The 236,223-nt window shown below is 42.9% G+C and overlaps 2 protein-coding genes and 1 long non-coding RNA gene across 18 annotated transcripts; 2 read left to right on the top strand and 1 right to left on the bottom strand.

Annotated features, from left to right (window-relative positions):
- The first annotated feature begins 1,746 nt into the window (after positions 1-1,746).
- RPLP1 (ribosomal protein lateral stalk subunit P1) lies at positions 1,747-6,025 on the top strand. The gene is made up of 4 exons (XM_081919088.1): positions 1,747-1,942; positions 4,782-4,856; positions 5,405-5,519; positions 5,899-6,025. Exons 1-4 carry the CDS (start codon positions 1,871-1,873, stop codon positions 5,976-5,978), a joined length of 342 nt encoding a protein of 113 aa, XP_081775214.1. The 5' UTR covers positions 1,747-1,870; the 3' UTR covers positions 5,979-6,025.
- A 1,081-nt stretch (positions 6,026-7,106) lies between these two features.
- PTK2 (protein tyrosine kinase 2) lies at positions 7,107-202,477 on the bottom strand. 14 transcript variants are annotated; one of them, XM_081918697.1, is made up of 36 exons: positions 202,404-202,477; positions 187,857-187,919; positions 158,492-158,518; positions 116,349-116,575; positions 112,362-112,528; positions 105,928-106,015; positions 92,379-92,458; positions 87,745-87,807; positions 82,820-82,874; positions 80,390-80,530; positions 79,552-79,629; positions 78,658-78,765; positions 76,338-76,455; positions 74,791-74,821; positions 71,174-71,226; positions 66,438-66,521; positions 65,113-65,130; positions 59,853-59,909; positions 58,598-58,618; positions 57,435-57,532; positions 55,275-55,359; positions 52,762-52,862; positions 50,710-50,825; positions 48,674-48,774; positions 47,726-47,815; positions 44,961-45,165; positions 39,237-39,348; positions 34,509-34,595; positions 29,993-30,130; positions 28,674-28,805; positions 22,342-22,404; positions 19,449-19,488; positions 18,901-19,007; positions 9,902-10,057; positions 9,090-9,170; positions 7,107-8,166 (listed from the first exon to the last, which is right to left on the bottom strand). In XM_081918697.1, the coding sequence occupies exons 4-36, from the start codon at positions 116,541-116,543 to the stop codon at positions 7,954-7,956; spliced, it is 3,282 nt and encodes a 1,093-aa protein (XP_081774823.1). In that variant the 5' UTR covers positions 116,544-116,575; positions 158,492-158,518; positions 187,857-187,919; positions 202,404-202,477; the 3' UTR covers positions 7,107-7,953. The 14 variants fall into 14 exon arrangements, with proteins under 14 accessions (XP_081774823.1, XP_081774822.1, XP_081774812.1 ...); XM_081918696.1 differs by lacking the exon at positions 202,404-202,477 and adding an exon at positions 202,138-202,314; XM_081918686.1 differs by lacking the exon at positions 158,492-158,518.
- LOC309374242 lies at positions 155,472-166,842 on the top strand. Of its 3 annotated transcripts, none has more exons than XR_014170443.1 (3): positions 155,472-155,879; positions 156,845-157,054; positions 157,158-157,996. It is a non-coding gene; the product is annotated as an uncharacterized lncRNA (long non-coding RNA). The 3 variants fall into 3 exon arrangements; XR_014170441.1 differs by lacking the exon at positions 157,158-157,996 and adding an exon at positions 166,706-166,842 and having other exon boundaries at positions 155,473-155,879; XR_014170442.1 differs by lacking the exon at positions 157,158-157,996 and adding an exon at positions 164,278-164,386 and having other exon boundaries at positions 155,473-155,879.
- Positions 202,478-236,223: the final 33,746 nt, after the last annotated feature.

Below are 236,223 nucleotides of genomic sequence, written 5' to 3'. Positions count from 1 at the left end.
ACCACTGTATCCTGCTAAAGAGGCATGGCTTGTGTGTTTTGTCTTAGGCCCTGTCATTACTACACATTTAAAGCACTATGATACCACTTTAAACTGTCCTGGCTTCCCTCCAGTGAATCCTGGGAATTATAGTTTGTTATGAGTGATGAGTGTTATTGGGGGACGGGACCCCGTTATCCTCAGAGTGGTATACTCGACCCTAGGAACTGGGGAAACTTAGGAAACCTAAAGTCCTAGCAGGACAAAGCAGGAAATTCCCACCAAGAAGATACTGGGGTGTGATGTGGGGTGATCACATACCCAAATTATTCCCCTCCTTCCAATTAGCACTTTTTCCTCGAAAAATCAGGTTTTTGTCCTCCCTCCCTCCTTGTCCTATTTCCCCTCCCCATAGCCCAATGCTGAGCAGAGAACGGTCTCTGAGCATTGGCGCGTGTTGCTCAGCAGTGGCGCCAAAGGGGCAGTCAACTTTGCCTGCATTTCTGCCAGGCAGGAGAAACAGAAAGAGACAAAGGCTTGAGCGACGCAGCGTTGATCGGGAGGCAGCGGTGTGTCTGTGGCGGGAGGGGGTGGAGTTTGGCCGCCCCTGCTTACTTCAATGAGCCCAGGACTGTGAATGGGGCCCCTCTAAGAGTTTAAAAAACAGCTGCCCGCCCCCTTCCTCCTCCGCTATTGGCTGACTCCCACGCCGCCTAGCAACGGAGCAACAACCGAGGCTTAAAAGCGTTCCCATCCTCATGCGACATGCGCACAAGGCGTCTGAGAGGTAGCGGCGGGGTTCGGAGCGGCTAGCGGAACAGCCTCTCTCCTTCGACTTCCGGTGGCCATCTTTGTTGGTGGAAGCGGCTCCGCTTGCGTGGGTGGCTCAAAGGAGGCACTGCGCAGGCGCCGGACAGGAACATACATTGGTTGGCTTTGATGTTTCGATACTGTACTTCCAAGCAAGAAGGGAGGCGGCGGGGAACGTAGTTCGGGGACTCCCCCCACCCCATCGCCTCCGTGACGTCATCAGCGAAGCGTCAGAGTAATTCAGGGACTCTCCTAAATGAAGTGATAACAAGGCTTTCAAGGATGGGGGCATCTTATTATTATTATTATTATTATTATTAAAATTTGCCTTCCGCCCTTCATCTGAATATCTCAGGGTGGTTCACAGCATAAAAATACAGAATAAAATAGTACATAATTAAAAGCATACTACACATTTATCCCCCAAGAATCCTGGTTCACACAGAGTTACAATTCTCAGTAACTTTTTAGAAATGACGGTTCTCATGATTCTTCCTGGCAAGGGCCACAGACTCGCCTTCCCTCGTATAATTGTTCTCTGGCGCCTACATTTGCCTTTGCCCCAGGATTTAAATATGGCTTCCAGTGTGTAACCAGAATCTCTCTCCTCAGAACGTGGGATGGGTTACTCTAGCATTTTCTGAAGTCTAGACACATTAGCCATGGAGCCTCTTGGCCCCAGACGGCGTCGACGCAAGAAAGTAACAACCGCCTCTCTGATTGGCTTTGGCCTCTTCGACTCCTCGCGGCCGCCGCCAACCGAGGAGTATCCGTCGCTACGATTGGTCTTCGTGCTCTCGCGCGAATCTGACCTTCCTCTCCAACTGCCGACTAAAGCCCGCCCCGCCGCAACGCGACTGGTTCTTCGTCCTCCACGTTCTCCGCTATTGGCCAGAGCGCCCCGCCGCGAGCGAGCCGGGATTGGCTGGGGCAGCCTATATAAGCTCGGTCGGCGGCGAGAGGCCTTCCCTTTCTCAAGCTCCCTCAGCGAGGCGCGCAAGGTGCTGTGTCCTTCAGTAGAAGCTAAGGCCGATTTCCCAGCCGGCGACTAGCACCGCGCACCGACCCCCGACTGCCCGCCATGGCCTCCGTCTCCGAGCTCGCCTGCATCTACTCCGCCCTCATCCTGCACGACGACGAAGTCACCGTCACGGTGAGGGAAAGGGGGAGGCCGCGCGCGGAGGGGCTCAGGGCGCATGCGCCGGAACATGGCACGTGGAGGGAAAACGGCCGCTCGGGGAGAGGAGCTAAAGGGGCAGAAGGAAGAGCAGGCCTGGCCCAGCCACGCTGGTTCAAGTGTCCCTTCTGGCCACGTGCTTGACTTAAGCTCACTCCCTGGTCCTGAATGGGGTAGCTGTGTCCCTGAAGGACCAGGTGTGCAGCCTGGGAGTCATTTTGGACTCACTGCTGTCCATGGAGGCGCAGGTTAATTCTGTGTCCAGGGCAGCTGTCTACCAGCTCCATCTGGTACGTAGGCTGAGACCCTATCTGCCTGCAGACTGTCTCACCAGAGTAGTGCATGCTCCTAGTTATCTCTCGCTTGGACTACTGCAATGCGCTCTACATGGGGCTACCTTTGAAGGTGACTCGGAAACTACAACTAATCCAGAATGCGGCAGCTAAACTGCTGACTGGGAGCAGCCGCCGAGACCATATAACACCAGTCCTGTTTCTGAGCACAATTCAAAGTGTTGGTGCTGATCCTTAAAGCCCTAAACAGCCTCGGTCCAGTATACCTGAAGGAGCGTCTCCACCTCCATCGTTCAGCCCGGACACTGAGGTCCAGAACCGAGGGCCTTCTGGCAGTTCCCTCATTGCGAGAAGCCAAATTACAGGGTACCAGGCAGAGGGCCTTCTCGGTAGTGGCACCCACCCTGTGGAACTCCCTCCCTTCAGATGTGAAGGAAATTAGCAGCTGTTCCTGTCTTTAAAAGACATCTGAAGGCAGCCCTGTTCAGGGAAGTTTTTAATATTTAATGCTGTATTGTTTTTAACACTTGATTGGGAGCTGCCCAGAGTGGGTGGAGAAACTCAGCCAGATGGGCGGCGTATAAATAATAAATTGTTATCATTTATCCAGCAAAGCCCTCTGCTAACTTTACTTATTTGATCCGTATGCTGCCTTCCGATTAACAGCATAAAAAGCAGGATAAAAATCACAATGTGCGCAGTCAAAACAATGCCCCTCCAAAAATAAAATTTAAAATTAGATAGGGTGTTAGGCAAAGGCTTGGTCGAAAACGAACGTTTTCTCAAGACAACAAAAAGAACTGGACTCCTTGACAAGTTTTGAATAAGCATACACAAATTTATCAGTTAATAACATGATGGACAGATATGTAAGGATATCTACAACTTCATAATATGTAGAGAAAGTATGTGAAGAGAAATCGGGGAAAGGAGTTGAGGGAAGTGCTTGGTGGCGGGGAAAGGGGGAAAAATAATGTATGTGATTATATGGTTTATATTTACAAAAAGGAAGAAAACGAACGTTTTCTCCTGGTGCCTGAAATTGCAGGTGTCCCTGGGGAGAGCATTTCATTTAACTCCGTGAGAAAAGGTCACCAACAATGTGCCCCGTGGGGGGAGCCACATTGAGGATATTTGCTGCCCTTGCCAGAAATCAGTGTGGGCATTTGGCTCTGTAGGGAAAGAGAAGCAAAGGGGTAGGAAGCATCTGCAGCTGGTGGTCTCTCCTTCCTTGGAGATTTTTAAGCAGAGGTTGGAGGCCATCTGTTGGGGGTTCTTTAGCCACTATTTCTGCAACGCAGGAGGTTGGACTCGATGACCCTTGGGATCCCTTTCAATGCTAGTTATGTGATTCCTCTTCAGCCCTCACCCCATGTAGTGACAGCCACAAACTGCTCTGACTTCAGAAGGGGGATTAGGCAAATTGGTGGGAAGCTGGACTAGCAATAGCTACTAGGCACAATGGCTGTGTTACTCCTATGGGGATGTAGTATGCTTCTGAATACCAACTGATAGGAGTTGCATTTGGAGAGAGCACCGTTGCCCTGTGGGTTCCTGCAGGCACCTGGCTGGCTGTCATGAGGACAGGGTGATGGACTAGGTGGTCTTTGGCCTCATCCAGAAGGGCTCTTTTGACCTTAGGATGCTGGCTGCTTTTAGCTTTCATCCTGTGTTTTGCTTCGTCAAACAACACTGCAGAATAGGGGCAGTTCTTAGTGGACACCCAAATCCCATCAACCCCAGCCAACATTGCAAATGGTCAAGGATGATGCAGCTTGGATCTTCACATCATGTGAAGGGTGGTAAATTGGCTACCCATCTTAAAGCTAGGAGACTATCAGAAGGCAGGTGGGGAGGAATGTCATTTTAGGATCTATAAAAGTAATGCGTAGGGCCTTCAGCCTATGCTGTCTTTTAAGGCAGCCTGCACCAACCTGGTGCCCTCCAGATATTTCAGACTACATCTTCCTGTCAGCTACATGCAGCAAATGCTGGCTATGGATGATGCGGTATAAGCTGTATGCAGAGGTTCTCCAAGCTCTGCATGTAGAAATGGGAAAATAATTTTAAAAAAACCACTTTCTCTTCAACAGGGTGGTACGGGTCAATTAGGAAAGTAATTTTACAACCCTACCAGTGTCAGGGTGATTCCTAAAGCAGCCTTGCATGTCTTGCCACAACAGTTACTAGCGTGTGTGCGCGCACACACACACACATTTATATATATGTATATAATTTACCAACCTAAGTTCAGCCTAGCTACTGGGGCTGCCATTCTCTTCTGGGAACTTACGGGCTTCCACTTGCCTGCTTGGAATTTATACACATATGAAGTGAACTCAAACAAGACTATTTTGAGATACTAATTTCAAATTATTTAGATGGGGGATGTCACTAATGCTGTGCACCTAGTAATGCCTTGTGATTTAATGATGGAGGCATATAAATGCATTTTGAGGGTAGGGGGTGGAGTATGATCTGTGACCTCATTTCTTTAATAATTTTCTTAACACTTTGTTTAGGAGGACAAAATCAATGCCCTAATCAAAGCAGCCGGAGTGAATGTTGAACCTTTCTGGCCTGGACTATTCGCAAAGGTAAGACTAATGAGGAACAAGTTACCCAGTAAAAATACATTTATGGAAAGAATATATTCTAGTCTGCTGAGCCTGCTGCCTTTAGGGTGTTGTTGGATCTCAACTCCCATCATGCCTTACCAAGGGCCTTGCAGGTCGGGGCTGATGGAAATCCAACACTATCTAGAGGGCCATGTAGGATAAGGTGCTTGGCTGGCAGATTTATGTACAGTGGTGCCCCGCAAGACAAATGCCTCACAAGATGAAAAACCCGCTAGACGAAAGGGTTTTGCGTTTTTCAATGCGCTTCGCAAGACGAATTTCCCTATGGGCTTGCTTCGCAAGACAAAAATGTCTAGACAAAACCACTAGACGAAGAGACTCGCGGAACGGATTATTTTCGTCTTGCGAGGCACCACTGTATTCTGGGGACAGCAGTGCTGATTTTACTATTACAACTCTTAGCAGTTCTAGAGCAGTAACTGGTTCTAAGTTTGTGCTGTATGATGGGTGGTTGTCACTCAAATTGATATGCTCCCGTTTTTAGTAACTTTGTTTATTCTGACTAGGCCTTGGCCAACATTGACATTGGAAGTCTCATCTGTAATGTAGGAGTTGGTGGTGGTGCTCCAGCGGCTTCAGCCCCAGCCGGTGGAGGGGCACCTGCTGGTGCTGCTGCTCCTGGTAAGTGCAATTATTTCCTTATTTAGGAGGCCCTTAGATCCATTTAAGTGGGATGCAATTTTCCCCAGAAAGGGACTAACAAGCCATGCTATAAATGTCTTCTTTTTTCCTCTTTGTGGATAATTGGGTTGTCCACAATTTGTGTGGTGGTAATCTGCACCTAACAAGTTTGGTCTTCAAGGGTCAAAAGAGCGTGCAAAACAGTTCAGCATTATCTAAAGCCTGTTCAGTGGAGGTGTCACACACTTCTGGGGTTGGCGTTCCACAGCTTAGGGGCTGCGACAGAGTCATCCAATGTGCATGCTAAAACAGCTTAATGGGTGTTACTTAGTTAAGGTGGACTGAGATTGCTGTATTCTAATCAATATTAATTTTGCAGCTGAGGAGAAGAAAGAGGAAGAAAAGAAAGAAGAGTCAGAAGAATCCGATGATGACATGGGCTTTGGTCTCTTTGACTAAGCAAACATTTTGTACTCTTTGCTAATAAAGATACAAAAGCATGTAAATGGAATCTCATTTGCTCATTTGTTCTGGTAATACATGAGGTGAGTCTGCTGGATTTGGCCAACAGGTGCCTGTGGGAAGCCTGAAAGCTGCACATGAATGCAACAGACCCTCAGTTACCAACAGGCGGCATTCAGAGGTGAAGTGGCTCTTGGGAAACATTCATGGATGTATTAGACAGAAAGTTTTCCTGTTTACATCCTGATGGATTTAGAAATTGTTTCTCTACAGCAGAGGTAGTAAAGCTATCTCCCTCACCTCTGCAAACAATGGAGGAGTGCACCTTCAGGGGTGAAATCAAACTTTTGGAAAGTTACAGCGCCTGCTGTGGCTGTAGACCAATACAGGAGAGACATGTTTTGTTGCATCTGGGGCTGAGTTCTGCTGCAGAAGGATTTAAATTTAACCCCCCCCCCAATTCTTCATTAAACTTAACAAGAATTGGCATGCATGTTGAAGTTGTGATCAGATCTCCCCATCAGCTGGATCTAAGGTGAGAGCTCCACATGCACCACTCCTGAAGTACGATGGTGGGGCTTCCTTAATTTGCCGACAAGCCTGATGGTGCCATGTTTTGTTTCATGGAGTGGAGGTTCCCCACCCCAACCTGTAAAGAAAAGAACCGCTGGTAGGTGAAGGCAATAAGGTGATGTAGAATGGCAAGGATTATAGGCCTTTTAGACCCTAGTCCTCAACCTCCTAATGGTTCAAAACCCCTTAACAATGAAGTTCGTACTAAGAGTGTCTACCCCAATCCAAGACAATCCTTATTTCACTATTTTTTAAAAATACACTGAAGCTATTCATATTCCTATATACTTTGTATAGGGAGGAACTTGGAAAGGATTTCCCCCTAAATGTGTTCCAGAGAGGATTCTGTTTGATACCACACAAGGTAACCTACCATTACAGGAGTAGAGCAGCAGAAACAAATTAGGAAGAGAATTCTGTACTAAGTTGCCAAGAAACAATTACATCACAATTTGCCCAGGTTCTATTTTTAAATGGTTGTGTGTCTAAAGGGAACACATGAAACATGGATTATTTCATTATAATCCCTTAATCAGGCACACCAATGGCAGGTTTAAAATATTCATCATGGCTTTAATCTTTCTTTATAAATTATATAAAAATGGGGAACATGTATGGTTACATAACATTTTCTTCTAAATTCAGCTTTGAGTTGCTCTGGTACAAAGCAGCTTGTTTTTGCTTCCGAGGAAAACAACTGCTACAAAAAACTGGCATGTTATTCTGGTGAAAAAGACAAGTTCTCTGTTGGTGTTCTACAACTACTTTCCAATCCAATGCTTCACACGTCCACATGGAAGGGGAGGGAAACAAATGGATGAAGAGGACTTTCTGTTTTGAAATGACAGGCGCTTTGAAAATATAGCTTTTTAATCTTTCTCTGTAAATTGTGATTAGCATTTTGCGGCTTTAAGTGTTCTAATAAAAAAAAGTATTCCAGTCTGGACAGTTCGCATATTGTGGGCAAGAATTCTCAGCCCTGAGGTTTCCCAGAATTCTTCACAATACCTTTGCTCAGTTCTGCACCTTGGAAAGTTCAAGGTCTTTGACTTGTTTCTTTTTCTTTAAAAAAAACAAACAACAAAAACCCTTGGCAAATGAAGAGATTCACATTCCACATAATGTGAAAATTTCAAATTGATGCCCACTGATTCTGTGCAGATACAGTTCTGTGAAAATTGACACGTTTTCAATCTCAGACTTTTCCCTGGCATTGTCAATTAGGGGGGGAAAGATGCTTGAAGATAGAAGAACCAACAGGCGTCATTTTGTTAAGCAGCATGGGAATTACTGGAAATCCAGGACCAGGAAGGGTCAATTCTCATTTCTGCTGGAAGGCTAATTGCCCATTAAGGGAGCAAGGCTCTCCCAACTGCACAATGCAAACTTCCCTCAGCATTTAGTGGGGCCTGGACTGGCCAATCGATTTTAGCCTGGCTTGGTCAATAACATCCAGCAAGTTTTTGGCATCCACAGCCAGAGCGTGAGCTGCCGTGAGCATCTGCTTTTTGTATTCCTGCTGCAGGCTAGTCATGACATATTGCTGAGCCAGCTTCATCTTGTTAATCAGTTCAGCGAGGTCAGAGTTCAGGAGTTTCTGGGCCATCTCAATCTGGAAGAGAGAAGAATCGGGATGACACCTGGTGTAGAAAAAGGCAGAAGGTGCTACAATACTCATCTATTCCCAAAGAAAGTTTCACCTTTACCTAAAACCACTGGACCTTTGGTTGGAAATGTTCCATGTCCCTGTAGAGCCAGTGTAATGGTTAAAGAGTGTTGGACTAGGACGGGAGAGCAGGGTTCAAATCCCCACTGTGGGGACCTTGGGCCAGTCACCTCTTAGACCAACCTACCTCACAGGGTTTTGAGGATGAGAACCATGCACACCACCTTGAGATCTTTGGAAGGCGGTATGTAAAGGTAATTAAAAAAAAAGTCACTTAGGTGTGAAACTCACTAAATAATAGTCATGGCCGCTACAGAGGAACCTTGGTTTTCGAACTTAATCCATTCCAGAAGATGTTTGAAAACAGAAGCATTCACTTCCGGGTTGTTGGCGTTCGGGTTCTGAATTGTTCGGCAACCAAGGTTCCGCTGTACTGGTTTGTTCCCCAGGGGCTATAATGGAATTTATTAGGTCCCTGGATTTCAGAGCTTAGCTTTGCAAGTGTGCTAGCAGTTTTATTGCTGTGCCACTAGGTGGAGACCATTCGCTTAGCATTGTAAAGCTTCCCCTGGTGATTACTTTTTGCCGTTTGTAAACAATGCGTGTTCCACCCCTGCTACTCTTGCCTCCCAATGGACATGCTCCATTACGCTGTTCTCCTAAGTCCCAGTAGCCACATGAGGCTGCTATACCACTAATGGGTCCAAACTGGTTGCTGATTACACATCTGTATGAAGGGCTGTATTCATTGGGAAGGCTAGCATATGAGGGGATCCAGAGGTTCTGTGCTGGCTCAACCCAGACCAATGACTGCAGAGTGCATTGATGTGCAGGCTTGCCGTCCAGAAATTAAAGCTTGAATCATCTACCTCTCTGTGGGTGCTTGTCGGGAGCACTGGGATGGTCTCGTCTACTGTAGCCAGTAAAGTTCGAAGTGCCAAGCCAACCTCCTAGCCAAAGACAAGAAAGCACGATTAATTATATACCAATTTCCCCAATCCTATCCTGTGGAATTCCTGCTCAGTCATTCCCAATATGGACCTGACATTTCCGTAGGCATCGTCTCTCAAGCTTCTCTTCCGAGCACAAAGGACTAGAAATACAACAAATTCAGATATATTCAGTATCCTGAGTTTCATGCCCTGGTCAAATCCCACTGACGTGTCTTTTACAAACAGCCCCATTTGTGTTCCCTTTGCATACTAATAAACTACATACATCAAGGAGAGCGAACCACATACAATCTTTCATTACTAGATTTAGGACTGGTTCAGATACTTAAGTTCAGGGGTAGGCAACCTAAGGCCCGGGGGCCGGATACGGCCCAATCGCCTTCTCAATCTGGCCTGTGGACGGTCCGGGAATCAGCGTGTTTTTACATGAGCAGATTGTGTGCTTTTGTTTAAAATGTTATTTGTGGGGCATAGGAATTAGTTCATTTTTCATTTATTTTTTCAAAATATAGTTCGGCCCACCACATGGTCTGAGGGACGGTGGACCGGCCCACAGCTGAAAAAGGTTGCTGAACCCTGCTTAAGTTTCTCTCCATGCAGGAGAGCGTGAGAATGCACGCACACACAACCCCACATATCCCAATCCTGGCTTTCGTTTTTCTTCTGCCTGCCACACATCTTGAAAGACTATAAGGCCACTCTGGTGGGTGGGTGGGGGACTATCTTACCTTCACCATGGGGACATATTCCTCCGGTGGGGCTGGCTGAATTCTGCTGGACATCTCTATGACCGCTTTCACGAGGCCTGTGACATTCTCGTAGACCTTGTCATTGGAACGATCCAAGTTGGCTGTTGGGGGAGGGCTAATCTCTTGCGGCTGAATCTGGAGGGGAAAGGAGATAGATTTACTTCCACATGCTTGCCCACCAGATGGCGCTCATCTACTTTCATCTAGTTTCAGCTTCAGGAAAACTCCTTTCTGTAACTACAAACACAGGGCATACACATTCAAACAGCGGCCAAGCTGATGGAAACTCTGAAGAGTTTCTAAGATTCAGTGGCCAAGACTGGGAATATGAACTAAGCTGAACCACAATATCAAATCACGTTGCAGTTGGTGCCTCTGCTCCAACAGAATCTCTGCATAACCTTCAATATTTAGATTATCTTCAGATCACCTAAATTCAATTGAAATATTCCAGAGTAAGGAGCCTGATGACTGCAGACTCTGTTTTGCTGTGCTTTAATCCATTTTATAGCATTGAAATTAGCTTATGAGCCCTTGTAGTCATTGGGCTGGTTCCAGTCTTGTAGTGCAATCCAACATATGCTTACTTAAAAGTAAATTCTATAGTGTTCATTGGTATATCCTTTCAGGTAAGAGGGTGCAGGACTGCTGTGGAAATTATTTAATCTTGACATCCATTGACAGGTTGGGCATGACTTAAATCCCACTGATTTCAATGGAAACAAAGTTCAGCTAACAAACTTAAGTTAACTAAGGAATGGAAGGGGTGTGTTAGGATCCAGCTGATCTCCAGATGAGCTGGAAGATTCCCAGAGCCCAGCCAAGCTATGCCAGCTTAACTCTCCCACTCAGCCCAGCGAGAAACCAGTTTATCTCCCCCAGATGGTTGAGCCAAGACCAGTACCCCTTAAGCTGGCATAAGACCCAAAAAGGAGATTTCTGGGAGCTGGGGCCAGAGGAGGGGGACTCAGGCAGAATACTAAGCCAGTCAGCTTGGTCTTGTGCCCTGTCAAACCACTGTTAGTTAAACTGGCCCAAAGGGTGATGTAACAAACACTATTTTAAAGGTTTGTTTTCCTTGTGCCAGAAACTTACGTCGGCTCCACCAGCAATAGCCCTGCTGCTGCTGTTGAACAGTTTGTATCCGGTGTAACCTTATGGAAGGTTAATTTACACCAAGCTGCTTTACGCTTCTGATGGCATGTACGATGCCAATGCTCAGCTTAAATATTTCCACCTCTTAACATCCTTTAGGACTAGTCCTTGGCTGCATCTTTGTGTGCAGGAGATTCCCTACTACTAACTCCTCAGGGGAACAAGGTATTCTGACAATCTGGATTTTTGGTGTTCGTTATTTTGCTTCATGTACATCCAGTGAGAGCTGCCATGTAAATGATATTCAGGGAGATGTGTGAGGAGATGTGAAATCAAATACTGGGGGTGGAATTGTTACAGATGCACCAAATCAACTAGATTTCCTAGAAATGTATAGAGGTTTGTATTCCATGGAGATGGTGCGTGAGGGGAGCAGACTTTCGCTCATGCAAGATATCTCCACCTTCCTCTTCTCCGCCCTGCAGCTCCCCACACTCGCCCCAAAATCTTCTAGAGTGTTGGGGAATCCTCTGGAGCAGATTTGGGAGGAGAATGGGGGCTGCAGGAGAAAGAAGAACCCACTCCAAGTTCCACAGTGGCAGAGCAACTCCTTTGCAGGCACAAGACCCCCAAGTTCGATCCCTGGCATTGCCCTCTCTTGCGCAGCTTTGAGAGCCACAGCCAGGGAGGTAAGCCAGTGGTGGGTGAGGCCGATGAAGCGCATGGCAGTTTAAGTGGGTGAGGCAGCTTCCTGTGTTGTTCACGGGTCTTAAGTCAGGGTTTGGTCAGAATATCCCCTTGCCTACCTTGTGCACCACCCCCTTGATACTTTTTTTTATTAAGGGATGGTTTCCATAAATAAATATGAAGAACAGTCGGAAGTGAAAAGCTGTGCACTCCAGGAGCCTAAGAAGTTTCAGACGTTCCAGTGGGAAAAGGCTACACACGCCTCCTTTTAAGGCTAAGGCAAACAGTCATCCGAGAGGACACATCGTGCTGCGGGCACAGTTGGAACGCCAAACACTGCTTCACGCCCAAGTCTGTAGCACAGCAGCAAAATCAGCCACCCTGTTGCTTCCCCCTTCCTGTGCCTGGTTCTGAAATGGGAGGATGTGGAATACTCCACCAAGGTGTAGCAGCTAGAGGCAGAGGGGGGAGGAGCCAGGGGCAGGTAAGAGAATTACCTGCATGTGACTGGATGAAGGCTCTTCCCATTCTCAAAGAATTAGGGGTGAGGAAATGTCTGCGAAAGAGCAGCCTGCCAGATGTTTGCAACGTATCAGCACTGATGTGCTGCTATGCTACTTCTGCTGTGGCACTGACTGCACGAGTGGACTGGATGAGGGCCAAAAAACTGAGCTTTAACCCTGGGAAGATGGAAGCACTGTGAGTTGGTAGTTGTCATGTCTGGGGAAAATCGGCCAGTTGCCTGTTCTAGATGTGGTTGCATTCCCTCTGATAGAAACAGAGGTTCAGAGGTTGGGGTGCTCCTGGAGCCATCTTGGTCATTGGAAGCTCAGGTAGCCTCAGTGGCTACGAGTGCCTTTGGCCAGCTATTGCTGGTATGGCAACCACAGGCGTTTGTGGACAGGAATAGTATTCTCTATTGGTATCCTCAAGACTCTGTTATTGCAGTGCACTCGATGTGGGGATATTTGTGGATCCAGTCCAGAGGCTTCAGCTGGTGAAAAATGCTGCTGTTACGACTGCTGTTGGGGGCAGACTATTGCCAGCACGTAACTCCAGAGCTCAAATGTTTGCATCGACTGCCTGTGTGTTACCAAGTGAGGTTCACGGTCCTTAACAATTTGGGTTCAGGGTACCTCAAGGACTTGTACCTAATCCCTTGTATCACTTAAGTCTTCAAGGGAGTCATTGCGAGTGCTCCCTCATGGCTTGCATGCAAGGCTCATATCCGCCAGGAACTGTGTGTTTAGTGATGTGGGTCCAATTTTATGGAATTCCCTTCCAGTTAGGGTCAGATAGGTCCCTCCCTACTGAGCTTACGGCGACTACTGAAGACGTTTATATTCCATATATTTTAACTGAACTTTGATCCCCTTGTTTTAACTGATTTTTACTTTCTACGTTGTATCTTTGTAAACTGCTTGGAGACTAGTGTGGTTAAGTGACACATCAATTATTTAAATAAAGCAAATAAATAAACAAATGGTTCTGCAGACGTGGCAGCCCTTCATTTCTCCCTCCCCGGCTGGCTGAGAAACATATCATTCATTTCTAAGGGGTGAAGGTGTTCCCCATGGATTAGGGGTCTGAACAAATTTCTGCAGCCACCAGAGCACATGCAGAGGCATTTGTGAATAGCAAAAGGCGCTGCCACACAGGGCTTGCGTAGTCTTGTCATTCGCACAACCACACGCACACTCCAAGTGCTTACCCTCCATGGCTAGTGTCGAGCAGAGTTTGAGGGGTGGTTAAAGAAATTTACCAGAAGAGAAAGGGAAAAGAGAAAAAAACACAAGGTTAATAAAATGTAGCAAGGGGGGGGGGCAAGGATTCCAAAATATAAGAAATAGCAAGAAAGACCTGTTAAAACGCCCCAGCCCCAAAGTTCATCTGGACCCATTTCTGCTCAGTTGTGTTAGCCATTGCCCCCCCCCCCGAAACGGAGTGTCCATGCCCAGCCCTGGAAGGAGAGTTTTATCTGCCATGCACCCCTAGCAAGAGAGCATGCAAACAGCAACAGGGGCAAAACAGCCCAGCAAGAAGCAAAGGAATTAAAGATTATGAGGAGCCCCTCAGTGTGGAAGCAGCAGGCAGCCTCAGACACCTGGTTCTCTGCACAAGAGATCAAGCAGAGGAAAATTTCGGTCTCTTTTTATGAGATCAGGGGAAAGTGCTCAGTAGAAGGAATCATTTAGTCATCTAATTGCTCCGCTCCTGTTTGCAAAAAATCTTTGGTCAAACCCTTGGCCAAGTTCTATGCTGGAGGATAGTTTGGGGACCAATTACAAACAACCCACTTGATTCCTATGCTGAAATTCCAGAATCCTGGCAGAAGACTCTATCTGCCTAGCTGGGTGCTCATTTGTTATGCTTCTCTGCCATTTCTGAAGCCAATACCAACAGTAATCCACCACAAACTAAACAGCCAGGGTTATCTGTGCAATGTTTGGCTGATTTCCCCTTGGCAAATAACTGTTCTTTCAAAAATAAAATCAGAAATGCCTCCAAGCTCCATTTTCCTCCAGATATTAAGAAGCTCAGAACTGTTGTTTGCAATAAGGGGAATTTCTTAATTCTGTCCAATACTGGTTCCTTTTGTGTGACCTAAAAATCTCAGGAAAAGCTTCTGTTTGGCTTGGCAGGTTCCAGCACAGCCACGTTATACGAAAGGTCCTGCAGCTTCCTGAGGGCGGGCCAGGAAAATCCACTCTGGGATGAAAGAGGGAAATGGGATGACGATGCAATATTCTGCCGCCTCCAAAATGTGAATGTAGAGTCCTGGTGACCTGCCCTTTTCCAGATTTCGTTTTAAGGAGGGTCTCTGTGTTTATACAGGAATTTTAGACTGAGACACTGAGATTAGCAAATAATGCTTTTAAGAGAAACTCTTTTTTCCCCCTTTCTTTTTTGGAGGCTTGGCAGCTCAAAAGACTCTGGCACTGTTCGTTAAAAAAACAATTTTTAAAGCAGCCTGTTGAGTCCTCTTATGCTGGTCTCAAAACGCCAAACAAATCTCAAAACGTTAAGAGGGAGAAAAGGGCACTGTGTCCATTTTTGCCAGACCTCTTGCCATTGATGGCTTGATTGTGAATTCCACAGATGGGAATATACTGGGCCTTCCCATCAGTTCTGCCCCCACCCCGAAAGCCCTAAAATAGATTTCACTTAATGAGAATCTCCATTTTCATTGCTAAATGGGAACAGAGCTCTTGGGAAAGGCTCGCCTCTTCAGAAACTTAACTTTCCTGAGAAAGTAAACCGTTCTAACTGTCCTTGAATTACAACAGCACATATCCCTGGAGCTGGCCAGAGGTCACTCTATTGGCTGCTCGGATCCCATGGGAAGTTGAGTCGAGAGTGCTACTGGTGCCCAGCTCCTGCTTGTGAGCTACCCTCAGGCGTCTGGTTGGCCAGTGTGAGAAGAGGAGGGTGAACCAGATGAGCCTGGGGCCCCATCCACCAGCCAGGGTTTTCTCAGGTGCTCAAACACACAAACAGCACATGATGGCAACAAGAATCCCCTTGAAGTTTGATTCCAGCAGCTGGCGAGCAAAAAGGGCCTCTGAATATGGGAGTCGTCTCCACCCCCATCGTTCTGCCCGGATGCTGAGGTCCAGAACAGAGAGCCTTCTGGCGGTTCCCTCACTGCGAGAAGCAAAGCTACATGGAACCAGGCAGAGGGCCTTCTTGGTAGTTGCACCCGCCTAGTGTAATGCCCTCCCATCAGATGTCAAAGAGATAAACAACTACCAGACATTTAGAAGACATTTGAAGGCAGCCCTGTTCAGGGAAGTTTTTAATGTGTGACATTTTAGTATATTTTAAATCTTTGTTGGAAGCCACCCAGAGTGGCTGGGGGAACCCAGCCAGATGGGCAGGGTACACTAAATAATTATTATACATTATATTATATTATATTATATTATATTATATTATATTATATTATATTATATTATATTATATTATATTATATTATATTATATTATATTATATTAATTATATTATATTATATTATATTATATTATATTATATTATATTATATTATATTATATTATATTATATTATCATATCATCCTGGATAATATCCAGTAGTAGACTAATCTCTAAGACTCTGTCTATTCCATTTTAAAAAGAGTTTTTAAAAAGGTTAATTATGTTTTACCTAGGTTTTTGAGGCTTCTATGTGTTTAACTATGCTTTCACTCCCCCGGCCTCCCTATTTTATTCTTCGATTGTTGCTAGCACATGAATGAACTCTCTTTAGAGCAGAATATAGGAATAGATTTACTATTTGGGGGGGGTGTAATAAAAAGCACGACTTATTTTCATGTATTAATTATGCACATCTAAACACAACCTAATTTGGACAGTCAAGCAAGCCAAAGGAATATGAGTTTTATAGAGACCTGAGTTTCTGTAACAGGTCCAGCCAACATGGTGATCTCCCAGAAGCTTTTGGACTACAACGTCCATTAACCCTGGCCACTAATCCAACAACAGCATCACATGGGTGACCTCTGCTGCTGAACAAGAACATGTTTTCTGTGGCTGCACCCTAAATGCAGTCTTCTGTGTTGGAAAGTCAAAAGGCCAAAGCATAAGCATATGTCTGTACTACATTTAAGTCTTTTTATTTGAGCTGGATGTAGAACCCAGGTTTAAAAACCAGATTCAGGGGCAAGAAGAATTGGATTTCAAGCAGGGTTTTTAAAAAGCCATATACATCAGCCTTTGTTGATGAGACAGACTTAAAACCTTACCTCTACTGAGGGAAACTGCAATCCACAATTATTGCAGCGGTGAAATAAAGCCAGCATGTCACAAAAACTGTACTGCTGTGCCCATGAAGGAGGAGAAATGTTACTCCGTTTGACCACCTGCCTCTGAAAATCATTCCTGCCTGGGGAAAAGCTCCGCTTCTTCAGCCTATTAGCAAGAACACATTCAATTTGTGCCTCAGCTTCCCAGCAATTTGAAAGAAAAGCAGGCAAGTTCCCAAAGCTACTGGGTAGAGCCCTGAGTGTTTAAAAGTGAATTCTACCCAGAGGAACAAAGAGACTTTCAGCTGTTGCTACAGAGGCTGAGATTCAGAGCCACACAGCTACTCCAGCAGTCTACAAGGGGACTCTGGGCTTGTGTTCCTCAAACAGCAGCTCTGCATACATGACATGGCAAACCACCTTTGAAGTGAAGCACAGAAGACTTTCACCGTACAGCACAGGGGGCTGCCCTTACATGAAATGAAGGCCCAAAGTCTACTGAGCATGCTTAAAGCCCTCTGGCATCCTGCCAGAGTGGCTCCCGGGATCTTGGCCAGAATCTAAGATGCTGTATTTACCCAAGAATCCTGCTCAAGGTTAGAGCTCGGGTGATACTTTGAACAACACAGGTTTTCAAGACTTATCGCCCTGGCATTTCCAAGACTCAGAAATAAATACTCTTGACTGAGCTTTTCTGTGCGCAGCTAAGATAAAAAGTCAGCAGAAATGGCGGTGTTCATTTTTGGCCCCAGCACATTATGGAAAATGTAAAATTCAGGACAGCATGAACTTGCATTCAACGAGAAAAGGAATATTAGAGGTGCATGCCAGAAATACCATATAGCAAAGAGGGGCCTGTTGTCATATGGTGGTGGCAAGTTCTCTACTGGAACAAAAGGAGACTACCCAAGACTGCAGGGAAAGGGAGGCTGCACACTTCTGATGTGGAAGGCTCATGACCCCACTTGTAGCTGGCAACTTTGTTCACTGAAGAAAAGTGCCATTCAGCACAATTATGTCGCATGAAAGGGACAAGCAGCTGCGGCTTCCTTGGGGTACCTGGGGCAGTACACTGCAAGTATGGGCCTCATTGGCTTCTCTAACAAGGGCACAAATGGAGTCAGAAGACTGACTGCAGCACACGGAGCACAGGATTTCAACCTCTGCTTAGTAGCATCAAATCTAGATCATCTAGACCAGCTTTCTCAACCTGGGGGTCCCCAGATGTTGTTGAACTACAACTCCCATCACCTCTAGCTAGCAAGGCCAGAGCTCAGGGTTGATGGGAGTTGTAGTCCAACAACATCTGGGGACCCACAGGTTGAGAACCGCTGATCTAGACTGATGATCTAGAACGCTGTTGGCTCAGGACTCCCTCTAGTGTGTGACAATCCTATGCAGGGCACACTTTGGACACTATATATAATCTACCAAACCACTGTTGATAGAACAGTTGACTGCCTTATTCACATTTCAGTAAAGGGTACATCTCTGGAAAAAATGGTGGAGAATAAGGCAAACAAACAACAACCCACTGTGTGATGCATGGTGGGTTAGTCATTATTTAGAACTCATGTTAATAGTGGGAGTATATGATCCATCACTACAAGGATGCCATGTAAAAATGCCCCCCCCCCAAAGCACCCCGGCAGCTCTATGCTTACAAAATCTGCCCAGATTCTGGCCATGAAGTGAGCTTTCTGCTACCTGCTTCCAATCATTTCTGAGCAGCTACTGAATAGTAATGGCTCATTACACCGTGTGAATAGTTTATAGACAAGTGTACTTCACATGGCAAGAGTTGCCAGGAGAGATGTCTTAAGCTAGGGGACAATCATCTGATTCTATTTCAAACCACTATTAATACCCCCCACCAAAAGAAAAGTGCGTAGCAAGGTTAAAGTACAGAGATACCCAGTGCTGCTCTTGCATAAACTGCACCACGCACACAAAGATCAACAGGCATGGTATTATTATATGCTGCAACTTGCAGCAGTGAGAAGCAACAATGTTCCAGCCCAGTCCGTACACAATCTCTTATTCCCTATCATTTGTGAAGGGAGTAAGCTGATGACAGGCCTTGGGCACCAGATCTCATTTTGCAAGCTGCAGTTTTGACTCTCCACTCGCAGATTGATTCCACAACCAGCTTGAGTATATTCAGTTGGGAAACAGAATCTGACAACCTGGAGGAGCAGAAATCTAAAATGGCTGAATATGGCAAAGACTGGATATTTATTTTCTTCGGGTACCATGAACTCAGGGTGGGGAGCACCAGGGGAATGACCTGCCATAGCACACATCTACCTTGACTGGTCAAGAAAGGTTATGGTAGGTTTTGACCTGCTTCTCCATTAGTAACAGTAATTGTTCAACTTAACCCAGGACTTTGAAGAGTAATGACCAATGCGACCCAACGTTGCACTAAGAATATACCTTAACCCCTTCATTGTAGCTGTCCACGGGGCTGTTCAGGCTGGCAAGGCTACCCAAATGGCTGGGAGCTCCTGGGCGAGGTGGTTTCTTTGGTGGAGCAGAATGATCTGGTAAGAAAATATTATACATGCATTGATATGAAAACTACAATCATTAGGCTCATTTAATTGGAATGTTGCAGAAACTCATCAAGTCCATTTTCACTAGCACCCAAACCAACCCCTTCTATGAGAGAGCAAAACACCAAATCCCCAAAATTAGAACTAAAGAGCAATTTATACTTTATACGTTGACTTTGAAGTCAAGCACAGAAGCCTTCTAGATTAGGTAATAGACACAGCTTGTTTAAATGGACCTTTACAGATCCTGTTGGTATAGGAGAACCAGACACATGGTATTACTCATGAGTAACCACTGAAGACTGCCACTAGCTTTACCAAATGTTGCTTACCCCAGAATCTAATGGATTTTCTAATAATGGAGGAGACCTAGAGAGGAGAGATTGAGAGTTCACATTGTGGCTGTAAAGCTGCCTATTTATGACTTACCTGGTTTACCCACAGGCTGATAAATGTGCTGGTTAGAAGCCTGAAAAAGGAAAATAAGTTTTATTTGTCTGCTCACAGTGTTTATGTACAAAGAAACCCTCTCCAGCTAGCTCCCCTCCCCCAACATCCTTATGCATCAGGCTATCCAGCCGCAAGAATTTCCAACATTTCTCCTCTCCCACTGCTCTCAAATTTCAGGAGAAAACAACATAAAACAAATCCTCCCATCTCCTGCTATTTTGCTCGGCATCTGTGTGATATATCCATGCAAGGTCACAGCTACCATCACTCAGACAAAATGACATGTTTATAACATTCTACCTCTTCAGTCCAAACACAAAAATCCAGGCTACTGAGCTGCAGTATGAAAATCTTGTGCCTCAGTTCTCTCCATATTGTTCAACAGATCTTTCAGAATAATTACTCTTGTGTTTCACAATAAAAGGAAAACGAACAAAAGACCTTGGTTATTAATTTGGAAAGGGGTTTATAACAGGATTCAAATCTAATCATATTTCTACAACCCTTTGCCAAGCGAGATAAAAGTCTATTCTCTCACTGCACAACAAAAGTGGCATTTGTGCATGCTGTTTGGCTGCTGCATTCTTAGAAAAACATTGGTTTAGAAAAGCCTGGTGTGCTTTTATCAAAAAGTGAGCATTCACAGAGAAAATTTTCCTTTGCAAGATAATAGTGCCAACACAAGCAAGGCTAAATGGGAATCTGAACAGGGCATTTCTGCTGCAGAAAATGTAACATGTGAGTGAAAAGATGTATTTTCCTCATCAGAACCCAGGCAAGAGTGTTAGGTAGCTCAAATTTTTAAAAGCTGGTTATCTACTAACATAGCATTTCGAGGTCACCTTGCAAAATGAGGCCAAGCCACAGAGTGTCTGCATGAACTCAGCTGCCCCCAAGGATAAATCCAGAATAATTCACTGCACTGATTCATTCAACATGTTCTAGCTAGCTGCTCTAGTGTCACTCTCAGAGCAAATATGTGTCTTTGTGGGTGGCTAAGCTTGCATGCTAGCAAGAGAAAATGTGTAACTGAAAAACTAACAGGAAAGGAGTAAGAAACATCTCAGCTGGTATCTGTACTGGATTTGAATTGGTGTGATGTTGTTCTATATGTGTGTGTGTGTGTGTGTGTGTGTGTCTGTCTGTCTGTCTGTCTGTCTCTGTCTCTCTGCATGCGCACAGTTAAAAAAAATAGGGTTGGCATTCGTTAGGTCTTACTCATAGGAAACCTATTGAAAACAACCAACCTAACTTAGTCATGTTCCTTAATTTCAAGGGATCTGCTCTGAGCAAAATGTCAATGAAGACCACTCTGTGTTTCTTACCCACCCTTTTGCCATGAGGTCTCAGGGTAGGTCCCAACCATAAAACATGCGATTATACAACCAGTAAAAATAGTTACAACCATAAAACAAGAACAGTGTGGAAACAATTCCCTACATTTACAGGCTGGGATAAATATCTCCATGTCAAAGGGTTCAGTATGCACCAACAGAACGACAGAGTAGATGCCACCACAATGAAGGCCCATCTCATTGCAGAACCAAATTACCTTGCAGAACCGTACATGAGAAAGCACTTCTGAGAAGTGGAAAGGGCCTTCTGTTTAAATTAGGTTTGCTAGACTGCAAGGGATGGTTACAGAGGTTACCAAGAATGGGAGATCCTTCAGCTCTGCTGTATGAACATAGAACAGTGCAATATGTTCCAGCTGTCTACACAACTTGTTTCTCCAGAGGACCTGGAGATTGTCCTACAGAAGCAGCCATCCCAGGACATAGCTGTGTCTGTTTACAGCCCCAGACCTCAAGGAATGCCTTGATCTTCCCCTTCAGATGAAGGAGCAGTCAGAGATCAACCAAGTCCCACTGATCAGATCCTCAAAAATCTGAAGGTAGGCCTGATATTTGCTTTCTAGGTAGCATGCTCACAGTACATTAGCAGCAGAAGTCCTTATGAACAAGCAAGCCTGAAGCTGTCAGCAAGTTTATACTGCAGAGGGGCTAAAGCAGCACTAAAACAAGTCTGTGTTCGCACCCAAAACTCCCAGTGTTGATCCAAAGGCCCTGAAGCTAATAATCCAATTTAAATACTCTGATCTCTGTTGTGAAAGCAGTGCAGCCCTTATTTCTATAAAGCCAAGGTGGATGAATGAGTTCTTAAGACTTTCTTTCGAAATTGCGGCTGCACCTCCAGGTACTGAGAAATGCACATTTAAATGCCCCAAACACAGTAATTAATTGGAAGAGGGTAGGTCACCACCAAGTACAGGTTTCTGACTAGCAATCAGATTACATGTTTATTGTCTGAGGCAGCTATACCCCTGTTGCAGATGTGTTTTACAAGCACATCTAACACATCTTTTCATCCAGCCCTTGTTTTGATGATAGCTTGCTTACAAACATCACCCTCAAGACACTACTTAAGTTCCACATTACTTAGGAGAATGCTCTCTAGTTACTCAAACATCTGCAGGCATTCCTTTACAGTTTTGTTTTCTGTTAGCAGATACGTCAATGCAAAGCTAACACAGGCACACACACACACACACCGACCTGGCTGTGTACTGCAAAGCAGCTTTAAAAATAATTAGAGCTCTGTTTGCAAAGGGAAGAGCGCATCTGCTTCAGCGGCGACATGAAAAGAAGCAGCTCCCCAAAGTGCTGCATGCACAAGACTTCCCCCGTCAGCGCCGTTCCCAGAGAAGCGGGAGCCTTTTGAAACCTCTCACGTAAACATAACAATCGTGGAAACACTGAGAAAATCAAAACTCATCTCCCGCGAGCACGAGCGGAATGCTAACAACGTTTTCCATCGAGGAAATTAAACAAACATTTCTCCTGGTAGTCGAAGAGATGGCATCTGTGCTTACCGGACCCTGGAGACTCCCATCTTCTCGATCGATGCTCCCCCTGGAGAGCCTCACATCAGGTTTCTAAGGAAATGAAAAGAGATGTGGTTTTGTACTGCGGGTTTTGAAGAGCCATGCAAGCCAAATCGCCTAAGAAATAGAATTCTTACTAAAAGAAAGGTAAAACATAAAAATCCTCTGCTGGGAGGAAAGGAAGGGGTGGGAGAGAGCGCACTTTGACTAATACGGATGCTATTGCATTCCTTCTCCTCATGCCTCAACTTCACACACACACCCCAACACACACTTCCAAAATGCAGCAACTGAACCTCCCAGCAGCCCTTCTAAAGATTTTCCTTTTCTTTTGCTCTTTCTAACTACTCGCTTTCTTGCTTGTACATAAAAAAGGCTTTGAGATAAATATTGATAGTACCATTTCCCCAAGACAACATTGGAAAACCTGCATTTTAATTCTCCCAGGAATAGCAGCAGCAGCAGCGCCACAGCCGTCGTTTATTGCGCTTTTCTTCCTAACAGCGAAAATTTCAACCACAGGATGAGAAACGCTTCACATTAATTCCTGTTTCCTGCTTGAGGAAGGCTTAAATGTACTTGGCTCCATCTCCAAACTTCCCAAATGGGGCCAATTACCAGCGCTCTTTTAAAGCACAGAGATGCAGAAAGTTCACAAGGCAGCCTGGACCCAATACGCTGCTTCTAGCAGGAAGAAAATAGAAGCCACTTTTTATTATCCCTTTGAAAAGTCAGATTGGTAAAGGAATCTGTTGACTTTTAAAAATAATACAATCCCTAAAGATCATCCTCCTAATCTGATACTACACGGCATAATATAAAAAACAAAAGCCTGGAAATGATCTTTTGCAAAATGGATCAGATAACGTTTTTAATCCCCCCTCCCCCAAAAAAGGGGCAGAGCAGAGATAGGCTAAAAAAGAAAATATGTTCACACCCCACACTAAGCCAAATCATAGCTTAGCACAAACATGCTGGCTCCTGAAGAGGGGGTCGTAGTCATTTTGCTCCTCCCTGGGACTTTTAGGTTAGGGCAGCATGGCTGCTAATCCATGGTTTGGCTTAGAGCATGGGTAGGCAAACTCAGGCCCGGAGGCCGGATCCGGCCCAATCGCCTTCTAAATCCAGCCCACGGACAGTCCGGGAATCAGCGTGTTTTTACATGAGTAGAATGTGTGCTTTTATTTAAAATGCATCTCCGGGTTATTTGTTGGGCATAGGAATTAGTTCATTTATCTTTTTTCAAAATATAGTCCGGCCCCCACAAGGTCTGAAGTACAGTGGACCAGCCCCCTGCTGAAAAGGTTTGCTGACCCCTGGCTTAGTGTGTCATCCGTATGTAGGGTCAGGGTTTAAGTTTCTTCTCAACAACCAACTTCATTTATTTATTTAACAACATTTAGGGACGCAGGTGGCGCTGTGGGTTAAAGCCTCAGCGCCTAGGACTTGCCGATCGAAAGGTCAGCGGTTCGAATCCCTGCGGCGGGGTGCGCTCCCGCTGCTCGGTCCCAGCGCCTGCCAACCTAGCAGTTCGAAAGCACCTCCGGGTGCAAGTAGATAAATAGGGACCGCTTACCAGCGGGAAGGTAAACGGCGTTTCCGTGTGCGGCTCTGGCTCGCCAGAGCAGCGATGTCACGCTGGCCACGTGACCCGGAAGTGTCTCCGGACAGCGCTGGCCCCTGGCCTCTTAAGTGAGATGGGCGCACAACCCCAGAGTCTGTCAAGACTGGCCCGTACGGGCAGGGGTACCTTTACCTTTTATACAATGTTTGACTGCAAGAGAACCTCTGTTATATATATATAAAATAATTAACATCACTGGTAAGCAGGTAAAAGCAGATATTTAAGAATATTCAAAATGAATAAAAGCAACAATACCAAAAATGAAATAAAATACATGCAACTTCTACAAGTCTAGATAGGATTGCCTAAATAAAAATATTTTAAGTGCGTGCCAAAAAGAATACAATGAAGGCACCTTCCTGATGTCAACAGGCAGAGTTCCAATAGGCAGAGGTGTACCACAGTAAAAGACTGGTTTCTTCAAGTGTGGGACAAGCATTAAGTGTATTAGGGGTAAAGTGGACCCCTGACCATTAGGTCCAGTCGTGGCCGACTCTGGGGTTGCAGCACCCATCTCGCTTTATTGCCCAAGGGAGCCGGCGTACAGCTTCCGGGTCATGTGGCCAGCATGACTAAGCCGCTTCTGGTGAACCAGAGCAGCACACGGAAACGCCGTTTACCTTCCTGCTGGAGTGGTACCTATTTATCTACTTGTACTTTGATGTGCTTTCGAACTGCTAGGTTGGCAGGAGCAGGGACCGAGCAATGGGAGCTCACCCCGTCACGGGGATTCGAACCGCCGACCTTCTGATCGGCAAGTCCTAGGCTCTGTGGTTTAACCCACAGCACCACCCGCGTCCCATATTAAGTGTATTATATCACAAGTATTGCATAAGTTCCTTGGAGAGTGTTTAATCTATCTCGCACTTGTCCACTGGTAAATGATGGAGCTCCCACACAACTGAACAATACATGAGTGAGGTAGATAGTACTGAATTACTATCACAGGGATAGTTAACCTAGTTTGCCCAACTAGGAGAATGTAGAGAGAAAGAGGGAGGAACAGACCCCTCTGCCTTTGATTTCTCCTAATGATAGTGCCATCTCACTATTCCAAGGGGATGTTCCAACCTCTTTCGAGCATGGTTGAGTAACCTATGGCCCTCCAGATGTCACTGGACAGCAACTCCCATCACCCCTGATCATTGGCCATGCTTCCTGGAACAGATGGGAGTTAGCCCTCTGCTCTTTCCAGCCTGAAACAGCATCATGGCATCAAGGTCTGAACTCTCGCCACATCTCCTCATTTCCTGAATGCCTAACTATCACAGAACATGGATGGACAGATCAATTTGTTTCTGGTTCACGGCACTCCGTTCATATGTCCATTCCGTATCCACATCATTATGCAATATTTTAAAAAACCAACCCCCAAAATAGTTCACATTTTAATGTGTATTTCACAGAATATGCATTTTGTATGCATTTCACCTCAAGGTGGGTGGTTTTGTATCTGTTTTGTCCTGAAATATATTTTACTGCATTTTTGAGCAGATGACAATATTGAAAAATTCAGAAAACTGTGCAAACTGTATTTACTCCAGAAGCATAAATCAAGGTGGATTGCCTAAAAATGTGAACTAAGCAAAATCCTCAAGCATCCCTATCGGGGGAGGTTGCACCTACAAGTATTTTTACAATGGATTGTCCCCCTTGTGTATTAGAAAATGGTGCTGTTAAAAGTCACACCCATTATTATTATTTTAAAAAAGAGGATGCAACAGGACAGGACAGGTGTTGCAGTTGTGACTGAAAAGGGTAGATTGGTAGTGTGTGCCCACAGCATCCTGAAGGCAGTTTTTTCTCAATTCAACATCCTCTAGGTATGTGCAAGCTTTCTTTTAGACACTCTACCTAGCAGGAAGTGAAGGCAGCTTACTATTAATGCAGCACCAACGACAGCAAAACACTTTAGGGTAAATGCCACAAAAGCGAAATGTGCCCACAAAAGCCCTTGCTTAGCTGAATTCTTTTGGGAACGGCAAGGATATAATTACCCACCACCCCGCCCCTCTTCACAAAGAGGAGCTGGAGAGCTCTGCTGCATTCCATGTCTTTTTTTTTTTTTCATTAATTCAGTGGGAAAAAATGCACAAGTCATTCTCAACAAAGGAAAAATGATGGCTGTGTTCTCTCTCTCTCTCTTTTTTAATCCTAAAATAAAAACCCAACTTTAGCACACAGTTCCACCAATTTACCCGCTGCTATTCGTGTTTTCCTAGTTCGTCTAGACATGTGCTGAGCTGCACATATGTGGGAATATTTGTGAATTCACCAACCCCTGAAAACAAAAATAAAAAGCCAGAGATAAGAGCACTATGTCAGTTATTCCAGCCCAAGTCCAGAGAGGCCAGTGAGGGGTTGCAGAATTCCAAGCTTTGCTGAACAGTGCGTGCCTGCTCATGCGCACAACTATCAATGTGCTATTGACAGAAAGCCACAACAGATCCAAGGATGCAAATTGCTAAAAGCGTAGGAAAAACAGGTCCAATGATTAACAGAGAAAATAATATGGCCTCTTGGAGATATGCAGAATCTCCACCCCTAAGAAATCTGATTAAAACGTTCTGTGGAAGCCTGCTTAAAGTTCATCGAAGACATTTGGACCACTTTCCCTTCATACCTGGGCTTGCAGGGTGTGTCTCCTTGCCTCTAAGGCCTGCGTTTTCACTGCCCGTCAACCAGGCTGCACACTGGGCATTAATGCTCCCTGTTCCAGCCCTGCAGAATCCAGTTAGCCAACCCTCTCCTCTCTGTGACACATCAGTAAGGGGTGAAGGCTGAGGATAGTTCAACCTGGACCACACACCCCCTCCCAACCTGACAGCCACAAATTCCCTGCCACAACCACTTATGGGAGGCTCAGTCCAGGCTCAAGTGCAGGACTTTTCCAAGGCCTTTCGGTTCTAAGCAGGGCACCAAGCAGCTGAGAAGTACAAGAGGCACTTCAGTTGTGATCTGTTGCAGGTTGCCTTGTTAACTCTAAGAGCTTTTGAAGAGGAAGTGAGTAGCTCCTTTAGGCGTGGCTTGGAGTAGCCTGGCACTGTGTCCATGCAGACAGCTGTAGCTATGGAATGCAGGGCTGAATTAAAACTGGACTAATTGGAAGCCTACATGTTTTATGAAATCACTTGAATATACAGTGGTACCTCGGGTTACAGACACTTCAGGTTACAGACTTTGTTAACCCAGAAATAGTACCTCAGGTTAAGAACTTTGCTTCAGGATGAGAACAGAAATGGGGCAGTGGGAGGCCCCATTAGCTAAAGTGGTGCTTCAGGTTAAGAGCAGTTTCAAGTTAAGAACGGACCTCCAGAACAAATTAAGTTCTTAACCAGAGGTACCACTGTACTGTCAAAACTCTTCTCATTCAGTTTTGGAATTTTGTTTTGATTTTTTTTGGGGGGGGGGGTGTCAGTTAGTCCTGAGATTTTTTTTCTTTCTTGCAGACTCAACATTGGGTGTGCCTCCTTAGAGGGAATTCCAAAATTAAAGTGCCACCACAGAAAAGGCCCTCTCCTTTGTGAAAGCATAGTACACGACTAACTTAAAGAGGGTCCTTGGAACAGATCCTCTCCAGAAGATCTTAAGACATGGGCCTGACTGGCAAAGGATGGCTAGTGAGGCACCCATCAGGAAGACCAAGGAGTAGAAAACCTTGGAGTGCTTCTCTGGCATCTCTGTCCGAGCTACATTTGGTCAAGTAAAAGAGAGATCATTGAGGATTTAGCAAAGGCCCTCAGAGCCAAAGAAGATGACTCAAACCTGTGTGTAGTAGCTTCACTTCTCCACTGCTGATCAACCAGTAGCTCACCCAAGTCTGAAGTTAGGAGAAGAGCCTTTGACATGAATACTACCCCCTTAGCATCCAACTTGGGTGTGGCCGGGTCTTGCAATTCATCATGTGGGAGAGGGGAGAATGTGTCACAGATGGGAAAGTGCGACTCAGGTTTGGAAGGCCTGGCCCATTCCTTGCAGATGATGTCAGTGAGGTTGGTCAAGTGGAAGGGGAAGACTGAGGTTTAGCTGGTTCAGACAGAGTCCTGGGACTATCCTCACCTGAGTCAGATAGGTGTATGGTTTCTTTGCTGGTTGCCAGGGGAAACTATCATGGAAATGTCTGCACTAGGAGAGCCTTTTCTTAGCCCTTTCAGCCTCTCCATCTTCCCTATCAGAGAGCAGAACCCATCTGAGTGAGAGGGAGGGAGGGAAGGGGGAAGACCTGTGTACTTGGTTTCTTCCACCTGAAGTGGCAGTGTTGATGAAGGCAGCTCTGATCCTCTTGTATCTCTCCTGTTACTTGCGCAGATAAAATTAGGTCAGTTTGAGAAAAGGGGGTCATTCCCCACCTCCCTCTTGTGTGAAGATCTGTGATAAGAACTGGAAGGAGGTCAGGTTCCTAACTAGGATCTAAAGTGGGAGTGAACAGCAGCAACCCCCAGATCTACAACATCACCTATGTATCTGTAAGGAGGGACACTGGAACATTTGCAAATGTCAGGTGTTACTTGGATCTCACCCACAAGTGTGATCTGTGGGTCCCTACTTTGCAATTATTATCAGAACCATGAGACTTGTGGTTTCTTTATTGGTGCATCTGACCAGTGTCTGCACAGACCTGAGCCCAGCACCAAGTGTGTCTTAGAGAACACTGCATTAATTAGCGAGAGTTAAGCAGCGCAGTGGAATGCATTACCAGGAATCTCTCTTCTTTTTCCAACCATCGCTGGTCTTCCTCCATTTCCTGTTGCTGTCGTATCAATCTCTCCTCCATTAGATGTGCAGGTAGAACTTGCCCCATTCCTCGTAGATCTAAACTGCCAGAATCCTACCAGACAAAGACAGAGAAAAACCAAGAATATTAATTGCGGTAGTATTTTTATTCTGTTAATATAATCCTGTTCTTGAAGGCAGCAGCTTTTCAGGCAAGATAAAAATCAGTTTGCAATAAACTCATTAAACAAACGTGGTGCTAGATTACATTTAGACACGAGAATTCTAGGCTGAAACCCCAATGCAGCTATGCAGATAGCTTGCAGCCGAACCTAATTCACTGGTCGTTGCAAGGATAAATGAGAAACTGCTAGGAAATTTGCGCAACTGAAAAGTATTTTTCTATCCATTACAGACCATCTATTTGGCTGAAAGGGCACTTGAAAAAAGTTATCAGAAAGAGAATTGAAGCCATGTATATTTAGATCTAAAAACCCTCTTATATCACTAGAAGCACTCAGCTAACTGTAGCAGCAATTGCCTTCAGCAACTGAAACAGGTGCTTAATGGTCCAGAGAGAGCCTCCTCCCAATGCTTCGTGTCACTAGCACTACCACCCACCCACTCAAAATGACATGCCAGTGATGCTTTGTCATAAGTAGATCCACTTGTAGGAAGTTGTTGTACTAAGAGGTTGGACGGGGAGGTTTAAACAGCACACCAGAGGAACAAGAATGTTGTTGTTTTTTAGCACAAAGTTTCAGCCTCCTCCAGTACAGTGCATTCAATGATGAGTATATTAGAACTGCTGCAAGGTCAGGGACTTGGGTAAGGGAAAGGGCAAGCCGAAATCTTGCCTGCGGAAGGAATGAAGACCAACTGTGAAATGTTTTGCCATTCACTGAAGGAGGAGAATGGTGTGAAACCAACACTAGGTTCCCTTTTCTCCCAGCAGATGGCAGCTGTATAATCTACCTAGTATCACTCCCCTCTGGCTCTGACTGCTCTGGTGCAGCAATGGAACAACTCTGCACTGCCCTATATGGATTGCCTGGGATGATTAACTAGCGCTCTCAGAAAAGCAAGGCTGCACAGAAGCATCCTGGGAGCTGCTTTCGTCATATAGATTATGTCAAACTGGGTGGGGATGAAACACCAGAAGGAGGACAAATGAGGCTATTGAAGCCTTACTGAAGGAGGAGGAGAAGGAGGGAGAGGGGAGAGGGAATACACATATTAGCTAGAAAGCAAGAGAATGCGCTCAACTGCCCACAAGTTGCTAATTATCTGGGAAGAAGTTACCTCCATGTTGGGTTGCCACATGGATATTTCTTGAGGCCGATGATTCCAGGAATCTGTTTGATCCAAGAGGGAAGCCTGGCCTGGATAAATGCTACCCGCCATAGCTGGAATCCCATGGGAACTGGTGTACCCTGAGACCTACCAAAGAAAGCAATGAGAAATGCCTGAACTCACTAAGAAGTCTCCAGTTAAACTTTTACATGTTTTACAAGTTTGTACTCATAAATCAAAAGCGCGGGGGGGGGGGTTGGGTTTAACACACACACAAAAAATCCAAGTGAGAGAAAAGGAGAGTTGAAATTGATGCTTTCAGTCACAATATGACATGCCCTTAGATGCTGCCTTATATGTACCTAATTTTTAGAGATTATTTCTGAAAAATGAAACTTATAATGCCCTTAATGAACACGCCCATATCAGAACACTTCTGCATGATATACAAGCACACAGTGCTCACTGACACCATGATTATGTTTGCATTTCCCTATATATACTGCTAAATACAGACCCCCGGCATTTTCTACAAGCTTTTACATCTGTGGTGGCAGAAGATAATTAGCACAAGAAGCTGGAAGATGTTCCAACAGTTTCTCCACTGTGATCCAAAGCTGGTTTCAAATGAGAGACCGGTTTAAAAATGCACAGCATTGTAGACATACTGCAAGCTTTGCATCCATCTGTGAGTTACTGCAATAATTATTGTCAAAGGATCCAGGGTGGTACAAGATCAAAGATAAAACAAAGCAAAATAAATACATAAACTTTGGCTTCTCTTAGCAAATGTAAAAGCCTTCAAGGAGACCGCTGAGAAGTGTCTTATCGGAACATTTAATTGCATTTCCACATCTGTGCAACATTTGCAACTTACAGCTTTCCATAAACCCTAAATAAATGAGGAAGGATTATACTACAGCTTTAAGACAACAGTGCAGCAATAGTGCCCACATTTTTTCTTTCAGCTCTGACCTCTCAGCTTCTGCCTAATCCTCTACCTCAGTCTCATCCACATTTCTTCCCAGTAGTCTTGCAAATGTGTCAGCATTTAAAATGGCAAAGACAGAGCTCATACTCTTTCCATTCAAAACTATGTAATTCCCTCACTCGTGCAAAATGAGAGATGCTGTTACTTGCTTCATCTCCAGATTCTCACTTTTTGGAGCACTTTGGGTAAGATCTGCCAACATCCAAACCATCTTCAAATCCTGCCTGCCTTGTCTGTCTTTACATCACTTTACACCCTTCCCTTTTCTCACTTGGGAAAATCCTCACTACTAATTATTATTATTATTATTATTACTACTACTACTACTACCCCGGCCATCTGGCTGCGTTTCCCCAGCCACTCTGGGCGGCTTCCAACCAAACACTAAAATACAATAACCTATTAAACATTAAAAGCTTCCCTAAACAGGGCTGCCTTCAGATGTCTTCTAAAAGTCTGGTGGTTGTTTTTCTCCTTGACATCTGGTGGGAGGGTGTTCCACAGGGTGGGTGCCACTACCAAGAAGGCCCTCTGCTTGTTTCCCTGTAACTTGGCTTCTCGCAGCGAGGGAACCGCCAGAAGGCCCTCAGCGCTGGACCTCAGTGTCCGGGCAGAATGATGGGGGTGGAGACACTCCTTCAGGTATACTGGACCCTTGCTCCAGTTGCCCCTCCTCTAAACCACCATAGCACCCTCCTCACTGGCATTACTGCTACCTTTCCCCCTCTCAACTCAGGTTGCATACCGCTGCCGAAATCAACTTTCCCTCTTGAGTATTTACAATTCTATGGCCATCCCCCTCAAGAAAGTCTTCTGCACTCTCTTTCCCTATTCACTTCTAATTCCCAGTCAAGCTCAAATGTCTTCGCTCTCAGCCTGCTGCAGACATAGGAGCTCCATCATCTGAATTCCTCCTCACCCACTGCAACTTCAAATAAGTCAAGCCTTGTGTGCGTTCCTTCCACTGAGATTCTGGCATGCACAAAGTGACAGACTTAAAGCACATTGCCCCCCCCCCCATATATATATATTTTTCCCACCTCTCTCTTTCACTTTCTGGTGCCTTTGTTCTGCTTCCATTGCCTTTGCACAAACTCACCGGCTATCAGCATCATTTGCTAAATTCTCATATTGCTCAATGTTGTTTTTTTCTTCCTACACTTGAACAAACTTTTCAAATCAGCTGCACAGCCTCTTTCTAGTTACTCATCAAAACCATTTTCAGCAAAGTCCTACCTCCCAGTACATTCTTAATCTGGATGTACCTCAATTCAGTGCTATTTTTCTAGACAAAGAGGTGCCGGAACTCACCACGAACACATCCCTCGTTCTCTTAGAATGGCAATGGTGCCCACCTGATGGATGCTAGAACTGAGTTCCACTAAGTTCTGGCTGAAAAAAAGCTCTGCCTCTGATGCTTCTCATCTTTCCACTATGCCAACCTCACTCACTCATTTGCTTTTTAAAAGACAGCGAGTATTATAAATCGGGAATGAGTAATTATACATTCACCAATATAGGTATTACGTTTTTTCTGCACAATGAAAGGAATGCACAAATACAGTGGTGCCTAGCAAGACAAAATTAATTCGTTCCACAAGTTTTTTCTTCTTGCGAGTTTTTCGTCTTGCAAAGCACGGTTTCCCATAGGAATGCATTGAAAATCAATCAATGCGTTCCTATGGAAACCGCCTTCAGACCAGGTCTGGGGACAGTCTGTCCCCCGACCTCTTCTGAAGGCTGGGGGGGGGGGGAACAAGGGCTTTTCTTCCCACCCCCAGCATTTTAAAAAACCCCGGGACAGCGGAGGACTTCTCCGCTGTCCGGGGCGATCTTAAAATGCTGGCGGGCGGCAGCGAAGCCTTCGCTCCCGCCCGCCAGCATTTTAAAAACCCCCGAGACCTCTTCTGAAGGCCGGCGGCGGGCGAAAGTCTTTGCTCCCCCCTGCCTGCCTTCCCGGGAGAGTGGAGAAACGCAGCGTGTTTCTCCACTATCCCGGACGGCTTTTGAAGGCAGGCGGGGGGGAGCAAAGACTTTCGCCCCCCGCCGGCCTTCAGAAGAGGTCCAGGACCTCTTCTGAAGGCTGGCGGGGGGCAAAAGTCTTTGCCCCCCCCACCTGCCTTCCCGGGGGCTTTTAAATCGCCCTGGGACAGCGGAGTCCTCCCCACTTCCCTGCTATCCCGGACTGCTTTTAAAATGCTGGTGGTGGGGAGCAAAGCCTTTCGGCCCCCGCCGGCCTTCCTGGACCTCTTCTGAAGGCCGGAGGGGGGGAAAGGCTTTGCTCCCCACCGCCAGCATTTAAAAGAGGTCCCCGGAGATTTCCCTATGGGCTTTCTTCTTGCGAAGCAAGCCCATAGGGAAATTCGTCTTGCGAAGCAACTCGCAAACGGAAAACCCTTTCGTCTTGCGGGTTTTCCGTCTTGCGAGGCATTCGTCTTGCGGGGCACCACTGTAAACAGTTAAGCAAAGGGCAAACAAATAATAACAACAATATGGAAATCTAAAAAGCACATTTGTTTAAAAAAAAATGCAGGAGGGAGAGAATTGGGTTCTTGGCATTAGAAATGGTTTTTTCCATCTTGCATATTTGTCTAGATTTACCCCCTCACCAGAGCTTTTGTATTCACAGGTCAATTCCAGCCCAGCCTAGCAATAGCCCTTTGGAGCTATTTCTTTAGGTCTTCTGGTGTAATTACTCCTTTAATGGGGGAGAGCCCATAGCTCAGTGGCAGAAAACATGTTTTGCATGTAGAAGGTCCCAGTTGACAAGAATGGGGTGGGGGTGAGAGACTTGGCTGAAACCTTGCAGAGCTAGTGTCTGCCAGAGTACCAATTCTGGACAAGGCAGACCAAGAGAAGGTAGGAACATAGGTTGATATTAATAACAACTAAATGCACCTTCTATTGCTGTCAGTTTCTTCTCTCTTTTTCAAGTTACTGTGCCAGATAATGTGTTTTTGACAACCCAACATAAATTCATTATTCCTTCAGCAACCCAATTTCAGGGTTGTTAACATTCTGCAATTCCATTATAGCAAAGTTCAACCAAATAAGTTTGTAGTGGGAACAGAATTCATTATCAGGAACAACTTCTTTCTTTCTTTTTTTTAAAAAAATAACTAGCTTCAAAATTGTGATAAATGTGCTTGAAAGTGTATTGGTTGTGCCTGGCAAAATTACAGAAGCTACGCCTGAGCATAATTAGCAGGAGGAGGAAAAAGTATGAAAAATAAGTCAATAGTACAAAAAAATTAAAAATCATATGACTAATTTTTGTTCCCCTGACCAGGGACTTCACCACTTCTGTCCCATGTCTGGCATGCAGTTAGCAGTAACTGTTTAATGGGAGTAACAGTAATACTGGAAATTGAGTTGTGCAAAAAGCTCTTACAAAAGTGTCCAGGGCTCCCTATAGGCCATGTGTGGACCATTCCCCAACTATATGAACCATGCTTTCCTTCCTTACGCGAACATTTAATATGATGATTTCTTAAAACAGTGAAACAATAGTGATTAAGAAGTAGTAGTTCTCACCTGGTAATGATTGGGCTGTACCATATGCTGTGGGCTGGGATAAAACCCTTCGCTGGATCTTGGACTGGGATAACCAGGTCTGCTGGGCTAGAAATACAAAGAAACACACTTTCATTTCAAAACAAAATAACGCAACTCACTATGTTTTTCATAAAATAATAAAATAAAAATGCAACGAAACAGATGCAAGAAGTTTCTTGCATTTATGCACTTAGACTTGGGTTCCATCCTAACCTGCCCAGGACTATCGCCAGGTTTATGACTGGCAGCAAATGAAAACGTGCAGTAGGGATGCACACAATTTGTATGACAAAGGAACAAACAAGGAATAAGGACAATTACTAGATGAACAAACTGAATCAACAAAAATGGCTTTGGCATTACTGTGATCCCTACAGATGGCGACTAAGTAATGTGCTTTACAAATTCCTATTGCAGTGTTTCCCAACCTTTTTTGGGCAAAGGCACACTTGTTTCATGAAAAAAATCTCGAGGCACACCACCATTAGAAAATGTTTAAAAAATTAACTTTGTGCCTATATTGATTATATATAAAGTAACTCTCTTTAATAGGCCTCAAATAAACACAAAGAAAGTATTTTATAATTACTTTATTATGAAATAGTAAGTACCGTATTTTTCGTCCCATAGGACGCTCCGTCCCATAGGACGCACCTACTATTTTGGGGGGGGGAATAAAGGGAAAAAATTTTTCCTTTATTTCCCCCCCCCCCAAAACCAGGTCGGGGAACAGTGGGATGGCGGTGCTCACCTCCCCGCTGTCCCCCGAGCTTGTGGGGCTGGCCCATGTCTGCCTGGCGCGAGGGGCGCTCTGCTTCAGGGCGCCCCGGCGTCGGGCGGCAGGCTACAGTCCGCAGCATGGGGAACCCTCTGTTTCAGGGCGCCCCACGCGCCCCCCGGGTGCGCAAGGCTTGCCAACACGAGCGCGGAGCACGGGGCGTCCTCCGAAGGGCGCCCATGCTCCGCGCTGCCAGCTGCCGCCCGCAAGCCTTGCGCTCCTGGGGGGAGATCCCCCGGGTGCGCAAGGCTGGCCAACACGAGCGCGGAGCACGGGGTGTCCTCCGAAGGGCGCCCCGTGCTCCGCGCTGCCGGCTTCCACCCCGCAAGCCTTGCGCTCTCGGGGGGAGATCCCCCGGGTGCGCAAGGCTTGCCGACACCAGCGCGGAGCACGAGGCGTCCTCCGAAGGGCGCCCCGTGCTCCGCGCTGCCAGCTCCCGCCCGCAAGCCTTGCGTCCCGGGGGGAGATCCCCCGGGTGCGCAAGGTTTGCCGACACCAGCGCGGAGCACGGGGCGTCCTCCGAAGGGCGCCCCGTGCTCCGCGCTGCCAGCTGCCGCCCGCAAGCCTTGCGTCCCTGGGGGAGATCCCCCGGGTGCGCAAGGCTTGCCGACACCAGCGCGGAGCACGGGGCGTCCTCCGAAGGGCGCCCCGTGCTCCGCGCTGCCAGCTGCCGCCCGCAAGCCTTGCGCTCCTGGGGGGAGATCCCCCGGGTGCGCAAGGCTGGCCAACACCAGCGCGGAGCACGGGGCGGCCTCCGAAGGGCGCCCCGTGCTCCACGCTGCCGGCTTCCGCCCGCAAGCCTTGCGCTCTCGGGGGGAGATCCCCCGGGTGCGCAAGGCTTGCCGACACCAGCGCGAAGCACGGGGCGTCCTCCGAAGGGCGCCCCATGCTCCGCGCTGCCAGCTGGCGCCCGCAAGCCTTGCGTCCCGGGGGGAGATCCCCCGGGTGCGCAAGGTTTGCCGACACCAGCGCGGAGCACGGGGCGTCCTCCGAAGGGCGCCCCGTGCTCCGCGCTGCCAGCTGCCGCCCGCAAGCCTTGCGCTCCTGGGGGGAGATCCCCCGGGTGCGCAATGCTGGCCAACACCAGCGCGGAGCACGGGGCGTCCTCCGAAGGGCGCCCCGTGCTCCGTGCTGCCGGCTTCCGCCCGCAAGCCTTGCGCTCTCGGGGGGAGATCCCCCGGGTGCGCAAGGCTTGCCGACACCAGCGCGGAGCACTGGGCGTCCTCCGAAGGGCGCCCCATGCTCCGCGCTGCCAGCTCCCGCCCGTAAGCCTTGCGCTCTCGGGGGGAGATCCCCCGGGTGCGCAAGGCTTGCCGACACCAGCGCGAAGCACGGGGCGTCCTCCGAAGGGCGCCCCGTGCTCCGCGCTGCCGGCTTCCGCCCACAAGCCTTGCGCTCTCGGGGGGAGATCCCCCGGGTGCGCAAGGCTTGCCGACACCAGCGCGGAGCACGGGGCGTCCTCCGAAGGGCGCCCCGTGCTCCGAGCTGCCAGCTGCCGCCCGCAAGCCTTGCGCTCTCGGGGGGAGATCCGACTTGCCCGCCTCCCTCCCACGGCACACCAGGCAACGTCTCGCGGCACACTAGTGTGCCGCGGAACACCGGTTGGGAAACACTGTCCTATTGCACTCAACCGATGCTTTTTCATGGGCTCAAGTTTTATTGAAAAGTTCATTACATTCAGGTTCGAAACAGAAGGCAGAAAAAGTAACTAGAACACTTTTCTCTCAGTCACGTCAGAGCCCATCTGTATTCCCCACCCCCCAAAAAAGCACAGATCCAAAATCTCCTCAATTATGTGCTAATCAGGTCCCATTGCTCATTAGCCACAGCTTTCAAAGGATTTAGTGTTGTGCTTCTCTTAATCAAGCTGTAATTCTTCATTCATTAATTTAAAGAAACCTATTATCCACTCAGATTAGTTCTAAGAATTTAACAGTTTAATGCCATCAAACAATGTTGTAAAATACTAGTGGCAGCTTGCTGCTACAACTCATGCCATTTATTTACTTCTGCAAATGTATGTATTAGTTATTCAAAGCACTTCACCATGAGAGTACAGTAATTCAAAATGGCTCAGCTATAGGGTCAGTGCGAACTTCTGTTCATTTGATTTTATTGCCTTCTGTGTTCTGAAGGGCAAAGCCATGGTAACTAAGAAAGGAACACGCAATATGCTTTTAAAATTTAGTTAGAGCTGGAAAGAAGCACTCCAAGCCAGACTGAATCCAGGAACACCCTCAAGTTATCGTGCAACCAAGTTATTGTGCAACCAACCAGGACAGGCAGTCTCCTCACTTCCCATACTCAAGAACCTGGGACATATTGCACCTCTTTTCTTTTCAGGATTCAGTTCTAATTTACTGGCCCACATCCAGCCCACTGTTGTCTCTAGACAGTGGTCTAACACTGCGACCACCTCTCCTGTTTCAGATGGAACAGAGAGGAGACCTTGGTGTCATTTGCATATTGGTGACACCTCACTCTAAATCTGATGACAGCTCCAAGTGGTTTCATATAATTATTAAATAGCATGGAGGACAAGACAGGACACCGCAGGACAACTTGCACAATGCCAAACAATAGCCTCCCATAACTTCCTTCTGGAAATGGCCTTAGGAGTAGGATCAGAACCACTGAAGTAGAGTACCCCCAACCCCCATCTTCCTGAGGTACTTCAGAAGGATATCATGGTCAACAGTATTGAAACCCACCAAGAGATCAAGGAGGACGAGCAGGGATGCACTCCTTCCATCTCTCTCCCAACAAATGGCATCAACTAGGATAACCAAAGCAGTGCTGTGATCAGGCCTGAAGCCAGACTGAAATGGATCCAATCAACCAGCTTCTTCCAAACATATCCAAGCATCTAGTCTTAATAGTCTCTAATCCAACAGACAGCAATGCACCCCAAGGTCTCAGGCAAGGGTCTTTTGGAGCCTTGTGGCATGCAAAGCATGTGCTCTACTACTGAACAAATACCCCTTCCCAGCCTGCCAACAACCAATCCCCAGTCAGAGACACATTGGCAGCCCACTCACATTTTATGCAGCATAGGTATCTGTCGCATGTACATCAGCATTGAGGGAAAGGCTGATGAAGTGAAAACAGATGTAAGCAAAACATCTGAAAATGGTCTCACCATCCACTGAGCAAGGGGTAAGCCCAAGTATAAATTAGAATGGAATGAACTCATTTCTGAATGGCGTGCTATTATGTCGTAAATAAAACTTTATGGATGTCTCACAAGCCAGCTATTTACAAGCAGTCAGGCAAGACAAAAATGAAAAGGTTTAATCCCCAGGTAAAATAATACAATGATAATCTGGGTGCCCCTGGGAGGTGATTCTAAACAGGACAATGAGAACATAGAGAAGAGTGAGCAAACACCTGACGTATTACCACTGAAAGTTCACCTACTATCAGACCCAGTTAATGTCTTCATAGAGGTTTATAGGGAACATGTCATGAACTATACCAAGTTTCAGCAAAGCAGATAACGAAATGTGAACCAAATGAGTAGGAATTACTGAAATCACACTTATTCTAAATTTCAGTCAGTAGATAATCAACATCAGATGTTGCATGTCAGTTTCACATTTTTTTTTAACATTATTTAAGTAATACTTTTCAACTTTCAAGTACAGAAAAATAACAAGTTATTTCTTAAAGAAGACATATCTAAGAACTAATTTGTATTTCTTTCTGTTTCTGCTACCTTTAAGCTTTCTTTCTTTCAGGACTTTTTCAAAAGGACCTCTTCGGCAAAGGAAGACAACTTTTTTTAAAAAGAAAAAATAATGTAGTTGCCTGCACTTTAACAACAGAGATTCAAAGGCTCTGTATCCGGATGTGGCCTGTGGTGCTTACTCCTGGAATTAAGAAGCCACAGTTTTAGTACAAAGGATATGAGAGAAACCCATCTTCTGTACCTTGGGAGGAGCCTCATCTGATCCTCCTGAATCCCAGGACACCGTAACCTGTCGCCTTGATTCCATTCTCATTCGCTCCTCCTGCTGCAGCTTCTCTTCCTCCAGTATTGTACTAGGGGGGAAATAAATGTTGCACTGAAGATAAATGGCATTCTGGCTCAGAATGTAATAGATGCCGTCCTCAAGTCTCCTCCAAGCACATTCCCCAAACCAATGGTTCCAGACGGCAGACAAGTAAGGAATTTGCTAGACAAATATGTCTTCTTTTTAGACAGCAATAGAAACGGTTAGGCTTCGTAAGACTAATAGTGGGGAGGGGAAATGGGGGTGTGGGGAGAATGCCTTTGCGAAATTAGCAACTGCATTTTGAAACGCAAGACTCATAAAACATCAAGACATATGGCAATGAGAGATATATTTAGAAAGTTACGGGTGATCCCACAGAAGAACACTGAAAATATCTATATATCCACATTCCTTTTGATCTAATGGCACCAGTGTAATTATACTGAGGCAATTAATCAAGCACGTACTTGCTTGAAAACATTCATACACCACATGTAAAATAAGATTGTTGCATCTCTGAAAAGTCCGAAAGAAACGTCAGACTTAAGAAAGACAGAAAGGTATTTTCAGTTCTATTAGTAATGTTGAATATAACATCAAATGCTTAAAACTGCATCTAAAACTCCTATTGCTTAACTTTTTACTAGTAGACAAGCTCAAACAAAAACTGTGATAGGCTTCTAACAGAGAACAGAAGGAATTCCTCCAGTAAAACAAATAAGAGTACTACCTCCTCTATTGCTCAGCTACTTACCACATCTTTCCCACTTGAAGTGACTAATTGAAGATTTGCTGCCTCTTCAGAAATTCACTCCCCTTCCTGCCATGCAAATCACCCAACTTGGATAGTAGCCATCTTGAAAAGACTTGGCATGCAGCAGCTTCCAAGATTTACTGAGCAGTTACAGTATCCTGTGCTACATATATTCTAAGGAGTTTGAAGCTGATCCGATCATTTCCACACTGGTCTCTACAGAGCCACAAACTAATCAGTTTGGCAGCACAGCAACTTTGGGATGCCAGTCAGGAGTTTCTAAAGGCTGTTCAGGATTTATACCCTCCTCGTCTAGCTCCCCCAGTTAACCACTTGGAATAAAGTGATGAAAGTTGCCTTAGCCCTTTGCTCATTTTAAAAATAAATTCCTCCTTGATTGGCTATTAGATTCTGCTTCTCCGCTCTGCCAAATGTAAAACCACTCTGCAGTTTCTATAGGGATGGAGAAGGCAGAAACTCAGATAGCAATTTATTTCATCTGGTTGCTGGAAATAAATGGATTTTGAGCCTACTGCCCTGCAATCTCAGTAGGCTCCAAATGAACACACCCTGCTACTACCACAAAGATAGAATAAATCAGACCAAATATATTTTTTCCCCTTATGGGTCTGTTCCAGCAGCAAAATACCAGGTAAATTTGGTCTGGAGATGAACAACTGTTTTTGTTTGTTTACTTTTAGTGAGTTGAGTGTGGTTTGAGAACAAAGCACATGCACATTTGCTGAAATGCTCAAATGGGTCTTGCATGTTTTTAAAACAATACAACACCTTGCAAAAACTGTTTAGCTAAGGTAAAGACAGGATAAGCTGTCTTATGTACATATTCATACATACAATGAACAGCAGTATTTCTCTCTAAATATCCCCAGTTCTCTGGGTCTGGGGTAGGGAAAGCCCATCTGTCTTATTGCTATTTGCCCCCACCTTTTGCACACCCCAGTTAACAACCCAAATCCTAGCAGCACCTTTGCTTTAAAGAGCACTGTCATGACAGCTGCAAACCTCAAGAAACTGGTCTCCATGTACACATGATGAACAAACCATTTGTTTATCAAGTTTTTATTTATTTGTCTGTTGTAAGAGTTGGATGGAAACTTCTGTCATTCTACTTGGGAAAGGGTGGAAGAAATAGGGGCCCATGACCACAACACACTAGCTCATTAAAAGCCACAACTTACAAGAGACAGTCAATAGCCAAGACAATGAAAAACATGTAGAGCTACAACCAGCTAAAAATGGGAATCCTGATTTCTTAGCTGCATGCCTGGCAAGCTATCTATGCACATCACCGTGGTGTCTCCAACACTCAGTAATAGTAAGTCTAAACAGATGCAGCAAGAATTCATGACATTTTTCGCTTTCAAATTTAGAATCAACCCTTTTCTTTTCTATGTATTTCTAGTTTGCTTTACAGAGGTGCTCACACACACATTGCCCTGGCTCCTCCAAAACAACCTTGCCTGTATGCTTGCATGACAAGTTTTGAAAATGCTTAACTTCTAAAAGCTGAAGAGCCATGGATAAATTTGCCTTTGAGTAATGCCTCCCATCTGCCATTCCAAGGATCAATACTAGTGAACCCTGAGCTAAATCTAGCCCCTGAACCAAAAATCTGGTGCAGTCTTCATGGCTGTGCTGGTTGGGGCTGATTGGAGTTGTAGTTCAAAATATCTGGAGAAAGCAAGGTTGGTCTGCACCAGGGGTGTCCAAACGTTTTTCAAAGAGGGTCAGATTTGATGAAGTGAACATGCGTGAGGGCCGACCAAAGTTACTGACCTTTGTTTAGGTTTGAAGTTCTTGAGCTTTTTTTAGGATTTTACCACAGAAAATAAAAAACTGCCACAGAGGCCAGATTAAACCAACTGGCGGGCCGAATTAGGCCCCCAAAACAGACTTTGGACATGCCTGGTCTACACTGACTGGCAGACTCCAGGGTTTCAGATGTCTTCCCAATCTTACCTGAGGATAGGTAAAGGTAAAGGTACCCCTGCCCGTACGGGCCAGTCTAGGGTTGTGCGCTCATCTCACTCTAGAGGCCGGGAGCCAGCGCTGTCCGCAGACACTTCCGTGTCACGTGGCCAGCATGACGAAGCTGCTCTGGCAAGCCGGCACCAGAGCAGCGCACGGAAACGCCGTTTACCTTCCCGCTATAAAGCGGTACCTATTTATCTTCTTGCACTTAAGGGTGCTTTCGAACTGCTAGGTGGGCAGGAGCTGGGACCGAACGATGGGAGCTCACCCCGCCGCAGGGATTCGAACCACCGACCATGCGATCGGCAAGTCCTAGGCGCTGAGGTTTTACCCACAGCACCACCTGCGTCCCTGTTCTACCTGAGGATACTGGGGATCAAATCTAAGACCTGGCTGGGACTGATGGGAGTTGCAGCCTAAAACATCTGGAGAACACAAGGTTGGCAGTGGTTGACCTAAAAAATAGGGTACAGGATATGGCAAGCGACATTCAAGAGGGCTTTGCCCATTACCATTCTCTGCTCCCTCCTAAAGGTGGCCTTCTGAAAAAGGATTTGTAAACCAAGTCCCAAATTCATGTGTGGAAACCAGCTGTGGTCATCGGTGGTAAGGGTTTCACACATGCTCTGAAGAACTCTCTAATTATTTTGGAAATCCAAAAGCTAGACTGATCCATGACTCTCAGAACAGATTCCTGGTGTAACTCCCAGGCAATGCTGATAAATGAACCCCCAATTTTGGAGCCTACAGCAAGACTTTAAAATAGGGAGCATCAAAGCAACCCTGCCCCCAAATCCTGATCTGCTGAAATGAAGGCAATCCTCAGTTGTTTTTGTCTCTGCCCTGACAAAGAAGAGTGTGAAATGGAAATGACTCTGAGAAGCTTTAATCTGCTTGAAGCAAAGGATTAAAAATAACACATAAAACTGCCTTTGTTTGGCCACTGGGAGGGACAGTCCATAGATGGGAACAGCACAACGTCTGGAGATATTTTTGACTGTGCCTTTATACAGCTGTTCTAATGCACTCTTAGCATTTTAAAGCTAGAATTCACAGGAGGTCAGGAAAGTCAGTTTGAGCCATATTTTTCCCAAACTGAACGTTATTTGTTGCACAGTAAGTAACGGAGCATGTCTTGTCTTGCAGCTTACCCTGCCAGATCTTAAACAGCTTGAAGGCATTCAACTAATTTTCTTAGCAAAGTTGACATTTTATTTGAAATAGCCATCAGAATGCATTTTTCAGGAAAATACCATTATCCAACTAGCCACAATAACCCGTGACCCTTGTCCATGCCCTAAAAGGGAGTTACATGTTGTTGTATTACTAAACAGAAGGCAATCTTCTCAAAGTTCTTCAGACTAGTGTAGTAGGACGGAGTTGTATTTCTTAATTTATATTTATTTCCTCACATTAACTCTGGCTTACCATAATGTGTGAATTAGTCAAGAGCAGATGCAAAGAAAGAAAACCTTCTAAACAATTTGGTTTCCAAGGGCATGGAAATAAAATATTTGAAATGTGCTCTACGACTGCCCAAGGTTGCATCACCAGCAGAGAATTTTCAACCCTTGCAAGAAAAAGGGCTGACATAGCCTTTATGGAGTGAAAGCAAGGCCAAGGGATCTTTGTCCAGAAAAGGGAGAAAAAAGACTTGTGAAAAATAGAAAAGTTCTTCTAAGAAACAGCAATCCTCTACTTCGCCTTTTCAGGTGAAACAGGAAGCAGTGTTTACTTCTTGACACATACGGAAAATGTCAGTGTCTTTTTAGCTAGAATATAGGGAGTTCAGCACCACTTAACAATTCATCTCATCCTGTACATCTCTACCAGTTCACTCAGTATCTGAAACCCTACACCATGTCTCTACACCAAGCACGTGGGAACAATTTCTTTCTGGTTGAGGCACTACAAGGACCGAATTACCTCCTATGGGGCAAAGGGGGAGTTGGCCTGACCCTAACACTTCTCATCCCAAAACAGCTAGTTCAGACGGCCTTTACAAAGACAGTGACTGGTTGGTTTTACTGTGTGACTGTGCTCATTTTTTATTCATTTTTTAGGAGGGGACTTCTAAAGGCTTTTTGTTTTTACTTTTATTATTTTTATAGTGTGCTATATCGTTATACTGCTCACTACTATTAGTGGCCACTGTCTTGGGAGCCCTAACGAAAAAGCCAGGTGAACACTATTTTAAGCAACAGAAAAGTGAGAATTTAGGGTACTATCTGCAAAGCAGTTGTAAAAGGGGTTGGAGTGCCTATTGAGCCCTTCAAATTCACATGCTCCAAGAGTCAAGCTGCAGGACTGTATGGTCAAATTCACCCTCCACAACAAAAATAATAAAAAGGAGGGGGAGGATATCAACCACAGATTCTATGGAAAAAAGGTAGATAAGTAAAACCATGGGGGAAAGGAAATAAGATGACTGAAGGTGAATTCATTCTGGAAGTAGCACTTGGTAGGTATTCAATGGGACTGACAAACATAATATGTACTGATGGGAGGCTATGAAACAGAACAGTCACACCAAATATTTGATTCAAATATTCCAAGATTATTATTTTTTTAAATGCTTTTGTTTAAAATAGTTACCGTATTTTTCCATCTATAAGATATCCCCATGTATTTTGGGGGACTCAGATTTAAGAAAATGGGGGGCCGGAATCTATCCGTGTATAAGACACCCCCAAGTTTTGGACATTATTTTTTAGGGGAAAAACCTAATCTTATACATGGAAAAATACAGTATATCCTAAGCACAAACAGGCATATTTTTATTTCAAAATAATGCCGTCGATCCCTCGCTCCAACTCCTCCCTCACAAACACAATCCCTTTAAAGCCAATATCTTAACATAACAAGATTAGCACATAACATGAGATGCTAGCAGACAAGAAAGCGATTCTTACTTCAGCTGAGCTTTAAGTTCCGTAAATCTCGGCCGCCTGCTGGGGTCATATGCCCAACATTTGGTCATAAGGCTGTACAGAGTGGGAGGGCAGTTCGGAGGCATTGGTAACCGCTCGCCATTCTCAATGCGGCCAATCACATCATTGTTCTTCACTCCTTGAAAGGGCTTTATGCCATGCATTAAAATTTCCCACATACACACACCTGGGAAATTGAAAACAAAAAGTGAGCAGTTAACCTGAAACAAGAGTATTTGGGGGGGGGGGAATTATCAGCCAGGTTAAAGACTTAGCTAATAAAGTTTTGAAAGGATTTGTTTTCTCAGGCATACAGATAAAGGGGTGACTGAGTTGTTGAACAATAGCTAGCAATAATGAGTTGGAAATTGTGCAACCTCTCAACAAACACTTGCGTTTTTGTTCAGAAATCTGCCTCAGCAGATTACCTATCTGTTGTTCTGAACCATGAATATTCACCATGGAATTTATGCTCCAACCACATAAAGGAAAGATATACTAGATTAACTGTAAAAAGGGAAATTCTTACTTATGTGTGCACTCCCACTTTGGAGGAGACAGACACATCTAGGATAAAACCTATTCTCGGAATAGACAGGGTTACAGTTGCTGGGATACCAAGGGGCAAAAGGTATCTACTTTCCCAATCTAAACCCAACAATCTACGTTTTTTCAACCATATTGTCTGGGCTTAATCTAGACAAGATGAGGGTACTGTGGGAAAGTACATATAAGATTTGGACAGGTGGACATGGCTTGCCAAAATTGCCTGGCAGGTCAAATGGGAACGTCTGGTGAGGCAAGTCTGGCCAGAAGTTCCTGCTTTATTAGAAGAAAAGTTGAACTTAAAAAAACACAACACTATAATAACGAAGGAAGTAAATTGATTAACATATTTCATTGGCATAAAAAGCTCAATTTAATCTATATTAACAAAGCCTCAAAATGGACCCCCCGCCCAAGTGCTGAAGAAGTGTGAAATGGTACCTTTCTTTAAGAAACATACTCATTACTACACTAAAAGGCCATGTTTAATACTTCCCTTTCTTATTAACTTATCACAAACCGAAAGCTACCTTAAAAAAGAAGTGTGCTCTACACTTTCAGCCCCACTTACTCAAACTGGCCTTAACCACTCATTCAACTAAATTTTTGGTTAATCAACCAGCCTGTTAAACTTCACCATCCTAGTCATAATGATAAAGAATAAGCAATCCTTGTTTTCCACATTTCCCACAGGCTTGTTCTTACTTGTGGACGGTTCTTGACAGTATTTCAGTCTGAGGTTAAGTTTCAACAAAGAAAAAAAGCTGAACCAAGAAACAAAGTAGTTTCAATCGAAACTATGCTTAACATGGGTAATCCAACAAAAATTGCCTTAGGAGCTGTTAATAGCTGGGGCTTTCTACCCACAATGCCTTTCCTGTGACCAATTAAAAAATAAATTACTGAAGAAAGAATGCTCCAACTGCAATATAAAAATAATTATGAACCAAAAAGTACAAAGAAATGAGCTTGTTTTTGTTGCACCATGCTTTTACTAAGCACAGTGAGGCTGATATCAACCCACCCCTTTTGGCATATGCTCAGCTTATTACAAGGGATGAAACCTCTCCTGGCTCTTGCCAAGTACAGAAATAAATACAGAAGAATTTAAGAACTTCCAGAGCCTAGCTGTATTCACACCTTTGTTTGTCTATACACTATAAATGAGTGTTTGTGAATGAATGAATATTTGTGTATATACGTATGTGCACACATACGCACACACCTACAGCAAGAACCACTGATATTGCATCACAATTTAGCATGGGCAAGATAACCAAGGATCGGGCTTTGTAGATGAGGGGGTGGAGTTCTACTAATCAGTATTGCCATTTTTATGCTGTTTTGCTACTCATAAAACGTCACAGCAGCTTACAAAGTAAAGTAAAACAACAACATCAATGAACACAAGCAGAACCACCACAAGAAGCAGAATCAAACACCAAAGGCTGCCTGAAAAACCTGTCTTCACCCATCTCTGTAAAGACAGAAAAGGAAATATAAATTCCTCTTGGGAGAGAGTTGCAGAGTATCAGGAGCTACTCTACAGCAGCTACTTCAAGATAAACAACATATGCAAGGCAGAAAACCGCATCCGGCACTAGCTAAAGCTTCTGAGTCATTTAACAAAGCAAGTTCATCACATAGTGTGTATTACTAAAGTTTAATATGAAAGCTACCAAAGCATGTCTAACAACGGCCAGGGCTATACTAGGTATCTGGCTTTTCACCCAAAGCAGGTGAAAGGCACTCCAACATGGAATCCAGGAGCAATGGTTGATCCAACAGCACCTCCAGACTACAATTCTGAACCTTTCAGGAGGGGGAGACCTTGTCTAGAGACTCTCAATTACTGGGCCACCATGAAGCCCAAACGGCAATGGTATCCCTGCTCCCACATAGTCAAATGCTCATCAGTTCTTCCTATGGGAAAAGTAAATCACACGCCACAGTAAAAGCAAAATTCGCCTTCCACCCTGTCATTAGGTTGCCCAGCCTCACTGACATGGACGCAGCAGAATGATGCAATGTATGTAGGTCTGTGTGCAAAATCCAGAGGTACATTGCACCCCATAAATCCTTTAATATCCTCCCACAAGGATGGAGGGAACTTGTCAGTGTGAAATATATGGGAAATGAAAGCCTGTAAGTGGTTCACATAAAAAAACACAACCCTATAAATGGAGCTCATCATCACTTACCAAACATCCAGACGTCACTGGCTGAGGTAAAACGTCGGAAGTTGATGGACTCTGGTGCCATCCACTTGATAGGCAATTTTCCTTTGGAAGCTGGAAGGTATAAATCACGACTACTGAAGACCCGCGAACTGCTAATGCTAAAGTATATTCAGCTGATTATCTTCAATAGTATACACAGTGTTCTTTCTCCTGGCCATTTGTAAAGATCCTTTTGTGCCGTGCTTCTCAGAGTGTAGCGTCAATTACAAAGACGAAGACCAAGGAAGGTGCCTCACAGTTGTACTTTCATGAAAGGAGTATAAGTAACAGCAGAGACTAAAAGCCTAATGTTACGGTCAAGCTGCACTGAGCCACTTGTATTGCTGATTATGATGCCCCTTTGGTTGCCGTTTACTCATCTCCTGCTGCACTCCTCTGCCCTGCCTTGCTAAGCCACTGCCTTGCGACAGGCTTTTCTGCCATCTGATCTCTTTGGTACTCACATGCACTCTGACTTCTTCCAGGTTTACAGGCCTTGCTTTTCACTAGGCTGTCCCAGAATCTGGATTGTTGTTCCACATACACCACAGAGGGCAAGAGGGCAGAATGCACGCAGCTTGGCTCCCTAACTCTCCATTAAAATAAATCAGGTGTGCAATTCTAAGGAAAGTGTGATATTTTAAACCGACAGGTGCTGAATGTCATTGGGCAGATACAATCTGGTTACTTATTTAAGAAAGCTGCAAAGCAGAATAATTTGCAGAAATAACATTTTCCTGGCTTCTTCCAAATGTATTTATACAACATTGGTTTATTTTTTAAACTGGGATGGGTTTGATTTTACTTGCCATTATACTGTGGTTCTGTATTATGTCACATGTACCATCTTAAAATCAACTGACTTAGTAAATACAATGACGCTGAGTACATTTTAGAAACCATGCCTTGCTGAACATTTCCCTTTCTTACCTTTATAATACGTACTATCTTCCATATACCGGGACAAACCGAAGTCACCTAATTTCACACAGTCCGTGGAGGACACAAGCACATTTCTAGCAGCAATATCCCTGCCAGAGGACACAACAGTTATTTCCTTTCACATAAATTTAAGGCATCAAAAATTTTGACTATTAGCAATATTCTGTGCATTTCATCACACTGAAATCTAGCATCATTCTCCCTTACTAACCCAAGTTATCTCTCCTGGTAGAAATGACAAGTGCACTACCAGTATCGGACAGCATGGAGGGCTGCTCCTGTTCACCTGACCTCCAGTAGGTCACACTGCTGCAACTTAGGCAAAAATGGAGGGGAGGGGAGAGGGCACTGTGGTTCAAACCCACTGGTGGAGTCAATCTGGTGCTCTTGCCAGTGTGTTTGCACCACGCCACCCCTCCCCTTCTACCCCCTGGTAAGCAGCAGTGACACAACGGACTGGAGCAGCACTAGCCTACCACCCTGTCCACACTCTGTGCACACGCAACATTGTATATGAAAGTCTGTTTAGGATCCACAGAGAAAACAATGTGAGTATGCAAGAAGCTACCTTATGCCCAGCCAAATCGATGTTCCTCTAGGATAACCATCTGCAGAAGTCAGACTTTGCCCTGTTACCAAAAATTCAGTGTAATTCACTGAATTGAGACCTTCTTTATGTTAAGTGTGTGCAACACCTTCAAATCTAGGGCGCCTCTCTGCTGATCTTGCCCTATCCATGTGAAGTTGAATTACAAAATCTCCATTAGTTTCAGACTCTTGCCTCTACCGTACACACACTTTTTTCAACATGAAGAGCAATTATAGCCCATTCTTTAAGCTAGTAAAGTACCAATCCACTCATGTGCCTCTGAGTGATAGCAGGTGCTTGGAGAATCACAACATCTGGGAAGTACAAGAGTTTCCAAATTTCTGTTGCTCATACCTCTCTCACCATATAAATCAGAACTCTCCCATTTCTCCTCATGGTGAAAAACGCTTGCATTTCATACCAAAGAGGAAGTGCAAAATGCATTTTAACACTACAGTGGGGAGCTTACACTTCCTGTTTCCCAAATTATTGTTCATGAAACCCCCAGTTTCAATCTCAGCTCCAGCATAAATTTAGGAGGTGGCTTTAATCCCAGGTCTAACTGGGATTTTGTGAGGATTACAAGATGGAGTGTATGGAGTACTTTGAACAAACTAAAGTAGCCTTTGCCAACCAAGTGCCATCCAGATGTTTCTGTCATCCATGTTTAATGCAACATTTTATTCACTCTTATTACTTAGAAATCTGAGGGGTTGTTTCTACTGGTTTTCAGTTTAATTGCAGCAGAAAACAGCATGAGTATAGTTCTTCCTGCTCTTAAGAACACTGCTGATAAGCTCTCACATTTTGAAAGGGTTTCAAAATTGCATTTGCAAATCGCCAGAAGATGTCTTGGCAGACTCACTTGCTGCAAATATTTTTTTAAAATACTAAAAAGCGGCAGTCCAGCAGGTGTCACTCTTCACTAAGTCTCTTGAGTGCCGCTGCAACCCCAACAGGGGAACAAAGGGAAATGAATTTTGGAACTTCAAAGTTTTATTCTAAACTTGGGAGTATTTTTATTCACACAGTAAATTAAGTTCTAATAAATTACCGTATTTTTCGCTCTATAAGACACACTTTTTCCCTCCTAAAAGGTAAGGGGAAATGTGTGTGCGTCTTATGGAGCGAATGCAGGCTGCGTGGCTATCCCAGAAGCCAGAACAGCAAGTGGGATCGCTGTGCAGCGCTCCCTCTTGCTGTTCTAGCTTCTGGCTTAGCCGCGCAAAGCCTCTTCAGGGCACGGGGAGCCTTCATCCTGCTGCCCTGAGGAGGCTTCGCGGGGCTATCCCAGAAGCCAATGTGAAGATGCAGTTCTAGATAACAAAACATTTCTCCTATCTTTAAGCCAAACAGTCTGGCTGCTAAAGAAGACAAACAAACGTATGCATTTGGGGGTCTGAAACTAAAATTTTGCAGGTTGAAGATGTCTTACCTATGTACAAATCGTTTGCTCTCTAAGTAGGCAAGTGCTGTGCTAAGCTGATAAGCATACAGTATCAAAGATGCCAGATCCAAGTTGTATTTTCTTACTTGCAAAAACGACCGCAGCTTTATGGATGAAAGAGAGAGAGAAAGTTCAGGAAAAATAAAAACATAGCTTAATGAATAAGTGGGGTCTGTGACAAAATGTTGCTGTCCGGGGTGCTTTTATTTATTGTTCCAAAATATTCAACACAACCCCACTTTCTGTCTCCCAAGCTCCAGAACAGAAACCAGCAGTTCAGTGACTATAATAGGTATAAAGGTAAAGTTAACATGACCATTAGGTCCAGTTGTGACCGACTCTGGGGTTGCGGCGCTCATCTCGCTTTATTGGCCAAGGGAGCCGGCGTACAGCTTCCGGGTCATGTGGCCAGCATGACTAAGCCGCTTCTGGCGAACTAGAACAGCACACGGAAATGCTGTTTACCTTCCTGCCGAAGGCCACCTATTTATCTACTTGCACTTTGACATGCTTTCGAACTGCTAGGTTGGCAGGAACAGGGACCAAGCAATGGGAGCTCACCCCATTGCTGGGATTCGAACCGCCGACCTTCTGATTGGCAAGTCCTAGGCTCTGTGGTTTAACCCACAATGCCACCCGCGTCGCTGACTACTAAGTATACCCAGCCTTAATTTTTCTTTTTTGGGGGGTGAGCCTTAGTCTCTCCCCTCCCCCCAGTTCTTTTACCTATGCAAAACTTGGGAGTCTCCCCATTCATGCCGGTATTTCCCCCTCAATGGCCACATTTGGGCTACAATACTGTTGGGCATTTATCCTGCCAAAGGCATTTGGAAACCCTTGAAAAAAAAGTCATATAACAGGCCTGCTCCCTTTTCCCACAATGTCCACCAGAATGCTCCCACAGGCTTCTTCCTTCTTGTTCTTGTGGGTTTGTTGAGCTCTGCCTGAGCCCCATTCCCATAGATACACGGCAACCAGCAGCCCCCTGCTGTGATCCCTACCTCACCTTAAGACTCCCTGGGTCTTAAGAATGTTGCTGCACTACTTCCTCACCCTGGGATGATGGGGCCTGATGATCACTTTCACCCACTGAGACTCTTATTTCTTGTTTACTGCCTGGTCTTTGCTTGACTCTTTAGAGCGGGGTGGAAGCCTGTGGCTCTCTAGATGTCGCTGGACTACAACTCCCATCATTCCTGAACATGCCCATGCCCAAACACCACTTAGCAGAAGATGTGAAAAGAGACCAAGAGGTCATATGGCAGATATGAGCCCTGTCCACCTAGTTCTGCAGCAAAAGCACTGGACTGGGCTACAGCCCACAATATAGCCAAACTGGTGGCATTTGGCTGACAGCGCTGAATTGAAACCCCTGCTCCTCCACTTTACAATATTAATTTGTCAGGTGGAAGGAAGTGGCAAATACAGCAATCACTTCAGTATTTTTTTTAACAAGTAATATGAATCAAAGCATTTCAGGGGAAAAGAAGGAAGACGAAAACAGGTTGCCGGCAGCTGTTGGGAACAGCATTAAGGGGATAATAATAGAATTTCAGACAATAATGCTAAAGCATTAGAAGGGAACTGAGCTGTGTAATCTGTTACACATAACAGTTACCCTAGTTCAATTCTCAACTCCACTGTATAACCTGGTTCAAGCAAATCTATTAGGAATAGCTCTCTCTCAAGGGTAATATGGTTTTACTTGTTATCCATTAATACACATCTTATGCACAGCATGTATGAAAGTTTTAATTTATTATCAGTTCCACTCTCTGCTTAACTACAAAGAACCCCTTTGAGGACTATGAGTCAAACAGCACCAAGGTAAACAGGTGCAAATCTCCCATCACAGCTAGGCCTGATTACTCCAGGGTTGAATTTCAACCCCAAACTGTGCAGCTGCAGAGTTTTGATGAGTGTCTTGGAGTGCAATATTCAAGCAGCAAATACATGGCTGGCAAAACAAGCAGTCCTCCCAAATCTCTTTATAAAACATCTGCAAGACTTAGGCATAACAAGCTTCCAAACTTTTCCTACCTCTCCTAACGTACAGAGCTCCATAATGATCCAGACGGGGTTTTCTGTGATAACGCCGATCAACTTGACAATGTGAGGATGATCAAACTGACGCATAGTTACTAGAATGGAGAAAAGTAAGCTTTGTTGTTAAGAATCACACTGTGATCTCAAAGAGGATAGGGTGGTGGGCCAATGACACTTCTGGGAACAAGAACTCAAGTTACAAACTCTGGACTAAGAAATCGGAAGCGTCAGAAGCACTTTATGTAATACAGATTGAACATGAATGCACATCACAGGTGGCAATTTAGCACCACTGATATTTGCACTGCAAGTCAGCAGTGTCTTTCAATAGGACTAAACCAGGTACTCCAACTCAACAAAATCTGTTGGGTTGAGACCCTCTAGAAAATTAGTACCAGGCATTGCGGTAAAATAAGTAGAGTAATACTGAAGCCCAGCTTCTTCTTCTTCTTTGTAAGACACCTTAGCATTTCTTATCTAGTCACAATGTTTATGAATAATTCAGCTATTTATCCTTCATAAAGGGAGGAGGAAGCATAGTTAACTAGTTAGGATTGATTCATAATGTTATTACTGTGGTGATAGAATTTAGCACTGACATGTGTATGGAGTCCACAAGAAAATCTCATTTGGTGCTTTGGTGTTTATCAGATCTTATTTATTATGAGCATAATTGCTCTATTATCAGTCTCATCAGAAAAACAGCAACACCTCACACTTGCTAAAATGTGCTTCTATTTATTCATGCTGTGGAAGAGACAGCATTCTATAGCTGAACCTGGAACACCAGCCTTTTATCTCAGAACGGGCAGAGAAACATTCCTAAAACATTTATTAAACATAGCAATTTTATATTGGTTGCTCATGCTTTCCCTGCAGTTACAAATTATATGTCTTATTCCTCTGATTAAACTGTTTATTGAAATCCTAGATTTATGAATCAAATCCACACCTTCTATATGTCTAGGTTTTGAAGAGTTGCTAGATTATGCGGGGGTGAGGAGAACAGTGTTATTCCTGACAAGGACCATTGGCGTCAGACACTGCAATGTCTTTACAACTAGATTGCTGATTGTGGTTCCTTCCAGATCTCACATAACCCCTGTTTTAAAACAGCTGTATTGGCTGCCAATTCATTTCTGGGCCCAATCCAAGGTGCCTCCAGTTTCATTTTCAGCAAAGCTTCCCCCAAATTCAGCATCTAATTCCAAGTTAGTTAGGGGGAAGGAAAGCAGGAAAGAACCGAAAACTCAAGACAACCAGGTGTGGAACTCCATGGCCTTTCTCAAATGAGGTGTGTGTTTTCTACACACAGATGGAAAGTATGAGAAAGTACTTGAGTCATTTCTAATATCAGCAGAATCCTGATTTCTGGTATCAGCAGATTCAGCTAGAAAATAAAAAAGTGAAACCCGGCTTCTCAAGCTGTGCTAGCCGTCTATTTGGCTTGATATGCAATTCAGGGTTTTATGTGTACATTGGTATCAGAGTAATTCAAATATGTGGCCTTAAAAACAATCTGTATATGCACATATCTGCATACAGTAAGTAAAACCCTACTTCAAGTTAATGTAAGGTTGATGGCAACAGAACAGAGTAATTGCACAAATCTGTCATAGAACGCAAAGCTCAAAATAATGAAGACGCTAAGTTTTTTCTAAAAAACAAAACTTATACATCTATGCAACCCCTGAGCATGAGCCAAACTTTGGTTATGCTTAAAGTGTGGAAAAAGTAGCTTTAGGTAATGGAAGCTGCTCTGAGCCATATTGGTGTTATTTGCTGCCCTCTCATTATACTACATTATAAACTGTAAAGAAGCCAAGGCCCCCTTCTGGAAAATCTGAATGCATATGGCCACATTGCCTCTTTAGTTGCTCCCACATTTATTTTCAAAATTGAGGCATTGCTTTATTAAAAACACAGACATTGGCTTGGAACCCAGAAAAGGCTGGGGTAACAACTTCAACATGCCGCAAATGGTTCAACTTGTCAGCAGCATGAACCAGAATTGGTCTGCCTCATAATATACAAGCTACATGAAAGTGTGGTGATAAAGTTCACTTTCTAGCTGGCCACAGGTTCTGTTCCCCTGTTAATAAAATGTGTGCTGCAATGACCTACCAGAGATGTTGCAAGCACAAAAAACATAAAACATGGCACTTCACAAGTGCTATAAAATTGGTGATATGGTAAAAATATAAAATACTTATTACTCTAAGCATTAAGTACACAAACCATCCTGAAACTAAAAGGTAAGTCAGCTTACAACTTTCATGATGAATTTGGGCCATTATTTGCATGCCTCTGAAAATTCATCATTCAATGCTGCTATATTTTCAACATAACAAAGAATGAAGGCTAGAAAACTTGCTCTCAAAAACAGATAACTGAATAAAGGCAGGGATCTCAGAATTCTAAGAGCATCTTAAATTTTGTGGCCATATGATGCACATTCCCCACCTCGGCTTACGGAAATGTAAAGAGGAAGCGATTTTTCAACTTACAGGCTTCTTGTAAGAATTTCTCTCGCACACTGTCTGAGGTGCAGTTTTTACACGTTTTGATTGCAACCGCCATGGCAGGGTTTTCCTGCAAGACAGAAAAACCACAATATAAAAATAATGGTCACCTCCTGTGAATATTTGTTTCTTTGGAAGTATAACCAACAACTATGAGAGAGGGTTTTTGTTTGTTTTTTGCAAGAAATCATGGTAAGTTACAAGTGTATATTTTCATTCAATTAATTCATATACATTGGCAATGTTGTTTCTAACAATGTTGCATAGAACACATCTTAAATGTTTTTAAAAACATATTTGCAACAAATCATTGCTAAGCATTCTCTCGCTCTGTAATAGTTTTGAGAAACACAGAGCTTGTGAGTCATTTTGGAGGCAGACTAGCATCCACTGGTACATTTCTGGGTGATTCCTCCACCTTTGTCCAAACTTGAGACAACTTAAGAAAATGAGAAATCAAACAGATTTTAGTGAGTGATGAAAAACTCCCCCTGCAACGGCATGTTTGTGTCTCTGTGTCTGCACCCAAGCAAGCGTGCAAGCACACACACTTTAAACCCAAATACAGTAGTACCTCGGGTTAAGAACTTAATTCGTCCTGGAGGTCCGTTCTTAAGCTGAAACTGTACTTAACCTGAAGTACCACTTTAGCTAATGGGGCCTCCCCCCGCTGCCGCACAATTTCTGTTCTCATCCTGAAGTAAAGTTCTTAACCCGAGGTACTATCTCTGGGTTAGCGGAGTCTGTAACCAGAAGCGTCTGTAACCTGAAGCGTCTGTAACCCGAGGTACCACTGTATCTATTTATATCCGCCACCTTGCAAGGAAATCCTACCCATTCCAGAAGGACTCTCTAGGGTTCTCCCCATTTTATGTGATTTCACATATGGGGGGTGGGGAATGGAACCTGTATACAAATTACCTCAATTTTTGTGTGAAATGTGCAGCAGTAACAGTAGGCTGTGTATGATATCAAACAAGTATTTTGATGGACAACGAATTATAAGGGCTGCTTCTAACTTATTTGAAGACACAGGTACAAACATGTAGACTTGGACAGAGTAACACAAGCAACATTTAGCCACATTATGTAAAGTTCTCTCTCTCTCCCCTCCGCCCGGGTAGATCCCAAAATGTGGTGTTGAAGAACTACTGTCCTGCCCTGTACCCTTTGACTTACAAGGTACCATAGACTTTTAGCTTCTTCAAATACAAGTTCATGAATAGAAAGGCACATGTCATGTACTTCAAGTAATAATGAAGGCTCCACAAATAATCAGAAAGCCCAAACTAAAGAATTCTATCCCTGCCAAGCCATGTGAAGCAGTAAGACAGAATGATATTTCACTTCCCAGGTCAGAGGTTGGCTCCAGACAAAGGTGGTGGATCTCCTTTGTAATTCTTGGTTAGAGCATGGTGCTGATAACACCAAGGTTGACGGTTAAATCCCCATACGGGGGTCATTTCCAACTCTACAGTTCTATGCATAGCTGTCAACTTACAGATTTGAACATAAGGGACCAGCAGCCTCGAAAATAAGGAATTAGCAGCCAAAATAAAGAGATTTTCCGGACACAGGTATGTTCAACTTCTGAGCCCCTCCGAGCCAAAGGCAGAAAGCCCAGCCAGCAGCCAAACGAAGCCTCAAGTGGTGGTTCCCGCAGCTCAGCAACCCAGCAAAGGGGATGCAGCAAGGAAAACCACCGTCACCTCTCCGCTGGGAAGCGCTGAGCAAAGGCAACACAGCCGATTTGATTGGCACAAGGTATGCAAGCTCCACCCCCCAGTCGTTCTTAGACTCCTTATTGGGTGAGCAATACAGCCAAGCAACACAGTTGGAGTTTTCTTCCTCCCTGGCCGGTAGGCAGGGAGGGAGAGCAGCTGCTTCCTTTGAAACCCGGGAAATTTAAGGGACATCATCAATAAGGGACAGCAGTGGGACACAGCGCTGGGATAAGGGACTTTCCCGCCAAACAAGGGACGGTTGACAGCTATGGTTCTATGATTCTTTCACTACTCTTACTGGATAAAATAATAAATGTTTATCCACCAAATGTATATGAAACACAGTGTTTTCACAGAACGCATAATTACAAGAAAGAGAATACACTTTATGAAAAAGTATGAAAACATTCAGGATACCTACTGGGGTCACGTAAACTCCTTGATGAACGTCTCCAAACTGCCCTTCACCAATGCAGCGTCCCAGTTCAATCCGTTCTCTCTGAATCTCATAATCCCTGGCTATTGAAACAGAATCCATTTAAATGTCAATCTACTGATGAAAAGCTTTCAGCTGAAATAATCCACAAGATGCCAAAAAATTCAAAAGTAAGCCACACAAATGATTGGCATTTGAAAAACAGATTAGAATTTGCTGCACGCAATCTATAAAAATACGGTCTGCACAGCAGAATCCTCTTAAACAACTGTTCGAATGAAAACCCTGAAAAGAATGCTGTGAAATCCAGACGTACTGAATTAGTTCCAATGTGTTTAGTTATTATTAATGCAATAAATATAATTAAAACATCTTAATTGGATTATGACCTACAAGACCACATGGAAAGAAATGCAAGTAGCCTAGATTATATGGGTTAGCCTCCATAAACAGTATGTTTAAGAGTTCTCTGCTATATTGTCTTTTGGGTGCCTGAGGCTGGAATCCTTTGCACAATTACCTGAGAGTAAGTTCCACTGAACCAAGTGAGACCTACTTCCAAGTAAACATTCACAGGATTGCACTGTTAAACACCAAATCAGCCTGGAGTATTTTTAAAGAGGTGCAAGGAAGGAGATAATAAAAAGAACCAGATATTTACAAAAGCAACACCTAAATTCTGGTGATATTTGATGCAAAATTGACATAATGAGATTATTTATTACTTTTTTCTATAGTTTACTGCATATTCCTAAGAAAACCAGTGGTTTCCTAGAGCATGAAGCAATGTATCTCCAATCAATTCATTTATTTACTTGGAAACATGCTTTGTTTCTCATTTCTGCTGCCAGCTACATCCAAAACAAGTACTTTAGGTCTTATTCTATAACACTTCATGTACAGTATTTGTAACACTAAGTGAGGACAGCTCACACGATAAAAATGGGCTTAATATGTCCTACACATTTTTTAATTGACTAATGCATTGTCCTCTTTAAAATCCCAAAGCTATCAAATATATTGGCTAAATTCTCACAATCAAGCTAATTAATATTTTATATTAATAAAGTCAAGTTTTTTTAAAAAAAGACACCATCACATCATTCCAAAGTTGCAAGCACAGAGATTATTAAAGGATCTCCTGTTACCTTCATCTATTCCATAGCTTTCTGCAGTGCAATTAAGAGAAAAATCAAACACTTCCTTAGAAATAGCTTCTTCAAATTCATAAAACATTTGGAAAATACTTCTAATATTTAAAACTCACAGACACAGAGACTTTGTATATTAATTTAATGTGAGCCCCACAAGTATAAAATCTTAATTTCTTTTTGCCACCATCTTCATGACCCAAGAGAGGCAAAGATGTCATTGGTAATCCCTGTTCCCAGCCTTTATTTGCAAAGTGCAGCATGTTTTAGGATAGGGCTTCAGAACATGCAGTGCTCACTTCTGAGATCTACCCTCTCTCGTTACTATGGCCCAAAACAATAGAAAAATCCAGCCAGCCCCACACCCAACCCTGCAAGGGGTTTTTATTTATTACATTCATGTCCACTCTTCTTTCCAGGGTGGCCTACATAGATCCAAGTTCAGCAGTTCACACAGCCATTTTCCCTCCTTTGGGAGGAGGCTGAAAACTTGCACTTGCAAACGGATATTTCCAGGGGCTAGCACACATCTGGTCTCACAAAAGGAAAAAAAGAAAGAGGGAAGAGACAGAAGCACTCATGGACCTGGCTTGTCTAGGCAAGTTCTGAAGTCGACCAGTGCCACAATATCCAAGACTGAATTTAGCACTAAAGCAGCCAAGCCGAAGCCCCATTAATGCAATGCTGTTTGTCACTGGGCTGTATTTCAGACTGCAGGCAGGATTCAAGCGATTGAATGCTCCCCCCAAATACTCCTCCAACATATAAACAGGGTCTGCCAGTGGTATGCTAGCTGCAGATGTCCAATGTGGGGAAATCATTCAACTCTTTTGAGCGCTCCCCTGAAATGGTACAAGCTAACAACAGATATACCACACCAAGTTTTTCCTCATGCATTTTAAATTTTAATGGTTTACGTGGTGTCTACAGTTCTTCATTTTCTAACCTGATGGGTTCAACCCCCCCTTAATTTCTACTAGGGTGTTTAATTGTTAGCTTTGTTTCATGAATCAAGCACAGATAGAAGAAGAAAACAGAATGTAAATCCTATAAGAATATTCTTGCCCACAACATTTCCCTTTTAAAGCCATCCGGTTTTGAAATGTATCGATCTTCTGACCAACAAGTTACCTAAAACCAATTGAACTAACTGAAGCCAATGGATCTCAACTGGCTTAATTGCAAACGGCTTGCTGATTGCTGTTCTGAAGTTTATGAATACAACAAACTCCAGAATGAACATTTTACTTACTTGAGGGCATGGTATAAGTATCTTCTTCATCTATAATCTCTGCATAGTCATCCGTTTCTGAAAGGAAGGAATCAGAGAGTTTGTAGGAGGATTGACATTTTGGGGGGGTAGGGATGCTGCTCCCTTTCCCATTTAAAAAGCAAAAACCTGTAGCCTTTTCAATCTTCACACAAATCTGCTTAGGCCACCATGACTAAAGCTTCCCCATGCACCAAGTTATTCATGGAAATGAAGATGATCTCATTGCCTACTACATTACACCACACAGACTTGTTTTTTCAGACATTAGAGACAATTTGAATGCATCTTTTATTAAATAGTAGACAGTTCCCCTATTTAGTTCTATTAGTCAAAATATGAATTAAGTCCTGTCTGTATCATCAATTGAAATTTCCAACTACAAGGCCCATTATAATCCAATGGTGTGGGACAGGAATATAAATCAAGACCCTTTCTAAGAGGTGCAAACAAGCAAGAACTTTGTATATCTTATGCATTATTAACAATTTGAGGATGAAGGATCCACTAGCAGCAAGAGTCTGATGTTTAGTTTCAGTCTAGCACACTATGGAGTGATCTGTTCCCTTAAAACAAAAAAACAGAAAGATGGATTGTACATCTACATGAAACCACTGAGGTGGCCAGGTTGCTCACGGGGGCAAGACAGTTTTGAGCATATTACACCAAGCCTGGCCTGACTGCACTGGCTGGGCCCAATTTTGACCTTAAAAGCCTTAAAAGGCTCAGGACTGCAATACCCCAAGGACCGCCTCTCTCCATATGACCCTACAGACCCTGAAATCATCATCATCATCATCATCATCATCTTTATGTGCCTCCTTCACGAGCGATCCAGAAGATGACAACGTAAGAAGAGGCCTTTTCTGCAGTAGCTCCCCATTTGTAGAGTAGTCTTCTCACGGAGGTTCGGCTGGCATCTTTATTATATACCTTTAGGCACCAGGGGAAAACACTCCTCTTCAAACCAATCTTGCTATTAACATCCTATTACATTTTGAATTGTTTGTGGGACATGGGACAGGGGATGGGGAAGGGGGTTGAAGGTTTGTTTTTGTTTTTATTCTGCATTGTGTATCTTGTACTTTTAATCCTGTATTTTTATTTTGTGAACGGCCCTGAGATCTACAGATGAAGGGCAGTATACAGATTTAATAAATAATAATTGTAAATTCCATCTGCAAATGAATTTGATGGCTTATATTTGTCTAGATTATTCAAAATTTATACAGAAGTACCATATTTTTCGCTCTATAGGACGCACTTTCCCCCCTCCAAAAATGAAGGGGAAATGTGTGTGCAACCAAACACCCTCATCTGCCCCAGCTGCAACAAAACATGTCTCTCCTATATCAGCCTCTACAGCCACAGCAGGTGCTGCAACCTTCCAATGCTTCACCCCAATGGTGCATTCCTCCAATGTCTACCAAGAGAGACAGGCGCTTACAATACTCAGTAGTAGTTCACTGGGAACTAAGAGTGGCAAGTGTGTTTATATAAATCTGCCTTGGGCATGGATAGCTCAGTTGGTTAGAGTGTGGTGCTGATAAAGCCAAGGTTGCAGGTTCAATCCACTAACGGGACAGCTGCATATTCTCTATTGCAGGGGGTTGGACTAGATGATCCTCAAGGTCCATTCCAACTCTACAATTCTATGATTCCTATCATGCCAAATCTATTCCACTCCTGACAGTGATCTCTTAGACCTCTAGAAAGGAGTGGGAAGCAGATGAAGACTCACACATTCTTGCCCACTAACTGGGATAAATATCTGAAAGCCTGCACTCTCACCCCAAGCCCCCTCTATGAAGACAGTACAGTCATACCTTGGGATAAATACGCTTCAGGTTGAGCGCTTTTGGGGTGCGCTCCACGGCGACCCGGAAGTAATGGAGTGTGTTACTTCCGGGTTTTGCCGCTCGCGTATGCGCAGATGGTCAAAATGACGTCACGCGCATGCGCAGCGAAACGCAACACGCGCACTGTCGCGTCTTACGATCTGTTCAGGATGCGAACGGGGCTCCGGAACAGATCCCGTTCACATCCCAAGGTACCACTGTATGTTTAGACCACAATTCCCAAAACATTTGCTCATCTGTTCATTATAAACACTGCATCTTTATAAAAAGTTAAAAAACACAATAGGGTACATAAGCTACTGTTCTAAAAACTTGCTGGTGAGAAAGTGCCACTGTTTTCCCTTGATACTTGTGTGATGAGCAATTCTGGACCACCAAACCTTGTCCCTTCTCAACCTCCAAACTCCGGTGACATATCCTGGCCAAGCCTAAGTGCTCCTCTGAAAGCTCTTCACCAATTACCGTATTTTTTGCTCTATAAGACTCACTTTTTCCCTTCTAAAAAGTAAGGGGAAATGTGTGTGTGTGTTATGGAGCGAATGCAGGCTGTGCAGCTATCCCAGAAGCCAGAACAACAAGAGGGATTGCTGCTTTCACTGCATAGCGATCCCTCTTGCTGTTCTGGCTTCTGAGATTCAGAATATTTTTTCTTGTTTTCCTCCTCCAAAAACTAGGTGCATCTTGTGGTCTGGTGCATCTTATAGAGCGAAAAATACGGTACTTTTTGAATAAATATACCGCCCCCACCAATTGTGAATGGAGCAGATTAATTTAAGTGGTTTGGTATCTCTGCATTAAACATGAAAGTGGGATTTTGTTCCTTTCCCCATTATTGGGGGGTTTTTTTTGGGGGGGGCACTGACTTAGATGTATTTTTTTCCACTTAAAACTGGTATACTCTGTAACAGAGACCAAAATGTAAGACCCTTCAGGTCTTTTCATCTCATTCTATCTTTTGAGTTCAATCTTCTGATTATTCCAACTTTTTAAACTCGCCTTCAATCTTGGACTTCTGTGCATTCACTATTTATTTCGTCTCCTTAATCTACTCATTCTCCCTCTGCCACCTTGGGTGACTTACTCCTTGTCATTCCACCTCCCTGTAGCAGCCTTTGACCACACCTTTCTTTATGCTCAGTCCTCCCATTTCTTCAAAGCTCCCTCCACTATCAGTTTTCTGATACTCAGAGATACTAAAAAGCATCTCTCCACCAAATCTCACATCTCAGTGGTAAAAACTGCCCCTCCTTCATTTGATCTACCACTGCCTTCCTTTCACTTTGCTGTGTCATCTCCTCCCCGCTCCCCCCCCCCAAAAAAACCCCAACCCTCTCTGGCTCTCAGTAAACAATTCAAATGCTCACCCATATCCAGATTCTCTCAAAAGCATAATTGCTAGAGATTTCCTGTTCTATTTGTCAATTTACTTTCAGTTCTTGCGGTGTAGTGTAGTGACTAAAACCTTATGACTGGATCTGAGAAACTCAGGCTAAAATTGTTTCCAAGCCATGAAGTTCACTGGGCAGCCTACAACCCAGGCTCTATCTCAGCTTAACCTTCCTTACATTGTTGATGAGAGGATAAACAAATATAACCCCACGTAACCCCTGAGTTCCTTGGGGAATGGCAGCATGCTAACATGATACATAAAATAAAAATCCACCTTCGCTGTTTCCTGCTTTGCACAGCCCAGCACTTAATCATTAGCTGCTGCTGTCTCTAAATTAAAGCACAGATAGAAGCATCTGCAGCTGCCATGGTGTCTACTCAGTAGTATGCCCTGTTCAATTCAATGGGGCTTACTCCCAGGTAAGTGGGGTTAGGACTGCAGATTTATTCATCAATAAGTAGGTTTAGCATAGTGGAAATAGGATGCTATCCTCAAATAGGATTATGGCTGAACATTGCACAACCCTGAACATGTAGCATTTCCCATATAAAAGCATATTTTAAAAGCTATGGGCATACCTTCCCAATAAAGAGAAATAAAGCATGCTTTATATGCTTGGTATTATTTTGCTTTCACTTTATTACTCTTACACAGTCTTAGGGATGTGCTTTTTCTTCATTCTGTGCAGAGGAAAACAATGCAGAAAGGGACACATGGAAAGGATATTGCCAATTCTAGCAGCACATTTCTACATGCCACCCTGGTGAATGTGGCCACGTGGCTGCTTCTGGCTGGCATCATAATCAAAAGGATGTTTCCAAAACCAGACATTGTGATCCCTTCCTTGCATAGGTGCTGTTCTAGTGTGATGGGGAGCAAGGCAGCCCCAACACTGCAGACCCTCTAAAAATAATGAAGTACTCAGCATTTGAAGGATGATTAAGATGGCTATAGTATCTAAAGTAAATGTTAATTTCTCTCTCTCTCTCTCTCTGTGTGTGTGTGTGTATGAGAGAGAGAGAGAGAGAGAGAGAGAGAGAGAGAGAGAGAGAGAGAGAGAGAGAATGATAATATAACAGACCCTTCCATTTCCCCCTGGTTATTTTACTTTTCTCTTTCACGTACTGGAGAATTCGTATTCACCCCAGGGAGACAAATTACTTGCATTGGAAAGAAAAACGTTTAGCTTTCTCTGATACTGCTATTATGCTATAGCAAATATAAGCAATTCTTCATTTCGGAAGGCCTAGTAATTGCAAAGCCTTAATAGTGGCTCAGGGATGTAAGGCAGTGGGGTCTAGCACCAGCAGAGGGGGCCAGTTTTAAAGAAGCCGTCTAATGTAAAGAAATGCAGCTCTTCACTGGCTGCTGTTTGAGATATTCTTAATAACTTGGGTTGGGAATGGAACTTTTGTTTCTGTTTGGTCATTCCAAACAGATTCTCAGCACCACTCCAGAAGCCACACATAGAGTCCAGCCTGCACTTTGCTCTTGCTTCAGTATTTCAAGTTCAGCACGTATATCTGGGGTGGGGTGGGGTGGGGGGGTATGGAAATTCTCCTTTTGGAATTAAGCTAGATAAGCAGCTGCACATCTAGTTTCCTGGTTGTCCTCCATAAATTCCAGTGTAATATCCCTCTCCCAGTTCCAGCTTCAGGCTTGACACTGTGGTGTCAAGATGTGAGGTAGGAAACACAAGATGTTTCTGAGAAGGGAAGGGAATGTAGATGCAAAACTATCATTTGGAACAGCAGTCACATTTAATGTAAAGCCAACTTCAGCCCTCATCTGAAGGGTTTAAAGACAAACAAGCAACTTATATAGCACTTTGTTCTGCGTGACACTGTGGAGTAGCAAGACATAAAAGCCAGCCTTCGGACTACTTTGATTTTTTAAAAAATGACATTAGCAGTAGATCAGCATAAGGGGCTGTAAAACTGCATGTTAGTGACAGACAGACTGAAATAGGTATAGATATATAACCACATATTACCGTCCCCACTAATTTCATCTGTTGATCCGGGTGGCATGCAAAGAGAGAGAGAGAGAGAAATGCAGGGAAGGGGAGGGACAAAAGGGGAAAGAAATGGGAAGATATAGTATTAAAATCACAGGAAAGTCAAACAGAATAGCAAAATCATATGCAGTCATCTTACATGCCTAGCTCAAAAGAGATCTGATAAAGGAAGAGGAAATTAAGGGAGCTCACTGGAATTCCTCGCAGCATAGGACAAAATGCAAGCAAACAACATGGTGGTACAAATTTCAAGTACATTTCTGGGGAAAGGAAACTTAAGCGGCTGCGCTTCATTGCCAGTGGCATCACTCTGCTACGGGACAAGAAAGCAGAATAAAAAGGAATGAGTAAGCCCATGGGGCATACCGGCCTGATGCTTACGAAAACTTTCTCCTGTAATTTAGATGTTCCCTTTTACTATTATTTAATGCTTGTACGAATTTGTGCTTGCAAAATTTGCTGTCATGTGATGCCAAAATTTGAAACTACTAAATACAACCCACGTGCAGAATTTTAGTACTAACTACAGAAACAGATGTCTAACCGTCCAGCTCAAAAGATAATGTGCTGCAAACACCTGCTCATTAGAGGAACGGTGAAAGTTTGCCTCTCTTCACCCCTCACTCCCCACCAAAGCCCCATCTGTCAAGGACCGACACCCAGGGCTCAGGCACACCCTACGTCCTCCTGGCCCGGGGCTAAAAGTACTCCTAGATTGGTGCAAGTCTTCCCCCTCAGCCATGCTTTTGGTTCTCTTCCTTGAGCAAATTTCTTGCATTTGAGGATACTGGAGCCTCCCCCTGTCCAGCATGCTAACATGAAGGCAAATACCTGTCCCACAGTAAGAATCCTTCAGTAGCAATGCCTGCACATGCCTTTAGACCTATGCAAAGCATTAGCACAATCACTTACTAACCTAAGTGACCTCAATGCACTTTAATAGCTACTAATTTCTATGACATTAAACTGCATGCTATACCAGGGGTCCAAGAATATGCTGGCCCAAGTGGACCACCGAGTAAAAGATTTGCAGAGCTTCTTCACTTCCATTGCCCAATTGTTTTGCTTACATAGTGTACCACATCGGTACAAAGGCGGCAGCATCTACACTTGTTAAAAATATTTCCTGCGAGGTGTGTATGTGTGTGTTGGGAAACGCTCTAAAATTTCAGCAGGATTATTCTTGGAACTCTGCTTCACAATTTTACTCCAACCTCAGGTGAACAAAACTGCAACAGAGTTAGTATTGTTCAGCTTTCGGGTTAGTCAGGAAGCCTAAAGGCAGAGCAGTGCAGTAGTACCCTTAGGTGGTGACTCATGGGAACAGAAGACGAAAGGGAGAAAGTGCCTGGCTTTCTTTGCTTTATGTTGACAGTGATTGACTCCTTTACCAAGAAGCGGAAAATAAAAAGAAAGAAAAATTATTTGGACACAACGGAAGATTGACGTATCAGCACATCTGCAAGAAATGAACACCAGAATGCAAAAGTTAAATGTTACATTTTTATCCTTTCAAGGGATAGTCAACTACATGAAATATGTCTTTCCTTCCTTTCAATGGGTATTATTACAGAAATGAATATTTTACTTCTACTTTGCTTTTTGAAAAGGGGTTTATCAAACAGGGGCTGTTAAAAGCTCAACATCTGCAAGCTCTTGTTTACAGCAATGAGCAGAACACGTCGTTTTGGTGTATGAACTGGCATAGATTACAAAATTGACAATTACTAACAAATCTGGATATTCACATGACTGTGTGTATGAACACAGACACAATAACAACAAATGCAAATGTTTCACTCATCATTAAGTATAAGATAAGGAGTGAGAGTATTTTCTTTTGCCCTAAAGAGGCAAAAACTTCTTTCTGTAAGACCTGACTTCAGCTCCTGGGGTCTTTCTTCACCTCCAGCTTCTTATCCCTGGCCTTTATATAATAAAAACCATAAGCTTATGCTGGTGCGTACCACAAGAAGATCTGCCAAATTCTTTTGGATCCACGAAAGTGGAGGATTGAACACTGATAATACAGAAATGGAAGGTGCGTAGGAAACATCTGAAAAAGTAGCAGCCCAGCAGACCAGTCAGACACATGCTTCCATTTCTCCTTCTAAACTCTGACAAATTTTGTTTGGGGAAGGGTATGAGGAAAGGCTCTAGTGTATTTAAGTGTAAGCCTAATGCAGTAGAACAGGGACCACCACCCCAGCCCCCCGTTTCCATGATCACCAGTGTGGTGGCCTCCCACTTGGTGGAATGCCTTCCTCTCTGAGATGTCTGGCCTTGCCACTATATATATTTTGATGTCAAGACAAGACAGGCATTCTTGCACAAGCCTTTTGAGGTGGAATATCTTACATGGTTTAACTGTATCGATCTCCATGCAACCCACCTTGGAACCTGTTCTTTGTACTTTGCTCTGCTTTGAACTCTGTTTAGCAGCATCACTCTTTCTGATTGAGACAACCAAGAATCACAGGGGCCTCGTCAGCTCACAGTACAAAAATTGCAGTGGGCTATCAAAAAATCATGTGGGTGCTTTGCTCTCTTAGATATCACAAGTAGACAGACCGAGCATGTTTCAAGCATGGTCAGCAGGGGGAAAAATCGTAATCTCCAGAAACAGATGGCAGCTCAACATTTGCTTATCCTTGTTAAATCACTTCTAAGGACTGTGTGGTACTGAAGATGCAAAACATTTTTCCCTATTCAGGGATACTAATATTCCCAACAGCAACGTGCATTTTTCTTTCAGTTCATTCAATGCCACACAGGACCTGATTACCAAACTATGCTGTTTAAAACAGGTAGTCGACCATGCATTCCTTGGGCTTTCCTCTTGTTGCAAAAGGATAGTCATGGGACTGTATAATATATATATGGTTTGCACAAGTGTCTTAAAACGAAGGCATCTGAGCAACTTGAATACACTAAAGGAATAAGGCAATGGTTTATTTACTGAAAGATTTATAAACTGCCATTCAGGACAATTGCTCTCATATGTAATTTCACAATAAATATAAAATTAAGTTAAAATAGAAGATGCTAAGCCAAATAATGGTTCTGCTCTATCCAAAGCAGCTCAACACACTTTATTCATCGCTAAGGAGATGGGGGAATGGCAGGGAGCAGCTTGATTAACATGTGCCACTGTCTCCCTGTATGAGTGAATTTGGAGGATAGTGCTGCTTCTGAATAAATGGCAGAAACCAGAAACAGAATTCCAGGATTGGATTATTATTTTTTCATCTAGATGCTTGGCATGTAGACCCGCACTGCTTCAGTGACAGATTTAGACATTCTACTCAACTCCACTGTAGAAGTACTCTAAAAAGGGGGTGGAAGGGACAGGAACATTTTGCTCTGTGGTGTGATTAATTTATTTACATCTTCATGTGTTGAATACCACACGCTATAAGGCTGTGACTTACAGATTACACTGAGTGAACGCACATAGCATTTCAAGGCCAAACGGTAAACACCATGTGGAAACCAGGGCAATTCTGTGCATGCACTTCCCCGTGAAACAGTCACACTGCCCATTATTCAGTGATACTTTTGTTTGATGACCTTATTCTTTAAATGGCTGGCAGCTTTTGCAGAACTTCTAGAACACTTGGATTCATGCACGATTCTGTTTTTGTGTTTCTTGGTTTTGATGGGAAAAGTGAGGCTTATCTATAAAACCCTGCCTCGCTTTAAGTCTCTGGGCTACAAGTCACTTTAAATATCAAATGACAGCTCTCATTTTGCAGTTTGGGATGGCATCACCACAGCTGGTTTTGCACATTAGACTTTGTGCTGTTAAAACTCTGCTAAGCTAGAGAAGCCAACATTAATTGTGCATTGTGTGCATCTGTTGCTTTCATTGTTCAGTGTCATTCAGACATATTCATTGGGAAAGTGTGCCTCTTTTATGTGATTGCATGAAACACAACTTCCTTTGAAGCTAGTTGGTACATTTCGAGAAAAACCCAAAGAGACTATCTCCCCCTGAAAAATACTATGCCCAAACTACCATATAATTTTCACACTAACGATCTGTTCCTGAGGAATGAATTCAACATGACAACAGCCCATGCCAAAACCTGAAGGAACTATACTATGACTTGAAATTATTTTGTGCAAATAATGGTTAGTAGTAACAAAATCTGTATGAATAACCATTTGGACTGTATGAGTCATTAGAGCTGTTCCAACATTTCTACACAAACTGGGCTTTAATGGTTCATAACAAAGTGTTTAGAAACTGCAGCCCAATGGCTGAATTGTTAGGGATTTAAAAGTTATCCTTCTGTGTTTTGGCCTGTACTCCTTAGACTTTGCTACATTTAAGAATGCATCCAAGCTGCTCTAGTGAAGTGGTGATGGATTTCCCAGTTGGCTCTCCATTGTTGTAATAAGAGTTCTCTGTTTAAACAAGAAATTGGCCAGTAGTTTCTTCAAGAATCAAGTGTAATTAAATCCAGCTGTACAAGCCAATAAAAAGGTTGATGTGAAAAGCAGACTGACCAAAAAGAACAAAAAAGAGCCAGAACAGAAAAAAGCATAATCCTGCATGCACAATCTCATGTCTAGATAATGGTACATAGAGCAATCAAACTTATAGACTTCAGTTTGATGTGCATGTTGACACTATCCACCCAACTTCTCCATGTTACACAAACCATTATTCATGAACGTGTTGCATCTACAGATTTAATGTTTTTAAAGACTTGAGACCAACTTTGATGCTAACTTATGAAATGGGACCTTTTAATTTCTCAGCATAGATGGAACAAATTCTCTCTCCTGATCCCTGTGTGTTTCCTTCCCTTCTCCTCTCAAAACAACAAGTAAACCAAGGGGTGGCTAATCTGGTTTGGCCTCAGGGCTGCACTTGCCCTTGGTCAACTCCTCCCCTACTCCTTGGGGCAACAAGCCACAAGATTTGGCTTGTTGTGTTATCTGAACCCAGGCTCATGTTTCTTTCTAAACTAACCACAAGGAGTAGCCAAGGCCTGTTCTTGGCTTACTGCTCCTGGTTTGTTTGGGGAGAGAAGTAGGGGAGTACTGTTCATGTTCAACTATGGTCTTCTTTTGTTATTTCCACAGCAATTTTAGCATGTGCAATGCTTTTTGGTTACAATTATTCTCTTATAGTAGCCACATAGTGATTAACATTCTATACACAGAGATTGAAGCAAATATGTGCAAACTGACAAAAGCAATAGAATAATAAATAAGGATAAAACTCATTATCACCTATTTGTCAAACCTATTTTCAAGTGTTGCAACCTGCCCAAAGTCTCCATGTGAATCCACTGAATTCTAGGATTTTAACCCAGGTCTAAATACAACACATTTCCTACTGAACTACAGCATCGGCCGAACAGTCCTAAGTTCTCCAGCCTCTAAATCTTCCGTTCTCAGCAAGGATCACTACTTTATGAAAAGAATCCCAGAGTGATCCTAGTATTTGGCAACTCTATGCAAACAAGGGAATTGCAGCAGTTTAAAATGGAGCACTTTATTAAGCCAGTAATTCACAGCCATATCAAGTTCTGTTGCTGATGACTAAATCCGTGTAGATACAGAGCACATGCACACATTTTATTAAAGGCAACGATATAAGATATTGCAGTTTTCATTGAGTTGTATATTCCCCCCTCTATGATAGCCCTTGCATACGTGAATCATGAAGGGCAGGGGTAGCCAACAGGATGCCTTCCAGTCAGGGGCTGGTCAGGGATAAAAGGAGTTGTAGTTCAACAGAAACTGGAGGGCACCAAGTTGGCTACCCCTGGTTGAAAAGTAACATGCACATAAGCAATTCAATTATGTACTGTAATCACTTTTCATCTAAGCTTCATATAAGGAGATGCCTTTGTTAAACAAAAAAACAACAAAAAAAACCAGCATATCCTCCCCCTCCCAGCCTTCAATGATATTTTGTGAGGAAGTAAGCAAAGGCTTTAAAATATTTAGCAGCAGAGAAGTATATATAAAATTACCGAAATAAAACTGTCTTCATAAGCAAAGTTACTGCAGGTCCTACCTGATACAGAGACTGTATGCGACCGTATTCCTTGCTTCTCGTTGTTGGCCAGCCTGTAACACAAGAGTTCAAATCTGTGAATGCTGTACATTGTAGCTCAAGAGAATTCATTCTAACAGGGCACCTCCTGCAACTAGGAGGGCCAACCCATTTTCTACAGTGAAAAGTTTTGGAGGAGCAGAAAGTTGTCTCTACCATTATGAATCCACCAGGGGTGGGGGTGGGGGGAGAGTAGAGGGAATGCTATGAGGAGCCAATTTTAAACTTGATTCATCTTGACCAAGTCAGAAGAGAATAGCTTTATAAAGAAACTGGGTTAACAAGCAAGAGTTTAATTTTGAATTGCTTTTAATCCTCATTTAGTGTTACCCCAATTCAACACTGTGTCTACTTCTTATATGTGAAAGAGGGCTATGTTGTCTCTTTATTACACGTCTTATTATCTCTCCTGTTAAGTATGTAGGGCATATCCTTCTTAAATATTATTTCACCCCTGGGGGGGGGACTTAGTAGGCTTAGTGCAGCTAAGAATTTATCCATTATCAATCTATTAACATCAGTGGTGGTTGTACATCAAGAGAGTTTTAATCATGAAACAGTATGAGCAATTCATAAACAGATTAACTCTGCAATCTTTACATTTACTTGCACATAAGTCCCACTGAACTCAGTAAGAGATATCTGAGTAAACATGAGCAACAATGAACTACAAAACTGTGACCACCAGTCTACAGTAAAGTAACATACACTATGCTAAAATGACTGTTTTATAACATAAAAATATATAACTGCATAAATAAAAAACGAAGCTCAGCAAAAGGAAGCCTCTTTAGATTTAGCATGCTGTGTAAAGGGAGTGTGGAGTTACAAGTTGCCTCACAGCATTTTGTTTGTGTGCTGCCAGAGGGAGGTGAGGGGCTCCTACATTCACAGCAAGAGAAGTTAAAATATTCATTCTTTGGAGACCAGGAAAAAACCAGAGTAGTTCTCCAAGCAGAACAGGATTTTACTACAACTCTAGTAACAACTACTTATATTGAAGCCTACCAGAATCTTTCAGTGGCTGATTGACCTGGTCTAGCTTGTGTAGAGAAGAGCATTTTGAGTACTAAGTAAAATCTGGGTGGGGACAGCTTCAGATTATGGTACGCTACAATCGCTACGAAAACATGGAGTGGGTTTTAAACATGAGAGACCCCTCCTTATGCATAGCCTGCTGATTGAGTAATACATTAATACTTAAATGTTTTCTTTCCACTGGAGAACTGGCTGAGCATATTGCTGGTCAAGAGAACTAAATTCTTTCCCAGCCTCTAGAAAGCCAAATTCAGAAGGGAAAGAACACCATAGCCATCACCTTTTGTTACACAAGTCCACCCAGAGAGCTTTGCTTAGGATCCCTTCAAGTCTGAAATCACCAAGCAAAGGGGGTGGAGAACCTCAGGCCGAGGAACCAAACGTGATCCTCTAAAACCCTCTATCTGGCCCTCAGGACTCTCCCCAATCTACACTTCCTCCTAAGCCATTCCCCTTGCCCTCCTACGGCTCACAGGTCGTACTTTGCATCTTCCTCAAGTGCTTGTTCCTTGCAGAAATGTGCCCTTGAAAATGCTTTGGATGGAGGACCGAGACAGGCTTGTGAGCATTTGTAGGAACTAGCCTACTGTGCAAAGGTAGAAGCTACCTTTGTTGCTCCACCCACTTTTGCCTCTGGCCCTGCCCACCACTGGCATGTGGGGCTTGGAAGGCTGCAGGGGAGAGAATGTGTCCCTAGTGCTGGAAAGGTTCCCCACCTCGTAACTACAACAACATTCAGAACTTTGCGGACAGTAAAGGCTAATACTCTCAACAGGGTCTTTTTGTCCTAGCGCTTGCCTTGCAGAAACAACTGCCCTGTGAGATTTGCCTTAGCCCATCTCCACTGACCTTTGGAAAATGCTGTAAAATATTTTTAGTTTAAGCTGTTTTTATACTGTCACTTAACAGGGCTACAGCCACTTGAGATATATATTAAGCACCTGGGATATATTTCAAAATAGAGCAAGTGCAGCAAAGAGTTAAAGCTGGCAGCCCATTGTGCTCTTGCCTTAGTCACCATTTGGCCATTACTCAACCCTGAAACCAAAAGCCTCAAACAATGTGCTGAGGATTCAGGCCCTGTTCGAGGGGGTAATGAGCCAAAATAAGGGCTCACACCCCTGCATGAGGCATATTTCAGCCATTTGGCTGAAGGTGAAGTTAAGCTCTCTTGCCTATTTAACAACACGCAGTAGTTATAATCTACAAAAGCTATTGCATTATCATGAATATGCTGCATTTTAGGACCACAAAGAAATGGAGATGACCTATTTTGATTGAAATGAATATACCAAATAAGAACAAAAGGAGGCCTGAAAGGAAAAAGAAAAAGAAAGGTGGCAATAATAATAGAGCTTTTCTGGGGGGGAAATTTGCATCATCGTTTCTACCAATGTTCTAAATCTATTGCGATATAATTTGCCTGGTGACATCATCATAACTCTATAGGCACCAAGCAAAAACTTTCTTCTCTAGCCAGGCCTTGGGCCTTTAACTGCCTGGGACCTTAGTGTATGGGGATGTTTTAATGTATTTCTGTTTCCTCTTGCTTTTAATGTATATATGATGGGGTTGTTTGGCTCTCTTTGGTTGTAAGTCAACTTTGGGTGTGCCCTGGTACAGATAAAGCAACTAACAAATTTAATGGAAGGAAGGAAGGGAAAGAAAGAAAGATTTGGATTCTATATTATTTGGGGTTTATTTTTTTACTCTAGTTTACAGAAATAGTGCTTTGTGCATGCACACACATGTTCCCAGGTAAAATAAAGCTATCATAATGTGGGGAAGGGGTACACACCCACCCACCTGGGATAGTGGGATTGCAACTTTTAAACCCCACAATCTGAATAGCATTGTATGCATTCATAATATTCCTATTAATTTAATGAAATTTTTCACTTAATGGTTTTTCTATGAAATAAAAAATAGTTGAGGAAAGTGTATTGCCCTAATGTAGCTCACACAAAAAGCTGCCTTCACATGTCACACTGTGAGAAAAACAACTACCAGACTTTTAGAAGACATCTGAAGGCAGCCCTGTTTAGGGAAGCTTTTAATGTTTAATAGACTACTGTATTTTAATATTCTGTTGGAAGCCGCCCAGAGTGGCTGGGGAAACCCAGCCAGATGGGCGGGGTATAAATATATTATTGTTGTTGTTGTTGTTGTTGTTGTTGTTGTTGTTGTTACTACTACTACTACTATCAAGGATTGAACCTGGGACCTTCTGCATCAAAGAACTTATTCCATCACTAAATTATTGCCAGGTATGCATTTGAGTTTCCCAAAGGCTTTTGATTTTAATCCAGCAGCAGTTGGGTCACAAAGAGATATGGAGGCCACAAGAACCCACAATGCCACCTGCCTTCCTTATGATGCTACAAGAGTTATCCAGGTGTATTTGAGTTACATGGTGAATAAAAATGAATGGAACAAACAATAGCTGGTTAAATTCATTTAAAGTCTTTAGCTGTACAACTCCCAAATTAATATATGTCAAAGTATTATTTAACTTCTGAAAATAAAGTATTAAGACTTACTTTGGTATGGACGGTAAAGCTCTTTCACCTTCTGCATGAAGAGGAAAATAGACAGTTGATTGTCACATGCTCTTACAGTATATGCATAAAATATATTTCACAAGTAGGAAAACTGCTAATTCCAGCTAATTCCATCTTCAAATTCTAGGAGGATGTTTTACAATATCACATTTTCCCTAATAGCCTTACATAAAGCTTCCAAATGCCCCTCATTTATGCAGTACAAGGATCTTATAATGAATCTTTGGATACCTGTAGAAAGGGAAAATCTTCAGAAAAACTCTGACACACTACTATTGTGTCAGAAGGGTCAAAACTACAGGAAATCTGCCCACTGTTTTCTGAGCAACTGAATTTTTACCCTTTGGGTCAACTTCTAACTATTATTTCACTTTCCCAAGCAATTTTTAGAACATCTGCAGAAGGTCCAACATACAGGAAGCAAGAGACTAGAAACTGAAAGTAAAATATTACAAAAATTCAAGTACTCAATGAAAAAGCCCCGAAATCATGGTTGCACTATTCTACACTATTAGTGTTAAGATATCAAAATCAGACTTGAATAATTTCCCTCGCTTAGTAGTGTCTGAAATTTAAATTTGATTATAGATTATCTGTCTATCAGACATGGGGTACTGAAGTATAACCAGTCAGTAGAAAATAAGCTAGACTCTGTGCAGACAACCTCTTTTTGTGCTCAGTGCAACAAGGCAAAAGCCATTCCTGGACTTGGCTACATTTAAACAACTATTTTATTTTTGCACTAATATTAATAATCAAAAGTTATTTTTTAAAAATTAAATTTAGTTTTATGTATTTCTTTTTCGCTGAATAATTCACATTTGCCAAAATAAAATATGTTTCTATTATTCTAACAGCAGTTTTCATATCTTGTGTTTGAGTCTAAAATTTCTTCGAGCATGCCAAAGCTCATGTAACCAAAAATATCAGAACTGGAGAGATGAAAATTAAAATCCATCATGCTACATAGCGTTATCAAGTGAAGTTAGGCTGCTCATTATGTCTCAGCCTAACCTACTTCACAAGATTGTTGTGAATAATAAAGGGGGGAAAGAACCATAGGTGCCACCCTGATTTCCGTAGAGGAAGAATAGAATAAATAAAAACATGTATGACTGGATGCATGAGTGTCTAAAAAGGAAGGCTGTCTTCCTAAAGAACATACATGATCCAAACAAAGTATGATGGACCACATAGGGAGAGATAGTTAAGTTTGTGTGCTGGCAAGAGATATTTTATTACTAGTTTAGAATACAAACTAGCTGACAGTTTTGCAATATGACTAAGTTATGGTTTTGCCATCTATAAAATTACTTATATAAGAGTAGCTGTTGGAATTGGCATCTCAGACGCTTGTTAATGTTTTGCTGTTAGTTGTATATCCCCTGGCTGCAGAAACCACACGGATTTCCCCTAGTAAACAAGAGAAAAGTTCTCCAGGCTAGGATTCCAGCCACCCCCCTAAGCTATATGACACCAAACCTGACTAGACATAATACAAGTTATCTACAAAAATGTTATCTCACCTTTCTGAGGTCTGATGATGAAGGACTGTGTAGCACCGTTGACCAGCCGGCAATAGCCATCTATCAAGTCTGCCATGTTCTCTGCAATGGTTAAGGATGGTGCTGTCACTGTCAGAGGCTAGAGAGAAAGAGGGCGAGAAAACAGGGCAGCAAACAAAGAGGCATTATTTGCAGACACAAACATTTAGTAGAGCAGCTGAGCTGTTATGTCAGAGCAGAGCATGCAACTTAAAAACAGAAAATAGGGGGGAAAGTGAGTAAATGATTAAAAGGTCCCAGTTGTTACACCCTAAAGCCTTTCACATGGGAGCGGCCCCATGGAGGATGTGAACATGAGAGCTGGCACGACCACAATGACAAATGCCACTTTCTAATGCCAGTTCGCATGAATAAAGCAGCGTATTTTTTCAGCTGCCAACAAGTCCCATCTCTCTGCTGGAAAGCAGTGTATCTCCATGTGGCCGAATCAGCTCATAAGTTGCTTTCTCTGTGCGGCTGCCTTCATGCGTCTCTCCACATGGAGGGTTTTCATCTACATCCTGTATCTCAGAATGTATAAGATTAGGACTGTAATTATTTGAAATGAACCCAAAACATACTAGGCATCAGCAATATTCATGAGGCAATGGGAGGAGAATTCAGAAACAATTCACCTTTTGATAAGAAAGGCTTTTCATTGACAGCTCCTCACCTTTGGAATGCCACAGGGAGGCCCAGTGCAGTTACTACTTAACTACCTTTTAGGCATCAGGCAAACACATTCCTGTTTTCTCATGGCTTTTAGCAAAAGGTAGTTTTGCTGTTTTTCTTTAAAAACAAACTAACTTGGAGCAGTTTTGATTTTGCTATTTGAAGAGATGGGTGAAATGATGTTTCACAGTGTTGTCTTAGTTTCTATGCTTTATTGCATTACAGACAACTCCCATTTTGCACACATTCAAAGAATGTGTGACCCAGAAGTGGCAGGAAAAGGGGGCAGAATGAGGGGAGGGCAGGCTATATGTGTGCTGCCATCGTGTGTGATGACCTGGAATGCGTGCGTGCGCGCGCACGCGCACGCACACACACACACTGGGGGTGTCTGTAATTTATCAATTGTATTTTTATTGTTCTTGCTACTTGTTACCTGTGCTAACATAAATTAATGCTGAAGGTGTGGAATATAAATTGTGTGAAGCAAATAATAAACAAACAGAGGTTAAACTTGATTGGCAATTGTTATCTGGAATAAAATAACAACTAATAACCAAAGAAGTGCATGCAGTTTGGGTTTTAACTAGAAATTGAATGTCTCTTATTTAACCCTAGAATACTTGCTTATCGATTGTGTGCAAGGTTCATACAGTTCAAGAAAAATATTAAGCACAAAATATACCACATTTTCACCAAGTATAATTGATGAAGTTTTATGGTACCAACTAAAGAGCTGTTCATGGGATGCGGGTGGCGCTGTGGGTTAAACCACAGAGCCTAGGACTTGCTGATCAGAAAGTCAGGCTTAGTCATGCTGGCCACATGAGTGCCGCAACTGCAGAGTCGATCACGACTGGACCTAATGGTCAGGGGTCCCTTTACCTTTACCTAAAGAGCTGTTCAGTATGCTTCCATGCATCAAGTTTCAAAAGCAAGCTTCTGCTAGTCACACCTTTTTTCTGGATAGCACTGTGTGCATTGTGCAGGTTTCTTGGGTAGTAACAACATCTCCCAAAGCAGAGAAATGCACCCATGTTTCATATGACTTAACTGTTCATTTCTGTGTTCTCGCTCTTCTCCACTGTTTTCCTGATTACGTCCAACGTAACAGCTAGGTCAGGGAAGAGTCATTCTCAGGTTCAAAACTCCATACATGGTTTCCCACACTAACCACAAATATGTAGTGCTCACACACTCCAAAGGGTAGCAGTTTCTGTCAAACACACCATAATAAGGAGCACCCACAGAGGGCAGTAATGGCTTTCCACTGCAACCATCACCATGGGGTTACTGCAAAAGGAACAGCAGAACTGTAGCATGGGCATGTGGTCCAGTACAACTGGCAAGGCAGACATAATCTCAGCCACTCTGGATCCAAGAAGCCTGAAAGAATAGCACTATGGCAGGTACCTCACTGCATCTGGGACTCTACTATACATCATTCTTAGCATTATTAATGCAGAGGGCTGCAGTCTCGGGACAAAGAAGTCTGAGGCAATGATCCAAATTTTTACATTGCCCTGGGAGAGACACCCACCTCTGTTCATGAAGTACTGATAAAGTACAATAAGGAATTAGGTCTCATTGCCTGACCATGCAACAAAAAGCTCAACAGTAATCTACCTACCTCTGGTGCTCCAGCAATTTTCATTTGTAGCACTCCTTTCCTGTCCTTATCTTCGCTAGTTGAATACTGAATGGTCTGAACTTGATGGAAGTCTGCCAGGTGAGTAAGCTACAGAAAAGTGTGGGGTAAAGTGAAAGCATCAGTAACAGCAAGTACTATAGATCACCCGACCATCCTTAAACACTTATCACTATCCTCCTGAAGTTTACCCTATTCTGCCAGTTTCCTGTCATTTTTAATAGAGCCTCAGAGCAATGTCACAAGCTCTGCCCAGGGAAAGAGACGAGAGCAAAGAGATGGCAACTCTTGGCCTAGAGCACCATGGAGCAATATGAACTATTGGCAGAATGCCCAAATGGAAACTGACTTGAGATCTCCTATGAGGAGAGGAGGGTGGAGGGAAGCATAATCAACACAGCATTTGTTTGCTTTGCTTTCTGTATGTCAAGTTTCCTGAAATCTAAGAAGCCTGGTTTGGGGTTGGTGGTGGGGAACACAATATAATGGAAAGAAAAACCCTAGGAGTCAATTTAAGCCTACCAAAAATGCAGAAGTTATGGGATGAAGAGTGGCAATATCATATTCTATTTCCAGTGTTCAGGGGAGGATGCTTACGCAGCTAACTCCCAAGTTAGAAAGAGATACCCAAGGAGAAGCCCAAGAATTGCAGAAGATTTGAAGAAGTATTTAGGAAGAATCCCTATAAACAGTCCAATAAGGACTGAGCACAGAATGCAGACTGACTGTGGTTTGTTTGCTGTTTAGGCAGTGAAACAGATGGGAGCAGTAGAGTTTTGCCTGAAAATCTAACTTGAGATTAACCTCCACCTAAACATTCATTTACACCTCCTACTCCAAGGCATGTTAATACAGTTGGTGGATAAGCAGACTTACATTGGAACCCTTGTCTGTAAGGTAGCTGATTCCTTCTTCTGGACCAATGGCCAGCTCAACCGAAATTATCCAGCTTGACTTTTATATTAACAGAGGTGGTGATGATTTGGAAAGAACATTGACAAAAGAAATTGGGTAAATACCATCAAATTTACTACACAACTTCCATCTTTACAGGTTTATCATTGTTTCTTGGCATTATGTAAAATAACTCATTTTTTTAAAAAGCCAGCAGGGGAGAGTTCAATTTTAGACACAGCGGCAATGTGACTCACAGAAACCTAGTGCAGTCTTCAATCCTCGAATTCAAAAATGATTCTTAAAAATGTGTGTAACTGTATTATATGGTTGGTGATTAGCTGGATATAACAAACACATTTACCAAACTCTTGTTCTCCCTTCCCCGCCCCCTAAAAAAAACACCATTGTCACCTCTGGCCTGGATTGAACATAACAGTGAACCACATTAATGTATCTGGCAGATAATCCCTTAAACCTTGGTATATTACAACAGAGAATAGAGAAAAACACCAGCAAGAAAAAGCAGCCAAGCCTTGAAAGTGATCTGAATTTTTCTGACACTCTTCTGTTACAGTTCTGTACCTTTTGGGTAGTGACAGTTCCATAAGGAGAACGTCCAGGTTCACCCATAACACTAAACCATGGCTAACACTAATGTTCATGCAAGAACAACATGCCTTGGTCAACAAGCAACCTTCAACCATACTCAATAAATGATAGTTAAGCTGCTGGCCATAGTTTAATAAACCGTGACCTGCCTACAAATAACCCTGATTATTTTGTAATATGCCCTAGCACTTGGATATAGCATACTTACACCCAGAGCACACTTGAAGCATTCCTTGTCAAATCTGTATACTGGTGAGAGGATCTCGAAGAATTTCAAAATACTTTCTTCTCTATTGAGGTTGGCATACTGTCGAAACGTTTGCTGGATCATTTTCCGTAGGTTTTTGGCCTGGGTAATGAAAGAGATATGACTGTAAGGTCCTGCCGGCAAGAGCGAATATTAAACTGCATCCATCACCACAAGGTTGGAAACATCTGCCCAATAAACTTGAGGGGGGGGCAAACATTCTCAATTCTGAAGCAGAAAGAAGCGTTGTCAAGCATGAATAATGTACAGCTGTTTACCACCTTGCATCTTATAAAGAAAAACAATGTAACTCTCTTTAACAGGTGCTGTTGCAGAAGAAAGGTTGAAATAAATTTAATTACTCCATAATGTTAAAAGGCAATCTGAGTATTATGATGCACTTGGACCAACTGCCAATGTCTGGGGTTTGATCTCATTTTCTAAACCAATATTAAGTGAAGAAAAAACTGCAGGCAGCTGCCTCTCAGTCTCATACATTCACATTCAGAATATTTACTCTACCCTCAAGTAGTCCTTGCCCAGAAGCCTGTGACATTCGGAAATTGTACAGAACTGGGAGGAACAAATTAAATAAATCCATTCAGGCTCCTAGTAATCCACACACTCTTTTCCTTGAGGCTCACAAATTGAACACTTAATAATCTATTATAGAATTTTGCTCGGTATTGACATCAGGCTAATTAACTTCGAGTTTCCCGGACCTGATTTTTTCCCTTTTTGAAAAAAGGGATATCATCCGCCCGTCTCCAGTCTTCTGGCAACTCATGTGATCTCCAAGAATTCTCAATTAATAGTCACTGGTTCTGAAACATCTGCGAGCTACTCCAACACCCTTGGCGGCAATTCATCTGGCCCTGGAAACTTGAACTCCTTCAACGTAGCTAGGTGCTCTCTAACAGCTTCCTTACCTATCCTGAGGTTGAACACAATTCATCTCATTGCAGAAGACAGAGGTGAAATAGAAAATGAGTAATTCTAACCCTCTCTTCATCTTTGGTTAATAATTCCTTAAACAGAAGACCTACCCGCTTCTTTGTCCTTCTACTTTATCTAAACATAACCAAAGAAGCCCTTTCTCAAGTCTCAGCTCTTTCTGGATTTTAGCCTTTCTGATACCTTACATCCTTACAGATGTAAGCTACTCATTGTACTCATCCTTCTGCCTCCTGTACATATCCTTTCCAAAATCTCAGCTCATTAGCTCTCTGTGCAGTCACACAAACTTATTTAGATGTCTTTTGTTTTTCCTCCTAACTTGAATGGTTTGCCATTGTGCCTTCAGTATTCCACACTTCCCAATATCCCATCCCTCTTGAGTTCTTTTCTCCCTCAGAATTTCTAGCCATTGCTAGAAATTCCTCAACTCTGCTTTCCAAAAATCCAGGTTACCTGTCCAGCTATGTCCAGTTTACACATACACAGTTATCACAAATTCCAAGGTAACACAGTCATTTTCACCCCAAGGTTCTTGCATGTGTACTTGCCAGCTGGTCTCCGTTGGTAAGAATTAGATAGATAAATAATAGCAGTTCCCTGTATTCCCTCCTCCACCTCCTGAGAGATGAAACTGACAGCAAAACAAGTCAGGAATTTGTTCAATATGCCTATGTCTTTTTTTGCTTGTACCACATTCCCTTGGCCATTTTCAAGATTGTAAGCCCCTGAGCAGGGGTTACTTGTCCTCTCATGTGTTTTGAAACGCTATGAAATGGGCAGCACTAAATAAATTCTGTATTTTTCGCCCTATAGGACGCACTGGCCCATAGGACGCACCTAGTTTTGGAGGGGGGAAATAAAGAAAAAAAAATTATTTCCCCCCCAGGCACGGGGCTGGGGCGGGGGAAGCCCGAGCTTCCCCCGACCCCAGCCCACAGAACAGGCAGCTCTCTGCAAGCCTTGGGAGACCGTCGCGACTTCCCACCGGGCTCCCACTGCTTGCGGATATCTACCTGAAGCCCAAACCAGGTCGGGGAACAGCGGGATGGCGGCACTTCAAACCAGGTCGGGGAACTGAAGCCTGGGGCGCCCTGTGCAGCTGCCCCGGGCTTCGAGATGCAGGCTGCTATCTGTAAGCCTAGGGAGCCCGACGGGAACTCCCACGGGCTTCCAAGGCTTGCTGAGAGCTTCCTGAAATCTGGAGAGCGAGAGGGGTCGGTGCGCACCGACCCCTCTCGCTCTCCAGGCTTCAGCGAAAGCCTGCATTCGCCCCATAGGACGCACACACATTTCCCCTTCATTTTGGAGGGGGGAAAGTGCGTCCTATAGGGTGAAAAATATGGTATATAAATGTGCACTTTGAGGGGCAGGAGATGGAATGATCAACACACACCATCCAACTACTTCCAGCATCTGAATAGAACATACAATTACCTTTACTGAATCCAACAAACTCTTCGGAAAAAATCTTTTTAAGCCCACATCTTTCCTGAAATAATCAAAGCAATAGTTAGTCATGTTTATGAGAACTGTTGTACTTGGACAGGATTTTGTGATTGATCAAACAAATACATTACCCTAATACAGATTTTGGGATTTGTGTGCCTTGCTCAAGTAAATCAACAATAAAATCAAGAGGAAATATGCACAATGTGTGCTAATAAACAAATCAAGGAAGAATTCATAAAAAACAGTCAACAATTATAAAATCTTTTCAACATTGTTTATATATCATTTTAAACAGTTCTTTTATAAACTTCTAGTTGGGAAGCAAACTACTAAAAAACAAAACAACCCCCCTCTTTCAGTTCCAAAACATTTAACAATTTACTTATTTACTGTATGTCTAAGGCAAATACACCAAGCAGAAGCAACTTGTAGTGCTAACCGGCAAAACAAACTTTTATTACTTGTTGACTATATTTGAAGCTTTGTGACACTAGCCCAATCTGCTAATCTCTAAATGTGAAAAATAACGTGCAAGTTCATCAGCAATCATTTAAATGGCAATTGTACTGGATGTATATATATACAAACTGAGGGAAGGTTCCCCTTTATCATTCATAAATACAGTGGTGCCCCGCAAGACGAACGCCTCGCAAGACGAAAAACCCGCTAGACGAAAGGGTTTTCCGTTTTGGAGGCGCTTCGTAAAACGAATTCCCCTATGGGGTTGCTTCGCAAGACGAAAAAAATCTTGCATCCCCCCCCCGCGGGTTTTTTCCGCTTTTTTCACCCTTTTCTTAAGCCGCTAAGCCGCTTATCAGCTGTTCCGCTGATAAGCCGCTTAACAGCTGATCGCTGGAAGCCGCTTGACAGCTGTAGCGCTAATCCGCTAAGCTGTCAATGGGCTTGCTTCGCAAGACGAAAAAACCGCTATACGGAGAGCCTCACGGAACGGATTAATTTCGTCTTGCGAGGCACCACTGTATGTGTATGTATATGTCCACACACACACATATATATCTCCCTCTCTAACTTTGACACTTGGGAAAGGGCACCTCCTTTTGCCTAATTTTATTCTGAATAGCGGCCCCAAACTTGAGATGTTTCAGGGATCACTACCTAATGCACAACTGGATATGGACTCCTTTCTATAGAGGTTGTATTCAGAGATGTCAGATGCACAAAGCCAGCTACCATTTAGTGGAATCATTTGCATTTGATTGTAGGCCTCTTTAAAAAAGAAAAGAAAAAAGACCCTGCTAAAAATCTTTCCCCAAAACATATAAGATTAACGGCAGCAGAACATTCTCCTTTGCCGCTACAAGCACAAGTGTCTGCAGGGATGCTAAACTGGGGAAGAACGTGATAAAACATTCATAAATATTAAGTCCTTTGATGTATTTCTTCTCAGATGCAAACTGCATGCAGTTTATCTTCCTCTGTAGGATTAGATAAATCCGACAGTCTACATGACATGCAAGAGCACTCCAAGAGGGACTGCACTGCACATCTTGGAAATATTTACAAAGAAAATATCTCACATTACTGCCACCTTAATGTTATTACCGTACATGGTTTCCGTGTATTGGTATGAACAATATTATACAGTTTTATAACAGTTTTTGCATCATCCTTAACAGCCTTCAAGCTCTGCTTGTAGAGATATCTGGCTGGCTATGATAGAAGCTTGGCTTACTGCAGGAGCTGATAAAACATAACAAATAAATATTTAACAAAAAATAAATATTATTTGTTTTTGGTTGGCCTGTGAGAACAGGATGCTGGACTAGATGGGCCACTGGCCTGATCTACTCTAGTTCTCCAATCTGTTAAGGTCATCTTGAATCCAGATTCTGCTTCTACAGCATTAGCTACCTCTCCAAGTTTGATGTCATCTGCAAATTTGATGACCATCCCCTCTATTCCTTCATCCAAGGTGTTTGCTGAACAGCTTGGTAGGTTTCTGGATGAAACATCGGCTCTGGATCCATTCCAGTCCGGCTTCCGCGCTGGTCATGGGACTGAGACGGCTCTGGTCACCCTAACAGATGATCTCCGTAGGCAGCTGGATCGAGGCGGGTTGCTGATTCTTCTAGACCTGTCAGCAGCCTTCGACATGGCCGATCACGAACTCCTGGACCACCGTCTTGCCAACGTGGGGATCCAGGGCACAGTCCTTCAATGGCTGCGCTCGTTTCTCTCTGGTCGGGGACAGAGGGTGGCGCTTGGGGGGGGGAATTGTCATTGCGCCACTCCTTGGTGTGTGGAGTGCCTCAGGGTGCGATACTCTCCCCGATGCTTTTTAACATCTTTATGCGCCCCCTCACCCAGCTTGTCTGGAGTTTGGGGCTGGGTTGCCATCAGTATGCCGACGACGCCCAACTCTATCTGTTGATGGATGGCCATTCTGACTCGGCCCCAGACACACTGACCAGATGTCTGGAGGCTGTGGCTGGATGGTTACGTGGGAGCCAGTTGAAGTTAAATCCTTCGAAGACATAGGTCCTCTGGCTGGGACGGGACGATATGGGATTGAGGGGACAACTCCCATCTCTTGCGGGGGTGCAATTAGTGCCAGCACCGTTAAGAGTTTGGGTGTAATCTTTGATACCTCCCTCTCTATGGAGGCGCAGATTACAGCTATAACAAAGGCGGCATTTTTTCATCTCCGCCAAGCTAAGCAGTTGGCCCCTTATCTCTCTCGCCCTGACCTAGCCACTGTGATCCATGCGACGGTCACCTCCGAACTGGATTACTGTAACTCGCTCTACGTGTGGCTGCCCTTGAGACTGACCCAGAAACTCCAGCGGGTGCAGAATGCCGCAGCGAGACTCCTTATGGGGTCTTCGTTGCAAGATCACATTCATCCAGTACTATACCAGCTGCACTGGCTCCCGGTGGAGTACAGGATCAGGTTTAAGGTGCTGGTCTTAACCTTTAAAGCCCTATACGGCCTAGGACCCTCGTACCTACGGGACCGCCTCTCCTGGTATGCCCCACAGAGGAACCTACGGTCTGCAAATAAAAACATCCTGAAGGTCCCAGGCCACAGAGAGGTTAGGCTGGCCTCAACTAGAGCCAGGGCTTTCTCGGCTGCGGCTCCAATCTGGTGGAACACTCTGTCACAAGAGACTAGGGCCCTGCGAGACCTGACATCTTTCTGCAAGGCCTGCAAGACAGAGTTGTTCCACCAGGCTTTTGGTCAGGGCGCAGCCTGACTCCCTCCTCTGGCAACCTGAACAGAATTTTGTTTAACGGTTGCCATCAATTTGATTTTAATTAATTTTTATAATGAAATGTTTTTAGAATGTTGGATTATTTGATTATTTGATTGTTGTTAGCCGCCCTGAGCCCGGCTTCGGCTGGGGAGGGCGGGATATAAATAAAATTTATTATTATTATTATTATTATTATTATTATTATTATTATTATTATTTATAAAGGTGTTGAACAACAACAGCCACAGGACAGAACCCTGCAGCACCCCACTTGTCACTTTTTCCAGGATGACGAGGAACCGTTAGTGAGCATTCTTTGTGTTTGGTCAGTCAACCAGCTACAAATCCACCTAACAGTGTCTAATGCATTCCCCTGATCCACCATCAAAAAAGGAAATTAGCTTTGTCTGACATTACCTGTTTTTCAGAAACCCAGGCTGGGTATTAGAAATCACAGCATCCTTTTCCAAGTGTTCAGAGATGTACTGTTTAATTATCTACTCTAGGACCTTTCCTGGTATCGATGTCAAGCTGGCAGGTTGCTGTTGCTGCTATTTTTACTAAGTTTCTATACTGTCCTTCATCCAAGGATCACAGGGTGGTTTACAATATTAACCCCCCCAAAAAAAACAATCCCCCCTATCTCCTCCAGTCACCCTCTTATCCCTCTATCAATTTCAGAATGAGCTTGTTAAGGAATAATCAGTTTATATATTGGTAGGACATAACAGTGGACACTGAAGGCATACCTAACTCTACATACCTTGAAAGGTTGGTGGTTCTTCCATTTATATAGCACTTCTAATGTTGCAATTTTCATTGCTTTTTGCTTTCATAGCAGGTCCTCCAAACCCTCAAATAGCATTGAAGCTGAATATTGCCCATCTGTTTTACACTTATACCCTCTCGTGCCTTTCTGCTTTGTATTGGGGCTTTAGTAGGGAAGTCCTTTCACTTCCTAGAAAACCTGCTAATGCACTTAGCCGCTAAGTTCATGAAAACAAAACTGCCCTTTAATGGGCTGTAGCAATGCCAATTGTCTTTTTGGAATTGGATGCAAAGCTCCTCCAGCTCTCTGTTGAAATTTGGCTAGAAGCCACATTTTCACAGTTTGCCTAGGTCAATATTCCAGCTTTTAATGATGAGTAACTCAAGTTTGGAGCACATGCTGGGCAATTTGTGATTTTGCTAACTTCATTGTAACTTAGTACAGGAGGAAAGGAAAGAAAGGGAAAACAAAGCCACCGATTATATAATTCCAGAATCTGCTAAGTAATTAAAGACTCTAAGTAATTTAGTCCCGTGACTGATTAATCTAATCACAAACAGAAAATCCATTTTATACAAAGCACTGCTAAATCTGTAGGACTAGACCGGCTGATCCCAGATGCATTAACAGAATGCAGATGATTGAAACCACTATGATACTGCATATCAGCAGGTTTAAACTATGAAGAATCCAATTTGTCTTGGTCAGACAGAAGCTGATGAGCTCTTGCCTCCTCAATAGGTTCAGAGGTCTGAAATTTATTAGGTTTTACGATTTCCCATTTTATCTTAATTAAAGCAATAACAGCAGACTTCGTCTCATGGCCTCCCTGTGAAGAGTGGCAGTAATGCAGCTTCTAATGGAACTTATCCTCTTTCTCCTAAGCAAGAGACAACTCAGGCCTGGAACTGAAATGATATACTTACTCTAATACTTCATAGTTTGACTTCTTATCTAACGCGTTGCCTCTCATCTCCCAGTATGATCTCCTGAAATCAGCACAGACACAAAACAAAAACACCTTGAGTAAATACTTGTCTGGGCAAGCACAAGATAAGCCATCAGTGCATATAAAAGTATCTCAGCAACTTGACTAATAGAAACCTACTGCTGTTTAAACGATGAACATGCAAGAGCTGAATTTGTCATAATAAAGCTACTAAATCCTCTCGCAGATTAAGAGAGTCACAGCATACACACTTACCATACCCCAATCACCTGAGGAGCATTTTCAAGGTGTGATATCACAACTGTGCCCATCATTCATCCCAGGACAAACCCAAAGCACTGCTACAGGTGCCCTCTGTTTGTGACCCACCTTTTATTGCTATAACATCGAACAACAGAATATGCTTTCCATGAAGTGATTCAAATAGATTTACATATGAGATAGTTATTTTTAAGACAATCAACTTACTCTATTAAATTTTTTCTAATAATTTTAACCATTCTACTTGCATTGTACATTAATCTAAACTGCATGTATAGCTGCATGTATATTGGAAAAACATAGCACCATCCTCCTGCAGCTGAATCCCTGTGTTATGGGAGAGGAATACTGGAGTTTCCGAATCCTTTCAAATTAACTCAAGCCAGCACTTCAATATATAAGGCTTTTCAAAGTGCTGAATGTCCAGCCTCTGGCCACTGAAAACCTTACTCAATTTTGTGTTGGGCTTTTCACTTTTTAATTTGTTTTGTTATACATCTGCAATCACAAGGGCTTGTGATTCAAAAAGATCAAGTTCCTTGTTTCAAACCATATTATATGCTTGTGATGAAAATTTAAATCCTCAGCCACCTTTCCACCCAAACATTTCTTTAAAACTTGCAATTTTGACAGTGCTGAGCTGCCGTGTACCAGCCATCATTATTCTTGGCCAGCAAGAGCATTTGCAATAATGGTGTAATTCAAAATTACTGCTCAACATTTGCTTTTCTCTCCCTATTACTCTGTCGCTTGATTTACCACTAATTTCTTATTGATTGTTACTTTTTCTGAGTCTTGCTGTGCAAGACAATAGCAGAACTAAAGCAACTGTCTCAACAAAAAGACCTTGAACAACAGTTTTACGCTTGGGGAATTTTCATCAGCTATTGTTCCGAAATCTCTCTTGTCTCTCTTCGTAATCCGGAAGAGTTTATTAACATGCTAAAAATTATTGTGCTTTGTAAAATAGGAGGAGACTACAAAATGCTGTTTAGGGTTGGTATCCCAGCAGGACTGGGTTGGGCTGGGCTTAGGCTGAGCTCTTCATGGCTTCAGCCTTCATGCATGTTCTACAGCCTTCCTGGTGTGATATTGGGCTCAGTTTCACAACATTCAGCTGACCAGGAAACATAAGCTTAGTGTGACAGTGGTGGTGGGGAAATGCATACAGAGCAGCTCTCCAGCCACAGGCTTCCCAGCCCTTTCTGACGGTGGCAGGGATTAAACCTGGACCTTTTAAATGCAAAGTACAGGGGCGTCTTACCCATAGAGGCTAGTGGCGCCAGGCACCGGGGCGCCATGTACTGGAGGGCGCCAGGGAAGAGGTGGAGGCTGGACGCAGAACCCCCTGGCATCAGCTTGCCGCCCTCACCCACCTCCACCATGCTGTGCCGAAGCAGTGCCGTACCCAGAGCCTCTGTCTGCCGTGGCCTCCGCAGCATGAAGGGTCCAGCTGAGCAGGGAGGCACCGCGTCCAGCCTCTGCCTCTTCCCTGATGGAGGAGCTGCCCTCCAGCTGCTGCCCGCCTCCTCCAGCCCCCTGGCAGCACCATCCTCCTTAAAAAAACTCTGGGAAACGGCGGGGGGGGGGGCAGATGGAGCTTTGCACCACGACACTGGATATGCTTAAGACAGTCCTGGCAAAGTAGGCACTGTCCCACTGAGCTGCAGCCCTTCCCTACATTTCCGCAATTCTATAATATGCATTCATGTATCTGGAGACAGAAATACAGCTTGGCTCTGTAGATGCCTAACCAAACCAAATGTCCAGCTATGGAGCTCAGAAGGCAGGCAGCACCAGACACTTAGAAGGCGTGCTGTTGGCAGAAGAGGGTTGGTGTCTCCATTGCAAAGGAAATTCCCTGGATGGTAGGAAAGCCAACCCCATTCCACACATCCCTGCTGTACTTCCACTGTGGGGATACCCAGGGACCTAGTCTGATTCCAAAGACAACCCCACTGGAGGGGGAGACAAATCTGAATAATATTCTGACCCCTCGGTGCAGAGTCAGAGCTGTATATAAAGATTTATGTTTATAGAGTGGGCCATGGAGAAAACGAGACTCCAGATAAAGGCTCCCTGAGCTGTGGCTGATCCCTGTGAAAAGGAAGGGTCACCTAACCTATGTGGGGCATACTGAACAGGAGGGGCTCCATAACTCGCACTATAATCTCAATTAAATAAGTGCTTGCTGCTTTAAGAATATAAGTAACCACCCTTGCTCTCACAGTAGCCAACCAGATGCTTATGGGAAACCTGTAAGCAGGAAATGAGTACAACAGTGTTCTTCCCACTTGTGATTCCCAGCAACCAATTATAAAATACAAGAGCATGACTTTGTGCTCGCAAGAGTGAGAATGTGTATTTGTGAAAGAAAGAAGGTTTCTAGCTCTGGCATGGCACCTGGATAATTTATTAAGAGACAACTCATGAAAAGGGACCACAACATCTTTGCCAGTATTCTGCTTTTCAAAAAGGCCACCAAAGCAACTTGGATGCCTGACAGTCTCCAAAGCCCATTGCTCAGATCTAGGGCACACAATATCCCCTCGACTGAGCTTCAGGCTCCGGCGGGTAGCAGAAAGGCAACAGAAAGGCAAAAAAATCAGTTTCAGATCAGAGACATTAAGACAGATGACAGTAAGTCTTTTTTTTCCCTGACGAACGCCAAATATTCCTAGTTACAAGAGTAAAAATATGTTTAGATTTACTTCTCTGGGTTTCTCTATTTTTCTCTATAGAATTTTTTTTTTACACTTTACAAGTATTGGACAATAAGTTAAGGAAGGGGCAACAGCAATGTTCCTATTTCAACTCTTCACGATTTGTAAATGTGGGTTGATGAAACATTCTCCCACAGAAAATGTACCGTAATTTTCGCTCCATAACACGCAGTTTTTTCCTCCTAGAAAGTAAGGGGAAATGTCTGTGCGTGTTATGGAGCGAATGCCTACAGATGGCAGGGGAATCTGCTGAAGTTGTGAGCAGTCCGTAGCTCGCTTTGAAACAGCAAAGCGGGTGTAAGCGGCTCCTGTCAGCGAGCCCAGCCGGGGAGGAGGGAGAGAAGCAGAGCGGGGTTGGCTGCTTTAAAACAACCCCGTGCTCTCTGTCCCTGCCTGCAGTTTTTTGCTGTCCGATTTTGGATTAGCCACTGTAGGGGCTGTGTGTGTGTGTGTGTGCGCGCGCTTGAGCTATCGTTCTCCTTCTCTTGCTTCCCGTTCACTCTCCCAGCGGCCCTGCGCTCTCCTGCGACTTTAGGATTGATACTCTGTGTGTGTGTGTGTGTGTGTGTGTGTGTGTGGCAGGCATCGTTCTCCTTCTCTTGCTTCCCGTTCACTCTCCCAGCGCCCCTGCGCTCTCCTGCGACTTTAGGATTGATACTTTGTGTGTGTGGCATCGTTCTCTTGCTTCCCGTTCACTCTCCCAGCGCCCCTGCGCTCTCCTGCGACTTTAGGATTGATACTCTGTGTGTGTGGCATCGTTCTCTTGCTTCCCGTTCACTCTTCCAGCGCCCCTGCGCTCTCCTGCGACTTTAGGATTGATACTCTGTGGGGGGGGGGTCATTCTCCTCCTCCTGCTTCCCGTTCACTCTCCCAGCGCCCCTACGCTCTCCTGCGACTTTAGGATTGATACTCTGTGTGTGTTTGTGAGGGATCATTCTCCTCCTCCTGCTTCCTGTTCACTCTCCCAGCGCCCCTGCGCTCTCCTGTGACTTTAGGATTGATACTCTGTGTGTGTGTGTGTGAGAGAGAGAGAGAGAGAGGGGGGGGGGCATCGTTCTCCTTCTCTTGCTTCCCGTTCACTCCCCCAGTGCCCCTGCGACTTCCAGCGCCCCTCTGACTTTAGGGCGACTTTAGCATGGATCCACATGGATCCTCAGGATTTTTGCATTGGGCTACCCCAAACTCACCGTCAGATCACATGTCTGTGGCCACAGCATGAACCACAAAAATACATCCACTGTTTTGCTTAGAATATTTTTTTCTTGTTTTCCTCCTCTAAAAACTACGTGCGTGTTATGGTCTGGTGCGTGTTATAGAGCGAAAAATACGGTATTTGTATTGCCTTACTTTCAATATATGGCTCATTTCTAACCATTTGAGTTTAGCTTGTGTGAACTGAGCAGAAGCGACATAAAAATGCCACTAACTGGAAGTTTGGGGAAGGGAAAATCTGTAAATTTAAAAGCATTACAATAGTATTACACCAAACACTGTAAGTTCTAAAAAGACTTTTAAGGAAACCTTTTTTTAAAAAAACCCAATTTTCATATCAATCAGGGTATCAAGAATAAGGGGAAATGCTCAGCTTATAAAAGTTTGAATAAATATGTAAAAAATATTGCCTTACCGGATTTCAAGGCAACCTAGCTTCAAGGCAATTTCCTGGTCCACCTGGTCTGCTAGTTCTACCATATAGTCATTTTTCACCTAAAGTAAAACAAAGAGTAATGTGTCATATATAAGAACAGTATAAATGACATCAAATATACTTTCATTCAAATATCATGTTCACTGCAAGTTTCAATACTTTTCCAAGCAAATTTCATCAGTCTGCTTTGGAGGTAAATTATTCTCAAGCTCCAAGCAATCTTTTCCATGAGTAATGAAGAGCAGATTTGTTCATTAAAAGGTGGGGGTGGGGGTTGAGGAGTATGGTGAGGAAAAGAATTCTAGTTTCTTGTGCAACATCCGAAGAGGGATACTGTGCATTTCCCTTGTGCAGAGAGTAGCTGAGCAATATTCTTGAATCTGAAAATGTACACATGCACAACTGGCAAGACATTAGACTCTTGATTGCAAACATTAACCAAGAAAAAGCCAAAAGAGGGAGTGTGTATCACTCCTGCTTGCCTTCCAATCACATACCTCCAAAATGTGAAGTTGCCTGAAGTGATGTGGTATTTTCTACTGTGGATTCGTATTTTTTCTAGATTTATTGCATTGTTTTTATGGAAATGGTTGCAAACTGGACACTGTGTAACCTCAGATGCTTGCTACTCTACAAAGACGTGAGGCAAGTGCAGCTGGAAAACCAAACCAACTTTGAGGACACAACCCATGGTTTTGTTTCACTGTCACTATGTGGGAGAACTCATAACTACCTCAGTTTGTGAAACAAACCATGATCAGGATTTTCCAAGGAGAGTCCTGGAGCTGACTCTCCACCCATTCTGAGGGCTAAGAACAGATACAATAATAGTCATCCAATTCCCGCCCCCCTCAAAGTAAATAAATAAAGGTTGGTAATTAAAAATATAATTTATCCCCAAATGAAATTCAGACCTCCTTGACTGAGATGTATACTTTAATGGCAATAATTAACATTAGCACATGACTATCACTGGACATTTAAACAGCTCTGTTAGAAGGAAGAATGATTAATAACAGCCAACGTTGTGAATAGCTGGGTAAGCAGAGATAACCTACATGAGAACTTAATTTTTATGAATACTTAGGGCTAATAGGGCTTTTCATCTTAAAAACGCTTAAAGTTTATAGATAACAAATCAGAGCTTAACAGAATTACACTGAAAGCTTGGCATTTTTTCTGCACTTATTGGTGGATATTTACTTGATTCCCCAAAATGATTGTGAGCTTAATATCTACTAATTAGAACTGCTGTTCAATTACATTAATTTTATAATGATATACTTCCCCAGGAAGCTAGTATATTAATTTAAAATCCTTGCAAAGCTGCTTTACAAAAAGAGTCTTTTACATTAATCAGATCAACATGCTGATTTTAATTAATGTAGTATTTCCCCTTGAATTATATGGTTCTTTTCCCATTGCACCACCCTTCTTCACTATTAAATCACTCGCCTTAATGGAAAACTCAATTTTAAACTTCCCCAAATAATATGGACAATCAATGTGTGTTCACGTACAATAACATTTTCTTTCTTATTTCTTTTTAATAACATTCACTGGTTGGTATGCAAGGATAGTTTTCATAGTCAGAATCATAGTACACGAAACCTTCAGCCAAACATTTAGACACCTTGTGCTGTATCTTCCCTCATAATCAGAAAGAGGAAGCAAAGTAAAAAAAACAAATAAGAGTGCCATGGGCAAAACCACAGTCCAGTAGAATACATTTTATTTATGCCTTTCATATCCTCCTTTCCTCCAAGGAGTCTCCCCCTCCTAATTCTTCCTCACAACAACCCTATAAGGTAGGTTAGGCTGAGAGGCAATGACTGGCCCAAGGTCACCCCTGGCATAGTGGGGATTTGAACTCTGGTCTCTCAGACCCTAGTCTGAAACATTCTAACCAACCCCTGCCCCCTTTTTCTGTACAGTCATACCTTCTTACGTTTGCTTCATGATACGTTTTTTTCAGGTTGCGTCCTGTGGCGACCCGGAAGTACCGGAAAGGGTTACTTCCGGGTTTCGCCACTCGCGCATGTGCAGACACGCAAAATGGCGTCACACGCATGCCATGTTCAGAAGTGGCGGATCGCGACCCGCGCATGCACAGACGTGGGTTGCATTCCTTTCAGGTTGTGAACGGGGCTCTGGAACGGATCCCGTTTGCAACCAGAGGTACCACTGTACTGTAGCTTTTTTATACTAAATGTTTGACATTATGGGAAAATGCACTTTGTGCTTCACTTAGGATTTTTAATTATCAGGGAAGGCCTCTCCTATGTCAATAAGAAAGCACTATCTATGGACCTCTTCCTACAGTGGCGGACTTTGGGCTCTCAAATTTCAGCAGTGCCCTTGGGTAACCCAAAAATTCGGTGCCCCCCGTCTCTTCCCATCCATTCTACAGCGCTCCCTGCAGTGCCCTTTTGGCTCAGCACCTAGTGCAGGCAAACTGGTCATGTTGCCCTAAATCTGCCTCTGCTTCATACATGACTTGTACTTCCATTGCTTGTGTCTCTTAAAATATTTACCATTCACTTCCAAAACCAAGGTGCTAGCCTTTGGCACACGAGCCACAGATGGAAGGCAAAATATAAAAGAGTGCCACACTAATTCATATTAGAATGAAAACCTCAGCATCCCTTGACCACTTCAGAGTGGTGGGAACAGGCAAGAGGAGAGGCAGGCAAAAGGGAAGGTCCAACTCCCACACAGCCAGGACCATGTGCTCTCCTGCTCCTATTACAGAAGTGTCACCGTCTACATGTCCTGTGCCACTTAAGGCAACCTTGCTACAGGTTGGCCACCCAGCCACAAATATCTCTTCCTCCCCAGACAATCTATTCCTTTCCATGCCAGACTTCCTGGTGTAATAGTCCATGCAAACTTATCTGCTGCTCCCAATGACCATGAAAACACAACCGTGACTGCTATATGCCACTGCTCCCATATTTCACATGTATGCTCATGTTCTCTTTTGGGTTCATCACTCAATAGTGCTTCAGTCTCTCTCTTGACTATTCGTGCTTTCCTCCCCACCTTCATATGATGTCTAATGCTGTCTTTGATCTTGAACCACTAGGAATTTTAAGAAGCACAGAAAAGCGTTGTTTTAGGAAACGTTCTTGGGCTTGCTTTGAGTTAGCAGTGCATGAAAAGGGTCACACACAAGCCCCAGAAACACTATTTCCAGTCTTAAGAGAATGCAAAGAAGTAAAAATAAAAGTAAACACTTTACAACTGTACCCTATCGAAAAAGCGTTTTGAATACAAGATGCTCAGTCAAGGAGAAGATGAAATGTGCAATCACCTCAAAAGCTCTAAAGTGCTCTAGCCTTGGTGAAGTGCATCAAACCAGCCAAGCAAATACACCTAGATCACAACTCCGAATTCTTCTTTGGATACTACACATCCAGGAAACAATTTCCCCTTAACACAAATGGAAAGGAACAGTAAGATTGTACCTCCTATCTGAATCTAAAGCCAACTGCCCTAGCATATTGCTATGTCTTAAACATTTCTCTAACTGCAGTCTACTGCAGCATCACAGTTTCTCTCCTCACCCTCCAAATCCCCGAATCTCCAAAAAAGAAACTTTTAAAAAGATGAAAGCAACAAGTAACCATACACACAATAATTTCTTAAGCAGAAAGCAAACACTGGTGGGTGAATGAGCACATGCTGGTTTCAGCCAAGTATACTGAAACCATTTCCTATTATACTGTGCTCTGTTTTTGGTCCTAAAGATTTCCATCTCTTCGGGGAATAAACTCTTGTTTCTTCAGAATCAAGAACTGGGGCAACAATGCACAGCAGCAGTACAGTACCCAGAAATTAAGACTTTCTAGAGAAGGTATCACAAACAAGAAATTACCGGTAGCAATTTTCAGTTGCCTTTAGCAGGCAACATATATAAAGGGCCCTATGGACACCTATTGGACTTTAATGTTGTTTTGCTAGATATACTTGACAGATTAATTTAGGGCATCCATTTTTATATTTTGCATATTGGTAATGCCGTAATTTTTGAAACTGTAACCTACTTTGTGAAGTTTTTTTCTTCTTCAAAAAGTAGGGTTCAAACCTACCAAATAAACAAACAGAAATCCATAACCCATATCAATGGAATAAAATAGATTTAGCATCTTTTATTATTTTTAACAAACGAACAGAAGAATCAAATAAACCAAACAATCATAACTGATAAGATAACCAGCTCAGCTAATGTTTGTGCTTTTACAGCATTTGTGATTTTATTTGCTTCACAGGGTTTAAATAAATAAATTTATTATTAGTATATTCTTTCCAAGTGAAAAGTCCAATGTGAGTATTTCAATTTTTCCAGAAGCACTTCCTTTAGAAGGTGAGGCAGTGATTTTGTTTTTGTTTCATCTAAAGAAGTTTGATCTTCATGCTGTTTTTAACTATAGTGCAGCTTTGAAAGCAAGTCCACAAAAGTTACTAGCCTGCAACAACAAAATTATTAGCCTGCCAACAAACTGGAGAGAGTGGAGCTTCATCCTTCCTGCAACAGTCCTCTGCACATTTCTGTACTGGGTGCAGGAGAGAGAAACAGAGTGCTCAATCTTTCTTCTCCTGCTCCCTCATGAACATGGAATCCTTTCTCGCCTATGGCTACCAAGCTAGGTTTGTTATAATGGTTGCCTTGCTGCTCCTTCACTGTACTGCCGTGACCACAATTTTTGACTTTGAAGCTAATTGAACCTTATTGCCACAACATTTCCTCCTGTGGGTGCTTCATTGAATTCATTCTTCATCTCAAGATCTCCTTGAGCTTTTCAATGGTGGGGGGAAGAGCACAACCCCTGTACTCAATTACTATTAGGGCCCAGTTCTGTGGTGGAGTCCCTCCCTTTTTCGATTTCTAGCTTACTGGAGTCAATGCCTTCTTTGATTACAGAGTGACAACACCTCAAGTACATCCTTCCTTGCTGTTCCTCAAGTGTTAGCATCTGGAGATAACCACATCCCACTGGTTTTCTCTGTTCCACCCAAGCTTCCAAATGTCTTGGGCAAGTAATCAGTTCAGATCCAGGAAAGATATCAACTGCAAGATAAAAATCTGCAAACTTTTTTTATAAGAAGGTCTTTGACAGGTGCCAAGAAACTCATAGAAAAGGCACCTGTTTGATATTAAGTGGGAAGGAGTGCCAAAGTGTAGGAGATGCCACACTAAAGGTCCAATTCCGACAATGTGCAAAAGGGACCTCCTGATAGCATGGCATCCATAAGGGGCCCTCTCCTGCAGAGCACAGTGATCAGTTGGGTATTTTGGTGGTGAAACAATCTGGTCCCAAGCTGTATAGGGCTCTGAACCTAGCCTGGGAGTTAGCTGGCAGCCAATGCAATTCCTTCTTCAGGAATACTGTTAGTAATTGTGATGTTCACTAATCACCCTGCTGCCACCACAACAGCAGTTTGCTGCTCAGAAGATAAGAATACTCTGTGCCCCAAAGACTATTGCTGTGTGCTAAACTTTCTTCCATTGACTAAGGTTAAATATAGAACATTCATGAAGTCCAGGAAAAAGGGGTAAGCCGAAACTTCAATCTGCCAGAGATGCTAAAGTAGCAATTCCCGAACTCTGTGCTAGGGAACAATAGGATGTGGCGAGAGAACTGCTAGATAGGCATGAGAAGTAATTAAATTATTTAAAAGATTCAGAGAATCTAGAATGTTACACTCACAGAGGAAGCTACTTGCTGCATCTCTGCATGATTTACTGCTTTGGCCTTAACTTCTTCAAGTCAGTCTCTGTCTGATTTGAGCTAGCAATTGTGCAGCATGATTGTATCAGGTGGTGACAGCATCATTCCTAGTGCAAAAATGCAGCTAATTGCCTGCACTTGGAGGAAGCATGACCTGAACACTGATTCATGAAGAAACACAGGGTGAGGGTTCTAAGAGGGTCCCTACTTTTAAGAGGGAGGACTGCACAAATAAATACATAGAAATAGCTTGGGTGTCAGACATCTGGAAACCACTGATTTATTAGTTAAATATGTTCATATACAGCAAATGTTGCTGTGCACAGAAGACTCCAGGGAAGCCTTCCTCAACTTGGTGACCTTCAGAAGTTGCTGGACTACAATTCTCATCAGCCATAGCCAGCATGGACAGCATGATGGGAATTGTAGTCCAAAACAACTGGCGTGCACCAGGTTGGGGAAGACTATTTGAGATCATACACTTGTTTTCTTCTTCTTTTGTCATTGGGGGTGCTTGAGTAAATACATTAACTATGGCCCACTTTACAGCTTTGGAATCTGAACCTTCATATTGGAAAACAGTTCCTAAGGACTCTTTGTTGGTTCTCACGTTTCAAAAAATTGCACATCATAATCTGTGAATCTAGGAGTTCGATTCTGAGAGAGTTGGTGACTGCTCCCAAAAACCTTTATTTCACCATGCAGACATTATGGCAGAAGGCAGCTACAGGAACTGGTGAGACTGCAAGTTTGCAGACACTGCCTCAGAGCAGTAAACGACAAGAACTGCCAGTTCAAAAGCTTAAACAGAATTTCCAAATCCCTGTTTATTGTTGACATTTAAAATAGCTGAGGGCATTTGGAAGGGAGAAGAGTCAAGTGGGCCAAAGGTGCTTAATCCGTCCTGCACCTGCATGCTTTCTTCTCCAGGTCCTCTTTGAATTCTTTTCCGGAACTTGTTCAAGTATAATACTGGCTGGCAGAAAAGAATTCTTAGGGAGGGTGAATCTCAGACTGTGCAGCAGACAGCTCTTTCCCTACACTCTCACACAGCTCACCACTCACGCTCCCCCTTGCAAATCCATCCCTCCTCCACTTTTGCACAGCAGGAGGAAAAGATGAGATTAGGAAACCCGTGTTTGTTGCCAAAGATGTAGTCCCAGACTCAGTGAGAAGAATCCCACACCAGTTTGGAATTTTACTCCAACGGGAATTAATCAGAATTAAAAGCAGGTTGAGATCAACCATTTGAGAGTTTCTCTTTAAGCTCTTTAAGCACCAGGGGAAGGGGTGATGAACCAGAGAAAGTGATTCAAGGTTGAAATGCAGCACACACACAGGGAAAGCCCCATTTAACTCAGTGGGACTTATTATGAGTAAACACAGAGTTGAGCTTAAGCCAGGAGCCCCAATAGCAGCAACCCTTTCACAGGCTAAAAGCTTATTGGGAAACAAAAAGCAAAAATACAGCAAGTCTGCTCTCTCAGTAGGATCCTTATTTTTGTTGAGACAGAACACTGGTTGTGCGCACTTCTTGAATAACTTGCTGACTAGTCACTTCCCAGACTTCAAAACATTTATTAAGGAACAATTGTAAAACCCGCCAGCAGTCAAGTTCCCTGGCACATCAGACTGGCGCGATACACAGTCAAGATGAGAGGAATGAAGAGCTCATACGTTTGGACATTCCAAACAGTGTAGGCTTACCCTGGTGCATGAGTTAAGAATAAATTTATTACTGACTGTATTGCCTTATGCAGCAGCTGCTATGTTTTAGAAGGCATGTGCCTTATTTAGCCAGATCTCCCCCCCTCCCAACCCCCAGCCCTTACAGCAACAAAATCTCAGGAAGAAACATTCCCCATAGCCTGGGGATTTAATTCAGATGAGAAGATTGCTATTAGACAATACACGGAATAATCAAGGTTTTCATCTTTGTGCAGCAAAAAAGATACAACACCCCCCCCCAAAGCATAAGTCAGGGCAAGGCATGGATGAGGTTACAGTCAACCTAACATGCCTTAATTAGGAGGTGCACATAAACAGGAGAGGGTGAAACTGAGGAGCCCTGAGTGCAAGGGGAGGTAGCAGGTTTATTGGTGTGGCTTCAGGGATAGGAAAGGATCTGAAACAGGTTCCTAATGTCCAGCTTTCACAGTATGAAGCCAATCATGCATTAATTAAACAGCAAGCAATCCAAAGGCACCAAGATGAGTCTCAGGATAAGGTGGCAAGACATTAATCTGAGGTTGTTTTTCATCTCTTCCACCTGGGCATAGGGGTGCTAACAGTGCAGAGTTAAATAGTATGTTTTCTTCAGACGTCTCCTTTCTGAACACACATGTACAAAGTTGTTCATAACATCATGAGACAGATGGAGAGAGCAGGTGTGCGTGTGCAGGTTGGTAGTTCAACTCACCATGGGGATGCTAATCTCCATGGTGAGTGTAGCATTTAAAACAGTCCCCAGAATGTTACTGTAGAAACAAAGACATGTAAAGCTGGGTCCAAGTGAATGTCATTTTCTGTGCCCAATGAAAATCCAGAGGGTTACTAGGGAAGGAAAAGAGCTTCCTCTACCCTCTTCTACCAACCCACCAACAAAGCATTATTCAATCTAGTATATTTTCAAGGTTTCCTTACAAGCACTGTCAGCAATGAAGACAAATGGATTTAAAGCCACTGTTGAACCCATGCACAGAATGTGACCTCTAAATAAGCCATTATTTAAAGCAGCCTTGTGTTTCAGAACTTGCCTGGTAGCCATAAGTAGATAAGGAATTGCATGCAGGCAAGCAAAGTGGCTAAAGACTGATAGAGCACTCTGTCCCTTCTCCGCATCTGTTAAAGAAGTAAAGTAGACTGTCGAGGATGAAACCCTCTACATCCCATTTGTTGTAAGTTTCTTATCCTGTGGAATCATCATGGCTTCTACAATGTTGAATGGTAAAAATTGGTTACTACTCTGCTTCATTTATAGAAGTCCTCCCTTCCCTTTTGGCCAGTTTTACAACAGACAAATCATTAAACAAGACTTCCATGCTCCAAAGAAAATACACACTGGTGTTTTTTTCTTTCTTTACAGCTTTTAAAAGCAAAGCTTTGCATTAGGGTAACGCTCAGCTGCCATCTGCCCTCAGCTGCTGCTCTGCCTTATCAAAAAGGTCACAGTTGCTACATTAATGCAAGTTGATCTTTGACATCCTGCACTAATTACACAGGCTCCCTTATTTCTATGGTAATAATAAGGACATTAGTGACTGGGGGAAGGGAACTGCTTGCCAACAGGGCATTGTGCAAGGCAGAATGACTTTAAAATTACCCCTTCTGTCATGGTGGACAGATCCCCCAGCTGTCTTTGTATATGCTCCCACTTCCAATTTTCTTGGCAAAATCAAACTATACACTTGGGAACCTTTATAATATTGGAAGCAATGGAAGTCCTTTAGTGCAAATGATCAATTTAAGTAATCAGGCGTACTATCTTACTAATTTTAATTTTACCGGGAGGAGGAAACTGGGATGTTTTGTAAATGTATCTTGCCATATGGAAAGATCACCACCTGGTAAGATATAAGTTTACAAGACTTCATAGATTTGCATGGCTCAGAGAACAGTAAGGATTATCTACCACCAGAGACGGATGGGTCTGCATCATTTTTCCTGACTGTTCTTAAAAGAGTTTCCTTTTGAACTAGCTAACTGTCTGTCATTGTACTAGTTGGTCTCTGGAATAGAATAATGTCCCAAGAGAGAGATGACCACTCCTACGTGTAGCTTCCATTGACTAGAGCCTCAGCTGCTTCCTGTTATATTAAAAGAGCTTGGAAGCAGCAGAACATACAAAAGCAGAACACAAACTGAGGAAGACTTGAGCTATGTCAGACTATAGGCCACTTTGAGGTCTATTCTGTGGTGGCGGCAAGGAGAGTTTACATCATCTACTGCTTGGATGTTTTTGCCTTTTTATAATCAAGTGGTATATAAATTGTATGAGATAAAGAAATAAATCTACAGGAATGTCTGGCAGAGATTTAACATGCAGTAATGGACCCCAGAGCAGTACTGCAAACCCTTGGTAGCCTACTATGACCTATTCGTTAAAAATTAATTTACATACATGCATACATACATAATATAATTTGTATACTGCCTTTCTATAGTTAAAACCAAGCTCAAGGTGGCTTACAACATGGGGGAGGGAGAATTGCATAGTTCCAAACATAACAAAAGTAATCATAGACAATAAATAAAACATCAAAAAGTACACTGTCAAATTGAACAATTTCCACATAAATCGTAATAAAGATACAAATAATAATAATACCAACAAGAGCAACACCTCCAAACAAAATCCCCTAAGCAATTTAAATAGATTACCTAACCTGCACTGTCAATCTAATGACCACAGTGCTTTTCCTATGACCACTCCTGACATCATGAAAGTGTTGAGGGCCTATAAACATTGTGGCTTCAAGTCCTGGAAGATTCCACCTGGTCTGGAAGGGTGGACCTCTGATTGACTCCAGCTACAAAAGCTGAGGCTGAAGAAGAGGCCAGAGACCATCTTGACTGTGTCTTAGCTCAGACCCAGGATATTGAGCCAAAACTTCCACAGCTGCCATCCTTCATGAACCACTACTGGCAAGACTGGCAGCAACATCAGCAGATATGTTCTATGCTTATGATAACATTTTATTCAAATATTTTGTTTTCTTGCTAATAATGCTGTTTTAAATGTGCATTTTACAGTTGACTTTCTTTAGCAATGTTTTCTTTTGGAATGTTTAAGATGAAATATTTGTTAACTTTGCTGTGTTAATGTGCATTCTGCAGTTGACCACCTTTGTTATGTTTTATTTTGAAATCCTTAAGATAATGTTTTAGATTCCTGCTAATTATGTTGCCTTGAAAGTATACTTTATTTGGCTTTCTTCAGTATTGTTTGATACTTTTTCTTTAAAAGATAAACAGTATAGAAATGAAATGGATAATATTATTAACAAAAAACAAAAAAAAATTTAAAGGGCTATGTCAGGATCTCCGAGTATGAAAAACTAATCCCAAAAGCTTCCTCCAGTCCTCCTGAAAGTCAACTTGTGCTGGCATTTCTGTATTCAAAAAATGATTCAAGTAATTCATGAGGCAAGGCACTAATCAGGCAGTGCTTAAAGAAAAAAAATCAGTGATTTGCTGGCAGAAGGAAAACAAACCGACTGGCAAGAGCACGGTGAGCATGACAAATACTAGTTCACTCAATAATGCTTGAGACTAGCCTGGGAGCAATTCTACTGAACAGTGAACGGACAACAGATCTGTGACACTATCATATCACCGCCTTGGCAAGCACAAGTTCTATATGCACCCAAACTAGAGCTCCCCAAAGCAATTTTACACCCATCTTATCATCATAATACTCCAGTACAAATTATGCAACACTGTGCACTCGAAACAAATCACTGGATTAAGCCTTCCACCACCTCACAATTGCTGTTCTTATTTGTCACCCTTATCACGGGGGAAAAAGATAACTTCTGTTCGATGAACTTAAATTCTTTACACCAATATGTAGCATTAATATAAAGGTAAAGTGACCCCTGACCATTAGGTCCAGTCGTGGCCGACTCTGGGGTTGCGGTGCTCATCTCGCTTTATTGGCCAAGGGAGCTGGCGTACAGCTTCCGGGTCATGTGGCCAGCATGACTAAGCCGCTTCTGGCGAACTAGAACAGCACACAGAAATGCCGTTTACCTTCCCGCCGGAGCGGTCCCTATTTATCTACTTGCACTTTGACGTGCTTTCGAACTGCTAGGTGGGCAGGAGCAGGGACCAAGCAAAGGGAGCTCACCCCGTCGCAGGGATTCGAACCGCCAACCTTCTGATCGGCAAGTCCTAGGCTCTGTGGTTTAACCCACAGCACCACCCACGTCCCAAGCATTAATATAGGGTTGCTATATTTCAAGGGGTAAAAATCTGGACAAAATAGTTGTTGAGCCAAAACCCGAACCAGAGTCCAGGCCGCCACTGCCAAAGCCAGAGCATATGTTCTACCATTACTCTGCTACATATAAATCTCTGGCTGTAACTTTCTAATTAGGTTACTAACATGAATTTAGATAATTCTAAAGAAATCTCTGTCAAAGGAGTACAACAAATCCTGTACCAACAATGAATTCTGCAGCTCTTATATTGTATATGCGCTGTGGGTAAAACCTCAGCGCCTAGGACTTGCCGATCGCATGGTTGGCAGTTTGAATCCCCACGGCAGGGCGCGCTCCCGTCGTTCGGTCCCAGCGCCTGCCAACCTAGCAGTTTGAAAGCACCCCCGGGTGCAAGTAGAAAAATAGGGACCGCTTACCAGCGGGAAGGTAAACGACGTTCCGTGTGCTGCGCTGGCTCGCCAGATGCAGCTTGTCACGCTGGCCACGTGACCCGGAAGTGTCTGCGGAAAGCGCTGGCTCCCGGCCTCTAGAGTGAGATGAGCGCACAACCCTAGAGTCTGTCAAGAATGGCCCGTACGGGCAAGGGTACCTTTACCTTTTACCTTACTTATTTTGCATAATTGATTCCCACTTAAGATTTTACAGTAAATCTGTCAGTCATTGTGAAGAAAAGAGAGACTACATTGCACAATGAAACTCTGCTGTCTTCGCTAGCTAAAGAACTAAGAAATTCTTAGTCAGCCCCTTTCTACTTTCTGAGATTCCACCAGACTTTGCCCACTCACTTTTCAAGCTTATCTTCACAGCTGTAGAGACTAAAAGCCAAGATTTTTCAGGATGATGAATGAATTCTGCCCACAGCAACCAAGCCCTGTGCTTTTTGCTGTATTTCCATTGAACTATAGCTGTGCTTGCATGGAACTGCAGAATACACACAGTTTTCCTGGTCACAGAGAAAATTATTAGAAGAGTTCCAAGTAGATGAGGGTCTGAAGATGGTTAGCTGGTTTAAGTTAATTGGATTTTGAAAAGAAGTTTATAGCAAGAAGGCAACCCTTTTTCTTTAAAACTTTATGTGATATCCCTATGTTTTTATAATCTAGGGAAATTATGGAAAAATTCCATAATTATGGAAATTATGGATGGGTGGGGCATAAATAATAAATTGTTATTATTTATTTGGGAGAGGAAGTCCCACATTTATTACACAGATTTTTGTGAATCTCTTGAAGAATTGATGTATAGATAGCTATAGAACAACTGGAATTTGTGTATAACAGCTGGAATTTATTGGGGAAAGTTAGATTCTGAAATATCTGCACACATATTAATCATGCATTTTCATTATATGCCACCTTTTTCCACAGCAAAACTCCGTCCAGGAGCTGGTTAGACCCAGGATCTGAAAAACTCTTCCAAAACATGTCTTCTTGCTACAGCCTTGGGCACTATTTATGGAAAGGCAGAATTTAACCAGAGTGAAATATCCCAGGGTACTTATACCACACTGCAAGTGTGTCTTAGACAAAAGTATTTCTGAATCTATCCCAATGCAGCATATATAAACTGGGGTCAGTGCGCAGAGGGGAAACCTAATCACTGCTATGTGCAAAATTTTCAAACTCCACTCATACTATGAAAACTGGTGCCTTAAACTGGTTTTCTTGACTGGGGAGACACTATCACTTTAAACTAACAAAAGAGACTCACCCTTTCCCTCCAATTCTGATGTGTGCTTTCAAATAACATACACCACTACAATTTTTCTGTGCCTGCATCAACACGCTACTTATATAAACAAAGCAGACTTTCACAACTCCAAAAGCAAGTTTAAACAAAGCTGTATGTGTTTACCTGCTGATAGAAAAAATTTAACGTTGGCTTATCTTCAGTAAACTGGTTCAGAAATCCTTTCGGTAAGTATCGGATTCGAAGTTCATATCTACAAGGATAGAAAATGCAGAAAAATTATATGCTTTGTGTTTTGTAAGTTATGAGTCATCATCACATAATTTTTTTAAAAAAAATCTCTAACCTGTATAATATTTATTTAAATTTTATTTATTTAGAGCATTTGTACCCCACTCTTCATCCAAAAAGGCTCTCGGAGCAGCTTAGGTAAAAAGGTAAAGGTACCCCTGCCCGTACGGGCCAGTCTTGACAGACTCTGGGGTTGTGCGCCCATCTCACTTAAGAGGCCAGGGGCCAGCGCTGTCCGGAGACACTTCCGGGTCACGTGGCCAGCGTGACATCGCTGCTCTGGTGAGCCAGAGCCGCACACGGAAACGCCGTTTACCTTCCCGCTGGTAAGCGGTCCCTATTTATCTACTTGCACCCGGAGGTGCTTTCGAACTGCTAGGTTGGCAGGCGCTGGGACCGAGCAGCAGGAGCGCACCCCGCCGCAGGGATTCGAACCGTCGACCTTTCGATCGGCAAGTCCTAGGCGCTGAGGCTTTAACCCACAGCGCCACCTGCGTCCCCACCTCGGAGCAGCTTACATGAAATCAAAACAAAACATTCCCTACCAGCAGCCATATATTCTACATATCCTGGAGGTAAAATTAAGACTTGCAATGAGAGCCAAATATGTGAGAATTCATATGCACATCAAAAAGCAACAGGGAAACAATGCTTGATTTTTAAAGAGAGACGGGTGGGAATTTTAAAATTGCATGAAATGATATGCTTATGCAAGGTGCTGTTGAAACCCCTGAACTTCACAGCAATCACCATTCATACAATTCTAATATCTTATTAACACAGAGACACAAACTGTATTACTGGCCTTCAGTAATTCACCATCATAACATAACTGGTTCATGATCTGTGCAGAAGGCTATGGACAAGATCCAAACAAGCTTCTCAATATAAAATGGAACTCTTCTCTCCAGGAACGCCAGCAGCTGCTGTGAAAAACTGGCAATATCTCTGTCCTTAATATGCAGCTCTTTTAGACATTAGCTCACATCTAATACGCTTTACAATTGTTGCCCTCCTTTAGAACTATTATATCTTCCCTACAATAGCATTAAATATGATCCAAATATGAGTTAATTGCTATAAAATTATTGTGCATCCATCCTGTTTCATTCCCTGCAAAAAAATATTGTCAGCTTCGTCCCCTATCTATATTTTAATGGCACAAATTATAAGGAAACAGAAGTGCCAACAAGTCACTTTGTCCTCCTCACAAGCAAAAAAAAAAATGTCACAGTAAACCTCTTCCAATCTGATCTCTCAAAGAAACCGCCACCTTTCAATTCTAAATGTGTTTGTTACTGTGATTATCATCCCACTCTCCACGCTGTGTCAACATGAATCTAACTTCCAAGTCACAGCCTATGAAAGCATCGTTATCACCATATTAAAACAATCAATTATACGAGAAGATAATCATCAGCTTTAAGCAAGAGCTTTTAAATCCTGGGCTTCTACACAGGCTGCCTAAATTGAGATCTCTTGCAAGTTATTTGCAGCAGCTTTTTCTTTTTAAAAATGTCACCAGCTATTTCTAGAAAGCATTTTACAACAAGCAGATTCCTCTGCAGTTTTAAAACTATAACTGTTCTGCAGTTTTAGAAGTAAACACTATTTTACCACTGCAACTGCTTTAAACTTTAACATTAACTTCTCTGCCCCTAGATAATGCAAGGTAAGTTCCAGTGATTTAAAAACTGGAGATGAAAATTATTATAAGATTTCAAACACCAGCCTTTATACCTTTCAAAATGAAAAGGTTGATGAGACTTGCCTAATACACCATGCAAGCAAATCTTGAGCATAATAAAGTTTTGCTAAATAAGAAAATGTTATTACAACGAACAGTCAGGGAGCAATAACACCAATTTCACTAGCATCCTTTGTGCTTATTTGGCAACATTTTTTTAAAAAAGGAACCATTCCACTAAAAATAATAGTTTCAACGCTTTTTTTTTTTTTGGAAGAAAAATGTTATCATATGCTGCTGTTCAGCACCTAAGCATGGAGACAGCATTTTGCATTATGTTTTCATTTCAATTTAAATGCCATGCTGGTAGTGCAGTTTCAGGCTGTGATAAGTGCAACTGAGACATGATCCACATCTGCAACGGTCCACTGAAGTTAAAAAGAGGTGCCACACTCAAGGGGAGCAGTCCTCTAATGCTGCTCTGAGACTTCTTGCAGCAGGATGTATAAGAGCAACCTAAGACAGACTCCTGGCAATGAGCTAATTTTGGTCCTCATCATCCTCATTCTACAGAACCATACAGTGGTACCTTGGGTTACATACGCTTCAGGTTACAGACTCCGCTAATCCAGAAATAGTGCTTCAGGTTAAGAACTTTGCTTCAGGATGAGAACAGAAATCGTGCTCTGGTGGCGTGGCAGCAGCAGGAGGCCCCATTAGCTAAAGTGGTGCTTCAGGTTAAGAACAGTTTCAGGTTAAGTACGGATCTCCAGAACGAATTAAGTACTTAACCCGAGGTACCACTGTACTTTGCTTAATGTTGTTCATGTCAATTGTCTGTCAGCTGTTCTGTCAAGATGAGCTGAATGGGTTTTTCAGGCAACTTCCCAGAAAGCAAAAAACGTATTCGTTTTGACAGGATGGCTGACTGAGCTTCTAGACCATGGGTAGGCAAAGTAAGGCCCGGGGGCCGGATCCGGCCCAATCGCCTTCTAAATCCGGCCCACTGACGGTCCGGGAATCAGCGTGTTTTTACATGAGTAGAATGTGTCCTTTTATTTAAAATGCATCTCTGGGTTCTTTGTGGGGCATAGGAATTCGTTCAATTTTTTTTGGTCAAAAATAGTCCGGCCCCCCACAAGGTCTAAGGGACAGTGGATCGGCCCCCTGCTGAAAAAGTTTCCTGACCCCTGTTCTAGGCCAATAGTTTGCAAACTCTGTATCTTCAGGGAACCGTTTCTATATTGACTTGTCTGCCAAGGATGCCCTGCACATTGTCAAGGTCACTGTATCCTAGAACTCTCCAATCCATGCAGAGTGTTCACCAGGTTTTTTGGCCAATGTCTCTTGTAGATGGTGAATGCAGCACAGAAGTCATACAAAACTCCCTTGCAGCTACTCACTGATAACAATGGCAGACAAGGTTTCTGGTATTACTGATCTTTCTCACTGAAAAATTCCTGATAAACTTTAGAGAAGCCCCAGAAGTCCCTGGGATAGAATTCAGAAATCAGTCTCTTAGACTAAAACATTACTACTTTTATTAATCATCATCATTATTACTAATTTGATTTTTATCCTATCCTTTTTTAAAAAAAAAACACCCATATTCATTCATATTCCATTACTGCACTTCTCAAAATGAGGACACTGAGCGAGTCCCAAGAATCAGAAGCCCAAATTGTGGGGTTTACATGTTGTCAGCACCAGCAGTAGAGCAGAACACAGATGCTCTCGGCAGCATGTTGTCTAAGTGCTAAATACTGGAGCAGCCATAAATGAAGAACATGAACAGAAAGCAGCTGCAAGAGTGACGTGCACATTTCATTGGTCTGGTGCAGATCTAGTTCTCTGTTAACCACCGCTTGATTCTTCCATCTCTGGCTCTTTTACTATAGAAAAGCTCTGGAAAAGGTGTCACAAATATGAATACCAGAATTAAGTTGTCACATCTTCTCATTCGCACTGACAGAAGCCTCCTTTTTACATTATTTTTTTTAAGTTAAAGCTATTTAAGGAGAATCCTCATTTATATATTATTACACAGTAGAAAGCTATTAGATTCAAGCCCTCTTCCAGAATTCTTCTTCTACCCCACTAATCTAAATATTTTTACAAGCACTGTCATCCGATACTAAATGCTGTGTTTCATGTATTAAAAAAATATGACAGCAGTGGTTTCATTATTCCCAACAAACCTCCACAGATTAAGAGAGCAAGGCAGGCTGCACATCTTTGATAAAGCATGAAATTACACTCTGGAAAGATGATGAATAATTTATACCAACTCATGATGCTTTCATGAGGGATTTTATATGACCTGATCACCTAAACATCAGAACAATTATCTAACTTTGCTTTTAAAGGTTATTATCTTTGTTCTGCAATGCATTAAGACATGAGAGTACCCGTGAATACTATAAATGAAACTGGCACTTTTACGTTTCAGAACTAATTTTTCCAGCATAAATTACAGTCACACTGAATATAAGTATACTTTAAAAAAATGTCAAAGGTATAATTTTGTATGATTTTATGATAATTTACTTGGTGAAAAAAGAATCACATGCTCACTACAGAACACTGAAATAGAAATGTTAATGTGAAAAAATAAATGCTACATTTTATTCACTCAAAATTTTAAAAACCTTTTAATTTAATGTGAAGGGTTAAGACAAGCAAGTCTGTTCCAAGATAGTTCATACCCATGTTGCACTTGATTTGTTGCAATGCACTCAGCATTACCAGAAAAAAAATGTTTATAGGCTGTCAAACTGAATGCAAGCCACAGAGAGCCAAATCACACTGTAAAAATCAGAAGGCATTTTTCTAGTGAATGGCAGCTCCTTGCTTGTAGCAAGAAGTCTTAATGGGTGAGTCACTCATTACATGAGAAGAGTCACTACTTTTGCAAACTAGCAGTGACGTGAGTATCATCAGAAGGGCCAGACACCAAACGAGGTACGTTACAGAGCCTAGAAAAAACCAGTACTGCCATATTTGCTGTAACTTAATGAGGACCTAGGTGGGATGTGGGTGGCGCTGTGGGTTAAACCACAGAGCCTAGGACTTGCCGATCAGAAGGTCGGCGGTTTGAATCCCTGCGATGGGGTGAGCTCCCGTTGCTCGGTCCCAGCTCCTGCCCACCTAGCAATTTGAAAGCACGTCAAAGTGCAAGTAAATAAATAGGTTCCGGCGGGAAGGTAAACGGTGTTTCCGTGCGCTGCTCTGGTTCACCAGGAGCGGCTTAGTCATGCTGGCCACATGACCCGGAAGCTGTACGCCGGCTCCCTCGGCCAATAAAGCGAGATGAGCGCCGCAACCCCAGAGTCGGTCACGACTGGACCTAATAGTCAGGGGTCCCCTTTACCTTTTTAATGAGGACCTAGAGAAGCTGGAGCAGAGTAGGCTCTGCCTGACACAAGTAGGGAGAACACACAAAAGAGTTCCCTGCAACTCCGCCACAATAATTTAGAGAGTCATCTTGCTCAAGGACCCACAGTAACTCAGCAGTGCTTCTAACAGGAATGATAGTTTCCACAATTGTCCCATGCCTGTCAACCTGCTAAGAAGTCCCAGAGAAAGAAGGAAATGAGGTTACAGAAGTCTTAATTGCCAAACATTCCACACTGAATGTGTGGATGCAGTTCCAGAACATTCATAAATGTTTCGCAACTTGCCCTGTTGGTCAAGTGTTTACAGGGACAAGCAAAACCAGTCTGAACCAGTCTAGCAACACTGTTTTACTCTGAACCAGTCTAGCAACACTGTTCTTTGCAGCGGATTTTCAGCATCCCCGACCCCTGCACCTCCCCACAAATAAATAATAAATTATTATTATTATTATTATTATTATTATTATTGGCAAACTTGGCCCTCCAGATGTTTTGGGACTATAACTCCCATCATCCCTGACCACTGGTCCTGTTAGCTAGGGAAGTAGACCCTACATGTCTGTCTCTAGGGCCTAAATAATAAATAATAAATAATAAATTATTATTATTATTATTATTATTATTATTATTATTATTGGCAAACTTGGCCCTCCAGATGTTTTGGGACTATAACTCCCATCATCCCTGACCACTGGTCCTGTTAGCTAGGGAAGTAGACCCTACATGTCTGTCTCTAGGGCCTCTCACCACTCTTTTTTCCCATACTTGGTAACTGTTTCCCCCAACATCCAGCTTCTGAACTGTCTTTTATAGCTTTTCCTCCTTTCCTAGTCAGCAGGATCAATGCACAGCAAAGAAACAATTCCATCCTTCCTCACCTCAGACTGCTAGGACAGCAGATAAGCCATCTGGGACAGGCTTCATTTCAGCCAGCCAGCCACTGTTCTACTCTTCCTGTGTTTACATTTTTCATGTTTGTATTATTTTTTATTTTGCTTCCTGTACCTAGCAGGTCTCCCTCCTGCCCCCTGCAACTGGAATGGGTTTCCACCGAAATATCTGATTTCACTGCATCGTTTACTTTCTCATTCCCTAAACAAAAACATATCTGCTTGTTAATTTAACTGCTGTCTTCCACCTCTATGGAACTATGGAGCAGTACACAACATAGTTTTCAAAGTATCATGCATTTAACGAGTGGGAACGCTTCTAGGTTTTTGCCTTACTTCCATTCCTCCGGCGCGTGGGATAGTTCAAATTTCTCCCTCACGTTGGACACTCCCATGTCTGGATGAAGCCAATGAACTTCCTCTGACTGCAGGTGACTGAGCCGTAAACCGTAACAGGCTACATTTTTTACTTTGTGACTATCTACTATCTTCTGGATTATGCCCTAAAAAAGAGAAAGAATGCAATGATTTGTTTGTTTTTTCTTAAAATTCTTTCTTGAATGAGCATGATATGGTCAGAAGGCACATGAGGACACCACCTTGCTGAACAGAAGCAGGCCTGTGTTCAGACAGTGCCTGGATGGGTGATCGCCTACGAACCACTTGCATGCTGCCTTGGGTTTCAGGACAGAAGAAAAGGGGATATAAATGTAAGGATAATAGCCTCCTGAGCATAAATTTTAAGAATTCACATTTTCTACATAAGATCAAATAATAGCATAGCAAACATTTGTGTTTATTACGAGTTATTCCTTAATAAAATTGTTTATGGGTAATGAAATATTAGCTAGAGGTGTAATATGTTTCTCCCAGCTTTTATACCTGTGTTTTAACCTTAAGTTGCAGTCAGTATTGTTTTCTTGTTATATCTGCGTTGCTTTTGCTTTTATCCTGTATTTGAATTGTGTGTGTGTGTGTGCATGCATGCATGTGTGGTAAGCAGCCCAGAAAACTTAATGGTATAAAGCATATAAGTGTTGTAAATGTGAATAAATAATACATTTTAAAAGTTATTGAGAGGCAACATGAATCACCACGGTGAAAGAACGGTCACTACTGAACAGTAACAGCTGCTTCAGATTTTCATACTGAACAGAACCATGCCTTCTGTTTGCCTTTCACTGGATACATTAAGATGGTGGTGAAATCTTTGTTTATCTAATTCCCATCACAGTCTAGCTCTACACTCAGGAGACAACCAGCGAGACTAGTGTGCCACTGAACTAAGAACCTGAACTGCAGTGCTTATATTTGTAGGTCTATCAATTCCACACAGCATTTCTTCTAGCCTGAAAACCTTGAGCACAATATGGTAAACACAGAAGAAGTTATTGCTGCCAGATAGTGTTGTTTAAGTGCAAGTTTTCCTAATGCTGCAAAACACAGTTGGCCATAACTAGAGCTATGTGGGTCAGCACAAATTTCAGGCATTGAACCCTAAAGATCTATTTATGCATAGCTAAGTGTGAGCCTGACAGTCCCACTATGGGCACACTTCCAAGTCTCCCTCCCCCAATCGATGTATGAATAGAAGCAGCCATGGAATGCAATTCATTCATTTTTTCTGTGCTTTCTGAACTTGGCACAAAAAATGTCCACATAACATACAGACTTCTTTTCAGAAACCTCGCCAAGTAGGACAGTTTTGTTAACAATGAAAAAAGAAAGAAAATAATAATAATAATAATAAATTTTATTTATAGCAGATGTAACTTAAGAATTGCAAATGGACAACCATTTTTTTAATTAAAAAAAGGGGGGAGGGTGGGAAAACTAGCGTGGATTATTACCGAACAAGTCAATTTAAAAATAATAAAAACAAAAACCACTCACACTGGCGAGGTTTACAAACAACTAATGAAGGAAACAAAGTAATCTTTCAAGCTAGAATTTTTAAGATAAACCCAACTGGGGGTTAAAATTACATGCTGCGTTAAGTAACTGATGTGATCAAAGGATCATAGTCTAAAAGTTTAAGAAGCCTCCTAGGGCACCTGTTTCATTTACTTTATTTCAAGTGATCATGTAAACAATTGCATAGCTATTAACCAGCAGTTAGCTCAAAATAGCGAGAGCAGAAAGAATAATTCATATCCGTCAGCAGTCTAAGAGTCTGTCTGAGAGTGAGACTGCTATATGGTAGCTATCACCTAAAGAACATGTGTCAACAGTAAGTTACATCAATTCCCGAAGCCACTTCCCCATTCTTTTTCTCATTCTTTTAAAAAACCTTTTTGGAATGTTTGTGGAGGTACCTTAGAAAATTCCACTTAATACCACAAAATGTATATATAAACCCAAAACAAAAGAACAAAATGAAAAGAACAATTTATCTGGTGACTAAAACACAGGAGCATTAGAAGAGTTCTACCGTCATCATTCTCATTTCCGAAGGTAGCCTTCCACTGCTGTTTGGCATGCTGGTGACCTTATGAGATTTATTGATATAAATAATGAAGGGGAACCAAGTATCATCAAAACTGTCTCATTTCATTTTACCCTCAATGACTTGCCTATGTTGGGTTACATGTTCTGGTAATGCTATGTCCCAATTTTTTTCGGTACCATTCCTTCTTTGTGGGCACAGAAAGGGCATGCCGCAGTCAGTAGCATTGCTAGTGATCTTCTATATTGAATTCCATGATCATTACCACTTCCAATCAAAAGGAGTGCTAAAGTCAGGTCTAAATGGGGGATTTGGTTGCTAGTTTTGCTTAATTCAGAAAAATACCCCCTTTCATATATATATTTTTAAAGCTTTAGGGCAATCCTGCCACCCATTATTGCCTTATTAAACATAGGCCCACTCCTTGGTGGCCTGGTTTGCATGGCACCTTAAAGCACAGTTTAATGCATGGGGCTAAAATTGCAGGTGCTTTGCTCCTCCCCCACTCCTGCTACTGTCATGCTGCTGGGAGTTATGCAATGGTTTGGCTTAGCATTATGTCTAGATGTCCAGGACTGTGGTTTGCTTCTCTTCAAATAAACCTTGGTTTTGTTCTCGGCTTACAGCTCAGGGTTTGTTTGGGGGCAAACAAGCCACTGTCTCCTTTTCAAACATATTGCTAGGCCAAACTACAGTTTGCTCCAGGCCAGGATAGCTGACTTATGACTATCCAGATGCTGCTGAACATTTCCAACCATGCTGACTGCGGCTATAGGGAGTGGTACAGCAATCTGAAGTGGGTATGTAGGAACATTCTGTCATATTAGTAGTCTGAAGTGGTGCAGCCCAGACACAGTTTGAGCACCTCAATGAGAAGTAGGCATAATCTTTGTGTGATGCAAGCAAAATACCTAGTAGTGTAAGAAACAGAAGCTTTAGTACTCCCCTGGGATGCCTTGCCTGTTATGGCAATAATTACGAGCTGATTACCTGTAAAAGAGCTTCAAGTATCTAAAACAAGCTCACAGGATGGGCCACAATAATTTCAGAAATCAAAATTAAGTAAGTGCCTCATTTGCTTAGGTTCTCTTGGAGCTGTAAGTCTCAGATTTAAAAGCAAGGTTGAAAAATGTATCTTTCAAGCTCATATTGCAAACACACAGCATTTTCTAAGTGAATTCCTTCAAGACGAAAAAAGCATTACATCTGAACTATGTAAATCCCTTCCTATTGCAGCATGGAATATTTAAAATTCTGAGACAAAAGGTCATTTGAAATGTAAAATGCTACTACCTGGGTTTGAAGTTTTTTCTGTTCCATCTTATTTTCTTTTAAGTTAGCCCAAGAGCAATACTTTAGTTTTTGTGAAAAATAACGTATTTGTCTGCAGACAACTAAAATAAAAATTGGCACACCATACCAAAATTAGCATACCATGACATACCATAAAGTCTTGGTTAGCTTGTTTAACCAAGAAAAATATTCTTTTTAAATATTATTTAATCATGTCAGTAGCTTAAAACAAAAAGATTGCAGGTGCAAATAAATATGAATAGCTGTAATGTGGTTCATGGGGATAAAAAAAAATTGAGCAAAGGCATTAAATAGGTCAGCTAAAGCTTCAAACCTAACCCCACTTACCTGGCAGTAACCCACATTGAATTCAACAGGATTTACTTCTGAGTAGACACATTCCTCAAGAAAATTTTAGAAATCAAAGCTTTGCCTGGAATGACTCACAGCATGTGCTGAATAAAGACCTTCAAGTAAACACTTCAACATCTGTGTCCCTCAGCCTCAAGTTATTTGCTTCACATTCTGAGAATGACCTTCAAAAAACCATCTCTAAAGAACTTCAAAATGTTAAATCAGCTTACCCAAACATCTGTAGCATCCCCGTGACGTATAATACTGGCCCATGTTGTCGGCTCACTGTTACTTTCAAAATAATGGAAAACCTTTAGGACTCGTTCCATTGTCCCAGGAGAACGCTCCATCCCAGAACTGAGGTGCGTCTTTGTGCTTGAGCTTGGCGTGTGATTCAAGTTTGGGTCTAGGTAAGCTGCTGCCATGGTTTTGCTAGATGCTAGGTATCTGTCATATTCTGAAATGGGAGGAAGGAAAAAAATAACATTTCAGACTTTATAAGCGATACATAAACAAATTCTATAATTGGTGTTCATTTTCCTAAGGAAAAGCGCCTCCAAAAGACACAAACCATTAAAAATAATCTATTCAAATGTATAGAGGGGGAAATTTCCATTCAAAAACATTTATCACCCTGTACAGTAAATTTTTTAGATCACTTGTATTTATAGATCACTCTAGCATAAAAAAATCATCTTCCTATCGCCTCCAAAAGGAAACTGGCCCCACAAAGTGTGTCTGGCTGTTAACCAGAAGGTTGGTGGTTCAAGCCCACCCAGGGACAGCTGTGGTCAGGATTCCAGGGAGTTGATGACCTTCGAGATCCCTTCCAATTCTACCATTTTATGAGTCTATATAAGTTTTCTTTGAGCGTTCAACTGTTTGAGAAATGGGAGCTACAGAGCACAGGAATAAACAGCACAAAATAGTAAAGCAGCTCTGCCCCTTTCTAGTAGGAAGTTTATTCTTCTTTGTGTCCCACCCCTGCAATGGAAAATTGGCACATCATAATCAGTTTTTGGGCTTTTAAGGCCATTTGTTAGAGCAGGGGTAAATAATCAAATGCAATCTAGTTTGTAGAACTTAAGAGCACCAAGATCCTATAGACACTGCTCTGCTGTTCAAACATTAAACTAGGTATGCAAAAGTGACCCAGAAACTCCAGCAGGTGCAGAATGCCGCGGTGAGACTCCTTACAGGGTCCTTGCTGCGAGATCACATTCACCCGGTGCTATACCAGCTGCACTGGCTCCCGGTGGGGTACAGGATCAAGTTTAAGGTGCTGGTTTTAACCCTATACTGCCTAGGACCCTCGTACATACGGGACCGCCTCTCCTGGTATGTCCCACGGAGGAACTTATGGTCTTCAAACAAAAACATCCTGAAGGTCCCAGGCCACAGAGAGGTTAGGCTGGCCTCAACCAGAGCCAGGGCTTTTTCAGCTGTGGCTCCAATCTGGTGGAACGCTCTGTCACAAGAGGACTTGACATCTTTCCGCAGGGCCTGCAAGACTGCTGTTCCACCAGGCCTTTGGTCAGGGCACAGCCTGACTCCCTCCTTTGGCAATCTTCACAGAACTTTAGCCTAATGGTTGCCATCAATTTGATTTGAATTAATTTTACAATGTTGTACTATTTTATTGTTGTTAGCCGCCCTGAGTCCGGCTTCGGCTGGGGAGGGCGGGATATAAATAAAATTTATTATTATTATTATTCATCACTTATTTGCATTATTTCCTTCTCCCTTAGTCAAAATCCTGTTTGAAAAACTAGCTCTAACTTTCTAGCATCAGCATATTTCTAAAGTAGTCTTTCCACAGTCACCTTTACTGCAGTGAAGGTCTAAGTACGCTTGCAGAACTCTTTGCCTAAAAGCTACATCCAATGTAATACACTAGATTAATAGCCCATGCAGGGCTATATTACACGAGTATCACATTTTACAGCCTTCCAGGAAATGTTGGAACAGCAGCTGTAAACCCCAAAGTGAATTCAGAAGTGGAAGGCAATGATCATTACTAAGGCCTAATTCATATCAACTCTAAATGTTCTCAGTGGTGCCACTTCAAGCATAATTAAGACAGGATATGCTCATCCAAATATACAACCTTTGCCTTCTTCTGCTTGCGCCCTTTCCATGAGTCACATTTGGTGAAAGTGCTTGCTAAAATGCAATGCATTGTTAAGGCAAAATTTTCTTGCTAAGCCACCAGGACAGGAGGTAAGAGAGCACTGCAGAAACTTTGAGCCATCTAGTTTTGGGCCATAACAAACTAAGCAGTCCTGTGATTTGCATATAGCTCATCCCTGTCTTTTCCCTGCAATAAGGTATACAAGTGTGCTACAACACATTTGGGAAATAACTACTTCTAAGAAAGAGTGAACACAAGCATGTCATGTTTCTACTACGACAAAGTCTAGCTGCTCCAAGTAGAAGCAAAGAGGATGCTTCTTCAACCGTGGGTCCCCAAATATTGTTGGACTGCAATGTCCATCTTCCCTGACCATTGTCTAAGCAGGCTGAGGATTATGCAAGTTGTCGGCCACACTTGGGGACCCAAGACTGAAGAAACAGTGTGTTACAACATGAGGTGTATGCAGTACAAGGAAGCAATTTGCCCCATCTTCACGGTTGTGAAATTAAATATTGCCAATATTTATTGTGCCATATTTTCAGATAACACAAGCAGGAAGGGATGGGGGAGGGGGTTAGAAATACCATATCCCTAGTTTTATTGTGGTTTTGTCAATTTATTAATCACCTTTCACATAAATTTCAAGGCAATAATGAAATAAAATACCTAAAAATAGGCTTCAAAACAATTTTAAAACTAACCAAAGATGATTTTTTAAAAAATACAAATATAAACACTCAAGGCATATAATACAAAATAAAAACAATTTCCTCCCCAGCCGGTTGGGAAAGCCTCTCAAAACAAAAACATCTTAATTGTTTCTGGAAGCTACAAATAGTGGGTGCCTGTCTTATGTCAAAAGGAGATGCTAGTCCATGTTCTCGAAGCTACCAGCATGAGTTTGACCAAAGTGCAGGAGGCAGTAGAAAATAGGAGTGCCTGGCGTGCTCAGGTCCATGGGGTCACGAAGGGTCGGACACGACTAAACGACTAAACAACAGCAGTCCAAAACAACATAGAATAATAGAATTGTAGACCTGGGAGGGATCCCAAGGTTCACCTAGTCCAACCCCCTGTAAAGCAGGAATCTCAGTGAAGGATCCTTGACAGAGGACCATCCAACTTCTGCTTAAAAACCTCCGAGGAAAAAGAGTCCACCACATTCCAAGGGAGTCTGGTCCGCTGTTGAACAGTTCTTGCTGTCAGAAAATTCTTCCTGGTGTTTAGCTGCAATCTCCTTTCTTGTAATTTGAATCTGTTGGTTTGGGTCCCACCCTCTGAAGCAGGAGAAAACAAGTTTGCTCCATCTTCCATGAGACAGCCTTCTAGATATTTGAAGATGGCTATCATATCTACACGCAGTCTCCTCTTTTCCCAGCTCCCTCAACCGTTCCTCATAAATGCTTGGTTTCCAGACCCTTTATCATCTTGGTCGTTCTTCTCTGCACATGTTCCAGCTTGTCAATATCCTTCTTAAAGTGTAGTGAAGCCACATAGGTATTTTAGCAACTTCAAGGACAGTCTCTCCTAGAGAATGCAGTCACCAAATACCCTGGTATATATAATTTTAATAGAAGTCATATAAGAAATCACTAAAGAAACATATTGTACCAGGAAAACAACTTGCCACTCACCTGCTTGTCCAGGGCATTAACAACTACACCCACCTCATGCCATTATGTACCACTTCCTCCCAGTACTGAAGTCAGTATTCTTACTTAACAGAATTTATATACTGCTTAATCACCAAAACCTCCAAGCGATTTACAGTACCATCTCACAGTACCATCTCAGGTGTCTGATCTAAACCTTAAAACTGGGACGGTCTCTTGCTGTTGATACTAGCCAGGGTAATGCAACACAGTATGCTAGCACAGCAAAAATATCAAAATTCAGTTGTGTGAGTTTAGGGGAGATTCCTCTGATAGCCTACCTTCAAACTCCCCTTACTAGATCAAGATAATGTGGGAAACATTAATTTTTAAATAAAAATATAATAAATAAATTATCTGTTCGTGTTAGGTGAGCATGCAAGTAAAATATAATACTCTTTCTTAGAAATGGTTAGAGTTTTGAGACTGAAATATCCAGCAGAAAATCAAAGATATTGATCCTGTGCTTGTATCTGATATGAAAAATTGGGTTAGGATTCCCTCCCCCGCACTTGGTTCTTTCCTTTCAAAACCAGAATCAACCTTCTGGGCAATTAACTGATATTAAGTGGGTGGGTGGCATTGTGGGTGGCGTTGTGGTCTAAACCAATGAGCCTAGGGCTTGCCGATTGGAAGGTAGGTGGTTCGAATCCCCGCGATGGGGTGAGCTCCCGTTGCGCTGTCCAGCTCCTGCCAACCTAGCAGTTCGAAAGCACATCAAAGTGCAAGTAGATAAATAGGTACCGCTCCGGTGGGAGGGTAAATGGCGTTTCCATGCGCTGCTCTGGTTTCGGTGTTCCGTTGCACCAAAAGTGGCTTAGTCATGCTAGACACATGACCCAGAAAAACTGTCTGCAGACAAACGTCGGCTCCTTCGGCCAGTAAAACGAGATGAGCGCCACAACCCCCGAGTCGTTCGCAACTGGACTTAGCTGTCAGGGGTCCTTTACCTTTACGTTATTTTTATTTATTTATATTAGAACTTCAGTCATGGCTCTTCTAACTTTTTCTAGCTGCCGCATGGAAATTCCATCCCCACCAAACATCCTTCAAATATTATTAATCTTTCTTTTATAAAGGTAAGGGGACCCCTGACCATTAGGTCCAGTCATGACCGACTCTGAGGTTGCGGCACTCATCTCGCTTTATTGGCCAAGGGAGCCGGCGTACAGCTTCCGGGTCATTATCTACTTACACTGGTGTGCTTTCGAACTGCTAGGTTGGCAGAAAACTCGGACAAAGCAACAGGAGCTCACCCCAACTCGCGGATTCAAACCACCGACCTTCCAATCAGCAAGGTCAAGCCACTCAGTGGTTTAGACCACAGTGCCACCCGCTGACTAGATCCATGTATAAACATGTACTAATGATTTCACAGATAGCTAACACATAACTCCTCAAATTGACAATCAACCAGCATACCTCCAACTGCAGAGGAATCTCACAGGCAAAGCATGGACAATTCTTTTTTACTGAGGTTAACCTAGTTTCCCCCATCATCTCATATCATCTACAGAGCTATTCTAGCTGCTCCCCAAAGAGTTGGCACCAATTTCTATTTTCAGGTGATATTTGCTTCTAATCCTCCTCCTCTGTTAAAGGATTAAGCACTTCTGATTTAACAGTTTCTTTACCATTTCTTATAAGCCATCCATCTAAAAGTGATTCAGGTTTTCTTTTGATTTACATCTTCATACCGCCTTCTATGCATCTCATGTTGTGATAGCCTATTTCTGTTCTGATAGACAAAGCACCATTATAAGCACCACCCTGTGTTCAACCTACCAGCAGTGGCTGTGATCCAGAGAGGCGAATTATGGCTTGATAAGAAGAGATGTGTGTTCATGCACAGCAATGTCTAAAATCAAATGGCTTGTCTAAATCCAGAAAAGTTTTAAACATATACCGTATTTTCGTATTTTTCGCACCATAGGACGCACTTTTTCCCCTCCAAAAATGAAGGGGAAATGTGTGTGCGTCCTATGGTGCGAATGCAGGCTTTCGCTGAAGCCTGGAGAGTGAGAGGGGTCGGTGCGCACTGACCCCTCACGCTCTCCAGGCTTCGCACACCTCTCCGCAAGCAGCGGGAGCCCAGTGCTGGGCTCCTGCTGCTTGCGGAGACTTGCCTGCATGCCAAAGCCTGCGCGCGCTGAGCTCAGCGCGCCCAGGCTTCGCGGACCTCTCCGCAAGCAGCGGGAATGCTCCCGCTGCTTGCGGAGAGTTGCCAGCATGCCGAAGCCTGCGCGCACTGAGCTCAGCGCACCCAGGCTTCGCGGACCTCTCCGCAAGCAGCGGGAGCCCAGTGCTGGGCTCCTGCTGCTTGCGGAGACTTGCCTGCATGCCAAAGCCTGCGCGCGCTGAGCTCAGCGCGCCCAGACTTCGCGGACCTCTCCGCAAACAGCGGGAGCGCCCCCACTGCTTGCGGAGAGTTGCCAGCATGCCGAAGCCTGCGCGCACTGAGCTCAGCGCACCCAGGCTTCGCGGACCTCTCCGCAAGCAGCGGGAGCGCTCCCGCTGCTTGCGGAGAGTTGCCAGCATGCCGAAGCCTACGCACGCTGAGCTCAGCGCGCCCAGGCTTCGCGGACCTCTCCGCAAGCAGCGGGAGTGCTCCCACGGCTTGCAGAGAGCTGCCTGTTTGGGGGCTGGGGTCGGGGGAAGCTCGAGCTTCCCCCGCCCCAGCCCCGCACCTGGGGGGAAAATAATTTTTTCCCCTTTATTTCCCCCCCAAAAAACTGGGTGCGCCCTATGGTCCGGTGCGCCCTATGGTGCGAAAAATACGGTAATTTGGGGGTTCAGTACAGAGAACTTTTGAAAAGTAATAAACAAGTTTGTGTGCCCCAATGTGATGCACTTGAGACTTTCATTTACGGTAATTTCATTTTTATTTGAACTAATATATGCTGCTATGTAGTCATTACAAAGGAACACACCATGAGAAACATAAAACTTTACAAAAATATTGTACTGATTTATGTGGATGGAAACTGGTGGGGATAGGATGGTGAAACTGCAGGCACACAGGTTCTAGCATCCAAACAAGTCAAAATTCCCATCAAGTCATGATGTCACACAATATTTTTGGTGGACATTCCCATCTGTAGGATCTTGCAACACAGGAAATGGGTGTTTCCTGCCTCAGAGGCTACAAACACAATATACATTTAAAGCACATTTTCCCAACAAAAGAATCCTGGGAACTGTAATTTGTTGGTGGGGGAAATTTTTAGCTCTGTGGGGTTAAACTACATTTTCCAGGATTCTTGAGAGTAGTGCTTTAAATGGACAGCACATACAATACTAGTTACTGAATTTTTCATTCCCCTACTTACACTGGCTATCTATATCCAACCAATTTTCTTGCCTTGCCATGTCAGGATGACAAAAAATATCATTTGTGCGTTATCAAGGCCCTTGCAGAGGCAGAAAGTGGCCATCAATTAGACAGCATGCAAACTGACAAAAGCGATAGCTTAATAAATAAGGATACAAATTATTACCACCGGTGCCTATTTGTCACATCTATTTCCAAGTGGCTTTAGGAACTGCAGGAATAAATATGCATGTTCATTTTAAGAACTGCTTCTCTGCATGCAAAAGAAAAAAGGTCATAGCCCTTAGAAACCTTGTAAGTGAAGACTGTTATTGTTGATCCCCTTTGTTAAAAACTTCACTACATTTTCAAGTTTTAAAAAAACAAGCTGAAATCTTAACAGCTTATAATTAATATTTGAAAAGAAATTTTAAACCTTTGAGAACTGGAAGAAAAATCAAACTATAGCTACAGAAAACAAAAATTGGGGGATTAAAGTAACACTACTTTTTCATACACATATTTGAAGACATTCTCTGAAAGACAGCAAACAGATTGCTGATGTAACTTGGTAAAAATGCCTTTTTAAATCCAAACACACACCAGACACTTAAAATAGAGGCTTGTACTTCAATTTAACCTATTTATAATCTTAGATCTTCACTGATAATCACGCATGCATGCAACGTCAGTAAGCAGCAGAAAAATACACTGTCACTCGGTACAGGAAAAACTCTGCCAAGTTTGAAGCATTACCACTGGCACAGTGGTTTCCTAGCACTTAAACCTGCATCCAGATTCTGAGTTCTAAATCTCCATTCAGCTGCTCAGCTTGCTTACTTTAATTAAGAAATAAAATGGCAGTTTTTAGTGGTCTGGTTGCGGCCAGCCTATGATTTGGTCGATTGGAGCTATGCATCAACTTCACATACTCCTTTCTCCCAATCTGATTACTTAGAAACATAGGCAACTGCCTTATACTGAATCAGACCACTGGTCCATCTAGCTGAGTATGGTCAACCCTGATAGGAAAGCAGCTCTCCAAAAGTTTCAGGCAGTGGTAGTAACCAACCATGCCTAGAAAAAGCAGAAACTGAACCTGGGTGCTTCTGTAGGCAATGTAGATGCTTTAGCTCTGTGCTAGAGCCCTTTCCTTCATTTCATGATTTCTAATAACCAGTTGCTTGTCCAATTCAGGTATTAATGAAAATAAGATATTAATGCCGAAAACTAGGAAGTACGACTAGGAATTACAGCAAACAGGTTTTGGCTGTGACATATGCACTGGGTGAGAGTCACACAATTTGTAGATATTTCACATTCGTATATTTACCTACATGGGCAAGACAAGACACATTAAGAACACACACACACACACTGTTATGGAGAAACTGACATTAGAACCATACACCACACACTTTAAAAATAGTCCATGGAGATGAACATGGTACAAAAAAATGCAACATTTCCTCTCCCCCCCCCTTTTGTTCACTTTTTTAAAATACTGAATTCTTCAGAGATATCAAAGAGCAACCCCTATTTGAACAGAAAACACAAAGGGTCAGTAGGTAAATGCTTTCAATATACCATGTCTTACAAATAACAAACAGAAAAAACCTTCCAGTTAATCTATACAACATTTTCAAAAGCAAGCTGTTTTCAAGAGATAGGCAGAAGACAGAATTGGGATCTAAGATGACCTTAACAGATTGAAAAACTGGCCCCAAAATAACACTATGAAACTCAATAGGGACAGGTTTCTATGCTTCGTCAGAAAGCACCAGCTGCATAAATATAAGAGGGACGTTTGATTTGTCCGTAGTACATGTAAAAAGAATGTAGGGGTCTTGGAGGACCACAAGCTCAACATGAGAGAACAGTGTGATGCAGCAGCAAAAAACTCTAATGCTATTCTAGGCTTCAACAATAGAAGTATGGTGTCCTGCTTAAGGGAAGTAATAGTCCTGCTCTATTCTGCTTTGGTTAAACCACACCTGGAGTACTGTGTTCAGTTCTGGGCACCACAATTTAAGAAGGATATTGACAAGCTGGAACATGTACAGAGGAGGGAAACCAAGATGATCAAGGGTCTGGAAACCAAGCCTTATAAGGAACGGTTGAAGGAGTTGGGTGTGTTTAGCCTGAAAAAGAGGAGAGATGATAGCCATCTTCAAATATCTAAAGGGCTCACATGGGAAAAGGAGGGCTCACATGGGAAATGGAGCAAGCTTGTTTTCTCCTGCTCCAGAGGGTAGGACCTAAACCAATGGATTCAAGTTTCAAGAAGGGAGATTCCAACTCAAGATCAAGAAGAACTTTCTGACAGTGAGAGCTGTTTGGCAATGGAATGGACTCACTTGGGTGGTGGGGTGGATTCTCCTTGAATTGGAAGTTTTTAAGCAGATGTTTGATAGCAAACTGCCATGGATGACTTAGCTGAGATTCCTGCATTGCAGGGGTTGGGCAAGAGGACCCTCAAAATCTCTTCCAACTTTCCAATTCTGTGATTCTACAATCATGCTATATTACTTCGCAAAGATCTAGCTTCACCAAGCATCCCACACAGTGCTTCCAACTAGGAGGACAATGAACATTGGCCTTTCCCCTCTGATCAGAAATGTATGACTAAAGTATTGTCATTAATGAACACAGTCCCCACAGGTCTATGGGGTCATTTCCAAATAGTGAGTTAGGAGACAACAAAGGGAAAACTATGACTAATAGTTTCTGAAAAGAACCACTAAGATAAGAGTGAATGATTCTGAAATGAGCTAGCTGTAACAGACCACAGTCTACATAAGTTACCCACAGGCATGCTAATTCCTAACTCAGAGAAGGCTTCTATGCCTTTAATTCATTGTTAGCAATCAATTAAGACAGTCTGGATTTCCTATCACAGTGGTGTCCCCTCTTACACAATCTGTCACAAACCATGAAATTTGGGAGCAGACAACAGCAACCTAGTTCTCCTTGAATCTCAACACATTTTACTTGAACACTCCTTGATTTTTTAAAGTACTAAAAAAAAATCACTGGTATGGCAATGGAAGGAGGTGTAACTCAGAAACGAACGATCAATTCATGCTTCTAAAGAAATGCATTTCTACAATGCTACTGCAACAAGACAAAAACAAAGAAGATTTCAGAATCCTTCCCTAAAAGTTGCTCAGTCTTGACTTTCTCAGAAAGTGCCCTGTAATAGCCTCATAATACAATATTTCAAACAAATAACCTAAGAATGAGTTAAAATGATGGTCCATCATCAACACATGAGTAATGCCAACTATGATTGAAAGCCTCCCAAAAACCCATATAAATGCAAATAGATACCAAAAAACCCACTGATAATTTTAAGAGGACACTGGAAAATCCAAAGCAGCACTATTGTACATATATGCACTATGGCTCCCTAAAACTGAAAAATCAAGTAATGGCACTACACTAGGAATCAGAAACCTGTGTTTCTAAACCACGATGAAGTCCTGAAAGCCCCAGCTAACACAGTGCTAAAAAGATTAATCAGCTAATGTTACTGAATGTACTCCAGAGCTTTCAAACACACGCACACAACACAAGCTAAAAGGCTGTCCTTAAAATAAAAAAGGCATTTCCATGCACTGTTATTTAGAGTTAAAAAGCTCAAAATAAACCATCTAACAACTGTGTTTACAGTGATGACTTGGCCTGACTAGCAGGTTTTATGGAGCTATATATAGGGAAGAAGAGATCCTACTGTGTTTTTCAGGTCAGGACTTAACTCTAGTGTCAGGATCTCTGGAATCTCATTATTTAATAGTCCCTCCCCCCTCCCCTGCTCAACCCAATCCTTTTCAAATGCTCCCCATTACAAATGCACTCAGACCATTTTTTATAATGTTATATAGGACATGCGCTCTCTTCTCTCCTCAGTGTTCAGAACATTGCACTCTAGGGTTCACCAATAATAAATTATTCACCAAACAAGTAGAGGCAGACCATGGTGAGGGAATGTTGTTGTTGTTTAGTCGTTTAGTCGTGTCCGACTCTTCGTGACCCCATGGACCAGAGCACGCCAGGCACTTCTGTCTTCCACTGCCTCCCGCAGTTTGGTCAAACTCATGCTGGTAGCTTCGTGAACACTATCCAACCATCTTGCCCTCTGTAGTCTCCCCTTCTCCTTGTGCCCTCAATTTTTCCCAACATCAGGGTCTTTTCCAGGGAGTCTTCTCTTCACATGAGGTGGCCAAACTATTGGAGCCTCAGCTTCACGATCTGTCCTTCCAGCGAGCACTCAGGGCTGATTTCCTTAAGAATGGAGGTGAGGGAATACCTGAAAGCTTATGCCAGCGGTTTTCAATTAGTGTGCTGTGGCACCCTGGGGTGCCTTGGATGATGGCCAGGGGTGCCACAGGCAACACTGTCCTCTGTCCCTCTTTCCTTCCTTCCCCCTTGATGCCCTTTCACGTCTCTGCCTCCCAAAGGCTTGCACTGCTGTTTGTTGCAGCAGCCCTGACCACAAGCTCCTCAGCCCAGGTGAATGGTGCCTCGGGGGTTGGCCAGGGAGGAGGCACCCTCTTTGATGTGGGGTGATCAGAGACCAAGAGCTGTGGCAGTGGCTGCTAAGAGGACTCCCAAGAAGAGGAGAGAGGAGGCTGAGAGAACACTCCACAAGGGAGTGTGTTCACAAAAGGGTGAGAGGCTGACAGCTCTGCAGGCAGGTGGTGATAAAACTGGGCTCCTGAGCCCCAAAGGAGTGCTGCAGAAAGAATGTAGTTGGTCAAGTGAGCCGTGGACTCAAAAAGGTTGAAAACCTCTGGCTTATACCATAAGACATGTGCTAGTGTTAAAGGTGCCAGGGGCTTTTGTTGCAACAGACTAACCCAGCTCATAGCTGTCAACGTTCCCCTTTTTTAAAGGGAAATTCCCTTATTCTGAATAGGATTCCTCGCAAGAAAAGGGAAACGTTGACAGCTATTACCCAGCTACCCCTCTGGAAATCATTCAAATCCTGTCCTCATTCTGAAAAGTCAACCGTTACAGTAACCACCTTGAATTCCCACGCACTGATTTCAGGCAGAGACCCCAGCTGTCTCCATTCACTAAAGGGAAGTGCAAGGTTGCCTGCCATTTTCCAACTCTTGAATAAAATTGGGAGAGCCTCACTGGTCGTTAGCACACTTTTTCACATACTCACACAACGTAATATAATAGAGAAGGAAAACACCCAGCAGGAATGCTTCTTAAAATGATACATTTTAAGTCAAATGTTAGAACTTCATCATTAGGGATGGCAATCTTGCACTTGCACCAAACAAACAGATATAATAAAGGAGATAAATAATGTTAATAAATACTGGCAAGTATCTAAGACACTACAGTTCAGTATTCAGACTATGTATGCTCACACGCAAAACAGATCTGCTTCAAACAGCTATCTTTTCCATACCTGAGATGAATATAAGCATAAAGGTAAAGATACCTCTGCCCGTACGGGCCAGTCTTGACAGACTCTAGGGTTGTGCGCTCATCTCACTCTATAGGCCGGGAGCCAGCGCTGTCCGCAGACACTTCCGGGTCACGTGGCCAGCGTGACAAGCTGCATCTGGCGAGCCAGCGCAGCACACGGAACGCCGTTTACCTTCCCGCTGGTAAGCGGTCCCTATTTATCTACTTGCACCCGGGGGTGCTTTCGAACTGCTAGGTTGGCAGCCGCTGGGACCGAATGATGGGAGCGCACCCCGCCACGGGGATTCGAACCGCTGACCATGCGATCAGCAAGTCCTAGGTGCTGAGGTTTTACCCACAGCGCCACCCGCGTCCCTTCAAATATAAGCATAGTGACGTGCTAAAAAGATGAATATTCCGCATGTGTCATGGGGAAATGAGATCTAAGGAGGGCTGTTCAGCAATTGCTTGTATTAATTGCTAGGTACTGCTCGCTGGCCACATATTTGTTCATTCTGCACCACAATATCCAAATCAAGCAAGTTCTAGGCATATACCTTTCCTCACATTATGTTTTGTTAAAGGGCCACAAAAATATTGCATCTATTGTTCTGTCACTGTTTTGTTTTTTTGCCTTAACTTTATATCCTGAACAACAATGAAATCCAGACTTGATGAGGGGAAGTATATAAAAGCTGAATGAATGAAAGTCATTCAGTATCACAGAGTGCCATTTCATCAAAACCAGCCAACTATGGTTTGCACTCGCCCAATAGATCAGGATTAAACAATCTGCTTGCTGGGCAAGCACATAGCATACTAGTTTCGCTCAAGTTAAGTAAAAATTATTTTGGATATCTAGCTCATACCACCCTGCCTATGGCTCAGGGCACACAACAGTTTTCACACTCAACATAACCAAGATGAGAAAAGTAAAACATGCTATTTAAAACCTACTATTGCAATTGTCCAACACCTTCCAACCAGACTAATTGAAATTTAACCTACACGCAAGACCTTCAAGCAAAACAGCCACTAAAAACACCCACTCTGCATGTCATAAGGAAGTGTTTGTCAAACTTTTTCTTTGGACTACGCTTTGAGAATAAAAATTTGCTTGTGCCACACTGAATTTTTTATTGATAAGAAATACATTGGAAACAACTCCAAGCAGTGCTTGATTTATAAACACAGAACACAGCTACCGGTACTTTATAATACACACATCCAGAAAGTATAAAGCAATGCAGCTGTGTAAGAACATTAACAATTCCCCAAATACAATTATAAATGAGCCTCTTACATATGTACCTTATGTATACAAACTATGAGAGGTGTGAGCTTGCTTTTGCTGGGTAATGTCATTTACAGTGGTACCTCTGGATATGAACGGGATCCGTTCCGCAGCTCTGTTTGCATCCAGAAGCAAACATAACTAGCGACAGCACGTCTGCGCATGAATGCGTTGCTTTTCGCCGCTTCTGCGCACGCGGGTGACATCATTTTGAGCGTCTGCTCATGCGCGAGTGGCGAAACCCGGAAGTAACATGCTCTGTTACTTCCGAGTTGCCGCAGAGCGCAACTCAAACGCGCTCAACATGATGCATATTCAACCCGAGGTATGACTGTATATTAGGTTTAATTTGAGACAAACAAACATTCACCTCCTCATCAACACAAAGAAGACTCTCTTTTCTGATCTTTCATATTTATCAGAGCTGAAAATCCCTGTGAATGTTACGACATGAAGAACTGTAGAAGAAGTGCAATTCTGGATCACAACCAGGATTGTCCTCAATATCACTTCATTCTCTTGCTCTCATTTTGAAAAGATATCTATCCATAATCTGCAAATAAAAATTATCTTTATATTATACTATACTGCACTGAAATGCTTAAATGCTTCTTTGATTGTCCTTGAATCTTCCCACCTGCCAGACTTGCCACCCCTCCTGCCATACCAGTGTGGTGCGCACACCCTTTGAGAACCATTGAGAACCACTTAAAGGTAATAAGAGAGTGTAAGAGAGAAAGTTCTCCCTGAAGTATGTAAACCCCAAGCCATTCTATTTGTCTCCTTTTCTGCTTCATCATCCTTCAACATCTAAACAAGTGGACTTATGCTATCAATAATGGAAAATAACATTTGGGAATCAACAATTTCAATAGTCCTCACACATTATTCACCTAGATGGCATCCACGTGTATGAGAAGAAGGGATTAATGGTTGAATTAATTTAAATCACTAAAAGGGAAAAATAGAAGGCTGACCTTTTTAAAATAACATTCCCAGTTTCATAATTTATTTATCTCTTGCAGAAACTGCAAGTTAGTAGAATATATGACTAGCTAAAGAGAAACTTTACGTGTTTCTAGGAAGATCAACCAAAACCTCTGGTCATACAGTCAACATGCCTTTCACACTACATAATTTATAATTGCTTAGAAGCAGAGAAGCATTGTGGAGTTCAATATTTTGCTCTGGCTATCTTTATACATATGTGGTTTTTTTCTTTACAAGTCAGAAATGGTTTTCAGGAATTTCATAATAGCTTTTGCCATAAAAGAGAATGTCAAGTCATACATAAATGAAGAACATGTAATTCGTACACAAAGTTATCTAGCCCTGGAATAGCCAACGTGGGTGCCTTCCAGATGCACACATCCTAACCAATGATCAGGGATGATGGAAGTTGAAGCCCATGGTGGAAATTGAGGGCACCATGTTGCCTATCCCTGATCTAACCAATGATTAAAATACTGTATAATTCAACCACACAAGCTTCACTTACAGTATTGTTCGTATCCAATAATTAAGATGGGGTGGCTGACCATCAGATAGAACTAAAAAGCAGTAAATCCTAAAACAATTCAAAGATGCAGCCACATGGGAAAGGAAGAACTTTCATGTTCCCTTGTTGGCATGGCTACCTCTACAATTGTTCCCATGTTAGTCTGAAACCACAGACAGAATTCCACCCAAGTAGCTGGTCCCAACAGCATGTACCAAATACACAAGCAATGCCCTTCTTGAACTGGCAGGGCACGGCTACTGTGGAATGTGAACAAAGTGTGTGCAAGCCTGTGTATATTACTTAAGTGGCATGGCAGCAAGTGCAAAGGCAGTCCACAGGGTTGTATTTTTCATACATGATTTTTGAACAGCATTTATTTTACACAGTTCCCATTAATTTCTGTGGGTATTTTTGAGTACTTTATGGATTGCACTTTGTGTTAGTATACAGGGTCTCTATCACCAAATCTGAGAAAAACAGCCTCTCATAAAGAAAAAAACTCCAACTAAAAATGGAGGAAGGTTGGAAAAGGTAATTTAATCCTGAATTTACAGTTCCTGAGCAGGCACATGGCATTAACTTTTAGTTTGGACAAAACTGTTGCTTAGGTCTCATAAGAACTGTAGCCTATAATTTGGTGCACAAGGAATGAGAAATTTTGTTGTTGTTTTAAGGACAGCAGATGCTCACAAAGCTTATTTTATATGCCATTGATAAGTTTAAACAACTACTGGGGATGTCCTTAGACAAGAGCTTTAATTGAGTAACAACTGGAGAATATTGTGAAAATAAAATGTCGCTTGGTCATAATGCTATATGATAAACTCAGATGGGCCTCTGATGGCCTTGAGATTTATTTCAAAATGTGTAATCCATTTATATAAGTAGCTACCTCTAGAGTTTAACAAATGCTGTGTAAACCAAGACGGAACTGAAAGGATTTTGCCCATTATGCTTTCTGCCATTAATCTCCAGTTTTAATATAACAATTCTATTCGTTTGTTCTGTCAACTGGTTATTATTTTAGGCCCAAGAAGAAAAATATACAAAGCAGTTATGAAATCTATTTTTATAAGTTCACAGGTACTTAAAACAACTCGCTCTATACCAGATTTATTGAAATCTTTCCCATTCTGCCTGACACATTTCTAAACCAAGCACTCAAGGTGGTGAATATTCAAAGAATAATAAATCAATAATTAAACAATTAAAAACAAAAACAAAAAACAGCATGCAAATAGCTAACACCTGAGTAAGCTTAAAATACCAAGGGGTGGTTTTTTTGGGGGGTGGGGACTTCAATATCTGCCTCAAGCTTTTCATGAGTTATAACAGAAGCTAAGGTGGTCCTCAGATGCTAAAGTGTCTAATTCAGCCCCTACCCTAAAGATACCAAACTATCCTTGAGAAAGGTCAAATGGACAATAGTGACACTGAGGGCCATCCAACTTTTTCTAAATACTCCCATACAACAAGCAAAGAAGTCTGGACATGCAAAAACTTTATTTTATATTTATCCTGAATATCTGTGCCTGAAACCTGAAGTTAGGTCAATAACTTCTGAACAATAACAAATATTTTAAAGTATTCTTTTATAACACTAAGAGTCAATATTTTCAACTCTAGAAGCAAGCATTGCACTAGTACAGCTGTTCCAAGTGTGGTGACCTCCCAAAGGAGTTGAACTCCAAATCCCATCAGCCCCAGCCACCAAGACCAATGATCAGGGCTGATGAGTGTTGTAATCTATGAAGCTGTGGCAACGGCCACAGTCCCTCGCAGTTCCCACAACACTGGGCTGTCAAGCTGAATGATTCACTGACAAGTCCAAGCTATTGGTTACTCACTTCACTTTAAAACAGGGATAGGAAACTTGGGAGGACCTCCAGTTTTGGTTGGAATCCCATCAGCCCTAGCCAGCATACCCAATGGTCAGGGACAAAGGGAACTATTATCCAGAAAGTACTGTACTGGGGAAGCAAAAGGTTCACTATCACTGCCACTGAGGTTTACTGGTTGCAAAGCATTAAAACAGCTCAAGGTAAAGAAAAACTTACATATTTTCTGCTGCTACCTCTGTAGATGTAATTGTTGAAATATTCCATAGCTTAACACCTTTTAAGTGAAAATTGGGTTGCCTTTTGTATTAACCCAAGAGCACTGATGATTGGACTTCATGATGGGTGCAAGCAACAAACTGAAGGAAAAAATGTTTTGGGGTAGAAAGTGTGCTGATATTTTACAGTACATCATTCCTCTGTATTCCTATCAATCTTGTACTCTTATGAAATCTTGTCCATATTGTACCTGGAAGCAACTCACTTGCTTTCATTTAGTGCCAACTACTCTGCACAGGGGTTTGCCCACAAGCAGTCTTTGCTTAGGACCCGAAATTGATGTCCAAACTATGTGGATTGATAGGCAGGGGATAGTTCATAGATTGCCCTGCCTTCCAGAGATGAACAAATTTAATGGCCTTTGAAAAAGTCCCTTTCAACCAAATGATTCTATAAAGCTGAAGACAAATGAGGCACATAGACTAGATGCAAGTAGGCACAATACTAAGAGATAAAGATAGATTGTTTCCCACTACAGTATAACAACAAGACTTCGACAAATGGAAGAAATTAGATGAGCAGACGGAGGCAAATGTAACTCTGTGAAAACCGCTTATTCTGATCACATTAATCCCACCAATACAAGCAGCACAGCACATCCAGCTGGCTTCATGGATTCTGTTCATTAGAAAAGATTACATGAAAAAGTGCACTTTTGCTTTTTAAAGACATTAGTTGTCTAAACATTAGAACAGAAACTGATTTGCATGAACAGAGTGGAGAAAACTCACGCAACTGAATATAAAAGAAACAGCAATTTTTGCAATTTTTATATTGTAATTCTACAGTTTCGTTACATCACTTTCTTACATTCATCACAAGTTAAAATGAACAGTCATGATTTCAAATAATGCTTTTAAGCCTAACATTATTTTGAAATATTCTCTCTCTATTTTTGTCTGCCACCTAATTAGGCTAATCTTATTCCACTTGCAAAATATCTCTTGCTATCTATCTTAAGACTGTTATAAAGCTGTAGGCCTTCCATGTCACACTATTTTTCTTCCATCTGTTCCCCTCTCATTTTGCTAGGAATCTAGCTGGCCTCAGAAAGCTTTCTGCTTGCTTTTTTAACATATTAGTTGGTCAGTCTCCTCCAGAATAGCCACTTTTTTTGGCCTTCCCCCACTTCCCAAATCCGTACAATTTCTTGATGCACTTCACCCTTTTTCTGCTTTACTGCGGGGCTGTGATCATCAGTATTAGTTTACAGGAATTTTGTACTAATCTTCCAACAACAAATATATTGGTTCATGGCAAAAAAGAAGTTCATAACAGCTTTTATTCTTCCAAGCTTCCCCTGCTGTGCTTCCGCTGTATTAAAATAGAGAATATTACTTTCCTAGCTTATCTTGCTTAGATACTGAACAGCTTGTTATAGACTCTTACTTTTCAGCCTGTGTTTAAACTTGCAAGGCTGTCTTTTTCACTTGTCCAAGGTATGTGCATGTGTGCAAGCCCATTCCTGTTTCCAGTGATTGATATTCCCTAGTCCTGCACCTCTACTCTGCCCATTGCTTCTTTCAAATGCACATACAAATCCAGTAAGTTTTCCCATTTATTCTGAGGAACTAGAGCTCAATTCCTTTAAAAGCAAGCTCTTCCTAAACCACGGGGGTTCTCCCAAAAGAAGGGGGACCCTGTCCATTTAAATGCTCAGCATCTACACATATAAGACATCCACTACTATTATAATTCCAAACCAATGAGGGGCTCTTGTTCCGCATTAGGACTACCTAGAACTTGTCAGTTAATAGTTAATATTGATAGGTATTCCAAATTAGGTTCAATTATCAAATGTTTGCTTGCTCAAAAACTTAGTGTGACAGCAGCTCAGACAGAATGGCACCCATGCAGTTTCTCATTGGCCCCTTGTATACAGCCTAACATGGTGAAGCATGTTCAGCCCCTGAACATGAAAATATACAAATCTTTTAAGTATGCATAAGAAATCCTGGCCAGAGCTGATAAAAGCTGTAGTCCAAAATATCAGGATAGCACCAGAAAACCAGATTAATGAGTGAAAACTCATTAATGGTGCTAGGAAGATTGGTTATGGCACTGGTCAACTTTTCTGAAATCCAACTGTTGATCGACCCCTTGAATACATAAACAGATCAGGAGTGAATTATGGGGCTGTCACTCCAGGATAATGATTGTGTAAATTAGAGCATCAGAACCACATTGAAGCATTTACTTATTTTAATGGAAGCGGCAGGTGCCAAAATAACAGTGGGAAGAATGATGCACTTAGTTTAAAATATTCTTATTTTGAAAGAATGTATTACCTTCAAGTCTGAGAACTAAATGATTGTTCATTAAAAAAAACCCAAAACATATTTTAACCAGTATTGGTTAAATTTGGTTAATTTTTACTGCTACATTCTCTGCAACAGCTTTTGCCATCATGTTTTCCAATTTACTCTTGAGCTATGAAGATAAAACATTGAATGACCATAAATTATTTATATTTTAGTTGGTTCGTATCATCACAGCAAACCAGCCTGGCATCACATTAAAAATTCCCTCGAGGGAGCTTCACCTCTCCAAGTAGTCAAAAAGAGCTCACCCTGGTTTCCAAAAGCAATGCAGAAAGCAGTTTATTGGAAAGGTAAACCCCTATTTAAGGCTACCCATTAAATCCCTCCTAAATCTATTCAGATTTGACTGAAATATTTCCATTATAAAGTAATTCCACAAGCATTCTTGTATATAAATGTGGTTTGTAGGTAGAAGTCCATTCATTTATTCCAGACATGAAAAGGTCAACAGAAAGCTTTAGCTGCTGCTCAGATTATGTATGAAAACACTTTCTTGGGTTTTCAGATATGCAAGCATGTAATGTAATAAAACACTACACTCACAAACATCTCAAAAGACTTTCAGGTCATCTCTTACGTGGGATCATCTCTTCAGGATGATTTCTATAGCACTTTTCAAAAGTAGATTACAATAGTTCTCTCTTATCCCTGAAATAGCTGTATAAGTGATTCCATTTTACATAAGTGAAAAGTGAGATTTAAAAGAAGCTAGCATGCTGAGAGACACTTAGCAACTTCATCTCTTATCAAGTATTTGAACCTGCGTCTTTCACAGGTCCAAGTCAGTTATAACCACCATCAGGAACTAATATAAGGCACTCTACTCTGAACACAATAAGTAAATCAGAAAGGTGTCTTGATTCCAGAGCAGCTCTCAACAGAAAAAGGCTGCTTTAGTGTAAAGTTGCATGAGGCTATACTGGTGTGAAAAAGTTGAATTTGGCAACACTGTTATGGTTATTTTGTACAGAAAAGGAAGGATTGCTTAGCCGATTATAGCAACAATGTACCAGCCACATAAGCCCCAGAGTACTAATTACAATCAGGTTACTGAGAAGATAGTAGCTTTTCCGTTTTTAAAAGCAAGAGAGAAAGTGAGAAGAATTGTACAGAGTCCCTGAATTCACACAGGGTTCTTTTGCACAGGGTTCTTTTCAAGAAGAAGAAATGCCACTGTCAACATGAGGAAGATAAAGATAAGCAGATTTTCAAACAATGTTTCTTAGGCAGTAGCTGACACACATAACTGTATGGTCTGTGGCTCGTAGTGACAGGAGATGGTTAATAGCATACTTAATTTTACAACAGTTAAGAATGTTATTATTCAAATTTGTTATTGTTTTACTACCTTGCTTCCATATGCAGCTATTTAACAATCTCTATTATCGGAGCTGGCCAGATCCAGTTTTGTTCCCTAAGGTTAAGCCCACAAGCACTGCATGCATATTTATCAGATAAAGACTAGTCGCTATTCAATTGCAAATAAGAAACTCTCACTGCATCTTCTCTCTGGGGAACACTGAAAACAGACTATTTGAGAAATGATTAACACACACACACACACACACACACACACACACACAAAACACCTTTAAAATAGTTATTTTTCTCCTGTGTTGATATGTGCTTGGAATGCAATATGTGCTCAATGCAATATATTTATTTGCTGAAGTATATTGTTGTCTAAGTCAGTTTATGCCATAATAAACCAGTAAGGGATTATTTGCAGGTTTTACTCCAAGCTAGTCGTTTCTAGCTATGGTTTTCCCAGTAGTGATGTATGGAAGTGAGAACTGGACTATAAAGAAGGCTGATCGCCAAAGAATGGATGCCTTTGAATTCTGGTGCTGGAGGAGACTCTTGAGAGTCCCACGGACTGCAAGAAGATCAAACCTATCCATTCTGATTGAAATCAGCCCTGAGTGCTCACTGGAAGGACAGATCCTAAAGCTGAGGCTCCAAGACTTTGGCCACCTCATGAGAAGAGAAGACTCCCTGGAAAAGACCCTGATGCTGGGAAAGATGGAGGGCACAAGGAGAAGGGGACAACAGAGGATGAGATGGTTGGACAGTGTTCTCGAAGCTACCAGCATGAGTTTGACCAAACTGCGGGAGGCAGGGGAAGACAGGAGTGCCTGGCTTGCTCTGGTCCATGGGGTCACAAAGAATCGGACACAACTAAACGACTAAACAACAACAACAGTCGTTTCTTACCCACATCCAAATCCAACTCCCATCAGACACAGCCAGCATAGCCAATGGCCAGGAATGATGTGAGTTGCAGTCCAGAAGCATCCATCTACAAGGCATCTCTTTGGCCACCACTGCTCTGTAAGTTACCAGAAATTTAAAAATATCCCTTCATCAATACACCTCTATTGTAAAGTTAGGAAAGATTCAGAAAAGGGAAACAAAAATTATCTAGGGTCTGAGCGGTTCCCCTATGCAGAAAGGTTATAGCATTTGGTGCTTTTTAGTTTGAAAAAGAGGCAGGAAACATGCTAGAAATGGTATGGAGTAAGTGTTTCAGGGGAGGTTCTCCCCACCCCCCTCACTCATAAAACACAATTCACAGTAACTTAATGAAACTACATGCTTCAGTGAAACTACATGCTTCAGGACAGCCCAAAGGAAACACTTCTTCACACAATGTACAGTTAAACACTGGAATTTACCGTATTTTTCGCTCTATAAGATGCACCAGACCACAAGACGCACCTAGTTTTTGGAGGAGGAAACAAGAAAAAAAATATTCTGAATCTCAGAAGCCAGAACAGCAAGAGGGATCGCTGCGCAGTGAAAGTAGCAATCCCTCTTGCTGTTCTGGCTTCTGGGATAGCTGCGCAGCCTGCATTCGCTCCATAAGACGCACACACATTTCCCCTTACTTTTTAGGAGGGAAAAAGTGAGTCTTATGGAGCAAAAAATACGGTACTTCTACAAGATGCAGTAATGGCCACAAACTTGGGACAGCTTTAAAAGGCATTTGGACAAATTCATGAAGCATAAGGCTAGGAATGGATGCTAGTCATGATGACTAATACCACAAGGGAACGTAAGTGGGTAAGCGCTCTTGCCCTCATGTCTTGCTGGTGGACTTTCCAAAGGCATCTGTTTGGTCAACACAATGATGGAGTAGAGGAGCCTTTGATCTGTTCCAGTTCTTATGTTCACTTGTCTACATTTTGGATGGAAGGGAAGTGAGAGGCAGAATTACTGCCTCAGAAAAAAATAAAGAAGACCATGAACTACTGTGAATTCAACCTTAACCATTTAAAGGCCAAGGACACATTTCTACTTTCAAAGGTGGGGAACTGGAGTCTAGCCACAGGAACAAGGCAGCAAGAATGACCCTGAGGAAATATATGCAAGCAAGGAGGTACACTGCACCAGTTCTCATGAAGAGGAATTGAGAAACTAACAGCTCTAGGCCAGAAGAGCAACCTCTAACACATCAGCTGAGCTCCCCCAGTTCTGGTACCACCCTTCCAAACCTCCAGTTACATGTCTCCAAATACTTGCTGTGCTCTCCATGACAAGTGTGCAATTGCCCACTGGTGGGAGTAATGAGCAACAGACCTTCTTCCTACTTTGAAGCAGAGAAGTGACTCAGGCTCATCCTGGATTAATTCCCACCCTCTCCCCAGGTCAAAGGTTCAGAGGAAAGCTCTGAGCCCCATTACCCAGCAATTGCTGAAACTTTCACTCTCCTTGCCCAGTCTTTTCTGCTTGTGAGACAACTGGGGAAAGGAAACCTTTTCAACCGCTGCTCAATGTTAGAGCTCAGAGCCCCAGCACTGTGCACTGCCTAAAGCCTGCAATTTTCACCACCTATCTTTCCCTCAGGTAACAGAAGGGGGGGGGGTCAAACCGAATCTGGAATGCTTCTTATCTACCTTCCCCTCCAGTAAGTTTAGGGGGAATTCTTGGCTGTTGGGCAAAAGTGCTTGCCTCCAGCCAACTGGAAACAAGCTGGTGGCCATAAATTTTTGTTTGACTAGCAATAGCAATCAAAAAACGTAGATCCCTGCCCAACATATTGTAAAGAGGTAAAAATTGCCCAATAAATACTTCCATGCACACTGAAGTAGAAAATCTAATTTTCTTCTTACTTATAAGACGTCAGCAGGTGTACGGAGTCATAAGGTATGTCTAGATCCACAAACATGGATAGTGGATAGTAAGGAGTAACTGGATGTCAGCTGAACAGTGCATCAATTAAAGGATGGGTAAGACACATGGAGAGTTCAAACAGAGAGCTTGTATGTGTGTATGTCATCCCGTCCCCCTCCCCAACACATACATTGTCCAGCAACAGCTGGACAAAATGGCTTGAAGTTAACCATGTCCACTGTTTCAATTATAAAGCTGAGTAACAGTTATAAAGTTACTCTGAAATGAGATCACAATGATAGTAAAGAATAGGACTACTTATCGATATTCTTCTTATCCTAAACAGTGTCTAGGTCCATCAATGCACTCTGGCTTCAGGGTATCTGATTTCTATAACTTGCAAAGTGCCTATGAGAGTTATGTAACTCTGCAAGTATCCTATGGCTTCCTGGATATTATCCCTGAAGTATCCAGTACTGATAAAATTTAGGAGGTTTGATATTAAACTAGACATAACAGACATGAAGAGCAGCATCTTTACCCTTGAGTTTTATTCAACAGATGAGGAATATAAAAGCAACTAAGGGACTAACTCCTCTGTAATCTAACTGAATAGCCCACATTCTAATGTAAGCCTGACACAAGGCTCCAACTGTATCCTTTATGTGAAACTATTTTTAAGAAATCTCATCAAAAATACATGTAGCATTAATTTTATATAAGCGAACAGCATTCAGTGCATTTGTGCCTTCAAAATTGGAAGTTGCCATTGCCTTATTTAACTTAGCAAATATGCCCTTCATAAAACAGGAAATATTGAGTTGGGATCCAAAAGTAACAGAAATGCTGTGCTTTACTTTACATTTACAGCTCACCAAGATGAAGGTGCACATAGCAGGAGAATTCTAAAGAAAATTCCTAGGAAATACATTGCACATATCCAGAGGAAACTATTCAAGAATTCTGGACTTATATTTCACTGGGAAGAAGGTTTCACAACTAATTTGGAGATAGTTATCTAAGAAGCTGCCATATATACTGTCCAATCAGTGGTTCATCTAAGCCAACATGGCACCCTCCACCTGTCGTTGGGCTCCAAACTTGCATAAACACTGACCATGCTGGCTGAGGCTGATGGGAATCCCCAACAACCAGAGGAGGATGGCTACCCCTGATATAATAAAACAATCTGGTACCCATAAGAGCAAGTGCGGTATAGGACTCAGGAGGCCTGGATTCAAATCTCTCATAATAATCATTATTCACAACACCCTTGTGAGGTCAAGGGGAGGGGGGAAAGGAGAATATATGCAACTCCTTTGAGGAAAAGGGGGGTAAGTAAGACACACTGACTGGCAATGGAAAACCAAGTTCTCAGATAGCTGTCTCTCAGATCTGCCATCCAAGAATCTTGGACAGGAGATGTCAGAGGTTAAAACCAGACTCAGTGCTCCACCATAAGCTATGGCACAGCTGACAACTCATAATGTGACAGCAGATTAAAAACCTTCCTTCACAGAGTAGCGGTCACGAACTGCCTCCGGTCATGTACTGAACTGAGCATTGCAATACTTTGGCAGGGAGCAGGGTAATGGTTGGCTCATAGCCCAGCTGGATACTATAGGTGACCTGTTCAGGTGAATCACTACCACCATAAAGAAAGAGGTCATCTTGCACTACTTTTCATTACAAAATTAAACCTTTTTGTGGGGGGAGGGCTACTTTGTCCTTTGTAATTTTACCTTAAAATGTACAGTACAGGCACCCAGACCTTACATGACAGTGCACTAAAGGGCAAGGGTGCAAAAAATGTTGCTGCCTTTAAAACCCACTAAAAATACACCCCGTAGGGAGAGTTCTATACTTGGAACTGGTTTATTGCTCAACCTGAATTTCAAGTCAGATCCTGTCTGATTGTGCCAGCTATAAAGCACTTCCCTGTCACGTTTACCACAGCTTTTAAAAAGGTAACCAATGCAGTAGTTCTGCATAAAAATTCTATCCTGTTCACACTCATCAAATTTCCACCCTGTTTTGGCCACTGAAATTAGTAATTTGTAGAATCTATCCTGAAAAATAATGAATAACATTTGATAAAAGATTTAAATAATAATAAAAAAAAACACATGCAGGCAACTGAGGTAGATGAATTCTCCATTTCAAATAGATCATCAAAACTGAAAAGTACTGACTATTCAAAACCAATAATGCTCATACCATTTGTTTCCCTGCCTTTAGAGGGTAAAATGTTTATGGTTGTCAGGTAAAACACCACAGCTGACTGCTTCCACATAAAAATTACATGGCCAGAATACAGCCACTGTGTTTTCAGTTTCATGCCAGTCCTTCTCTCCCAACCAACTTATTTCCCCTTTTATTTTGATGCATGAATCAAAAGTCAGAAAATATATAACATTGAAGTTTGGTGTACCTTTAGCCCAGCATATTGGGAATGGACTACAGCCGCTTTTCTCCATATAGATGACACCTGCTTGTTTCGGGGCCTGTTGCCCTGCCAGTTCCAAGAACAACATACACACAATCGTATAGAGATCACGCCAGGCTCCAGCATACAATGTTCCAATTCAGGTCTCCAGTAGTATTTGCTCCCGCAGGGGGGCTGGGAAGCCAGCCGCTTGAGCGTAGTCACAAGCAGGAAAAATCAACTACTAACCCTCCTCACATTTAGCGTCTTTCAGGTTTGGCTGCAAAGGTAGAAGCAAGAAAAGACCCACCTCCACACCACCCCATTCCTTAGTGCTGCTCTAGTAATATATTCCGACAGCGTGAAGAATGCATTTCAGTTTCGGAGTCTTCGCATGCCTCAACAATTTAAAGCACAGATCATCCTTTTCCCTGGACAAGCTACCAAACAGAATGCAACCAGCCAGCAATGTGACTGTGTGCGTCTGTATTCCTAGATTCATTCAGGAGAGGCGGAGGAGGAAGGGAGGGAGAGGGGAGGGGAGGGAGGAGAGGCGATTAGCAACAACCTTATTAATATGCTAATCTCACCCTTCTGTTCAGTTCAGCCAGCAGACTCCTGTTTACAAAACTGACAGCGGATTCTAAAACTGACTAAGCTGCAAATCAAGCCTGACCCAGGTCATAGCTGTAGATCCGCTCCTGCAACCAGTTTAGTTTAAATCCATGCCTCTGGCATCGTACCTACCAACACTGATATTTGATTTTAAATAACTATTCTGATGAAACAAGAATAATTGGGGGAGGGGGAGGGAGGGGGCTGCACTAAACAATGAGATGTAACCTCTAATCATCTTTCATTTAAAGACAACCCAATTACAAACTTCATACTTTCTAAGTACTGTAAAGTGTTCTGAAATATTCTCAAAATTTATCTGCAAGAAAGGATTACTAGAAAAATGGAAAAGGTACCTCAAAACACAGACACACGTACACACAATGAAAGAAAAAAGGTGACCCAAATTATACACCAAGTATGGCCATTGTTTAAAATGTCTTGAAGCTAGCATTCAGCAAAGGTCAATACATACGGGTGTTCTGTGCATATTATACTCCAACCACAAAAGGTTAACTGAAAACAGATTCTGTTTCCTTCAGCACACACAGGCACACAGAATATCAATGATAAACTGGCTATTTATACATACACACATTGCAGCAAACAACACAGAACGTGGTATATACATTTTGCCTCTTCCACTCACACAGTGACACACATACCAAGAAAGTGTTTTAGCAACTGCTGGATTTAAACAGCTTTGTTTACTAGCCAAATGCATTCTCCCACAATGTGCCTGGGCTCATGAGTCCCTCCCAGAATGTGAAAATGCTTTCTATTTAACATGAAGCAGGTTGTGAGATACACAGGTGTTCTGTTTTATTATTTAATTACTCCTTTAGCCCCGAAGAATACTGTTTTGTGTATTGCATATCGGCTTCCATTTAAGTACTGTACAAGTAAGCAAGACCAATTCCATTGCTAAGCCAATATTGTTGCAAGTCATAGTCAAGCTCATAGCCAGCATTGCAAAAATGGCTGCCTGTGCCACTACGTTGGATGTGGTTGTAAACTGTGCTCTGCATAACTGAAATGGAGATGTCAGCTACAGGCAGCTCCCCATTGATGCAGGGGTTACATTCCAAGGAACCACACATTTAAGTAAATTTGTATATTGGGAACACCATAGAAAAAGTCTGCAAACACCCTCCAAACCTCCTCCATCAAACTCCAACTCTCCACAGGCCTCAAATGTCAGTGCAAGGGCTCCTGGGATTGCAGTTGCAAAGGCTTGGGGGATTGCTAGATGCTGTTTTTCTGCCATTTTCATGCCCTTTGGGGCCTGTTTTTGCCCCTTTCCTTGCCACTTCCGGGCTCGCGGCAATGCACACAGCCACAGTCATGCGTGCCTTGAACACGTGTAAATGTGGAGTATTCTACTTTGACGGCAATTCTTAACATGCTAAAATCAGAGGTGGTGGGATTGTTTCTGTTGCCCCATCCCGATTAAACTGAAAGAGGGCCATGTAGGACTATTAGGTAAATTCCAACATCCTTATTAGGCCAACCAAAATGCCACAAAACAGTGTGCCAATCCCCCTTTCCCAGTTCTGTTTGCCATCCAGCCCCAAGATAGCCAACACTGTCCCATCCAGGAGATAACTGCATGCAAGGCTTGACATCTGTACATGCATCTGTCTTGGAAGACAGTGCTTTGTGTTTGGTAGTTACTTTTTATTTTTCAACACAGTTTATAAACGACAACAACTGTCCCATCCATATGTTGTTGGATTCCAAATCCCCTCAGACTCAACCAGCATGCCAGTAGTCAGAGAGGATGAGAACTGTAGACCAACAACATGTGGAGGGCCCCACACTGGCTATACCTGATATAGTCTGGTGAAGATTTCCAGAAAACTCAAAAGCTTGTATGATGTTTTGTGACATGTTGATTGGTCTAATTGCCCTAATAAATTCAGTTTTTGCTAACATTCTTATTTGGTAGCTGTTCCACTTACATGTGTTCTCCTGAACCAAGAGTGGGATTTGAGTTTCTGTGTGTTTCTTCTTATTTCATTCTTGTTAAATGAGGCTAGCATTCAGTATCCAAGTTAATTTTCATGAAGTTTTATTCTTTCTTTCTTTTTTAAAAAGAGGGAATAGTTATAATGTTACAGTTTATTAAGCAGTCACCTGTGATATAGAGCAGCAATACGGTGAGCTATTAAAATAGCTTCTCAGTCACATCTCAGCTAGAAACACCACACCACCCCAAAATTTAACAATAATGTCATCAGCATGTGGATGACATACAACTCTACTCCTCTTTTTCACCTACTTGCTCCAGAAGGCTGTTTGAAATGTTGAACTGATGTCTGGAGGTGGGTTGGGGTTGTAACATATTGCACTGGTTTGTCAGTGCATTTCTGGGTTTAATTTCAAAGCACTAGTCATGATCTTTAAAGTCCTCAGCAGTTTGGGAAGAGGTTACATGAAGGATCATACTCATTATTCTAACCTGCCAACACCTAATTTATGATATGTGTCTGAGGTCCTGCTCCCATGCTTGCCTGTGAGAGCAATCCACACGGAAGCAAAAGGAGGCATTCCTTGCAACAGACACCAAGTTAACACCTGCAGCAAATACATGGGAAGCATGCACACATTGTTCTCGGTGCACCTCACTGCTACTAGTTTCACAACAAGAACAGTTGGACATGTCTACAACAAGCTCTGTTCAGCCCTTTTGAAAAGAACTTAGAAAACTGGGTTCCAATACAGTTCAAAATAAAAATTAGAGCACAATTGAACTATTAGTTCTGCCCCACTGCTCAGGCATAATGACCAAAGCTCCTTCAAAGCCTAAAGAGTCCCCAACATAAAATGACATCTCCTTATGCATATAGTCAGGGCAGGAAAGTAGGATGAAGAATGAACAAAAATCCTCTCAGCATCAATTTTCAAGAACAGAACAAGTGCAGCAGTATAGGCACAGTAGTTTCTACTACTACACAAAATATAAGGCATCTATAAGACGGCCAGATGCAAAAGAATGAGAAAACAACATATACCTTGGACAACTTTTGCCAGCCAGAGTAGACAGTACTGGACGAGACTGGCCAGTGATTCAGTCAGTATAAGGCAGTTTCATATATTTATCCATAATATTAGTTAAAAGCGTGTCAGGTAGGGAAAGCTGGACATATTGAAATGTTTTCTTTTACACAATTATGAGCCTCTAGAACCAAAATGTGGTGTAATATCCTGGTTTGATTAAACCAATTGGGATTTGAACAAACCAGTGTTCCATCCACTCAGCGGAAATGGAAGACGGTGGTTTGTCTGAAACCACATCCAGAAGCTTTAAAACATCCTCCCCCATATGTGAACGAGAACGGAGAACACAAACCTGTAGCTCACCCATGTTCATCTTCATAACACTAAGCTACAGTTGAATGTTATGTCTGACCTGAGTAAGTTACATTCCAACGAAGATGCAATTGCCATCTTATGCTTTGGCTTCATACAAGCCAAACATCAAGGTTAGTGTCTCACTTTTTGAACTGAATCTTTCCTCTCACACGTTTTAACTGAGAGCTGTTTTTTATACTCCCCCTTCAGCACAGATTATCAGACCTCTGGAAAGCTAATACCCTTAATTCCAGAAGCAGCTCTGAGAAAGAACCATTTTTCCTGCACTCCAGCAGCAAGTGATATCCTGAAGTTCCTTCATACATTCAGGGTAGAATAGGAAGGGGGGATGTCATGGAAGTCTCTCTCTCTTCTTCTGAACTCTCACCTCTCTATGAAGCTCCAAAAGGCCACTTTTTGACAACCATGAATACTACAGGGAAGACCAAATATCTAGAAAGAAACACAGATGGAATCCATATACTAAAAAAAATGCAACTGGTAAACAGAATGCTTCTTGCACCTTGAAAAGAATTTAATTACAAGGCTCTCCCTACTATATATGTGGTTCACTGAAATATAAAATCTTCAATTTACAGCATTCATTTATTTATGTATGTATAACATTTGTAATGAAGTTCTCTCGGCAGCTTACAATAAATAAGGAATACACAAATGAAACACAAAATAAGACCTAAAAATATATATAAGTAAATAAAAACTATTTAAACAAATATTGACCACGACCCACTACAGCATGACATGTACAATTCATTAAGAATGAAGGAAGTGGCTGGAAAGGGTGCTGGACTGGGGTCAAGAAAAAGGGGCTCAGACATTTCTTTTAAGGTAAGGTTTTTATCTAGACTTTGGCACCAGCTATACTGTCACTGATAGCAATACAAAATCCCAAAGCTACGGAATAAGTTTCTCCTTAATCAAATGAAGTCAAAGTGTCTCACTTTTTGGTTTATAGAAAAGGTGAAGAAAAAAACTGAACTAAGACACCACATGCTTCCTTAAATAACTTGCATGAAAGATAAATAAAGCAGATCTACTCCTCTGTGGGGGGACGCAGGTGGCGCTGTGGGTTAAAGCCTCAGCGCCTAGGACTTGCCGATTGAAAGGTCGGCGGTTCGAATCCCTGCGGCGGGGTGCGCTCCCGCTGCTCGGTCCCAGCGCCTGCCAACCTAGCAGTTCGAAAGCACCTCCGGGTGCAAGTAGATAAATAGGGACCGCTTACCAGCGGGAAGGTAAACGGCGTTTCCGTGTGCGGCTCTGGCTCGCCAGATGCAGCTTTGTCACGCTGGCCACGTGACCCGGAAGTGTCTCCGGACAGCGCTGGCCCCTGGCCTCTTAAGTGAGATGGGCGCACAACCCCAGAGTCTGTCAAGACTGGCCCGTACGGGCAGGGGTACCTTTACCTTTACCTTTACTCCTCTGTGGCTGCAATCATTTCTTTTTCCTTTATGAGCAGACTTCAGAGAAGCATTGATCAATTTTCCTAATCCAGAGCACCACATGAAGTTACTCATATGGATTCCATTCTTGCTGCTTCTCCTTCCTTCACTCCATCCAGTTACCCTCCATGTTCCCCAACACTCCCTAGGTGGCCCTTAGACAAGCGACTATTCTCCAAGCCTCAGTACCTCACTCCCACTGCAAGATGGGGATAATATTAAGCTATGTTACAGAACAGTTGTAAGGATTACCAAAATTATTTGTGACATGCTCTATCCATTCGACACACACTATATGTTAAGCATCATTACCACATTCCACCAGTTATTGTATTTTATGGTAAGCAACAATCACTCAATTGATTTAAAATAAAAAAAACAAAAGCTTGCGACGTAATATTAATGCCTGCTCAGAAAACTCACTTATCACTTTGGCATCCCAGGCTTTCCCCCAGAGGAATCCAAGGGGGCACACATGGTACTCTTGCACTCTAGCCCAGTGTTTCCCAACCTTTTTTGGGCAAAGGCACACTTGTTTGATGAAAAAAATATCGAGGCACACCACCATTACAGCCCCGTGACGTCAGCGCGCAGCGTCACTTGAGCTCCTTCTCCTGCTCGTTCAGGGCCGCAGTGGCGTAGCGTGGGTTGTCAGCACCCGGGGCAATGCAAGTAATTTGCGCCCCCTAACCCGTGGATTTGCGCCCCCTAACACTAACCCCCAGATGTTGCGCCCGGTGTGGCCGGGCCCCCCCTGCACCCCCCACGCTAGGCCACTGATCCATAGCTAAAAGCAGAAGTCGACAAATGTGTCCTGTTTTTTGCTCTTCAAAATATGGCAACCCGAAGACCCCCAGGGACCGTCCAACCAGCCTAGGAAGTGTGCTCTGGTCGCGGGGGAGGAGACACGAGGCATTGCCATCCACACCTAGAATTGAGGAGGAGCTGGAAAGGTCCTTTGGTTTCACACCCAGGACCCATTTTTTCTCTCTTCTTTTGAGAAAGGGGTGGGAAACGGGATTTGGAGGGCGCATGTGTGCGCGTAGCTGAGCTCCAGTTGCTCTGGGCATTTCTGGACAGCGCCGGTAGCGTCTCTCCTAACCCCTCCCCACCCCGGTCTCCACCCCCCCCCGCCCAAAGGCTTCCCCCTACCTGGCCAAAGTTCCACCCGAAGCTGGAGATGCGGTTTGCGCTGCCCACGAAGACGACGCCGAACTCGGAGAGGACGTATTCCTTGCGCTCAGCGCAGCGGCGCAGCTAGCCGCTCAGGGGCCCGGGGCGGCGCGCGCGTCCTGCAGCCAGGGGCGAGTGCCATGGGGGCGAGCCATGGCAGGGCACGCTGCGTGGAGCCTCGCTGCAGCCTCCCCCTCAGCTGTAGGGAGGCTGAGGCGGTGGGCAGAGGCCAGAGCGGAGCTTGCAGGCAGTTCGCCCGCAGACGCATGGCTCAGGCACGCTGCAGGCGCCGAGGTGTGGCGCCCAGTGCCCCCCGCCTCGCCTAGCTACCAGTGGCATAGGAAGGGGTCTGCGGTGGGTGCGGGGCTGAAAGGACATGCAAGGCTCCATGCTGCTGCCCGGACATGCCGGCCTCCTCCTCGTCCGCTGTCTCGCGCTCCTCCCTTTTGCGCGCGCTGCCCCGCCGCCGCCCCATTGGCCGGGTCCTGTCAGCTGATCCTGTGTTATTTCCTGTGTGTGTGTGTGAGGGGAGAATGGAGAGAGAAACCTCGGCACCGCCACCGCGGAGCCGCCCCCGGCTCGACGCGGATCCTCGCCGCTGCCGCCCCGCCTCTCGCCCGCCTCCCTCCCACGGCACACCAGGCAAGGCTCCGCGGCACACTAGTGTGCCGCGGAACACCGGTTGGGAAACACTGCTCTAGCCTCACAAAATTTATGTGAGATAGGTTCGAGTTGACTAATACATTATTATTTCACCAAGCTTTTAATCATTTGTTAATATTTGTTTTGAAGTTATATTTTGAGTGACTATAAGAATTTTGTATTGTATTAAGATACATGTTTATGGTTCTAAACACCTTAGCAGAGCCTTTCTCAACATTGGGTCCCCAGATGCTGTTGGACTACAACCCCCATAATCCCTGGCTGGCAGAACTAGTGATCAAGCATGATAGGAGTTGTAGTTTAACAACATATGGGCACCCAAGGTTGAGAAAGGATGACTTGGGAATTCTTTTGAGGGTTGAAAGTTAAGTTGTGCCTGTCGGAGGATATGTATAGAAGCATGTCAGGAAAACACTAACTTAATAATCTGAAGCACTTGTTCTCTGCAAAACTATGAACATGTCCCATTCAAAAAAGAGAGTTAATGGCAGTACAGTGGTACCTCGGGTTAAGTACTTAATTCGTTCCGGAGGTCTGTACTTAACCTGAAACTGTTCTTAACCTGAAGCACCACTTTAGCTAATGGGGCCTCCTGCTGCCGCTGCACCGCTGGAGCATGATTTCTGTTCTTATCCTGAAGCAAAGTTCTTAACCTGAAGCACTATTTCTGGCTTAGTGGAGTGTGTAACCTGAAGCGTATGTAACCTGAAGCATATGTAACCCGAGGTACCACTGTAAAGCTGTTCATAATGCAAACACATTTCTGTTCTCTGGAGCTATCGAAGGCCCACCTGGAATAAAATCTCACTTTTGAGAAGGGTGGGTATTACAAAAGTATTGAGGGTCCCTCAATTCATGCCCCAATTCCATGCCCCCACAACCTTGTATTCCAGCACTAAACCTAACTAAGGTAGTAAGGTTACAGGTCTACTGCTATTCTGAATTGCAGCCATCCTGTCTCAAAACAGATTGTGAAACTACAGTCTGAGCAATGCTACAGTTATTCCCTGCATTCCTTGATCTCTCCTCCTTCCTCTGTGAAGGTATCTCTGCCTTCTAAGCCACCATTACTAAAGCACCCTGCAGCTGGCCTCTCTCTTGCCATTCTTTACATCACTTCATCGCATTTCCCTCGTATCCACAGTGCTGCCAAAGCTAGCTGATCTTGCAAAAGGCAAGCTTTTACAGCCTCGGCTTCTTACCCACAATTTGCACAAAAAGGTAGTCTCCCATGTTGAGCTTTGCCTTTGGAGCAAAAGGTCATCTTTACTGCCTTCGCCCCTTTTAAACCTTTTTCGACAGTCTGAAACCATCCCAGAGTGTCTGAATTTTACACACTTCTAGATTTTGCTACCGAGTTATCCCATACTGATCCTTAAAAAAAAAAATACAGCAGGAATTCCATTTCACATTTTCAAATGTGATTAAGCCTACCACTGTGTTTTTCCTACTTCATCCTGACTGAAAAAGTCCATCATCCTTTCACCACAGTTTGCCTATCCATTAATGAAAGATTAATGCTTTAGAAGGAAATGCATAATGACACTTGAAAAGTTAAGCTACTCATGATTCTAACTTGTGGATCACCAGAATGAAGTATTTAACAGTGAATGGTTAAATACTTAATTCACTGTTAAAAGTTCAGCACATCTTCAAAACCACAGACATATACTTACTGACTGTGATCCACAAAAGGAATACTGTATTAGGACTGGAGACATGAAAAACAGGTTCTGTGCAATTTCTGCTTGGAGAAGAGAGGAAAAAATAAAAATTGGTGCCCAGTTTTTATTAAAGACTACGTATGAGGCGAATCCCGATAACAGCAGAGAGCCTCGCCTTCATTTTCTCTCTTTTCGTGACACCAGCACTGTTTAACTGAATCATGGCAAGCAGATTAATCATGTTTGTTCTGTGCAGCACAATGCACAAGTCAAATCCTCACAGGTCACAAACCATGATCCATTCTTAGCACAGGTAAATGACTAAATTACTATGCTCTGTATTTTGGACTTTCAAAGACAAATTGGGTTCTCAAATGAAACTTGAGAAGCATTTTGCAACTGTTTTAATAGGGGGACCTCATAAACCCTTTAAAAGTGGATGACAACAGCTGGTGTCTCACAAGCTCACAGTTACTGAATATGCCCAGCAGAATTGAGGTAGACAGTAGACAACTGATTACTTTACAGAGCCATTCTGGGTTCTGGCCTCTTGTCAGTAACCAGGCCCCGAGGTAAAATATGTTCACCAGGCAGAATCATTAACAGATGGTATAGCATCCACCCACCTCTCCCTCATTAAATCTCTAAGAGCAGAAATTTGAGGACTCACAAAACCCATCAGAGCAAAAGCTTCTATAACAGAGCCTTGTGATGGTTGCAGGAAATCAGACAAAAGTATAAATTAAGAGGCTTCCTTAGAAAAGGGCAGAAAACTTTACCTTTTCACCACTATTTCTTTTTTTAAAAAGAACAACATATTCAATCTGATTTATTTTTAATTACACACAATTAAGACTTGTAGCAGGTGCATCTGGCAGATTCCCTGCACCTAAGTTTATGGTATTATGATCATAAATTCCATTTTCTCCCACAGGAATCTTTTCCCTCAGTTGCTGTGTGAAGCTGGCTTAAAATGGAGAATAAAGAGAGGTCAGCAGTGAACTAAATAGTCACTGCATCACTGCTGATATGTTGGATTAAAAATCATGTAAACATACCTGTTTTAGTCCATTTACTAGCAGTAGTTCACAAGTTTACTCAGAAGCAAGCCCCAGTGTCTTTAATGAAACCTATTTCTTAGTAAGCGTAAAAGGATAAGAGAACTTTCAAAGGGGAAGAAAAGTTCACAATTTGCTGTTGGATATCACAAATTTAATTCAGATATGCATGTTTTGTCAGATAGAGACATTTTAACAGTGTGTACTAATATTTCCACACCTATTCTTGCTGGAACAATAATATAAAACGAACAAAAAGCCAGCAGAGTGCTAGAGAAAAGCTACAGTTTACCGCAACATTTCAGGTTCCCTGCCAAAAATGGTTGACATCCAGAATAACCACAACCCCTTGCGGTTCTCTTATAGGCAATTCTGTGCTAATCAGACTGGGAACAGACACCAAAACAGTCATCTTATTCCACAGGCAGCCATACTCCGTATTCTCCTGCTTGCCCGCAGAAGGAGCCTCTGAAGCAGCCATGGGAAATCCAGGCAACTTCTTGCCTAGTGGCTGCCCTAGCCACACAAAGGTTCACCTGAGCTCAAATGACAACTGTGGTGACTGTCCTGGTCTAGGATGCTGCAATGAATATCATTTAATGAATCTTGCAACACTTCAAAAAAAAAAGAGCCAAACTGATGGTAACCTTTGCAATTATCATCAGAAGTCATTTTGGATCATTTTCAAATAGCTGCAACACTTTCCTGGGGCATGGTGATGCCTTCTTCTCCTTCTCCTCCTCCTCCTTTTTTTTAAAGCAACATGTTTTAGGTTGAGCCTCCCTGGGGAGAGCATTCCACAAATGGGAAGCCACTGCAGAAAACGCCCATTCTCACGTTGCTACCTGCCAGACTTCTCATGGAGGGGGCACACAAAAAAGGGCCTCAGATAAGAGCAAGTTTAAAGTCTATACAACTAGATAATGTACATGCAATGCATAGAAAACCTTTTTAAAAATAAATACAATTTATGCTCTAAAAAGCAGCAAATTGAATAATAAAATAATGGAAAGTCTAGATTTGTAATGCACACCATAAAACTATCAAAGGTTTGTGTGGTGTTGTTGTTGGTGGTGGTGGTTTTTAAAAGAGAGCTACTCCCGTTGCTCGGTCCCTGCTCCTGCCAACCTAACAGTTCAAAAGCATGTCAAAGCGCAAGTAGATAAATAGGTACTGCTCCGGTGGGAAGGTAAACAGGGGTTCGTGCGCTGCTCTGGTTCACCAGAAGCGGCTTAGTCATGCTGGCCACATGACCTGGAAGCTGGATGCCGGCTCCCTCGGCCAATAAAGCAAGATGAGCGCCGCAACCCCAGAGTCGGTCACAACTGGACCTAATGGTCAAGGGTCCCTTTACCTTTACCTTTATTAGTATTATGGCTTTCCTGACTGTTGTATTCTGAGTTGTAGTGTCACATCAACCATGGTCAGATCTTAGCAGCATTTACAAAGTGTTATCTAGTAGATGGTATTCTTGCCTGTAAACATCAGCAACCAACTAATGCCCCCTAGCATGGTGCCAAAAACCAATAATCAGGATGAAACATAGCACCCTGCCATTAACTGCTTGTTATCAGTGAATATCCCTAAGGCACTTTTCACAAGCACAAGATTGCAAACAGATGTCCATGCAAGTGTTCAGCTTGGCTAGCTCTGTCTACCAGACAAAAATCTCCCTCAAAATTGGTAAGTTAATTCTCTTTTAAACTAAATGTTGATGTTCTTCCAGAAGATGAAAGCCACATACAGAAATTACCTTTTTCCTCCTTTAAAAAAAAGGACCCATGAATTAAATGCAGATGACTTTGCATGGTTTATTTCAAAACAGAAGGAAAACAAATGTACAATATTTAGAAGTGCCTAAAAACCTAGATGATGTTCAGTAAAAAATAATAATGGACAGAAGTGGACCTACATGCAGGCCCATAACCTACTCATATGATTTAAAAGGAATGATGGAGATGGCACAAGGAAAAATAAAATAGAAATGCCAGTTATCAAAAATACATACTTTCAGAAAATTATCAGATCAATTTTAAAATTTATGACTGTAAAATCAGTATTTATTACACTTATATTCCAGCTTTTCACCAAGGGGCTCAGTGCAGCATTCTGAAGCTGGGTCTCAACAGTCCTGGTCCAACAGTCTAACAACTATACCTGACCAGTCATCAATAAACAAAGCGACAGCCAGCTGATAGGTTGTCAGCAAAATTAAGCATGCAAATAATATTTTTGCATCCTTAAGCTCCCTTTACAGTAGCCAATCACTATTGTGGCCATACTGCAGGGCGGCAAGAGGTGTGGCTAAGAGCAAGCTGCTTTACGGCAACCCTGAAATGTTATCCATTGTTATTATCCAGCCTTTCAAGAAATGTGTTTTTAAAGTGTGTGTGTGTGTGTGTGTGTGTGTGTGTGTGTGTTAGAGAGAGAGAGAGAGAGAGAGAGAGAGAGAGAGAGAGAGAGAGAGAGAACAGAGAGAGAGAGAGAGAGAGAGAGAGAGAGAGAGAGAGAGAGAGAGAACACGCTCCCGGTGTGGTAGTGGTAAAGGTAAAGGAACCCCTGACCATTAGGTCCAGTCGTGGCCGACTTTGGGGTTGCGGCGCTCATCTCGCTTTATTGGCCGAGGGAGCCGGCATACAGCTTCCGGGTCATGTGGCCAGCATGACTAAGCCGCTTCTGGCAAACCAGAGCAGCGCACAAAAACGCTGTTTACCTTCCTGTCGGAATGGTACCCATTTATCTATTTGCACTTTGACGTTCTTTTGAACTGCTAGGTTGGCAGGAGCAGGGACCAAGCAACGCGAGCTCGCCCCATCGCAGGGATTCGAACCGCTGACCTTCTGATCGGCAAGTCCTAGGCTCTGTGATTTAAACCCCAGCGCCACCCACATCCCATGAGGTAGTGGTGGGTTAAAGCAAAAATAAAACACTTTCATCTGTACTACTGCAATCATTTCTGCAATCCACCCACCTGAATTTCTCTTTTATAAAAATGCAGTGTGACCCTCAAAGGTTATAAACACTGTAGTAGAATATAGTACACTGACCCTCACCTGTATAGGAACACTTTCTGTTTTGGCTAGCAAACCAGAACTCTGACTGAAAGGCTGCTGTAAAAGTAATTATATTTAAATTGACGCTTCAGAATTCTTCCCACCCCAAATCTAGCACTCAACTGAACGTACAACACAGAAGCCTTTGCCTCCATAGATTTGCTTTTCAAAAGGCAAAAGAAGATACATGCATCAAATTAAAATTCCAAGTCAACTCTGAATCTGGGCACTGTGTGTCAGTCTACTCTTGTAAGTCTATGGTCATAAGTGCATACTCTGAGGTTGCCAGGCAACCACAGGATATAATACTATAGGTCATCTACTGTTGAGGGAGGGAATCAGAAGAGTAAATTACAACAGGATGAATGGGGGAAACAGAAATTCCACACATATATAATGCTGGTGGCTTAGAGAAAGAGAGCAGTGCAAGGTGCATAAGTTCTATATAACAATTTCTGAACTTGCTAAAGTAGAATTAGATGCTTATTTTCAAGTCTTACCAAAAAAAAACACCATGCAAAGAAAATGCATTTCTCAGACTTCCAGTCTATCAACTTGTGCACTGATCCCTTTGCATTGAACAGTACAGCACAGCCAGGTAGATTCATTCAGGTTCTCATTGCTAAAATGGCAACAATGCTACGCTACATCTGCATCATATCTATTTGACACCTACCTTTTAATTTTACTACTTTTTTAATTTACCAATTAAATTTAATTTCCCAATATTTCATATATCAATGATCCATACAAATATTGAAGTACTAGTAGCATTGATATTTATTCAATTGAAATCAGAAACCTTAATACTTCAACCTCTCTCTTAATACTGCACAAAACAATTTAATAATGGTGGGAAATGGGGAAAATAGGAAAAACACAGAGATGATGAGGGAAGCAAAGTCAACCATGGGATTTAATGAATTTATCTACCATATCTCAAACATCAACCATATCTACAGAAACTGAGATAGATGTTCAATTTTTTTATTTAAAAAAATCAATTAAAACATTTATTTATGTACATGCTGCAAGATGTCTGGCCTAGAGGACTTTACATACAAATAAAGTGCTGGAGTGCAGCCTTCAATCCAGCTCTAAAGTGATAAAAATTTAACAAGTTGCCCTCAGACGCCTCCAGTGATTTGCACTCTCAAATCCTCAAGTCTCATATTCTTGGCCTCAATTAAAAAAGCAAGAGCAAAGTAAGTGGCAAAGACTTCAAAGCTATGATAGAAATTAGAGAAATGTAGGATAACTCCCTTATGTGATGGTTTAACAAACTACCTAATCAAGTAATGCATTCAACAGCACACACTTAATCATCCCCACAAAAAGGTTTAACTATGAAATCAAAGAGGAAAGGAAATGTTCACAATGACCTTTATCTTCCAGCAACAACAAGAACAACAGAATCTATATTTAATCCGATTGTTAGCTGCACACTATGTCCAAGCAGCACTGGAAAAGTCCACTGCTACAATGCTTCCCCACAGAGTAGAGATGCATTGTAATGGAAATGTTCAGCACAGAAAAGACAGACATACAAAAGAGTCGAAGACGATTCCAGACAGTTACTGCATAGTGCTAAAAAAGTGCTATCAGGTATATTCTGTTGTTGTTCTTGTTTTAAAGTGTTGCTTTTCAAATCTTCAATTTGCCTTGATGCCTATTCTGCATACGAAAAACAAAATTCTGTTCCAAGTAGTTGTGAGGAAGGGATAAGCAGAAGTAAAAAAAAGTCACCTGAACAAAAACACAAGATCACATATTGCAGCACTAAGAGGCAAGAACCTCCTTAAAGATTGTCCTGTAAGCAGCATAAATAGTATGGCAGACAGCTAAAATTGTCGTTGCATTCTACTGAGGGGTGTTTAGGGTCACAGTTCCTGAAAAGGCTATGGTTTCATTAGGACTTCAGAGATTGTTAGTAAGTAACAGTCCGTGGTTCAGTAATAATAAAAACTTTGTTCTTTATTTTATATAAACACAGGGCACTCTGTTTGCGGAAGGTCACACTGCCTTTCATGTAGCCTTCTGTATTTCCCACATAAACTCAAAGTTTTCAGTTCAGCTTTCCAAATACAAAATGCACCTACTAAAGAAATGATGGCTTTCACAGATAGACTGAGGAAACCACCAGCCATTAGTCTAAAAGTCAGAGTCCACTGACAATCTAGTCATTTGTGGTGGTGGCAGCAAATAAATAAATGCATGGATCAGGTTTTTGTGTGTGTGATTTAATAGATACAAGTCTACTGAAAAATATAGATAAATAAATTAGGAAGGTTGGGATGGGATGCCTCTTAGCTAGCCCTCTATACTCCATACCATCTCCATACTCACCACACTGAATGTCTTACTTTAAAAATAAGTACCAAAAGGTAGTTTATTCCTACAAGCCTTACCCTAAAATCCTGACTCATCAACACCTCTTCTTATTTTCACCGGGATGCGGGTGGCGCTGTGGCCTAAACCACTGAGCCTCTTGGGCTTTCTGATCGGAAGGTTGGCGGTTCGAATCTGCGCAACAGGGTGAGCTCCTGTTGCTCTGTCGCAGATTCTGCCAACCTAGCAGTTGTAAAGCACACCAGCGCAAGTAGATAAATAGGTACTGCTATGGTGGGAAAGTAAACAGCATTTCCATGCGCTCTGGCTTCTGTCATGTGTTCCGTTGTGCCAGCAGTGGTGTAGTCATGCTGGCCACATGACCTGGAAAGCTGTCTATGGGCAAACACTGGCTCCCTCAGCCTGAAGCAAGATGAGCGCTGCACCCCATAGTTGCATTTGATTGGACTTAACCGTCCAGGGGTCTTTTACCTTATTTTCACAACTGTATTGAAAACAGAGCAGCAAATCCCTATGGACTTTTACACACCTCTGTATACAACAATTCTGACTTCTTGAGCCCATAACTATATAGCTTACAAAATACATTAATGATCACCAAGCAATACAAAAAATTACAGGCATCTTACTTGGCCATATTTTAGAATTATATCATTATAAAAGGCAACATTTATTATTAAAACAATACCTTACCTGCTGAAAAAGAAAGTCTGGAAATATCTGCAATAATTAAAAATATATATATATTAGTGTAAATAACATTTGGTGCAATGTTTCTAATTTACAATGCCATTCTCTTGAGCTACATAAGTTGGAAATGGTCATATTTCAATTTCAAAAGTCTATTCCCATCACTAGTCTACCCTATGATGTCTGAACTGACAAACCATGCATGCAACTAGCTAGGGAGCCATAATCGGCAATTGTGATTGGAAATATAGTTGCTACCTATGGTTTGGTGGATTATCTAACCTGAGCCAGCTTTTCTGCAACTTTTAAGGCCAATTTTGAAGTACATTAGCAGCAGGAATTCCAGCTGCTAATCCCCAACCTCTCTCCAATTCACAATAAGAGAAGAGCTTGATCATCATTAAAAGCTGGCATGGATTTATCAAAGGTTAGAAAGCATGGAGAAATACATATCAAGAAGAAAATGCTAATGTTATATATTTAGTTAGGCTTATAATCAATGTTTCATGTTGTAAAAACTAATAAAACTTTAATGAAAAACAATTAAGTAAAATAATTACACCAAAAACTGAAAGCTTCCCAGCTCAGTCTACAGCATATTTCAAACACAATCTGAGATCTGCCTCTAAGAATATACAGTTATTGCTGAAAACCACATAGCAGCCAGAAATAAAAACAACTCTCAAAATGCCGTTACACAATATTTACCAATATAACATGTTAGTTAAGTTATAGTGAATAGAAAAGCAGCCAGGAGCCAAAAAGGCTCCAAAACATTTTTGAATGCATTTGCTTCTTTGAACAATTGACCCATTTGTCAGTTTCAAAAGCAGTTCTCCTTACAGCATGGGAAGGGAGGTTCTTTCAAACTGTAACTCCCATCATCCCTGACCATTGGCCATGCTGGCTGAGTTTGACACCAAACTCAAATGGGGTCTCCACCCCCATCGTTCAGCCTGGACACTGAGATCCAGCACCAAGGGCCTCCTGGTGAGAATTGAAGCTATAGGGAACCAGGCCAAAGGCCTTTTTGGTAATGGCGCCCACCCTGTGGAAAGCACTCCCATCAGATGCCAAGAAGATGAGTAACTATATAACCTTTAGAAGACATCTGAATGCCACCCTGTAAAGAGAAGTTTTTTAAGGTTTAATGTTTTATTATGTTTTTACTGCATATATGCTGGAAGCTGCCCAGAGTGGCTGGAGCAACCCAGTCAGATGGGTGGGGTACAAATAATAAACTACCACCACCACCACCATCTTCATCATCATCATTTATGGCATCTGGAGGGCCATCTGTTTCCCAACCCTCCCTGTAGAGCCTTGGACTTTAGCTAGACTCTAGTTCTGGGAGATAGGATGAAAAAGAATTTAGTGCATATTACAGCACATTTATAGAAGTAGACATAATTCTAATAGACTTCCCCCAAAAATTCCTCAAGGCAAAAAAAGAGGACAAAATATGTGCATTTATTTTGGGGGGAGATAGATGCCAGAAAAATCGGGGTTGTCTCTTATGGGTGGGGCTGGATGCCAAAAGTAGGTGGGACAAGAGATGTGGTTCATTTTTAAAAAGTCTTTTATTTTATTTAAATCATTAAAACAGTAAAATTATATATTCTAACAAATAAGGTACAATAAAATAAATGAAGACATCTGTTTAAAATACTAACAGTATTACAACAATCTGAAAGCCACACATGGTTGATCATCATTAAACTTGGCTAAATGAATGATTAAATTTATCGGGGGGGGGCAGTATTGTTTTGTTACAGTCATACCTCAGATTGAAGTAGCTTCGGGATGAGTATTTTCGAGTTGCACTCCGCGGCAACCCAGAAGTAATGGAGTGCATTACTTCCGGGTTTCACCGCTCGCACATGTGCAGACGGTCAAAATGACGCCACACGCATGCGCGGAAGCGGCGAATCGTGACCACACGCACAGATGCGGGTTGCGTTTGCTTCAGGATGCGAACGGGGCTCCGGAACGGATCCCGTTCGCATCCAGAGGTACCACTGTATTATGTTATGTATTATCGTGTCCTTATATTGTAAACCAGCCCGTAATCCTCAAATGAAGGGTGCTATAGCTATATATGCAATATTCCCACTTATTGAGGAGATACAGTCAAACTAGTACCAAGGAAAAACCTACCATAAACACAGGCCTAGAGAGAAAGATAACAAGATAAATTATTAAACTCCACCTTTCTGACTTCCACACCACCACTTCAAGTGTTTGGGGCTAAGCTAGTTCATTACGAATTTAGGAGAGACTGGTTTGTCTTTAAGGGTGCCACAGGATTTTGTCTTACAAAACTAGGCAACACTCAGGGGGGAACACAGAAAAGCTCAAGGGTAACAATTCCACCAAGAAAAATGCTCACTAAACCATCTGCTCACTAGCAAGTCAGGCAGATGTAATGAGAGAAGCCCTTGAATATGAGAAAACAAAAAGCAGACAGGAAAGAGCAACACAAACTTCAGGAATGGAAAGCCTTACATTGCCTCCGGCAATAGATTCCATAAACAACAGTTATTGGTATATACAGCCTCCTTAAGACAGCAGAAGCCTTACAGTATTCTAGTATAGGTGGATGCACCCATGGATTTATTTTTGCTAAGCAGAGCGCTATCTTGGATCTGTCACATCAATGAATTATAATCTGGGGATATTTGTAGCACTAAAATTTTAACCCAGTTCTCTTTTAAAAAAAGGTAAAGGGTGTTACAAAAATTCTGTTTCATTATTTGAAAATTCCCTTATGAAAAAAGCATGTAAGCCTGGACAATCTTCAGAACAGACATTAGAAAGGAAAGGCAGCTCATGTCCTGACATGCTTCTGTGAAAAAAGTCCTATAGGAACTTGGGGGCGGGGGTAAGAGAATTATCTATAACTGGTAAGCAACAACACCCACAAGTGGAAAGGATTTACTTCAGAATATGGGAAGGGGTGGAATCTTTCTATGTGAACATCATACCTCCTCACCCAAGATACACACAATGGATATAGGCAAAGCAGGAAGCTAATGTATCCAAAGCTAATGCATACTGACATTATTTTTTAAAGATATGCACAGTTTCACAGTAAATTTTGCCACAGACATTACAAAATGAACAATTCTATGCTGCCCTGGTTTGCATGTCACACTGAGCCAAACTATGGCTTACATGAATACATGGTCTCCCGGAGAATACATCACAGCTGCTATGCTCCTCTCCATATTTTGTTTTTCGTTTTTCTTTTGCTATAGCACAGGGTGCTTTCCAAAGTCCTGCTCATGGTTAAGTTCTATCCACACTAACCACGAACTGTAACAAAGAACAAAGGGAAAAGTAGGCACCACCAAAACCAATGTTGCACAGTTACTTCTTCACAACTTGCATTAATTAGATCACAAATTCTCTATAGCAATGTAGATTACTCAATGAGATTTGACTACCATCACTTTTCAATAAATTCAATTGCAGCATTCCTAATTTGAATAAATACAATGTGCTTTGATCTCACTACAAATAGGAGATCAAATCAAGGGACTGCTGCTATATATGGTCACTGCGTGAATAGTCTCAGACTGCATTTTCTACACTCCTTTGACCCTACAGCATTTTCCTCTCAACACACATATGTACATGTAACCACACATGTGATAACCCATCATGCATTTGATTCTAGTCCACAAAAGGTCATCCCATAATAAACATGTTAGTCTTCACTGCTATCTTCATGCTGTGCTTGACAGCTTTCGGAAACATCTGGCTGCCTGGCTGCCTGGCTGCCTGAAGCAGATTGGACTAAATTGGGATGACCAAGCAATCATGCTCTTGTGTTCTTACACAACAAGGGGAAGGGTCATAGCTCTGTTCTAGAGCATCTGCTTTGCATGCAGGATGTCCCAGATTTAGTTCCTGGTATCTCTAGGCTTCAGAGAGACCTCCAGCCTGAAATCCTACCATTGGACTGACCAGTTTGATAAGGCAGCTTCTTATGTTCCTGTGTAACAGCCATACCCAATAACCACTCCTGCACTCATTTAATAGGGCAGATTGGTCATTTTAAAGGATTTGTACACAATTTCATTCATTCAAGAAGTCTTCCAATTTTTACCCTCCACTCTCACAGCTCAATTTTTGGAAACAGTTCAGGACAGAAATCACCCATGATTCTTGGTATATCTCATATTTGCATGACATTTTACAATTTTAGCTTTGAGGTGCTTTCTCCCATAAGGTATGTGATGCAAAGTATTTGTAGTTCCACTGTATTGTATACTTTCCCCTTGTATTGTATTTTTTATCATTTTTTCTTGTGCTAGTTGTCCTCTTTTTGACATTTAAAACTATTTTCTATTTATGTAACAAAAATAAAATAGAAACAGTCTCCCAAACAGCAATGGATAACCATATGTTAGATGTGCTGTGCTCTGGGGTCAGCATAAAAATATTTAAAGGGAAAATATGTACAGTGCTAAAATGTGCACACTCCTGCATCAAAACAAAGCAAGTCCAATAAAAAGAGGGTATTAACTTGTGAAAAGGAGTTTTGTGGTGGTACCCAAGCTGTACTTAATCAGGTCTGAATTCTGGAGCTGCTATTGATATATAACTTGATTGGACTGATAGAAGATTTTTTTAAAAAATAAAGGTGCTTATTGTCCCAAGTTCAGACACAATGCTAAAACCATAGTTTAGTATTAAGTTAGCTAGCCTTCTGCTTGTGCATTTCCCTCTGCTCTCTCCTCTTCCAGTGCAGCTGCAGATTTCTGTTCTTAACAGAATTTACCCTGTAGTTAGTAAAACAATACTTCATTGAAACAAGCCCAGATCAAACTGTGGTTTAACTGACCAGAGTTCCCTGTTTGAGTGGAATGCTTAACTCTAGTTCATTCAAACCAGGAAATGTTTCCAAACTTTGTGGATGTACTAGAGAAGAAAAGGAGAGGGATAGTGTATAAACTCAAGGTTTACTGCTGCTCAGGCATGTCACTCTAAATCAGGGGTAAGCAACCTAAGGCCCATGGACCATAAGCAGCCCACAGGGGTCATTTAACCAGCCCACAAGCCGCACCTGAACCGAGCCACCTGCTCGGTGAGTCCCCGTGCGCTGCACTAAACCGCCACAGTGTGACACAGGGACTGGTTTCTGCAGCGCCAAAAATCACGTCTGCAGAGACACTGGAAATCATGCAATCTGGCCCACGGAGGGATCTCCACTGGAGTGAACTGACCCAGGCAAGGTAAACCTTGCCGACCCCTGCTCTAAACCATGGTTCAGCCTTATATCTAGACGAAATTACTGTGTTTTGTATTTTTAGAATACTTTTTAAGACTAAGTGGCTCTGAATGTCTTTTGACTAATGGAGCAAGGCTTTTTAAAAAGAACATACATTTCTATGTCAATTCTGCATTGCACAACTCCTTAAACTAGCAATGATTTGCCTAACAGATAGACCTCAGCTCTGTCTTGCATATGAGAAACACCAACTGTGGTTGACAAGCTACAAAACAGTATTGGGAGGTCCCTTTAATCGGCCAAATAAAACAGTGGAATACGTCAGTTTAAGTTTATTTAAGGTTTATACCATCCAATCAGAAAAGGACTCATACTATTTTCTTTTCAAGACCTGCTAAGATTCACAATGTGCTGACAGAAAACAAGTGGTGGCCTCAATGAACTACAATTGTTTCTAGCTGTTTCTATCATGTTCAATACTGAATCATGTATGGTCTCAGCTGTAACAGTAATCCAACACTGGTTCTCTTCATAATGCCCTCTTTCTGCCCAGATTCCTGTCTACATAATCTGAAAAGCCAGGAAGCATGTGAGCTGCACTTTACCAAATCCATGTGGGAAATCTGACAAGTGGGAACAGAAGATCTCAATTGTACACTCACTTCTCACATTTACATTTACATTACACTCACTTACACTCACATTTACAGGAGGTAAAATTGTGTTTGCCACTGTGACCCATGCAAAACCTGGCCCAGTCAAAATCCTATCTGATGGCATTATTGTTGTCACCCAATCCCTCTCCTGAATCTCCAGAGACAAAGAGTAGGTTTTCCCAATAGTTTTGCCACTCTCCTTAATGTGTTTTATGTGTTGCTAGGACAGCACATGTTCTCTGTATGCCAACTGAAGAAAGATGCTTCTCTTTAACCTGCAAGTTACTGAAAATATTGTCAGGATATAACAAGTGTTATGAACTACTTAGAGAATCTGTCCCCTCCCCCCAGTATAACTTTAGATTTCTTTCATTCTTTATGGAAATTAAATTAATATTTATAATTAGAGTTTATTATGTTTTGGACGAGCCATCAGCTGTGCCTAACCCTTTGCTCAGGCTTCCAGTTGTGGAGTGGTGCTGGGAAATTACACTCTTGTAACAAACTAGAATACATCCCTACCTTTCTTTGAGAAAGAACAGACTGAGAGGTACATTGCATGTTATTTGCTCCTGGGCAGTCCTACCATCACATCCCTCTTATAGAAGTACCTAGGTCTGAGTGGAAAAACCTAAGACATGAAGTGGCTACAGTGATTTGACAATTGGAAACACTCTTGGCAAACTCTTGGATAGAAAAGTCAGCTCTGTTTTCACTTCTTAGCAGGATGTTATAAGCTAATGACAAAAACTGAAGCAGACAGGCCCACTCTGAAGTGAAGGCATGAGGCAGGAGTTGGTAATGCAGGTGAACTGTGCACAAGCAAGCTGCCAGCCAGCTCTGCTGAGGCTCTTTTTATTAGCACAATATGCAAAACCAGTCAGGTACATTTTGGACTGTGACCTTTACACATCTTCCAATCCCGAGATCGAGGGGTGGTACAAAGTTATTTTGGCATCTGTTTCCACTGCGTCACTTTCCCCTTGCACAATGTATGACGAAGGAGACAAAGGTCACAGACAGGGCATGGCAGACCACTGAGAAAGCCAAAGGTTAGAGAGGGCATGATGTTCAGACAGCTGTGGTTTGTCTGCGGGTGGAAGTATGTTCCACACCCGAAGGTCACGCGGTCAGACAGCTAAGGCTGTCTGTGAGCAGAAGTGTGCTCCACACCCAGCGGTCATTCCTTCACACTCAATGGACCATAGAAGAACTGACTCCCAAGTAGCCTCTCTAGCTTCATTCACCAGCACTAAATTAATCGTAAGAGTACACCGAGTCAGGTGGGTAATCTGCTTCAAAAGAACACTTTCTAAATATTCTGCCCACCAGATAAAAGCCATCTCTCAGTCCAGGCCAGCATTTGGTACAGTCTCTTAAATACTTTATTCTTCCACTTATTAGTCAACCCTCGCAATTCTGAGTCTTAATGATCCTGTAACATTTTTCAATCTGACAGTTCGACTAACAGCACATACACAAAACTCCTCCGGCTTCAAAGCCAATTCAAATATGGATGGTTTTATTTTGGTTTCTCTTTTTATTATTTTACAAAATTTACATACTACTTGCTCAAAACAACAACAAAAACAAGAACCACACCCTCCAAGCCACTGTAGCAAATACCAAGTGGTATATCAAGTAGGACTGCCCCCACCTCCTATTCACATTTTCGTCGCAATTCACCCCCTCCATTAATGAACCCAAAGCAACTCAGGATGTGTATCTTCCTATGGGAGCCCGGGCTTTAAGATCTTCTGGGGAAGTCTTTCTCTCAGCCCTGTCACATTCACAGGCATGTTTAGTGAGAACACAAGAGAGCACCTTCTTAGTAGCTTGCTCCCAGATTGTGGAACTCCCATCCACTCGATGTTATGCTGCCCTGCTTTTTGCTTTCCTTTTACTGACAGGCAAAGACTGATTTGTTCAACAGGCCTGGGTACAAATGAAATAAGTAATAAACTGTGTATTTAATAGATGCACTCATCAGCATCATGTATCCAAACATCATACAATAATCCTATTGTTTTCTTCTGTAGGTTAAAATATAAACTTGTAAAAAAAATGGATTCATTCAGGAGAGAAACTGCAAATCCTTCTTCTATGTTAGTCCACTGATTTACCCACCTCTAGCTAAATATTCCCAAGACCACTTATTTCTTTATTGCTCCAGTTACTGGTAAAGAATTACTGTATGGGGCTTCATAAGACTGGAAGAGAAAAAACATGCCATTTAAAATGACCAAAGAGGAAGATAAGGACAAGGGATGATGAAAGATGTCAATCTGAAGAACTAATATGGTAAATACTTTGTCCTCCTCACAGTCTGGCTAATGGTTGCTGATGCTTTTCAAGAGACATCAGCTGTTCCACTTTTCACATGAAAGGTGGAGAATCCACTCCATAGAAGGACTCCAAAGTCTACAGCCTACAAAGACTATAATCTAACAAAGGAATTCCAGGTAGCATGAATGAAGTGTGCACTGTTTGTATAAGCCATCTGCTTACAGGGATTCCTGAAGTTACAGTGAAACATCTAGAAATGTTAAGTGTGTGCTTTTTTTGTCAGAGCACTGATAAGAATAACACATTCAGCATGAATGGTTTTGGGTGTCCATTAAGAGTCAAATGAATATATTTAGCGTAGAACCATTAAAGCATAATCAACATTTAAAATGATGGCTGAAGCGTATCTTTCCCGTAATGCACTGTGCAGACCAATCAATTTATGCGTATTAACAGCATAATGACACCGACTTTCTCCCAACAGCAAGAGGCAAGTTTTAATCACCAATCAAATATTGGTACAATTATTTGGTACAAATATATCTTGGAGGTCAAAGAAAGGTAGCTAATAAATATATGTTGTGGGAAATGGAGGAACCAATGACATTTTCCTTACCTAAAACACGTGGCCACACACACACCACCCCTTGCCTAGGTCAGCAAGAGCTGAGGGCTTCTCAAGCACACAGCAACCACCAGACACGGCTGGTGTGTTGTATTCTGACTGGTGAGCCACCAATTATGCAGGCCTTCATCAAATACACCTCTGGGGCATTTTTAATCCAAAGGCAATAAACACATTTGATTAATGCAGCAAATGCTGGTAGATGGGAAATTATGAACACTTAAACTTTTAATACAAAGACACATCTATATCTAAGCAACGTAGAGCATGTTCTTCCAGTTACCAGGGAAGTGGGACTTTAAACTCAAGGATTAAGTCCTAGCCTAGCCACCTTTTTCCAGACTACAAATTCCACAATCCCTAACCATTAGCTATTCCTGCTGGGGCTGGTGAGAGAAGATGGCAGCCAAACATATGAGAGGGCCACAAGTTAGCTACTCCTGTTTTAGTGTGACAACCAAATGTTTTGAGTAATGGGAAAAAAAGCTGCTCCACAATTGATTTATAGTCACAATTGTCTCACTACTTTTACGAAAACTCAATGCCACTTAGAAATTGCTATATGCTCAATATCTTTAAATCAGTGAAGATAATTGGTTTACAATACAAAATAAGAATGTGAACAAATTTAAACTAGCTCTTTTGACATTCTTTGATAAAACTGAGCTGACTGAGGAAACAAAATGTTTCAGTACCACACAGCTTTATGTATTAGGAAAATCAATCGGCTACTTGTTATTTCTTATGATCATACTTTGTCAACGTGCTCTTGATCAGGTATACTATAATGCACAGATACATACACAGAGCTGTCAGTTACCATGTCAACACACCCATGTTTAACCATCCCGCATACCAAGAAAGGATCTTGCAGCATCCCAATCAAACTAACAAAGTTTAATTTTGTTCCAGATATATTTTTATTCTGTAATGAAAAATGGGGGAGGGGACATGTTTGCTCATTGAAAATGGACTAGATGGATTTTCAGTGCATGTAATTTAGCTACATGAACACCCATCTTGGGAGACAAAATACAGAATAATCACAAAGGTCCTAGCTATTAACCTAATTGATACAAATGGGTTTTCAGGTAACATACAACAAAAGACTAAAAATATTAAGAATCAGGGCATAGCAGCAACTGCATCCAATGCACACATTAAACTGGCGAAACAGAATCGTCTTACATAATACTTACCACAGTACAGTCTTTCCATGTAGGTTCTTGCTTACAAAGCCTGCTAGAATTCGGTATATTCAGTACAGCTTCAGCATTCTTAGATCCAAAACACTTAAGTTGTCAATTAATATTTGCTCTCCCCCCATCCCGTTTCACAGAGAACATAGTGCAGCAGCCTTTGGTCACGAGCTTATCACACAGTACAGTGAAGCCAGTGGAGCTTCTTTTGTCTCCTTTCACTCAAAAGTCAGGCAGCGCAAACAAAAGGCATCCATCACTAAGTCCATTAGCTTCAGCTGACGAGACAATTCTAGGCTGCCAGATGGGTAAACGTATTTTGCTAAATCTGGCTGCGGCCGCAATAAATCCTAAAAGAAGAACAGCCATAGCAATCAGCCTTTCGAATCTCTTCTACTCCAATATTTTGTGCCTGTACCAGTAAGCCCATTCTGTTCACTTGATAGCCTCACACCCTAACATGCATTTTCAATCAATTACTTTTTAAAGAGTGACAATAAAGAACAGAAGCAAGTCCCTCCTGGAAGCTAGTAGGAGCTTTCACTATATATTATTCTCCAGAAGCAAGCTGAAGGAGATGCAGCTGTAATTTTTCTTTACAAAAGCAGGACAACATCTTTCTCAGTGAAGTACCTTAGTATATTTAGAACTTATTCCTCTCAAAGGTCACTGAAAACCAGAAATGCTAATTCATGCAAATACAAAACAAACCAGTGCCCTAAATCTGGAAATGAAAATAAGTAAGAAAACACCTAATGTTGCAATGACTCAAAATGTAAACTGGAACTTCATAACTTCTAATAGCAAACAATAATTTTGTAAACTTTTGTCTTCCATACAACGATCTGTAGTCTTTGTTGTTTGTGACGTAACTGTTAAATACTTAATAAGGTGTCAACCCTTGGCTAAAATGAAAAACTATTGATCCTCTTTATACAAAGATCTCTCACCATATTGGAATATCAGAGTAGCTTCTTAATCTCTGGATGTGTATTAATGTATAGAACTTAAAAAGTTATTTTTAATTCCCAGCAGATGTCTTTTACATTTCTGCAGAGATGCAATTTTTAGCATTAATAACAAAGGAAGATGCTAGTCATATTTCTTCTTAATTAGAAATAAAATAAATTACTTCTTGAGCAGGCAATGACAGGTACGAGACAGTTATAAAACAAGTGATTAGTGTCCCTAGTATCAAAGATTTCTTAAAACTAGATGAAGATTATGAAACCAGCATTTTATGGGCCTTCAGGATAAACTCAATACATGCAAAAAAAAAACCCCCAAAAAACCAACAAGCTGGATAAAGATGTTTGGCAATCAAAATATTGAAGAACTTGCAGATATACTGTATGTTCAGAAGTGCAGAAAAAGAATAAGGGGTAAAAAGAGATTAATTCATGGAGATAAAGGCTATTAGTGGGTACTTACCATGATAGCTATGCTCTGCCACCAAGGTTGAGGGCAGTATGCTACTGAATATGAGCTGCTGGAAACTACAGGAGAGGAAACTGCTCTTGTGCTCACCTTTCCCACAGGAGTCAACAAAATTTTGGGACATGGAGTTCCATTGCACCCAATGGTCTTTTTGCTAAATCAGAAGTCAGAAGCCATTCCACATGGTCACGTCTAACCTTCTAAACAAAGGTTCTACTAGACATGACCATGTGGAATGGCTTCTGACTTACCACCTGCAACGAGAATTCTCTCTGCTGGAAAATGGGAATCAGGTAACGTACCATGTATAACAACATTTCTGAGTATGCCGTGCCGGCATGGTTGACATTAGATTCAGAGAACAAAAACAAAGTCATAGGACAATTTTGGGGCAGGGGACCACATGTTCTTCATCCCTGCCCTAGAGCCAACTATACAAGGGCATTGACCTTTATAATGGGTCAGAACTGTATGTATGAACCATTGCAGTTTGAGGAACTCATTGTCAAAGAAATGCTAGAAGAAAAGGTTCTATGATACGATGTGGGGACTGAGATTGTTAAACTCCCAATCAAGCAAGGAGTCAGAGCTACTGGAGAGTGAAATGGGAGAGGCAGTTCCACAAAGGGATTTCTTTAAGGTCAACAGGTTTCTGTAAAATAATGCTGTGAAATTGAGACAGGAAGGCCCCTTAAAATATAAATGAGATGAGGAAGAATTTTCATGCTAATGATACGGAACTTCCTACAAAGATTGACCACTAATGTCTCCCAGCAGTCTAAATCGGCTTTTATTTGATCAAGTATGAAAGCTAAATTCACTTTAACCAGCTTTGGGGATTTTCATTCCTAGAAAGATGATCTCAGTGGGCCACCACTTAAAATGTCCAGGTTTTAAACAACTGTTGTGATGCAATTTTAAATGTCATATTATCCCAGTTGACTAGATAGCCTGACAGGAAGACAGAGTTTTCAAGCAGTGAAACAAGATTGAGTTCTAAGGTGTCCACATCCTCCAAAATCATCACATAAGAAAATCTGAGTTCAGTGCCTTTCATCCTTAATATTCATGTCTCAGCTGAGAATATTGAAAGGAAGCTGAGAGGGGGGGGAAACGAGAGCTATCATATAAAAATATTTAACAGAAAATAGATGCAACTGAATTTTCTGGAATTAAATCACTTGAATGTAAAACTATAACTATTCTCCCCCACAGAGTCTTAACAGGTATTTAGAAAACAAAATCCATGATGAAACTCTAGAAGGCATGTTCTTGCTTGTGCACATAAACTGCCCAGCAACTTCCTGCTATTTTTCTAGAGAGATAAAGCTAAATGCATCCTATGCTGTGATACGATCACGTTGCACAACATAACGAAGTGGCTTGCTACCAACATGTGAATGTAAAGCAAAAATTGTTAATTCTGCCTAAACTATACAATGATGCTTCAACATGGGAGTGAGTAGGTTTCGATAAGAAATGTAGGCAAAGCTATGGCCACCACATCTCTGACCCATTCAACTGGAAAAACTGTTGAGAGAGAAAAATAAACTATGCCTTTTATTCATGCTGATACAGTCTGCTCTACTTATGAGTAAGCACTGTAAACTTCCACAGCTTGAGATGTCCATCAATCAGTAAGTATTTCACATATATATTGTATGCAGTCTGGCATAAATTTATAAGTGCATGTTTGATGCCCAAACATTTTATTTCAATAGACCTCACAGCTTCTGTTCAAAATACTCTCTCTCTCTCTCTTTCTCACTCACTCACATACATATGGGGTGTAATTCTGCCTAATGAGCAAGGCAAAAAAAAAATGCAGTTGATTTATAGTTTGCTAATGCAAAGGGAATGCTAAGCTTAACTATTTTAGTGTTACAATGATTTTCCAGATTTGTCTTTATGACTTTGAAAATTGCAGCTGTTATAAACAAAACAGCAAGCAGTTTTTGTGACAAATGTTGTTCCAAGGCAGACCTTTAGAGTGGGTTTTTACTCATGCACCTGGTGGTGAAGCCAGAAGAAGACTAGAAAAACTCCTGAAGGGTCGACTTTTTCAAACATCTTAGAAGAAGGCTCCTGATAAAAGAAAACCTGATAAGCAATTGCTGTTGTACCCTGCAGAGAACTTGACGTTAACATACTGTGATCAGAGAGTTTCATCAGCTGATACAAATCAAAAGCAAAATTCCCCCACTAAGAAACAGATACAGTTCTTTGCATATCTGTCCGTAAGAGTCCACCTAAGCAAGTTTATAGTAGAGTTATAAATCACTCACAATGACGGTGCTCAGAAATGTTTTTAAAGGCACCAATATCTGATATACACACAATGTCAAGCAAAACAAGCCATTTGCAACAAGGTCAATCTCCAGATATGAGCAAAGAATATTTGGCACTGAAGATTTTGCTTTTTGCCTCAAATAAGCCAACATAGTGGGGCAAGAATGCAACAGACAATCCACCAATGGATTTATCTAAAAAGAAGCAACTCTACCCCATCTTGCTAAGTAGCACCCCACACTTTCCACCAGAAGGGAAACATACCTTTCCCACATTGAATTTGAACTAATCATCAGACCAAGCAGGGGACAGTAAAGGAGGGGCAAGCACAAAAAGAGTAAACGAATGTCCATGTACAAGTGTTTTTTTATTGGATGCAAGTAAGGTGAATGCAAGTAAGTAAACAGAATGCAAAGTCAAGTCTCAAAACAGTTTCAGAACTCAAGAAGGTGAGGAATACAACTGTGATGTATGAGAACTTGGTGCTCAGAACAGGGATGATCCCCAATCACTAGGTCCCAAATATTTAATACAAAGGAGGGAAGCAAACAGTAATCAAAATGATGTGGTATCACGAGTGAGCAGTGGGGTAGTCATATTTGCAGGTGACAACAGATTATTTAGGTTGCCTAAAGCCCAAGCTGACTGAATGAGATACAGAATGAAGCAAGATTCAGTATTTCCAAATAAATAATAATGGATATTATTTTGACTAGCAGGTAGAAATGGTAATTGTTACAAACATTTATCTGCCTTTAATAAGTTTTGTAGCCCATTTTCTCAATTAGGTGTAAGACTCAGGTGTAGCTTTTGCTAAATTTAAATTATCTCCACATCACCTAGCCACATGGGGAGATTGTAGTAAATTTCTGACCATATAGACTGTGTGCACCCATTTATGTATTTGGATTTATGCCAAAAGGCTGAAGCACGGTGTCCAAATGCATACTTTGATGTGACTGGTGTAAGTTATGATTACCTGGTATATGCCAGTGTTGTGTTTCTGGCACAGGATCAAAAATTACACTAGTACCTACCACCCTACAATAGTAGGGGTTTTTTGCCTTTGGGAAGAAGCCCTTAAAGTAAGGTTACCAGTTGTCTCCGTTTCCCATACAAAATCAGTCCCCATACCAAATCCATCGAAATTGAAAAGTGTCCCTGGATTCATTGAAAATAATCTGGTAACCTTACCTTAAAGCATAGCTTGAACCCACTTTGCCATATGCAGTCCACAATGACCACAAATTAGAGAAGATGGCTGGTCCAATGCCAAGCAGTTCTCCTTAACACAGGGATAGCCAACATGGCACTCTCCAGAGATTTTGGACTGGGGAAGATGCCAATTATAGCCCACAACATCAGAAGGCCATCACATTAGCTAGCCTTGCCTTAACATAGAAATGGCTTTACACTAGATCACATGCACTCCAATCCTGTCTATGTTTATTCAGAAGAAAGTCACTCTTAGTTCAATGGATTAACTTCCAATTGAATACTTAGAACTGCAAAACACTTCATAATGACAAAGCACATGAACACTCCCATTTCAGATGCAAGTTTTAAATTGTATTCACAAGTTAATAAGGTTTTTCCTTAAAACTAAGCTGTGCTGAAAGCAAAAAAATGATGCAATCAAATAAAAATACATAAGCTGGATTTTTTAAAAATTGAGCAATGAAGAGCACTTGACCCAAGTTTAACCAGCTCTGTTTGGTAATGTAATATGTCATACTAGCAAACAATTTCTTCAAATGTAACAAACAAATTAAGCACTTGCATCCAATTTTAAAAAGATGTATGCCAAGTACAAGCAGATGCATGCCAAGTTTTAAACATTTCTTTGCATGCTTCTTGAACTTGCTAGATAATGGTACAGTTGTACAACCAGTTTTAGGAGGACTGGGGGATATCTACCTTCCTCCTGCCTCTTTCACTGTGCTACTGGGGATATTTATACATCAATTGGGTTCTGGGGAGATTGGATACAGATATTCTCCAGATTGAAATCCAAGTACTATACAGATGGCAGAACAAGCTTCATGGGCAACCTCTGCTATCTAATTTCTTTTTATTTAGTTGAAGGCAGCTGGCCAAAATGCATCAACTGTCACATACAGATATATAATTTTTTAGTCTCTATAGTAGTATTATCAGAATACACAGGTAGCAATTTCCCCATAGATTAAAATGTAATTAAACCAATATAAACTCCGATTTTTTCAGTAACCTTGACCTAAATATCCCCCTCACCAGAAGGAATTGCTGACTTGAAGGTAAAATGCTTATAACCTCTCAGTAATTCCATTGTGTTTAGATAAAACTACAAAAAGCATACAATTAAGAAAGGAATAATTATCACTTCACATTGCTTCTGATAAAAGTTTTTTTCTGTTGCCAAAAAAAGTTAACAGAAAAATGCACGGCAATTAGACTACCATGCATGCTTGTATACCACTGGATGTCCTTGCACACATTCCAACCATCTGCTAACCGGCTACTCCAAATGCCAGTCTTCTGCAAGCCTAGCCCAATAAGTTGCTTGAGCAGTTAAGAAAAAACAAAACTTACATTTTTCAGAACATGTACAGAGAGCAAGAGGACAGAATAAGGCAATCAAGTCTTAAAAATGGGAAGGAAAACATTTTTGTGTTAAGAGTTCAAAATAGATCCCCCTTACTCCTATCTTACCATTCCCCAATTCTGATTACAGCATTCAGAACACAATCCGTATGTCTAAGCACTCCAAAACCAGATTTACCACTTTACAGCACATCCAACAAATACACTATGATCATAACAGTTTCTTGTGTTGTCTGGAAGGGTACATTAGATGTGTCTGCAGAAATAACTGTGTGATAACAGCCCTGTCCTCCTGGCCTAGATATTCTCAGTTCTGCTCCAGAAATGTGGAAGGGGGTGTGTTAAGGAGGGGCTGTTCTTTGCCAAAAACAAGAGAGTCGAACTAAAAACTGAGACTGGGGAAAAAGAAAGACAATTCCATCAAATGTCATCAAGTTAGCTGTCTGAGGAAAGAACTGTTGTGGCAGGAGCAGCCCTGTTCTTCCGGCCTTGACATCTTATATATTTCTGATATGGGAGGAAGGAAGAAGAGGAGCTTCAAGGGAGGGGTTGCCTCTAAAACAACCAGAACCTACATATATATTGGTGAGAGTACTGAGTGAGTGTGTTCATTTTTTCAAGGATGGAAGATGCCTATGTGAAAGCCCACCCCTGCTGAAAAGTGGAATGAGTATTCTAAATAAATGAATACTAATAATTTAATTCCAATTTAATAATTCCATTGCCCCTGAAACTAGGCTGATGTTTTTCTTTATAATGTACGGTAACTAATTTTTGTTATCTATAAGCCGCTAGCGGATGAGCGATTGTCGGCAATCTGAACAACTCTGGGTAATCCCCACCACCACCAAAAAAGCTCAACAATTGGGCAATCCACCCCAAAAGAAGCTTAAGAACTGTGAGCAATCTCCCCCCATTTCCTTAATTTTGAGTCCCCCCAAAATAGGGGTCGTCTTATACACAGGGGCGGGTTATACACGGAAAAATACAGTAAATACCAGAGTTCATCGCATCTCAGAAAAAAAGGAACTTTAAACACTGAAACAGGCAAGAATCATACCAGAGGAACACACACACACAAACCCCTCAGCAGATTTGGTTGTGCTTTCAAAGGCGGTTTCAGCTTTTGGAGAATTTCAACCTGAATTGCTACAAAATCCAAACCTGAGTCACCATTATGGACAAAGAAAAAGAGAAAATAATATGGATACTCTTTATACTGCCAGCACCAAGTCTCTAGAGAACATTTGTTACCATAGGGGAATGTTGAGACAAAGTTATTGCATATTTGAGAAGCAAGCAAAACATGCTACTGTATTATCAGTACACAGCCGAAAGTTCTCTACCTTCTGCAGTTACCAGAATTCTCTGATTACCCATTAACCAACCAACCACCAAATTCATCCAAACAATACATGAAGTACATACCATTACTTGCACAATTTAAAAATCCAAGAACCTGCATTTGCTCTTGTGGTGTTTGAAATTCTCCAGTGGAAAGTTATGTCTGATTCCCTTGCTGCAAGGTTGCTTGCAGCTATGTCTACCGCTCTGTGCCTCTACTGTCAAATCTCTAAACACTCAAGAGCTCTCAAATTTCACAGTAGGCAAAAACCAAAACACACCCTTCCTTGAAAAACAACTACGCACCTTTAATGATAAGAGGGGAAAGAGGGAAACCAGAAAAAGTCTGAACAATTACTTGAGAAACATTTTAGCCTTTCATTATAAAACTGCTTATTCTTAGGAAATCCAGTATTGCCCATACCAGAGAGGATTTATTTGTTGACACAATGGGGGGAAACATAAAGCTGAATCCGAGAAGTTTAGAGCTCCATCCCTTCTTCTGTCTCCAATACCAAGGGTACATGGTTATAAGAGCATATGCCTTATATTCTTGTAAACTCAGTTCAGTGTATACCTTCAACCTTAATCAAAACAGTCAAAAATCTGCTGGAAAAAACATCAAATGGAAACAGTATAAAGTTCATACACCTTCCTACATTTGCCTAAATTCTGGGCTGCTAACAAAAACCCATCCATTCCATGAATCTTTTTTGTTGTTGACTGAAGTCTTCCATGTTTCTCATTTTCCAAAAATCATACAATCAGAGCAAATGAATCCTTGGTTTTCTGTTACATCCGCTAGGGATCAAGGCTTCCATAACAAACCAGAACTTGAAAACCAGCCTAAAGCTGCTAGGGACAAAGATACCACAATTACCAGCTCAGGCTTCTTGGATTGTTTGTCCTGCTTGCACCAGAGCAGTAGCAAAGAAGCAATGATTGGGCAGAAATGATGACAAGCCAGAAAACTGTGGCTTATAGTAATGTGCAAACACAGCCATCCCTTCCACAAATTCAAACCATGATGAAGTCTGTTAGCACTCTTTGACAACCTGATTTCAAATCCAACCTGAAATTTAGGCATGTACCAAACCTCTTTATAATCCAGGTTAGAGGTGGTCACATACAGTGCTAAATGGAGGAATACAGCATAAACAGGGAAGAGCAGAGAGAGCACCACCTAATCCAGAAGTCTACTCCCAAAAAAATCATACCTTGTTTCAAGGTTAAATCTGAACCAGACCCAACAGCATAATTTGTTCAGTTTGGTTTTCTACTGCAACTCCTGCCCACTTCTTGTTCTCCATCTTTCCTTACAAACCTGCTGTATAATCAAGTCAGTCTAAGGACCCTTCCAAACCACTAATGCCTGCCGACTGATTGGGGCTCTGCATGGTCTCAGGCAAAGTAGGGGGGGGGATAGAATGAACCCATCAAAATTAAAATTTTGGAAGTGTGGGAAGGGGAGGAGATCTGACGCCTAGCTTTCTCCTGGTTTAAAGAAATCTCTTTCCCAAAAGAAAGAAAAGAAATCCCAACACCATCACCCCAAAAAATCCCACCATCCACTGATTACACTTTATCTTTCCAAATAAATTTACAAAAGCACACAGTGAAATTAACCTCCAAGTACCTGGCAGCTTCAAACTGATGCACTGGGGCAAAAATAACTATAAATATCAGTTGCAAAGTTTTAGCTATTAAAGGGAGAAATGGGTAGGAAAGTGGGGGGGAGGGAGAGAGATCTGTAGGATGCAGCTTTTGTCAGATCTTGGGAGAAAGATTTATTAATGTGTGGCTTATGTCCCTAGTGTTATTTCCTCCTAAAGCCCTGCCTTAGCCCTTTCCCGGGGGATCTGGCCTTTCTAAGGAAGCAGAGCGGCCCCTGCAGGAAGCTGCCCTGCAAGTCGGTCCTGCACCTGCTTCCGGACCTGGAGGAGGAACACACTCTGCACGCACTCAGGAGCGTGTCTCAGCTCCGCCCACTCACCGGCATTGTTGACAAGCAGCAGCCACTCCTTCGGCCTGTCCCGGCGGAGCTCCCAGGCGGCATGCATCACGTGCTGTGGCCCGTCGTTCAAGGCCAGGTCAGCGGGCAGGAGGGGCGCGCAGCTCGCCATCCAGCTGCTTCAGCGTGGCACCCGCAGGGCCAGCAGGTGCACCAAGGGCCAGCAGGTGCACCAAGCTCCGGCTGAAGCCCTGTGACGCGCCCGTCACAATGCCCACAGCACGGCCCAGACCCACCACCCGCCCACCAGCAGACGCCTCAGCGCACGGGCAGCGAGGCTTCAGATTGGCTGCAGGAACTTCCTGCAGCCTATCCAAAGCTGCGCCAGCGTTGCTGCCTGCCCAAAGGCGTCTGCAGCTTCGGATTGGCTGCAGGAGCTTCCTGCAGCCAATCTGAAGCTGTGTCAGCATCGCAGAAGTCAGTCCCCGCACAGCGAGGCGTCCACGGTTCCTTTTCAAGGAAACACCATGCTGGTTTAGCTCAGCATGGGGGGACTGACCGAGCGAGTGGCAGGGTCCACCGGCCAGATTTACAAGCCTGGTGGGCCTGATCCGGCCTGCAGGCCTTAGACTGCCAACCCATGGCCTTGAGCATAAGAGACATGTTCCCCTTTTCCCTCCACCCCCAACACCAAAAATTTTAAGTTACATAACTTATGCAGTAAAATATAAGTTTGGCAAAACCTGAACTGGGACTGTATGGTTCTACGACTGTGTTCATTTTACAATTTCAATCCACTCCAATAGTTAGTAAATTCTGAGTGGCTTACAGAAGACACGCTTACAGAAACATCAGCATAGCAACTAACCAATAGTTACACAGATTTCCATTAAAATTTACCACATCCACAAATATATTCAACAATGCGCATTCTTGTTTTTTTATGTCAATTAAAATCTAGCCTTTTAAAAAAATAAAGGATTTTTGTAATGTTTTCAGAACTCCTGCAAGGTCAGGAGTACAGACCTCAACAACAGAGAGATGCAACAACCAAAAAGGCATACTTTGTGTCTCAGACTTCATTTAACTGTTGTTTATTATGTAAACAAGACCTCACCCTGAAATCACCAAGATTCATCTGGTTCAAATGGGTAGATGAGAGATCAGTTTTCTCTTGTTTAAGCAATAGCTTTGTTTAAAAGGAAATATACAGTTAAGGAGAAGGCTGAGTAAATTTGTTACTCAAAAGTAACAAAAAATCCACAGCAAGAAAAATTAAATTCCCCTCTCTTTATTAATTGTGCAAATAAAACAAAATCAATGTATTACCATAATTTATTCATGGGAAACACAAATAGCTACACTGAAACACTGAAGTTCCATGCCTGACCACTAGAAATCCTACTCACTCTTTTTCTGAGAGTTCACTAGGCATGTCTGCAATCTTTATGGTTTAAGTTAGCAACCATAAGGGACAGAACTGAATGTAAAAAAAAAATAAAGCTGAGAATTACAGGGTCCTGAATACTGCACCCCAAACCAAATTATAACATGTCCAATGCTCTAGTTAAGGATTTCAGAATCGGAGTTACACTTGAGTGGTTAGCATCTTCTTCCCACTACTACAGTATGTGGCTTTGTGAATCAAGAACGTTACAAGAAGCTTGTCACCTAAATTTGAGGAAGTAGCTTTTCAAAAAACAATAAATATGATTTGTACAGTGTGTATATTTCACCTGCAACAAGTTCCCCATGCACTGTAAGCCATCTTTCAAGCTTATTTCCATCACCAGGAATATCTTCCAAAATCTGTCCTGGAACAAATACATGGTTCTCTCATAATCACTGAATAACATATTTAGCTCTTAGCTCTACTGATCACCTTCAGGAGGGGCAAAAAATCCCATGGTGCAGTTCTCTGGTACTATACCACTTCAGAATGCAGATGGTGAATCATATCTGAATGCTCATCAACACATGATCTTCTGCACAAAGAAACACAATGCCATGGGGGGGGCTGTTGGATTAGTGCCATTCTTCTGGACACATTAGCCTTCCATAGGTAGTGTTGAGAAGCATTTGCAGGTAATGTTTCCTCACCTACATTCTGAAGCGATAGCCAATTTTTCCCTGTACATTAGCCATAAGGTCTGACTTTGCGTGGCAAGGGCCCAAACCCTCCCAGGAAGTGCAATAAAGACACATGAAATAGTATTTTAGGTTAATGGGTGAAAAAGGCCACAACTTTATTGGTTATAGGATATTGAGCACCAGGAACTAACAGTAGCAGCATAGAAAACATGTTCCCCTCTTTATTTTCAACTTTCTTGGGCACATGAAACTAATTTCATGAAACGTGAATTTCTGCTTAACCCTCAAGAAAGAAGGGCATTTTCGCTGGCCAGGTTTAATTCAAATCCATCAAACCTCCTTTGGGGAAGATTCTCAGCCGGGGTGGAAGGAGAAAGAACTTGCCCATGTGAAGACCACCTGGTGGAAACCCTCACACATATGGTTCTTAACTGTAAACTATATGCTGATCTCCATCAGCAATTTCTAGATCAACTCTGCATCCCCAAATGGAAACCAGAGTTGGAGGTCATACATTTTCTATTACTGGGGAATGATCAGGAGCTCACCAAGTTAGTGGCTAAATATCTCTATTTGGTTTTTTGTTGTAGAAATACACTGCAGACGCCTGATCTCCCTGGAGACCTAGAGATGTGACAACAGACTGCTCTGCCTCCTTTCTTTTAGCAAATGTTTTGTGCCACTGGGGAAGTGGTAATTCTGTATTGATTTGTTTTGGATATTTGTATGTGATGCCAATAAAAGGTTTGATTATGATGATGATGGTTACAGAATGTGAGTGGTATTGACTTAGGCATTGGAAACCACAAGACTATATCTGACTCCTGCCCATCTGCAAGAGTCTTGGAAGGGTTAACCACCAGAAGGGGGAGCCCTGCTGATGCACATCAACTAGGAACTCCCCCAGGGTCACCGCTAGGGGTTGTGTCATGGCCCTAGCGCCCCCCCCCCGTCTGGGGCTTCGGACAGAGACCACGCCCCTCAGATTCCTTTAATGTAATTCCCTTGAAATAGGAGGGGTAGGTGATGGCCACTACCTCCCCTCACCTTTAACCTAATACTCCAATGCCTAACTGCCAAACCTTACAAAATTGGGACGATTTGCTACGAGGTAGGCAAAAAACCAAATGGCCAGTGCCAATTTGCCAAGTGGAAAAAATTCCTACCAGGCCCCTGTTAAAAACAGGTAACCAACCAAAGTCCATAGCAAGGTCAGGAGATAAAGAACCTAACCTAAGGGACGGAGGGTGGGAAAACCGACTGAGCAGGGAGAAAAGGAACATGTCCTCAGTCGTGGGCAGTTTAAGTAGCCTGCGCCATGCCCCCGGACCATCCGGATTTGAGAGCCTTGGGTTGACATGGCCGAGGACCAACCAATGGCGGAGGGCTATCCTGCCCCATGCGCGTGGGAAGGGCTTGCTCCCAGCCCGCAACGTCATCTCCCCAGGGACAGGAAATGGCTTTCTTGTGTAAGATTAAAGATTAGGCTAATCAGCAGAAATGAAAGGAGCATTTTCTTTGTAAGTGGATGTATTACCTCCACTTGTAATGGTAGCCACAATCCTGCTATCGTTAAATGTACTTACAAAGCTAAATCTAGGCTCATAAAAATATCATCGTTTAGTTATCCCCATTCACAATGTTAGACTTGAAGATCTGTCAACAGCTCTATTACCTACCACGTCAGAGCTTTTAACACTTGTGTGGAATATTTCAACAAGACATATCTAGGCGATTCCAGAACACCAGAGTCTATAACAGAACAAAGCTTTGGAGTTATTTTCTGCTCAAGAGCAAAAGTAAAACCTAATAGCTAATCTGTCCAGACTGATAAGCCTAAGGATACAGACACATGCATTTACCATAGATAGTGTCGTTTCCAGTGTAATGTGCTGGTTTTAATAAAATAAAGACCTTGTCTACCAGTAGGCTTCATCTGTGCATCATGCATAGTCATGTACAACACACATATGCCCCCACATAATGGGGATCTGTCCCATTCAGAAAATGCTACCCATTCAAAGAGGAAAGAGTTCTTCTGGTTCAATTTGAGTCTTTCAAAAAGAAAGGCATTTGGGGAATTTTCTTCATTCTCAAATAATTATATGACATCAGAAGTTCACTAGAAGACTCTTGGCAAGTTTCCTTAACAGCACTGAAAACGCCAACTATAATACTTTGATAAGCTATACAAAAACAGGCAGAGAGAGGCCTTAGGAAGATAAATAGAAACGCAATATATTAAAGAGTTCCCCAGAAACTGCCCAGTTGCACTTGTTCTCCGAAGTTTGAGCATGCCCTTCTTAGGTTTCATGCTAAGTGAGAACACTGTATCAGGCAGAAGCAAGACACTTGGTAGTGCAAGTTAGGCTACACTGGCGGATCTTAGTTCAATATTGTTACTCAAAATCATGTTTGCTACTCAAACTAGTAACACTTACTTTGGATTAGTGTGAAAATCTGGACATCAACAAATTTAGACACGGTTATATGAACACATAACAGCACTCTGTTCCTAATGCTTCTTTTGTTTTACAAGAAAGATCCCTTTTATAGCTCTGAGGTAGCATCGTACCATTTCTGTATTTTACTTATGAATAAGCAGAACACTCAGTCACGTAGGCCTGTAAGAATTGCAAAATTCATATTAGAGCAATACCTGCATTAGGTGAACCAAAGAATCACAAAATAGTGTGCTAACTATAGAGGTCTTCACAACTAATTAGACTAGATGGTAAACAGAGAATTGGGAAAGAGAAAAGAAAGGTTGACCCACCCATAGTGAAGCCATGGGGTTTGTATATGGCCAGGAAAGGGGGCCAGACATTCAAATGAGGCTCTGTTAAGCACTATGCATGTTTCAGGTTGTGCTCAGAGCTGTTAGGACAGAACATAAAGCCCTACTATTTATCCAGGTTCATCTCCATCCTTTAAAGTGAAACATGTAGGTCCGTTGGTAGTAATGAAGAAGCAAGGCGGTCTATGTGAAGAAGCTGAAGATTAATTTTAGGAGGCATGACAGGCAAGAGAAAGTCAGCAGAAGCCAAATTGTCTTCTTGGGTAGCTTACACACAAAGGACTTTGAAGTATACAATAAGGACCAATCACCCAATGTGTTTATATGGCATGCAGAGGAATGATCAAATCAACTCACACAATCTAATAAAAATCTGAGTGCATTTGTTCAGCAACCTCAGATATGCAGATGATACAACCTTGATGGCAGAAAGTGAGGAGGAATTAAAGAAACTTTTAATGAGGGTGAAAGAGGAGAGCGCAAAATATGGTCTGAAGCTCAACATCAAAAAAACTAAGATCATGGCCACTGGTCCCATCACCTCCTGGCAAATACTGTAGAAGGGGAAGAAATGGAGGCAGTGAGAGATTTTACTTTCTTGGGTTCCATGATCAATGCAGATGGTGACAGCAGTCACGAAATGAAAAGACGCCTGCTTCTTGGGAGAAAAGCAATGACAAACCTAGACAGCATCTTAAAAAGCAGAGACCTTGCCAACAAAGGTCTGTATAGTTAAAGCTATGGTTTTCCCAGTAGTGATGTATGGAAGTGAGAGCTGGACCATAAAGAAGGCTGATCGCCGAAGAATGGATGCTTTTGAATTATGGTGCTGGAGGAGCCTCTTGAGAGTCCCATGGACTGCAAGAAGATCAAACCTCTCCATTCTGAAGGAAATGAGCCCTGAGTGCTCACTGGAAGGACAGATCCTGAAGTTGAGGCTCCAATACTTTGGCCACCTCATGAGTAGAGAAGACTCCCTGGAAAGCACCCTGATGTTGGGAAAGATGGAGGGCACAAGGAGAAGGGAACAACAGAGGGCGAGATGATTGGACAGTGTTCTCAAAGCTATGAACATGAGTTTGACCAAACTGTGGGAGGCAGTGGAAGACAGGAGTGCCTGGCGTGCTCTGGTCCATGGGGTCACGAAGAGTCAGACACGACTAAACGACTAAACAACAACAAATGCTATTTGGTTTAAATTCAGTCTCCTACAGTTAGAATGCCCCATATGTTGTATATGCATTGTTGAACTTAAATCTGCCAAATTAAAAATGAGATTCACCAATGCTAGGTTGTCTGTTTTATGTAGGTATACATCAGGTGCCCAACCTGTGGCTTTGAGAAGTTTATGGGCTCCAGTTCCTATCAACCCCAATCAGTATGGCTAATCAACAGACATGTTGCAAATTTGGAGTAACAAAATCTGGTGGACTACAAATTAGCCATCCCTGGTATACCTTACAAATCACAGATTAGTATCAAAGTGAGTTGCAGTGCTCTGGAACACATTTTTTGGCTCTGTACTCACATAGATGCTTATCACTTGATTGCTACAACAGCAATGGGCAATTTTGAATGTGGCGTGTAAAAGCATTTTAAAATATTTTCAAAGGATGGGAAAATTAATGCTGTAATGTTTTTACGGGGATATTAATGCTATTATGTGTAAATGCTATTAGGATGCTAACAGGCATACATCATCATGAGAAAGCTGATCAAGATGTCACCACATGATACAAATAGTATAATCTAAACCTCAGAGTTTAAAAATAAAAAGGTTCCATAATTCATATCAAGCCTTCATACACAGCTTAGCTTACTGAAGGAAGCAGTGTACAATCTGGGAAAGTGGCCCAGGAACAGGCTCCAGTCCAGACACAGTGATCATGAGCAGATGTTCATCTGCAGCTTCATAATGTGCCTGCACACATGTGCCTGCAGAAGTCTTCCCTGGTGCCTTTGGAGTTCCCTCCACACACCTGCCCATGCTGAATTGGGGTTACTTAGAAGTATTCTACTGCAGCCAACAGAGCAGGTTGCCATCTATGCTTAGCTGCTGTATGTGTGGTGCCTACAACAGTTTCTTCAATGGGCTAATGTGCCTGGAGGTCCCAAAATGTTGGTCACTCCTGTATTAAGCCATGATGAGCACCAAGGGAACATGCTCCTCCCTTGCTTCTCCCTACAACCTAATTATCCTGATTTGTTAACCATTAAGACAGAGTTCCCAGTATAGACATCCAAATACAGCCAGCGTTGTAATGTGTAATATGCAGCAATATGCAGTAATATGCAGCAGAGTAATGTGTAATATGCAGTAATATGCAGCAGAGTAGCACTACTCTGAGCAGAATAGCTTGCTGTTCTTCGGATTACTAAGTAGTCATTACTGCTGGAAGTAATCCTGTGCACTTTCTACAAAGCTTCAGTCTTCACTGCACAGATTTAAGCTGTGTCAGTGGATGTCTGCCAGACTTCCAATGCGTAGTCTTAAACCAACTCTCTCTCCAGTCCTACCAACCTTTCCACAAGATCTGTTCCTCTCAGCACTCAATTTACACCTCAATACTTGCAAGTAGCAAGGTGGTATAGTTTTAAAGTGTTGATTTACATGTGCAAAAATAGCACGAAGCAGAACTATCTTTTTAAGTTTGACAACACAGAAAGATACTTAAGGACAATAATTTATGATATGTTGTAAGTGTGCAAAAGGCTTTTCAACTCTCCTCTCATTCATTCCAAACAATTCCCACCTTACTAAGGTAAGTGACTGGACAAAAAGGAAAATGTAGGAATTGGGACTTGTTGAAGACCATCTTGGGCAATCATGACTTAGCAGAAATATGAAAAAGGTGTCTCAGTTTGAGTAGGAAACCATTCATCCAGTGATCAATACATACTAATTCAAGAAGCTCTCAAGAATACAGTCCTGTTCAATATGTGGGCAGCCTTGGTGTACCTCCTTTTTTCTTAAGACTGCAATTCTATGCATGGCTTCATGCAGTTTTTGGAATAAGCCCCAAAGAACAAAGCAAGCAAGTACACGATGAAAGGTCACCACTTTAATACTGAATGATCCAAATAATATTGAGACATTATTTGGTTTGTGTACTTGTGTGGTTAAAGAACTGTTGACACACTTTCTTTTTAACTATTTAGCATGGGGTTTTTGCCATATATGTTTTTGCTTTCCTACATTTTAACAGTGTGGTCACGAATAGAACCCACAAAAGGAATTCTGTTACAAAGTTTTATCCAAGGAGATGCTGCACTGCACTCTGAAAGTTATTTACCCAACAAACTGATGATTACACAGTTGTCTGATGACTCACTTAATCTGTTACGTTTGGAGTATTCCAGAGAACAGGAGGCTGCAGTTCACAGAAAAGACCAAATAAAGCTCATTTCTAGATGACATCATATGTTTTGAGCACTCTCCAACAGTAATCTCAAACGAAACAGAACATAAATATATTGTATGTGCATTGTGCTAGCTACAAAAGACAGACAGACATACAAACACAAAACCCATGTTACAACGGAAGTCATATCCCAGCTTATTTTCTGAGTGTCTTGCAAATTTAAAATATAACTCAGCAGTTCTAAAATGAGAGAAAAGGATAGAACAGTGAGTCATAAAATCCTTGTGGGTGGGTCACCAGGCTGCCATAAATTGATGCTGGGCACAAGTATAGAAACAAGGGGCTAAAAGCTGGGGACAGGTTTCCAGGTCTGCAATCTAGAGGAAGTAAACAAAAACATTCTCTGGGTGACCTTTTATACATTTTCTCTTCTTCAATACCATGCTATCACAAAAGCACAAACTACTACATGTATCCATCATATCTTGTTTTAGAAATCCAAAACAATTCAAGTGGTTTAGGGATTGTTTCCTTAAACACAAGGACATCAGGAGTATAACTTCCCTCATTGCTCCTAGAAAAGTGAATCCTACAGCTTGAAGAAATTCTACTGAGTTCAACATCCGGCTTCTGAGATGTTAACCAGGCAACAGACTACATCTCTTTGAAGTCTAAGGACTAGAAACTTACTTACATAAAACCACAAACTGAGAATCTCACAACACAAAATTATATGCTCAGTTTTGACCTTGTGCAATGCAGTGATGGAACCACAACAAACATACAGTCCCGTAGGCTCCTTAAGTGTATTCTTAGAATTAAGCAGGAGTGAAAAATGTTTCTCACTTCAGAAGAAAGCAAATTGAGAAGCTTCAACTTGCCTCAGTAGGAGGTTACTCTCTACACAGTACCAAGATATACAGCCTAAATATGGAGTAATTTTTTCTGGTAAGAATTTCCACATAACTCACAAGGTAAAATTTGGCACAGCAATAAAGCAACTCCGCTGCAATCACAAAGTCATGGGATAAGTATAAGAATACTCTTCCCACAGTTTCTGGGCCCTGGGTGCTGATCAAAAGGCAGCTGAGATTACACATTCTGGTAGCACTAATCTCAGTTCATGACAAGGGCAAGCTTTTGAGGAACTTCTCTTCAGATAGACATGAAAAACTCTGCAATGCCTAAAATCCTTACACCATTTACCAACACCAAAACAAAAAGACTACATTCATTAACCATGCACAAAGTATAGAAAGCAAATGCATTCACAATGCTGTGCTTGTTGTGCTGCAGAGCAGACTTTAACATGCCATATCAGATATTGTATTGCTGATTGCTATGTGGCATGCTGCTCTTTCCTTTAGGACATAAATTTCTAGGAAATCCAGGTAGAAATAGATGCATGCACTGTATGGTCTTTGAGGGCTCATAATTCACTCACATACTTTGTAGAATGCCCATACAGTATTCATTAAAAAAAAGAGATGGAAAAGAACACATAATATCTACCTTAAGCAGATTTTCCAGTTCTTAGCAGTGGATGCCTTCTAAGAATAAGAAGGGTCTTGAAACCTGTAATAATAAATAGAATTAGTCAGGTATATTATCTTTCTTGACATATTGAAAATACAAAATGAAATGCATCATCAAAGCTATGAAGGAGCAAACTGCAACAAACTACAGTACAGATAATATTGATAAGATCTATCATATTGATATCCACAACAAAATACATCAATGAAAACTACTTTTTATTTTGAATAAATCCAGAATTGCAAATTGGATATTTTCTGAATTAGAATGGCTTTCAGATTCACACAAGCATATAAATGAGGCATTCGAAATTAGCCAGTTGTCAGTCGCTTTTTGCAACTCAGGAGCGCCCCCTTGTGACCAAGCTGAAATCTGCAGTCACCAGAGGGGAGATCTGGCTGATTTTCAGCTGTGAAAGACATGTTGTGGTTGGAGCAGGAGGGGAGATCTGGCTGTTCAAAGAGAGTCTCTATGGAGAAACAGAACTACTGTGTGGAAACACCCTTTAAACTGGTGCATATTCTATAAAATAGAGTATTTTAGAAATAGAAGGAGGTGTGGAATTTTATTATCTTTTAAGTGCAAGGGGTGCCAGTATAACCCATCAACATTTTGTAATTCAAACTACAAGGTGTCGGTCTTACTTGCATTTTTACTGGAAGTGAAAAATGAAATAAAGAAGTGCCTTTTCTTGGGGAAACCCCATTTCATATGTCAAAATAAATGTTATGTTAGGGTTTCTATAAACCACCTTTGAGGGTTTTCATGCTAAATCCTAGTTATCAATACAGAATGGTAGGCTTTTTGTTTTTGTATTTTGTGTTTTTTTAAGTGCAAACATTTCCCACAAATTTCCTCTCATCCATACTCATGGAGTTAACACACTACAGCTAAAATGATAATTTGAAGTAGGGGCAAACCTTCAAAGAAACCAAGCATCTTGAAATAGTGGAGCATCACCCTACCATTTACAGGGAAGTGCTTTGCTCTACAGAAATAAAAATATTACAACTTTGAAAATAATCATGTTATGTAGGCATGAATGGACAGAGTTAGACAATGTCCCTCACTGGCAGCTCCACCTATCACAGAAGCTGTGACATTGTAAACGGAAAGAAAAAGCTTGCCTCAGAGATAGTCAGTGTGGTGTAGTGGTTAGTGTCTGTAGAACTAGGACCTGGGAGACCCATGTTCAAAACCTTACTCAGCCATGTTCACCGGTTGTGACTGTCCTAAACATGCCTAAACTTAAGTCCAACTGTGGTCTCTGTACAACCTGTTTTGCTATGGCTGGTTACAACCCTCCAAATACAAAAAACTGTGAATAGAACCAAATAAATTCTCTAAGCAAAGTTATTCACAAATTTTTTAAAGATGCAGGTTTTGGCAAACTACCCACTCTGAGTAAAGAGGTTCAGTTTTTAAATTCTGCTAGAATGAAACTGCAGTCACATCTCTTCTATCTAGACCAGTGTTTCCCAACCTTTTTTGGGCAAAGGCACACTTGTTTCATGAAAAAGATTTCGAGGCACACCACCATTAGAAAATGTTTAAAAAATTAACCGTGTGCCTATATTGACTATATATAAAGTAACTCTCTTTAATAGGCATCAAATAAACACAAAGAAAGTATTTTATAATTACTTTATTATGAAATAGGACGCACCTACTTTTTTGGGGGGGGAAATAAAGGAAAAAATTTTTCCCTTTATTTCCCCCCCCAAAACCAGGTCGGGGAACAGTGGGATGGCGGTGCTGCGCCTCCCCGCTGTCCCCCGAGCTTGTGGGGCTGGCCCATGTCTGCCTGGCGCGAGGGGCACTCTGCTTCAGGGCGCCCCGCGCGTCGGACGGCAGGCTAAAGTCCGCAGCATGGGGAACCCTCTGTTTCAGGGCGCCCCACGCGCCCCCGGGTGCGCAAGGCTTGCCAACACGAGCGCGGAGCACGGGGCGTCCTCCGAAGGGCGCCCCGTGCTCCGCGCTGCCAGCTGCCGCCCGCAAGCCTTGCGCTCCTGGGGGGAGATCCCCCGGGTGCGCAAGGCTGGCCAACACCAGCGCGGAGCATGGGGCGTCCTCCAAAGGGCGCCTCGTGCTCCGCGCTGCCAGCTGCCGCCCGCAAGCCTTGCGCTCTCAGGGGGAGATCCCCCAGGTGCGCAAGGCTGGCGAACACCAGCGCGGAGCACGGGGCGTCCTCCAAAGGGCGCCCCGTGCTCCGTGCTGCCGGCTTCCGCCCGCAAGCCTTGCGCTCTCGGGGGAGATCCCCCGGGTGCGCAAGGCTTGCCGACACCAGCGCGGAGCACGGGGCGTCCTCCGAAGGGCGCCCCGTGCTCCGCGCTGCCAGCTGCCGCCCGCAAGCCTTGCGCTCCCGCCGCCCGACTCGCCCGCCTCCCTCCCACGGCACACCAGGCAACGTCTCGCGGCACACTAGTGTGCCGCGGAACACCGGTTGGGAAACACTGATCTAGACTGCTTTTCCCACTTGATTGCTTCTTCATTTTAAAAGAACTCGTCTTTCGTGCAGTATTTATTCCATCTTCAGCTAAATGGCCCATCTTGTCTTCATTTGCTGTGTAATCATGTAAAAAAAAAATGTTTCTAGACATATTGTGGCAACTAAAACCTAATTTGAAGGTGCCATTTGGCTCCTAGCTCTTATATCTCAGTTTCTAACACTGTGTAAATGCCACCTCTGAGGTATTTCCAAAGAAATACCTTCCTCCTACTCCTTTTCAATGTTCAATAAGAATTTGCTTCTAACTTAAACATCATTACAGTGGTACCTCCAATTACGAATTTAATTCGTTCCGGAAGTCCATTCTCAACCCGAAACTGCTCATAACATGAGGCGTGCTTTCACTAATGGCACCTCCCACTGCTCCCAGCGAGCAACTTCCGTGCACATCCCGGGGCAAAGGTCACAACTGGGAGCATCTACTTCCGGGTTAGCAGAGCTCGTAACCCGCAGGGTTCACAAGGGGGACAATACGTAACACGAGGTTCCACTGCATCACATTTAGCACACAAGTACTGAAAAGCCATTTCTTATAAAGTGGTACCTCGGGATAAGAACCTAATTCGTTCTGGAGGTCCATTCTTAACCTGAAACTGTTCTTAACCTGAGGTACCACTTTAGCTAATTGGGCTGCTGTGCCGCCACCGTGCGATTTCTGTTCTCATCCTGAAGCAAAGTTCTTAACCCGAGGTACTATTTCTGGGTTAGCAGAGTCTGTAACCTGAAGCGTCTGTAACCCGAGGTTCCACTGTACATCTAAGAATCTGCTATACTTTTTGCTACTTCTTATCCTAGAAAGAATCAGTAGAGAGTTCATTTGTATCCAGGAGTCCTTCAGTACTAGACAGTTAATTAAAATCCAGTATATGGCAAAGATTTTTGTTTACGGCAGGGAGGCCACACTAAGGCATGCTCTATTAGCATTCCAGCCTTACATTAGCCAATAATGATGAAACTGTAGTCTGCTTTACTACATACAGAACAATAAAAAGAAAGGGGGGACAGGAAATTGTGAGAAAATACTATTTCATATTTAGCATTTATATATATCACTTTAGGGTGTTCAAAGCCATTTACATGCCACAGCTTAGAAAACGCCTCATCAACTGTGTTAAGTAAATGAGAAAACACACCATATGCCCAATATAATGCTTTGTTTTTGACACAACAGCCCCCAAGCAGTGCAATACACCAAACCACATAAGGCTTTAAGGCTTCGAAGCATGAAAAGTACTTGCAGGTGACAGGGCACAACAATGCTTTGCCAAAAGGGGGAGAGGGGAGAGGTGTATTAAGAAATTTAAATAACATTAATTTCTAGACTGATTGCAGTCAAGATTTCTAGGGAAGACCAGTAATTATTTTGACCACTGGTTGACTGTAAAACTCTGACTTCATGGAGCTTCATGGAACATTTTGAATGCCTGAGATCTGTTAGGACCCAAAATCTATTGCAGCCTTGTGTTTGTTATTCTTGCTATCTGCACACACTTCCCAAGTACCTAACTTTCACTACCCACAAAAAATGCCTTATGACTCATCACTTTCAGTTATGTTTCCAGTATTGACCTCGGTTACTTCTGGCCTCCTGCCTAACCATGCCCTCTAGCTGTTCAGAAACCTCTTCCTAAAATTATCATGATGTGCAGTTAATTAAAAAGACCCTCGTTAACATTTGCTGTCGCAGTCCTCATTATAGTATCCTCCCATTTCCTTTTACTAGTTATCAAGAATGGTAGGGCAACTGCAGGGACTGAACCAATAAAAACTACTCTTTGTTCAACATCAAAGCTGAGCGAGACCAGGGCTTCAGGCTTATTGCCTATTTCAATTTCTAATGCAACACATACAAGCAATTTGCAGTACTGTATTATTTGCTAAACACAACACTTAACCTAAAATATAAGATACAAGGCGGCAAAATTCACTAGGAAATTACCAAGAGTCAATTTGTATGTGGAAAGAAACTGAGCAGACTGCAAGTAGAATACACAATGAAATTAGAGGGGAAATATGCACATCTTCAGACAGAAATACTATGGTGTCCTGTCTTTTCCTATGATTCTTCCCAAAGTTTCACACACTCTAAATCCCAATGCCATATACTCATGTCATCTCACTTCTTCCTATCTCTCTGTCTCACACAAACACACACACTGCAATCCTAACTTCCCAGAAAGTCCCTCTTGTTGCCCACTTCCCTCCTCGCTCTCAATTTGCAGATAAACCAAACCTCCTCACAAACAACTTTCCTCCCTATGTTCACTGAGAGAAAACAGTTCCACATGCAGTGGCTGGCTTAAGTCAGTTCATCTAGCAATGATGAGGCTGCTTCAGCTCTTAAAAGCGAAAACTGGTTGGAGGGACAGAGGGGCGGAGGAAAGCCGAATGTAACCCTTGGACGTACAAGTGAATTCTAGTTATGTAAGAACTGTGCAACATATGCTACATTAGTTCAATTCAAGAAAAGCATACAAATGCACAAGTCCCAGCTTGAACACAGACAATATTCACAGTTTTAAACTATCCCACAACTCTCATTTGAGAAAACAAAGGTCTTTCTAGACCATAAAAATAATTAAATAGCAGGAGTCGGTAAAAAAACACGTCTTTTTTTCCTGCCCCATCCATCCTCAAGAGTTAAGCTAAATAATAAAAAGGTAGCAAGGCAGTGGTTTCAGTTAAATCAACAGCCTTACATTTCATAACATAGGGTCCTCATATTGGGCCTACTTTACTGAACTGAGTCGTGCATGTTTAAAAGCATTCATCACCCAATCTCAAGAGCTCAGACCCTTTAAAATAAGTAACAAATATGCCACTGTAATGTTGTTGTTGTTGTTGTTTAGTCGTTTAGTCGTGTCCGACTCTTCGTGACCCCATGGACCAGAGAACACCAGGCACCTCTGTCCTCTACTGCCTCCCGCCAGGCACCTCTGTCCTCTACTGCCTCCTCTACTGCCTCCCTCCTGCCACTGTAATAGTCCATGCCAAACCTCAGATAAACTTCTACCAAAATGCACATATAGTCCTGAGGCTTTAAAAACATCACATAAGCAATTCACCCATTTCCATTCATAATCTTCCTTAGAAGTTTGACACCAGCCCTTACCCTTTCTCTGGAAGTCACTCTGCCTCACCCTCTGGGGATCTCTTAGGGATGTTATCATGTGGGCGTTATCTTTCAGGGATTAGAGGAAACAGTACTCAAAGGACCCAAGTGAAAGTGACTTCAGTCATGGGCAAATTGCTAGATAAGGAAGCCACTACATTTCTTATTGACTAAGTTTTGTTCTGGATAAGTTTAACAAGTTCACTTGCAGAGATGCTGTGTGCTATCAACTTCCCTTTTCTTAAGATTCACAGGATCTGACAAGACATCCTGAGAGGTTACTGGTAACTATAAATCACTTAGCGTTCATGCTTGTTTATCACACTTATATCCCACTTCTACAAGTAACATAGAATAGATTATATGGAATTACAATACTTTAACCTCATAAATCTGCAGGACAGATGATGAACCACAAAGCAGCAAGGCCTCATGGGCATATACCTTCCTGTCATTCCAAAGCCTTTCGTAAGTCACAACAATATTTTTTTTAGAAAAAAGGTTATTGTCAGCTGCCTTGGAAGCCTATTGTCAGACAAAAAGGTGGTATATTAAATAAATTATCTGAAATAGATCTGGCTGAGAGGTAGCACCTGCCCCATGAGCATCATAGCAGAACAAAGAAGTTAACCCATGGAATCAACATCCACTACTCACTGCTTTTATTATGCATAACCATCACAATAGTTTAAGGATATGTAATCAGCATTCATTCAAGCATCAGGCCTCTATCCTGTGGCTCACAGCCTATTTCCATAGCTTGGCGCAAGAGCTCAGGTAGTCTTCAAGGTATTGTGTCTCTGAAGCTGCTCAGGACTTTGTATATTAATCAGGGGCATACCTAGAGGTTGGCTAGAATTGCCCCTGCCAGTGATACAGGCCCGGGGTGTGTGTGCAAAAATTGCGTCTCTCCACCCTGGCTCGGAGCCCACTCACCCATCCATACACTCCCTGGGCCACTCCTCTGCTGCTCTGGGTGGCCAGGCAAGGTGTCCAAGGCTCCTCTGGGTGCCTCAGTGGAAGAAACCAGTTGCCATCATGGGCCATCACAGCAGCCCCCACCTTTCTGGTCTGCCAGCTTATTAGAAGTGTGAGCAGAGCACTCAGCGGGAGGCGTTCATGGTGAGTTCTGGCAACTCTTTTTCTAGAAAAATACAATTGGTGGTTACAATTAATTATACACCAAATTAAGTGCTAGTTTGTCATCAAATTACATGGGAAATCAACATGGCCCCCAAATCAGAAAAGCTTGAGTCCAAATTCTGAAATTGCAGAGGGAAAGTATAATATGTTTTGAATATGGGTGCTTATCAATGGAAGTTTATTGTTGAACAGGGACTCCTCATGCATGCGAATTTCTCACTGTGTGCTCACAATATTGTTGCTATCAAAATTGCCAACATTTAATTCAGATATTCATTTTCCAGAGGAAAGCCAGCAAGTGGAAGCGGGGAACCTGTTGCTGACAACTCATCTGAACTAACCCTTACAATATTATGTGCCTACCTGGAAACACACTTGAATGCCCAAATCACCTGAAGAAGAGTTCCAATTAAATCACAGCATTTTGAACACTAGTCTCCTTTGCTGCATGCCATTTAGGCAGCCTGATCAGCTGACCGATCCCAGAGGCCAAGAGGAGGTGCAAGGAAAAATCATATACTTGGAAGGAAAAATGCTGTCCATCCATATGACATGCCACACCAGCATCAAACACCAAAGTCCAGAACAGTATGGCAAAATCAGAAGAGGAAAACACACACACCAACAGGACACATAAAGCAAAGATGACTAAAGTGAACAAACCAGACAAAAGGATTGGCATCATACCTCTACCTACAGAGCAATCATAGAATCACAGCATCGTAGAATTGTGGAGTTGGAAGGGACCCCCCAGAGTTATCTAGTCCAACCCCCTGCAATGCCCCATTCTTTGGGGGGGAAAGCAGGAATTTCTGGAATCTGTCAAAAGCAAAGGGGAGCAGGGCACTGAGACTTTTCTTGCCTTGATTGCAATCCAGAGGATCAAAACAAAAGGTTTCCCAAAAGAAGAGAAAGCTGGCAGATAGTGGCTTGCTTCTTCCCCCTACAACAGCTTGTATCAGTTCAACCCAACCTTTCAGCTTAATATTTGAACTGACAGGACTGAAATCTGGGACAACATCCCCTGCTCCTCCCCTTAACCAATGAACAGAGAAGGCAGTTAGTGCCTAGCTAGGAAGATTGATGTGTTCCTATCTTTTTTCTGTTGCCAATGCAAAAGATTTTAAGACAACTCCTCATTCCTGGAAAGTGAAAACTTACAAGAGTTGTCCAAGTACAACATTATACAGAAAATAGAAGCATGGCAAGATCTTTAGCTCTGGTCTTTCAAAGCCACTTGTCTTAAGGATTTTTGCTGACTAAACTAGTCTGTTCCTTGTACCAGTGAAAGGATGGGAAGCTATTCAAATACCCCCAAAAAGCACCAAAAACCCTGAATGATTCCCCACGGAGTTTCTACGGCAAGATCAAATTTCACTTTATGATTGTGAAATTTAACATAACAAGAAATAGTCAGTTTAACAGATATAGACATTGAAACTAGAAACCAGTCTAGAAAGAAATAAGGAAACAGGAATAGAAATGCTTCAAAATTATGAAAAACTTCAATATGTGAGTTGCCCACCAGAAAGAAAACACAAATATGCTTCCAATTAGAGCTGTGTGCAAATGGCCTTTTGAAATTCTCCACTCAATCTGTGAGTGTGGAAACAAAGGACAGTGAGCACCATTTCACCAAATTTCTCTATGAGGAAGAGACATTTTTCAGTATTTTCTCAGGCTTGAGGGGCTCATCATAAGCGGTGGCAGCAAAGCTTCTTTTCCCTTAGGTTTAATGTGATGTCATTGCAAATGACAGCATCATCAAATGTGTTGGCAGCCTAACCATCATTTTGCACCCTCCACAATCTTCAGACCTATTATTATTATTATGGAGCATGTAGGGTAGAAAGGGGGAATGGAAGACCACAAAAAAGAAGAAAATTCCGGAGAGAAGCCTTTTTCTTACGCTCTCAGATAGATATCGGAAAAATGTATTTAGAGAAATTTCAGCTCAATTCTACATTCAGTGTTGGAACTACTTTGACAAATTCTACTCAGAGTAGATGAGGGAAGTAACAACATAACTTAAAACTCCTGCTTCTTCATTGAACATTAAAAGTAAAATGATAAATTAAGCCCACCTCAACAGACTGGAGCATGTTTCTGCTGAAAAAAGTAACTGTTAACAAGTTCTTCACAGGAATGTAGTAAGAACAGAATACTTTTTTATTTATGCATATAAGAATAATTAGCATTTTAGAATATGTTTTAGCTGCTTAAGGTGCACCTCATGCATTAGTTCAGAAATTCTCACAAGCACCCTCTAAAATGTTCCTTATTTCAGATAAGAGCAAAGGAACCGTGGTTTGCCTAAGCCCACATAGCACATGTTCAGACAATACTTTCCCCACAATACACACACAACTCTGGAACACCAGAAACAGCTTTTTAGGCTCACACACTTGCTCCTCCATCTAACAACATTGCAACCTGTTCTCATAGCAGCTAGCCAAATGCCCATGTTAAGTCCACAAGTGGAACATGAATGCATCGGCAGTCTCCTCACAATCCTATTTTAAAGCCATCACTAACTACATGCTGTGTGAAGTAGCAGTTTCTTTTGTACGTCAGCCCAACATCCAGCTTCATTGGATGGCACCAAGTTCTAGCATTATGAGAGATGGGGGAAAGCTTTTCTCTATCCACTTTTTCAACACTGTGCACAATTTTATACATCTTTATCATGTATTCTCTCACTCAGCAAAACTAAAAACCCTCAAATGCTGCAATCTTTCCACACAGGGGGGTTGCTCCATTCCCTTGATCATTTTGATTGCCCTTTTCTGAACATTCTCAAGCTCTACAATATCTTTGAGGTGAGGAAATCTCAATTGCACACAGTCACACCACAGATTTATACAATAGCATAAGTTTTATTTTTAGTCCTTTCCCCAATTATCCCTACCATGGCATTCACTTTTTTCACAGATGTTGCACACTGGGTGAAGATCTTCACTGTGCTATCCACAACAACTCAAAGATCTCTTTCCTGGTCAGTGACCACCAGTACAGACCCCATGAGCATCTGTGTGCTCATATATATACACATACACACAGTGCTTTTTCTGGGGGTACGCAGGGGTAGGTATACCCCTAAACATTTTGTGAATCTAAGTTTGGCCTAATTGAGGGGCAGTATTTCAATATCAGTAGGAAAATGTGAGTACCCTAAACATTTTTTAGAAAAAAGCACTGTGTATACACATGCGCACGCACACACGTGTGTGTGTGTGTGTGTGTGTGTGTGTGTGTCCCAATGTGCATCACTATACACATGCTTACACTGAAGTGCATCCTTTGATGTTTTGATGTGCTTAGACAATAATTAAAGAACAAGAGCATCCGGTGGATATTTGAACCCAATTGCATGGTTCAGACATAACAGGAGCCACATGAGTAAGTTGTGGTTAGCCTCAGGCTTCCCCAACACACACACACTTTTGTACACCAGGAGGTAAAAATAGGAAACTTCAGTTATCCAATTTTAAACGATCTCAGTGCAATCCACAGTGCATCCAACCTCTGTCCTGCAGCTTATTAAAAAATTACTGAACAAGCCAGGAACAGAAAGCTTTGTTTGATCCTGGTTTGGTTCTCACTAGAGTTTAAACAAACCACTATTGCCAGATACTGTATCAGCCTTAACAGGGAACTACAGCCTGCTTAAAATTGAAAACCTCTCATCTTTTCCATTTGCTCATGGAAGAAGAGGAGAATGAGACCCTGGCTCAGCATAGCTCGTTCACACAACAGGAAACCATGGTTGGGCAAGAGATCCCATGTTCAATAAACCATAGGCTAACCCTACTCAAATGTTGCCTTCCAAAGTACAATGTAAGTTCATATAAAAAAATTGTCCAGTAGCACCTTAGAGACCAACTAAGTTTGTTCTTGGTACAGTGATACCTCGGGTTACATACTTTTCAGGTTACATACGCTTCAGGTTACACACTCTGCTAACCCAGAAATAGTGCTTCAGGTTAAGAACTTTGCTTCAGGATGAGAACAGAAATCGGGCTCCGGCGGCGTGGCGGCAGCAGGAGGCCCCATTAGCTAACGTGGTGCTTCAGGTTAAGAACAGTTTCAGGTTAAGAACGGACCTCCAGAACGAATTAAGTACTTAACCCGAGGTACCACTGTATAAGCTTTCATGTGCATGCACACTTCTTCAGATAGCTGAAGGTATCTGAAGGTAGTGTATCTGAAGAAGTGTCCATACGCACAAAAGCTTATACCAAGAACAAACTTAGTTGGTCTCTAAGGTGCTACTGGACAATTTTTTTATTTTTTATATATATTTTGACTGCGTCAGACCAACTCGGCTACCTACCTGAATGTAAGTTCATGTCTCTTCACCAATACCCTACACCAATTTTCATTATCTCTCATATGTATATGATGGTAGTATCAATAATACATTCAAAAATCTCAATTTCAAAAGCAAACCTGAGAGTTTCTCTCTTCTAGTTATATTTTTGAAAGAAAGTTAGTAACAGAGCTACACGAATACTGAACAATGACAAGCATACAGCAAATGTTCAGTTCTAGCAGCTCCCTTTTAAGCATTTTTTTTAAATCAACACTGCTGATTCTTGAAGTAACTATCTTACTACATCACACTTCTGAAGGCAGCTATCAGCAACTTTCCTGTGCCATTACTCAAATTACAAATTGTTTGCTATATTTGATGAAAGGCATATACACAGTTCTTAAGAGATGTGAGAGGATTTGCAACATCCTATTATCTCCGATCTGTAGGCAGCAGCATACCAAATATTTCTGTCATTCTGAAAGACCCACACTGATGCTTTGAGATTCTTGCAATAGTGGAGGAAACAATATTTATGGAAATTTCCAACTTCCTTGGATGTTTACACATATTAGTATCAAAACCAAATTAAAAGATTCATCCTTTGTCACCAAGAGGCTTGTTGAATCTACAAACTGAATTGTTGCTTTTGATGTCTCTTCTGATTCGTCCTCAAAAACTAGAAATCGTTTACATGAGAACACGCTCTTAATACCATGCCATTTACTTGAAAAACAGGATATGATTACATCACCCCTGGAAACAGGACTACAGTGACCAGATGCAATCAACAACAGGGGCTCTTGAACATTTAATAGTTGTAAAGAGAGAATTTCAGCAGGTGCAGTTGTTAGTCAAATCACAGCATTAAGAAAATGCCACATGTATGCCATAATCCCTCCTTCGACTCAGTAATAAAGACCTTTAGAACTTTTCAAGGCAAGTAAATACATTTTTAATTTTTGGGGAAAGGAACAAATCTCCTCTCTTAACATTAACTGATGTTCCGTTTAAAGCATTTAAATAACTGCTTTGGTTTTCACACAAAAATGATGCATTTTAGTGATTCAAAATGCTGCAAAACTGCCTTGACTACACGGTGGGATAGATGCTGCTACACAAACACAATGCTACTCAGTTATAAAGAACTGCAGCATCACAGATCATTGCTTGTATCACAGAACCCTGAACCAGCAAATTGATAACACAGAAGTGCAATTATACACAATGAAGAGCAGTGTTGTAACTTAGCTTCATATGAGACTGTCAGCAAAAGGGAAGCCAAGGCTTGTGATATCAGGACCTGCAGCTGGAATGAAAGCAACTATGATACACTGAACAGAATTGACCTCAGGCACCTGGGTTCACATCCGAGTTCAGCTGTAGACTCAGTAAGGAGAGGAGAAATAATTCTCGCCTCAACATTCAGTAAAGCACAAATGAAGAAAAGTTGAAAGGACGAACAAATTAACTAAGATGTTGCTGGCCTTGATCCTTTAAATGGCGGACAAGTTATAAATTCTATCATTTAACATACACAGAGGGTGTCATTTAAGAAAGGAGTGTGGGGAGGAAAGAATCAAAGCTAACTACTTCCAGATGTGGGGGTGGGGAGGGGGAGTGGAAAGCTTGCAGTACGGATGTTCATCATGAACAATGAACTCTGAAATCTCCATTGGCAAACTTTCTGCTTTCAGCTTAAACTCCCTTCCAATATCTTTATTATGGTACTACATATATTGCCAGAAACTCAACTGCAGATCAGCAGTACAAGAGCCCAGTATTGGTATTATAGCCTATACTATTGGAAGAAAAGTAGTTTCTGTTAAAAAAAAAAAAAAGAATTGCAAGTAATACAGAACTGCCTAGTTCACAAAATCCCTAGCTTTGTATGTTAGAACTGGCCAATATACTAATCTAGAACAAATAAATGCAAAACCAGCAATATATTTAAAAGTTAGAAAAAGAGAAGCATGGGCTGGGAGGAACAAGCACAAAATTCTGGATTAATTTTACTATATACACATGATCTGGAAATGAGTTAAGATTATTTTGCCTGTGCCCATCTCACTGTGGGGAGAGTGTGAAGATGAGAGGGTGATTCTGTCCATTTACACTGGATTTGGATAGTTTCCTCCTCAAAATCTTTCAAAAGAAACCTGCCTTGGGTGAGTAACACACTACCACCACCACCGCAAAACACACAAGCGCACATACACTCCCCCTTTCGGAGGCTACCCTTTCCCCTGTGGATCAGGCAACCTGAAATTTTTACTATTTGGCCAAAAGATGCTCACACAAGAAATATCAGCAACTTCCCTTGCAGCCTTCCCACTCTCTCACACAAACACACCCCACTCCCCGTGTTGCTCAAGATGCACACGCCGACCCACAACTCTCCATGCTACAGGTTATAAGCGTGTTTCGGAGACGGATGCATCCCAGACTGGAGGGCCGCCCCGCCCTTTTCGTTTACTTTCCCCACAAGCGACCCCCTTCACACGCCCCAGAGGCACTTAAGGCCTACACGGCATTCCTCGTGAACTCCCGTGGATCTTCCACACTTCGCAGAGGCTGGGTCAGGAACGAAACACGGGGGCGGCGGCGGCCGGGTGTGGATCACCCAAAGGAAAGGTTTATTATTTTTAGGCAGCTTCGTTTCCTCTTCCCTGCTTTTGTGTGGGGGAGAGAGAGAGAGAAAAGGGGGGGGGGAGCGGCTTGGTTTCTCTTTCCTTCGCGAGAAATCAAAGAGCCCCGAAGTTTGCAGAGCTCGGATGGGCCCTTTTGTTAGTGGAAACACACAAAAACCACAGCGGCTGACGTGCAAATCACAACACCGCTTCCCCCTCCACACACACACACATCACTCTCGCTCCCATTCAAAAAGCCACGGCCACTTCACCTTTGCACCCACACACCCCCTGGCGGAGCCCTGCCCCACAACCCTCCCCTCCATCTCTCTCTGTGTGTGACCCTCCGGGATGGAAAACTCCCTGTTTACATGTTATTCCATTGCCTTCCCTCAGGAGGAGGAGGGCGCGCCTTTCGGAGCCCCCACCCCACCGTCACCCCATTCCCACAACCGCTTCTTCCCTCCCCACACGCATCCGCGCTCCCTTCCAAACTGGACGCCCCCGCCTTTCCTCCTCCTCCTCTTCCCCTCACGGCTGAAGAGACTCACCCGGCGAAGCCCTGAGGCGCCACGGTCATAAGAGCCGAGCGTCCATTCGCCCGCCTCCCTCTTCTTCTTCTTCCCTTCCCCCGCGGGTCGTTCCGCCGGTCGCTTCCCTCAGCCGGAGGAGGAGGAGGAGAAAGCTGCTCCTTCTCCCGCTTCCCAGGCCGCTCCGCCCGTCCCTCAGCCAGCCAGCCGGCCTCCCTCCCTCCCGGCGCGCTGCACCATGGGATGCGCCGCCGACGCCGCCGTTGCCCTCACATATATACACATACAGACACGCGCCCGCCCTCGCTCGCGCGCGCGCTCTCTCTCTCTTCTCCCTCGCCTTTCCCTCTCCAGTTCGTTCCCGGCGCCTACAACATGGCCGCGAGCGACGGCGCGGCGAGGGAGCGGGAGCGCGCGGCCCCGCCCCACCCCCGCCTCGAGCGAGGGGCGCTGAGGGAAAGGATGGCGCGCCTCCGCCCGACGCGCGGTCCCCTCCTCACGCCGAAGTATCCCCCACTCACACACACACACACTCTGAGGGGAAGAAATCAGAAACTTCTCCTCAGGGGGGGTGGGGGGAAAGGTCGGCAGGTAGATAAGACACCTGATAATACAATAGCGTTTTGGTTTCCCTTCGAATGTCCCGGTCCTCAAAACAATCTGCGCTTCAATTTTACTCAAAAAAAAAAATAAATCCTTCCAGTAGCACCTTAGAGACCAACTAAGTTTGTTATTGGTATAAGCTTTCGTGTGCATGCACACTTCTTCAGATTTTTCCCCCCTACTATGGCAGACCAACACAGCTACCTACCTGTAACTTCAATTTTACTGTATGCTTGTGAAACAAGGACCATTTATAAACACCAACTCCTGGAAAGATTCCATCAAAAGTGTCTCCAAAATTTTTTACACGTCACTTGGGAAGACAGGCAAACTAATACCAGTGTACTGGAAGAAGCAAAGATCACCAGTGCCGAAGCGATGATTCTTCGACGTCAACTTCGTTGGACTGTTATGCCGATGCCTGATGATCGTCTTCCAAAGCAACTACTCTATTCCCAACTTAGAAATGGAAAGCGTCATGCCGGCGGTCAACAAAAGGGGTTCAAAGACTGTCTCAAGGCAAATCTAAAAAAAGTAGTATAAACACCAACAATTGGGAAACACTAGCCTGCGAGCGCTCCAGTTGGAGAAGAGCCTTTACCAAAGGTGTCATGGGCTTTGAAGTCACTCGAACTCAGGACGCAAGGGAGAAACATGCTAAGAGGAAGGCACACTTGGCAAATCCACACCATGATTAACTCCCGCCTGGAAATCTATGTTCCCACTGTGGAAGGACATGTGGATCCAGAATTGGCCTCCACAGTTACTTACAGACTCATTGTTAAAACCGTGTTGCTGGAAGACAATCTTACTCGGCTACGAGTGATCACCAAAGTCACTTTCATGGCTGCTGAATGGCCATTGGAAGCCAGATCTCCCAAGTCCAAGACTGATATGCAGCCCACAGATTCTCAGTGGCACACTGCACATTGCATGTCTATGCCTGTTTATCCAGAAGTGAAAACCCCACTTTCGCCCATACGGGCTTTAAATCCTAACCATGTCTCCTCAGAAGTCCTATTTATTTCAACGGTTTTACGCCTAGGTAAGAAAGGTTAAGATTGCAGGCTAAAGAACACTAAGCAAGTCGCTATCTCTCAGTCCCTCTTCTGCAATATATTCCGCAATAATAACTAATACTGCAGAAGCAAGACAACTGCATTTACTAACAATGAAACAAGAAGAACATATCCACAGGTGCTGTAAAAAGATCACCACCGAGAGGCGTAAAGCAATTGAAAGGGAGAAAATCTATTCTCCTCTGCAGTAGCAAAATGAAGTTGAAGTCTGAAATGGGTTGGGCGATTTCCAAGAGCAAGCTATTCTTTTTAGCTCCTGTGGATATTTTCCTCTTATTTTCATCAGATAACACAGCACCTTAAAGAGCTCTTGTAAAGATTACCAAGATAGGCGTGTGAAGATTTCCAACACTAAAGCACCATATTAATTATAAATATATAATTATTTTTAGCTTATTTGCCTTACTGCCTCTGTTTCAGTTTGGCTGCTGTACTGCTATATGACTCAGGGTTATGACTCTGGCTTTTCCTAGACTGAGTAAATATCCTCAGGTGGCACAATTCAAAGGGGAGCTGTCATACCGGAAGCAGGATACAGTATATGTCTAGATTCTCATGCTACTTCTGAAATGTCCTGTCCAACCCCTTCAGCCAGCAGCAAAGTTATGAAGTGTCTTCTTTGCAACAAATTGAATGTAGCTTATATTTTACTTTTGGCATGTCACTCCAAACATTGCTACAGTCTCAAGCGACAAGGGATCCACATGAACTAGACTTTTCCTTACTTGTGATCACCAGACCAACTCTGTATTACAAAGAGGTCTGCAAACGTGACATTGAAGGCTGGCAACATCAAGCACACCATGTGGGAATCCCCTGCAGTCAACCACAGTGCCTGGAGATAATCAGTGAGGTCCTGTATCCACAGCAGTAACCAAAGGAGGAATGACTACTGGGAGGAGCACAGAAAGAAGAAACGCCGTGGTGCACCTGCATCAGCACAACCGAATGCCTTCATCTTTCCCAGCTGCAACAAAACATGTCTCTCCTGTATCGGTCTCTACAGCTACAGCAGGCGCTGTAACTCTCCAACGGTTTGACTTCAGCCCTGAAGGTGCATTCTTCCATTGTCTCCTGAAACAGACAGATGCCAGCCAACCAGGTCACTTAGAAAAAGTGCCACTGTGATTATGTAGCTCATGAAAGTGTGTGAGCTCAGCAGCCCTGCACAAAACTCAAAAGTACTCCCAGGGGTCCACTTTTTCATTGATATTTAGCTACACCCTCAGCAGCTCAACTCAGACTGTACAATGGAAAACCCTTGAGACTGGTGTTATTTGGAACGCAAGCAGCTATAAACATAAATAAACCCCACTTCCCTATACAAGACAACCTTCAGATGTCTTCTAAAGGTTGTATAGTTAGTTATCTCCTTGGCTCGGGTGTCGCATAACTCCATACCCTCCATCATTTCTCTGATGAAAATAGGTACATCCTAAGGAAAAATATCTTAAAAAGCAGAGATATCACCTTGCCAACAAAGGTCCGTATAGTTAAAGCTATGGTTTCCCCAGTAGTGATGTATGGAAGTGAGAGCTGGACCATAAAGAAGGCTGATCGCTGAAGAATTGATGCTTTTGAATTATGGTGCTGGAGGAGACTCTTGAGAGTCCCATGGACTGCAAGAAGATCCATTCTGAAGGAAATCAGTCCTGAGTGCTCACTGGAAGGACAGATCATGAAGCTGAGGTTCCAATACTTTGGCCACCTCATGAGAAGAGAAGACTCCCTGGAAAAGATCCTGATGTTAGGAAAGATGGAGGGCACAAGGAGAAGGGGACGACAGAGGATGAGATGGTTGGACAGTGTTCTCGAGGCTACCAGCATGAATTTGACCAAACTGCGGGAGGCAGTGGAAGACAGGAGTGCTTGGCGTGCTCTGGTGCATGGGGTCACGAAGAGTCGGACACGACTAAACAACTAAACAACAACAACAACAAGGAAATCAGGACATTCAATGATCAAATCAGAAACCAGAATGGCTTCTGTAAGTCCAGGACTATCCCTGGAAAATAGGGGCGCTTGGAGGTTCTGAAATTCTAAACCAGTTGCAACCACTGAACAAACTTCAGTGACATCTCTGCACGTTTCAGTGGTAGTTACAGCCTAAATTATAAAGACATTCATTGACATTTACTTGGTCTGTATCCAAGAGCAAAGATGACAGCATTCTCACTAAACAGAGCTTGTACGAATACTGACCCAGGAGGAAGCACACCAAAGCTACACTCATCAATGTCCCTGGGAAAATGGATTCATCAATGAGAGGTGGAGCTTCATGCTTTAAATTGCAAGCTCTGTGCTTTAAATCCTTCACAGACAATTTGCCTTTTTGCAAGCATGGTGGAAGTACATGGTTCTATCTTGATTAGACAAGTGCCAAGTGATAATACAAGCCATTTTGCAAACGTGAATTATGATGGACTGGTCAGCTTGCATTGCTATGGCACTAATACAGGAGAACACAATGTTTGAATTTATACTAGTCTTTTTATTCCCACCCACACCATTATCTCTTTTAATTTTCCAGCCATTTAATAAACCTGCAAATCCTTGTGCTATATTGGTATAAACAATAAAATAATAATGAACTTAATTACAGCATAACATTAATTATCTTTTCCATTACTGAATGAGGATGTGGAAGGGGGGAGAACAGCTTTATGCAGAAAATGAAAATAGTAATCTAGTATTTTACAGCTTAGCAGTCTTGAGCTGTACTGCAAGGGAGTAAATATTCATTAAAACAGCCAAGGCTGATCAAGCTGAAGGGAGACAAGTTATTTGGAACTGCAGGGCTATTTCTCTGAATTGAAATAATGTGGATTTTAAGTCGGGGGTGGGGGGAAGAGTTCAGTAAGTTATAACATTAAAATCCACAGCGAATTTCTTCTCCGCAAGCAGATAAATTTAATACATATTAATATTAAAAGAGATTTCCCCTCAAATGAAGGTGGCTGTCAGCTTGATTCTCCAAGTGGCTCATTCTTCTACATCAGTGCTTACACTTCTGCAAGTAAATAACTTGGTATTATAGTTGAAGAAAGGAGATGCCCAGCTGTTCACTGTGTGAGCTCTTTCTCAATGTGTTTTGCATACACTGTATTTTCACTGTCTTCATACGTGGCTGCGATAGTATTACCTGGTCATGTATGGGAGTCCTCCTATACTACCGAATCCCTGGAAAATAAGCTGGAATTGGGGCAAAGGGGCTTTGATTATTTCTTCTCATACTTCCTATAAGAATGAAAAGGACAAAACGAAAAGAAACCAGTAATTAAAGCGCCCTCTTCTGGCCTTTGCAAACAGGAAATGTTAAACTAAAGGCACAGAAGCCCTTAAAGGCCTGATTAAGCACATCGCCTTTCCACAAAAATTGCCAACAGTCAGGTATAAAAAACATGGGAGGAATAAAACACTGCAATGTAAACAAGCTTACAATTATGTAATCTGGATGCTCGGTGGGGTGTGTGTGTGTTTCTGTGAGCAAAGCATGTGCATTCCAGAAAAAAAGCTAGTTTAGAAGCAGCTTCATTGTGGAATGCCCAGGAGGCTCTTACATTACACTTTCCAGAAGTCTTTTCAGTATGCAGGGTCCCCTACTATACACCAGCTTCTGCCTGTCATTGTGGCAACATTAAATTAAGGCTTATACTCCGATGTCACAGCGAGGAGCACAGCAGAGAAGTCTACAAGAATGGATTAGGGGGAAGTGAAAGCCATGAAACACGCTTATGTTATGTGTGGATTTGTTCGCGTCACTGTGGATTTGAAATATAGCTAAACAAATTCTCGGGATGCCATGGATGCTGTCTGGCATAAGAGCTGAAGCGAGAATCCCAGCGGAAAACAAAGTTAAATCGGCAGTGTAAAAGGGTTAGCCACTGCCGTGTTGCTGCGGTTGCGCAAAGAATACACAGAGGGCTGGTGTTCACGCAGTGGGAACAGAGGCTCCGTTCCTTACGGAAGCTGCCTGATTAGTTTTTGCGATTGGCTTAACATTTCTGAGGCAAACGTTCCTTAATTGGGAGCACAAAAATAATCCCAGTTCAGACTCCCAAGGTAAAAAGGAAGGTGGGGACAGGTAATAAGGAAGAAAATGGAACCGGAAATTCAAACAAAGCACGCCTGTTGAATAAAAGGGCATTTTGAGCAGGATGATGGGTTTAAGAAATCTATACGCCGACCTTTCCATAATTGTGGACTGCAAAAACCAAAAATGTTAAGTCTGTAGAAAGAACAGAAGGCGGCATCATATAAAAAGTATAGTAGAAAGGAGCCTGGCAGAGGAATTGAAACCACCAGAACTGTTGGCTGAAAGGGCATAATGGGGAGAGGGCAAACAGAGAGGGTCCGTGCTGATGGAAAAACCCCTGTGCTAGCAGAAACACATCCATGTGCCGAAGGAGAGCATGGTGATCGAAAGATACATCCATTGGTAATTAATTGTGCAAAAAGCCCCAATATTGGGTTTACTATGGTTGAGGAATGGGCATCTGTTATGTACTGAGTTGAATAGGATCCAAAAGGCAGCAGTCTGATTGGTCCTAGAACAATAGGATTCAGATTGCAGCAGTCTGATTGGTCCTAGAACAATAGGATTCAGAATGCAGCAGTCTGATTGGTCCACAGGAGCCACCCAATCCAGGTCCAGGTGGAAGTGAATCCACAACCTGATTGGCCTACAGGTGAATCCCAGAATTAGCCAATCACGTGGGGCCCATTGTGTAAATAATGTCTATAAAGCAGACATTCTGGGGGAACTTCCATTCCTTCTCACCACTATGAGCTGAATAAAGAGCATGAAATCCACACTCCACTCCGAGTATACTTCAGCATCTGTTGCTGGAGGACTGGAACACAGGCTGGGCACCCCACACTCTTGAATTTCAGAAGCACCTTCTTCAGTATGGGGCTGTTGCAGTGGAGGGGCCAAACATCTGGCACAGTGCCTCATACACATCCCTGTTGAATTGAAAGGTCTAGATCAGGGTTTCACAAACTTGGGTCTCCAGCTGTTTTTGGACTATAACTCCCACTGTCCCTAGCTAGCAGGACCTGTGGTCAGGGTTGATGGCATATTTTGCAGAGCTGTATTCATACGCAAACACATGCACAGAGGGAGACCTCCAATGCTTGCACTAATTGAGCCAGAAAGGTGTTTCCTGCATAGTGACATAACAGCTCGAAGCCAGTTTTGTACGCAACATAAACACCATTTCCTAGGGTGTCGGGTTTTGACATTCAGTTGTGTATAAAGTGTGAAGAGTTCAGTGCTTTCTGTATCCCGAATTTTCTCCTCCAGGAGGCAACATCTGCAATTTCCGTATGGCAGCACTGCATAAGCCAAACGTCTTGACTTGCTTCTGCATATAATAAATTCATGTGGCACTGTATCAAAAGCACTTCAGCTGCATGGTCCTGTAAACGTAATCAATCTGTATTCTACTGTTCCTTCAGCTCCTGTTTGCATATTTGAGGACTGAGAGAGGCTCTATCAACAATAAGGTTTATACCTTGGGCCTTTTTCTCTTTAAGTCAAAGGCTGTACAGCTGCTTTAATCAATCGGGTGCTCTCCAGAGATTTTTGGAATACGATTCCCATCAGCCCTAGGTAACACATGTTGCCTGGGGCTTATGGGAGTTGTATTCTAAAACATCGGTTGGTAAAGGTTTCTGTACTTCACTGAACCAAATGTGTTGCTACTTTGAAACCACGCTACGTTGCTTGACTTCCTTCTATTTGAGGAAGCTAAAGTTTTGGATGAAATTTGGCACAACATTGCAGAGATTTCAGGAAAATCTGGGCTTGTGCCTAATAGCGGAATGAATACATTTGCAAACAAAGGTTTCTTTAATGCCACACACAGCAATGTTCCCACGCCTGACCTTGTGCAGGACAACAGTCCTCAGCATGTTTACCTACAAGTAAGCCCCACGGAACCTAGTGGGACTTAATTTCCTCCTAAGTATGTCCAGTGTTGTGAAAAGAGAAAGCTGGACCATAAAGAAGGTTGATCGCTGAAGAATTGATGCTTTTGAATTATGGTGCTGGAGGAGACTCTTGAGAGTCCCATGGACTGCAAGAAGACCAAACCTCTCCATTCTTAAGGAAATCAGCCCTGAGTGCTCACTAGAAGGACAAATCCTGAAGCTGAGGCTCCAATACTTTGGCCACCTCATAAGAAGAGAAGACTCCCTGGAAAAGACCCTGATGTTGGGAAAGATGGAGGGCACAAGGAGAAGGGGACGACAGTGGACAAGATGGTTGGATAGTGTTCTCGAAGCTACCAGCATGAGTTTGGCCAAACTGTGGGAGGCAGTGGAAGACAGAAGTGCCTGGCATGCTCTGGTCCATGGGGTCAAGAAGAGTTGGACACAACTAAATGACTAAACAACAAGAAAATGTCCAGTGTTGACTGACAAAGGCATATCTATGACATCCCCTTACACAGGTTTTGCACATTTGACTATCATAGCATCCCTCAAAGAATCTAGGGGAACGGGCGAGGAGGTTAGCCGTGTTGCAACACTCTTTTCCTCCCAGACATAAAGGGGTTAATGCCATAAAGTAAGCTGTCCTGCCAGGCATAGCCTATGTCACTTTCCCACACCTTAGGAAGAAATGGACAACTAAGCCTTCTGTTGGATTCAGTCTGTATGTGAATTCAGTGTGTGAGGAGATCTGAGCTCCTCCCTCCAGCTGCTTTCACCAGCTTCTCCCTCTGAGAACCCTCTTTTGTTTCAGAGAAGAATGGAGCCTGAAACTAACATTTCTTTTTCATATACCAATAGTTTAGTAACTTTTACCATTTTGTAACCAAGCAACGTTCTCCTGCCTGTGCACCTTTTTCTGACTGCTGTATGGATAAGCACACAAATCTGACCTTTGAAGAGTTTTGTAAGTAAACTTACCAAATGTGTGGTCCATGGTGGCTTGGTCATGTCCAGAGAATGGAAGATGGCGGGATCCCCAAGGACGTGCTCTATAGGGAGCTGGCTTCAGGCACCAGGCTCATTGGCAGATCAACCTTTTGCTACAAAGATGTCTGCAAACATGACAAGAAGGCTGGCAACATCAATCCCACCATGTGGGAATCCCTTGCAAACAAGTGCAGCATCTGGAGACAATCAGTCAAGTCATCCACCAGAGGAGGAATGACCGCTGGGAGGAGTGCAGAGAGAAGAAACAACATGGTGCATTTGGAACAGCAAAACTGGATGCCTTCATCTGCCCCAACTGCAACAAAACATGTCTCTCCTGCAATTATTAGTGGCCACACAAAGCAGAGAATAATCAAAGAGTGGTATGGTGTGAAGGAATACATGAAAAAATATTGTTTTGGAATTGAAATATTAATAGATAATGGGTAAAACGTGCAGGGGTAAGCAAGAAAAGAACAATAGAATTAATTGAATAATTATTAAACTATAACAACACAACAAGATGGAAGAAGTAAAATACTGAGATCACACATGGCTGAAGGGGAGTGGGGGGCATGTGGGAATCTTTAATATTATTATAATATTATTTATTTATTATTTATTTATATTTCAATACAAAAGGAAGCCTAATTATGTATATTTTAATTTAGGTAATCTATGTAATAGGCTTATGTTAGAATACGAACATGGATTTTGAATTTGATGCTTGTACTTTGTTTTGTTTTGTTTTTGGAAAAACAACAAAAAAACAACAACATGTCTCGCCTGTATTGGTCCCCACAGCCACAGCAGGCGCTGTGACTTCCAACAGTTTGACTTCACCTCCAAAGGCACACTCCTCCATTGTCTCCTGAGACAGACGGAGGCCAGCCAGCATTCTTTTATTATAACAGAGTCTGAGATTTAGGCAGTGTACACATTCCCATCTTCTCTGCACCGCAGGTCTGGGAAACAGTGAACACATTGTGCTAGCCACAAACCCAATCTCCTGATCTATCCTGCTTCTTCTTATGAAATACTGTGTTTTGATAACTTTCCAACTAAACCAGCTTTGATCTGAACTGAACAATCTAACTGCATTTTAAGCTGCTAATGTGTATACAGCCATAGAATGGTTTGACAGTTTGTTTGCTTTTTACTAGAGGATGCTCAATAGTATGGGGGTGGAATTGCAGTAATTTGTGAGTGCCCCCCCCCAACTGCCTTAGCCTCCCATCTGCCTGTAAGGAAGAGTTTACTGCAGAAGAAGGGATTTAGCTGCTGTCAAACAACCTGAAATATTTGCAGCTTAACAGTGATTCATGTTCCCTTCTCTTCTTTCCTGCCCAGGATTGAGCTCTCAAGATCTTAGAGAAAGGAAATGGCTTTTCAAGAATCTTACTTAGCCCAGAAACAAATCAGAGCCTTTTCACAGTTGTTGCTTTTTTAAAAGACCAGTCATTTGGTTGGCAGAAATAATTACAGTGTCTCTGAAACCACAGAAAAGAGTCTCTTTATAATGATCCCACTTTCTCCCCCCACATTTGATGTGGATAAATTAATAAACCAAATAAATGTCCAATTTAAATAGAGGTATATTGTTACATAAGGGTGCAATCCTCTGCTTGCCTACTCAGAATTAATGAGAACCGAGTTCTCATAGGTAAGAGGGCATAGGAAATGCTACAGCTCTATATACACCTGGGAGTAAAACCCAATGGACTTACCCAATGTGGGGCGTACTTCTGAGACACCTGCACAGAATAACACTGCAAACCCATCTTATTGGCTTGCATCCTATACCTGTAGAGACGTTGCTGTAAAGCTGTACTAATCTGGACAACTACTAATTTTTGCAGCAGGTAATTTTGGCTGGGGGGTGAGTTGGAATGGAGGGTTAAGTTCCCTTTGCTTCAATTGGCATACCAGAATCAATCAGTACGTACAGATCCTTCTCCCCAACTCCTCTCTGCAGTACCAATTATTATAAGGGACTACAGTGGTACCTCGGGTTAAGTACCTAATTCGTTCCGGAGGTCTGTTCTTAACCTGAAGCACCACTTCAGCTAATGGGGCTTCCCACCACTGCCATGCCGCTGGAGCACAATTTCTGTTCTCATCCTGAAGCAAAGTTCTTAACCCGAGGTACTATTTCTTGGTTAGCGGAGTCTGTAACCTGAAGCGTATGTAACCTGAAGCGTATGTAACCCGAGGTACCACTTTAATGTGGAAAGACTCTGTTCAGGTGTCACAAAAGCCAGCAGTTTGATTGCCTACCAATAGGTACAGAACCTTTTCAGTGGTGGCACCAGCACTTTGGAATGCCCTCCCTAGCATACAGTTGACTTATTAACGCCAACTCCAACTCCTTGAAAGATTCCATCAATGGTATCTCTGAACAATTTTACACATCACTTGGGAAGACAGGGAAACTAATGCCAGTGTACTGGAAGAAGCAAAAATCCCCAGTGTTGAAGCAGTGATTCTTCAACATCAGCTTCACTAGTCTGGTAATGTTGTGTGGATGCTTGATTATCGTATTCCAAAGCAACTACTCTATTCCCAACTTTAGAATAGAAAATGTAATGCCGGTGGACAACAAAAGAGATTTAAAGACTGTCTCAAGGGAAATCTAAAAAATAAGTAGCATAAACACTGACAACCGGGAAACACTGGCCTGCGAGTGCTCCAGTTGGAGAGCAGCTTTTACCAAAGGTGTCATGGACTTTGAAGACACTCGAACTCAGGATGAAAGGGAGAAATGCACTAAGAGGAGGGCATGCTTGTCAAATCTTCACCGTGATCAACTCCTTCCCGGAAACCTGTGTCCCCACTGTGGAAGGGTGTGTGGATCCAGAATTGGCCTCCATAGTCACCTATGGACACACCAGTTAAGACCGTGTTCATAGAAGACAATCTTACTCGGCTATGAGTGATTGCCAAAGAAGATAGTTGACTCTTGACTTATACGGGGGATACATTCCAGGGATAACGTGTAAAGCCAAAATTGCAACAACAACCCTCTGAATACTCTCCCAGGATCACATGCACTCTCCCAAAGCTGCTGCACACTCTCACAAGGCAGCTGAACATTCTCTCTGCACTTCCAAATGCTCTTCCAAGGTGAGTGGATGGGATTGCCATAGTCTCCCCCCACAGATTCCTACCCCCATTTCTCAGTCTTCATCATTCCCACCTGCTCCACCCAAGCCTTTCTTTAAAAAAAAATGTTAATTTTTCCTGAGTTTAAATAACCATATCATCTCATAAAATGCTTCAGATAACAACATGAAAATGCAAACATTGGAGGACAGTTAAAACCAGTTGTAGATGGTAAAAACAGCCAAGGTAAATGAAAAAGTAGGCATGAACGTCAAATGAATGCTAAATTTGTTTGTTGGTTTTAGGTTGCTGTGCAACTGATCTCTGAACAGATGAAGCCCTCAATCACACCAGAAGTGTGGCTACGGATTTCGGAACTGGGTCTCTTCAATCTGGCGCCTGCGTTTCAATGTCATCATTGTCAACAAAAGAAGGGTTGCCTTGCCAAGTTGCCATGTGCGCCATTCTCTATTAACTCTGTCTCATAAAGCGTGGTGGGTGGGAGAGAGCGAAACTATAGGGTGGCAGCTTGGGGCTAGGGACTGTAAATTGGCATTGCCTACTCTGCAAACAGTGAAATGTTACTCTTGCTCAGAGTTTCTGGAGAAATGCCCACCAGGAAATGGCTATTGCAACAGGGCATCAAGGCCTTATCTCTCTCTCGAGATGTTAGATGCCAGCATCTGCATAACCCCTGTTCTTTGCCTGCAGTTCTTTGCCTTCACCTACGTGGTGATTTAAAAAAACAAAAACGTTCCGGATATTGTTCAGGTTTTCTTTAGATGCCTCCCACTTTTCTTTCTTGTTGGAATTGTCTGCCTTTGTGCCTTCAATATTTAAGAAACTCCTGTCCATCTTGGACTCCCTTCTCTTTGATTATTTCTATATCCTCCAACATTTCTCTGATGAAAAGAGGGACATGCTATTTAATAGTAGTAGTAGTAGTAATAGTAATAACAACAACAACAACAACAACAACAACAACAACAACAACAATAATAATACTTCACCCATCCAACTGGGTGGCCCCAGCCACTCTGGGTGGCTTCCAACATATATCAAAACATAGTAAAATATTAAACATTTAAAAACCCCTCCCTCTACAGGGCTGCCTTCAGATGTCTTCTAAAGGTTGTATAGTTACTTATTCCCTTAGCTTGGGGGTTGCATAACTCCACACCCTCCAACATTTCTCCAATGAAAATAGGGACCGTCCTAAGGAAAAGCGGGCCATTCCGGGATCAAATCAGAAACTAGGACAGCTTCTGTAAATCCAGGACTGTCCCTGGAAAAAAGGGACACTTGTAGCATCCTGTATTTCTCACCATGGGATCTCACCCAGTAGTTCCTTAAGGTTTTTGAAACCAGCCTCCCTAAATTCCAGGTGTTATGTACTGAAGTTCTCACCCTGGGCCAGCAGGGGGATACTGTAGATAGTTTTCACTCAGGTCCACATATGCAAATAGGGAATTGACAGTGACGTTCAGTGATTGGATAGTTACAGAAAGTTGTTACTGTTGCCATGTAGTTGAGCTCTATATAAGCAGGTTGGCTGAACCCTACAGCCCAGTTCTGTTCTGGGTCTGTGAATAAACAAGAGCTGTTTGAAGAATCGCTGTGTCGTCTGATATGTTCACCCACAACTTAACACCAGGGTGTATGTCAGCTTTCCCTTGCATCAGTATCATGAAACTCAAGAAACCCAAAAGGACATGATAACTTCCTGGTCACTGTTGTTTTCTCCCACAATACGCTCTCAGTCTTACTTCCATGCTCCAGTTATTCTTTGCTGTCTTACTACATTGTTTTAATTTATTCTTATTGTTTTAATACTGTTTTGTGAGGTTCACCTAAAAAACTGGTACAAACACCTTTAATAAACCCAACAATATATTTGAATGCCATACATTTGACAATACCCGTAATGTTCCCAGGTATGCTGAGTTTTAAGTTAGTGCTAACAGGCGACCTCAGTTTTTAAACCTATCTGGGAAAGCTGCCTAATCTTTTATTGTTTGAGCCATCCTGTTTCCTCTAATCGCCAAGGCAAGGTTTATTCAGCAGCAAGCACCAGAACAAATGCTATTAACAGGACAATGCAAGCCGAAAGGAGAAATCTTCAGAAATAAAGCTTTGCTTTTAAGGCAGCCTAGAATGCAATTACAGGAGACGTTTGAGTCTCCAGCCTACATACTTTACTGTATGCAGATTTCCATTCCATCAGGGCCAACCACCCACAACATGAATTCGTTAACAATATCACCAAAGGGGAGAAAGAAGCAAGACTCGCGAGTCAACAGGAGTTTTGCTCTGTGTGCAGAAAGCTACCCATAATGTGAGTCTTTCTTGCGTGGTGGTGGACTTAATTATTACAAGATGAGGAGGAAGAATAATTCTTATGATAATGAGTTGGGGACATAGGAGGAGAAGGCAGGCCAGGCAAGGCAGAGGCCATAAACTGTGGCAAGTATTCCTGACGGCATTGCTTCACAACTCAAACTGCTCCTGCTACCTCAGGCGTCTCTTATTTCCTAGAAACAGAGGGGGGCTGCCTTATTACTGAATCTGCTTATTGGTTCCTCTGCACGGATGGGCAACAGCTCGGTAGGATTTCAGGCAGATGAAAGTGAAGCAGATGGTCATAGAATCATAGAATGGCAAAGTTGGAAAGGACCCTCAGGGTCATCTAGTCCAACCCCCTGCAATGCAGGAATCTCAGCTACAGCATCCATGACAGATGGCCATCCATCTTCTGCTTTAAAACTTCCAAGGAAGGAAAGACCACAACCTTCCAAGAGAGTCCATTCCGCTGTCAAACAGCTCTTACTGTGAGAAAGTTTTTCCTGATATTTAGTCCAAATCTCCTTTCTTCTAACTTGAATCCATTGATTCTAGTCCTACCTTCCAGAGCAGGAGCAAACAAGCTTGTTCCCTCTTCTATGTGACAGCCCTTGAGATATGTTATGTACTGAGCTGAATAGGATCCAAAAGGCAGCAGTGTGATTGGTTCTAGAACAATAGGATTCAGAATGCAGCAGTCTGACTGGTCCTAGAACAATAGGGTCCAGAATGCAGCAGTCCACAGGAGCCACCCAATCCAGCTCCAGGTGGAAGTGAATTAACAACCTGATTGGCCTACAGGAGAATCCCGGAATTAGCCAATCACGTGGGGCCCATTGTGTAAATAATGTCTATAAAGCAGACATTCTGGGGGAACTTCCCTTCCTCCTCACCACTATGAGCTGAGTAAACAGCATGAAATTCACTCTCGACTCTGAGTATATTTCAAGATATTTGAAGATGGCTATCATATCTCCTCTCACTCTCCTCTTTTCCAGGCTAAACATACCCAGCTCCTTCAACCATTCCTCATAAGGCTTGGTTTGCAGACCCTCGATCATCTGCGTTGCCTTCCACTGCCCACGTTCCAGCTTGTCAACATCCTTCTTAAATTGTGCTGCCCAGAATTGGACACAGTATTCCAGGTATGGTCTGACCAAGGCAGTCCACTAAATAGCGTATTCGTACTTACAAGCCCTTCCACATGGACTATTGCAGCCAAATAAATGTGAGACTACGCCTGCACGAAGCCAACCTCTCCTCCGCTCTTTTCACGCCACTCCTGCTTCTCAGAAGGAGAATTTGCCGCAGCAGGAAGGGGAGACACCGTGACTCTTCACCAGCCTGAGTCAGCTCTGCTTCTTGGTCTCCTCTGCTTCATCTTCTGCCTCTGATTCTGCACTTCTCTCTGCCACAAACTCTCCCAGCTCACTAAGCCCTGTTAGCTCTTCCCTTTCTCCTCCCAGTCTTCTCCCTCTTCTATGGGGGTTCCCTACCTGGTTCCTCCCATCATTCCTCTGCTTCTAGCCAGTCCATGACACCTGCCGTGTTTGTGTGTGCATCGCAGGAGCACTGCAGGAATTGCTGTACAGTCATCCCTCGGGTTGAAGTAGCTTGGGGTTAAGCATTTTTGGGTTGCGCTCCGCAGCCACCTGGAAGTAATGGAGTGCTGCGGATATCTGCCCGAAGCGCGGGGCGCTCTGCTTCGGCGCGCCCCGCACTCCGGGCAGCAGGCTGCTATCTGCAGCCTAGGGAGCCCTGTGGGAACTCCCATGGGCTCCCCAGGCTTGCTGATAGCTTCCTGAAGCGTGGAGAGCGAGAGGGGTCGGTGCGCACCGACCCCTCTCGCTCTCCACGCTTCAGCGAAAGCCTGCATTCGTCCCATAGGATGCACACAGATTTCCCCTTCATTTTTGGAGGGGAAAAAGTGCGTCCTATAGGGCGAAAAATACGGTAATTTACAGACATGTGCATTCCTTAGCTGGGGTTGGCCAGGACACCTGGTCATGCTACGCTGCACTGGAAACTCCCTGCATGCTGAAAACTAACATTACAGGAAAACGTTACAAGAAAAGGGCAAGGCTGGGCTAAAAGCTTTAATTGCACCATTCCTGGGGCCTGGTTTTAGCAATAGATCTTCAGGATTACGCTGTGCAAGTCAGTATTTCACAGCTTATTCTTACTTGCAAGTTGGCCATGAGAATAAAAAAACGAGAGACAGCGAAAATTGCCGTCGGCTCCTGGAAAACAAATTCGAAGTAAAAAATGAAAAGTGGCTTTTGAAAGCTTGCACTGTGAAGTCTGCAGCAAGGTCTAAAGCTCCCTGCAGATTCCGTTGGGTGTTTTGCAACTTTATATCTGCCACAATCAGGATGCACGAGGCAGAAATTCTGTCTAGTTTGCATATTTTAATCTTTTATTATCTGCAGCAGGATTTGGAAATGTTATCACTGCTAATCTTCAATCACAATTAAAGCAAAATGGACTTTGCAGAACCAATCCTGCTATCGGAGATGGCGGGGAGATGAACCGAGAGGAGGAGTCGAGGCAGAAAATGAATTGCCTTTTTAGATGTGATGAACAAGATTGTGCTGGACTGCAGAGAAGTGACTCTCCATTTTCTGCTCTAATATAGCTTGCAATAGAATCATAAAAGTGCAGCTTTGGGAGGTACCCCGAGAATCACGTAGTGCAACCCCCTGCAATGCAGGATTCTCAACTTAAAAATATACCGTATTTTTCGTTCTATAAGACGCACCAGACCATAAGACGCACCTAGTTTTTGGAGAAGGAAAATAAGAAAAATAATATATTCTCAATCGCAGAAGCCAGAACAGCAAGAGGGATCGCTGCACAGTGATCCCTCTCGCTGTTTTGGCTTCTGGGATAGCCACACGAAGCCTCTTCAGGGTAGCAGGTTGAAGGCTCCCCCTGCCCTGATGAGGCTTCGTGCGGTTAAGCCAGAAGTTAGAACAACAAGAGGGAGCGCTGCGCAGCAATCCCTCTCACTGTTCTAGCTTCTGGGATAGCTGCGCAGCCTGCATTCGCTCCATAAGACGCACACACATTTCCCCTTACTTTTTAGGAGGGAAAAAGTGAGTCTTATAGAGCAAAAAATACGGTAATTGGGGGGGGGGAGTCTCTGCCAAAACTTGAAAGGGAAAACCCAGAAGCTGGTTGCTATAAAGAGAGGTCCACAGACAGAGAAATAAAGGAATGTAGCTTCATCCGAAGGGTGTGGCATGACCAATACCTCCTAAAACAGTGTTTCCCAAACTTGGGTCTCCAGCTGTTTTTGGAATGCAACTCACATCATCTGGAGCCAGCAGGACCAGTGGTCAGAGTTGATGGGAAGTGTAGTCCAAATACAACTGGGGAAGCATTGTCCTAAAACATGGGTAGGCAAACTAAGGTCCAGGGGCCGGATCTGGCCCAATCGCCTTCTAAATCCATCCTGCGGACAGTCTGGGAATCAGCGTATTTTTACATGAGTAAAATGTGTGCTTTTATTTCAAATGCATCTCTGGGTTATTTGTGGGGCCTGCCTGGTGTTTTTACATGAGAATTGCCATAGAATTTACATGGAATTGTCAGGCACCCCTAGTCGTAAGCAAGCACTTTTTGTGATATTGCACAACATCTCTACCAATCACGAGGCTTGTCTCTGAAGGCATTAGACTCAGCTTTCTGTTTCCCAGCTTTGTGGAGCTTGAGCCAACACGTGATAGCCTTAACTCTGGATTTTAAACCACCAAATATCACTGAATATTCCTTGCATTCCAGGGGAGATGATCAAGAGCTTTTTCATCTCTCCACTGCCTGCCGGGGGCACAGACCTAGTTATAAAGAGGAAGAAGCAAAGATTGTACAGACATTAAAAGATGAGAATAGTGAATACTGGCCTCGGTCCAGTATATCTGAAGGAGCGTCTCCACCCCCATCGTTCTACCTGTATACTGAGGTCCAGCGTCGAGGGCCTTCTGGCGGTTCTCTCATTGCAAGAAACAAAGTTACAGGGAACCAGGCAGAGGGCCTTCTCAGTAGTGGCACCCTCCCTGTGAAACGCCCCACCAGATGTCAAAGAGAACAACAACTACCAAACTTTTAGAAGACATCTGAAGGCAGCCCTGTTTAGGGAAGCTTTTAATGTTTGATGTATTACGGTATTTTAATATTTTGTTGGAAGCCGCCCAGAGTGGCTGGGGAAGCCCAGCCAGATGGGCAGGGTATAAATAAATTATTATTATTATATTATTATTATTATTATTATTATTATTATTATTATTATTATTATTATTTATACTTGTTCATCTACAGTGCAATCCAATATGAGTCCTATTGAATTCAGTGGGCCTTACATCCAGCTAAGTGGGTACAGTGGTACCTCAGGTTACATACACGTCAGGTTACACATTCCGCTAACCCAGAAATAGTGCTTCAGGTTAAGAACTTTGCTTCAGGATGAGAACAGAAATCGTGCTATGGCGGCGCGGTGGCAGCAGGAGGCCCCATTAGCTAAAGTGGTGCTTCAGGTTAAGAACAGTTTCAGGTTAAGAACAGACCTCCGGAACGAATTAAGTACTTAACCTGAGGTACCACTGTAAAGGATTGCAGCAATGGTAATATCGTTAATCTCCGCCGGGGCCGTCTTAAGCATATCCGGCGCCGTGGTGCAAAGTTCCCTCTGGCACCCCACCCCTGTTTCCCAGACTTGTCGACCTTTTCCCAAGCCTCTGCGGGGGCTTGGGAAGAAAGCTGCACGTCTGCCAGCCATATAGTTGGCGGGGCGCAGCTTCCATCCTAAACCTCTGCAGGGATCGCTCTCCTCCCGCGGAGCCTTGGGAGGCAAGTTGCCCGCCCGCCCTGTGGCTGATGGGGCGCAGCTGGCGGGCATGCAGAAGGGAAAAGGGAGGCCTTCGGCAAAGCCACGCAGCTCCCCCACTTGCTGGGGCCCCCCTGACGCAACTCACCAGTAAACCCAATGGGAAAGACGGCTCTGATCTCTGCAATGTATGATAAAAGGTGGGTGGGAATGTTTTAATTCACCAAGGCAGCAAACCAACCAACCTTAGGATACTCTGTCTCTCCTGTCTCACTTTTCCCAGCTTCTCCTATGCACAAAAAGTTTCTTTTTAATCAGCTATCTGACTTCCCCAAAAACATTTCTTGGCAGACCATAAGTTTCCCAGGCTATGCCAAATAAATGGGTCGAAATTTCTGGGAGTGCCATGTGACACCTTGAGCAAAACCTGTAGATCGTGACTGGCGTGAATCAATCCAGTGTGAGGAGGAGAGCGGCAGCCAAATCAAACATTTATCCCAACTGAAGTTTGCAACACTTTTGCACGCTGGGAAGGAAGCCCTTAATTTATTTTGCAAACACAGCCAAGCAAATACTCAATGCACAAAACCGATCCTCTGTTCGTGGGTCCATGGACAGTCCAGCCATCAAAGCAAACCCAAGGAACCAACATTCTAGGAGATCTTGCCTCAGCTGTGCTCAGAAAGAGAGGTGCTGCCTGAAGTTTTGAAAGATGCACAAATTGGACATAGAAACTGTTCAGGCTCCCTGCATGCAAGCAGAGTATTTTGTAAGTAGTTAAAGTATTTTAATATTCTGTTGGAAGCTGCCCAGAGTGGCTGGGGAAACCCAGCCAGATGGGCGGGGTATAAATAATAAATTATAATTATTATTATTATATTATTATTATTATAAAGAGTTCTAAAAGTATGGAGTGTTAGGATAGGGGTAGTACCTCTGGTGGGGGACACCTCATGGTCTTTTTGGGGTAGTTTATCCACCTTTGGACCCCATCCTGCACTCAGCACTAACCAGTGGTTTCTAGAAGCTGCCAGTATAATAATAATAATAATAATAATAATAATAATAATAATAATAATAATAATAATAATACGTTTATATCCCGCCCATCTGGCTAGGTTACCCAAGCCACTCTGGGCAGCTTCCGAGACATAAAAACATAATAAAACATCAAACATTAATAGTAACCATCTGATCCAATATAAAAGTCACAAGAACTTTTAAAATAAACAACTTATATCGGACAAAGCGACATTCCACAATCCATCAGAATCTGATAGTAAATAGTAAAATTAAACATCAGCAAATAATAATTAAACCGTTCAACCACAGTAAAGAAATACCAATCTATAATCAATAAAAGTAACAGCAAATCGCACTGCATACAATAACCACAAAACATACACAACCATGTAAAAGGGTCAAATTGCGAAACAAAGAAGCACAGCTTAAAAAACAATTTAAAAATATATATATCCCTGAACTCCTCTCTTCCCAGCTGCTGTTCTCAAAGTCATAGTTTGGGAAAGGCTAGGTGGGGCAAGGAGGGACGTGGGTGGCGCTGTGGTCTAAACCACAGAGCCTAGGACTTGCTAGTCAAAAGGTCAGTGGTTCGAATCCCCGCGATGGGGTGAGCTCCCGTTGCTCGGTCCCTGCTCCTGCCAAGCTAGCAGTTTGAAAGCACGTCAAAGTGCAAGTAGATAAATAGGTACCGCTCCGGCGAGAAGGTAAATGGCGTTTCCGTGCGCTGCTCCGTGCGCCAGCTTAGTCATGCTGGCCATGTGACCCGGAAGCTGTACTCCGGCTCCCTCGGCCAATAAAGTGAGATGAGCGCCACAGCCCCAGAGTTGGTCACAACTGGACCTAATGGTCAGGGGACCCTTTACCTAGGTGGGGCAAGGCAGGTCGTACCGCCATTGCCTGATGAGGAACAGAAAGTCTCTCTCCAGCAGCCACACCCCAGGAATGGCTTTGACTGGCTGGCTAAACCAGGTGAGGATGGCCAATGCAGGGGCGGAGGAAGGGGTGTGTGGTGGGAGTGGGCCGCCCTGGGTGACACTGAGGGGGGTGACATGGCTGTTGTGTGTCACATGCCTGAGCCACGCATCTCACCTGGGAGTGACGTGGCAGCTTGGGCACCTGCAGGCTCCACGTTGCCCCAAATAGTCCACCCACCACCTCCCCCTCAGCTGTGGGGCGGCTGAGAGGGAGGAGGTAGGCAGAGTCTTTGGAGGCCCAAGGGAACGTCCTGCCCCGGCTGGCCCCATCCCTGGGCTCAGGGCACACACACCTCTCCAGGCACCTGACTGGCTTGCTCTGCCGCTCAGCCGATGGGTCTCAAGCCATCAGTGACTTAGAGGCTTCCTCTGAATGTGAAGACAGGCTCTGGTGGACAGAATATATGAGACTGAGAGAGAGTCCAATGGTCAAGAAGGTGGTCTCTGCACATGCTGTAGAGCAGCGGTTCTCAACCTGTGGGTCCCCAGATGTTGTTGGACTACAACTCCCATCACCCCTGAGCTCTAGCCTTGCTAGCTAGGGCTGATGGGAGTTGTAGTTCAACAACATCTGGGGACCCACAGGTTGAGAACCGCTGCTGTAGAGGGAAGTGAAGGGCAGATGGGTAGCCCATCTAGGAAAATTCTGATCCTAAAGCTCTGCTGTAGGTTATGTTTGGGAGAAGAAGAGGCTAAGGAGCCAACCCTACACAAATCCAGAACAGAGTCCCTAAGACGGTTTTGTGGCACCTTGTACACCTCCTTCCGGCAATTCCTGCAGCCAAGCTGGTGCCAAACCTATTGCTCTGCTTTCCTTTGGACCACATCAGTGAGGCTGAGAGGGTTGGGGGCTTATCACCTGAGCACCCCAGGACCTCCATACATCCTTGCCCAGGCTTGTGCCCCAGAGAGGCCATTTGCGTCCTGCTAATGCAGCGGTTACCATAAAGAAGGCTGATCACCGAAGAATTGATGCTTTTGAATTCTGGTGCTGGAGGAGACTCTTGAGAGTCCCATGGACTGCAAGAAGATCAAACCTCTCCATTCTGAAGGAAATCAGCCCTGGGTGCTCACTGGAAGGACAGATCCTGAAGCTGAGGCTCCAAGACTTTGGCCACCTCATGAGAAGAGATGACTCCTTGGAAAAGACCCTGATGTTGGGAAAGATGGAGGGCACAAGGAGAAGGGGACGACAGAGGACGAGATGGTGGGACAGTGTTCTCAAAGGTACCAGCATGAGTTTAACCAAACTGCGGGTGGCAGTGGAAGACAGGAGTGCCTGGCGTGCTCTGGTCCATGGGGTCACGAAGAGTCGGACACGACTAAACGACTGAACAACAACAACAATGCAGCGATTTGACTTCACCCCTGGAGGTGCACTCCATTGTGTCTCGAGACAGACAGATGACAACAACAACAAGGGTTCTTAATTCAGGGAAGTACAGTCATACCTTGTGTTACGTTTGCTTCATGATACGTTTCTTCAGGTTGCATCCTGCGGCGACCCAGAAGTATTGGAAAGGGTTACTTCCGGGTTTCGCCGCTCGCGCATGTGCAGACGTGCAAAATGATATCGCGTGCATGCAACCCCCTGTGTGCGCAGGCGCTGCTGCGGGTTGTGTTCTGCTCATGTTGCGAACGGGGCCCCGGAACGGATCCCGTTCACAACCAGAGGTACCACTGTAATGGCAAAGGCTCTGTTGATGTAGAGCTCAGGACTCAAGACTCAGGAGTTGAGGATCAGAACTGGACAGATGCCTCAATAGGGGTCTACTCTGAGTAGGACTAGCGCCAGGTACAATCCAAAGCATAAGGTCTGGGAGGTGGGACAATGAATCTATCTCTTACAGACACCAAAAAGATGACCCACCCCTGAGATTTTCCCAGGTGAAGGAGTTTTACAGAAGGGGCAACACAGCTGCCCTGAGAGTGAGGCCATTAGTGTATCAAACCTTTCCCCTTAATTTTACAATTGCAGCTATCTAAGCATTGCAGCAATCAAGCTATTGTTTGTGAAGCGCCTAGGAAGATCTTTTGGCAGTAAACTCAGATGTCTCCAACTGGCGGCAGAACACAGGAGTATCCTGGCAGGAAACGCCATGCCATTAATGACAATGGCCAATTCTTCCCAAGTCCTTGAAACAATTGACAGCCCCCCCTACATTTTACATAAAGGGGAAGTTAAACTAAAACATGTGGATTGTGGAATACCCATATATGAGCAACAGTTTTATACTCTTGACACTCTCCTGCATCGACTATTTTTTTTTAGCACCAAGCATAGCACAGGCCTCTAGCCGGCAGCTACAAGCACAAAGGAACCTCACAAATGGATGCTCAGTTTCTTCTTCATTCCCAGCACCCCGAGCTCAGAGATTGAACATACTGGCAATATGTTCAAAGACATAAACTGCAACAATACTTGTGATGGCCTGGGAATCCGATTCAGAGGCTGAACCTGAGGAATCCCAGCCTGCACAGGAGTCCCTGCCTCCAGGGCTGGCTGAACTGGGGCAGGGACTTGAACCTGAAGGGCCCTCACCTGTGCCGGATCCTCAGGAGCAGGCACCAGGTGAATCCGCTCTGGCTCCGGAGGTGACTGAGGACCCATTGCCTGCAGGTGCTCCTCTCCCAGCCCTGTCAGGGGAAGGTAAGGTTGCCTCTGCGTCCAGTAACCCTCCAGCCTCTCTGGAGCTGAAGAGGCTCAGAGCAGAGAGGCGGAGGGAACTAAGTTCCCGCAGGAGGAGTGCTCGCCTTAAGGCCAGGAGAGGTGAGTCACCTGTGGACTGGGCTGCCCTATGCCTCAGAGGAGATAAAGGCCAGTCAGCCCAGTCCCAGGTTGTGGGAGCAACATCGTTGGTAACCTGTTCCTGCCGGCACCCTGACCTGCTCTCCTGAGTTCCTGAACACACCTGACTCCTTGCTTTGGACCTCGCTTTGGACCCTGATGGACAGCCTCCTTACCCTCGACCTAGGACCAGACTTAGACCACGTCGTACGGTAACCCCCCCCCCCCGAACCAGCAGATTACTGGAGTAATGCATATCACTGCATCTCAGCATAAATTGGGGTGACAGACCATTTTTGTCAGGAGCTGGAGTCGGGAACAAGTTGGAAATAAATCACACGGCGTCAGCAAAGTTAACTCATTATACAGGAGGCCAGGCCTAGTGAGCACTGCAACTCATCCTGGTAAATCTTGCCTCTATGAGGTACCTGTTTTCCTAATTTTCTCTAAGACTCTTTCTCCCCCGCATCCTTCCCAAGTAATCTGAGACTATGTCTCCATGCCTGTCTTTGTTCCTCCCTCTTCACACCTCTTCTGGTTCTGGGAGACTGGAGGGAGAGGAGCTGGCCACAGCAGGAGGGGGAGACTCCCTGGCTTCTTCAGTAGCCCGCCTCTTCTCTGTCTCTTGGCTCCCTTCCTCTCCAGTCTTCGCTTCTGCCTCTGAGTCTCTACTGCCCTCTGCCAGAAACTCTTCCTGCTCACCAAGCCCTGCTACCTCTTCAGCTTTCAACACCACCTCCTTCCAGTCTTCTCCCTCTGACCACTCTGTTAGGATAAAGTTCCGTTCCACCTTAAAAGGAGCAGGCATGGCTGTTGTGTGTCACATGCCTGTTTACTTCTAGCACAGGCTTGCTGGGAACTTCTGTTTATATATTGCTTTTGTTTTTCCTGCTGTTTGCTGGACACAAAGGGAAGCAGACATGTTTTTTCCTTTGTTCCTCAACTATGCTGAATAGAAGGTAAAGGGGTAAAGGGACCCCTGACCATTAGGTCCAGCCGTCGCCGACTTTGGGGTTGCAGCGCTCATCTCGCTTTATTGGCCGAGGGAGCCGGAGTACAGCTTCTGGGTCATGTGGCCAGCATGACTAAGCCGCTTCTGGCAAACCAGAGCAGCGCACAGAAACACCATTTACCTTCCCACCAGAGCGGTATCTATTTATCTACTTGCACTTTGACGTGCTTTTGAACTGCTAGGTTGGCAGGAGCAGGGACTGAGCAATGGGAGCTCACCCCGTCGCGGGGATTCAAACCGCTGACCTTCTGATCGGCAAGTCCTAGGCTCTGTGGTTTAACCCACAGCGCCAATGCTTAAACATGTCTCTGTCCGCCACTTCCGTTGTGAGAAGATTTATTCACTCTGCTGATAGAGCGTGCCAAATCTCTAAAGGTATCTGAGGCTCGTATCGCTGTTTGATGCTGTTCCAAGGGAGACCGGTGATCGCCCGGCTGCCGGCCGGTGGCTGGAGCCAGCTGGGGGCCTGCCTGATGCCCCCGTCTCCCTGGCAGTATCACACTCATCCTCGTCCCACTACCAACCCCCTGGCTCTGAGCCTTCCTCCCTTGGGCTTTCCCCAGCTGGTGCCACCCACCACTCCCCTGCCTTCAGCCAGTCCAAGAAATTGTTGGCTCGCAGGCTGCATTCCTTTGGGGCTAATCTTTGTGAGTAAGGATGCCCCCTGTGAGCAGGGGCGATTCAAAATGTGGGGTGGGCAGGACCAATGCAAAAGGGTGGTAAGGCCCACTTAGGAGAACGGCTGTAGCTCAGTTAGTAAAGCTTTGCATACAGAAAGTCCCACGTTCAATCGCTGACATCTCTGGATAGGGCTGGGAGACACGCCCTGTCCGGAAGCTTGGAAAGCTGCTGCCAGTCTGTGTGGGCAATACTGAGGTAAAGGTAAAGGTAAACCCTAACCCTGTTTATCTGTTTTGTAACACACACACACACACACACACACACACACACACACACACTCCTGAATAAAAACTAATTGAAAAGCACAATAAATACCATGTGCTCTGAGCCAGCGTGGTCTTTCTGACAAGGACCAGGGAGGTCAGGAGACTGCGGAGACTACTTTTTGTCGTCAAAAAAGTGATGAGTGGCTCTGCCCCCTTATCGCCATATGGCATGACTGCCATACATCCGGAATTTCCCAGACATAGGATTCGGCTGTCGGAAACAGTATCTGGGAGTCTGACACAACTTTGCACCCACCAATGGCAACCCTACCATATGACCCACTCCTCCGTTTCCCATTGATTGGGCAGATGATGCCATGGGGCTGGGGATTGTGAGTAATCTGCACCCCCTTATTCCTATTGGTGAGGCCTCCTTGGAAGGAACGGCAGGTGCATGAATGCAATTGGCTTTTAATATTTTTGGAAATGTTAAGGTTTCGTCGTCTTAAATTTTTGTCCATTTTGCTTTTTGTGCCTGAAATTTGCAGGGTGTGTGTGTGTGTGTGTGTGTGTGTGTGTGCGTGTGTGTGAGCTGCCTTGGCTTTATTTGGCCACAAGGCAGCATGTAATTTAACAATAAATGGGCATCTATGCATATACATTTGGCACCAGCTTGGCTTCGGGACTCCACTTCTGATTTGTGTAGTGTTTGGTCCTTTGGCTTTTCTTTTCCTGAAGATGCCCCACTGCCCAGGTTCGCACCCCAGAAAGCAAAAACAACGCAGGAGGCAGCAGTTATGAGTTGCTGGTCTCCACAGCCACAGCAGGCGCTGTGATTCTCCAGTGGTTTGTCTTCACCTCCAGAGGCACACTCCATTGTCTCTCGAGACAGATGGATGCCAGCAACAAGGTATACATATAAATATGTATATTTTGGAATCTCGCAGATTTGTGCGGCCACATAGTTATAACTCTGAACACCAAACCTTTCTGTGTTCTCCATTTCGTCTGAGACCAAGTTATTACATTTAAACAAGTGATATTAGAGCTCTCTGTTTAGAAAGAGAAATATTTTGGCTGCTTTAATAAGTTGCTTGGTAAAAATGTGTGGTTCAGACTTTCACTGGAACAGATCTTCTGGATTCCTTTTGCATTAGTTCTTGTAAAAAAACACAAAAAACCTGTATTATTATTATGATTATTCTCAGCAAAAATGTTTCCACATAAACCAGTTAAAACTTGAAGGTAACATGTGACTTGACGGCATTTTTAAGAATCTGCTGTCAATGAGACTGACTTACATTTGAGCCAGTTGCTTCTGGCTTTCCTTTGGTTTCATCAAATGCCACCCCCTCATAAATACTATTCTTCTTGCTTTGGGGGCTAAATGCATCCACAGAACCTCCAATATGTTTCAGAAGACCTAATCTGATCCATTCATCTCTGGAAAAGTCTGCCCACTCACAGACCACCTGTGCAGTAAGGTAAAGGGACCCCTGACCATTAGGTCCAGTCGTGACCGACTCTGGGGTTGCGCTTTATTGGGCGAGGGAGCCAGCGTACAGCTTCCGGGTCATGTGGCCAGCATGACTAAACCATTTCTGGAGACCCAGAGCAGTGCACGGAAATGCCATTTACCTTCCCACTGGAGCAGTACCTATTTATCTACTTGCACTTTGACGTGTTTTCGAACTGCTAGGTTGGCAGGAGCAGGGACCAAACAACGGGAGCTTACCCTGTCACGGGGATTCGAACCACCGACCTTCTGATCGGCAGGTCCTAGGCTTTGTGGTTTAACCCACAGCGCTACCCGCGTCCACTTGTGCAGTAAAACACAGTAAATACCAACAGACCCAAGAGCGTTAAGACGATTCTCCCAAGCATCGCTCTCTCTCGGTTGACACCTCAAGCAGAAAACTCACCTTTCTGATGCCATCCCTTGTGAGGCAGGAAAACATGTCCCTGTCGTTCCTCCTCCAGACTCATTTCTGGGGTCACCAGGCATGTTTGAGCAGAAGGCAAAGAACAAAGAGTGGCAGGTCTCATGGGATTACCTGGTCAGCGAGGTGGGCAGACAGGGAACACAACATCCTTGCAAAATGACAGCTCTCTCGTTTCCTTGGAGAAAGCCTTAACCATTCAGCTTCTTTCAAACGGCCTTAACATTACAGAGCAGAAAGGTCAAACATCCATACGAGAGGAAATCAATGCATGGGAGCATCAGAGCCCTTTCTCAGAGGCAGTTTTTTCGCCTGATACTTATCCCTGCAAGATTTAATTATTTGCAAAATGCCAAAAGGTGGGGCGGGGGACGGGAAAGGTTTGCTATGGAAGTTGTGTCTGTTTCTGTACCCAGTCGCAGTTTTTGAGTTGCATTCCTTTTTTATTTCTATGTTAATCAGCTTAGCGGACATCCTGCATCCCAGCAGAACCATCACGGGTGATTATTGCCTCTGCCGCTGTTGAATGCTCAAAATATGTGCCACTTCCATAAACATCATTGCCACTTGGAAATTAAATACCACCCTGAAAGGCCACAGGCTGGAACAGGATGTTAATCTAGTTTATCTCAGCATCTCATTTAACTGGGCACTGACCTTCTATAATTACTTGCTCGGAGAAGCAGCAAAGGTGAAGACACATAATAACTTACAGGGCAAATTAGGTGGCTCATCCATGGATACAAAGGCTCAAGGAATGCAGCCGTCCAATCTTCAGCAAAGATGAGTGCTTCTGTTTGGGCTCAGATGCCTCTTGTTTTGAAATATGGCAACCCTACCCTATATTTCAAGGGACGCGGGTGGCGCTGTGGGTTAAACCACAGAGCCTAGGACTTGCTGATCAGAAGGTCGGCGGTTCAAATCCCTGCGACGGGTGAGCTCCCGCTGCTCGGTCCCTGTTCCTGCCAACCTAGCAGTTCGAAAGCACGTCAAAGTGCAAGTAGATAAATAGGTACCACTCTGGCGGGAAGGTAAACGACGTTTCCGTGCGCTGCTCTGGTTCGCCAGAAGTGGCTTAGTCATGACCCGGAAGCTGTACACCGGCTCCCTCAGCCAATAAAGCGAGATGAACTCCGCAGCCCCAGAGTCGGCCACGACTGGACCTAATGGTCAGGGGTCCCTTTACCCTATATTCCAGAGACAGTCCTGGATTTAGAGAAGCCGTCCCGGTTTCTGATTTGATCCAAGCATGTCCCACTTTTCCTTAGGATGTCCCTATTTTCACCGGACAGTTGTTGGATGGTATGAAGTTATATGACCACCAAGCCAAGGAGATAAGTAACTATACAACTTTTAGTGAGAGACACTTTTGTCAGAGACATTTGCACTTGGGAGGAAAAGAGTGGGGAGAGAGATGGGGGGTTATGGTTCTTTCATTCTGTGGCCTAGTGTTGTCGTTGGGGTATGTGTCAGCCTGGTCAGGGTTGCCATATTTCAAGAAGTAAAAATCCGGACAGAAAATGTTGTTGAACTTTTTTAGGGGCAATTGTTGAGCATATTTTTTATTCATATGCTATTGGGGTGGGCAGGTCGTTGTCCTTTTCTGCTTTGCATGTGATAAAGGGAGACCATACTGGGGTGAACACTTGCAATTGATGCAGAATGAGATTATCTTAGTGTATCCGAACCCTGGACACACCCCTCAGTTATTCCTTTGTGGCTTAGGGCCCTCGTATTTACAGGACCGCCTCTCCTGGTCTGCCCTGCAGAGGACCTTAAGGTCCATGAATAATCATAGTTTAGAGGTCCAGGGCCCTAACGAAGTCAGACTATCCTCCACCAGGACCAGGGCCTTCTCAGTGATGGCTCCAATCTGGTGGAATGTTCTGTCCCATGAGACCAGGGCCCTGCAGGATTTAACTTCCTTCCGCAAGGCCTGTAAGACAGAGCTATTCCACCTGGCTTTCAATTTGAACTTAGCCTGATCTTTTATTCCCCTTCCTTCCCTCCACCTCCCCTTTTTATGAAGATTACCCGCTCTGGGATCCCACAGCTAATTCTCCCCTGGTATCCTCGCTGGCCCAAATATGACTAATTTAGCCAGCTAGCCCTGGTGATCATCTACTGTTTATTGGATGGATTTCCCCCCTAAACTGATTTTTGAATTCTGAATTTATTGTTATTCACGTTTTATACTGTATTTTATGCTGTTTACATAAAATACAGTAGCTCACATCCAAATCCTGCACATGGTGGCAACTGCATACGACTACAACGTTGGGAACATCTAGAAACCGTCTAGAAGACTTCAGGGTAATTTCTACTCCATATATTTCCTTGGATGTATCTCTGCTGTATTGATTCCTGCGCACAGTGAAGTTTATAGCTGAAATTGGTATGCTTAACACAGCATCTACGTAGCTCCAGCTTTAATGTACCAGAACCATTTAGAAAGAATAACGGGATAAATTTAGCTTGGAAATATTGACTGCCCTGTAAGTGCATCCTGTTCTGCTTTGCTTCTGAATGTTTCATTATGTATTATTTGAGCATGCAGACTCTTCTCGTGTAACAATTCCCACTGAATTATATGCACCCTTTTTAAAAAAAAGGAATTTCAATTAGCTAGAAAATATCTGATAGCTTGGATTTCATACATGTAAGTGTACATTTCTCTCTGCTCCTGATCATGTATGACCTTATACAGTTAGAATTGGAATAGTGTCCAGTTTTTAAGGTACGGGTTATTATTTGGTACATGAATTTCTAATCAGGGAAGACTTTGTTTCACCTGATATGAAAGGTGTGTGTGGCTGACTTCAGACTGAGCTACATTAGTCAAAAACAACGCTTTGAATGCGTTATAAACATGCAACACTAGATGGCGCCAGAAAGCAAACAAATTTTCTATGTGATTTTTACATAGAGTTTTTTTTCCTTTTGTTATGACGATTTAATTTCTGACTTATTTAATTTCTGACTACCCTGTGTGTAGATCCACCTTTTCTGTTACTGTGATTTTCAACCTATATCTGGCGGGAATATATTTCCCTCTGTTGTCTCTTGGCAAGGCATTCTAATGCCTTTTAGTAGGTAACACTAAACTGCGGTTTTTAGCATTACAAGTCAGCATGAACATCAGGCTTGCATCCACCCACCTCCCCTCTCTTCTGGTATAGCTGCAAAGAGGCAACTGGAAGCTTTCACATTGACCTTTAGTAGAAGAAGAAGAAGAAGAAGAGTTGTTGTTTGGATTTGATATCCCGCCTTTCACTCCCTTTAAGGAGTCTCAAAGCGGCTAACACTCTCCTTTCCCTTCCTCCCCCACAACAAACACTCTGTGAGGTGAGTGGGGCTGTGAGACTTCAGAGAAGTGTGACTGGCCCAAGGTCACCCAGCAGCTGCATGTGGAGGAGCAGGGAAGCGAACCCGGTTCCCCAGATTACGAGACTACACCACACTGGCTCTTTTACATGACCCAGAGCTCCCTGTTATAAGTGAATTTGAAGGAACTGCTTTATGGGTTGCTCAAATAAGCCAGAGCAAGCAACGTGATCCAACAACTCCTGTGCGAGAAATGGTTAGAGTGACTTTTTCTTAAGGGGTGGGGGTAGGTAGATAAAAGGCGACGTGACAAAGGTTGTACAATTATTCATGACATGGATTTTATTTCTTACACTCAACATTCATAAATCACACCCACTTGTGAAATATGAATGTATTGATGTATATTGATGTGTCACCGATTACTTTTCTTTTTTTATATAATATTTTATTAAATTTTAATTTTACAATATTTAAATACACCCTTCCTGCATTTTTCCATTATTTTTTTTTGGCTCATATGAGCTAGTCGACCTCCCTCTCTCCTGCCTTATGGTTACATTAATTCTTTATTATGGTTTCCACATTCACACCTCTTCCTACTTACATTTTATCATTCCAATAAATCAATATATATATATATAATGTAATATATATATATAATGTAAAAAGGTAGAATTGTCATCGTTATAAGTCTTCCTAAGTCAGTCCTGCTAGCATTGTTATGTGTTTACAATTGTCCTTCAAATATTGTGTAAATTTACCCCAGTCTTTTTGGAAAGCTTGATCACACTGGTTTCGTATTTTTCCAGTCAGCTTCGCCAGCTCTGCATATTCCGTCATCTTCATCTGCCACTCTTCAATTGTTGGTACCAATTCCTGTTGCTTCCATTTGGGGGTTAATAAAATCCTTAATTTCCTTCAGAATGGAGAGGTTTGATCTTCTTGCAGTCCATGGGACTTTCAAGAGTCTCCTCCAACACCAGAATTCAAAAGCATCCATTCTTCGGCGATCAGCCTTCTTTATGGTCCAGCTCTCACTTCCATACATCACTACTGGGAAAACCATAGCTTTCACTATACAGACCTTTGTTGGCAAGGTGATGTCTCTGCTTTTTAGGATGCTGTCTAGGTTTGTCATTGCTTTTCTCCCAAGAAGCAGGCGTCTTTTAAAAGTAAAATCTCTCACTGCCTCCATGTCTTCCCCTTCTATTTGCCAGGAGGTTATGGGCCCAGTGGCTTCATAAAGGATTAGATTTAGATTGTATCTTACCTACATCACAGAAAAGGCGGTCTACAACAGAAATCTGAGTGTGTTGGTTATCTCCTGTCTGGCAGGTTACCTGATTGCATTATCTGGGTTTTGGCCACTCTTTTGTTATTATAACTACTTAATTCCTGAATCCAGGTCACAGGTCACAGGCTCATCCTATTCGCACCTTAAATGTGCCTTTAAGGCAGTATTTGTGGTCACAGGTACAATGGGGAGATTTCCCATTTCCTTCGACCTTGAGGTCATTTTGGGAGAGAGAAAATGGTTTCAGGACTTTTCTGTGGGTTTCAGACATATGGCTTACATATTCGTGCATGTGTTTGCTTGGTACATTTATGAACATCTATTTTATATCTATATATCTATATCTATCTATCTATCTATCTATCTATCGATCGATCGATATATAGATATATATATACACACACACACACATATACATATAAGTAAAGGTAAAGGGACCCCTGACCATTAGGTCCAGTCGTGACCAACTCTGGGGTTGCGGCGCTCATCTCGCTTTATTGGCCGAGGGAGCCGGCGTACAGCTTCCGGGTCATGTTGCCAGCATGACTAAGCCGCTTCTGATGAACCAGAGCAGTGCACGGAAGCACGGAAACGCCATTTACCTTCCCGCTGGAGCGGTACCTATTTATCTACTTGCACTTTGACGTGTTTTTGAACTGCTAGGTTGGCAGGAGCAGGGACTGAGCAACGGGAGCTCACCCCATTGCGGGGATTCGAACTGCTGACCTTCTGATCGGCAAGTCCTAGGCTCTGTGGTTTAACCCACAGCGCCACCCACGTCCCGTGTATATAATATAATAATATAATAATATCTTTATTGTCATTGCCCCCTCTCGGGGACAATGAAATTACATATATATATATGACCTTAAAATTCTTATAACAGGACATAAAAGCGAACTCTTCTGCCGTCTCTTCCTGGATGACTCAGAACTTTCAGGGGACATTATCTTGATCTAGATATGATCCTGAGAATTTGGGCTCGTGTCAGATAATTAGAAGTTATAAAGCTTAACCTGCATCTGGAAACTCTTATCTAGCCTGGCCCCTTTTATCTTTTATCTTCTTCTTCTTTTTTAAGATTATAGAGATTGCAGATCTTGGTTCCTCTTTTTTACACGACAGCAATATTTTCTCTGTCGCACCACAACCTATTTTTGCACCTCACACTTCCAGTTGTGCCGTATGTGTGCATGTGCCCCCTCACACACATGTGCACATCTGCAAACACTACCCACAAGCAGACTTGCAAATATTTGAAAGAGAAAGATTCAAAACAGAAAGCCCACAGGAAATGGAGGGCATGAAGGAAGTCTGTGATATGGAGAAGGCACAAGAGGTTCAAAATTGAACAGCCTGTTGTGGAAAACTATACCTCTAGAATGTCTGTCTGTTGTGCAGCTGTGAAGGCTACAGGGGTGAAAGACTTAAATACTTTCTTTTCCCCCTTCTTGTATCTTTATTTAAGATTCAGCAAAAACAATAAATCAACAATAACTAACACATCAATTCGCTATTCGCTACGGCTGACCATCTTTAACAATACTTAACAAACTACAAAACATCGCTTCGAGTAAGTCAACTTTCCATATTTTTGACTTTATCTCTTTCTTAGCAGATAAGAAAGAAAAGAAACCAAAGGGGAGAGAGGAAGAGAAGAAAAAGGGAAAGAAAGAAAAAGAGAGAAAAAGTGAGAAAAGAAGAAAATTAATAAAGAAAAAAGAGATTAATAAAGAAAAGCATTAAAAAAAAGAAAAATAAATACATTTAACTTCCGATTAGGCTCATTGTATTATTATTTCTATTGTTCTTTCACATACAGTTCCAAAATACCATATTGTTTTCTTTGTTTTTATCAAAAAACAAAAACATTGTGTTTCTTATTTTGCAAGAATCCTGCCAGGAGATTTTTATTATTACAATATTACAATACAGTGGTACCTCGGGTTAAGTACTTAATTCGTTTTGGAGGTCTGTTCTTAACCTGAAACT

The sequence above is a fragment of the Podarcis melisellensis genome, assembly GCF_964234715.1.
Source record: "Podarcis melisellensis genome assembly, chromosome: 7".
Classification (NCBI taxonomy): Eukaryota; Metazoa; Chordata; class Lepidosauria; order Squamata; family Lacertidae; genus Podarcis; species Podarcis melisellensis.
This window is presented reverse-complemented; position numbering and strand designations above follow the sequence as displayed.

What these genes read in the sequence shown, in the direction of transcription:
- RPLP1 (XM_081919088.1), top strand. Translation starts at nt 1,871, where the DNA reads ATGGCCTCCGTCTCCGAGCTCGCCTGCATCTACTCCGCCCTCATCCTG. An exon ending in ACGACGAAGTCACCGTCACG is followed by an intron (nt 1,943 to 4,781) that starts GTGAGGGAAAGG and finishes CACTTTGTTTAG; the next exon opens with GAGGACAAAATCAATGCCCT. An exon ending in GGCCTGGACTATTCGCAAAG is followed by an intron (nt 4,857 to 5,404) that starts GTAAGACTAATG and finishes TATTCTGACTAG; the next exon opens with GCCTTGGCCAACATTGACAT.
- PTK2 (XM_081918685.1), bottom strand. Translation starts at nt 142,518, where the DNA reads ATGTTGTTCTTGGAACTGGCAGGGCAACAGGCCCCGAAACAAGCAGGT. An exon ending in ATGGGAGTCTCCAGGGTCCG is followed by an intron (nt 19,489 to 22,341) that starts GTAAGCACAGAT and finishes TTCCTTTTTCAG; the next exon opens with GCTTCTAACCAGCACATTTA. An exon ending in CGACAAGCACCCACAGAGAG is followed by an intron (nt 8,167 to 9,089) that starts GTAGATGATTCA and finishes TCTCTCTTCCAG; the next exon opens with ATTGAGATGGCCCAGAAACT.